At 36.4% G+C, this 284306-nt stretch overlaps 31 protein-coding genes and 2 pseudogenes across 41 annotated transcripts; 21 read left to right on the top strand and 12 right to left on the bottom strand.

The window, feature by feature from the left end:
- Positions 1-4402: 4402 nt before the first annotated feature.
- LOC122301545 lies at positions 4403-7044 on the top strand. 2 transcript variants are annotated; one of them, XM_043112943.1, is made up of 4 exons: positions 4403-4835; positions 5962-6031; positions 6108-6208; positions 6371-6742. In XM_043112943.1, exons 1-3 carry the CDS (start codon positions 4653-4655, stop codon positions 6158-6160), a joined length of 306 nt encoding a protein of 101 aa, XP_042968877.1. In that variant the 5' UTR covers positions 4403-4652; the 3' UTR covers positions 6161-6208; positions 6371-6742. The 2 variants fall into 2 exon arrangements, with proteins under 2 accessions (XP_042968877.1, XP_042968876.1); XM_043112942.1 differs by lacking the exon at positions 6371-6742 and adding an exon at positions 6749-7044 and having other exon boundaries at positions 4405-4835.
- Positions 7045-12658: 5614 nt separating this feature from the next.
- Positions 12659-14301, top strand: LOC122301939 (universal stress protein PHOS32-like). The gene is made up of 2 exons (XM_043113286.1): positions 12659-12719; positions 13845-14301. Exons 1-2 carry the CDS (start codon positions 12659-12661, stop codon positions 14291-14293), a joined length of 510 nt encoding a protein of 169 aa, XP_042969220.1. The 3' UTR covers positions 14294-14301.
- Positions 14302-15360: 1059 nt separating this feature from the next.
- LOC122301938 lies at positions 15361-26457 on the top strand. Its single transcript, XM_043113285.1, has 11 exons — positions 15361-15594; positions 16304-16476; positions 16593-16771; positions 16892-17520; positions 17681-17957; positions 18432-18756; positions 18851-19050; positions 19565-19642; positions 25239-25357; positions 25696-25882; positions 25972-26457. Exons 2-11 carry the CDS (start codon positions 16305-16307, stop codon positions 26059-26061), a joined length of 2256 nt encoding a protein of 751 aa, XP_042969219.1. The 5' UTR covers positions 15361-15594; position 16304; the 3' UTR covers positions 26062-26457.
- A 6278-nt stretch (positions 26458-32735) lies between these two features.
- On the bottom strand, positions 32736-38833 carry LOC122301543 (biotin carboxyl carrier protein of acetyl-CoA carboxylase). Its single transcript, XM_043112940.1, has 9 exons — positions 38613-38833; positions 37161-37370; positions 36545-36612; positions 35953-36006; positions 34095-34343; positions 33939-34001; positions 33718-33786; positions 33585-33630; positions 32736-32997 (listed from the first exon to the last, which is right to left on the bottom strand). The coding sequence occupies exons 1-9, from the start codon at positions 38644-38646 to the stop codon at positions 32936-32938; spliced, it is 855 nt and encodes a 284-aa protein (XP_042968874.1). The 5' UTR covers positions 38647-38833; the 3' UTR covers positions 32736-32935.
- A 467-nt stretch (positions 38834-39300) lies between these two features.
- Positions 39301-45598, bottom strand: LOC122301937 (annotated as a pseudogene).
- A 1100-nt stretch (positions 45599-46698) lies between these two features.
- LOC122301542 (PRA1 family protein B3-like) lies at positions 46699-47788 on the top strand. The gene has a single exon (XM_043112939.1). The coding sequence runs from the start codon at positions 46858-46860 to the stop codon at positions 47479-47481; it is 624 nt and encodes a 207-aa protein (XP_042968873.1). The 5' UTR covers positions 46699-46857; the 3' UTR covers positions 47482-47788.
- A 14571-nt stretch (positions 47789-62359) lies between these two features.
- LOC122301541 (laccase-12-like) lies at positions 62360-65804 on the top strand. The gene is made up of 6 exons (XM_043112938.1): positions 62360-62554; positions 62640-62791; positions 62937-63181; positions 63365-63493; positions 64285-65244; positions 65382-65804. Exons 1-6 carry the CDS (start codon positions 62429-62431, stop codon positions 65510-65512), a joined length of 1743 nt encoding a protein of 580 aa, XP_042968872.1. The 5' UTR covers positions 62360-62428; the 3' UTR covers positions 65513-65804.
- Positions 65805-66716: 912 nt separating this feature from the next.
- LOC122301936 (cation/H(+) antiporter 15-like) lies at positions 66717-75824 on the bottom strand. The gene is made up of 5 exons (XM_043113284.1): positions 75543-75824; positions 74423-75412; positions 73773-74099; positions 68394-68449; positions 66717-67536 (listed from the first exon to the last, which is right to left on the bottom strand). The coding sequence occupies exons 1-5, from the start codon at positions 75822-75824 to the stop codon at positions 66717-66719; spliced, it is 2475 nt and encodes an 824-aa protein (XP_042969218.1).
- Positions 75825-90760: 14936 nt separating this feature from the next.
- LOC122295553 (abscisic acid receptor PYL4-like) lies at positions 90761-91955 on the top strand. Its single transcript, XM_043104627.1, has one exon. The coding sequence runs from the start codon at positions 90933-90935 to the stop codon at positions 91557-91559; it is 627 nt and encodes a 208-aa protein (XP_042960561.1). The 5' UTR covers positions 90761-90932; the 3' UTR covers positions 91560-91955.
- Positions 91956-94293: 2338 nt separating this feature from the next.
- Positions 94294-98215, bottom strand: LOC122301540 (protein trichome birefringence-like 33). The gene is made up of 6 exons (XM_043112937.1): positions 97914-98215; positions 97573-97789; positions 96050-96221; positions 95743-95942; positions 95501-95659; positions 94294-94692 (listed from the first exon to the last, which is right to left on the bottom strand). The coding sequence occupies exons 1-6, from the start codon at positions 98176-98178 to the stop codon at positions 94353-94355; spliced, it is 1353 nt and encodes a 450-aa protein (XP_042968871.1). The 5' UTR covers positions 98179-98215; the 3' UTR covers positions 94294-94352.
- An 880-nt stretch (positions 98216-99095) lies between these two features.
- On the top strand, positions 99096-103778 carry LOC122301538 (annotated as a pseudogene).
- Positions 103779-118654: 14876 nt separating this feature from the next.
- LOC122301533 (cytosolic endo-beta-N-acetylglucosaminidase 1-like) lies at positions 118655-126438 on the top strand. Its single transcript, XM_043112931.1, has 11 exons — positions 118655-119485; positions 119983-120120; positions 120843-120952; positions 121054-121165; positions 121262-121369; positions 121464-121576; positions 122288-122369; positions 123017-123097; positions 123682-123737; positions 125131-125266; positions 125540-126438. Exons 1-11 carry the CDS (start codon positions 118991-118993, stop codon positions 126230-126232), a joined length of 2124 nt encoding a protein of 707 aa, XP_042968865.1. The 5' UTR covers positions 118655-118990; the 3' UTR covers positions 126233-126438.
- An 18049-nt stretch (positions 126439-144487) lies between these two features.
- LOC122301536 lies at positions 144488-145255 on the top strand. Its single transcript, XM_043112935.1, has 2 exons — positions 144488-144713; positions 144809-145255. Exons 1-2 carry the CDS (start codon positions 144543-144545, stop codon positions 145184-145186), a joined length of 549 nt encoding a protein of 182 aa, XP_042968869.1. The 5' UTR covers positions 144488-144542; the 3' UTR covers positions 145187-145255.
- A 1832-nt stretch (positions 145256-147087) lies between these two features.
- LOC122301935 (protein FAR1-RELATED SEQUENCE 6-like) lies at positions 147088-147726 on the bottom strand. The gene has a single exon (XM_043113283.1). It carries the CDS (start codon positions 147724-147726, stop codon positions 147088-147090), a length of 639 nt encoding a protein of 212 aa, XP_042969217.1.
- A 51-nt stretch (positions 147727-147777) lies between these two features.
- Positions 147778-148560, bottom strand: LOC122301934 (protein FAR1-RELATED SEQUENCE 5-like). The gene has a single exon (XM_043113282.1). It carries the CDS (start codon positions 148558-148560, stop codon positions 147778-147780), a length of 783 nt encoding a protein of 260 aa, XP_042969216.1.
- Positions 148561-152755: 4195 nt separating this feature from the next.
- On the top strand, positions 152756-159809 carry LOC122301534 (cytosolic endo-beta-N-acetylglucosaminidase 1-like; the record flags this gene model as incomplete). The annotated part of the gene is made up of 8 exons (XM_043112932.1): positions 152756-153367; positions 153862-153999; positions 154730-154839; positions 155893-155974; positions 156596-156676; positions 157141-157196; positions 158535-158670; positions 158944-159809. Coding segments are annotated over 8 exons (1908 nt in total), but the record flags the coding sequence as incomplete, so codon positions are not given.
- A 2330-nt stretch (positions 159810-162139) lies between these two features.
- Positions 162140-163099, bottom strand: LOC122301537 (LOB domain-containing protein 12-like). The gene is made up of 2 exons (XM_043112936.1): positions 162813-163099; positions 162140-162561 (listed from the first exon to the last, which is right to left on the bottom strand). Exons 1-2 carry the CDS (start codon positions 162966-162968, stop codon positions 162208-162210), a joined length of 510 nt encoding a protein of 169 aa, XP_042968870.1. The 5' UTR covers positions 162969-163099; the 3' UTR covers positions 162140-162207.
- Positions 163100-169594: 6495 nt separating this feature from the next.
- LOC122301535 (ferritin-3, chloroplastic-like) lies at positions 169595-173527 on the top strand. 2 transcript variants are annotated; one of them, XM_043112933.1, is made up of 8 exons: positions 169595-170051; positions 170186-170269; positions 171913-171973; positions 172099-172186; positions 172612-172673; positions 172794-172859; positions 172952-173015; positions 173215-173527. In XM_043112933.1, the coding sequence occupies exons 1-8, from the start codon at positions 169711-169713 to the stop codon at positions 173295-173297; spliced, it is 849 nt and encodes a 282-aa protein (XP_042968867.1). In that variant the 5' UTR covers positions 169595-169710; the 3' UTR covers positions 173298-173527. The 2 variants fall into 2 exon arrangements, with proteins under 2 accessions (XP_042968867.1, XP_042968868.1); XM_043112934.1 differs by having other exon boundaries at positions 169596-170051; positions 173282-173527.
- A 3590-nt stretch (positions 173528-177117) lies between these two features.
- Positions 177118-185048, top strand: LOC122301532 (DEAD-box ATP-dependent RNA helicase 18). 4 transcript variants are annotated; one of them, XM_043112927.1, is made up of 13 exons: positions 177118-177258; positions 177357-177493; positions 180288-180614; positions 180714-180950; positions 181600-181860; positions 182373-182452; positions 182571-182676; positions 182759-182872; positions 183007-183105; positions 183215-183304; positions 183606-183712; positions 183794-183937; positions 184442-185048. In XM_043112927.1, exons 3-13 carry the CDS (start codon positions 180345-180347, stop codon positions 184710-184712), a joined length of 1779 nt encoding a protein of 592 aa, XP_042968861.1. In that variant the 5' UTR covers positions 177118-177258; positions 177357-177493; positions 180288-180344; the 3' UTR covers positions 184713-185048. The 4 variants fall into 4 exon arrangements, with proteins under 4 accessions (XP_042968861.1, XP_042968862.1, XP_042968863.1 ...); XM_043112928.1 differs by lacking the exons at positions 177118-177258; positions 177357-177493 and adding exons at positions 178954-179373; positions 179560-179593; XM_043112929.1 differs by lacking the exons at positions 177118-177258; positions 177357-177493 and adding exons at positions 178954-179379; positions 179560-179593.
- Positions 185049-186385: 1337 nt separating this feature from the next.
- Positions 186386-192261, top strand: LOC122301529 (multiple inositol polyphosphate phosphatase 1). Its single transcript, XM_043112923.1, has 11 exons — positions 186386-186690; positions 187217-187301; positions 187826-188119; positions 188446-188604; positions 189414-189554; positions 189694-189750; positions 190125-190263; positions 191095-191199; positions 191375-191565; positions 191856-191897; positions 192003-192261. Exons 1-11 carry the CDS (start codon positions 186584-186586, stop codon positions 192165-192167), a joined length of 1485 nt encoding a protein of 494 aa, XP_042968857.1. The 5' UTR covers positions 186386-186583; the 3' UTR covers positions 192168-192261.
- A 326-nt stretch (positions 192262-192587) lies between these two features.
- Positions 192588-195481, bottom strand: LOC122301530 (protein MID1-COMPLEMENTING ACTIVITY 1-like). 2 transcript variants are annotated; one of them, XM_043112924.1, is made up of 7 exons: positions 194986-195481; positions 194236-194588; positions 194054-194151; positions 193877-193948; positions 193663-193769; positions 193476-193569; positions 192588-192880 (listed from the first exon to the last, which is right to left on the bottom strand). In XM_043112924.1, the coding sequence occupies exons 1-7, from the start codon at positions 195379-195381 to the stop codon at positions 192828-192830; spliced, it is 1173 nt and encodes a 390-aa protein (XP_042968858.1). In that variant the 5' UTR covers positions 195382-195481; the 3' UTR covers positions 192588-192827. The 2 variants fall into 2 exon arrangements, with proteins under 2 accessions (XP_042968858.1, XP_042968859.1); XM_043112925.1 differs by lacking the exon at positions 192588-192880 and having other exon boundaries at positions 193227-193569; positions 194236-194567.
- Positions 195482-197018: 1537 nt separating this feature from the next.
- On the top strand, positions 197019-201101 carry LOC122301528 (eukaryotic translation initiation factor 2 subunit alpha homolog). Its single transcript, XM_043112922.1, has 7 exons — positions 197019-197496; positions 199289-199345; positions 199424-199510; positions 199589-199735; positions 199859-199963; positions 200440-200538; positions 200743-201101. The coding sequence occupies exons 1-7, from the start codon at positions 197113-197115 to the stop codon at positions 200896-200898; spliced, it is 1035 nt and encodes a 344-aa protein (XP_042968856.1). The 5' UTR covers positions 197019-197112; the 3' UTR covers positions 200899-201101.
- A 1370-nt stretch (positions 201102-202471) lies between these two features.
- Positions 202472-206542, top strand: LOC122301527 (probable methyltransferase PMT23). Its single transcript, XM_043112921.1, has 9 exons — positions 202472-203037; positions 203701-203850; positions 204147-204417; positions 204507-204617; positions 204736-204907; positions 205179-205433; positions 205706-205900; positions 206070-206287; positions 206444-206542. The coding sequence occupies exons 1-8, from the start codon at positions 202618-202620 to the stop codon at positions 206272-206274; spliced, it is 1779 nt and encodes a 592-aa protein (XP_042968855.1). The 5' UTR covers positions 202472-202617; the 3' UTR covers positions 206275-206287; positions 206444-206542.
- Positions 206543-213527: 6985 nt separating this feature from the next.
- On the top strand, positions 213528-218719 carry LOC122301526 (inactive receptor-like serine/threonine-protein kinase At2g40270). Of its 2 annotated transcripts, XM_043112920.1 has the most exons (10): positions 213528-213757; positions 213997-214150; positions 214245-214383; positions 214893-214964; positions 215057-215200; positions 215301-215432; positions 215834-216243; positions 216516-216703; positions 216810-216942; positions 217829-218719. In XM_043112920.1, the coding sequence occupies exons 2-10, from the start codon at positions 214042-214044 to the stop codon at positions 218425-218427; spliced, it is 1926 nt and encodes a 641-aa protein (XP_042968854.1). In that variant the 5' UTR covers positions 213528-213757; positions 213997-214041; the 3' UTR covers positions 218428-218719. The 2 variants fall into 2 exon arrangements, with proteins under 2 accessions (XP_042968854.1, XP_042968853.1); XM_043112919.1 differs by lacking the exon at positions 213528-213757 and having other exon boundaries at positions 213778-214150.
- A 1231-nt stretch (positions 218720-219950) lies between these two features.
- Positions 219951-221613, top strand: LOC122301525 (non-classical arabinogalactan protein 30). The gene has a single exon (XM_043112918.1). The coding sequence runs from the start codon at positions 220347-220349 to the stop codon at positions 220863-220865; it is 519 nt and encodes a 172-aa protein (XP_042968852.1). The 5' UTR covers positions 219951-220346; the 3' UTR covers positions 220866-221613.
- A 1639-nt stretch (positions 221614-223252) lies between these two features.
- Positions 223253-226454, bottom strand: LOC122301524 (probable inactive serine/threonine-protein kinase bub1). Its single transcript, XM_043112917.1, has 5 exons — positions 226234-226454; positions 225963-226107; positions 225601-225758; positions 224586-224670; positions 223253-224497 (listed from the first exon to the last, which is right to left on the bottom strand). The coding sequence occupies exons 1-5, from the start codon at positions 226323-226325 to the stop codon at positions 223337-223339; spliced, it is 1641 nt and encodes a 546-aa protein (XP_042968851.1). The 5' UTR covers positions 226326-226454; the 3' UTR covers positions 223253-223336.
- Positions 226455-234015: 7561 nt separating this feature from the next.
- On the top strand, positions 234016-238755 carry LOC122301523 (sorting and assembly machinery component 50 homolog B). Of its 2 annotated transcripts, XR_006240200.1 has the most exons (5): positions 234016-234689; positions 235295-235780; positions 237009-237521; positions 238336-238475; positions 238617-238755. XR_006240200.1 is itself a non-coding variant. In XM_043112916.1 (4 exons), the coding sequence occupies exons 1-4, from the start codon at positions 234156-234158 to the stop codon at positions 238417-238419; spliced, it is 1617 nt and encodes a 538-aa protein (XP_042968850.1). In that variant the 5' UTR covers positions 234016-234155; the 3' UTR covers positions 238420-238755. The 2 variants fall into 2 exon arrangements, 1 of the variants encoding a protein (XP_042968850.1); XM_043112916.1 differs by having other exon boundaries at positions 238336-238755.
- A 916-nt stretch (positions 238756-239671) lies between these two features.
- On the top strand, positions 239672-247735 carry LOC122301520 (UTP--glucose-1-phosphate uridylyltransferase 3, chloroplastic). Of its 3 annotated transcripts, none has more exons than XM_043112914.1 (17): positions 239674-240588; positions 241167-241347; positions 241437-241586; positions 241770-241931; positions 242044-242216; positions 242334-242400; positions 243239-243405; positions 243915-244073; positions 244992-245068; positions 245176-245270; positions 245492-245569; positions 245751-245846; positions 246202-246276; positions 246357-246448; positions 246534-246696; positions 247004-247064; positions 247310-247735. In XM_043112914.1, the coding sequence occupies exons 1-17, from the start codon at positions 239882-239884 to the stop codon at positions 247420-247422; spliced, it is 2616 nt and encodes an 871-aa protein (XP_042968848.1). In that variant the 5' UTR covers positions 239674-239881; the 3' UTR covers positions 247423-247735. The 3 variants fall into 3 exon arrangements, 2 of the variants coding, with proteins under 2 accessions (XP_042968848.1, XP_042968847.1); XM_043112913.1 differs by having other exon boundaries at positions 239676-240588; positions 244977-245068; XR_006240199.1 differs by lacking the exon at positions 247310-247735 and having other exon boundaries at positions 239672-240588; positions 244977-245068; positions 246596-246696; positions 247004-247035.
- A 462-nt stretch (positions 247736-248197) lies between these two features.
- On the bottom strand, positions 248198-250801 carry LOC122301521 (U-box domain-containing protein 1-like). Its single transcript, XM_043112915.1, has one exon. It carries the CDS (start codon positions 250711-250713, stop codon positions 248659-248661), a length of 2055 nt encoding a protein of 684 aa, XP_042968849.1. The 5' UTR covers positions 250714-250801; the 3' UTR covers positions 248198-248658.
- Positions 250802-254991: 4190 nt separating this feature from the next.
- LOC122301519 (LOB domain-containing protein 21) lies at positions 254992-255915 on the top strand. The gene has a single exon (XM_043112912.1). It carries the CDS (start codon positions 255126-255128, stop codon positions 255654-255656), a length of 531 nt encoding a protein of 176 aa, XP_042968846.1. The 5' UTR covers positions 254992-255125; the 3' UTR covers positions 255657-255915.
- Positions 255916-256831: 916 nt separating this feature from the next.
- LOC122301518 (trihelix transcription factor ASIL2) lies at positions 256832-259829 on the bottom strand. The gene is made up of 2 exons (XM_043112911.1): positions 258729-259829; positions 256832-257188 (listed from the first exon to the last, which is right to left on the bottom strand). The coding sequence occupies exons 1-2, from the start codon at positions 259507-259509 to the stop codon at positions 257175-257177; spliced, it is 795 nt and encodes a 264-aa protein (XP_042968845.1). The 5' UTR covers positions 259510-259829; the 3' UTR covers positions 256832-257174.
- A 3014-nt stretch (positions 259830-262843) lies between these two features.
- LOC122301517 (pentatricopeptide repeat-containing protein At3g56030, mitochondrial) lies at positions 262844-264290 on the bottom strand. The gene has a single exon (XM_043112910.1). It carries the CDS (start codon positions 264070-264072, stop codon positions 263050-263052), a length of 1023 nt encoding a protein of 340 aa, XP_042968844.1. The 5' UTR covers positions 264073-264290; the 3' UTR covers positions 262844-263049.
- Positions 264291-268293: 4003 nt separating this feature from the next.
- On the top strand, positions 268294-270202 carry LOC122301516 (alcohol acyltransferase 9-like). Its single transcript, XM_043112909.1, has one exon. The coding sequence runs from the start codon at positions 268803-268805 to the stop codon at positions 270123-270125; it is 1323 nt and encodes a 440-aa protein (XP_042968843.1). The 5' UTR covers positions 268294-268802; the 3' UTR covers positions 270126-270202.
- Positions 270203-284306: the final 14104 nt, after the last annotated feature.

Here is a 284306-nt window from a genome sequence, read left to right as displayed (position 1 = left end):
AACAAGCCTACATCCACTAGTAAAGTCAGTCTCAATGAATTCACTATCACAAAATGAAGTATAATAAAGACCATAAATCACCTTTTAATTCCAAAAGTCCCAATACATCCAATGAGCTTTCAAGATCTCACAAAATGAGTTCTCTCTCTTTTATCTTTGTTTTGGCCTATCAAAGTTCCAATATAATGAAAAAATAATATGTATATATAACGAAAGGCGTGAAAACCCTAATTATGAATATTTGCTCGAGCGATGTGTCGAGTGGATGTCGAGCGAACAATTTGTATTAAGTTCGCTTGAGCAGACTATTAAGCGAAGTCTCAAGCCAAAGTTTGCTTGAGCCAAGATTGAGCCACGATCAAGCCAAATCTCTGAAATTGTGTTTTCAACATGAATCAAGCCACACTCAACAATGAATTCCACCACCCTCTCCCCCGGGGGGCTAAAAGCCCAAAAGGCAAAACCCATATAAGGAAAGTCCAGCCTGGCTAGACAACCCCTCTACTTGCTAAGGTCACTCGGGCCAAAAGCTGGGCTAACCCATCACCACAATCATGCGAGAAACCCAACGGCAAAGATGAAAGAGGCTCGTTGCCCCAATACTCCCATACGACACCTAATACCTGAGAACCAATGTAGGTAGATGGACTAGAAATGCGGGAAACTTTTGATCTTTTGACAATAAGCATGGAGAGGCTTGACGATGAGCATCCGCTGGATAGAGAAGTCAAGAAGCCATGTCACATTAATGACGTCGATCTCAAGATTCCATATTGCATTAATTGTGCCACCCGCAAGAGCCACGCCACATTAAATGATTATGACTGAGTGAACATTTGATGAGACATATACTCTCTGGCGTAGGGTATGGGTGTCCCCCGTCAAAAACCTTAGAATAAAAGTTGATCTCCAAGTACGAAAAACTCAATGATTTTGATACTTTTGCACAGACTATTAAAGAGCTACTAACTTAAGTATTAGAGATTCCCTGACTTCCACCAAGGCCTCCAACTCTCTTTATTTTATCTAAGTATGCAGGTGAAAGACTGAAAATCCGAATTGCTGGAATCCGGTCCAAAGATGTACGAAACACAACGTTAACAACCACCAATATTATTCCAACTTGGATTCTAAAGATTTCTTGAACTGTATTTTTATAGCTAGTTTCTTCTTCTTCTTCTTCTTCTTCTTCTTTTTATTTTTTTTTATTTTTTATTTTTAAATCTCTTCAAACTAAAATGAAAGCACAAAACCGAGCGGAAAAGGAAAAACTGAGAAAACAAAAAGGAACATTTTATATATTAGCCTATGCATGCATGCAGGATTCCTACATGCCAAACAAAAGTTGTTCATAAAAAGATTATTAATCCATACAGCAGTTTTGGCTCTATCGAATGTACCATGTCCATTTAATTTGTTTAAATTTGGGGTCTGCGATAAGAAGAGAGCTGCAACATGCCCATGATCAGAATATCTATATAAAAAAGAGGCTGGGATCGATATAATTGGGGAATTCTATCAACAAAATAAAGGTGATCGATGCATACCAGTTACCCTATGCGTTATCTGCTGTGAAAACTAGACATGGGTTTGAAAGGCCAATAATGATACTAATATAAGTGGACAATTCAAATTTCAAAGCTCTAGTTTCTTACGTACTTGTCTTCATACACAACTCACATCTGAGTTAATAAACTTGAAATTAAAGACTTTGTGGTGCTAATATAAGTTAATTGAGAATCAAAATTTGCATCCTTATCGTCGTAAAAGCTACCAGATATATTATATATATATATATATGATACGTTTAATTTGCAAAATACTGAATTCGGCCAGTAAATACGTTAATTTGCGACGGGAAAAAGACCTTTTTTGTTTGGGGTTAGTGAAGGATTCAGAAACATGAAGAACTTTTTTTTTTTCCCGAAAATCTTTTTAATTGACAAGCTATTATAATTAAGGAATGCCTAACTTTTAGCAGTAGAAATGTTAGAATGTATTCCTTGAAATGAAGAAGAGCTCTCCTTGTTGTCATAATAATTAGATTACACACGTTCGACCCATTCAAGTGAAACACCTTGGTGAATCGATCCCACCAAATTTTGTTTAAAAAATCAATAAAAATTTTCAGTCTCCAAGTACTTTAAAAATCAATAATAATTACTTCAAGTAATTGTCTCCCATGCATTTAAACCCCTCTCTTTCTGTCTTCATGCACTCTCACTTCACTCTTGGCCGTGTGGTAATTAGGAACTCTTCCTCATGCTTGCGTGCGTGCGTGCGTGTTTATATAACTTGCTGTAGTTCTATGGTGTGAGTCCGAATATGCTTTCTTTTCCGTTATTACGAAAAGAAGATCAACATGCAGCAGAATATATGAGAGCTTAAGATCGGTATATGCCTAGCTATGTATATATTCACAATTGGATGTTTTGGGAGTGATATTTAAATTTGATTCAGCCATACTTGTCCATTAGTTTTTGAATTCAAAATGTCCTCCTTGAAAGTATTAGAATATTTAGGATGACATTCTTTCTTTTTAACAAGCAGTGATCTCTTCAATATTCTTATAGGGAAAATCTGATTGTCTAGCTAAAGCAGGAGTTTATGGTGTTTCAGTTACATATTTTCTGGCCTCTTATCTTCCTGAAAAGGCCTTGGGTGAATATAGGCTTGACTAGATGATTTTATCTCAGTTTAGGCAATGATTTGTAGAGCCTATTTATTGATACATTTTGTTTTGCTGGTTATCTTCGATTGAATTGATTGCTTTAATTGGTACTTGTTATTTTTTGTATGGTTATAGAAATTTTAGTTTGTATATGTATGAAATATTTCTCTATGTACATTTTAAAGCTTAATTTTTGGAATTTTGTATCCGTAATTTTTTTTTAATAACCACGATTTTCTTCTATCATATATGATCAATAAAATTGAGAGTACCATCCCTCGTTTAAAAAAATAAAATATATCACATGTCCTACCCGCGGCTATGAACTGAAAAATAGACTTAAATGAATTGTTATAGATTTTTGAAATATTTTGGAGACTTAAAAATTTTTATTACAAAGACAAGGCTCATTAATGTGCTTGATTCAAACTGAAGTTTAATGTGAGGTTTGGGTAGTAAGATGATATTAGAAAATTTTAGATGAAAGTTAAATAAAATTGTTACAAATGCTATTCGCAGGTCCAGGATGGGTGGTTGTTGGCCTTGCCTTCGCATGCAGGGGAGGGGGAGAGAATTGAGCCCCGATCTCGCCCCTGCCCATATCCAGATACTTGGGGGTGGATTGACTTCATGGTCGTCCACCCATTTACGGTGAAACAAAGTTCCCCACCACCCAAAACTAATCCAAAAACCAATGTGGAGAGAGAGAGAGAGAGAGAGAGAGAGAGAGAGAGAGAGAGTCAACAACGACAGGCAAATATTAAAATAGAGGAAGAGAGAGAGGGTAAAGAGGAGAAAGGAGTTTGAAATAAAATAAAATATAAAACGACGATTTTTATTTTAAAAAATAAAACCTAACTAAAATAGGCTTGTTATATCTATGAGTAATAATATATACTATATTCTCATTCTATTAAATAAGATGTGACACATTTATTATCGTTGAATGAGAATAAAATATCTAATAAATGATCATTTAATAGTGATAAATATATCACATTTTATTTAATATGATGAAAAGAATATAGTAGTGTAGATTATAAAATTTTTCTTATACCATATGAAAAATCTAAGCTGGACAAATGGGGTAAATGCAGACTTGGGCCCAGATCGAGCCTCGTCCCAAGCAGCCCAGGCGGAGGCCGGATCGGTGAGTGACCCCATAGGGCCCTTGCAGATCTCAAAGCTCTTTTATTAAGGGCCTGTTTGGAGTTGTGTTAGGAATTTTAAAAAGTGTTTAAATATTCTTAAAAACTCTTTAATGAGAAAATTAGGTCGCTTGAGTGTTACATATTAAAATACTTTTAATCTCAAATAAACTAAAAAATACGTATGAGGAAAAATATTATTTTCTCAAACGTACTTTTCTGGATAATGCGAAACGTAATTCAAATTTTAAAAAGACTGTCAATAGACGAAAATATTCATACAACTTTAAAATAATTATAACTTTAAAAAATATGTTCATAATCTTTAAAATTCAACTAATCGTCATTTTTACTTTAAAAAATACTTTTTTAATTTATTTCCAAATAAACATAATATATTTAAAAATATTTTAAATATAAAAATAAATAATTTTTTAATAATAAAATTATTACTTCAAATTATAAGTTATAAATCTTAAAATTATAAACTATATTTACCATCTCAATCTCAATCATGCACTAGACCCAGATAAGGACTGCCAACCCGGTCCACCCAGAATTAGAAAACCAATCCAGTGATACACACAGACCTTTCGACCGCCCCCTTATCGGTATTAAATATTTTACTTTCACTCTCTTCGACTCTCTGTTTGTTTTATGGGAAAATCACTTCGACTACAAGCCTACAACAATTGACCAAAATTATCACCCCGGCCAGACTCCAAACGCCGAAACGCGTGAAATCCATATCACGGATCCGGGCATCGTTCCCAGAAACAGGGAAACCTGGGTTTGTTCGAGTCGACTCAGAGCGAGTAAAAGAGCAAAAGTTGATGGAGAGCTCAGAGGGGCAGCAGAGTCAAATTCGGATGCCGCTGGCCCAGGTCGTCTCGGACTGTGCGAAGCGATGGTTCCAGGACGCGCTCAAGGAGGCCAAGGCCGGTGATAGCGCTATGCAGGTCCTCGTCGGCCAGATGTACTACAGTGGCTATGGTGTCTCCAGAGACCCTCGAAAGGTCTAACTCGACTTCTTTTCTCTTAGTTTTGTTTGTTAGTTTTTATTAAATTCTTGCAGCTGTTGCTCAATGCAATTTGAATCCTATGTAACACGCATTTCTCTTGTTCTCTCTCTCTCTCTCTCTCTCTCTCTCTCTCTCTCTCTCTCTCTCTCTCGTTTTCTTTTTTATTTTATGTTCCTGGGTTTCTAATCATCGTTATTACATTCACTTCGTTGGGGTTCTAAATTATTATACTGTGATTTAATGTCAATTTTAGAATCTTTTGTGGTTGTTGTCGAGAAAAATGAAAATTGACATTTTGAATACCATCTAGGATATTTGGTTGTTTTTTAGAAAAAAGGTCTTTAGTTACGCCAAGTTATAAGTGGTTGTGTCAGGCTCATAGGAATTAGTAGTTGTTTGTTATATTGGTTCGTATTTTACTTTTTGATCAAACCATGTGCTATGGCTTAAATGCATAGTCAGTCCTATTTTCGATGGAGTATTTGACAATTGAATCTAGCCTTTTCCAATTATTTTGGTATCCGTAATGGTGCCAAAAGGAGTAAGGCTTGACTCCAAGAAGTTCAAGAAAAAGGTCAGGCTAGTGGCCAGAGGCTTTACTCAAACATACGGGATAGATTATGAGGACCTTTGCCCTGGTGCCCAAGAAGAAGTTCGTTCATCTCCAGCTCTCTATTCCTACCAATTGAGTTGGTACCTGGAGATATAGGTGTAGCGCAGGATGAACTAGAGAGAATTCAAGAGTATACTTTGTTTGGCTTAGGTGAACTCCATAGGTGGAGCGAGCGTAACTTGTTGCCTGCTGGATTATCCTCCTTCTCACAATACAGCAAAGTAGCTAGCTTAAAGAGACAAGCAGGGCAGCGAGCAGGGAAGAATAGCAGATTAGTGTCGGGCAAATTGAATTACAAGATAGCATTTGTCAGCATTCTACAGTGCTCTTTAGAATCCTAGTGGATTTTGGGGTAGGCTGGTTTTTCTAATCTGTAGTTGGAGTACTGAGCTATGATTAATTTTACTTGTGTTTATTTATCTGCTTTATTGAGGAAGTTGTACTATTTCATTCGTTGGTTGTTAACATGTGACGAGTGAATTAATATATTGTACATTGGTTATAAAGGGACACACTTGGATTAATAGAGCTTCAAAAAGTCGGGTTTTAGTTTGGAACGTAAGCGATAAACATCCAGGTATTCTCTATCTGGCTTGGTTATTGGTATGGTATGGCCTTGCTTCCATAATTGATGAGCATTTGGTTTCTTTTAGGTTACAATGCAAGTGACTCAGATTCAGGTGGATTGAAGGGAGATGAAAAATAAGTCAAAGGTGATTGATTTTCTGTGAAGGTGCCAGTGGAAACTGAAAACGTAAGTTTTCTCCCTGGCATTCCTCTTCTTCTTTGATAAAGCTTCTTGGTTTAACTCTAGTTTCATATCTCTAATGCTGTATTAAGAAAACTGCTTTTCTATATTCTTAGCATACTGGAAAAAGAATTATTGTCTCTCATATGTCTAGATTACATATCTCAGATCTACAAGTGAAAGATACAGTCATTGGAAAAGTTTAGTGAGGAGAATAACACAATATCTGCATGAACTGCTGGACGTGGTAGACTTAATTTGTTCGCCTTTTTTGACAGTCAAGCGTCTCCCTTTCATGAGCCAGCTGATTTAAGAATGGTCATTTTTCTCTGTTCATCTCACCTCTTTAATTGCCCTCGTTATTTGCACACTCATGCATCACCAACAGAGAGGTGATTTTGTTAGACAAGGGTTGCTCTGAGCCACTAAAATTCAATTTTCTATGCGTTATCAAGCATATCATTTGTTTCTATTCCTGTTGAGTCTCCTGCATGGTTCTTGAACTAACCATGTAATGTGAATGTTATATGGGCTCGTCTTTTGCAGTGAATTCCTGGGTTGTGACAAGTTGACAAGTTCCAAGCCAACCAGGTTTAATTGACAGTCTAAAGGTTGATTTTGGTGCTGTTTTATTCTCTCTCTCTCTCTCTCTCTCTCTCTCTCTCATCCGTCTGTATGTTATGTATTTATATATAGACTTAAGGTTGCGTAGATATACCTTCTTTCCATTTCAGTTTCGTCCTTTATTAAGCATTTCCACGGTCGTGGCGTATTTTGTTGCAATGTTACAGTTAATGAGGCTGATGTTGATCCTAAATGACAAGGTTGCGAAAATTATTACACGATGTGGTGGGTGAAAATTTTGAATGGACTTGCTCCGTGTCCACTGGGTAACTGCCTACCATAATGAGGATATATATAAAGTTTACTTTAAATGCATAAGAGAGCCCTAACGTAACTAAAAGCAAGGAAGCCTCTTTACACAAGGAACTCAAGCTCGTCTGACGTCTGGTGAGGACAATTTCATCTACCTTGGCATCTCCTTTCTCCTTTCCCTAGGCTTCGCAGGATTTGATGAGGCCCAGCGGCTAACTCGCTAATTAGCTCGAGCCTGTTTTTCCCACTGTTGTCATACATAATAGAGGTTTATGGTAGAAAGGCTATGAAATCTGAAAGAACAAGTGAAAAATATACATGGCTTGCTCAAATTACCATTCAATTTAGAATCATCTCCTAAAGCGGCTACACCTGCTGGGAATGTCCTGCTAAGAACAATGTAACGAGGCTGCAAGGAGCCAATTTCTAACTCACACCGTTGGCAGGCTGAGCCGCCCTAATTATTTAATCTGACAAGATATTATTAGAAAGAGCAGTGCTACTCTGCTGTCCAGAGTGCACCGTTCCATTTGATCGCACGGTTATTTTTTTTTTAGATTTTTTTAATATATTTAAATATTTTTAAAAAATAAAAAAATTAATATATTTAAAATTACTTTTTTAATTACTAAGTAAAATTAAAATTTTTTTTTTTGACCAGCGGTCACTTTGAGGGAGCATGGAGAGAGAGCACATTAGCATTTTCCTAACCATAATGCTCTCTTTCATCTCTCTCAAACAGTGCAATCTCAAATTAGAACGAGGTTTCTCCTGATGACACGATATAAATTATCTTATCTCATTATTATAGTTTTATTCAATTTTTATATAAAATATAATAAAAAATTTAATTTTTTCAAATTCTAAATTAAAATTAATATTATAAAATTATATTATAATAATATTGTATTTAATTTTTGACTTTAATTTTATATATTAATAAAATGAGATTTGAATTCTGAAAGTCTATTCTTGGTTTCATGTACATCGGCGTCTTTTGCGGGGTCGCATCCCAATCTAGGATGATTAGGTTTCGTTTGTTTTTCTAACATATTTCATTTTATTTAATTATTATAATTTTTTAAAATTTTTATATAAAATTATAAAAGATTTAATTTTTTAATTTTAAAATAATAATAATAATATTAAAAAAATAATTTATTTAATTTTTAACTTCTATTCCAACTCATCCTATTTATAAAAATAAAAGGGGCACAGGAGTTCTGATACTTCAAAAGGGGCTGCGTCAGCGTCTCCCTCCCGAGCTTGCAGTCCAGGTCCACCCATCAGTGAAGAATTACAAATTAAAATGCGAGAGGATGTCAACCAAAGACTGGGCACAAAATTTTCTCTCTTGCATAAGCGTTATGTTGGTGAGTGGTGGTATTGATTGGTGAGGGTCTGACTCTGGCGGTGGCAGTAAAGATGTCACGACTGATTCAATAACAGTGCACCCTCCAGTATCAGAGGCATCAACACCATACTCGTAAACAAAATCAACCTAGCTGCAAAATAACTCCGACAAAGCCCAAAAAAATAATTTTTCAAAATTCGATAGTTTATAATGAAATCTGTTATTTCTTGTTATAACTTTTGATGCAAACTAAATTAAATAAAATAATTTTGAGGTTCAAAATATAATTTTTCCGAATTAAAATCGCGATGATTAGCTATTTCAATGTTTTAAAATGATATGCATTACTATACATAGAATAACCTGAAAGAGTTCTTCTGGGTATAGGCAAATCGCATACCTATCGATGCACTAACGCTGAGGTGGCAGGCCATTTTTGTAAAAACTAGTGGTTTTGCATTTGTGTTTACTATTTGAGTATAGATTTGGATAACATCTGTCTTGCTTTTTGTCTAGGTTTATTTGTTTTACAACTTTATCTTAATATTGCTCATCTTTTAGAATTTCGATCTCCTTCATTGTGCAGCTGCTCTTCGACTTCCGAGTTTTGAATATTAGGGTTTGTGTGGCCAATCGGTGTTCGAGTCCTGGATCTTGAAGATCATTGTTTGTGCTCGATCCAATCTCTCCACATAGATTTGTTCTCGTTTCATTTTGTACCATCTCCCGTCAGACTAATTCTTGAAGAATTGTTAATTATGCGTTTGTCTGGCTATTGTTTAAGATGAAGAACCAGTTTTTCTTTGTCTTAAACATACAGTTTGTTCTTGTTTGCTATTGTTGTTATTTTTTACAAAAAGTAAAAGAAAATTTTAATGGTAGTGTATTATAAATTTAAGAGTGCAAGAGAATACGATTCAATACCCATGGATGGTTCTTTCATCTCAATTGGTATCTTGAAAGAAAAAAAAAATTGAATACAAACACCTGGGTACAGGTACCGATTTCGACCTTATGGTCACCAACGTCCAAACTAATGAAGGTTGGATATGATTTTTAGACATTTTAATTCATTCTCTTTCAAATATTTCCAACAGAATTGGGTTTTAGATAGAGAGAAGGGTGTGTTCTTGCTTTCATTTTCCCCTCCTCATTTTCATGGCTTCTCCAATCCGTTTAATTGTCGATACCATTCAAATTAAAACTCACCATTTAAATAAAATGTATACGTAGATAGTTGGTGCGCATATTGGTCCCCAAATTGTCTGCAAATAGAGTTTTCCTAATACATAACCGATGTGTTATATAATCCGGTATGGGCAAGATACTTTTTTATTTTTATTTTTAAAAAGGAAGTGCATCCCATTAAGCTTAGAGCATTGGCATTGACTTCATTAAAACCCAAGCTAAATGCATAAAATGATGAATATGGCTGGGAAAGAGTTGCATTGGATTAGTCAAATCAAATAATGGGAAGTTTTGACCTACGGTGTTTGTTCGATTTCCTTCAAATATGAAAGACTACTGTACACTCATCATATGAATATTTTACTGCATTTTAATTCATCAACTGCTTTACTGCATTTTAATATATCAAATGCTTTACTGCAATTACTGCATATTATACGTACTAGAGCAATGAGCTCAATAAAAATAAATATATATATCCATATACGTTAATAAAAGGCAAAAATATATAGAAGCAGAGTATATGTTTTTATTGGTTCCTTAAATTATATATATATATATGTGTGTTTGTTAAATTATTAATGTACATATAATTAGTTTAATTGTAAAATATGAAAAAAAATATATTATTATTAAAAAATAATATTATATTATTATTTTGATGAATCTAATGTAAAATTATAAATAAGAAAATTTTAAATTTATAAAAAAATTATACTTTTTGTTACATTTTAAAAATAATTTTAATGAAATCAACTTGAATGCTCTATAACTACATGGGCACGATGAATAAGCTTTAGTTACGATGGGACGGTACGTACACATGAGACTCGAAATGAAAAGCTGGGAAGACCAAAAAAACAAGATAAAATATTCGAAATCAAAATGGGATTGCGGTTACTATAGTCTGGGAAAGAGGGATGGTGCATATGCCAAAATAAACTAACAAACAAACCACCGATACGGCTTCAGTATTCCTGAATATCCATCTCAATCGTACCCTTCAAGCGACGGAAGTGGAAATAAATATCATCGGCGTGCTCTCTTTCCGTTTCGGGCATTAATTCCTGGGAAAAGTCTTCTTGCAGGCATGATGCGGACCGAATTGCGCACCATTCTGATGTGGATTAAATGAAACGGCGCGTTTCGTCTGGAGCGGGAAGCACTTTCCTCTTCCTTGTTCAACCATGCATTTTCCATCTTTTTCAATTCTTCCCTCTTTTTTCGTTGTGACGCTCGAAACTCCTCAAATTGAAAATGGCACAAGGCATTGCAGGGTAGAGAATCAGAGAGAAAGAGATGGCGCTGCCCTAGGGGATGGAGGGGCAAGTTCAAGGACAAAAGGTAGACAGCAACAACAACAACAGGGTGGGTTCTCTCAGATGATTATGGATATCATAAGGATGGTTGTCTTTTGGTACTTCGCTTCCAAATTCTTCTCTCCCAAAACCAAGCCTTCCCAACTCATCTCCAATCTCTTTCACAAGGCCGAGCCCTGGTGTGGCTGATTATTAATGTATTTTTTTGCGGCTAGGTTGTGTGGCGATTTGGAAATTATGGTCTTTTTATTTTTTATTTTTTGTTTCTTTTGCATGTTTGAGTTTTGATAATTGCATCGTTATCTACCTGATAAAAAGTAGAGTAGATAAACTACAGTATCAACCAAAAGTAAGTAAGTGGAATTTAATTTGATATGCCAACATAGTAGACTCCTTAAAACCCTAACCATCCATTACCATCTTTAGATTTTGCCACTTACGTATAACGCAGTTGCCCGAATTTATTCTTGGCTGCTATTGCTTTATACTGTTTTTCATTGTTGTGCATAGACCAAATATTTTCCATTCATGTATTCTATTTTCTTGTTTATGTCGTGTACATTACCAAAGCAGGGTCTTTCGGACCCAAACCATGGGGAGTAAATGGGGATGCACGATCCTATTTTTATATTCTTCTTCTTCCCGTACTTATATTTTATTTCTTGTTTCTTGTTTGATTAGGATATGTGGTTATATGTCTATGAACATGAGAAGTTCAATGAGTTTGGCAACGAACAGGCACTTATTTGGCATGAAAGAAATATTTCGAATGCAGTTTGGGGACTTACTTTGAAGTATTATCCATCTGATGTATCACTTGCAGTAGGATATACTAGATTTATCCGCATTGTTTTTTCTTTGTATGTGTACAGTATTAAAGATATTGGGCAATGTGTAATCATTTCCTTGTTCTTGTTGCTTCTGATAAGTTATTTTCTTCTGAGCCATGCTTTTGATAAGTTAATATCCTAAAAGGTTGATTTCTTTTTTTCCAGGCTTTGAAGCACAATTGGAGTCTATATGCTCACGTTTTCTTGAAGTAATACCATTGTCTTCTTGAAGTAACTTGATTGGCCAAGCATTTTTGCTTGAAGTAACCTGTGCTGCAAAGTACAATGTCTTCTAGTTACGAGATAGTGATTGTTTATCTTTTTCCTTTATCTTTTTCTTCTTCTTCCTTTAGTTTTGTGTATTTTTTAATGTGCCTATACTTGGTGGAATTTGGAAAGACCAGTTTTTACCACCTCCAAAACAAGACCATGAGAAAGAATTTGTAAAGATGGAAGCTGCATTGTTAAGTGAGGAGCTTAAAAAAGAGAAGAAAAAATTGTGAAGAGGGAGTTGGGAGTCCGCAACAAACAAGTTGATATTGAAAGGCAGCAACAAGACATTTGGCGTGAACATACTACTTCGTGTGTATTGGGTTATTACCATTTTAATTTCATTGTATTTGATACGATCGAAATGAAGGCATACTGTCGGAGAACTTTGTACATTGTATGTTGGGGCTATTTCAAATGTTGTTGTCTATTTGACTTTTGTTGGAACCTGTACTTGATGCATTGTAATTTGTATTCTAGAACCTGTATTTTGAAACTTATACATTGTATGTAGGAGACTATTTGGAATGTTGTATATATGTTAGAACCTCTACTTAAATTTCAAGTTAGCATTGAGAATGCTCATCTATGTTGAGTTAATTTTGGAACCATATTTACAATGGGACTGTGCGCTTGGAGGCAAGATTATTTAAACATCAGAACAAGAAACATCAAGCAAGGTATTATCCTTGTGACAAGGCACAAAAAAGACGATAAACTTGTAAACATCAACATTTCCTCATTACACTACTGGGAACATATCGTTTACAATAGAATAAAGTGAAAGTTGTCTTTTGATCAAATGTGAAAAATTGAAAAAGCAGCTCCATGCGTGCATCCCCATACTAATCATTTGAGTAGCTCCCGATAGACCTTTGCCAGCTTCATTTGAGTATAACTGCACCATCCTGGATATAAATAAACAACCAAATATTCAATTACTACAAAGAAGAACTTGTAAGCTAAAAAGTCATTGCACCGACCCAACATATCACTATAGCATATTTATCTTTTATTTTTGTTGGTCCTCTTTCTCTTTACTTTTGGCTGTATGAGCATATTTAACTCTTTCAAAAAACTAAAAGCGTATATAATCAATTTATTGAAAGTCGGGGACTACCAAATGGTGGGTCCAAAGTCCAAATTACTACTTGTGGAGTGGATTGATATGCCTATTGCAGAGCACCAACCTTATAATATTCAAATGCAATTACAATAGCTAGTTGAGAAGAACATTAACTATTTTTGGGCTATATATTAGTACATGAGAAAGTTTTTTTTTTTTTTTTTTTTCTCTATTTTCAAAGAACAATAGTCAGTGTTGAGCTATATGCAGTTTTGAACTCACTACCACCTTGGTTTTTTGGATTCTTTGATAATTAAAGATGCTTTGTAAAGTAGCAACCAGCAAGATGCATAAGACCATCCCACGAAACCCCTGTATCACCATTAGTTTTTTGTAAAGCATATGCATATGACCATCCCACGAAGCTATATTTTTTCACTGCTCAAGCTTGAGCTTCACAACCCTTCCATCTGCCCCCAAAATCTCCAGCACTCAATAAAGAATCAATAAACAAAAGCTGCAAGATTTCATGTAAAGTTGTTGGACCTAGACCCACCACAATAAGTTTTTTCACTGCTCAAGCTTGAGATTTCATGTAAAAAATTCAACGCTGACTGAACATTATCGTGTAAAATCAGACTACAAGTTCATATGCTAATTGCAAACAAAATTAATGACCCATCCATAGATTACACAACAGAGACCAAAGTATTGAGCATACATATCTGAAAATTTGAAGTGAATATTTCTTCTAACAAATGGGCAGTGGACAACATGGTACGCGATGGGGAACACCTTATACTAGTTACTGTATGCCCCGAAGGGAACTATGAGGAGGGCGAGATACAGTTCTGGGAAGCCACCGGTTCCCCTTTAATCCCTCTAAGTGATTTCTCCGATCCTATCATTATGAAGAAGTATGGAGTGAAGTGTGACCCTGAGACCCTAGACATTGTAAACACTGCTGCTATGCAAAAACATATTATGGTGATCTTGAAGATCTACTGGGGAGATGCTCGCGAGAAGATATGTGAAGCAATTGATAAAATTCCTCTAAGCTGCCTTGTTATAGGAAACAGAGGTATGGGCAAGCTTAAGAGGGCCATATTAGGTAGTGTGAGCAACTATGTGGTGAATAATGGTTCTTGTCCTGTTACAGTAGTGAAGCAGGTGGAGCATGAACACTAGTTTGTGTTACCAGCTAGCTTACTCTGTGTGTGTGCACGCTATTCTCTTTGTCCATGATGGGTTGCTTTTTCCTTGTATCTCAACCATTCTACAATATCTTGTATTGCTTTTGCTAGTGTTGGAAACACAATCAAAGCAAGTTTTGCTTTGAAGTTAAATAATCAAACAAACTATGCCTTAGAAAAAGTTGGATTTATGCACAATTAGTGTAACAAGCTGTTGCTAGCTTTAGTATTATCAATTGGAAAGGGAGAATCTTTGAACTTTCCAGAAAAGAGAAAAAAAAAGAAAAAAAAAACACATGGGCTTTCATGAAAATGGGGGAAACATAACCACTTACCATAGACGATGCCAACGACTAGGGAGCTTCTCTTCCAAAAATCTGATGACAGAGTTCACGTGGGTGGCAGAGGAGTGCAGCGCAGGCGACCTTCAAGATCTGAGAGAGAGATGTGGGTCGCGGAGGAATTGAGGAACGTGAAAATGGCCCGCAAAATGGGGTGCAAAATACCAAAAAAAAAAAAAGCTTGGGGAGACCACATTCAACCCAGATCTGGGAATGGGAATGGAGAAACAGAACCAATTCCTTCCTCTTCATCGCGTGTGCTGGGTGCAAGGCCTGCCGAGATTCTTATGGACTCTAATGTAAAGTTTGAAGCTGAATAGAGAAAGCTGTGTAGTGCTTCAGGAATATATCAATCCAAACAAGCAGTTGCAGATAGAGAAAGTGAGAGAGGAGTTGGCGAGCAGAAATGAAAATGGCGGAGGAGATCCGCCAATCTGCAGCGGAGATGAAAATGGCAAAAATGCTAAGCACTCAGTCAAGGAGGAGCAAGAGGGGAGAAGCTACCTGTACCTGTGAAGGAGGAGCGACGCCATGGTGGGGAGACGGGGGAGAGATGAAAATGGCAGATTCCTCTCTTCTTCTTCGTATATTTCATTTTCCCCCCCACCCCGCCTTTTTGTTTTTTTAATTTTATTTACTTGCCACGTCATCGATGGTCTGCAGTTTCGTCCGCGGTCTGCTTGCATATAGAAGAACTCTAATTCCTGTCGTACTACTCTCATACACGTAGGCTTTCATTTGAGTGTAGCCTGTGTCTCCCTCTCTCTCTCTGTGAATCAGTAAAATCACCAACTCTCACTGTCCGTTTCAGTTTTCAGGCGTATCGTCACATCACATCACATCCTGTAATCCCCCACTCCCTCTCTCTCTTTTCTCATTTCTCTCACTTTCTCGACCCTGAAACTTCCTCGAGAAACAAGCACCAGAACTGCCGTAATTCTTTCATCTCTCAAAGGTGAGGAAACAACGTTTACTTGGAGATGAAAGTGACGCTTTTTTTTTTGTTTGTTGATTTTATCTTATTCTTCGTTTTTGGTACATTTCTAATGAATAGTATTAGAGTATAACGAAGAGCATTTAAATCTATTATTATTATTATTATATCTGATAAAAACTACATGTGCATGTATCAATTTGTTTTTGACAAGTTTTTATAACCTAGAGTTGCTCTTGTTATTCATGCCTCATCATTTGTCGACTTGAAGCATTGACTGTCGTTACCTGAATTAATTAATACAATTGACCCGATGATCTATCATGATCCTGAATGGTTAAAAAGAAGGTTTATAATATTTTCGAGAAAGTTTTTGAAAGTTGTGAAATTCCTACACTTAAATTATCATATACGTCGGTGTTCTAAAAGTCCTCCTGAAATATTCATCTAGATTGATTGTTTTCGTATCATTGCTATTATTCTATCGTAATTTATCCTCCTGAGCATGTTAATGCTTGCCTGGCTCCCCCCCCCCCCCCCCCCCCCCTTTTTTTTTTCCTGTTATAAATTTCGCAGCTCTTAATTTTTTACACCGGAACCTGTAGTTTTTGGAAGTAGTACTAGTGCTACTTCAAGCGAAGCAGTTCCTTCCCTGTCATCTGTTACCGTTTCAATTTACTGAAATTTACGGCATAGGACTCGTTAGTAACGCAATTTTCTGGATTGACAGAATGAACAGGAGGAGGAAGTCAAAGAAATGCAATTTTCTGGATAAATCTCAAACTTGGTGGACGACGAATTGCAGTGCTCCTGCAAGGAATCTAAGGAAGAGCGACCTAGGTGGAGTTATCTTTGGTTGCAAGAATAACACAATCGAAGAATGTTATTCTGAACAGTTGTTTGGTTAGTCGAATACTATATTGTACTTTTTGCATGGATACTTTTGTCTCTTTGTAGCAAGTTCTTTGTGCATACTATTCGATTCATACTTATATAGAATTATTCAAATTCTTGAACAGGATTACCGCGTCCACATTTCTCGTATGTAAAGAATGTGAGCATTGGTTTGCCGCTTTTCTTATTCAATTACAGCTATAGGAAACTTCATGGTATCTTCGAGGCCGCAAGCCAGGGACAGTTGGATATTAGACCTTATGGATGGACTCAATACGGTTCAGATACTCCATTTCCTGCACAGGTATCGATTGCGATATTCCACTCTGTCCCGTAGTTGCTTTGTGATCTTTTGATTTGTCGGTTTTCCGTATCTAAGTGAAACAAATGGAGCTCACATATTTTAATTTGTTTGTGTTTTAAGGTCAAGATTCGAATCCTGATGCCGTGCCATCCATTGCTAGAAGACCAGTTCAGAACTGTAATTTCTAGTAACTACTATGAACCAAGACTGTTTTGGTTTGAACTAGACCGAGATCAAACAAAAGACTTGATCTCATTGTTTTCAGCTTCGCCACTTGCTGTGAGTACTTCCATCCCAAGCAATACACATAAGAGGAATAGTGTATTCAAAGCTTCATACGTCCAGGAAGTTGGCTTCACTGAGACACCTGCATCAGAATGGAATGCTCATCCAGACCAGATCAGTGCAGAATGGCAATGTTACGATGCTCCTGGTCTGTTTGGCACAGGAACTCTCATTGGTGAAAATGTTGCAGAAAAGGATGAGGAACCAGGAGAACATGATCGAACTTATGCTTCTGTGGCGAGATGTGCAGGGCTTTCCTTTCGACAAAAGAAGTGGAGTGCCTTGTTTAAAAGTTCAGACACTTCTACTGTAGGGAATGAAGCCGTAGATTTTAAGGCAACAGCTTTAGAGCTGAACCTTCCATGTATTGCACCTTGTTTGGATGGCGGGAGTAATCTTTCCGAAGCTCCTGCAGATGATTCAGTAAGGCATAATGAACAAACTCATAGGATTGAAGCCAAGTAGTAAGGTAGTGTACCGTCCTGTTGCAACGGGAGCAAGTTCTTCCTTTTCATTAAGAACTTCGGATGAAAATTTACCTGCTGCTGATCAAAGATGGGAAGGTGAAGACTTTGAGACTGCAACTTCAGATTCTTATTTGTTTGAGCCCAATATGCAATTGAGCTCTTCATGTGATGCACCTTGTTTGGACGTAGACGGTAAGTTTTCGAAAGTTTGTACAGATGAGCGTGCAGCAGAAATAGGTAGCAAGGAAAATATACACTTCAGACCAACTGGTGAATGCTCCTCATTTTCAGTCATGACAAAGGAGATGTCATCAAAGCATAAGCGTGGGGAAGAAAAGGGGAGATGCGGGATGGCATCAGATGATATTTGCTTTCCAGAAGCACCAATTGTTTTAGAATCGAAATCCTCTGAACTTGAGTCTGCTGTGGCTGAGGTAGTTGATACCGTCCACTGTACTCTTCCTTTTAGGTGCATGTTTATCTAATCACCCTTTTAACCATGTATCATGTCTGGTATAAAGTTACAGCAAGAAGTTAGGGAGTTGAAGTTTCTCATCTAAAACAAGTTCAAAAAATCATTCTTTGGAGCAGGCTCTGGTACGGCTCTCATCCCGAATTGGTTATTCTCAGCTCTTCATTTTTCTACTGTTATTTTGAGCATAGCCATTTATATTTGACTTCTTACTTGGTGGCTGTCCTAATCTGCCAAATGTCCAGCAAGTTATATATATATATATATTTATTTTTTTATGGTTTAAGAAAAACATCTCTTGCTTAGTTTCCTAAAGAATTTTCATGAACAAAATGGCAACTACAATAATATCATGCATTGCCATATATATGTTTTTTTAATATCTGGATCTTCCTTGCAATGATTTTAAATATGCCTGATTAAATTGGCAATTTAGATTGAATCAAGAAGAGGAATTCAAAGTGTAAAAGATCAATACAAGATTTTGGAATGTGGGCCATTTCCTAAAACTGGATTAGTTACTGAAAAAGAATACGGATCAAGTGATGAACCTTGTTCAGACCTTGATGTGAAAGTGCTTATTGTTGGAGGATATGATGGGTCTCTGTGGCCATCAGCTTTGGGGTGTTATTATCCTTCTCGTGATCTTATGGAATCCCTTAGTCCAATGAATTTCATACGTTCACATGCCTCAGCAGCAGAGCTAAACGGTGACCTCTACTTGTTTGGTGGTGTATATAATAATTCGTGGTATGATACAGGTAACTGTCATCACAGTTTCTTTTTTACTTATTTTGTGCAACTAGTTGCTTTACTGGCAAGGCAATGACACTCTTGACTTTTTTTTATATAAAGTTGAATCATACAACCCAATAAGCAATCAGTGGGTTAATAGACCTTCACTTAATCAAAAGAAAGGAAGACTAGCTGGAATTTCTCTAAATCAGAAAATTTTTGCAATTGGTGGTGGAAATGGTGTTCAATGTTTCTCAGAGGTGGAAATGTTTGATCCATACGTAGGAAGGTGGATCCCTGGTCAGTCAATGAGATGCAAGGTACGTGCTGCAACTTGTTTTATGTTTAATTAAGTATTAAGTTTGCTTGAACCAGGATAATGACATGATAAACAAACTAAAAGCAAATTAAGAATTGATGGTACTTTCTTTAGGCAGAACTAAGCAAGGATATTGGAAGATCATCAATTTAGCATGTTCTGTTTTACCGAAACTTCCATTTGTTCCATGCATTTTAAAACGTCAATATATGTATGTGTGGTTGTGTGGACATGCGCACATATGCTGGTAAAATTTTGAATTTTTTTAGAAGATGAATGGTTTTCATGTGAGGCCTCGCATTCTTAAGCACATATATGAACAAGCTATATTAACGTAACGTCTACTGTGCTTGAAAAGAGTGCTTCTCTGACAGATATCATATATCACCCCATATCCATCATCTGCCTTTAAAAAAAAATAAAAAAAAAAATTAGATTTTGGAATATGTTTTAGCGATTTTAGTTTATCCAACTAAGAATACTGCTTATTAGCTTTTTATTTTTTTGGGTCACAGAGATTTGATGCCTCAGCAGTAGAAATTAATGGCACGATCTATGTTACTGGAGGACGTAATGAAAAGGTTTACTTGAAGTAAGATGCCATTTTGGTTTCAATTTTCTTCTTCCTATTGAGTCTCTAACCTGTCCGAAAATCACACAAAACAATTTTAAAGTGGTTCAGCAAATTGTTTACGTCCACTGGAGCCTCTTTTATAGAATTTGTACAAGATTTTCAGAAAATCTACAAAATTCTATTTCTCTCTCTCACGTTCCTCTTCCTTTCCTCACTCCACTGCCCTTGATCTCTCACTGCAGTGAGGATGATCTTTCTGCAACTGAACTCTCTCCTATTTATAGGAGGAGTTCTCCTCAAACGGTTGCCAAATTCGGTGCAGTAAATTGCTGCTAAAATTATGGGATGAGTTGTCTGTGGGAGGCGCCTAACATTGTCAAGGGAAAATGGGTGGCCTAATAAGCCAAAGCACCTTACGGTGCATGTGCAAATTAGACCACTTGGGTGGCTCTCAACAATCACCCCCTCCACCCAAGTGTACCATACCAGGCTGCTTGCAAACTGATTCATTCTTCAAATGAATACACCTTTTTCTTTGACATGAGAGACTTCTGCTATTGAATACGCTTCAATGCATCTGCAGGTACGTCTTCAAATGGATGTCCAAATGCTTTTCCAAATGCATCTTCAAATGCATCAGCATCGTCTACATCCACGGAGCTTGCAAGGGATTTTCTTCAGAGGAGATTTACCAGTGCTCAATTGCACAATCTCAACTCTCTAGGATTCTTCTTTTGCTCGAGTCCATGAGTTCGCACTCATGTACACCTTGAGCAAACTGAGCTTCGCTCTAGGCTCATTCGAACGAACAATCTGCTTCGCTCTAGCCACATCTGAGCGAACAATCTGAGTAAACTGAGCTTCGCTCTAGGCTCATCCGAGCGAACAATCTGCTTCGCTCTAGCCACATCCGAGCGAACAATCTGCTTGGTGCCTTTACAGCTTTCAAAACCAGGCTCCATAATCCTACAATCACAGCAATCTCCAACTTGGAGACTGATCCCTTATACAATTTTACAGGTCATGTCTTCAACTTAGAAGACTAACTAAAGTGATGCATAACTTTAGTTCATCACGTACAATGCCCTTAATCAACACATCTACATAGGGCAACACATCTCCCACTGCACTGGGAATCAATGGTCTCGCACAGACCTTGACACATATCAGAGAACCTGTTGCTGAGGTCTCATCTCTGATCTGGGTGACTGACCCTTCATCCTGCTGCTATCTTCAGTCGCATGTGTCCATCTTGTGTGCAGTCTCTGACTTGCATAATCTCCCATCTTGCAAGATTTTTCTTCATACCGTAGTTCACTACCTTCATTCAGCAGGATACATTTTAAGGTAGTAACCACCATGGAGGTCTGATCGTCTTGGCAGTTCTTTAGGTGTAGATATCCCTGGAACATCTGACGCTTTGTTCCCATCTCTCACACATATACTTCATGTCGTGGTCTAGGGAGATTTCTTTAGAAAAGTAAAACTGGGTTCCTTTTACTTTCTCATCTAATTCACACGACAATTACCACTAGCCAAGACCAATTAATCATTCGTGACCTTCCAACACCAAATGCTATTGGCAACAATAGCAACAATCTCCACCTTGTGACTTTGACTGGTCCCACAGCCAAGCTCCACCTCAATGAAGATCTTCATAACTCCCGCTATCATGCTTCACCATAAAAGCATATCCACTCAGAATAAACTAATTCCAAGCATTTCACTTCGGCCCATGTCGAAAATAACCTTGCTGAAAACTATGGTGTAACTTCCACGTTTGGCTCTCCTGGAAGTTCATCAGCCATCGACATGAATTTCCACCACACACCCTGCATTAATGCCAAACCAATGCCTGTGTGTAAACTTGTGGACCTGCTAACATTAACACATCCTCTATCATGGCAACTCATGCCATGAGGATATACATGTCTCTTTTTTCATGGAGAGAGACACGACATTAGCATCAATACCAGTATCTCCATTTACTGACTTGGAGCCACTTGCCGAAACTGCTCCTTGTACTAGCCGTTTCACCAGTCGCTAGTATCACTGTTGACTTCAGGGATTGATTTGCCCTTCAACGCCTTTGAGAAAACACTACTGAATGCCTGCTATCTTCAAGCTGTCTTTAACAGCATTGTGCACTGCAAGAAATGCAACGCCATGTATTTCTTCAGTCACCATATTCACAGCATCATTCTCAATTTTCTCCTGATTTTAGCAGTCTCTTGTGGCCTGTCTTGCCACAATTTCTAGCGAGTCATCTGTTGTCCAGATCTTGACTTGCCTCTGTCCTTACAATCAACATTCAGGACCAACAACTCGAAATCTTGCCAGAATCTCTTCTGCGCACCTCCTCATCCAGGATAAGATCTCTTACATTGAGAAACTTCAACTTCGACCTCTTTGCAGAATTACTCATAGCCATTCTCATGACCTCCCAACCTTTTGACCACAACGTCAAATGCTATTGGGCAACAATAGTACCTTCTGCCCTTTCTGAAGTTGAACAATTTCTTCATGACATTGCTTTAATGAATTTACCGTAGAAATGAATAGTACCTCACTAAGTCAGTTCCCAGGAAAGATTGGAGGGTCACAATGGACACACTTAAAATTTCCAATCTCCTAGACAGAACCTCCTTAGACTGTACGTATCCACACTACCACACCAAAGCTTCATCTGCACTTTGTTATTTGCAACTGGCTTTTCAAAGAAAGCCACAATGAGATTCGATGCGGTTCTCCTCTTAATAACAATATGCTCCATGAGTTGTATGACTGCCAAAACCTGCTGATATAACAAGTTAATCAGCATCGTCCAATGATCTGAAATTTGCTCCATCAAATTTCACGATCCCAACTGGCTTAAATTAAGCCCAAAACCAATGAGTCCATCATGACTCCAACTGGCTACGATCAAGCTCACAACTGATCTGCAACACGTGGACGGTTCAGATCAAATGTACCGATGGCGAATCTCAACATTCCCCACCGTACCGATGAGTCCAGAATGATCCAAATAGTTTGCCACCACTATTTGATCATCGTGATGGAACTCCAACTGGCTACGATCAAGCCCAAAATGATCTGCAACACCTCGACAGTTCAGATCGACTGTACCGATGGCGAATTTCAACATTCCCACCGTACAGATGAGTCCGGAATGATCCAAATAGTTTGCCACCACTATTTGATCATCGCGATGGAACTCCAACTGGCGTAGATCTAGCCCAAATTGATCTGCAACACATCGACATTTCAGATCGACAGTACTGATGGCGAATCTCAATATTCCCACCGTACGGATGAGTCCGGAATGATCCAAATAGTTTGACATCACTATTTGATCATCGTGATGGAACTCCAACTGGCATAGATCTAGCCCAAAATGATCTGCAACACATCGACAGTTCAAATCAACAGTACCGATGGCGAATCTCGACATTCCCACCGTACGGATGAGTCCGGAATGATCCAAATAATTAGAAAGTACTATTTGATCATTGAAATCGGACTCCGGATGGCTTAGATCTAGCCCAACAAAGATCTGAAAATCGGACGGTCCAGATCTCTCTGGCGCGTGTACCACACGCGCCGCAGTAGGGCGTCTGAGGCGCGTCTGGCGCGTGTACCACACGCGCCAGAGTACTCCGAGTGCGCGTGGGGGCGCGTCAGCGCGTGCACTGCACGCGTCTTCAACCCCTAGCCGCGCGTGAGGGCGCGTGGGCGCGTGTCCCTCACGCGTCTTATCATCTGCCGCGCGTGGGGGCGCGTGAGGCCGTGTTTTCGACGCGTCTTCTTCCTCCAGCCGCGCGTGGGGGCGCGTGGCGCGTGTATCTCACTTCGTCTTCTTCCTCCAGTGCGATTGAGGCGCGTGCATCACACTCTCCGACTTCCAGGGGCGCGTACGGGCACCTCCGACATCCGTTTTCGACGCCGTTTGCGGCTACGGATTCGTCTTGATGAGAGGAACATTGTGGTGTGATCAAAAATTGATTTTGAGCAACTTGAATTTTCGGACAGATCGAACCAGAGCTCTGATACCAATTGTTGAGTCTCTAACCTGTCCGAAAATCACACAAAACAATTTTAAAGTGGTTCAGCAAATTGCTTACGTCCACTGGAGCCTCTTTTATAGAATTTGTACAAGATTTTCAGAAAATCTACAAAATTCTATTTCTCTCTCTCACGTTCCTCTTCCTTTCCTCACTCCACTGCCCTTGATCTCTCACCGCAGTGAGGATGATCTTTCTGCAACTGAACTCTCTCCTATTTATAGGAGGAGTTCTCCTCAAACGGTTGCCAAATTCAGTGCAGTAAATTGCTGCTAAAATTATGGGATGAGTTGTCTGTGGGAGGCGCCTAACATTGTCAAGGGAAAATGGGTGGCCTAATAAGCCAAAGCACCTTACGGTGCATGTGCAAATTAGACCACTTGGGTGGCTCTCAACACTTCCAAAATCTTCATTTATCTGGTGGATGAGTTGTTATATGCTAATAGACTTCAACAGCACTTCATTGCGTATGTTTGCAGTGGACCTGCTTAAAATAAATCCATTTTGCCGCACTTGAGTTTGGAGGAATAGTACAAGTATAATGTCCAGTAAAATCGGAAGCATTGCCTGACAATAAGGGCACCCACCGAGATTTTTTTTTTATCAGTTCAGGGACGGCCGTGCATGAAACATGTTTATTTATTTAAATTTTTTTTATGAGGTTTTATAAATTATAATGCCGCGGCCCACATGCGTTGCCACGTATGGTAAGAAAAAAAATATTATAGTTAGAAATTTAAAAACCACAACTTGAAAAACTAAATCTATTTTCTTCGCGAAAAGGTAAAGCTTGAATTTAAGGAAATAAATATATATACTTTTAAATTGAGTTCAATTTTTTTATAGAAAAAAGTTTATTTTTAAAATATTTGAAAATTGAAGTTTTTATATTTTTCAGTTAGAGTACCTTTAATGCAACAAAAATTTTAATTTTGGTTTGAAAAAGTTAATTTAAAAAAATGCATTTCCGGTTTTTTTTTTTTTTTTATCCTTTTGAAATGATTTCTTTCCCTTTTCTTTTGTTTGAGGGTATATTAGTGGCATTGGCACAGTTTCTTTCTTCAGTTGTAAACTGCTTTGTTCTTGGGCCAAGCTCTTTTGAATCCCCTGATCATGTTTCGATATTTCAGCGTGATGACATGCTGCTCTGAGCTATTTACCTTACGCGTGGTTTCTTGCATTTTCTATTCCTGATTCCCTGTATAAAAATGTTCATGGAAATTTTTAATCCATGAGTGAATTTTCAAGCTGTTCTGGTATTTATAGGAGCTGAAGAAATCGCTCTTTTCAACCACTTAGAGCAAGGACAACCCCATTTCATAAGCGGCTTCAACGTAATGTAGTGAAATTCTTGTGTCTCATTATGATATCACCTGGGAATCTGGGATAATCCCCCAATGTACGTCGTTGAGGTAGAAAAAAGAAAAAGAAACAGCCTGTAAAATTGAGCTAGATAACATACTGCCTCTTTTATTTGTAATCATGGCACACGTGTTCTTGGAGACGTCAAGTGTATGGTGGAAGGAAATTCATCCTGATTTTTCTTGACCGGAATTACCCTCCTATCTCAGATCAGCAGAAAGATTTGATCCTCGAGAACATTTGTGGACCAGACTTGGGAAAATGTCCACGAAGAAATCGGGCCATTCATTGTTTGTTCTGAATGAGAAACTGTAAGTTGCCCCCTCCCCCGGCCGAAAAGATTGAATTTTGGTTCAAGCTACTCGGTATGGATAGGCGCGCCATCTTAAGAAATACGATTTTGGTTATTCACATGGAGGTTCTCAGCCATTTTATATGACTAACAGAGTTACAGACATCTTAATTCATGCTTAATTCATGATTTCTTTTTTCGGAATTGACCATGTAAATATGCAACTTAACAAGGGGGTTTTTTTTTTTCTTGGAAAAATGAAGAGATTTAGGAGAGACTGCTTCATAAAAAGAGAGTTTTATGCTTGTCTTTTAGCATCTGAAGAGTTCTTTATACTCTGAAAATTTATGTTTGCAGATATGCTGTAGGCGGCCATGATGGAAATAGGATGGTCTCATCTGTTGAGGTTTTTGACCCTCGTGCTGGTTCATGGATGACGGGTGAATCCTTGACTTGTTCGAGGGGATGCTTTGGTGCTGTTGTAATTGCAGATTCTCTGTATGTCATTAGGGGATTAAATGAAAATGAGGAAGTATTGGACACGGTATGCAAATGCATCCATATGGCATATCCTTTAAACTTATTTTCATGGATATCTGACTTCTTTGTGGATCTTGTTTGATATGATGATAGGTGGAATGTTATAAGGAGGGACGTGGATGGGCATTGACAAATCTTAGAGGCGTTGGAAAAATATGCGCTTTCTCTGCTGTCGTCATGTAATACCAGGGAGTGAAAAGCAACAGGTTAGGGTTGAATCTTTTCAATCTTGTCTGTCTGTCCTGTCAACGGTGTTCGTATTCTAAAGAGTAGTGAGCTATAACTTCGGTTTGTACTCTTACAAAGTTCAACCTACTTATTTTTGGGTGGGGAACACCACGTGAGCCATTTGCATTTTAATCATTTTCAAAGGTAGATTGTGTCTTTTTTTTTTTTTTTTAAGTGATGTGTCGTGCATGTGTGAGTAGAAAAGAGCAGAAAAGAAATAGAAGGAAGAGTGCGGCACCTTAAGTGAGGGAGAGGATTTATCGCCTTTTTTTTCATCATACTTCCATTAGGGTTTTGAGAGATGATTTTGATGAAATTTTAGTATGTTATTTCCAAAGTTTCGTTTTGACTTGTGCTGATTGTTGAAATTCCTCTCCGGTTCTTTACTACAAATACCTACTTGATGAGATTTTTCTTGCTACTCCAATTGATACCCACTTGCATGGTGATGATATATGTTGAACCAAAAATATAAATAATCTTGATGTACTGGTAACCTTTAGAGATTGTTCTAGAGAAGACAATCTGTAAGTCTATTATTGTTGATAGTGGAAGTTTTAAGTAGATTAGATCCAATGGTTTTCCCCTTCGCATTGGAGAATTTTCTGAGTAAAAATTTTGGTATCTTGCTTGATTTTCTTTATTTAGTTTGTGAGTTTATTTTTACTAGATTGTTAGTTTAATTTGCAAAAAGAAGGGTAGAAAATATTCTTATGTATTTGGTGTTCATCCTATCAAAGTGGTACTAGAGTTTGGTTGATTATTTGTGTTGATTGTTTGTGGATTAAATGGAGGATTCATTTGGTAGTATGGTTAAACTCATTTTGTCCAATTACTCAATTCGGAAGACATGGATGGAGAATGTTTTGTATTGGTTTGACTGGTGTTAAACTAGAAAGGAAACTGATGATAAAGGAAGAATTGAACAGTAAAGTTGTTTGTCATGCTAGACAATGAGTTTATCAAAGTGTCTTCTACACTTCCATTATGTAGCCAAAGAAGTAGATGCTTATAGTTTTTAGATGAAATTAAAGTCTTTTTGAGCGAAAGACTACACAAAACATAAGCTTTGTTGGGTGGGTCTCTCCATGTGTTGGGAAGCCCACGTGAGCCACTGAAACCAAGTGGCATTTTTTAGTATATTTAAAATGTAGGTTTTGTGTTTTAAAAGAAAGTGATGTGCGTGCATGTCAGGATAAATAAAGCATAAAAGAGTGGGAGGAGTGCGATGCCATGAGAGAGAGAATTTGTCCTCTTTTTTCTTATACATCTATCAGAGTTTTGAGGGATATCTGTGGTCCGATTTTGATAAAATCTTAGTATATTATTTCTGATGGTGAAACTTCGGGTGCTGAGTCTTGAAATTCCTCTCCAGTTGGTTACTGCAAATATCCACTTGGTGAGGTCACTCTTATTGCTCTAATTGATATCCATTCGCATGGTGATGATTATGTGTTAAATCAAGAATATAGATATTCTTGATGTACTGGTAGAAGACAATCTATAAATCCATTATTATTGATGGTAGAAATTTTAATTGGACTAGGTCCCGTGAGTTATCCCTTTGAATAGGAGAGTTTTCAACATAAAAATTTTGGAGTCTTGCTTATGGGTTGTCTGATTTTATTTATTCCGTTTGTAAGTTTAATTTTTCTAAATTATCAATTTAATTTACACAGAATAATAGAAAAATATTCTGCGACGTATTTGGTGTTCACCCTATCACTTATGGTAGTGGTATACACTCAATACGTTGGGTAAATTTTGGAGTTGTGCTCTCTTAAAAAACATAGGGAAACGTGGAGATTCAAATCCTTCTGTTTTATATCTGATATGCAAGTGTTACAAGTAATACAGCCGAGTCCTGAAGTTAAACATTCTAGAGACTTGATGCTGAAGGTAGTTTGTTTGATTTCACATATCATTATAATAAATTTCTCTCTTGCCCGCAAGAAAACTAAATAAATAAAGACATAAGACACGATTGTGACATTGATTTTGATTTCTTGGGGTCGATGCAGTTAGTACGGTCTATTTTGTCGAGTTTTGGTCTCCCGCGGATTAGAAATGTACCATGGCAACTGGGCTTATGATAGGCTTGTTTCTGGATTTTTTTTTTTTTTTTCTTTTGAAAATAAACCTTTGTATTTATTTATAAAATTGTATTACTCATACATGATCTCTCCTTCTCTATCATGTTTCTAATACATGCTGATACTTCTTCCATCCAAACTAACTCAGGCTGTAAAAATAAAGCTTCCTTTGCTAACACGTGCTGCCTTGTTTGAATTTCTGTATACAAACTTGACACTCCATCTATTCCTTTCTTTCAACAGCTTCTTGACATCTTCTATAACACTTCCATAAAAAGTGAGATCTTCTTGCACCTCATTTACTACATCAACAATGACTTGGGCGCCACCTTCAAAAATTACATTACTGAAATTAAGATCCCTGCAAACTTTCATAACTTTCCACAGGGCATAGCTTTTTGCAACAGCAGGATGGACTGCATTACTTCTTTGACCACCCATAGCAACCAGAACTCCCCCTTCATCATCTCTGATAACTACTCCTATCCCCACCTTCCTCCCTTTTTGGTCCACAGCCATCCCAGTTGGCCTTTACAAAGTTCTCCCTTAGCTTTTTCCACTTCAGCTTCCTCCTTTCTTCATTGCTACCTTGACTTCTCCTTGAAATATGTTGAGCCATTTGGAAATCTTTTAGGTCATCCCTTGCTAATCTGACCACTTGGCTTGGACTATTAAACTTTCCTTAAAAAATGAATTCGTTTTTTCTCAACCATAAGCTCTTCATTATAGTGGCTACCTCTTCTATTTCTGGCTTGCTCAGCTTCTCCATCAATCTCTCCCACAATGCTAACAAATCAGCTTCATCATTTTTCCCCTTCTGCACCACACAGATTCTGACCAAACGTCACTTGCTGTAGGGCAATGCCATTACACATGCATGGCTACTTCTTCTGCCCTTTTACATTTTGGGTAGTTGAGACTTTTTGAAATTTTCTGATGAACAGGTTCCTTCTTGGCTAACAACTCATTTCTTGCTCTCCACATAAATAATTTAACTTTCCCTAGTACATTCAACTCCCACATGCTCCTCCACCTACTACCAACTTCTCTTCCTCCTGAAAATTCACCTTGAGCTTTCTCTTTTCTATTGACTTCCAAATGGTATGCACTTTTAACTAAGAAAAAACCTTTTTTGGTTGCACCCCACACTAGTTTATCTTTAGCATCCATACGACTGATTGGAATACTACAAATTTGGTCTGCTTCTTCATTATTAAAAATTCTTCTAATCAGCTGCTCATTCCATTCCACACTGCACTTCATCAGTTCACTGACTTTAGCTTCCCCTGTCCAAAATTGATATTGGGGATTGTATACTAAATGTTGAAGGACTAGATTGCCATTTTTGTCCCCATTTTTTTTATACTTTTGCCATTCCCAACCCTCTATCTCAATCCCTCTCTCAAGAGGTTCACTGCATTCCATACACTCCTTCATATGAAAAATGGTTTGTGTCCCAGTTTTGCCTCCAACAAAGAAGTTGATCTGAAGTACTTCTCTTTAAAGATCTTAGTTACCATACTTTTTGAGTTCTGAATGATTATCCACCCCTGCTTGGCCAGCAAAGCCATATTGAAACATTTTAAGTCCCTAAACCCAAGACCTCCTTTCCCTTTTGGCTTCCTCATCTTCTCCTAACAACACCATTGCACATTGCTGCCTTTTTGTTGGTTAGCCCCCCAGAATTTTGCAAGCATTGTATTAAGCTCTTTACACAGGTTTTTTTGGAAGTTTAAACACACTCATAGTGTAAGTCGGAACTGCTTGGAGTACAGCCTTAATCCAAACTTATTTTCCTGTAGCTGACAAAAAGGTGTTTTTTTAGTTATTTACCTTTTCCCAAACTCTTTCTTTAATACATCTGAAGGTATTATTATACTTTGATTTTCCAACTATAGAAGGTAGTCCCATATACTTATCAAAGTTGCCTCTCATAATTGCCCCCTAACTCCAAAATCCTCTCTTTTTTCTCATCCATTGAATTGGAACTAAAAAACACTGCAGTTTTGTCCTTATTTAAAAACTGACCTGGAGCCTTTTCATATTTCAATAGCAAGTCTTGTATTTTAACCCATTCCTCCAACCTGACTTTTTCAAACAACATACAATCATAAGCAAACAACAAGTGGTTTACCCGAGTTCCACCCCTTGCAACAGTCACCCCTTTGTATCACCCTTTGAATCAGAATGGTTAAACAAGGAATTAAGTTTTTCAGCACACAGAATAAATAAATAGGGAGACAAAGGACCTCCTTACCTCAAACCTCTCGAGCGATATATCCATGTTCCTGGTCTACCATTTATTAAAGTAGAATAACTCACTGTTGAGACACATTTTATTATCGACTCAACCCGCTTTTTGTGAAAACCAAACTTCTTCATAACTGCCTCCAGGTAAGGCCATTCAATTCTATCATAAGATTTTGACATGTCAAGCTTAATAGTCATATTTTCCATTTTACCTTTCTTTCTTTTTTCATTGTGTGTAACACCTCATAGGCCAACATAATATTGTCAGTTATCAGTCTCCTTGGTATAAATGCACTTTGGTTGGGAGATACTACTGCATTTAACACTTTTTTTAGTCAGTTGGCCAGAACTTATGGGTTTATCTTACTTATAAAAAAAAAAGAAACTTATGGGTTTATCTTATATGCGATGTTGCATAAACTAATGGGCCTATATTCACTTGCCAACCTCGGATCCTTAACTTTAAGAATAAGTGCAATATAGGCATAATTAACAAAAGGGTTCAAAGAATTACCATTTAGCCATGACAGCACATCATTGCATACTTCATCTCCAATTATATGCCAATGTTTTTGATAAAAGAAGGCCCAAAGCCATCTGGTCTAGGTGATTTCAAATGAGCCATTAGACTTATTGCCTCCTCTATCTCTATTCTGGTAAAAGTTTTAGACATGTTTTCATTCATCCCCCTTGACACAAGGTTCCATGTTCTTTAGACATTCATCAATATCAGCACTACTAGGCAATGAGGTGGTAAACAACTTTTCCAAAAATACTTTAAAAGCCCTTTCTAACTCTTCTGGACTCTAAAGTCTTGTATTCTGATCATCAAATAATAGCTTTATACTGTTCTTCTTCCTTTTATTAGTATAGTTATGGAAAAATTTTTTGTTTCTATCTTCGAGATGATATCAATTCATTTTTGTTCTTTACCTCCACTTTAAATCTTTCTTGTCCAGAACAACCCCAATCTCTTTTTGAATTCTTTTTATCTCTTCTATATTATGGCTCACTTCATCTTCTTGTAATTGTTTTAACAATCGTCTTATCTCTTATAACTTTCCCCTTGTCAACAACAATCTGTTCGCTCCATCTTAGTAAGGCTCCCTTGCTGTCTTTAGCAAAATTTCTGCATCCCCGTTAATGATTCACCCGTTGCTGGTCACTTTAGCCAGACCCTTCTAATTACTTCTTCACAATCCTCCTCTAGTGACCAGTTTACTTCATATCTAAATATCCTCATTGACCTTCATTCTTTTTCTAATTTTCGATTCATACATAGTAATAATGGCCTGTGATCTGAACGACTAGAAGCTAGTACTTCCACCCACCCTTCTTTAAAAATTTCCTTTCACTTTGAGTTGGACAGCCCTATCTAGTCTTTTTTTGGTAAAGCACTTATCTTCATGCTTATTGCTCTAAGTAAACTTGTATCCTCTCCATCCCAAATCAAACAGTCCCCCCACCTCCAACTCTTCTCTGAATCGTGCCATTTGTTTTTCTTGCCTCTGCCTTACACCCTTATTTTCATTATGTGCCAAGATTTCATTGAAGTCATCCACCACACACCAATCATAGTTTTCCAAAGGTTTCAGGGAGGCCAACCACTTTCATGATTCTTCTCTCAAGCTAGTATCAGGCTGCCTATAATACGCTGTCATCAACCATTTCTCTTTTCCTTCTTCATTATAATCCATGCACTAATGTGCCTGTGTGAGTATTATGAGAATACTTTATTACTATTTATTTTTTTATTATTTTTTACTTAATTTTTACAATTTTGTATTATTATTCATTACCATTCACAGAGTGTCTGAGATCACCTCACTACCTAAACACAATCTTTATATTTCCATTTCCACCGACTGATCCCACAACAACATTAAACCCCGAACCACCACAAAACAACCTTCATATTTCAATCTTCTTTATATTCTTTCGCTTTTACCACTCGTTTTTGTTTCCCTCAGAAAAAATACATTAGGCTTCTTCTCCTTTGCCAGTAAGCAAATATCTTTTGCTGGATATGGTTGCACCAATTGGACACGAACTGTTGAGTTTGGTTACCATTGTGTTCCTGAACTTTAATTCATGGCTTTTACCAATATTTCTAAAAGATATATGGTGACATGTCGGCGTTGAGGTTGGAACTAGGTTTGTATATCCCTTCCATCGTGAAAGGAGGGCGAAAATGAACGTGATGGCCTTTTTTTTATATTGTCAATTACGGTTAACCTGCTCTAACGAAACATCTATGGTTTTCAAGGTATCGGATCTGCCTCCATATGCATCAAACAACAAAGTTTAACTACATCCAACACAAATCGCAAGAAACGTCAATAGCTATGAGCATAGCTACTTTAGACGGAAAGAATAGCATGACCTTAAAATAGAAAAAAAAAAAAACGAAGTTCAAGCCTCACCAGCTCTCCAACTAATAAATTCCGTTGGGGAATCACCATTGATCACCATTGATCGGGAAGAGCTCACTGGATGCCATGAAACGATGGCAAGAGGGCAATCAGAGGGTCTCCGTAACCAACTGCTTCTGCAAAGCAGACAAAGTTTAAATCAAACAGTTTAGTTAGTCATAATAGCCGTTCATGCTATAAATTTGGCACATCTATTGATGTACTCGAACTAGAGAATCAACTTCATAGCCCAAAACATACTTTCACTGAGAAGGTCGTTATCGCTTCGCTCACTTCCAGAGCGGAATTCATATCAGGGCCAAAATTTGAGAATTTATTTTTATTTTTTTATAGTTGAATCCAAAGTCATCGTCATGGAAATTCTATATTCATTTCACCGACTAATCTATATTTTAACGGATGAGGTTTTGTATAGCGAGACTGTAACTTTATTTTATTATGGGACAGGGGGCATAGCTGGCCTCAAGATACTTTTCCATTCACTTAATGCTAACCGTTAATACACCAAAATTGTTGACTCATCATCATGAACCGTAATCACCTTTTTGTTTTGGGCAAGTAACTATAACGTACATTATTATCATTGATTCATTTTAACACGAGCAAAAAAATGCACCAGAAAAATTTGCCCTCCACGTGTATAGTGATTCGAGACAATTAAATTATTATCACCTATAAATAAAAAAGATCAAAGACATTTTACCTCCATCATCAAAAAGGAGCTTTAATACTTCTCCTGCCTTATCTGACTGCTCAACATACCATAAGTTATCACCGTTACAAGAACTTATAATGAAGAAATTGCCAAAATTAAAGATACTAAGACGAGTAGTCACCTTCACGGGAAGTTCAGTGCCAAACTGATCCAAATATCCAATTACTTGTCCTTCCTTTATTAGATCACCCTGTAAATCCAATAATTAATAAACGGAATTGAGGTTTGGATCCAAGGTGGTGTTTCTTACACTTGTTGGCTACATATGAGTGATAAATCTGACAATTTTTTTTTTATCTACCAAAGACGTTTGACAAACAAAATCTATGCATGCACAGATACCTCTTTACAAATAGGAGGTTGCTTCTTCCCTTTCACAGTTCTGCCCCTTCTAAATGACCCAACCTAACAGGAAAAAGTGATGGCAGATAGTATATAATAGATGTCATCCCCAAATATGGAAACGTTAAAAGTACACAGCACAAGAACACCACATACCGTTGGGGATGATACTAAGACATATGCACTTGATCCAGAAGCCTCTAGGGCTGCTAACTTTGAAGACTTCTCTTCGGGAACATTTGTAAATGGACTGGAAGCTTTTGTTGGTGATGGTGATGGAATAACTGGTGCTGATTCAACCATGGGTTTAGTTGGAATAGGTGGTGGTATAACGGGTGAAATTCCAGACATGGGAGCTTTTGTGGCTCCAATGTTCCGCTTCAGATGCATTTCAAAATCTCCAACCTATTAAAGAGCAGCATATAATCCGTTTTCATACGAGATAATGTGGTAAACATGCTATGCGACCATGCAACTGCCAATGTTATCAGACAGACAATACCACAACCTTCTGGTCAGGAGTTGATCTGTTCAAAATTTACCAGGAGATTAAAATCATGAACATTGCATTTAGTTATCTTTATGTTTCAACTCATTTTCCCCATCAAAGGAGCCACAGAAATGGATTATGATTTGTGTCATCTATGAGGACCTGAGGCCAATGTGCGCAAGTTGAACTACTGATCAGTGCCCGGGCTTTTATTTGGGCTAAAAGTTCCAAAGCAAGGGATTAGGACTGTAAATGAACCAGTCTGTTTGATAGCCTATTCGATACTCGCTTGGTTAAACTCAGATCGAGCTCGACTCATGAAAAATAAAAAATAAAAGCTTGCCCATGACAATAGATACCCGCTTAATTAGTAAATGACACATAACCGACTCGACTCGACTCAACTAAGGCCCATTAGTTTATGCTTGAGTCGACTCATAAGCTCAACTCAAGTAAAGCCCACTTGTACATTGATAAATATGTATACAAACGCACGCACACATATATATATAATAATATACAAGCATAGCACATTTTATAATTAAATATATAGCGTGTAACCTAATTACTTATGCCTATATATTGAATATACTTCATAGCTATTTTATAATTTGTACAATAGTTAGTATATAAGATAAGAGTTAATAATTTCATATACTAGTATTTTTTTTTGTTTTTTTGATAGGTAAAAGAAATTTTATTGATCCTTGTAAATAGGCAGAGCCCGAGTACACAGGGAGTATACAAGAAAAGCCTAGTTACAAAAACTACGTGCTACGGATAGTAGCATACAAGTCATTAAATAATTCATATACTAGTATGCAGGAACCATATATGAAATGTTGAGATATGCTATCATATTATCTATATGTATTGGCAATTTATGTAGACATATAATATATGGCTATTATAGATAAATATCAACTATTTACATATTAATTATTTATAAATTTTTACAATTTTCTAATAAAGGGTCTACTTGTTAGTTGTAAAAAATTCGTTAGAATTTAGATTTTTTTATTTTTTATTTATCTAATTTCTTGATTATTAAAATTTATTAAAAAACTAAAAAATAAACAACTCCGGCTCGACTCGAGCTGGATCGAGCTTGAGCTCGAGTCAGCTCAAGTTGAAAACTTAGAGCTAAGGTCGGCAATCCAAAGACAAGATTCGTTTGGCTCAATTATAGCCCTACATAGGACGGATAGGAGTGTAACTAACTTCCAAATAATTATGACATATTAGTAAAAGGATTTGGCATAAAATTCACAGAGGCATGGTCCTCAACCTCACTTCATGCACAAAGCTTGCTCATAGGATTTCGAGTTGCCGGCACCTTTCCAGTGGTGCTCTTGAGTTAGTGATGAAGCGATGCTGAAGAACCCGCACAACGATGTTGCTAACACTTTATGTATGATTTAATGCATTTCTCACCCGCACAATCACAACAAAAAATAAAATAAAAATAGGGAAGAATAACAAAGAAAGAAAGCCAGATATTTGAACGTGGGCATTGAATTTCACCTTTAGTTTCAGCTCAGCAACTTCTGTCTCGTCACAGACCTCTAGTACCAGTGCCTGATAATTTCAAAACGCTAAACATCTGTTACATTTTTAAAAAAGAAGGAAAGAATGCAACATATAAGGTAGAAAGATTCGTAAGCAATGCCAACCAATATAACGTCATACTCAACCAATAGATACCTAAGGGAAAATTAACCATGATCTAAGTTTAAGAATTAACAGTTGGGAGAGTCAGATTCAGGCCAAGCCCCGAGCATGTGTTTTCAAAGCGACAAAGATTTGCAGAAGTTTGAACTCAGCCTTGTAAAAGTCAAATCATGAGATTAAAACCGACAAGGTACGTGCAAAGAATAGATATAATCATGTAGGAGGCCATCATGTATCAACATCAGCAAGCTTAGAAGCATTTGAGCTTCACACTTCAAAGCACGATTGAAAATAGTAAGTACTAACAAAAATGACTTTTCCAATTTGTTTGGACAACTAAGTAATAAAACAATACATATTTTTCAAAGGATATATGGAAATATAATGGCTAATATGAACAGAAGAACTGGAGGGAAAAACTAGTAAAACTCAGAGATATTCTCACCTCTAATTCGTTAGGAAAAGTAGCACTGAATGGAGCTTTCTCCTCCAATGAGCCTTTGACAACAGTATCTGAAGAAACTCTCACATCATCACCAAATACATAAACAAAAAAATCTTGAAATCATCTTATTTCAAGAATACTATGAATAACAATATGCAGACTGACAGTATCACGTCGGAAGAAGAATAAAACCCCAAAGGCAATCGGCTTTCTAGATGGTAGCATTATCTTTAGTAGCAACACGGTGCAGTTTCATTCAGACAACAACAATGATTCATGCAAAGCAGAATGCAGGATGAACCATAGAGATAGTGAAAATGACATATGCTTGCCTGAACTGAGCATTTTACGCTGTCCAAATTACAAATGGATGGACACCTTCTTCCTTTTTTCCAAGTTTAATTACAAACACTGCTGTGGAAACATTTTCCATGTACAAACCAATAGAATGTAGGTTCTGACTCTTCTGAGATAGAAGCATGATTTATATATTTAATGTGCATCTGCTAAACCTGTACTTTATTTTATGTCTGCTACAGCCAGGAAAAACAGAACTTCAAGGGTACTGATTCACATGAACTCTACAGAATTCTAGGCTATAAAGAAAGAACCTCACCATCGAACTTAGATGTTTCCATGGCTTCAGACGTCTTCGCAGATAGTACTACCATTCCCTTCTGCTTTGTAGATGAAAAAACAAGCTTCCCACTAACTGTCAAGCCTTGGCTGCACGATTTACTTGGAATAGGCCAGCTGGCATTATATATAGGTACCGGACTAGGCCTCTCAAGGAAGGAGCGTGCCTGCGAAGTAGTCCCTACGGAACCTGGAATTCCACGGAGATATATAAACATTTGAGCACAGATCAAGTTTCGATAACAGCTACTTATTAAAAAAAAAAAAAAAGTTTAGATAACAGCTAAATCGTTTCAACTATGATACTTCAAGCAAAATGGATCATACAAGGTGATTATATAACTGATAGATGCCTCTAGTATTAAGTAATGTAACGCTAGGCTCTAAGTCCCACTGCTCATTTCATATTGAGAGAGAGAGAGAGAGAGAGAGAGAGAGAGAGAGAGAGAGAGAGAGAGAGAGAGAGAGAGAGAGAGAGAGAGAGAGAGAGAGAGAGAGAGAGAGAGAAATGTAGGAAGGAAAAAAGGAAAAAGAAAACTAAAACAAATGAAGGAAAAAAGAAAAGAAAAGAAACTTGATTAAAAGCATGCAATTGCTCTTTTTCTCACTTCAAGAATGCTCGGACATTAAAATTTAAACACTTAATTTAGAAATAATCATTAAGATTTTAAGAATTCCACCCTAGGATCAAGAATCTATAGGTGCCTAATTCATTCAAAATAAACATGAAAGCACGTTCCTTGCATCATTAAATGCAGCTACAAAATACAACTAGAGTTTGTCACCTAATTCAGAACATCTCGTCCTCTTCTCTACTCACTACACACTTGTACCTGTAGCCCGCACCTCCTCCTGTTATGATTTTTAACTTTGCAACCGGATCCCCTCCATTTATCCGCAGGTTAAAAATCATAGCAGCAAGAGTACCAATAAATTCATATGATCGCAGAACCGCAATTTTTTTTCCCACCTCAAGAGGTTAGAAAAAGGACTCTGAATTTGGACGCACTTGGCTCAAGGGGGGAAAAAGGAGAGAATAAATTCACAATATCGGTACCAATGAATTCAAATTTTCAAAACTCCATGTCCTAGGACAAATTCGAATATGAAAGATCCTGAAATTTCATTGAATTGGAATAAAACAGATCCCTGAGACTCAACACAAAATGGACGAGCTCATACGATCTGGAATCACAAGTCATAGCTCCGTTCGGTTCCTAAGCGAAAAGGTTTACAATCAATATACGAATAGATATTCCTTCAAAATAGAAAGCATTTTTCAAGTCCTTTGTATCTCATTTTTTTTCATCGGACCAAACACGACCAAAATCAAAGAAAAAACCAAGCACAAGGTCAAATCAAGCAAACCTCTAGCGGTGCGCCCAAACACAAATATGTATGCATAGAGAGAGAAAGAGAGAGAGAGAGTTACAGTGAAAAGATCGGAGAACAGCGGAGGACTCCATAGAAGACAGACCGAAATAGATGAGTTGAAAGAAGAGGGAAAATATATAGCGAAGTCCGGCGGGGAGTGGGGAGATCGAGAAGAAGAGAAATGGTTTTTTACTGAGAAAGGAGCATTGGCTGATTTAAGTGCAGTTGGAAGAGCTTCGAGCTTGAGCTTCGTAATGTCCGTTACATCTACCCTTTCGCCTTTTTTCATTATTTTATTATCTGTTTAATTTGTCTTTCGGTCTACGTTGGCTAGACGGCACCGTCTCCTCATCTCACAAACCGTAGAAGCGATTGAGCTCTGGGCGTGTGCTGGAAACGACAAGGTTTCACGGCCGTTTTAGGCTTAAGATCCAGAGGTTGGCCATCGTTCATCGCTCTTTCAATATCCTATTTAATTTATAATGATTGGTTGAGATTTAAGGATTCGTATCATATAATACCTTAAAAAATCTAGCAGTTGGATGTAAGCAATCGAGCCAAACTCTCATAAATGTATAACAATCTCGAGGCCAATAGCTTCAATAATATGATGCACTTAGTCTTAATGGACCCATAGAGGAATTATCGTTGAATATAAGAACTACAGAATAATATGCTAAGATATGAACTCTTTGAGAAGCCTAGCTAATAGCTAGAAAGTTGGGCCAATTTTTCTTGTAGTTTAGCTAAGCAATGGTTAGATGAAGGATTTCTCTAAATTCCAGACTTCTGGTCTCGCGATAAAATGTTCTATATTTGTTAGGCCAATATGTTAACCAGATCCGCCCTCTGATCTCCCACTCCATGCTCGTTCCCATTGCACTTTTGTCCACCTTCCACCACACTCTCTCCCCGTACTCATCACCAGCAAATATTATTCCACCTTGCCTTGTGAATGGCCGGTATGCGCTCGAGTATCGGTCTCTAAACCAAGCCTTGGGGTTAAGGAATGCAAGCTTTGAAGGCTTTGAAGAGAATACTTCCCTTCCATCGATGCTGTCGTGAAGAAACCAATTCAAGTTTGCACTATAGCCATTAACTGATTCCTCGAATTTCCAAGGCTTCAAACTCATAGTCACGGTCTCTCCAGATGATAGCTTGAGTCCCAAGTAAGGGTTTGATGGTTCGAACCCGGCTTCTATACTTCTTTCGCAGCCAAACTCTGTTGTTGGGTTCTCAGACGACTTGCTTACTGAAAGGCTTACTACGTTGGTTTGAAGAGTTGGGAGTAAGTTGCAACGAAATTCGTGAGGGGAACTGCTTTTCAGCTGTCCCAACTCCTTGTTCATTCATTAGGTTCTCATTCAATACTCTGATGACATCACACCTGTTCGAAAAGGAAAGACAAAAGACTAGAGGCCAGGTTAAAAAAAAAAAAAAACCAGCTTGGGAACTGTTTCATTAGCGTTGTAAAATTTTTTACTTTTGTCACATTTTCCACAGATATTAGGATATAATTTTGCTTTAAATAACAATAGAAGTACTTTTAAACGGCTAAAGTATAGCTAGCTGTTCTATTATTTACTGTCTTCTCTGTATAATAGAATTGGACTATACAATAAAATCATCGTGCCTTATGTTATCACTGTTCACCATCACGTCGACCCAATTCTCCTGTATTACTACACTGGAGTTGAACTGGACAACGCCTTCTAGTTGGTGGTAAGTAAGAGAAAATTGCAATCGCTATCAACAGAAGGGTTGCTCAGGTTCTCGATATCCATGGCTATGACCGGACATTATAAATGAACCTTCCATGACCCGAAGTTTGAAACTGCATGAGAAAACAGAGGTGATGGTGTTTTGAGAGACCGGCGTGTGGCTTGGAGTTCTATAATCCAATTTGTAATTGCAAGGTTTGTGGACCGCATCCATTTCTCTTCTATATTAGAGCCTAAGAGTTTCATGAGCAACTTTGTTGCATGTCTTGACTGACAATTTGCCAGGTGAGTCTCAAGAGCATTAAGACACGCTGAACGGAGAACTTCAGGAGCTTCATAGATGCAAACGAGGAATAATAGAGTGAGAAACGTGAAGTTGAACATGTCCTTAAAGCATGATGTAGAGTCAAGTTTGAGGAAGTACCACTATAACATTTTGGGGCTTTTTCCAAGGTTCAGAGTGGTCGGAAAAAGCTAGGATTAAGTGACAAAAACAAATTTTCCCCCCACAATTTTTCATGGGATGTTGGTGTCATATAATAAGTGGCGAATACTATTTTTGTCCCCAAATTTATTTTTCGTGAGAAAAGATACATTGTTTCCACGATTCAATTTGTGGTAAAAATTAATTTGATTCGTGGCAAAAGCTGTTTGGATTTAAACCCTTGTGGTCCTTCAAATTTATTTACCCACTAATCTTTTTGGTCGAAAATAATATAATTCCCATGATAATATTCATCGAAAATATGGTAGCATAAAGTTTTTTGTGATGTATCTTGTTGTGCCAAAAATATGTTTGTAATAGATTTCGTGGTGCCAATTATATCACAAAATGAATTATAGTTGTCGAACTCCATCTTTTCCCACCATCTTGTATGATTGCTAATATTCATTTTTCATGAAAGTCTACATTTTGGTGGCAAGTACGTATTAGCTATTGAGTATATAGTGGTAAAAAGTATTTGCCATGAGTTACATTTATGGCAAAAGCTAAGATATTTTAAGAAAAAAAATGCAAAAAAAAAGCAATAAAAAAAAGAATTAGAAGAAGAGAGATTTAACCAAAACTAATCATAACAAATAGTCTGATATAGACTTAAATAAATATATGCCAACATTAGAGATCAAAATTGACACTTACAATAATTTAAAAAGAAAATATTAGAAAAATTTACATTTATTTTTACAAACTTATCTATTCCCAATACATTTAAGTTTTAGAAACCAATACTAAATCATGTTTTACAAACTCAAAACTGCTCCACTTAATCCCAACACTTCAAAATAATTCATCTTTATCCAACTATATTCCATGTTCAAATATCAACACAAATGAAGCTAAATTACCTGTAAAACAATGGGTGACTATCAATATATTACTATTTGGATCATACTTGGAGAATATGGAAGGGTGACCATCATGATATTCAAGGAATATATCATGTAAATGTTTTGGTACATCATGAACTTGTAATAAGAACAGAGAAGGTGAAACCTTTTTTAAATATATTATCCATATATTAATGTATTTCAATTTTAGGCATATGAAATCTAGAAAACACAAATATATAGAATACTTATGATATGCATGGTTGGTGTGAGCATTTCGAGTTGGTTTCTTTAATTTCCTTGCTATAGAGGTCAGGCACATAAAACTATATTACAAAAGTTTTAGAAGTTCAAGAAAAAAACAAGTAAAAATATGGTTGTCAATCCTTTGACAAAGAGACAGAGGCAAAATAAACTACTGGAGCTAATTGAGAAAATGACTAGCAACAAGATCAACAACAAGCAAGGGATTGAAGCTAGGGTTACAAACTTACCCCAAAGTCCAGCAAAATTGAAAGCCTAAGCAAACAATTATGTATCCAACCGTCTGCACAAAAAATTAAAACTCGTAGAAACTATGCTCTTAGTTAATCAGAAAAACTACAAGAGGTAAGAGGATCTTTATGCAAATCCTTGAGAAATAAAAAGGAACTATTGAGGTACTATGAAAAAATGGGAGAGGAACAACATATTAGAGCATATGGATGAACAAAATATCTTACTTGATGAGTTCAAGCTATGATTGGTTCACACAAAACAATGGTGGTAGTTCCATATGGATGAAGCTGCCCTTGATCAAAATATAGAAATAATTACAAAAAATAAAAAATAAAAAGTCAATGTTTTGGTACCAAGTCATAAGTTCTAGGATATGTTGGAAAAGATTCATACCTGAAGGGAAAGGATATTATGTCATAGATACAAGACAAAACAATAAATATAACATAGATTATTTACAATATTGCTAGATAGAAACACAATATGGTGACTGGCTTTTTCATGAAGCAAATGATACTAAATTAATTCCATATAATCATATTTATTACTTGAAAGTGTTATTTTGCAATAACACTCATTTTTTCATAGCATTTGCCTCTGTTTTTACTTAGGCCCATGCATTCAGATATCTACATGTGTAAACTGTCCAGATTTATTATTTATTAAAAAAAAAACAAACACACACACACACACACACACACACACACACACACACACACTTTTTCATAGGTTCCTCGAACTGTACTCTGTTTCTTATTTGAAGACATCTTCATTTGCATGCAACACGATTTTCAGAAACTTGTTCATCACTATTCCAAACTAAATCAAAAGTTTCAATTCATTGGAATGCTATAAAACTCAAATCGATGCACTTCCTCATGAATGTTTTATTTCTCCAGTTAGAAAGCGGACATATAACATGTAACTTGATCAATACATGACCTTACTAACTAAACTAATTCGTCCATATACTATCCTTGCATATAGAGGAAGCCGTGGAGCAATTAAATAATATTTGGTTGAGAGTTCAATACCAACATGTAAAATAGATACTTACAAACTAGACCATCCATATTCTACAATATCCATGTCCACCTACATACAGATCTACATGCACACAGATATGTGTGTGAGTGGGTGGGTGGGTCATGGGTGGGTGTTCACCTGTATGCTACGCTAGAAGTCTTTTAGACTACTAGAGGTAATGCTAATAGTCTTACCTTGAACTTAAGATTCATTTCACAGCCCAATCATTTCTACAATTTGATGCAAGTAATCTTCAATGCCATCAAACATGAAAGAAGCAGAATGGAAGGAGATTTTCTCTTCATCCAAGGAGAATGCAAGAACCATGTCAAATGAACCCCACAAAATGATTTTTTTTTATATATAAATAAACCCCACAAAATGAATTACAACAGGAACTATATGCATTAAAGCATCTTAGTTCAAAACGAATGATCTAAATGATCTAAATTGTGATTATTACTTGTAATATTGGCAATATAGCTAAGATACCTATGTGTAGCAGTGATGTACAACCTATAAAAAGAAATCTATCAAAGCATCAGGAAAAAAAGAATACTAACCATCTACAAGATGACCCTCCCACTTGAAATACAAAACTATCTTATAACAGTTCAACTTGATATAAGGATTAAGTTCTACCTTAAGGACATGCATGGATCATTGATGCAAACTCACATGTAATGAAGCTAGTCCTTACTCAGTTTTTTGTATTTTACAAATTACAGTAGCCTTTTTTCATACACAAGTTTTACAAAAATCATCCTTTTTAAAAAACAAACAAATTACAGCAACCCTTTTTCAAAAACAAACAAGTTTTAAAGTTTTAAGTGGAATAGCATTTAGAGTATGGCATGCCACATCACATATTACAACAACCCTTTTTTAAACACAAGATTTGCAGTTAAACAGGATAAATTACTTCCTTTATGCCCATTACAGTTTGTACAATAATAAAGTTACAAATGAAAAATGACCCACAACTTAGAATTAGGAGACCCATGGCATGAGTCCATAGAGAAAAACTTGTTGGCAAGAGAGTCTATAGGTTTTGGAAACTTACCTAGATTTTCTAGAAGTTCTTTGTTCCTCTCTTTTGGTACATTCAACCTCTCACAAATTCTTTCACTGAATTATCTAAAAAATAACCACTTCCAGCAACAATTAGAGCAAACCCAAATCAAAATAAAGCTCAATTTATTTTAAATCGATCAAAGGAGAGATTGCATGAACTATCTATAAAGGAAATAAAATAAAAGAATGAAGTTTAGGTTTCAGATAATTATGTGGACTGGAGTATACGGGTGAAAACCTATTTGATGGGTTAAGATCTCTGAGACATCGTTGAAGCAACAATTGAACAACCCAAACAAGAAGATGGAGTTGCTTTTAAGGTTTGGAGCAAGATTTGGAACAACCCAAACAACTATTCAAAAATCAGTATTTGGTCGCAGTAGGATGGAGCATAATACCCAGCTATGTTCAAAAATCCCGATTGGAATGAGGATTCTTTTTTCCTTGCAGATCACAAAGGAAACCCTAAAGATGCCGATTGAAACTAAAGTAGCTACTTCTCTTGCAGAGGGAGAGAGAGAGAGAGAGAGAGAGAGAGAGAGAGAGAGAGAGAGAGAGAGAGAGAGAACGAACGAACAGTAAGAGAGATAGACTCACCGGCCAGGGGAGGCGACGACGATGTGGCCCTAGGAAGGGGCAATAGTGGGCACAACGTGAGGGAGAGAGAGAGACTACAAAAATGAAAGAAAGAAGCGGGATAGGGTAGAAAAATAAAAGTCTAATTTTAAAATCATGACTTTTTACTTATTTGCGACTAATGTTTTCATCGCTAAAACAAATAAGCCATGTTGCCGAGGATATAAATTAAATAATTTTTTACGACGATTTTATTCTATGGTAAAAGACAATCTAATTCATCACAATAACTATTTTTCCACTAAAGGTTTATATGATATCCATGTTTATTAACCAGAAAATAAATTGGTCACAAAAACTATGGACATGGTAGGAAAAAATATTTTGCCATCAAATATTATCAACCATAATAATCTCATGAGAAAATGCCTATATTTATTCTCTCTAATAATTTTGATGGCAAAAGGCCACTTTTTCCCACGATATTATGCCTTGATTAAAAAAACTCGTGGCAAAAGCCACAATATGTTGTAGTGAGTTGAGGAAGGATTCGTTCTTGTTTGAGCCATAACGGAGGACATCTTCAATACAATTGGCCAAGAGGGTGAACATAGTTTCCTCATCTAGCAACTTTCTGGAGTTTGATCTGAACTTGAATGGTTTTGAGTTCCAAAGAGGCACGGGGAGATTAAAATCTACAACGACAGCATGAGAGAGATTTGGGGATTGGTTAGTTTTGGCTATGGATAGATTGAGAGATGGACTTGAAGAATATATGCGGAGAGACATGGAGTTTTTTCTCCATTCAGTGATTGGTGGAAAGTTCTGAACCCAGCAACATATATATCGGGAAAGCCACAGGAAGCGGCCATAAGATGGGCAGACGTCTCCCCCCCCCCCCCCCCCCCCCCCCCCCCCCCCCCCCCCCCCCTTCTCTCTCTCTCTCTCTCTCTCTCTCTCTCTCTCTGTGCGCAAGGAATTCTGCTGATAATCTCCGTATATGAAGGCTTTTTTCGTGAATGGGAATGGAAGCAATACTGAGATCTTGGTGGGGAACAGATGTCAATGAGTAAAAGCAAATGAATAATTGGCAGATGATTAGTATTAAGGACATTAAAATGAGATAGATGATTGTATAGGAAAATAATAAATGCGTGTCACGTGGTTAATTAGGGAGTTGTGTATGCAGATACTCGCATCCTTCGATTGAGACAAAAGGTATATGATTGGAGTGGACGATCTGGGCAAATCTGAAGATTGAGGATTACAAAACAAATGCAGAGTTCGGTTGCATAGTGAAGGCAAACTCGCTGCATTAAGGTTGTAAGATGCCTGCCAGGTAGTGGTGTATGACCTACCACTAGTTAAAGGGGCAGATATAGATGAGCAGAGATGTATTCCAATGGTTCACAACCATCTAAAGAAGATTGGATTCCCTTATTTCTGGGTCTCCAATTTGCTTTCAAGTAATGTCTTCCGAGGGATGACATACTACCAAAATCCTGGGATTGCTTTTTAGCCGTAATCAGATTGGGTTAGGTTGGAGGAATTCTTGCTTCTTCTTTTTTTCTTTTTGGAATAAAAGGAGTGGGATTGGAGAAGTTAGAATTAACTGATAACAATGCTCTAGTTCCAATATTCTCTGGCGTCGTTGTTATCATTTAAAAAAAAAAAAAAATCTCTGACAACGTTGTTTATTAACCCAAACCACAAATCACTAATATAAATAAAACAAATATTTTAGAGAATGACTGTGTGATTTGTCTATCTGCAGCATATTTTTTACATGCTGTTTCTGAATGGGCTTGATCAAACCTTTTGTTTATTTATTATTTTTTTTTGGGGTAAAGTAAAATTATATAACTTCTCACGAAAAATATTCCGAACGTTCAATCATTTAAACCTTTTAGCCCACACCTGACACCATAAAATTTTCTAAACGTGTACTTCGTTCTCTCTGCCACCCATCAATTTATAACATCACTGCCTCCGTCGTTCTCTTCTCTCGCGTTAACCCCCCTCTCTTTAAAGGGAGTGTCTCACGCGCAATCCTCCATCTCCCACTCCACCAACCACCCAATGGCCTCCCGACCGACGCTCCCTATGTCGAACCCCTCACAATCATCCCCGTCCCCGATTGCCACACCCGCCTTTCGCACCTTCCTCTCACGGGTCTCGTCCTCCATCCGCCACGGGTTATCCCACCGCCGCCCGTGGTCCGAGCTTGTCGACCGGAGCTCCATGGCCCGACCCGATTCACTCACCGAGGCATACACTCGGATCCGCAAGAACCTTTCGTACTTTCGCGTCAACTATTTAACCCTTCTCGCCCTCGTTCTCGCCCTTTCCCTGCTTTCCCACCCCTTCTCCCTCGTCGTTCTCCTCTCGCTCTTCGCGGCCTGGGCTTTCCTCTACGCCTTCCGGCAATCCGATCAGCCTCTGATCGTTTTCGGCCGGACCTTCTCCGACCGGGAAACCCTTCTCGGGCTGTCCCTTTTGACAGTCATCGTGGTCTTCCTCACCAGCGTCGGATCCCTTCTCATCTCGGCTCTGATGATCGGCTTCGCCATCGTTTGCGCACACGGTGCGTTTAGGGTTCCCGATGATCTCTTTCTCGATGACCAGGAGCCTGCCAATTCCGGATTCCTCTCCTTCCTCGGCGGCGCCGCTGCGTCCGCTCCCGCAGTTGCCTCCCGCGTATGAACCAGATCTTGACCTCGCTAGCCACGTGTAAGTTTGGTAGCTGCGAAATTAACCTTCTTGTGTTTGTAGTTGTAGTGAGGAGCTCAAAAGATTCATTTGCTTAGGAAATCCTAGGCAAATGTTAGGGTTTTTTATGTTTCTTTTTCTTGGGACCGATCTTTTATACAGATTGGAATTGAATCGAACTATTTGAGATCTCATTTTTCTAGACTTGGATGGGGGAAGAAACATTATTATGGCCTCAACTTTTCATAGTAGTTCTAGTACTTTTGGTTTTTAAATGAATGCAGTTTTATCAGTTGTACAATATTAATGTTGTATTTGTTGTTGAGCATATAATATTATCGTTGTTTGAAAGTTAAGGGAAAAGATAGTAACTTTGCGGCCTTAAAATGATGCGCGTATACCGGCCTAAAACAAGCGGCCCGGCTTGTTCTTATGATGGATTTATAGGGATTGATTGAGCAGTAGTTTACTGCAAATTATCTCCGTGTAGTTTGCAAGGTCCTGGATGTTAGGGAAATAAATATGAGTGGCTTAGCCCCTAGTATGGGTGCCGTTGTAATTGTGCTCCCTATCAGATATATCCTCGTATGTTCCTGCAGCGCACGCTCCAACATTGCAGAAATTTGAAGGGGTTGGTGGATTGACTCTTGCATAATTCAAGCCATTTCTGCGCATGTTTGTCAATACTTTCGAGTTATTATTATTGGATTTGATTCTTACTTTGTTAAAACTGATTTATGCTTGCCAGATGTTATTGTCAATTTTTGGCTTCTCATTTTTTTTAATCTACCTGACAGTTTAGAAAGAGAAAGATGTTAACGTTTCTGAGGGCACCGTATTCTTCTCTTCTACCCTCCCAATTTCATCTAATAAGGATGTTACAACATAATTTTTCTTAGAAAGATTGTGTGACGAGCATGTTTTGGCCACATATCCGAACAGGTTTTGTATCGATCTATGTTTCGTAGATACGTCACATTTCTGAGTTTTTGAAACGTGTCAATGCTAATTTCATTTGGGGGAATCATCTTGTTAGATGATTTTTTTAGAGTAAGAAATCTGTGCTTGATGGAAACCAGACTACCTGCTGTCCCCAAATCTTCCTTTTTGTTTTTTGTTTTTTTGGGTATTTGAAATTTTGAATTGAAGTGTTTTGGAGGCAGCGTCACTGGGATGCTACTCTGCTAGTGCTAGAATCAAGCTTATCTTGCATGTCTCTACAAAGTCTTTTTTTGATGGTGCAATTCTGGAACTCGAGTTGATGTATGATCTTTTTGCAATTCAAGGTCAGTTTTGAGTTCAAATGGCGGCAATAACCTAGATTTGTGCTTGAAAATTTAGCCTAATTGTTGCGCAAAATATTGAAGATTGCCGCTGGGTTTTGCAAATTTGAAGCCAAGGATCTGGCTGCAACAATTTTGTCGAGGCTCTTCGTTAATCGTTACCTTAAGCAACATGAAGCTCAGGTCGATATTGATATGGATCGTACTTGTTTTTGCAATCGAAGCGAAGATGAGCCCTTCCCCGCCTCTCTTCTTTTGCTTTTGAGCTCGTACGGATGAGTTGACCGCGCAGCTTTTACTTCCAACAAAATTGAGAACCCTTGGCATGATTTTTTTGGTCTTTAAGCTGTTCTATTATTATTATTATTCTCTTTCGCTTTTGTGTTTATATGAAGCAACAAAAGAGTGGTATTGGACCATTGGTAGTCCTATTTTTCTTTTTCACTTGGTTCCGGGGTTCATAAGAGTTGCGATCATTTCGTGCCTCAAATAATGAACTTAAAATATTCGAAGTTTCTCGCATTTCAAGCCCATCCGTGGCAATGAATCCTGTTGAAAAAAATGGCATGGCATGAGGGGGGAAAAACAAAGGTAGCGAGAGCGATTTACATTCATAAAGCATAAAAGTCGAAACACTTTATACATATATTCCCCATATATTCTGGATGTTGGGTTGGGTAGACATGACGTTTAGGCATGTGGAGACCCAAAGATGTCATGCTATGCTGTTACTAGAATACAGAGAATGACTTAAACAACATCGCCAGTTAAGGTAAGGCCAGGTGTAATGCTCCAAGGCTTAAGCCACATATGAGCATGTTATAAGGGAAAATCTATTCTTCATCAGGTTTTTTATCGCACACCACGCAACAAATTCGGTCTTAGACATGTCACGGTTCGCTAAGCAAATCAAAACCCCCTTCCCAAGCTTCTCTCTCCCATCCCGATGCTTCTCTGTTCTCTCTCTTCTCCTCCATTTTCATTTTCTCTACTTAACTATAATGAAATCAGACCCAAACCTCTTTCTTCTTGGAAGATGGCTAAACATAATCATCATCAAGAATCCATTGCAACATAGTTTTTCTTTATTGCTCTGGAGAGCATTTTGAAGAAGAATCCAGAGGGGGAAATACTTGTGTTTCTTTTTCTCAGATTCATTCATCAATGTGGGTGTCTTTGAATTTTTTTACGTGGAGGATTGTAATCCGTAACTCCATTTTTGAAGCTCTCAATCTTAGCAAGTCTGAAACTTACACATTGAAAAAGGTAGAAGAAAAAAGAAAATGAGAAAAAATAAATTAGCAAATTCACACAGTCAAGTTTTGTCTAAACAAAGGTAAGACTCTTCCATGAGCTTAGAGCTCAGTCTAAACATCAAGAGGCAAAACTCCATCCGGCACCATCACCATCGAAGTCGCCTTCCTTTAACATAGAAAGCAGATCTTCATCTCTCAAGTCATGCAGGCCCAACAGAGCGAAGCTCCTCTTGATGAGGCTGTTGAAGGTGATGACCCCACTGTCCACCAACAGATCGAAGTCGTTGCATAGATCACCATCAAGCTGTCCCCATCGAGCTTGTGGGCCATGGTGTTGGGAGCTGTTCTGACACAGAGACGATTCTAAATAAAGGAGGGACGAAATTTAATGTGGTTCGGCAATTGCCTACGTCCACAGATGCTGTAATTTCACTATGAAAAATGATTTTACAGAAAACACTCTCTGCTCACCCACTCTCTTCTCTCTTCTTTCTCTCTTCCACGCTTTGCACTCTCTATTGCACTCTCTGATACTTAAGCTCTCCTATTTATAGGAGAGCAGATCAATACTATGCAGCAATTTGCTGCATGATTCTTGGGGAGGTGGGGAGGTGCCTAACAAACCAAAGAAGCAAACGGTGCATGGCTCACCGTTTGCTATTTTGTCTCCATCTGCAACAATCTCCCACTTGGAGACAAATGAGTCTACATATCTTCATAGCAACCATCACAGCAACTTTAAGTCATGCCTTTAAGTACGAAGGCCAACTGAAGCTATACACAGCTTCAGTTTGTCAGCAGTAACTACTTTTGTAAACATGTCTGCTGGGTTTTCTGCTCCTCGAATCTTCTCAAGTATCAGCTGTCCACTATCGAGAAGAGATCGGATAAAATGATATCGCAAATGTATGTGTTTTGTTCTGGAATGAAAGGCTGGATTCTTTGCAAGAAAAATAGCACTCTGACTATCACTGTGCAGAATGCCTTTTTCATTCTTCTTTCCCACTTCCTCCAAGAATGACTGCAACCAAACCATTTCCTTCCCTGCTTCAGTTATAGCAACGTATTTCTCTTCTGTAGTTGAGAGAGCAACAATCTTCTATAACTTAGAAGCCCACGATACAGCTGTACCACCCAGCGTATACACAAATCCAGTAGTACTTTTTCTGCTGTCAACGTCACCTGCTAAATCAGCATCTACATATCCCTGTAGTTTTAAACCTACTTTTGTAAAACATAGTGACGTATCTGAAGAGCCTTGTAGATATCTTAAAATCCACTTGACTGCTTCCCAATGCTGCTTTCCTGGATTACTCATGTACCTGCTCACAGCTCCCACTGCTTGTGCAATATCTGGTCTTGTACAGACCATGGCGTACATAAGACTACCAATAGCAGATGCATAGGGTATTCTGTCCATGCATTCTTGCTCTTCCTCCGTCTTTGGCGACTGATCCTTAGTTAGTCGAAAGTGACTAGCTAAGGGTGTGCTCACTGGTTTCGCCTTGTCCATGTTAAACCTTCTGAGCACCTTCTTCACATACTCCTCCTGCGAGAGCTTGAGAGTATCATTAGACCTGTCTCTAATAATTCTCATACCAAGGATTTGTTTTGTAGCACCCAAATCCTTCATCTCAAACCGCTTTGACAACTGCTTCTTCAGTTCATTGATTTCCTCGATGCTTGACCCTGCAACGAGCATATCATCCACATATAACAGTAGGATAATATAAGAGTTGTCAAAGTTCTTCATATAGCAACAATGGTCGGCCTGCAGTCTTGTAAATCCATTACTGCACATGAAGTTGTCAAACTTCCGGTACCATTGTCGTGGAGCTTGTTTTAGGCCATACAAGCTCTTCTTCAGTTTGCAAACTAGATTCTCTTTTCCCTTCACTGAGAATCCTTGTGGCTGGTGCATATAGATGTCTTCCTCCAAATCACCATGAATGAATGCAGTCTTCACATCTAACTGCTCAAGATGTAGATTCTCTGCAGCCACAATTGCCAACACTAGCCTGATCGTTGTCAATTTTACAACTGGAGAGAAAATGTCTGTGTAGTCGACACCTTCCTTTTGTTGAAACCCCTTCACGACCATTCTGGCTTTGTAGCGCTTGCTACCATTGTGCTCTTCCTTAATTCTGTACACCCATTTATTGTGCAAAACCTTCTTGCCTTTTGGAAGCTTAGTTAGCTCCCATGTCTGATTGGACATCAGTGACTCCATCTCATCTTGCATGGCTTTCTCCCACTTGATCGAATCTTCAATTCGTAGAGCTTCATCATAATTTTCCGGTTTACCACTATCTGTTAGCAAGATGTAGTATAGAGATGGTGAGAACCGCTGTGGTGGCCTGATTGTCCTTGAAGATTTTCGAGTAGCAGTGAGTGGTGTACGTTGTTCGATCTGTGTATCATCATTTTCTTGATCCTCGTTCTGATCAGTGTTGACTTGAGTAACATCAAAATCAACAACCTCAGGTTTCTTTGGCTGTTCCTCAGATTCAGCTTGTGACTTAGCTTTGTACAGAATCTGCTCATTAAATATCACATTTCTACTTCTGATGATTTTGCGATTTTTATCATCCCAAAATCGATAGCCAAATTCTTCATCACCATAACCGATGAAAAAACATTTTCTAGATTTGGCTTATAACTTGTTACGATCAGTAGAATCTATGTGAACATATGATAAACAGCCAAAAACTTTCAAATGGGAAAGATTTACCTTCTTTCCGCTCCAGACTTCCTCTGGTAGATCGAATTTTAAGGAAACTGAAGGTCCCCTATTAATCAAATAGGCTGCAGTTTTAATTGCATCAGCCCAAAAACATTCAGGCAATCCTGAATTCAGCGTCATGCTTCTGGCACGTTCGTTGAGAGTTCTGTTCATGCGTTCAGCTACGCCATTCTGCTGCGGTGTCCCGGGAATAGTCTTCTGAAATCTAATCCCATTTGCAGCACAGAATTCTTTGAACCCTCCGTCAATGTACTCTCCTCCATTGTCTGACCTCAGACATTTTAACTTCAAGCCTGTTTCATTTTCAACCATGGCTTTCCACTTCTTGAAAGTATCAAATGTGTCAGATTTATTTTTCAAAAAATAAACCCATACTTTCCTGCTTGAGTCATCAATAAATGAAACATAGTACCGCGATCCTCCAAGAGAAGCGACTGGGGATGACCCCCACAAATCTGTGTGCACCAACTCCAACTTTGTAGATTTTGGAGTTCTACCATTTTTCAGGAAACTAACTTTTTTCTGTTTCCCAAAAATGCAACCTTCACACATGTCGAAATCAGTTGATTCCAACTTTGGTAACTTCCCCTTGGATAATAGTACTTTCATTCCTTTCTCACTCATGTGACCAAGTCTTTGATGCCATAGGTTGGCATTTGCATCAGCAATTGTAATAGTATCTCTAATACTTGAAGTCATGTATAGAGTACCTGTTTTTGTGCCTCGAGCTACTACCATAGCTCCTTTTGTTATCTTCCACGTGCCACCGGTAAATAGTACCGAATGCCCATCAGCATCAAGTTGTCCTACAGAAATTAGGTTCCTCATGAGTTTGGGAACATGTCGCACCTTCTGTAGCAACCATGCACTTCCATTGGGCAGATTGATTGGTACATCTCCCATGCCTTCGATTTCCAACGCTTCACCATCTGCTAAGTACACATTCCCGAAATCACCAGTGACATAATTCTGCATGATTTCTCGGTGTGCTGTAGTGTGGAACGAGGCTCCTGAATCTAACACCCAAGATTCAATTTGGTTGTCGACTGAAAGAAGTAAGGCATCTTGGAGATCTTCTGTTGTGGCATTAACAGAGTCATGCTCATTCTTCTTCTTTGCTTCTTTGCAATTATTTTTGAAGTGGCCAATCTTGCCACAATTCCAGCACTGTACTTGTTTTCCGGACCTAGATTTACTTCTGCCTCTTCGGGACTTCGATCTGCCCCGATTTGAACTTCTATTAGCTCCTCTACCTCTCGTCTCGAGGTTTAAGGCAGAACTGGAAGTTGATGCTTCTCCTGTATCTCTTCTGCGAACTTCCTCGCTAAGAATATGGTCCCGGATATCTTGATACTTCATCTTTGTTTTGCCATAAGAATTGCTGACAGCTGTTCTCATGGCCTCCCAGCTCTTTGGCAATTGAGCTAGAGCAATCAATGCACGTACTTCATCATCAAATTCAATCCCCACTGAAGCTAATTGATTGATGATGGTGTTGAACTCATTCAGATGCTGAATAACTGGAGTTCCTTCTGCCATTCTCAAGTAGAATAGCTTGTACATCAAATGCACTTTATTATTGGCTGATGGCTGCTCGTACATGTCCGATAGAGCTTTCATCAAATCCGCCGTGGTCTTTTCCTTTCCCACATTGTGTGCAACTGATCTTGACAATGTTAGTCTAATGACTCCCAACACTTGTCTATCAAGGAAACTCCAATTTTCATTGCTCATGTCATCTGGCTTTCTTCCTAGGAGTGGAAGATGTAGTTTCTTCCCATAGAGATAATCCTCTATCTACATTCTCCAATAGGCAAAGTCTGTACCGTCAAATTTCTCGATACCAACACCTTTAGCTTCTTCTCCAGCCATAACTTTACAAATGAGTTCAAATTCAAATAAACAAAGATCACCGTTGCGTCCGAAACACTCGAATTAGCTGGAAACGAGTCCGGAATGATCCAAATAGTTTGTCAGCACTATTTGATCGTCACGATGGAACTCCAACTGGCGTGATCTAGCCCAAAAATGATCTGCAACACGTAGATGGTTCAGATCCAATGTACTGATGCCGAATCTCAAAATTTCGACCGTATGGATGAGTCCAGAATGATCCAAATAGTTGGAAAGCACTATTTGATCGTCGAAATCGGATTCCGAATGGCTTAGATCTAGCCAAAAAACAGATCTAAAAAATGGATGGTTCTGATCTGTCTGGCGCGTGAGATACACGCGCAGCACAGTGCTGCGTGGGCAACGCGTGGGCGCGTGTAGTACACGCGCGTACAGTGCTGTGCGAGTGGGGGAGAGTGAGGCGCGTGTGACACACGCGCCGAACCTCTCTAGGGCGCGTGGGGGCGCGTGGGCGCGTGTCCTTCACGCGTCTTCAACCTCTGGCGCGCGTGGGGACGCATGAGCGCTTGTGGTTCACGCGTCTTCAACCTCCAGAGCGCGTGGGGCGCGTGAGTTGCAGCAGATGCACGCGCCGATCTTCTAGGGGCGCGTGTAGCCTCGTCCAACCTCCGTTTTTTATTCCGTTTGCAGCAACGGATTCGTCTCGACGCGAGGAACACCGTGGAGTTATCAAAAATTAATTTTGAACAACTTGAATTTTCAGACAGCTCGAACCAGTGCTCTGATACCAGTTGTTGGGAGCTGTTCTGACACAGAGACGATTCTAAATAAAGGAGGGATGAAATTTAACGTGGTTCGGCAATTGTCTACATCCACAGATGCTGTAATTTCACTATGAAAAATGATTTTATAGAAAACACTCTCTGCTCACCCACTCTCTTCTCTCTTCTTTCTCTCTTCCACGCTTTGCACTCTCTATTGCACTCTCTGATACTTAAGCTCTCCTATTTATAGGAGAGCAGATCAGTACTATGCAGCAATTTGCTGCATGATTCTTGGGGAGGTGGGGAGGTGCCTAACAAACCAAAGAAGCAAACGGTGCATGGCTCACTGTTTGCTATTTTGTCTCCATCTGCAACACATGGTTGGCAAGAAATCTTGGAACTAGCTTTCTAGGTTTTGGGATGCCATTGCAGTTTATTGCTCGCACATAGAGAGAGAGAGAGAGAGAGAGAGAGAGAGAGAGAGAGAGAGAGAGAGAGAGAGAGAGAGAGAGAGAGAGAGAGAGATGAGTAATTAAATTTGAGATATTATTAGGAGTGTGTAAATATATAAATCTATGGGGTAGGACTAGGAGGAGGATGGGATTTTGAAGAAAGAGACGCCATGGAAGACAACTAAGGTACAATAAGCAGAGTACTGCGATTTGAGACTCGTTTCTTGGGAGAGAAGATTGTTGATTTGGATGTTTTGAAAAAAAAATTAATAATAAAAACCTACGTTAGCAAGGTGGAGCTTTTCTACGGATCGCAACTCTAGCAGTTGCACACAGCACACACCCTACGTGTCTTCTTCTTATTCTTCTTCTTTCTTTTAACCAAAACATCCGTTTTTTAAAACAAAAGTTGGTGTTTTCATTTTCTTCCCATTTGAATTCCTCTCGCGAAACCTCTCTACCCTCGCCTGCGTGTCACCTTCCTCTGCCCAATGCTACCGGCGACGCTGTCTCTCTACCTGGCGACACCGAGCGATTCTCCTCCATCTGCCCAGAGCCGCCACTTCCCGGGAAATCATTGAACAGGGCAAACCAGAGAGACAGACCGAGAAGACCACCCCTCCTTCATCGCAAAGCAACCCACCTCACGTTTGACCTATACCCAACACCAGCCTGAGACGCCGTCCCTCTGTTCAGCACCATCTCGTGAAACTCATCCATCTGCCCATCACTGTCCCTCCCCACGAGCTCATTTAATGCAAACTAGCGACACTGTTTTGGAGGAGCTCTGTGGCTCACGGTGAGGAGAAAAATCCTCTGTTTCAGAGAGCAAAAACAGAGCACTCCCTCTAGTGGTTTTCGGAGGCTGGCACAGTGGTTTGTGTGGTCTTTTGCGGCATGCTTGGCTACCGTTGATAGTGACCAGATGTGGTGCTACGGTTGCACTTACTCTCTGAAATAAACCACTGAAAATAAACCACATTGTCACACTAAAATAAACCACTGAAAGAAGAAGTCCACAAGTTTAGAAGAAACAGATCATATAAAGAGAGAAAAAGAGAAAAAAGAAGATCGGAATCGCTTTAGGTGGGGAGCACAAGCCATAAAAAAAAATAAAAAAAAGTACAAATACAAGAAAAAAACAACACCAAACGAACTGGGCTGAGAGTGGGACGAAACGATGAGGGAGATCTGTTGGGGGGAGGCTCAAGCTCTGTTTAGCGATTTCAAACAGGTTAATGAAATGAAAATGACGGAACGTTCAGTTGGGCAGTTAGGGACTATTTCGTCATTTATAATGTGCCACGTAGGGTATGTTTTCGGGTGTTTCCAAACAGAGGCTACTCCTAATATTTATTCTAGCAAGGTGTGCGGTGTGAATGGCCGTTGAGTAGCAGTGCTCATCTTATAAAAGGATGATAAATTATAAATGTGAATTCCATTATCTCGTTTGAATACATAGTTCAAATAATATGAAATAAAATATTTTGAATAGTAGGAAATTTTTTTTAATTAAGATGAGATAAAATAATTTGTAAAAAAATATGTATTTGGACAGTGAGATGAGACATGGGTCTCACTGTTTTATACAGAGCCGAATTGTATACTATTTATGTCAAATTTATACTATTCACGCATTGTTTATTGTCAATTTTTACTAAATTTAGAAACGAAATTTAGTGTGTTTAGATAAAAATAAAAAAGAAAAAAAAGTACAGTACATCTGAGATGAAAATATCTCATCTGTGTCTATAACTAAACCGCGCCTAAAGTTATCATAAAGGGCAAGAGCTTTTACTTTCTAATCGGGGATCTGACACACCATCTTCTTTTATGGCGTGGAATTAAATCATAAAGAGGCCTTTAAGAGCATTGGTAATGGACTAGCCATTGTCAAATCTAAATTTTGACTAAAATTTGAACTTTTAGTTAAGGTCTAAATTAATGGAGATAGTGACCCATATTGGACTAGCTAGCTATTCTAAAGTCTAAATAATAATATAATATTATATATTTAAATAATAATTTTTTATTTTTTTAATATTTTACAAATACACTCCATATATTAATTAATAATTTAATTTTTACTTAAAATTATTATTTCTCAACTATAGAATTAGTTTTAAAATTTTTGTGCTATTGACATAGAAGTTTCCTTTTGCAAATACACTCCATAGTTTCCTGGTATAATTTCCTTTTGTAGAAATAACCTATGAAAGAAAGATCAATAATAACATCCTCTGCTAAAGGTTATTGCCATCAAGGTTTGGACCCCACCCAAGTACTCCCCCCGTTTTTTAATGAGTTCCGACGTACCGGTATTTGGTACAACAGAATCGGCAGCTAAACAATTGATTGGAGCAAAGTCTAAGAGGCCTGAGTTGTTGGTTTTATGCTTATGAAAAAGCTGTTTGTTCAATTCTTAAGGACCTCTAGTCTTGAAGTTTTTCTTTGCTTCTATGGTGGCCATTTATTAGTGCTTAATTTTCTTAATTAATTCTTATTTCTGTAACACTAATTGCCTGATCTATCCGTTTCTTCTACTTAACCTCGTTTTGTTTTGTACCATTAATCTCACAAGAAAATCCTATTTCACTAAAGTGGTGATCACTTCAGAACCATTATTAAAAACGATTTTTTTAAGTGATGATTTAGAAGCATTGCGGTCCAGGCAGACTCCTTTTGTTATCTTTCACTTATTATTGGTCTAGTTGTTGCCATCTACTACTCTGTCTGGTCTACGAGAAAACAGAGTAGATTGCAGTTGTCAGTTGACCCATTTTTCTTGTAGTGCCGCCAAGTTTGCTACAGGTTGTGATTGTGAACCTTCAATTTGGCATCCTTCAATTTTCCAATAAAGGACGAGCTAAACCCATCCGTACGAAAGCTGGATACATCGGTCATGTGCAGGAAGGCTGGCTTTTATGAGGCTTTGAAGTAGGACGTTGGTAGTTGGAACTATATATGGGGCCCAACCCCAGACAATGACTTTGAATTTTTACGCCAGATCAGGCTGATTTTTGCATGTGAGAACTAGTGAACCTTATAGTGAGAGGCGAAGCAAACGTGTCGAGCCGGGACAGTTTAGATAGGCATTAGTTGACGTTGTTTAATACTTGTTGCTTTCATTTCTGTTATTTAATAAGGACAAGTTGCCTGTAGGTAGGTCGTTAGGTGTTGGCAAACGAATTCGTTATTTACTTGAAAAATAAAAGTTTCAATTTTCTTCAATGAATGAGTTCGTTATTGACAAAGGACTAATTAAGAAGAATCAAACAAGTTTTGCATAATTCTAATAATATATAGATGCCTGCTAGTGCTTGCCGTACTACTGCCGCTCGGTGCTTGCTTAATTTCACCATTTCCTGGGTTTTCTGTCTTTGTCAAGCAACGTAAGTGCATGGAATTAAGCTGTAGTGGTGTTTTGCTGTGAATAACTATATGTAATGCCCCGAACGTAAAAATTAAGGTATTAAATTCCTTAAGGTAACGCAATGAAAATCGTGTCACAACATGTGTACAAAATAAATTTAAAAAAAAAAAAAAGTACTTTGATTAACTCATAAAATCATATATAGGTGCCACCAGGCCAAATATTCAATTATGGCTACGTACGTACGTCTTCTTAGCCTGTCCCTTAATATATAGTAGCCGTATAAGAGAGAATTATATAAGACATTCAACCAACTCAATAATTAAACAGGTATTTATATTAGTACGTAGTACATGAGTCAGATAAATATAAATAATGTAGTAAAAAGAATTATATGCTTTTGAAATTTACAAGACTTTTAACTAATTTATTAAAAAATTAAATATTAAATACAATAGAGGAAATTATCGTTAAATACATGCTCAGCAAAGCAATCAGAACAGAATTAATAAATAAATAAATAATAAATAATTTTAAAAAAGGGTCTCATTTTGAGATCCCACGGACATAACAGCCAAGAACAAAAAGATTTTACTTTCGTACAAGTTCGCACCTACCCAACAAGAATGAAAATGAAAACTCATAGAAAACTTCCGGCTAGCACTAGCCAACCTAAAGAAACCAGAACATTAATCAGTCAGAAAATACTCTAGTGATTGTATAAATTTAATTTTATAAATTGATTTGATTTGATGTAATTTATTAAATTATAAAATTATTTTTATTATAAAATAAATTTAATAAATTACGTAAAATTATGTTAATTTATAAAATTATTTATATATATATTTGGGACTGTATGGTAAAAAGCTGGAGTGTTTTCGGGCAATTTGATTGGCAATGAGGATCTTCTGCTCTTAAGTGAATTTTCCCTTTTGGATGACTTAAGGTGTCGTCTCACTCTCACGTTGGGTACAATTATTTTTTTCGTCTCAAGATTCTCAAAAGTCAGTAACAAACTCACCCAACTTTGTTAATTGCGCTTTTATTCTTGTTCGCCTGTCTAAAGCTGGGTGCTAACCATCTCTCTCTTCCCGACAGCTTCCATGGGACAAAAGGGATTAACGGTTGCTAACCATCTCAAAAAGCAATGTGGGCTTGGCTGCCATCACTCGCTGTCAGTCGCCCATTTTCATGTAAACAATTATCTTCGTAATTTTTCAGCTCCGATAATGGTACCCTTACAATTCCATTCCTACTTGTTTATATTATTTGTGTATTTGAATTTTTTTATCTTATTTTTTTAATATCTTTAATTATTAAAAAAAAATTTTAAAAATATATAATTTTATTAATAATTACTTCTTTAACTATTAAGTAAAATAAAATTTTTTAAAAAATTAAAAAAAATAAGAAAAATAGTAAAATAATTATAAAAAATTGGTAAGGCTCTCATTATTCTTTTATATTTTCATAGCACGAGTAAAACTCATGTAAAGGCTTCAAAGAACATAAGCGAGTGCGAGCTAGAGCTAGCATTTTCAGCTTAATATAGACCTCTCGATTAAACACAAGACAGACATCGCGCCACAAGATGCATGGTCAGATGGGACATTAATAATGTGCAATATCCATGTGGTCTGGTCTTCATGTACTTTCGGTTTATCAAAGTTGCAAACGTTCATGTCTACTGTGTAGTGAGTCGTGACAGGCTAGGCTATCTTTTATTTGATATAGACTTCATGGAATGGATCGATCGATCTAATCTATCATGCGATTTAACTATATATGTCTTAACTAAAATGCAGTTGAACCCATCAAATTAATGTGCTTTGGCATTAACTCTTTGCCTGCACCTAATTAATAAAAGAGAGAACCGGACCTTCCACACTCATTTTTCCTTTCAAATGAGACTTGATTTTAGTCGGTGGCTGTGGCCCACATTAATTTGAACTAAACTTACAGACTTCTTAATTAATCCTCCTGCGTACGTACGTTCGTAGCTTAGCTATTTTAAAATAAAAAACATTTTCATAAAATATCATATAAAAATAATATTACTTTATAAAAATACTTTTATTTTAAAATATATTGTGTAAATATTATTCTATCGTGATATATCTAACCAACCCAGTACCCCGATCAACCCGCGGCCGGTACATCAACCTGCATGGACCATTAATATATATATATACACACACATGAAAGGACCTGTTTAACTATTATATATATTATTATTCGGCTATCCCCCGTCAAACAAGTAATAGCTATACGAACATCATTTACGGATAACATGCAAATTATGGTCTCGTTACTCGTATTATTGGTGCATGACCAGGATTCACTTGATATGCGCGAGAGAAGGAAATCTTAGAAAAAGGACACTGGCCCGGTCTATATATATATATATAGGACAAATATAGTTACAAGCATAATTGTGCATTAATCTGTGCACTAATGTAATGTGATTGGTCAAAAAGTAGATTTTATTGAAAACAGTGTTAATTTAAATTTTAAGTATGAATGAATCAATATTGGTACACAGATTAATACACGACTGTGTTTGTATATAACAAAACTCATATATATATATATATATATATAAAGACTTTAGGCATGCACTGCCTTAGGTTTCATGATTATTAAAAATGAAGAAGCACAATTATAAGTAAAATTAATCTCTATATCTAAATATCATAATTAATTAGCTTGATTAATCTTTCTTTTCGTCATTGGACGGCTAAGAAAAAATTGGGGATTTCAGTCGACGTCTTCTTCATGATTTGCATTTGGGTACATATATACAAAACATCAAACATGATGATGATGATCAGTACCGTAAAAGAACTAAAATGTAATATTTGCCATAAAATTGCATAATAAATTATGCTAGCTAGCTATGACGTTAAAACTGATCAATTAATAATCTCCCCTAGACGAAGAATTAATATGACTTGTCAACGAAGCAAGCGTTCAATGATCGAAATTATGCATTTCCATTGGCCAGCTAGTGGGTGCAACAACTTGAATAGGGTTGAACTAAGTTTGCCCAGGGATCTGACCATCTTGCCGAATCAAAACCTAATCTGCCAACCTCAAACAACTCTCTTTCCCCTCTTGTCTCCTATAAAAGAGCCTTCTCATGTCTTTCAATCTTCATAGCTTGCATTACCACCTTGACCATTCCACACAACAAAAGGCGCCGGCTTAGCAGAGATGGGAGCCCTCTACAACATGTTTGCCGATTCTCGGTCCTCTTTCTTCCTATTCGGTCTTGTTCTTCTCTTTGCTTCAGCAATGTCGACCTTGGCACATGCCAAAACTCATCACCACGAATTTATCGTACGTTTTCTCTCGGTTTTTCTCCCCACGTCTTTCTTTCTTCTTCCTGATCTTAAATACTGATATTAAGTTTGGCATGAAATAGGTTCAAGCGACACCAGTGAAGAGGCTGTGCAAAACCCACAACAGCATCACGGTGAATGGGCAGTATCCCGGTCCAACTTTGGAAGTCAATAATGGCGACACTTTGGTTGTTAAAGTCACTAACAAAGCTCGATACAATGTCACCATTCACTGGTATTGCATGCATGATTGGGCTTGTGAACATACATACATACGCTTGGTTATTTTTCCTAATCCGTTTACTCTATGCACGTTCAAATTTGTAAACGGGCAAACCTTTTACCTTTTATATTAATGCTTCTTATTGGATATTGCACAGGCATGGCATTCGGCAAATGAGGACAGCATGGGCAGACGGGCCAGAATTCGTGACCCAGTGCCCGATTCGGCCAGGAGGGAGTTACACGTATCGTTTCACTATTCAAGGACAAGAAGGAACATTGTGGTGGCATGCTCATAGCTCATGGCTTAGAGCCACCGTTTATGGAGCTCTGATCATTCGTCCTAAAGAAGGAGATTCATACCCATTCCCTAAGCCAAAGCGTGAAACACCCATTCTTCTTGGTAATGTTGCCCGGCCCCTTTATTTGACGTATGTGTCTTTGATTCTCGGCAGGAAAACGAGACATAGTGACATATAGAGAGAGAGGAAAAAAAAAAAAAAAGAGACATCCGGATGTTTGATATATAGACTATGATTGTGCTGTCGATTAAGCTCCTAACTTTGAAAACAACGATGATTTTTAGGTGAATGGTGGGACACAAACCCCATTGACGTTGTGAGGGAGGCGACTCGGACAGGAGCAGCTCCAAACGTGTCAGATGCGTACACCATTAACGGTCAACCTGGCGATCTTTACAATTGCTCCAGCAAAGGTTTGCTTCTCTGGAAATTAATCTGCAAACCAAACATTATTATGAGCCATTTAATATTGGAGATGGACACCATTACAGGAAAGGAAAATGATTTACACAATATTTTTTATAACAGATTTCACAACAATGTGTTAAATGAGTGATATTTTTTGTAAAACACCTTATAAAAATAACATTATTTTATAAAAATACCCTCATCTTACAATATTGTTGTAAAATACGTTATGAAAATGCGTTGTGTATATTATTACTCGGTAGGAAAATAATCATCCAGGGTGAAGGACTTGACAATAAAAAAGAAATTGTATAATATCTTAGAAACATGTTAATTATAAGTTGAAATATAGTTAACAAGATATATATATATCAAAAATTTTATATGCAGTTATTTTTGCATATTCATTACGCACTTTATCAATATGATTGGTTGTATCATTTTTTTAATATAAAATATTTGTTTTATCTAATCACATTAATGGAATGTACAAGAAATATAAAAAAATGATTGAATGAAGCATAACTATATATTCTAATTCTGAAAATAATTGCCAAAGCATGCAGAGAACTAACTGATAAAAATGATAAAAACAAATTAATCATGTGTCCATTCACCACATAGGTGCCATCAAAATCTCACTTGTTTTTTTTCCCTGAGCCCACCAGTATAATAATAATAAATTAATGAAAATTAACCTCATTTTTGTACGTTCGTTAAGCTTCCATCTTGAATATATTCAAAAAGAAGATGACATCAGAACCTAGTACATGCATGAATATGATTCTGTATGCAGGTACTTACGTAGTTCCAATAGACTCTGGCGAGACCAACCTCCTCCGTGTCATTAATGCCGCCCTGAACCAACCGCTATTCTTCAAGGTTGCAAATCACAAGCTTAGAGTTGTTGGCGCCGATGCCTCCTACACCAAACCATTCACTACCTCAGTCCTCATGCTAGGCCCTGGCCAAACCACTGATGTTTTGATAAATGGTGACCAGCCCTTGGGTCGATACTACATAGCTGCTCGTGCCTATGCCAGTGCCCCAAATGCACCTTTCGACAACACCACCACCACAGCCATTCTCGAGTACAAGTCCGCTCCTTGCGCTGCCAAAAACTGTGCAGCAAGCAAACCAGTTATGACAAGTCTACCGGCTTTCAATGACACGGCTACTGTCACTGCCTTCAGTAACAGTTTCAGAAGTCCCAATAAAGTGGAAGTCCCCACTGAAATCGATGAGAACCTCTTCTTCACAATTGGTCTAGGACTCAATAAATGCCCACGAAATTTCAGAGCCAGGCGGTGTCAGGGCCCTAATGGAACACGCTTCACTGCCAGCATGAACAATGTGTCTTTTGTGCTCCCATCCAATATCTCTATACTTCAAGCTTATCAGCAAGGCATACCAGGAGTTTTCACTGCTGATTTTCCTGCAAACCCACCTCTAAAGTTTGATTATACGGGGAATGTCAGTCGCTCACTTTGGCAACCTGCTCCGGGGACTAAGGGGTACAAGTTGAAGTACGGGTCAAGGGTCCAGGTCGTGTTACAAGACACCAGTATTTTCACCCCTGAAAACCACCCCATTCATCTTCACGGATACGATTTCTACATCATTGCGGAGGGGTTTGGCAATTTCAATCCCAAGACTGATACGGCTAAATTTAACCTTGTTGATCCACCTCTTAGGAACACAGTGTCAGTGCCAGTGAATGGATGGGCAGTCATTAGATTTGTCGCTGACAATCCAGGTAAAAAAAAAAAAAAACTTACCAAAATGTTTCAGATAGATACAATTTCCAACATACTTTCATTTATTTTAATTTCCTAGATATGAATTTAACAACCATCTGATCATGCTTAAGACACACCTGTTTGGCATGCATAGGTGCCTGGCTATTGCACTGTCACTTGGATGTTCACATCAACTGGGGTTTGGCCATGGTGTTCCTGGTAGACAACGGAGTTGGAGAATTGCAGACTATAGAGCCTCCGCCGGCGGATCTGCCACTTTGTTAAAGATCATCTACGGAGAAATTCCACCAAATTCATAAGCCCAGTAATAGGGGCCAGCCGCTATTTTTCTACTTATATTATAAGATTTTTCTGTTGTTTTCCCTGCATTTGGGGACCGTTTGTTGCTCTGTTTCATTGTTCTTTGTGATAGGTAAAGCGGGTTTAGATGTGATGGTAAAGTGGCTGCAACACTTACGTGCTATCTAATATAGCCATAGACCCGGCGCGTTTCCTTATTGCAGATGTTTTTTCCCCAAATTGCTAATATTGAAGACAGATCTGAAATTTTTTAATATATCCGTAGTGTCCGAGATTCATTGCATGCAACAACTGACATTTACTATTTATTATCTCCATACATTATATATTATATTTATTTTTTATTTTTATTCTTTTTAAATTAATTAATTTATTCTACTCCTCATCCAAATATCATATATTTGATAAGAAAAAAAAAATAAAAAAAATAAAATATAATTTATAGAAACGATGAGTAAATTTTTCACCGAAATATATCTATATATAGAAACCAACGTGAGTCTTTTATAGTTTAAAAAAAAAAAAATGCACATTAATGTACGCGTGGTTGTTGAATGTTGATGGTTGCATTTCGTGAACTAATTGTATAGATCGAAGCAGCAACATACATGGATCTGATCATAAGGAACATCCACTTATGTACGTCTGAACCCATATATATAGTACTATCTGATCAGTTCACAAACAATCCAAGAAATTCCCACTCTCAAAAGTCCGTTAATTAGAACAAAAATAACGGGATTAATCAATGGTTAATGGAAAATCTTTAGTTTAATTTGCAGTTATATAACCATAAATATATATCCTTAATATTAATTTGTGAAGTGCTAACAAGTTTATAAGCAAAAGTAAAATTATTAGAGTTTCAATATTTACGGCCAGATCTCTGGTTTTCCTTATAATTCTCTTCAGTTTTAGGCGCAGCTAGCGCGCATGCAGTTCTTTTTATTTTTTTCCGCACTTGCATTCTTAGATATTAAAGCTTCTGGAAAATCTTGCATTCCATGCTGAATGAACAAAAGATCGAATTCAGAGATCATACATACAAACTTGACGCGATATCTGCCTTAATTTTAATTTTTAATTTACAGGTGGCACGTCAACTTATAATAAAATATATAATAAATCCTAGCTAGCTAACAATATATTTCTCAAAATAAATAAATACCTAAAAATAATCCCCACAATGCTTGAGCACCAATAAAGACGACCAACCCCCATATAAGTTGAACGAAGCATATATAATATCGCCCACCACTCCCAAATCATCATTGGTCGCAAACGCAGGCATTTCTTCGTCGTCAGAATGCCGTTGCCCCACCATCACAAGGTCATAATGTCTACCTGAAGAACGAATTGGGTCCACCACTCTCAAAATATCGTCCACCAAAATCTCCCAACAAACCACACACGTATTGTCAACGTTCTTCATCTTGAATCCGTCATACACATCTTCGTCCATCATCCTATCCATCTTTACGTACTCGGAATCGTTCTCGTCATGATCTTTCTTATCAAGTGAGATAACACGTATCACAGTGATACTCACATTTGGATGGTGCGACATTTGAGCCGCATATGCGAGGGCCTCGCGATCATCCCGTCCGCCGATGAAAATTATAGCAACGTCGTAAGAAAACTGGCCAGAGCTACTGTTACAAAAGTGTCGATCAACCAGAATACCCACGGTGCAAGGGGCATGTTTTTGTAAATTAGTATTGAGAACTTGGATTGAGCTAGCGACTTGGTTACCTTGTGTAGCCCTCTGGTTCTCATGGTAGGGAACTATAACGAGAGGGAGTAGATTGTCTTGAGCTAGTTTGGAAATGTTTTCGTGCATGTTCTGGTAAGGGGCGATGACGGTGAAGGGATGGATGGTAATAAGACCAATGGAGTTTCTAGAGTAGTTCGTGAAGGCTCGCATAATGCGAACGAAGTTGAAGGTGTTGAGAATTTGGACCTCTAAATTCACCTCCTTAGAATCTACTCTTTGCAGGAATAATAAGAAAAATAGAGAAATAATAACAATACAAGAAATTTACGTGAAAACTCTAAAACAGGATAAAAACCACTAGACACAGAGAAAAAAATTCACTATGTGAAAAATTATTACAATCACACAATTTCTCTCCTCACCCCAAACACACCCACAAAGCTTTCCCCACTAGCAAAACTTTAACTCACACCACTTCCCATTTTACAAAAATGGACAACAGAGGAATTTAAGTAGAGTCAAAAGTTACTATCTAAGCATTTGACTGGTGCACTTAACCATGAGGCTAAACCTCATTTTTATAGACTTGAGAATTTGCTCCTCCTTCTCTTCTCACCCATGTGGGACTTAAGTTAAAGGAGCAAAATAATCAACAATCTCCACCTTACGACTTTGACCGGTCCCACAGCCAAGCTCCACCTCAATGAAGATCTTCATAGCTTCCGCTATCATGCTTCACCATAAAAGCATACCCACTCAGAATAAACCAATTCCAAGCATTTCAGTTCGGCCCATGTCGAAAACAACCTTGCTGAAAATTATGATGTAACTTCCACGTTTGGCTTTCTTGGAAGTTCATCAACCATTGATATGAATTTCCACCACACACCCTGCATCAATGCCAAACCAATGTCTGTGTGCAAACTTGTGGATCCGCTAATATTAACACATCCTCTATCATGGCAACTTTGAAAATTTGTGGCATGTCATGAGGATATACATGTCTCTTTTTTCATGAGAGAGACACAATATTAGCATCAATACCATTATCTCCATTTACTGACTTGGAGCCACTTGCCGAATCCGCTCCTTGTACTAGCCGTTTCACCAGTCGCTAGTATCACTACTGACTTCAGGGGTTGATTTGCCTTCAACGTCTTCTGTAAACCAATTTCTCCACCCCAAATCTGACAAGATTTAAGACCCTACTTCCTGATATTGCTTAGAAGAATTTACTGTAGAAATGAATAGTACCTCACTAAGTCAGTTTCCAGGAAAGATTTGAGGGTCACAATGGACACACTTAAAATTTCCAATCTCCTAGATAGAACCTCTTTAGACTGTACATATCCACACTACCACACTAAAACTCCTCCCTCCAAAAAGAACCTAGTGGCTCTGATACCAATTGTTGAGAATTTGGACCTTCAAATTCACCCCCCTAGGATCTACCCTTTGCAGGAATAACAAGAAAAATAGAGAAATAATAACAATACAATAAATTTACGTGGAAACACCAAAACAGGAGAAAAACCACCAGACTCAGAGAAGAAAATTCACTATGTGAAAAATTGTTACAATCACACAATTTCTCTCCTCACCCCAAACACACCCACAAAGCTTTCTCCACTAGCAAAACTTTAACTCACACCTCTTCCCATTTTATAAAAATGGACAACAGAGAAATTTAACTAGAGTTAAAAGTTACTAGCTAAGCATTTGACTGGTGCACTTAACCATGAGGCTAAACCTCATTTTTATAGACTTGAGAATTTGCTCCTCCTTCACTCTCACCCATGTGGGACTTAAGTTAAAGGAGCAAAATAATCAACAATCTCCACCTTGCAATTTTGACTAGTCCCACAGCCAAGCTCCACCTCAATGAAGATCTTCATAGTTTCCGCTATCATGCTTCACCATAAAAGCATACCCACTCAGAATAAACCAATTCTAAGCATTTAAGTTCGGCCCATGTCGAAAATAACCTTGCTGAAAATTATGACGTAACTTCTACGTTTGGCTTTCCTGGAAGTTCATCAGCCATCGACATGAATTTCCACCACACACCCTGCATCAATGCCAAACCAATGTCTGTGTGCAAACTTGTGGATCCGCTAATATTAACACATCTTCTATCATGACAACTTTGAAAATTTGTGGCATGTCATGAGGATATACATGTCTCTTTTTTCATGGAGAGAGACACAATATTAACATCAATACCATTATCTCCATTTACTGACTTGGAGCCACTTGCCGAATCCGCTCCTTGTACTAGCCGTTTCACCAGTCGCTAGTATCACTGCTGACTTCAGGGGTTGATTTGCCTTCAACGCCTTGTGTAAACTAATTTCTCCACCTCAAATGTGACCATATTTAAAACCCTACTTCCTGATATTGCTTTGATGAATTTACTGTAGAAATGAATAGTACCTCACTAAGTCAGTTCCCAAGAAAGATTTGAGGGTCACAATGGATACACTTAAAATTTCCAATCTCCTAGACAGAACCTCTTTAGGCTGTACATATCCACACTACCACACTAAAACTCCACCCTCCAAAAAGAGCCTAGTGGCTCTGATACCAATTGTTGAGAATTTGGACCTCCAAATTCACCCCCCTAGGATCTACCATTTGCAGGAATAACAAGAAAAATAGAGAAATAATAATAATACAAGAAATTTACGTGAAAACTCCAAAACATGAGAAAAACTACCAGACCCAGAGAAGAAAATCCACTATGTGAAAAATTGTTACAATCACACAATTTCTCTCCTCACCCCAAACACACCCACAAAGCTTTTCCCACTAGCAAAACATTAACTCACACCTCTTCCTATTTTATAAAAATGGACAACAGAAGAATTTAACTAGAATCAAAAGTTAGTAGCTAAGCATATGATTGGTGCACTTAACCATGAGGCTAAACCTCATTTTTATAGACTTGAGAATTTGCTCGTCCTTCAATTTCCACCCACGTGGGACTTAAGTTAAAGGAGTAAAATAGTCAACAGAAGGAGGTGGTGAGGAGCCACTTAAACTGCCTCAGGTTATTTTTATTGTAAGGGATACACTACAACAAAAATCATTTTTTGGGACGAAATTGTTTTGGGACGAATTGGAAATCGTCCCAAAAAGTGAGATTTTGGAACGAAATTTGAATTTCGTTCCAAAATAACGACGGAATGCCAGACCGTTCGAACGTGTTCGAACGCTATTCTTAGGGACGAAATTTTTTGTCCCAAATAAGTTAACCGTTCGACCGTTAATGATTAACCATTCGAACGTTCAATTGTTACCGTTTGAACGTAATATTGGCGCGATAGGCAAAATTATTTTGGAGGGAAATTGACAAACCGTTCGAACGGTAAATTATAAACCTTCGAATGATGCATATTCACCGTTCAAACGTTATTTGAAGCGTTCGAACGTGGTACCGTTCGAACGGTAAGTTAATACCGTTCGAACGTATTAACTGAAAATTAATACCCTTCCCTAATTAATCCAAATTCATGATAATAAATGTTATTTAAATGCAATATTCGGTATTAATTATATTAAATATAATAATTAATTCAATTATAATATATTTTAACTGTTAAATATATTAAATGCAATATATTTAATGCGCTTATATATTATTAAACACTATATATTATATTTATAATTTTTTATATATATAGTATATATTATATTATATTTAATTAAAATATATTATACTATTGAATATTATATAGTATATAGTATATAGTATAAGTTATATTATATAGTATAATTAATATAATACAGACTACTATATACATGAAACTATGTTCATGTATTTATATAACATATATATTATATGTGATATTAACTAATATATATATATAATAGTATATGTATTACATGACTTGTTTAATATATTTTTCATATTATATTGCAGTTATAGGCTAATTAGATGACACTCTCTATTCTAGCACTATAAATGACACTATATATACTCAATTTTAGTTTTTGTATCATTATAATACACTCTAATTGCTAGTAGTATAGATGACACTATATATAATAATAGATATCCTATTATTAAATAATATTATAATAATAATATAATATAATAAACACTATATATATATGCATGTGATACATATAACCCTATGTTATGATACCATATATATGTTATATATAATAGGTTAATATATGTACTTGACTATAATACTAGATGTAATATGATATTTTATACTATATATGTTACTAAACTATATAATATATGTTTGATTATATATTATATAGTTATATTACTCTATCTCTAAACTATAGTATATTTACAAGTTATTATATTTAAAGGTATAGTGTAAAAAAAATACAATAAGCAACATTTTAATTTGACGTTTGAACGGTTTAAAATAATCGTTCAAACGTATAAGAAAACGTTCGAACGGTAATTTTCACGTTCGAACGTGAAAATTAGAGGGGGAAAATTTTCCCGCTAATCTATTTGACGTTCGAACGTTCATTAAATAACCGTTCGAACGTCAATGTTCTACATTTACACGACAGAACCTCACAATCTCGCACTCGTTCCAGTCGACTTCCAATCTCTCCCACGCTCATTTTCTTCCAACCAACGCCATTATTCTTCAATCCAGCCCTCAAATATTACTAACTTCTATCAATCTCTTATATTTTCGGATTAAGAGGTTGTTTTTACCGTTTGGTGAAGAGTATTTAAGTTTTGGGCATTGGGTACGGGTGGATTTTCCGGTTTATCTCTCCAAATCAGGTATTCTCCTTAAATATATTCTCATTTTAGATTTTATATAAGTGTTTTCGTTTGCTATAATGAGTTCGTCATATAGTTTGCTGTCTTTTGATGTAATTTGGACTGTAAATGTTGAGGTTTTCGGAGGTTGAAGACGACTGTAATCTGGAATTAATCCGTTCGAACGGTACTCGTGTGCCGTTCGAACGTATGTCCTTAGATCGAACGGTGACTAGCACCGTTTGAACGTTATGTTGGTCAGTATTAAAATAATTAATACTTTAAATGCAGGAATTGAATTAAAAATTAATTATTTATAATCTACATTTAATAATACTTAAATACTTAAAAGATTAAAGTAATCAAATGAGAATGAATTCAATTACAAATCATCTAAAATTTAATAATACTTAAATATTTAATAGTTGAATTATTCAACTATAGGTTAATACAAATAGTTTTGTTTTAATAACACAAAAATACTTAATCTTTGAATTAATAAAATGAATTTTAAATAAAATACAAATAATCTAGATTTAATAATACTTAAATACTTAAAAGTTAAAAGTAATCAAATGAATTTGAATTAAAATATAAATTCCGAATTATAATTAATAAAATGAATGTTAATTACAATACAAATAGTTATAATTATTAACTAGAATGTTAATTACAATACAAATAGTTATAATTATTAACTAAAATGTTAATTAAAATACAAATAGTTATAATTAATAAAATATTTTGAAAGATATAAAACAACTATCTAATTATTTAATAATATAAATACTTAATTAACATATCTTGCATTGTTTGTTTGATACATGTTCTATTGAAGAATTGGTTGCAAAACAACAAGAGTTAGAGGCTCAATTGGCGAGACAAGGAGACATGGAAATGCGCCTCAAACAACATGAAGAAGAACAAGCAGAGTTCAGGAGAGATATGCAACTCCAAATGCAACAGTACAGGCCTCCAACCAACTGATAGTTTTTTACGTCTAGCTTATGACATTATCTAATTATGTATAATGCTAATATCATGGTTATTTATTTCTTCACACTTATTATAAAACTTTTGTGAGTAATTAAACAGTTCCTAATTTATGTTTTTCAAATATTATGGATGTCTACTTAATTTTTTTTTATAATTATTGATTTTAATCAAAATAATATCCGTTCGAACGACCGTGTTATGTTCGAACATTAATGGGTAGGGCGTTCAAACGATAATGTACCGTTCAAACATTAATGACCAAACCGTTCGAACGATACTAGATGCTCAAAAAACGTTCAAACGCAGGTCATTACCATAGAGTTCGAACGTTAATCATAACCGAACGTTGATCGTCACCGTTCGAACGTTGATCATCACCGTTCGAACGTTGATCAGCACCGTTCGATCTGTTCCTCTAACGTTCGAACGTAATTCTATTGATCGTTTGAACGTATCTTGATAACCGTTCAAAAGATACATTAACGTTCGAACGGTAACTGAGAAGCATTCGAACGCCATTCTGGAACGAATTTTAACCGTGACAAAAAAAGTCATCGTTCGAACGGTATCGAACGGTCAATTTCAAAATCGTTCCAAAAGATATATTTTGGGACGAAATTGTGATTTTCGTCCCAATATATCTTCTGGGACAGTGATGTTGGGATGACCTTGGGACGAAATTTTTTCGTCTCAAAAAATCTTTCGGAATGAAATTTATATATCTTGGGACGAAAATTTTCATCCCAAAAAATGTTTTTTGTTGTAGTGATAACAAGTGGAACGGCTCGACCGAGGATGTCCATAAGGTGGATTACGTAGACACAAATAGGGCTTGCTTCAGTGGGGTTGGAGGCCTCGAGGAGGGTGATGATGCTGCGCACGTTTTCCTCATTGTGGATGCAACAAATAATCGGAAACTTTGAGTTACGCGATGTGTTTTGGATTGGTCTCAACCCTTGGGGGTTTTTTGAGGGATTATTATAAGCCCATTCATGTAATGTCTGAGGCCTGTAAAACATTTCTACCAATGGTGTTACAAATGCGGTCATGGCCAACGCGGACGACACCAATACAAAATAAGATTGGTCATCAAGTACATGCTGCAATATTGATCACAATAACACATGAAATTAATTAGCTAGATACTATATTATATAGATTTTGCTACCTTAACAAAGAAATTGACAAAGTGAGAGAACTTAAAAAAAAAAAAAATAGAAAAAAGATTGAGGAAATTATCACATGATCATGACCAATATTACTGATCATGATCACCTTATAAATCCGTATATTTTATTATCTTTTTTACTAAACATAAATGAAATAATCCAAAAGGAGTTAATTAATTATATAAAAGGAAATTAAGAAAGAAATAATAGAATTAAAAAAAAAATCTAACATATATACCGATCGACGTACGTACCTTGTCAACCTTCCATCGGAAAAAAGCCATGACATCTATTGGGCCCTTACAATTCATAATTAGGCCGAGTAGGACAGCATGTCTTGGTCTAATTTTGAATGACAGTGAAGCCAGGAGCAATCCCACAAACTTGGCAAAGTACGCTACCAAAAGGATACAATGGAAAATGACAAAGGCCTTCCAATTATAAATGGAATGCACATCCATTTCTATGCCAACACGAAAATACCATAATGGCATCAGGATATCAGACACAAACGCCTCCGACTTCTCTACTAAAATGGAAGCCAGAGGCGGTCCCTCAGGTATTATACACCCAAACAGTACAGCGCCAAGATTCAAACTAAGGCCCACAATGTCAGTGAGACATCCCATGACTAAAACTCCAATTAGTGTTAATACAACAAAGACTTCACGAACGGGTTCCCCTTGTGGCGTTTTCTTGATAATCCAAACTATTGTCGGACGGACCACAAGGAATGTGAAGAGTGCCAAAGCAAAAAAGGAAAGAGTTGCGGCGATTGATTTGTCAAGGGTTTTTTGGGCTATGACTAGGGAGAGGGGCATCAAGAACCAAAGGATGAGAGAATGGACGAATGCGCAGGAAGAGGTAAGTAGGCCGAACTCAGAAGTTACGAGGTTGAGTTCTTCCCAGGCATTGGCAATAGCTGGGATATAGGATGCAGATACAAAAGTGGCCACAGTAAAACAGAAAATGTTCCGTGGCACTCCAATGTACTTTATACACGTGACCAATAGGAACAAGAGAATGGGAAAAGGAAGCGCGAAGCTTGTTGCACCAACGCTCCATGCCTTCCTATTTGTACTTAAAACCCTTGAAAAATCCACTTTCACTGCAATAAGAAAATTGAAGTACATTTCCCCAATTGCAGATAGAGTCTCTAACACCATCATCTCCATCGGTGGGAACAATCTTTCTCCAATTACATGTTTCTGCCCTAGAATAGAAGGCCCCAAAAGAATACCACCCTGTACGTTGAGTACATAACATGAATTAAGCTAGCTAGCTAGATCGATCATATATAATTAAGCATATATATATATATATCATCACGATGAGCCGGAAAAGAATAAGTATTAATTCCAATCAGAAGCATACCAAGATAGAGCAGACAAATTTGGGTTGTTTTAGTGGCCGAAGAACAAAGTAGAATATAGCTCGGCACGCAACGAAGGCCAATGTCCCTTGGAGCAACAACGAAGGAAAGATGTGGGCAAGGGGATTATCTCCCATCCAAATGCCGTTGGACCTAACATTATTCTGGATATTTTTTTCACAAACGATCATCAATTGCCGATTATGATCATGAGAAGCAGCTTTCCAGCTTTCCTCTTGCCTAGAAACGGTACTGACATTATAAATGCTTAGGATATTGGACATTGTACGTAATTAATTGATAGGGATTTCTTATTATTCCAATCTCTTAAATATTACTTACGTAGTAGTACTCATGAGGCATGATATTTCAAAATTGTAGCTAGCTAGGCAGGCAGTTTTGACAGTTATAAAGATAACAAGAAGGGCGTATGAGAACTTTTGCACAGTATGTGCTTGATGAAATAACTATGAAGGTAGAGAGTTACAGAGACTCAGGAAATAAAGTTGTAATTCTTCACTCTGCTTCAAGGCTTTACAAATGGGTATATTTATACACTTCAGACTTATGTAAGAGGAAGAAAGAATACAAAGAATTCCTTTACATGAACCAATGATAGTGAGACACATCAACAATCAGTTACAACGGAAATATTCTCTGCTGTAGGTGTAGTGCTGTGTTACGTTTCAGAATATTCTTCCTTTGTAGTGCTACTGTCTGGTAGTGTTGAGCCGTTAAGTGTAGAGGAATTATTTGCCTCAATAGCCCCCCTCGAGGCAAGCGTCATTGGAGAAACATTGAGGCTTGATCGCATAAGGGAATACTGAGCAGTGGAAAGTGGCTTTGTAAAAATGTCAGCAAGTTAATCCTTGCTGGAAACAAAGGATACCCGAAGGGTCTTGGCAGCGACTCGTTCGCGAACAAAGTGGTAGTCTAAAGCCACATGTTTAGTGCGAGAGTGTAGGACATGGTTAACTGCTAAATAGGTTGCACCAAGATTACCACACCACAAGGTGGGTGGGTTGGCTAGAAAAATTTTTAACTCACTAAGCAGGGATTGAATCCAAAGTATCTCACAGGTTGTATTAGCAACAGCTTTGTATTCAGCTTCAGTCGAGGAACGAGCAATAGTAGGTTGCTTTTTGGAACCCCATGAGACCAAGTTAGAACCAAAATACACACAGTAACCTCCAGTGGCTTTGCAATCATCAGGGCAACCAGCCCAATCAGCATCGGTGAAGACAGATAAATTAAAGGAAGACTTGTGAGAGAAATGCAGACCAAAATTAGATGTGAGACGAAGATAACGCAAAATGCGTTTGACGGCCTGCCAATGGGGAAGACGAGGACAGTGCATATATTGACATACTCTGTTGACGGCAAAAGAAATATCAGGACGTGTAAATGAGAGATACTGAAGACTGCCAACAGTGCTACGATATAACTAAGGATCCTCAAAGGATGGTCCGTCAGTTGTCGTGAGCTTAACAGAGGATGACATGGGAGTGGAAACAGGCTTAGCTTCATGCATGTTCGTTTTTTTCAAGAGATCATGAATGTATTTAGATTGGGTCATGCACAGTCCATTGGAGGATCGAGAAATTTCGATTCCTAAGAAATAATGTAAATCACCCAGTTCTTTAATTGGAAAGGAATTTTTCAGAGCAGAAATGAATTGAGAAATAGGAGTGGGACTCGAGCCTGTGACGATTATGTCATCTACGTATATCAAAACAAAGACTGAGTCAACATTATTTGAGAAAATAAATAGGGATGTATCGGATCTAGATGCAATATATCCTAAGGACAGAAGCTTGCTACTGAGCTTAGAAAACCAGGCCCTAGGGGCTTGTTTGAGACCATACAAGGATTTACGCAACTTACAGAGATGCTGTGGACAATTCGGATTTGTAAAGCCTAGCGGCTGCTGCATATAAACAGCCTCTTCCAAGTCCCCATGAAGGAAGGCGTTCTGAACGTCTAACTGGTGTAACGGCCACTGAGAGGAAACGACAATGGAGAGAATGAGACGAATCGTTACAGGTTTCACAACTGAGCTGTATGTCTCAGAAAAGTCGACGCTGGCGTGTTGGTGAAAGCCCTTGGCCACAAGCCGGGCCTTGCGGCTTTCAAGGGTATCGTCGGCACGTCTTTTAGTTTTCAAGACCCACTTTGAACCAAGAACGTTCAGAGCAGGAGAAAAGGGAACTAAATCCCAGGTTTAGTTAAGGAGGAGAGCTTGGAATTCGAGGGCCATCGTATTCACGCCACTCAGGGTGTTTGGAGGCCTCGGTGAAGGAGGAGGGTTCCTCTGGAACATTTGAAGAGAAGGTGTCGGTGTGATGAAGGGAAGGTTTTGTTGGTGGCCATGCGATAGTGCCGTCAGTCCATTGGAGAGGGCAGCGGCTGTTATTCCGAGATCGTGTGGTCATGGAATGGTGAGGTTGTGAGATGGAAGAGGGAGACGTTGAGGACGCAGGGGATGGCAGTGCAGGGAGCGTGGGGTGCGAAGAAAAATCCCTAGAGGAGAGAGGACTGCTGTGTGATGTTCCAGAGGTATTCGAAGGGATGGAAGGCCGGGTTGGGGAAGTGGGTGGATCGGTAGTGTGTGGAGTGGGCTGAGCTGGAGTAGAAGAAGTGGATAGAGTTTGAGAAGTAGAAATGGGCTGATCGTGAGTCGTGTGTAAGGATGGGGGGAGAGTTGGTCCAGAGGAAGTTGGAATAAGTGAGGGGGGAGGGATTGGCAGAGTCATGGATGGGCTGCGAGTGGAAGAATTAGGATGAGGCTCGGAAGAGATAGAGGCAAAGGGAAAGCTGGTCTCATGAAACTGTACGTCCCGGGAAATATAGATTCAATCGGTGGGTATATGGAGACAGATATAGCCTTTATGATTTGGGTTGTAACCCATAAAAACACAAGGTTTGGATCGTAGATCCATTTTATGGCAGTTAAAGGGCTGGAGGTTGGGCCCACAGAGGCACCCAAAAGTCTTTAAAAATTTGTAATCAGGTAATTTTTTAAAAAGAACTTGAAAGGGCGATATGTTATGAAGAATGGGTGTAGGGAGTCGATTGATTAAATAGACTGCCGTGAGGAAAGATTCAGCCCAAAAGCGTTGAGGAACTGAGGCGTGGGCTAGCAAGGAGAGCCCAGTCTCAACAATTTGGCGATGACGCCGTTCGATTGTACCATTTTGAGCATGGGAGTAGGGGCAGGAGACGCGATGAATTATTCCATGAGTTTGGCATAATTTCTTTAAGGGCTGAAACTCCCCACCCCCATCGGTTTGTATTTCTCGAATTTTAGAAGAAAAGTAATTTGAAACATGTGCGAGAAAAGCGGTGAAGAAGATGATCACATCGGACTTAGATTGTAGAGGAAAACACCAAAGGTACTTAGAATAATCATCGACAATACTGAGATAAAATTTACATCCAGAGGAGGATGGCACAGGCGCCGGCCCCCATACGTCCAAAAATAAAAGATTAAAAGGTGCAGTAGATCGGGAAGGAGAGCGTGGATGCGGAAGTGCATGAGTTTTAGCTTGAGGGCAAGCGAAGCATGGTGGAGAGACATTGGTGGACGCTGTAACAGGGAGCCGAAACTGTTTTATTGTAAAGTCTGTAGTGTGTACTGACGGGTGATCAAGACGAGAGTGCCAGATGGCAGGTGTGGTTCGCTCAGTAAGACAGAGTTGAGGAGAGATGGGGTTGGACGGAGAAGGAGCCGTAACACCAGAAGGCAGCGTATAGAGACCATCTTCAACGTGGCCTTGGAAGAGTACCACCTGAGTTTTCAAATCCTTCACAAAAAAAGTATGAGCATGAAATTCAAAATAAACTGGATTATCAATACAAAATTGACGTACAGAAAGAAGATTACGGGTGATAGAAGGAACATGAAAAATTTTATGGAGAAAAAAATTGTGAGAGGGAGAGGAAAGGTGAGCAGAACCAGTATGATGGATGGGGAGGGAGGAACCGTCTCTAACGCTGACCTGATCAGTGCCCTGATAACCTGCAACATTGAACTGAAGATTAGAGAGATCAGGTGTAAAATGATTCGTGGCAGCCGTATCGGGGAACCAAGAGCTGGAAGAAAGTGCTGGGTTCATGGCCGTGAGGTTGGCAGAGAAAGAAGAGGGTGGTGGGGCTTGGTAGGAGTGATCAAAACGAAAATAACAGGTGAGGACAGTGTGGCCGGGCTTGTTGCACAATTGACACACAGGGCGAGAATTGGGTGGACGAGGAGAAGAGTTTCCACCAGTATGAAAGCTACGGCCACGATGACCACGAGAGTTGGAGCCGCGTCCTCGATGGGGAAAAGAAGTGGATGTATGGGTGTGCGGTGTGGTGGTATTGTTTGCAGTAAGGGAGGTGGGTGAGAGAAGAGCATTGGTCTGGTGTGAAATACGGGACTCATGGTTCAGAAGATAACTGTAAATTTGAGAGGTGGACAAGGGATCGGGCCGAGTAGTAAGTGAGGTCACAAGAGACTCATAATCAGAGCCTAAGCCAGCCAATAGGTAGATGGTGAATTCAGATGTTGGTAAAGGATGGCCAGCGGCACTAAGAGTAGCAACAAGAGTGGTAACTTCGTGAAAATACTCAGTTATAGTAGAGGAGCCCTTTTTCAAAGTGGCGAGCTGGAATTTGGTTTGCATTATGTGAGCAGACGAGTGAGCCGAAAATAAATTCTCCAAAGTGGTCCAAATCGCAGAAGAGGTTGCGCAGGAGAGCACTTGTGCAAGAACCGTATCGGACAAAGAGGCATTAATTGTGGAAACGATTAGTTGGTCTTGTAATACCCATTTTGTGTATTCAGGATTTACAGCATTATTAACCATGGGAGGCGACATAGGGATGGTGCCGTCCACATAGCCAAGAAGCTGATGACCTCGAAGGAATGGCACAATCTGGGCCTTCCAGAGGAGGTAGTTATTCAAGGTAAGTTTAATTGTAATGAAGTGAGAGGAGGAACTAATTATAGTCGGGTTGGCTGAAGAAGAGATGGGATTAATCGGGGGAGGGGTTGTATTGATGAGGGGAGGGTTGGGATTTATGGGAGGAGGAAGGTGAATTACGGGAGGAGGTGTTTTCTGTGGGTTTTCTGTATCATCCATTGTAATGGAGGGGACGTTGGTCTTGGGCGCTCTATGATACCATATGAGAACTTTTGCACAGTATGTGCTTGATGAAATAACTATGAAGGTAGAGAGTTACAGAGACTCAGGAAATAAAGTTGTAATTCTTCACTCTGCTTCAAGGCTTTACAAATGGGTATATTTATACACTTCAGACTTATGTAAGAGGAAGAAAGAATACAAAGAATTCCTTTACATGAACCAATGATAGTGAGACACATCAACAATCAGTTACAACAGAAATATTCTCTGCTGTAGGTGTAGTGCTGTGTTACGTTTCAGAATATTCTTCCTTTGTAGTGCTGCTGTCTGGTAGTGTTGAACCGTTAAGTGTAGAGGAATTATTTGCCTCAATAGGGCGGAATTAAGAGAAATCTAATTTGTATTTGTTGTTTGATTGGCAACTAATTTCAACGATCGAGTTTGTTACTGTTTGTAATTACTATAATCATGCATTGACGCGATCGGTACCGTTATAATTTAATTTTAGGAAGATTCTAGTGTACGTACGTACTACTGCAAGAAGGTTTATATATACGTACGTACGTAGCGTAAGTAGGCCGATCGATCGAGTTTGTGGATTCACGGGTGATCACAGCTAGCTATAACTAGTTATAATTAATGAAGGTTAAAGACTATTTATTATAAATTGTTGCTCGAATTAATGCTATATGTATTATATATATCTACAAATTATTACCAAATGCCATATATCAGACCTAGCTAACATTAATATATATATTAATGTAATTTGTTTGACAAATAAATTAATCAATTGATCATCATGAGGATCATGTTGAAAAGCTAATTTCAAGTACTCGTCTAATAACGTACGTACGGTACTGTATATATTTAATTAATAATGATCATGAGCACGGACATTCTGATCAATGGCGGCATCTCGATCATCATGTATTGCCATCGATCAATAATATTATTACAGATCGATATAATTAGTTGCCAATATTTCCGCGCTAACAAATTTTTCTGCGCCAGATATATATATATATGTTTGTCTTAGTCAACAATTAATTTGTTAGAAAGAGATAACAAACTGTACGTGGATCATCACACAAAATGAAATATCACAGTACGTACTCAAATTCATCATGTATTGACGTAAATTTCAGTTAAAATTAGATTATATATACAGCGAATTTGAGCCAAAAAAGTTGGGTCCTAGACCTAAACAAATGTTGTACGTACGTTAATCATGTGACTAACATATAAAATTATATACTCTGAGGTACTTTGGGTTTTCTTAATATATATTGTAATTCAAAAGAATTACAAGAAAAAATTAATTAATTTTTTTTTAATGGGAAATAGACTTCTATTCAATATTCATGAAAAAATGAAGTTACATTTGTGACTAAGAAATCTAAGTAACAAGTTCTAATTACAAACCAACTAATCATTTATGGATAAAGTGTTGCGGGAAAGTCCAGGAATGCTGGTACTAGATGAAGGACACAACCCTAGAAGTACAAAATCAAGGTTGAGACAGGTTTTGATGAAAGTTGAAACAGACCTGAGAATATTGCTTTCAGGTACATTATTTCAGAAGAATTTCTGTGAATACTTTTAACACCCTTTGTTTAGCAAGACCCATGTTTGTAAATGAAGTTTTGAAGGTTTTAGACACAAAATACAAGAGTAAAAGGAAAGAGAAGGAAAAAACTCGCAATTTGAGAGAATCCCGAGCAAGAAAGTTTTTCTTAGATAAGATTGCAAAAAAAATTGATTCAAACATAGGAGTAGAGAGGATGCAAGGCCTAAACATGTTGTGAAATACCACGAATGGATTTATAGATGTGCATGAAGGTGGAAGTAATGACGGCCTTCCTGGTTTACAGATTTACACCTTATTAATGAATTCAACTGATATACAACATGATGTTTTGGTGAAACTGCACAAGATAATGGCTAGATACATGGATATCCGCTGGAGTTAGAGCTTTTGATAACCCTTGGGTCCATACATCCTTGGTTAGTCAAAACTTCAGACTGTGCTAGCAAGTTTTTTAGTACGAGGGAACTCATGAAGCTTGAAAACTCTAAGTTTGATTTGAAGAAAGGGTATAAAGTAAGATTTGTTTTGAACCTTGTGTATCGTATTGTCAAGAAGGAGAAGATACTGATCTTTTGCCACAACATTGCACCAATTAAATTGTTTCTGGAGTTATTTGAGAATATCTTCAGGTGGCAGAGAGGCAGAGAAGTTTTGATCCTTTCCTGAGATTTAGAGTTATTTGAACGAGGAAGAGTTATGGATAAATTTGAGGAACCAGGTAGGACGTCAAGAGTACTACTTGCTTCCATTACAGCTAGTGCTGAAGGCATTAGTTTGACGGCTGCTTCTCTGGTTATATTATTGGATTCAGAATGGAACCCTTCCAAAACAAAGCAGGCTATTGCCCGTGCTTTTTGGCCTGGACAGCGGAGAATGGTTTACGTGTATCAGCTATTGGCAATGGGAACACTGGAAGAAGACAAGTATCGTAGGACAACATGGAAGGAGTGGGTCTCAAGTATGATTTTCAGTGAGGCATTTGTGGAGGACCCTTCTCGCTGGCAAGCTGAAAAGATTGAAGATGATATTTTACGGGAAATGGTGGAGGAGGATTGTACTAAATCATTCCATATGATCATGAAGAATGAGAAGGCTTCAACAAGTTGATCAGGGTAAAAACTATTCTCCATACGGTACTGTAGTTACCACCTTTTCCATTGGGAACTCTGTGTGTGTGTGTGTGGAATGGCTCTATGGCATAATTCACATCCGATCATGTTGATTGATGTGAATGCAAACTTTAGCTTGATTACATGCATCAAGAATGACTTGCTCTATTCATTATATGCATTTGTATGAAACTTAATTGAGTTACCCAAGTTTTGCAGATAGCATGAACAGCAGGCTGACCAAGATGTGCATTAATGGTATGAGATGTTCCTGATAATGTGAAGCGCTCTCTGATCTGAAGCCTGTGAACAAGGAATCCTTAATCTTCTTGGAGATGTGGCCTCGTGATTATACATGAACATCAAGGTTGACAGTGTAGTTCATTGGTATAGCTGTTATGAGTTGTAAAAGTTGAATCAGTTGGTCTTTTTTTATTTTTTTTTCATAAATGAATATTGGATCTCTTTGGCAAGAAAGAAAAGTTCATTTGGATTGTTCGATCTGGCATTTTCTCCAACATTACAACATTCTAAATTTCTACAAGCTTACTGTGTAAACTGTAATTAAAACACTCAAATCTCCCCAGGAATCCGAGGGGTGGGCAGGGGGCACCGCCCCCACCAGCCCAACACACACACACACACGTGTGTATATATATATACACACACACACACCAAAACGACGTCATTTGGATATTGCGTGTGTTTGGATACTGGAAGTTGAAAGATTTTGCAGAATTTTGGCAATGCAGTAACAGCTTAACATGGTGTTGAACCATATATGTGCATTAATAAAGTATGTTCCGTACGTATACCATGTGAAACGGTTATCTGTTTTCAAAATGGATAATACTTCGGATCGAGGAGAACATTGCCTTTCAAAATTGAAGTACTCAAACTTGTTCAATTTTGTCCATGATGCATGGGGTCACTTTATGGGGTACAACCTCTTGTCTTTTAAGTTCTTTTGGAACATGCTTTCAAGGTAAGGATACTCTTTTTTCAAAGCCGTATACTTTTGTTGTTCATACATTGTATCTATTTGCCCATTATTAATAAATAAACCTGATAAAAAATCTTATGCTCGAGAAGCTGTCATTATTAATAAATAAACCTGATAAGAAATATTTACAATAGCTGTCAATAACAGAATTCAAATTCTATGGAAATATTCGAGAAGCTTTTGTTGCTGAGGTGATATTTTCCTAGTCATCAACTGAGTCATTAATCTTGGAAGGTCCATTTGTGTAGCTTAGGTTGATATGCCCCCGCGAGTCCACTAGGGGAGCAAACACAGTGAGACTCGTTCTTAAAGTGATAAACTTGTCTGCTACTAATGGCTTAGGGAATATATTAGCCAGCTGATCCTTACTGCTACAGAAAGACACTTGAAGGGTTTTGGCAGCAACCCTATCCCTCATACAATGGAAGTCTATGTCGATGTGTTTGGTCCGAGAATGATAAACCAGATTTGCAATTTAGTACGTGGCTCCCAAATTGTCACACCACAGAATGGGAGCTTTAGATAGTGAGAGACCAAGTTCTTTAATAAGTGTCTGTAGCCAAATCAATTTAGCAGTAGCATTAGCTAATGCTTTTTATTCGGCCTCAATACTTGACCGAGCGACTGTTTGTTGTTTCCGAGAGGTCCATGAAATAAGGTGACGACCTAAAAAGATGCAAAAACCTCCCGTAGAGCACCTATCATCTAGGCATCCAGCCCGGTCTGCATCCGAATAGGCATGAAGAGAGAAATTTGACTTGTATGAAAAGAACAGGCCATGGTTTAGAGAGTGTTTCAGATAGTGAAGGATACGCTTTACTGCTGTCCAGTGACTAAGTTTTGGTTCATGCATGAATTGGCAGACCCTATTTACAGAGTAAGATATGTCTGGTCTAGTCAGTGAAAGGTATTGTAAGCTGCCAACCACACTCCGAAACAGAGTTACATCATCAAACGAGGGGTAATCATACTTGGATAATTTGGTAGAGGCCGACATGGGTGAAGAGATGGAATTAACTTCAAGCATATTTGTTTTCTTCAAAATATCCGTGATGTATTTTTTTTTAGAGAGACAAATGCCATCAGACAAATATGTAAGTTTCAAACCTAGAAAGTAGGATGGACGACCCAAGTCAGAGACTGGAAAGGCAGTTTTTAGTGCAATAATGAGACTATCAACAACAGAAAGGGAGGAAGAAGTGATTACCATGTCATCAATATAGACGAGAACGAAGATGAAGAGATTGCTTTGGTGAAAAATAAATAATGAAGGATCACCATGTGAGGCTGAGAAGCCGTACTGAAGTAGCCACGAGCTCAATCGAGAGAACCATGCACGGGGCGATTGCTTTAACCCGTATATTGCTTTGTTGAGTCTACAAACATAGTCCAGTCTCTGTGAGTCAATGAAACCAGGAGGTTAATACATAAATACGGTCTCAGTCAGATCGCCGTGGAGGAAGGCGTTTTGGATATTGATCTGTCAAAGAGGCCACTGATGTGAGACTGCAATGGATAGTACCAGCCGAATTGTTGAAGGTTTTACAACAGGGCTCAACATCTCCGTGTAGTCGATTCTAGGTTGTTGGTGAAACCCCTTAGCAACAAGCCACGCCTTCCTCCGTTCCAGAGAACTGTCGGCATGTAAGTTGGTCTTGAAGACCCACCTGCAACGGATAAGGTTAGTAGCACAAGATGGTGGAACCAAGGTCCACATATGGGTCTGAACTAAGGCACCATATTCGTGGGACATGGCTTGACGCCAATCGGGAAATTTGGAGGGCACAGAGAAAGAAGAGGGTTGATCGGGGATGGTGGTGGTGGATATGAGGCATCGCTTGGTGGGATAGGGAATTGTTCCATCAAAAAATTGGCGAGGTTTGGAAGAATTTGTATGAGATCTGGTGAATATTTGAGAACGAGTAGGAAGAAGAGAAGTTTGATTAGAATTGGTTGGGGCATAAGTTTGTGGTTGGCTTTGGGAAGACGTTGGTATTTCTGGTTCTGAAGGGGTAGGAATGTGGATATGAGCTGGGGATTCTTGTGTGGCAAGTTGCGGGTTGATGGGTGGTTGTGGGTTGATGGCAGGTTGTGGGCCTTGCCCAAGTATAGATGGTGGGTTTATGGATGGTTGTGGGTTGCGGGGTTGATTGAGAGAGGGGGAATTAAGAGATGGGCCTGGGCCAAGGATGGAAGGTGAAAACATTGGAAGGTTAACAATAGGCGTGGTGGGTTGTGTGGGGTTGACAGATGATGAAGAGTAAGGAAACAGGTGTTCGACAAATGTGACATCACGAGAGACGTACAAACGATGGTTTTTGAGATCGAGACATTTGTATCCTTTGTGAGAATGGCTATAGCCAAGAAAAAGACACGGAGTGGAGCGGAAGAGTAGTTTATGATGATTGTAGAGTCGAAGATTTGGCCAACAGAGACATCCGAAAATTTTTAGAAATTTATATTCAGGTGGTTTATGATAAACCATAAGGTATGGAGATTTATTTCGAAGGACAGGAGTGGGTAGTAGGTTAATTAAATATGTTGTAGTTTCAAATGCATCACTCCAAAAAGATAATGGAAGTGATGCTTGAGAAGCAAGGTGAGGTCAGTTTCAACAATGTGTTTGTATTTGCATTCAACAAATCCATTCTATTGATGAGTGTGAGGGCAAGAGAAGCGGTGAGAAATTCCAATAGATTTGCACAAGGATGTGAGGGGGCAAAATTCACCTCCAGCATTCGTTTGAATGGAAATGATTTTAGAGTTAAAAAATCGCTCAGCAAATTTAATAAAAGCAGTGAAAGTTTGCAACACATCGGACTTTAATTTAATTGGAAAGTACCAGGTGAATCTGGTGAAATGGTCTACAATGGATAAGTAATACGAAAAATCATTTCTGGAAAGTAAAGGGGCCGGGCCCCATACATTAGCCTAGATAAGTTGGAGGGGCTTGTTCGTCCGAGTGTTGCTTGAGGAGAATGGTAGTTGATGAGGTGAGCTTTGGCTAAATGGCAGTCGGAGTAGAAGAAGATAGAGTCATTGGAGACAAGGGGCAAGTGATTGGTGCACACTATGCGTGAGACAATCTCAAGAGATGGATGGCCCATGCATTTGTGCCACTGACAGAGGGAAGCTTTTTCACCAATATGGGTGGAGGGAGCGGATGATGGTGACATTGGTGGAAACTGGTACAAGCCGTCATGAAGAGGACCACTGATGAGGGGCGAATTGGTCAGTTTGTCCTTCACCAAAAAATGGGCAGAGTGGAATTCAAAAAAGCAAGAATTTTCAGTACAAAATTGAGCAACAGAGACCAGATTCTTTGTGATTGAAGGGACATGCAGTAAATTGGAAAGATGAAAAAAAGAAAAACGAGTTTGAAGAGAGGATTCACCAATATTGTTGATGGGTAAGCCAGAGCCATTGCCTACTCGAATTTGATCAGTTCCACCGTAAGCTTCTGAGGAGACTTTGAAGTTAAATAGGTCGTGTGTAATGTGGTGGGTTGCAGCGAAGTCGGGGTACCATGTTGAGTCAGGGTTGGTGAAAGGAGCAGTGTAATTTGCAGAAAGTGAGCGTGGAGGAGTAACACTGGAGTGCGACATGGCATGGTTTATTGCAAACTTGGCATGTCGGACGGTTTGAGTTGTAGGTGGAGGAGGGTTGGTGTGTAGGAGCAAAATGCCCTCTGTTTGATGAGCATCGGTTTTGGCCTCTATTGAAGCAACCTCCACGGTTTGGGGGCCGTCCTCGTTGGTCACAGGAACTGCTAGAAGTGAGATTGGCAGAGGGCTCAAAAGGATTGAGGGAGCTAGAATTGATACGGGAGAGATGAGACATGCGATTTTCTTAGATAAGAAGGAGATGGTAGAGTTCTTGAGAGGTGATGGGGTCGGATTTGGTGGTTATGGATGTAATGAAAGATTCGTATGAAGGACCAAGGCCATTTAGTAAATAAGTGATGAATTCTTTTTCCAGTAGCAGTCATGGTGTTGGAGAGCATGTGGACTTTATTAAAGAACTCAGAAATGGATTGTTCACCTCGGGATAAATTGGTAAGTTGGAAGTGAATTTGAAATTCTTTTGCCTGTGAAATGGAGCTGAACATGGACTCAAGAGTGAGCCATAGTTCTAGAGAGGTCTTGGAACAAATAACATGTCCAATAACGGAGTCAGTGAGAGATGAAAATAGGATACTAAGAATGGCTTGGTCAGTTCGATTCCATTAGAGATATTCTGGGTTTGATTTTGGTGTAAGGTCGATAGAGGAAGTGGGGAGGGCAACAGATGGGGCAATTTTTGTACCATCAATGTAAGAGAAGAGGTCTTGGCCTCGAAGATAGGCGGAGATTTGAACTCGCCATGAGAAATAGTTATCGGGAATGAGTTTTATAGACACTACATGAGAGATGGGAGAAAGATTGGGAGGTTTTGTGGCCATTGTGTGAGATGGATCAAGAGACTGCTAGTCAGCAGCTCTGATAGCATATCAGAATGGACATAAAGGAAGTATTCTAAAGTTTATTGTATATTTCTTCCACATATATTTGCATTATGAATGGATGCTTTTATAGAACAAGGATAAGGTGGATATACACATGAGAGGTGTAGGTAAAGAAATATTTACAACAGCTGCCAATAACAGAATTCAGATTCTATGGAAATATTTGAGAAGCTTCTGTTGCTGAGGTGGTATTTTCCTAATCATCAACTGAGTCATTGATCTTGGAATGTCCATTTCTATAACTTAGATTGATAATATGTGTATCATGTTACAGTCTTTTTTAATTTTATTATTTTTTACTTGTTTCAATTATTAATGTAATCTACTTTGGACAACATTATCCGAAAGTTTTCATTGAGAATCATAAATGTCCAGATATTTCACGGGAACAGACAAAAAAAGAAGCCTAACTTTTTTTCATGATTGAGATATCCTTCTCATCTCTTGTTGCATTGAACTAAGAAATTAGTCTTGAAAGTGTTTCATCGGGGCAATCATTAGTACGTACGTACGTACTCACTCATGCAATACTCATGAAACGAGGCAATCATTAGTACGTACGTACGTCCTCATTCATGCAATACTTAAGGACATGAAATCTTTACTTGGACGAGAACACTGCTACTAAATATAATCAACCAAAAAAATTTTAAATTTTTAAAAAAATAATATTATATACAGTCATTTTAATATATTTTATTTATATATTTTATTGATGTGATTAATTATATTAATTTTTTAATATATAATTAATTATATTAATAGAGTGTAGAAAATAATATATAAAAATAATTACATATAGAATTTTTAAAACATAAAAATACAACGTTTGAATTAGAAGACATGCTGCTGGCTAATTATTATTGCCATCGTATGCTAATTGTGTGTGTGTTTAATGTTTACGATCTTATCGTTTCCTGTTTCGCGGACTGGTATACATCATCACCATGATTGTGCGTTTGAAAATTTAACTTTTGACCAATTCAACGGCTATAATTGGACCGCGGACTGGCTCTACCAGATTCCGTACTTGATCATCTTAATGAATATTTCAATTATTATTCAAATTTTAATGTCAGTCATGAATTCATGATGAGTGTATTGACCATTACTTAATATATATATATATATATATTATGATTCAGGTGAAAATTAATTCTAGGCATCTGCTACAAAAACCGTAAGCGTAATTAATTACTTTACTTTTATGAATTTGTCTCTTTCATTTTAAAACTCTAGGAATCAAAATCTTAATTAAATTACTTTAGTTTTTTTTTAGAAGTCTATTCCTATCCTCAATAGTCTTCATCTAGCCCTAACTAACACAAAAATGTTTGAAAATAATAATAATAATAATAATAATAGGTAGATAGTGACAAGAAGAATAATAAATACTTAAATTAAGAAGTGATCTATGCTGTGATTAGAAGTAAAGAAATGGATAATTAAAGCGAAAAAACAAGTTGACCCGGATCCACTTGTAATTTCGGCGTGATCAAAGCTCCTCCTTTTCCTCTCGATCAGTCTCTTTATTTTATTTTATTTATATATGACCTATTTACTTTATATCAAATTCCTTTTTATGCATATTATATATCAATTTGGTAAAATTAAAAATTGATTAATAGTAATTATGTAAGTGTTGTGTAATTTCTTTAAAAAAATAAATTAATACGAGATTTATATAAAAAAAGTTAATTTTTTATTATAATTTTTTTTTTTCAAAACGTTACATAATTATTATATGTATCATATTCTTTAAAAATTGATCAGAAATGAAAATTGCAGCCGCCTGATATTTTCCGGATCAAAAAGCATATCTCACTCGGAGGATCGGATCAGACAGCGTAACTAATCCTAAAAAGCTGACAGCACAAAAATAACCCAAAACCCAGAATTCTCGCAGCTGTCTCGTACTCAGTCTACCAAACGGGCATTAAAAAAAAAAAAAGGACATACTGCCATATTCGAGCAATATTAGAACCAGCCCCCCACAAGTTCCTAACTTTCCTTGGGAAAAAAACACCTTCAATCCCAGGAACTAAAGCGAGAAGACATTATGCCAGCTTCCTCGCTACAATTCCACGGAACCAATCCCACCAATATTCACACCGCAACCGTTACCCTCAATAGCCATAAACACTCCCAAATCAGCGCTCTTTTGCACAACCGAGTCGACCTAGTACCCGACTTGGTGGCCTTACACCACACCCACACCCTGGGGTCCAACCAGTGCTGCTCCGCCGTGGTCCAGACCATCGACGCTCCCATCTCGACCGTCTGGTCCATGGTCCGACGATTCGACGAGCCGCAGGCCTACAAGCACTTCCTCAAGAGCTGCCACGTCATCGACGGCGATGGTGACGTGGGCACTCTCCGAGAGGTCCAAGTGGTGTCGGGGCTGCCTGCCGCCTCCAGCACAGAGCGCCTCGAGATCCTCGACAACGAGCGCCACGTCCTCAGCTTTAGCGTCGTCGGTGGGGACCACCGTCTCCACAATTACCGGTCCGTTACCACCCTTCACGCCGCCTCGTCCGCCGTCAACGGTACGATAGTGGTCGAGTCCTACGTTGTTGATGTGCCGCCGGGTAATACAAAGGAAGAGACGTGCGTGTTTGTGGATACAATAGTACGTTGCAATTTACAATCTTTGGCTCAGATCGCTGAGAATACAGCCAGAAACTAGCAAATTAAATATATATATGGGTCGATTGGATCGTGTATCATGGATCATTGAGACCCACACGGGGAATTGGTAGTACTGTTAGGTTTTCTGATGGCTTTATCATATGGCAATGGCTGGAGCTGATACACTGATATATGTAATATCATATTAAGTACTGCCATATATATATGTATGTATGTATATGTTATACTGTTTCCCTTTACCATCGATCCTTTCTGGAGATCGGTAGCTAGCTCCTATATACGTTAAGGTACAATATTTCATGTAGTGTATTTTTATGTTTTACGTATGGTTTATATATGGTCATACAAATATATGTGTGTTTCTTTTGGGAATTTTTTGCGTTTTTTTTAAAAAGAATAAAAGAAATTCTGAGCGGCGGACACGTTTTCTGTATGTAGTTTGGAAGATGCAGTACTGATCTATATGTCAGTCAGTGTGAATTTTCAGTTAGTTTGCTCTCATATATGTTTTCTAACTTTCTTGTTCTTCTCGCACCGAGTGGAACCCTAGTTCTCAGAAGATATTTCTTGCAGGTCGAATAAATTAGTCACTGGTAAATCGGTCTGAAGCCTAAAACTAATTTAATTTGGTTGTGAGCGTAATGGATTAATTCAGATGTGGCCCTTTTCAATAAATTAAACAAATATTATTAATGTACGTGCGATGCGTTTATCAATCTCACTGTGGAATTTGAGACTGAAGGAAAATCGACGTTGTCCATCGGTAATATATTTTACCATTATATTCCTCCGAGACAGTGTAATCTTAGGCGTACAGACGAGATCGACTCGTACGAAAATTAAAAATAGAATAAAATATTATTTTTTAATATTAGTATTATTATTTTAAAATTTTAAAAAATTAAATTATTTATTATATTTTATGTAAAAATATTTTTAAAAAATTATAATAATAAAATGAGATACTATCCAAATGAGTATAATCGTTATCCTGGTGATACACTGCTATATATACATGATGAGGGTGCGAAGATAATTAGAAACACAAATAAATATTACTGCGCGAAAAAACCAAACTCATCTGCGTAAAACACGCCGTGATTCGTTAATATTGTGACTTTTCTTACCGCGAACGAGTACTTTATGCTAATTTCTGATAATTAATCCTCATGATTTCACTGGCCTTTCAGTTCATGATCATATATTTGATTCTTATATTGTGCATGAGGTACTTAAATAATTAAATTTAATTTCAATTGTATATATATATACATGATGATCAAAGCTAGCATTTTCTTTTTCAAAGGCCTAGCTAGGATTAATTTCCCGTATAATATATTAGTCCATATTGCATGCATGCACGGAGAGTACATATTTGAATCTTGCATTAAAATATAGAGCAATGGTCTTTGATCAATTGAAGGAATCAACATCTGCGCCAGTACTGCAACTTGGCTTTAATTAATTAAGTAATATATATAACCCAACTTGTAGAAGCAGATCGAGGCAACACCAAATTAATATATATCCCGATCGATCGCCCTAGCCTCTTTCTTTATATTGTTTTTTTCTATATGCATGCAGTATTACATGTACGTTGTGCATGATGAGTTGGAAGGATATATATATATATATATATATATATGGACTTGCAAGTGGGCAACGAATTACGACGCTTACTTTAATTTATAATGTGTCCCTTTTGTTTGCATGAGACATTAAAATCAAAATCCACGCATTTCGTTAATTTTGCCCCACCGCGGGTCATAATCATTTGACTCGTGGACAATTTATATATATATATATATATATATATTTATATATAGAGGATAGTGATAGACTCACAACCCATTTCCAAATTATAAATTACTTTAATATCAAAAATCCCTAATATCAAAAAAATATATAAATAATTAAATAACTTTAAATATAATAATATTTTTTTATTATATTTTAACACATCAAATAAAAAAAATTCATAATAAAATTTACAATAATATTATTTTATTACGTAATTGTATACAAATTGTTAATTAAATTAAGTTTATCATTTTCCATATATATATATATATATATATTACTTGATCTTCCGCACATGAAAATTAACTTTAATTAGCTAGCTAGCTAGGCAGCCACAGTAACCTGTCTAGCTAATATATACTTTATACTTAATTAGCCATCATCATCAATACTTTGTGGACGGTGCTAGAGGCACGGAGTCACCGTTAGACATAAAAAATTTTTTGTTTTTTTGTTTTTATTTTCAAATTATTTTTTAATATTTTTAAACATTTTAAAAAAATATAAAAAATTTATGATAATATTAAATAATTTTTTCTTAATCATTAAGAAAAACAAAAAAACAAAAAAAAGAGCAGTAAGCTCCAGCGGATCCCAGCATTTTCCATACTTCGTGACTATTAATTTGGATATACTAGGTACGTACGTACGTACTCACATGAAGCGCGCAGGTAAATTATGTTGAACATGGGGAAACAAACTAGCTAGCGACATTTTTCGGGTTTCAGGCCAAAGTACTCGCGCTTGATTAGCTGCATTAATTATTCAATTAATGTGATTAATTACGTTAATTTTTTTAATATAAAATAACTATTTTGACCAATCACATTAATTAAGTATGTAAAAAATACACAAAAATAATTGTATATAACAGAACTTATAAGTTAAATTAATGCCACTTGCGTGCAAGCTGAACTCGATCTAGCTATGTCATCCGAAAAAAAGAAAGAAATTTAAAGAAAGAGAGAGGATTTTGATCAAGATAAAATTCGATCGCATGATCTATATATATATATGCATGCATCAATGGTTAAGGATAGAATAGCTTGACAAAAAGAAGTTCATTCCAAGTGTCTTGAAGGCCAGGCAAACACCAATGCGCACAATCTGCATAACTAACAGGGTTTGCTAACTGTTCTGGAGTCAATGGGTTCCATTGCTTCTTGTAGATTGAAGTGTGGGCGTCTTTCCGATAACCTGAGAGTTGGGTGATATTGAGAAATGTAACGGGAAACTTCGATTTATCAAATACTTCTCCAATCACATGCATTATGCTTTTTTGGCAATCTGAACTCCAATAATTTTGATCTTCAATCAGTGTTGTCTCATTGTAACAGTTGTGGCCTGGTTCACCTCGCCAGTCTATACTCCTGCACGCGCGCATCCCAAATTTTAAAACGAAGTATTAATTATTAGTGTGCGTGTATGGTGATATTACACACGCACACACACATCATGTGTATATGTGTAGCTGTACGTGCTGGTGGTATCTTAATTTCACATTGCACCTTGCAAATATATGTACATGTATATATAATCATCATGACTTGCGACGTTGGTAATTACTGCCCAGATTAATGGGATATTAATATTTAACGTCAAGCTGGTGGCCGGGAGATCATCTCTACTCTCTCCCCGGCAAGGCTTATAAGTTTCATTAACATGAGGTATATACAAAAGCATGCTGCATGGCATATTCTAATTATTAAAATGCACAGACGCCATATATAGCAAATTCGTGCATGGGATATACATTAATATATTCAATTCTGTCAAGTACTGCCAGCTCTATATTTCTGTCTAAATTACCCTCCACCCTAAAATCAATGTTGCGGTCAGTTTGTCGCCAAAATAATGATTGATAGAATTTATTTCTAATTAGTTTCTAACACTATGTATATGTGTGTACATATGTGGGCGCACACGTGTGATTTAAATAAACCTAGACATCAAAGAAAGTAAAATAATTCATGATACATAGTAAACACACACAATTTCTCATGGATTTGAACTTTTGATATGAGTGATACTTTATCATGCGTTTAATTCAAGTCCTTTATTCTTAATTACCTACATATTCCTGAACCAACTAATTAGAATGCATATCAAAAAGGAGAGAGCCAATATTTGAGATGGCAAGTATATACGCTAATTGAGTCTTGAGATCGAAGTTCTTACTTTGCATGAGAAGGCGACATGCTGGTGAAGAAGACCCTTGTCTTCTTAGGGTCCATGTTCTTCTGCACCCATCTCAACATACTTTTCATTGCCATTCGATAAGCATCCTCAGTCGACAACTCAATAATTTCTTTCACGTCATCATTGAAAGATCCCAGTCTGAAAACTTAAGCCATTAAAGCAATTTGAACGAGATAACATGGAAGTGAAAAGGTTTTCTATTTTCAAGAAAAGGAACTTACAATATCTTCATCTTCAAGCCAGTCATCCACCAAAGATAGGTATTGAATACTAATATATCAACACCTTTCCAATGTCGGCCATGCTTATTGATTGAACCTTTCCTAACAATCCTATCAGATATTCTATGAACAACAGCATTGTCTGCGTTTGATTCTAGAAGAAATGGTGCCCAATAGAACTCGATTGTGGCATTGTATTCCTAGACGTTGGGAAACAAAAAGAAAAAGAAAAGAAAGAAAAGTTAGATAACGATAGAGCATGCAAAATGAGGGCAGTACTGTAAAATAAGTAGTAATTGAATGTCACCTTGGCTGTGAAAACGGTGAGTGAATCAAAAGTTTCCATGGATTTGGCATCCTCGGCTATAATTGAATGGAGAAGACAAACAAATGAAACATATTGACCCCGGTTGAGGGAATCCCCAACAAACATCATCCTCTTTCCTCGGAGTGTCTCGAGCATCAATGTGGCATTGAAACTGTGCATTATAAATTTGAGGCAAGAACATTATGTGTGATGCATTTACAAGACAAACATATGAATTCAAAAGAAACTGACCACAAAATGTGTCTATTTGATCAGATTTCATTAACTCTCTCGAAAACCATTAATGTTATTATTATTATTTGTTTGCATGCATCAGTACACCAAATATTACAAATAAACAAGATTGGTACAATGTTCGATCTCCCTGTGGACCCAATATGTGAAATATTTAATTGAATAGATGAAATGTAAAATCATATTCGAACTCAAGAACTCTAAGTAATCAGGTTGAGTTTGGAAAAAAAAAAAAAATCGAAGGAAGAAAGATTTTTAAGGGTTGGGGGTGGACATGCGATTAATTAGAAACAAAATTGAGATCAGACAATTGAAGGGGATAGAACAGATGTAAATGTTTCTAATAGTTCCATTGAATGCAACCGACAATTGACGATACTGTCTGCAACAAAACTTGGCACTTCACACTGTTAAAATTCTTGTTTTCTTGTCCACAGAATGTTCGGTTAGAATGAACAGCATAATGATGGACCATCTGGTGGGCCGTACCAACCAGCCCATACTATGGTCTAAACTCAACTCTCGAACCAATTTAGAGGACCCTTAAGTTTCGGACTCGTTAGATGGGCCAGCACTGGCATGACACAGTGGGCCGTGCCCACCTCCACAAGTGGACACGTGGGAAGAAATGTCACTTGCAGGGACAGGTGGGAGATAGGGACAGCACGTGCTAGCGGTTGATTTGGGATACATCAATTCCACGGGCCACCGGGCGTGCATCGCAACTGTCTGCCGACTTTACTCATCAAACCTTAGGCACTATTTATAGGAGATTTTAATCTCACAAAAATAAATTTATAATATATTAAATCTACTTTATAATAAATTAATATTTTTATAATTTAATATATATAAAATATTTCTCATTTTAAAATCATCCCAAATGAGTTGAAAAATCGGAATCCAATAAAAAAAAGATAATATCCATTCATTTATAAAATACCTCTTTAAAAAGTCTATAATTAATCACAATATATCTATTGAAAATTATAACCTTCCCATTAATTACACACACAAATAAAACTGTTAGGAATTGGAATTTGACGACCGCGATGGAAGTAATTAATGGAGCGTCGGAGACGAACAAAATTTGGTGAGGATATACAAGAAAACCACATTACACAAATGCGATTCGCCCCTGATCTGTTGGTTATGTTTAATTTCCAATCTAAGTGCATCACAGTTTTTAACTTAATTAATGCTATTGCTGGATATGCATTTTAATTCCATGTTTGGTACTTACTAGAAGGATCTAAACGTAAACTCACCTGGGAAGAGAGCAATCGTGGGGTTGCCATCTCCAAAACTGATATTCCTTCTCGGGTCGTCCGTGTTCCTGGCAGGTCAACTGTGGCTGTATGTACGGACAGTCCGATTCTTGGTAATGAGGCCGATTCGACTCGTCCCGAACCCACCTCCCGCTGAACACGTCACATCCTTCCTCGTTCTTTCCTATTGCGAACGGCAATTTCTCCCACTTCTTCTCTAAACCCCAAAACACGCCAAAATTAACCCAAACTGATCCGTGAGCCCCAACTTTCTCAGATTACATGTGGCATATATGAATCTATGAAATTTCGCTCCGATTAAATGGGTTGAGTGAACTCACCGGTTCGGGGGGGCAGGTTGGTCCTGGTCGGAGGCGGCGCGAGTTGGATTGGTTGGCTGAAAAGGCAAATGAAGTCCTCGCCGTAGAGAACGGCGACCAAAAAAATGAAAGATAGTAAGGTGAACAGGTAGGGAGAGAGACGAGCCTTCCGTAGAAGAGGGGAGGAAGCTGAGAGAGTTGGCTTCATTTGCTTGTACCTATGTTTACGAATGGAAGTCTTACACGATGGTGTACTGCGTGTTGAATAAATATAAGAGGAAAACATAAGAACTGTGCAGTTGGAGAAATCAACGACGTACTGGCAGGCCAATTTATTGATATAATTTAAAGATGAAAAATGATAGTACTAAATATGTCTATCATATGCGTTGATTTATATATTTTTTATTTTTTAAGAAAGTGATTATCATAAAAAAAAATTAAGGATGTTTAAAAGAAATTAAAAAAATTCAATTTATACTGATGTGTACGTTTGATAGGTAAATTTAATAGTCATTCTAGCATTGTACTCTAAAAATTATTATATAATATATTGTTTATACATTTTCCAGCCTAAATATATATATATATATATATATTGTTTATATCTTATGTATTTAAATAAATCTGGGCATTTTCATTTTTGAATAGAGACCTCCCTGCAAGATCGGGATGCTTGCTAGAAATTCTCTATGTTGGCTAAAAAGTCCTTAGGACCCACAGTATGTTGTTATATGACTGACAGAGATGTCAACTCTCATCTAAGTGTTTAATTTATGGGAAAGAAATGAAAAGGAAGGAAATATATCAGCCTTTTTATTTCTAGAAAGAAGTAGAAGGAAGGCCATGATGTAGGAGGGTAGTGATCTAGTGTGTGGTCCTGGAGGTAATTAATTATAATCATGTCGCTTGGCCCTGAAGCCAAGACTTTAATCGCCCTTCCATTATAAAAACGTCAACAATTACAATCATTAGGTTTAGATAGAAAGCCAACAAGCATGATTTAAATATAGAAAGGGTTTAGGTAGAGAAATGTTATTGGGTATTTGGTAACATTTCAGTTTCAGGTAGTTGCCAAGTCACCTGCTCTTTAGCCCTAATATATAATCTTTCACCGGAAACGATGGAGACAGCCAGCAGCTAGCTAGCTGTAATTAGCAAAGCATACTCAAAGAAGCCATTGAATAGAGATTGATCAACTAATTATAAATTGTTTGGGCTAACGAAATATTCGTTATCTAACTAAAGATTAGCGGTTTATATATATATATATATTGTCTTGATCAGTTTTTTGCTTAAAATTAAGAGATGCTAAACCCAAATAAGAGTTTCTCAAATCCTTCTTAAAATCCTGCAATGGCCGGGTTGCCATCCACCACCTCCTAATTGTATCATATGACTTCCTTACAGGACAAGTTGGGGAAAAGGGACAGCATATCGAATGTGTTCGATCGATACGGCTTGCAACTATGGGCGGCTTTTGGAACGAGTAGTGTGATCAAGGGCCCTGCTTCGAAAACATGAGATGAGCAGCAAATGTCACGACTTTAGGTTCTTTCTTTCTATGATCTCCTTTTTTATTTGATCAAATTAAGGTAGAGAAGATAAACATGAGGTCGGAGGATAGATCATTTAGCAATACTGAAACGTGATGGCCATCTGTATTGCTATGGGTACAGAAATGATTCAGAAACATGCTCATCATGATGATACAAAAAGCTTCATTTTGATTGTTTACGCATATGCTACATTGTGTTTTTTTCTTTTTTTTTTCTTCCGAAGCTAAGCAAGAACTTAGCAGGCAACCTCAGCCCAAAACTTTTTCCAGCCATTTTATCTTCTCTTTTATCTATTTTTTTTTTCAATTATTTGAACAACGTCTCATCTCTAAGCTAATTTAAAGTTAATTTAGATTCGAATTCAGTATATGAATAATGAAAAATAATTTGAAAGTAATCTAAAGACGATTAAAACCACCACTCTCCGTCATTTATGTTAGCATTGGACGCTATCGCCTTACCTCTTAATGCAGTCCACCAGTACACTGTCTACTACGACTCAGGACAGTAAGCCAATATTTGGACTACAACGGAAGTGTTCCTTCTCATAGGCTATGAGCCCAAAGAGTATTCTTAGTGGACCTGATGGTATATTTTCAAATTTTAATTTCCTTTTTTAGTAGGTAAGTGAAATTTAATTGGGATAATTATTTAGTTTATCACCCCCTCAATTATTGAGTTATTCTATTAAATTTTAATATATAAATAATTTTATAAATTTTATAAATAAAAATTTTCATTAAGATTGAGAAACATTTTCAACCAAATGTATAAGAACATCTGATACTCATACCAAAAACCATGCATGCAAATTTTATTACATTGGCTAATGTGTCTCTTCAAGAGTTTCGCCCTTATCTGTCCTTCATCAATCACTTAGTTTTAAGTTGAAGTCTCAATTTTTCTTGCAGTACATGAAATGTGAAGCAGATAAGAAACCATCCCAGCTTGTCGATCTTCTTATCAAGAACAAGTCAAAAAAAATTATAATGTAAGTTATGCCAGCATATTATGGTTTGCATTACCTCATTAAAGTACAATGAGTTAGTTCATAAAATTAATTTTCTTGCCTTATGCAGATATTACATGACTTGTGCTTGTGTTGATTACTGGGGAGTCGTGCTTCCACGCCATTCTGTTTTGAAGGGGTTCTCTTTGATCCCGTTGCATGGCCAGATGAAGCAGGTAATATTAGCACACTGAGTCAATATCTAGGATCATTAGCATTTTATGGACTAATTGTGGATTTCCTGATTTATCATGATTGTAGACTGTAAGGGAAAAGGCATTAGCTTCATTTAAAGTCCTTTCAAGTGGTATTCTTTTATATACTGATCTCGCAGCACGTGGCCTTGACATTCCAAATGTTGATTGTATCCTGCAGGTAGCTTAATAACTACCTAGATTGGTGTAGCCTATCTGTTATGTTATCTTTAAAGACATTTTTTTTTTTCTTTTAAATTTTGCTCTTAAAGCTGTGTTAAGTGGTGATTTATCTATTGGTTGCTCTTACAGTATGATCCTCCTCAAAATCCAGATGTTTTCATACACACAGTCGGCCGAACTGCCCGGATGGGTAGACAAGGAAATGCCATTGTTTTTCTTTTGCCAAAGTTGAAATTCTTAGATCAGTATCCATGTGATAATTAAGCTCTATTCTCATTTATTTTTCATTTGTTGGTTTTAATTTAAGATGAGAATATTTTTAGTTCCATTCTTACAGGAGGAAGCTTATGTAGAATTCCTACATATAAAAAGGGTTTCTCTTGTAGAGAGGAAATGTTCAGATAAGGCTCCTGATGTTGTTCCTCAGGTAAGCATGAATTTGTGCCACTCTCTCTCTAGTCTCCACCTGTTTAATGCAAACAGACTCCTTTGGATTGAGTGGTGCTATCTGCAGCAAAATGAGAAGGTCCTGGCGGAGGTTTAGAATCCTAAGCTTGTTGAATATCTAACTCTTGTTAAGTCCATCAAGCTTCACAGTGATTATATGGAATTCGACTACATTTCCCAAAACTGACAATGACATTAACAAAAGAGAACATTCGTATCTTATCTCTATGAGATTAGATTTTAACTCCATTTTTTTCTAATTTTGATTTGGTGGATAATTGATCCAACCTGAATTCAAACCTTGTTTCAGATCCAGTCCGCAGCCAAAAAGGACCGTGATGTCATGGATAAAGGAGTCAAAGCATTTGTTTCATATATTCGCGCATATAAGGAGCATCACTGCTCTTATATTTTCAGGTGACTAACAGGCCTTCATCCCCTTTTCTACAATGTTGTTTGTCTTTAACTATTTATTAAATCATTATCATTTATTTATCCAGGTGGAAATAGCTTGAAATTGGGAAATTAGCCATGGGCTATGGCCTATTGCAGCTCCCTTCAATGCCTGAAGTAAAGCACCACTCACTTTCAACCGAGGGCTTCACTCCAGCTGAAAACATCAATTTGGAGGAGATCAAATATAAGTAAGGCCTCTTCATATCATGAATGTACCTTGTTGTAAAAATAGTTTTAAGATGATTTTAAGTCCCCAAAAGGCAACTCAGTTGTGGTAGTAATAAAAGATGAAACCTCTTATGTTATTATTTGAATTGTCTTTCTACTGCTTCTGTAAAGAACCTAATCCATTGGTTTTGGGATTTCACAAAAAGAATTGGCTTTGTTGGGGACCTATGTCAACTGAAGACATAGTTAGGAACATCTCTTGGGACTGAAAGGGAAAAAATAGAGGAAAACATAAAGATAAAGAAATCTTTCGACAGTAGGCTACTCAACCCGAAATATAACCGTTATTCCATATTAGAATTGGCAAACAAGTTATTAGTGATATGAAATGTATTTGTTTTTATCACGTATAATTTTTGTATGAAACCGGTAAGCCTGTCATTCCGCCTGCCTTGTGCATGTAGAGGGATGAATTTTGTTTCCTGAAATTTCCCATTTAAGCCTGTGCTTATGGCCTGTCTTTGATGATTCAGAGATAAATCTCGTGAGAAACAAAGAAAGAAGAATCTGCTAGCAAAGAAAGAAGCACAACAGCGAGAACCAAAACCCGATAAACCCAAGAAAACCCCTAAGCCTGCAGTTACCATCATGACGAAGAAAACAGCTAAACAGAGACGTGCTGCCCAGACAATTGAAGACGAAGATTATTTGGCACGAGAATACCGCCACTGCAACAGATGGCACTTTTCCTGGCGATTATTCAGCCATTTCTAATATACTGCAGCAGAAACTAAAAATTCGTCGCTAAAACTAAAGAATTTCTCAGCGATTAAAAAATTACCGGCAAAGGAAATGGCAGCGATTTTTAAATCGTTAGCAAAGACCTTTTGGTTTTTAAATTCCTTCGCCAGCGATTCAAAAATCGCTGGTAAAGGATTTCCCAGCGATTAAATGAGCGCTGTCATTAAATACTTTTTGCAGTTTTATCAGTCTATTCCCCGCGAAAAAACTGCCCTTTTCCGGAGACTTTTAGTCGCCGCAAATAGTATTTTAAAAAATAAAAAAAAATATATAATACAGGTGAACCTATATGGCTGTGATAGCCTAAAACACACATCCTTATCATACAATTAAATCAACCTATTATATCTTATAAATTCATCAAAATCTATATTCATTCCCCTAGATCTAGACAACCTCACCTGATATCCATCCTAAAGAAAAGGAAAACACTGACCTTTTTCCACTTTAACCATCTGTGATACCAGTTTGCACTAACTTTCCTACCACATCAATTGTTATCTACAACTTGTTTTACCAATATAACAAAAAATCTGCCCAATCTTTAAAGCTTGTATAACAACATTGTAAAAGTTAGATGGCATGCCTCTGGTCACAAAAATTCCATTTAAGTGCAGGAAAATTTAGGAAATATGTCTCGTATTTACCTCGTTAGCATTATAACACAGCATGTTACCCCCACCCATATTTGCCAAAAACCAACATTCATAGTTTCATATATGTCTCCTTTCAAAAAAGCTATCATGATTAATATCAATTGACACCAGTCACACTTTCCAAGTATTAGCTACCACAAAATGCAGTTTGTAAATTTGCACAGATGTAAACAAGCTTTCATTAATACAAAATGGATTGGATAGTAAGGAACTTACTCATCAAATATATGCTTGAAACAGGGTTCTATGGGAAATTGTCCAGCTTTAATCTGAAGCTGGTGCAATCACTACCCTATTGTAGGTTTTTATTGGATCAGCTTCATATACTGATATGTCCTTCTCTGATGTGACCATATCAAAGAATGTCAATGTCCCAACTTGAATGCCAATTTTGGTCACACAAAACATGATGCTTATGCTATATAAAAAGCTGCAGCTACAGTAAGCCAATTGAGACAACTACTTTACGGCTAGTAATTTACCTGGAATGTTGTTGATGGTCTAACACACCCACTGCTCTCTTGGTCCTCCACTTAATGGGCAGTTTACTATCAACCTGCAAAAAATGGTAGGTTAGTGGGGACTTGGACCACATGCATGCACCAAAATGGTAACATATAATCACCTTGAAGAAGGAGACATTATCTCGAAAGACAACTCCCCAACTATGCATGTATTTTATATTATTCAAACTGATAAGTAGTAATTATAAAATGTGTGGAAGGATGTTGACTATATTGTGAAACTATATTTTACTAACTTGGCAAGTGGGTACAATACCAGTTTGCAAACTTCATATACATTCAGCCACACAAACAGAACTATAGTTATTCAAACCTGCCATTTATGTTGTTGCATCAAGCTGAGTTATTTATTGGCTGTAACTATAGTTAGAATATGAAAGAATGCATGCATACAACCATATCCATGAATTGTTTGTAACCTATAGATATCACACTGCTTCAATTGTTTGTAAAAACAAAGGGTTGGCCCAAAAAAGTGGCCAACTATGGAAATGCCAAAAATCCAAGAACAAAACACCTGCCCAATTAGCTCTCACAAAACCACCAAACATTTAACCTGTTATGCATATATACTACCCAGCCAGTTTTGATACCAAAAAATTAAACAAAAATTCATAGCCTAGGAATAAGCTAAGAGTTGCTTATGGTGGGAAACAAGAAGACCAAGGATGTGCAATTTTATGTTGAGTTTGACCAGCCCTTGAGAGAGCTTGGCTTTCATGGGGTACCCCATAAGGCCTCGGCTTTCATTGTCCCTACTTCAAGCTGCCTTGTTGAGCTGATAGAGACACCTTTTATGGTCATAACTCTAAATGAAATCGAGATTTTTAACCTTGAGAGAAGAGAGTTGGTCTTGGGCAGAAGAATTTTGATATGACTATCATGTTCAAGGATTTCAAGCGGGATGTTTTTCGGATTGATTCGATCCCTTCGACATCTCTAGATGGCATCAAGGAGTGGCTAGATACGACTGACCTGAAGTATTACGAGAGTAGCTTGAATCTCAACTGGTGTCCTATATTGAAAACCATCACTAATGATCTGGAAAAGTTTATAGAGGATAGTGGCTGGGAATTTTTAAATATGGATATCAGCGATTTGCTTTCTGAGAACTCGGAGTCAGACCAAGGATATGAACCTTCTGATGTACAGTCTGACTCAGTATCAGATGATGAGGATGATAACAGTGACTCATTGTTTGAATCTAAAGATGAAGAAGAAGACTCTGAAGAAGAGTTAGAGGAGGAGAAAGGTAAGACTAGAAAAAAAATCAATTTTAATACTATCGTATCCCTTTTACTCTATCATTATTGGAGAGAATTTTGCACTACAATTTATGTTCTCTTGAAAAAAAAATTAAAAAATAACTGGAAATGCATTATAAATGATCAACTGGTTTGCATGCATAGAATATACATTCTTTATATACATATATATAATCTTTGCACCCGACAATTCATTCCAAGACTTCATTAGTACTGATCACATAATGGTATGACTACTAACAAATGTTTTTTTACTATATTTATGAATTCAATATGTCTAGTCCCACCTGTTATCAAGACCCAAACAATATTAGTAGAAGTGACCTAAAAAGTAATATTAGAATTGTCTGGACAGAGTCACAAACACTGAACTATTGGGTAGAATAAAAAAGAATTACTTCACCTTGTTTGCAGCCAGAATATTTGTATAGAAGGTTGTGGTGAGGATCATAGTGAGTACTTGATCTAGAGTTAGCATTGTTCATCCATAGGTTGATAGAAGCAATCACTCTTCCCTCCAAAAATACAGGCTACAGAATTCCACCAATGTTAATTAGAAAAATAAAATTTGTGAAAAGGTTCCTTTGGTGACAGCAATAGAAATAGACAACAGAAATAGTGGAAAGAAATATACCAACCACCTAAATATCTTCCCTCAGAGATTCCAACTAAATCATTTCCTCATTGTCAGCATTCATAATCAATACCTGAATTACATGTCCTCAAATATTGATTCCATATTTCTTATTCCATTAGCTCCATCAAAAGATAGTAAAAGGTTTGAACTTATATTAATGTGATTAGAATTTCTGTATTTCAATGTCTAAAATACTCTAATGTCTATAACTGACATGTATCTATCAGTATAACCAAAAGATAAAGTAATGGTGCCACTTCCAGGAAAAGAAGTGGAACTGTCACTATACTGGAGCTTAGATCATAATAAACATAAATTAAAAAAAATATGGTGCAACAATCCTAGTGATATTAGTGTCATTTGGTCAGCGATTGCTATCATCTCGTATTTCAATGTCTAAAAGACTCTAATGTCTATGTAGGCATCTTAAAGCTAATTAAGGGGAAGTGCCACTCAATCAATAAGACTTTTAAGGGACTAATCATGTCTACAAATTGTAAAATCTTTAAATCTAAAACAACCAATTAATATAAGATATATATATGTATGTGTGTGTGCATTGACTAACTATATCTAATACCAATCAGCAATGCATGTAGTTTGCAATAAAAAACAACAATGGGTACTTTATGCATTGAATAACAAAATGTCCCTAGATTTGTCGGATATGCATTGAATAGCATGCAGTTGAGCAGAGTGTGTAGCCTTAATACACACTCAACACATGAAATGGGTAGTTTTACAAAAACAAAAATAAAATAGATCTGATGCACTCAGAGTTGGAGCAATATTCTCATGCTCTTAAACATCATAACAGTGATGTTTATAAAAAAAATTATAAACAGAGATACATTATAACAGTGACTTATTTATTAAAAATAAATAAAGACATCATAACAATCACATCTCATGAGACAGATTAAGAACAGACCATCATTAACAAACCTGTAAGAACCTTATGCTGTGAATCAAGCTTGACTGTAACATCAAAATGACATAAAGCTAAAATTGACTGTAACATCAGAATGACATAAAGCTAAAATACAGCAGAGATATCCCTTTAGAGATCCTCAAGGTTTGATCAATAGAGAACATTGCATATTTATAATCCCGATTGACTGCATAGAAAATATTTATTAATTGCCAAGGCAGAAAACGTTGGTATCTATAGCTCAGAGCTTAAAAAACTGAACACCAAGACATACATTCATAGGATTGTTTAGTAACAGGACTTGAGAGTTGAACGCAATTCTCAGGAAACTAGATAACTTGTGGAGCAGGCTCCACTATCTCGGAACTCAAGGGACTATACCATCCCTAGGACTTAAGCTATTAATCTTGGGGAAAAGTGTTCTCAAAGTACATTCCCATATGATCTACTAGTTTAACACATAGTCATAAAGGTTAAAGGCTCTCAAAACATTCATTCAAACTCAATATTAAAAACAGGAGCAAATCAATATTAAAAAGAGTAGAAATAAATATCAATATTCAATAAGCCTACATTTGAAATGACAGCAATATTCATTGGAAGAGAAACCCATGCAGACATTGGGAAACAAGCTGACAATGACATTTCAGACAAAAATGTCTTCCAAATCTCTAATCATGTATATATATGGTGGTATGTATATATATAGCAGTACAGTGGTCCATAGATATTCTTAATTAAAATCAAGGAATAATACAAACCAGTTTTTATTTATTTTTTTCTGTGATGAGATCAGACAAGACATATAATACAAACCATACTAAAACATTAATTCAGTACTTGAGGCACATAAATTGTTAATCTTAAGCAAATTCAAAAGAAAATTTAAAACTAGGGTTGTGGCCAACTCGTTTTCAGTGTTATTCATAATTGAGTTATTGAGAATGCTAGGCCAGAAAGTTAAGCAACGTAACATGGGGGGCAAAAATTGTTAATCTTTGAGCATAATGTAGTGATAAAGAAGTACCTTCCCAGATAAACACACCCCTTAGCAACCATCCATATTGCTAAATGCAATAAACACACCCCTTAGCAACCATCCATATCTGGATTAAACTACCCAGAAATTGCTAATTGCATCCCTTGTTCAACATCTTCATTTTTAAGTCAAGCTGTAATATATAGTGTGTGTGTGTATATATATATATGTCAAGACAGAACTTTTACTATTGTGTTCAAACCTTTGCCATGTTTTTTATTTCATTTTTTTTATCATAAATAATTGATGGGCTTCCCATGCATTAATTCTTCTAATTCAAGTACTTTTGCTGCATATCAAAGTATCATGATAAAACAGAGTGCATAGCAAAATTTTCAGCACTACCATGGACAGCTAGCAACTTTAGTACATTCATACTCTTAAACATCCCTCATTTAACCACAATCTCAACTACATAAACCAAGCATGCTAGAGTTGAAGAAAACTTGAGAAGAAACTAAATTTGGATCCAGCAAATCTATATTTTTTATCATTCAAAATGATAAGTAGTAATTATACAATGTGTGGAAGGATGTTGACTGTATTGTGAAACTATATTGTACTAACTTGGCAAGTGGGTGCAATACCAGTTTGCAAACTTCATATAGATTCAACCACACCAACAGAACTATAGTTATTGTACCTGCCATTTATGTTTTTACGTCAAGCTGAGTTATTTATTGGCTATAACTATGTTGTAAATAGCTAACCCCCTCCCTGCATGTTATTTTAATCTCAACCCCCCTAAAAGAAAGCTAATATACCTCAGCATGCACCCCCAGCTAAGCAGAGGAACAATTTAGTTTGTTATTACATAATCAAACCAAAGCATATGGGATGATTTCAATTTAGTTTTGTGCATGCTCAGACAGTCATCTTGTTGAAAATATCTGACTAATGAGAAAATCGTTCCCCACTATCCCCAATCCCACAACAAAATTAATTCATTCTAGCATCCTAAACTAACATATGATCTTTCCATACCTGACAGAATCCAATGGATCATAATTGATTTTCGATCTGCTCTATTCTTGCCATATATCATTGCTCCAGAAAACTTCACAAAAAAGACTCACTAAAGTTAGAATAGTGACCATTTACATGGCTAGCTTGAGAGAACAAAAAATCAAAAGAAGAGTACATCAGTACTTATTTTTAATACTATCGTATCCCTTTTACTCTATCATTATTGGAGAGAATTTCACAATACAATTTATGTTCTCTTGAAAAACAAAACTAGAAATACATTATAAATGATCAAATGGTTCACATGCATAGAATATACATTCTTTATATAAAGGTTCAAACAAATTTACCTAATGCATGCCATTGCAAGGCCACCATTCCAAGAACGATAATTATTTTTTATTTTAAATCTTGTCATCTCTATTTGAGGTTGTGCACTAGCATGGACCAAAGCAAGAAGCAGATATGCCAAAGTCTTACCAGAACCAGTCTCAGCAATACCAATTAAATCCCACACCATTTGACTCCACACCATTGAATAAAAGTTGCTTTAAAATATATGTTGGCATGGTGCATATCTGAATATAAAAGAAATAAGATTCCAGTAACAGGGCTATATATTGAAAAATCCCCCTCAAAAGTAGGTATGATTTGATAAAAATATAAGAGAATTAAAAAAAAAGTAGCATAATGTGGGATTATAAATTTCTATCAAACGTTCCAGAAGAAGATTTAAGTGTATGGAAGAGAGATGTAGTGAAGGAGCATGTCAGTATTGAAGAGGCTGCATTGATATGTAGTTTGCCTATCAACTTAGGTGGGTTTTGGTGTTGTTGGGGAGGGGGGGGGGGGGGGGTTGTTGGTGGGGTGAAGATAAGCTAATCTAGAATTGCAGTGAGACTAGGAAGTTCTCAGTTGGAAGTGCTTATTACTTGGCTAAAGAGAGGAAAATGAAGCAAATAGGAGAATGCTCTAAAATAGGAAAAAATGAAGAGAGGTGGCGGAAGTCACGGAATTTAAATGTTCCAAATGTCATAAAACATTTCCAATGGAGGGAAAATAATGATTCCTTATCAACTAAAGTATACATTTGAAAAGAATGCTAGTAAAAACCCTTACTCTCCAATCTCTAGTTGAGAAGAAAAGACAATTATACATGTACTATGGCCATGTATAGTTGCAAATTATATTTGGGCAATTGCAAGTAGTAAGTTGCAGAAGTGGAAGTTAATGTTGCAAATTGTGTCCTCTTCATCATGGCAGCTTTTGTCCTTGACATTGCTCCGGGAAATCAGAGCTTCCAAAATCTATACATGCTGGCAGGAGTGTCCTTCAGATATCCAACCTGCCAAATACAGATGATACATGATCATGAACATCCTTAGCATAATTTACAGTAAACAAAACAGCAAATGTTGATGCTCCACCCACCAAATAAAACTTGGATTCAGGTAGGTTAAGGATAATATAATTATTTTGGATTTGGTTTTAAGTAGGGACTAAATAATATGAGATGATACTTTTTCTGAGACAAAATAATGTAAAGAGAAAGATGGCATACCAAAGTACAGAATGCACTGTTGACTTTTGGGATTAGTGGGATGGTGGCCATTATTTTGGTTTTCTTAAAAACTAGGGAAGATCATGGGTGCCCAAATTAATCAGGAAAAAAAAGTATTAGGATAAACTAAGGGAGTTGGTAGCTTGACACAGGTCACATGTGAAAATGAGGTGGCACAGCAAGTGGAAAGGTCGACTATAATTAGGTGAAAATAGCACAACAAGTTTTCCAATCTGGACAGATTCATACTTCTATTTTTTATTAGAATACCAAGTGGATTGATTGGTTAACCTGCTGCATGATCAAGTAAACGTTTGTGAAATCCTATTTCCTACTAAATAACTTTTGTACAAATTTCATTACCAGAGCTACTATTATGCACCGGAACCACAACTCAGAACCACAATTCCATGGCATAGTAGTAGTGTATTTTAAACAATACCAAAATAATTGACAAACCAACCCAAAACCACAACTCATATGCACAAAACAGATGCACAACACAGATGCACAGAAAAGAACCACAACTTTGATGCACAAAACAGAACCACAACTGTCATGTGCACTAAAATGTCACTACACTAAAACAAAACCACATAACAGATGAAGTTTGTAGTTCAAGCAGTCTCAAAGGCTAGTAGAATGCAGAAAATAAAAGTTGAAGGCCACTTATCTTTCTTTCTTTCTTTTTTGATAAGTAGGCCTCTTCTCTTTCTTTTATATTTTCTTTATAAGTTTTAGTAATTTAAAATATAGAATAGATGTTAAACACATGTAGAATATCTGAAGGCATGAACCTTATTGTTAAAAAAACAGAGCAATGCACTAAAAATTTGTAAAAATATCAATGGCTGGAAGCTCTTCTAATATTCTAATGGGATGCACTAACTGATGTAGTCTTTAGTAATATTATTTGAACATGAATGTCGCAGCTTCTCACTGCATGGGAGTTTTAAGTGATCTGCAAGTTCAACATTTACCATATACTGGCTTTGTTTTTCTTGCCTTTAACTCATTCATTGGACTTAATTCTGCTTTAAGTTTGAGTCCCCACATGCCCTAATATCATTATAAATTAACAGGCATGAAAAGAGATTAAATAATAATAAAAAAAAAGGTAATCTTGGCAACTGGCAAATACCTTATGATTCATGCCAAACAGAGAGTATATCACTAGAAGATATAAAACGACATTGACTCCAACAAATCAATAAATAAATGTATTAGTAAATTCCACTCTCAATCTACATTAAAACCAAAGTACTAATCTAAAACTAAACAAGAAAAAAAAGGTTGTAAAACTCATGCTTTTCACCGTCAAAACTCACTATCCAGCTGATAAAAAGAACAGAAAAATAAAAGATATATTTTCCCCAACTATTTAACATCCAGCCGAAAGGTCAAATATTGTTCATAAACAAAAACCAAAATATTATAAAGACAAAATCTTCCATAAGAAGTTTGTTGCTAGTGTACTTCGAGAGCAAACCATGGATCAAAAACTGGGGATTTGAGAAGTCTATATTATAAACGAGAGAGAGAGAGAGAGAGAGAGAGAGAGAGAGGTGGTACCGAAGGAAGTGGGATGAAAACAGAGGTGCTTGCGACGGGGTGCTAGCCAAGGGCTGCTGCGACGAAACCACAGACGATGAAATCTAGAACCCAGCTTCCCAAGGAGAGACCAACGAGTGGAGAGAAGGCCATGTGCAAACTGGGATAGCCGATTGTAGGAATTGCAAGTTGCCGAAATTGGTGAACTAAGAATGGAAGGGCAGAGAAGGGTGTGGGAAAATGGTCCAAAAGGTCACGATAGAGGAGTTAACGCCGGGAGAAAACACTGGAAAGGGTGGATTTGCAGGGTCTGAAAATGGAGGTTTTGGGTGAAAATTCCTCGAGTAGCAGAAGGTTCGCGCGGGGGAAATATCACTTTGGGGGAAAATAAAAGGCGCTTCGTCATTTTGGTGCCCCCAAAAGTGAGATCCCGACGAAAAAATATTTGTTTCATTTTGCGACGCAATAAATCGCTGTAAAAGTAACTTAAATCGCTGTAAAAAACATTTTAATAAAGATCCCGCGTCCAAGTGCGGATGTGATTTTAAACACCTGCAGCGATTTCAAAATCGACGCAAAAAGTTACCTGTTGCGTCGATTTTATTTGTAGCGATTTTAAAATCGCTGCAAAAATCCTGATTTCTTGTAGTGCGCTTGCTGAAAAAGCTTAAAAGGGGAGCTATTGATGAAAGTGAATTTGCTACGTTAACAGGAACTGACGAATTACTTTGAAGTGCATGATGATTAATCCTGTTCAGGTATGGAAAGATTCGGCAAGACCTCGAGGAAAGGAGGTTTCAGTGTCAAAACAGTTGTTAAAGCCATGGATGGTGCAATTATTTTGAGGAGGACGACATCAATCTAAAGCTTATTGTGAAGGCTAACCAATGCAACAGGTATGGGAAAAACATTGCGGACGATGGAAGGAGCTTTTACTTCGCTGTCCGGGAGTGTTGACGCGATTATGAGATCTCGTCGCTGAATTTTGCAAGCTCTCTCACTAACAAATGCAACCCTTTCATTTTGAAAAATGCTAGTTGAACCCATAAAGTTGATCCATAAAAATAATCGAATGAATTATTTTATTTTATTTTTATTTTTAAATTTTACTTAATGATTAAAGAAGTAAATATTAATGAATTGATATTTATTTTTTTATTTTTTAAAAATATTTAAAATTATTTAAAAAATAATTAAAAAAAATCACTTACATTACATAAGTTGATTCCTTCAGTTGTCCATCGATAGTAGCATTGTCCTTCCCTTTTTATGTATTTTATTTTATTAGATGTCATGCTTTTATTTGGTCTTGTGACTCTTGTTTAATCGGACGTGGAAATTGTAGCATGCATGAATCGAGAATTGCAGGGGGAGTAATGATAGTCGCACGGATAAAACAAATGTGGTACATATATACACACGAGCTGATATCATAATGAATAGTAAACATTTTATTTTCTAAATTCAGTTCAGTTATGTACAGTTGCTGTGCAGTCGGCACGCCACGTGAGCTACTATTAAAAAAAAAACATGAAAACGTAAGGCAAGACAGCTAAACCATTTCATCTTACTTTCACCCATTCATCTTCTCCAGAACAACTGTAGTATATCAATTCTTTTTAATCTTTTTAAAAAGCTTTAATCCGCACATCAAACCTCAATGTCTTTGGGTCAGGTTAGGTCCCTTCACCTAAACGAATCTGTAGCGTATTAGAAATTCTCTTTCAAGAAATGGGACTTCCCACCATTTCAATTTCTTCATTCCAGACCTTTTGTTGTTGAGAAACATAGGAAAGCAAAATAAAATTACTTTCTTCTATCCAAACCTTTCGTTTTAGCAAAGAAAACAAAATATTTTAATTCTAGTTAAAAACAAATTCAAATCCTGGAATTTAACAAATCAAAAATAAAAAATTTCTCACCCCACTGCCATGAATTATTTGTCAAACAACAAAAAGGAAAGATTAGTTCTATTAAAAGCTTTTTATTCTTTTTACATAAAGAAAAATGATTTTGTGAAATTATTTTTGTGGGCCACGAAAATCATCTCAAATTTTGGGAGATTGAGGAGAGTTTTTAAGATTTTTGGGGAAAAACAGGAGAAGGTATCAGTACCTTTAAGAGGACAGCCTTGATGTCATTTCTTAGACCAAAACACTTGTTGGGGTTGCGGGTTTGATAAAAAAATGTTGGATCCTGCTTGGCATCCTCTTGAAATGAGATATGGGCATGCCCTTTGTGATACTTGAAATGGGTACCTATCACTCGGGTGCTTGAGATCAAAACTTAGAATTCGACTACCTATTTGCAATTTTTGTGCACAGGCCTAAGTAGAGGATGGCCTCCTACCACCAGCATCAACACTTGTCCAAAGTTCTTATACCTTGATCTCCAAGCGATAGCCGGATCAACTAGTTTCACTGTTGGAAGAAGAAAACATCACCGAAACTGTACAGATCAGGAGCACCAACACAACAATCGATAACCTCCCCACCATTCCCTTCACCCCTCCTTTTTTCGTGTGCGGCCTACGATGCCCCCTGCCTTCTCATTTGGAAAGAGTTTTATTCAAGGTTCAGCTTTTTCAGTTTCTAAACTACCACTACTTCTAAGACTTATTGTCAGAGATTGAAATGATTCAAGTGAAAGCGTATGTGGGCACGAGGGACAAAACGCAGCGTTGAGTTTTTTGCCAACTTAGCAGCCGTTTGCACGGCGCTTGAAGCAGGCGACTGCCTTAAGCATTTTTCTTCTAAATTTGATGCACTAAAATAAAAAATGGAGTTCATCCCAATTTCAACTCACATTTTAAACGAAGTTAATACGAGAAAAATCTATTTTTATTATGTCTTTGTATTATTTTTATGCACTTAAAACATTTATTGAAAATAATTTTGATATTATCATTATAATCAATTGTATAATAGTCAGTGTATTGACACAAAAATAGAAAAGACCAATTTCAGTCCTCACCGACGATAGACTCAAGAGAGTATTGATAATTAGAAAAGTTTGGGTGTGATACTTATTTTTACACCGGTCATCGCAACATCTATAAGATGTATTTCTCTTCCAATGGATCTTACCTCACGAAATCACAAGTTATTCCTTTCTCTTTCCTCTCCCATCCAGATTCTCTGCTCTTCCCCTTGAGTTTCTCGATTCTTCCTCTCCCATCTAGATTCTCTTCTTTACCTCTCCTCTCCCGATTCTCTTCTCTCTCTCCTATTCCCTTTCTTCTTTCCCCTTTTCCCCATCTCTTCTTTCCCCCGTGCCCTATGCACTTTCTCCTCTCTATCGAGTGCTTTGGAACGAACCGACCCATTAACTTGTAAATTTGTTTTGTTTATTATGCATTCTGAATTTAGGGTTGGTTTAGTGAGGGCATATATTTATGGTCGATTTGGGATCGATTTATTTAGGGCATGTTGGATGCGATAATTTGGTTCAATTTCTATATTTTGGGTTGATTTATTTGGTAATAGTCTGGTTGTATTGTTTAGGGTCGAGTTATATGTTGGATTAGAAAACTGGTTCATGACGACTAAGTAGTTTTCTTCTTCTTCTTCTTCTTCTTGGTCACAATAATCAAATTCCCAGGAAAAGCTAAACATATAGAAAAAAGATAGGACAAGAAGCATCCATCCATTCCTAAGGATGTAAGTCATGAGTAGACAGTCATTTGTTTAATTTTTATTTAAATAAGAGGCAAGTTCGAACCTATCATCAAATTGGAGATGATTTATCTAGTTATCTACAACCTCATCCATTAATAATGAGGCCGTATCGTTGATTAGAGTGCTTACACTGCTTTGGAATGTTGGATTCTTCTTAATTTTCTTACTGTGCATATAATACATGTATATCTTCACATTTCACATGTTATTTATTTTGCATGCCCACTATAATCTATATAATTAATTGAGGATTAAATTATAGATCCATGCTTTTGACTTGTTAAGATTGAAACTAAGAAAAAGAAAGAAGCATTGAGAAACTATTATATGAGTGGCATTTACAGAGAATGGGGTGCAAAATGTACATCCTCATTATAAAAGAAACAGAATATACAAAATTGGGGAGATCAAACTGGATTCACACCCATCATATCTTCTTATGAAGTCGAACCTAGATTGTGTTTTTGTCATGGTGAATCTTTTGTTTTCTGGTTCAATTCTGATTTTTTTTTTTTTTGGGCACTAGATTGTGTTTTTGTTGTTGTTGCACTTGAATGGGCCAATGGTTTCTAAAATGTTGTTACACTAGGTTGTATATTTTTGCCGCTGCTTGGTTGTTTCTTTTGCAATGACAGACTTTTTCTGGGCTAGCTACCTTGTTTGTTTGCTACTGCATGTAATTGATGATTGATATATCTAACTCAATTGCACAGCAATGTGAAAAATAGTGGAAGAGATACCATATCTAGTATACAATCTATGAGGGCAGAAGATGAAGTGATCTCCAGACGAAGACCACTATGTTATTATGGCATTCCCTCCAAACTGCATTCCCTCCAAACTATGGACGATGGGCAACCCAAAAAGTTTTGATCGTCGGTTTTTGAATTATCCATATTATAAGGTTAAAAAAAGTGTGGATTTTTCGAATAGGTTGATTGTGAAATGGAACAATTAGATTTTTGTAAGCGAACCTTAGAATTAGCACAACGAATAAATGAAAGGATAGCATTTGAATATGTAAAAATAGAACACACAAAATTTCAATTAATGAAGAATAAGTACAAAAGTGCATTGATTGCGTTTTGGGTTTTATTTATTGCATTATTAGTTAGTCTAAACTTTTTTAAAGTCAATGATAATGTAAATCTTTTAATGCTACATTAAGATGTACTTGGCTTATCAAGTTGTATTTATTTTTTGAATTAGTGCTCGTAGGTTATTGCAGAGTACATTCAAGTTGTATTATCAAGTTTTATTTGTAGCAGACTGAATCATATTTTCATCTAGTTATGCTTGAACTTTTAGATATATACACATCTCTTGAGCTTTAAGATATTATACGCATCACTTAACATAAGCTAAATATTGAATTTTCAAATTTCATGGCATGTTTCAATGTCACAAGCATTTTGGTGCTTGAATATATATTCTGTATGTAAGCATGGAACTTTTTGGAAGCATATGCTTCGAGGTTGATACATATATTTTTACTCAATGCATACTAACTTATAATGCTTAGAATTTTCCTCCAAAGTCGCCAATAATTATAGTTGACCACGATGACAAACACAGAAAGATGAAACCCATAATTTCCATATAAAAACACAATTTCAACAACATTCATGCAACAAAAGTTGGCTGAATTTCAGTAGCATCTAACCTTTCACCATATCAACAAAACATGGCTACAAATGTTTGGAAACATTAACAATCGGATTAATTGGATTTGAACTCAAGTTGTGAAACATTAAAAGAACATGACTACAAATCCAGCTACTGATCTTACAATCAAATCTAGCCACAGATCATCAGCAAATCCAGCCAACCAAAACTTACAAGTTTAAAACCAAAAATATCACAGACAAACTGAATGTTTCAGTTCCTTGGGTACAAAACTTAGTATTATATTTTCCCATATTGATAAACTGAATGTTCCAATGTCCCAATGCTACTGATCTTGTGACAGAGAAAAATTTCACAATACACTAAAATCTTGATTTTGTGACTTAATCAGGTCTTGTACATTCCTGCAAACGTAAAAGGAAAAAAAATAAAAATAAAAATTACCACATGATTATAAAAAAAAGAACCAACTAAATTAAAAAGTATATATATAAAATATATAATATAAGCGTAGTATTCAAACATGTCAAATGTAGTTGATATAGTGGCTAAGTCTAGAGATAATCTAGCTAAGCTTGGTTCCCCATATTCTTGAAGGAAAAAACAAAGATATATTTCATCAAGTTAAAAGCTTATACAAGGAAAATTCTTGCATAAGTATAAACCTAATGGAATCATTGCAAGTACCTATATGATGAACATTTGCTTATTACATGTCATTCTTCTTTACAAATTTTGCAACACCGTTTCTTCATTAGTATATTTTCTTTTGGACTCTTTTGTCGTAATAATTTTGGCTTTCCTCTGGATATAATATGTGGAGAATATTGCACTGAAAAGTTTGAGAGTAATTAGTTCTAGACCGTATCTCCCTATGCGTTATCATCATTAATATTTATTGAGAGAAGCTCTCGATTAATATTTTCTATTTTCTTAAAAACATGCTCAAATATCTAGATAAATAGTGACCCACCTCGATAATTTTATATAACTGTCACATCAAAAGAATTATTCATTCTGTGATAAAAAAAAAAACGTAAGTCATTATTCATTCTCGTGACAAAAGAAAAAATAAGCTAGAAGTTCCAGTTTAGCCAACACTAACAAAAAAGAAATTAAAAAAATTACAACATGTTTTCTCTTAATTAAAAAGGACTGAAGAACTTTTTCTTATCAAAATATTTTATGAGGGTCGTACTATTTTCACACATACATGTATGAAAAGAAAGCAGTTTTGAGGGGAGAGAGGAGAGAAAGTGAGAAGGATTTGTTCTTGTAATCGACTCTATTTTTTACCACACTTACGCGTTACAAGAAGGTTGAAGCGTGTAAATCCGTTGTTAACACAGCGTCCGGTCCCTAGCGCCTCTCCAAAGACTATTCTCGATCCTCACCTTCGTCCTCACGCCTCGAGTGAAATGTTCCAAGGACCAAGGCCCAAGGCCCAAGAAAAGAATTGACGAAAAGTACAACAAAAAACACTCGCTCTCCCAGCAAAGACAGACTTTTCTTCACCTTCGTCCCAACATCCATAATCAATGCCGAGTAGCCAGGTCTTTATCTCCTTCCCTGTATGCCTCTTCTTCGTCTCCGCGCCTAACTTAATCGCCGAAACCTTGTTAATCCCTTGTTAACACAGCGTCCGGTCCCTAGCGCCTCTCCGAAGGCTATTCTCGATCTTCACCTTTGTCCTCACACATCGAGTGAAATGTTCCAAGGACCAAGGCCCAAGAAAAGAATTGACGAAAAGCACAACAAAAAACACTCGCTTTCTAAGCAAAGACCGACTTTTCTTCACCTTCGTCCCAACTACCATAATCACTGCCAAGTAGCCAAGGTCTTCCCTCTATGGCTCTTCTTCGTCTCCGCGCCTATCTTAATCGCACCCTCAAAAACCTCCTCATACTGATAGGCAAGATATTCCATACGCTCGCAATGTCCCAAACTAACTCTGAACCCGAGGTCCAATCCTCATCTGCACCCCGACCTCCTCCACCATTTGATCCAACGGAGCCGTCCGTGCCAATATCTTACCCAATCAAAACCCTCGAAGACCTCGAGTCCCAGTCCTACTTCAACTCCTTTCACTACCCTTTTAACAAAGCTTCGGTTGCTCTCCAATCTGGCTCTTCTTCTTCATTGCCCAATAGGCGTAGATTGCTCGTGTGCCATGACATGGAAGGAGGTTATGTGGATGATAAATGGGTCCAGGGAGGTACCAATCCCGAGGCATATGCGATATGGCATTGGTATTTGATCGATATTTTCGTTTACTTTTCGCATAGTCTCGTTGCGCTTCCTCCGCCGTGTTGGATCAATACGGCTCACCGGCACGGCGTTAAGGTATATCAGTTTTCCTGTGTTAGTTGCTGACAATGATTCTGGGTTTGAGTGTGCGCGCGCCTGCGCACGTACTTGGACTCTATGAGGTCGAGCCGTCGAGGTAGAAATGCGACTCTTGATCGAGACGAGTTCTAATGCGGGTTGCTCTGGGTAGAGGAATTGGTTTGAAATTGAGCAAATTGAAAAATTCTACTCATCCTCTCCACACACTATACTTTTTGTTTTTTAATTTTTAATTTTCTTAAATATGTAATAGATGATGAGTAAGAATTCAATTAGTTTAAGAATGATAAAATAAAAATAAATAAATAAATAACTAAAGTATGGTATATCGTATGTGTGAAGATGATGAGTAGCAAAATCTAACATCGACAAGGCATGATTACAGTAGTTATGACTGCTCGTGGGCCATGATTTATATTTTCAATTTAGGTGCGGGCTTGGACGAATCAATGGATTTGTTATTTATGATCTGTGTTTTGCGTATGAAATCTAAGGTACTGGGGACATTCATAGCAGAATGGGATGAAGGGAGGGTTATTTGTGATAGATTGCTCTCAACAAAGGAATCTGCCCATTTGTATGCCGAGCGCTTGGCAGAGCTTGCTGATTCTTTGGGATTTGATGGATGGCTGGTATATATCCAAATCATGCATATTTTTTTTTTTAAATTTCTTTTAGAAAAGAGGATTATACCCAATTTTATTAAAAATGAGTGTTACAACTACAAAGAGATTTTACAAAAGTAAATTCACAAACTAACGTGCCTTGATATGTTATGTTAGATCTACTTTATAATCTAACGTATCACATCAAGTCACATCATTTTGTTGATTCATTTTTGGGAATCTTTTTGTAGTTAAAGCATTTCTTTTTATTAAAACCCTCACTTGTCGCTGAGGAATGCATCTACAAAGTAAAAGCTTTGGCGGTTATAACAACCAAAAAGCCAAAGCCGTTGGGTAGTTTTCCTATTTGAGTTTAGATTTTTTCAATTGAACCTATTATGATCACATGTATGCATACATTCTTAGAATAAAAAGATTCACTTCCTTTGTCTTTATTTTTCATCTTAATCTCTCTTTCATAGGGTTAAAAATTCAAAATAAAAATAAAAAAAGAACGAAGGAAAAATTAACTCTTTGTATCAATGCAGCTTGCAAACTCAATTTTTTGTTCAGATAGATAGACCAATGCTGTTTGTTTATTGTGGGTGTCATTAATTTCTCCAAAACTTCTCTAAGAGAGTAATATAAGTTCATTACAGAAATTGGCATTTTTTTTAATGAGATTGACATCCTGATGATACACATGTTAAATGGTACGAGCAAATAAAGAAGAGTGTAAGTACTTGCAGATTAATATTGAGGTCAGATTGGATATCAAGCAAATACCCATTCTGAAAGAATTTATCAGCCATCTAAACGAGACTATGCATTCGTTAGTGCCTGGTTCTTTAGTGATATGGTGAGTGTTAGGATATATCATGTTCTTAGTCAATTGTCTTTTCTCAATATCGTGAAATCATATCCAAACTTGTAGCTGATTGATTATTGTTGGTTACACAGGTATGATAGTGTTACAATTCATGGTGGTCTTCGTTGGCAAAATCAACTGAATGAAATGAATAAACCTTTCTTTGATATTTGTGATGGAATATTTGTAAACTATACTTGGAAGGTATGGCTTTCTCTCCTTTCTACCACGTCCAAATTTTATCTCAATATTACATTATTCTCAAGAAGAAGAAAGAAAAAACCTTTCTGTAACATGCAGGAAAACTATCCAAGGCTTTCAGCTGCTATTGCTGGTGATAGAAAGTTTGATGTGTACATGGGGATTGATGTATTTGGAAGGGGCACTTACGGTGGTGGGCAATGGAATGTATGACTAATACTGATCATATGAGATGCGTGAATCTATATATTCTAGGGGGTTTGTCTTTTGTGGTCCTATTGATTGACTTTATCTGCAACAGACAAACGTTGCTCTTGATGTGCTAAAGAAGTACGATGTGTCGGCTGCCATATTTGCTCCTGGATGGGTTTATGAGACTAAGCAACCACCTAATTTTCAGTCCGCACAAAATCAGTAATTGCAATTATTTTTTATTGCAGAGCTCCCCATAATAGAATAGCTTTAGTCTCCAATAGAGCGAATAGGCCATTCTGCAGTTTTAAGTACGTTCATAGGTTTTTCCTGAGATTTTATTCGTGGATGATTTCTCAAGTTCTAAATTTTCCTAATCTAATTATGTTAATTCTGGCATGGAGTTTTCAATGTTCACCTCTTGAATTCTTTGTGAAACTCATTTGGTTATCATGTGGGTGACAAAACATGATTCATCTCCCTAACTTACTACAATGGGACCATACATATTTTGTATTCCCTGTTGGCTTTGAAGGTAAATCAACGCTGGTATGCATGTGGTTTTTTGTAAGTGTGTACTACCATTAATCTCATTGCATTGTAAAAGAATCCATGCTCTTTATGGAAGTCTTACTTGCATTTATTTCCAATCAGTCCCATTCTTTTCAAATGAACTTTCATAATCTATTTTCTTTGAGGTGAAAAGCATTTTAGGTTTCTTGAAGTTGTTTAATGATGCTCTGTTACTCCTATCCTGATTCAATTTACTCCAATACTACAAGCACCACCTTCTATTTTTAGCACTAGAGTTACCTGATCATCCAGAATGGCCATATTTCTTATAACATGTGTCTTATTCATTTAGAGATTTTGTATCCTGTCTGTCCTCAATTGTTTGACAATATTCATTAACATGTGATTTTTACTTTGCAGTTGGTGGGCCCTTGTTGAGAAATCATGGGGAATACTGCGGAATTATCCTAAAATGCTGCCTTTCTACACTAATTTTGATCAGGTTGCAACCATCTCAATTTCATCAATGATTTTCTAAACAGCAAGTCCCATGAAAGTTCCTACTGTGACATCACAATTGAAAATCTGCTAAAGAAAAAAAAAATGTAGAAACCAATAGAGAACAATGCTCCATATGTTCATCTCAACTTCTCAGATAAACTGTGCTATGAGTAAGTTATAACCTAGAAGAAATTCGGTTATTTCCCTGTTTTCTTGATGATGTTAGATCATGGAGTATAAGAATATGATAATTCTACAGACAATATAATGATACCTATTCTATGATAGGTTATCTAATCTGATTTAATTCAGCTCCTTTCTGCAACCCTTTTTAAAAACACTCGACCATACGACCCTTCCCCTTGCTCTACCCAACCTGCTCAGCAAAGATGGATGTTTTGCCCATCTTCAATTTTCTTTATCCCATTTATTTTGGATAAGAATATCTCCCTACCCAGCCAATCTGAGTTTGCTCACCTCTGTTACCTTATCTTGTGCGCTCATCTTTGTTTGATTCTTTAGAGTTATAAATTCATACAAATGTCCGCAACCCAAGATGTAGAGTCTTCTAAAACCAAGGTTCTTTCTTTTTTTTTTTTTTTTTTTTTTTTTTTTTTTAATTTTTTTTAATTTTTTTTTTAATTTCAGGGGCATGGTTATCATTTTTCAATTGATGGAGCAAAAGTATCAGATGACCCTTGGTGTAACATTTCATGCCAGGGTTTCCAGGTATCACCCAATAGATGTGTTGGTCAATGCTCTATGTTTGCTTTCTAAATAGTTCTACATTATTGATGACTTGTGGTAAACATCAAACTTTACAGTCGTGTTTGTTTTAGCCATTAAGAGGAGAGCTTTGAATGCTGTTGAAGGGGAATCATAAGAGGGTAATTATCACTCGACAGTGAGAAAAGTATATCATTCAAATTCAAACAGAAAAAGATTAAACTAGATCAACCGAGCCAAAGCAGTTTCTATCGTATTCATATACTTTCCTCTTTTACTGGTTATGGGGTAGAAAGATATGATTTAATGAAATGATTGGCTAATCTATTATGCAATTCAATGACGTCAAAGTCCTGCTATTAATTGAACTTGTCATTACTTTTTATTGATGTTAGGCATATTAGCAATTTTTTTTTTTTTAATTGTTCTGACTCTTGTTCATGTGACAAATGATTGGCTAATCTGTTATGCAATTCAATGACGTCAAAGTCCTGCTATTAATTGAACTTGTCATTACTTTTTATTGATGTTTGGCATATTAGCATTTTTTTTTTTTTTAATTGTTCTGACTCTTGTTCATGTGACAGCCTTTCCTTGAGTTTGCCGACAACCCTTCTCCAGGCATCATTCAAACTCTTGTTGAGTGAGTTATGATCTTCATATGTATCTTCTGTTGTTTTTTCATTGTAAAAGAAGTGGTGGTCTTCCATCCCAGTTATTTCCAGAGAAAAGGATGACAAGTCACATGCTAGCATGACTCAATAGTCTAGAAGATCAATTCATGAGCTCAAGAACTGATATAAATACTTTGAGTTTTGCTAATCATCATCTTCACACACCACACTTATTTTTACTTTTTAAATTTTTTTTGGTTTTATTCGTCCTAAACTAATTGAGTTCTTCTACTCATCATCCATACACCACATACTTGGTAAGAGTAAAAACATAATTATATGTGGTGTGTAGTGTGAAGATGATGAATAGAATTTTTCTAAATACTATACAAGCTACGCTCAGAAGCTTTTAGTACAGGTTTGGGGGTAGAGATAAGAATTTTGAATTTGAGATGAAAGTTTAAAATATTATTTTTTAGTATTATTATTGTTTTAGGATTTGAAAAAGTTGAATTGAAATTTGAAAAATTTGAATTGTTTATTATATTTTGTGTGGGAATTTGGGAAAGTTTATAATGATGATATGAAAATTTTGAGTTTGAGATGAGAATTCTTATTGACCAAACTTGCCCATTGGTCCATAAAAACGTAACTATATATAAAATTGATCTCGATAATTTACTACATACATAGAAATAAAATTCTAGAAAAATAATATATGTTTAAGATTTCTAACGATAATGTTTTATGGAATAATATTCATCCATTGTTATTTTTGTAATGAAATATTTAACATTTATTTTCTTCATAGAAACTATCAAGTGATCGTTTAGAAGGTTATCTTTCATTCTAGTATGCAAGCTAGTTTATCAAGTTCATGTAAAATTTAGATATTTTCGTGTCACATTAAACATATAATGCTACAATTGAGACCTTAAACAAATTTTTTCTTGCTCAATGAAGTCTAGAGGATAAAACCTCTCAACCATTTTACATAATGAATTTTTCTTATATTTTTACTTTGGATTCCATATTAAGAAGCTCAATATTGTATAATAAAAAACTTTGGGATCCATAGTAATAAGTTTATTATTTCAATTAAACTTAGTTTGAATTTAATTTTGGTGAGGCCACATCTTTAAAAATAGATAATATATAGAAATTATACAAGATTTCGGGACTATAGGAAAAAAGTTCGAGAGAGGCATTTCTAGGTATATTGAAATTTTAACAAATTTTAGAGTGCATATGTGGGATTATAAAAATTTTGAGAGGTGCCATTTTCTATATTTATAGAATTATGAATAAAATCTAGGGGGTGTTTTCAAATTTTTAAAAAAAAAATTTGGGGGGCCTCGTGGGTCTGCCACTGACTATCAGGTTTTCTACCTTTAAGTAACATATATACTTTTCAAATGGTAGTTTGACAGAAGCATCTCATAGTGGAGGAGGAAACATCACATTTAAAGGAACTCTTGGAGACAATGCATTTTTTGCAAGAAGACTTTTTCTTGGAGAAATTCCTTTGGAGAATTTGTCCATCTTCTGTACATACTCTGTAAGCTCTCTTATGTATATTGAAGTTGCTAAGCAATCTGGTGGGAACTTAATGATTAGGAGTGATTTGATTTGTTTCTTTGGCTTGTGGAGAGCTTTTGATAACGACAGACTAATCCAACTCTTGACCATATTGAATGTCTGCCAGCATAATATAAAATTTTACAGCATCCTGCATGTGTGCCACCAAAAATACCAAACGGATCACAGATTTATATTCCATCTGCTTTTCTATTTGCATATAGTTCAACTCTCACCTACATGATGGATGCAGGTGAGATCAGAGGGCGACTCTCAACTGGGACTCTCTCTTCATTTCTCCTCTACAAGGAATGAAAGCACATCTATACTTCTCACTTCCGGGGATTTTAACCAATTCTCAGGCAAATTCAATAAAGTAATTCCAACACACCGGCTTGAAAGGCCAGGAAACTCCTTTGGATGGGTCTTACAGGAGGGTAGCATTGCACTTGAAAAGGGAGACATCTTAACAGAAATCCATGCTGTGTGCTACAGGTCGAAGTATGAATCTAGTGAACTGAGACCAGCTCGCAGTTCAGTGAAGTATTTTGCAGAGCTAGGCCATCTCACCATTAGAACTTCTGAAAAGAACTTGGATTTTCTGCCTTCTTCCTCGTGGCTTGTTTACGGTCAATTTATAAAATGGGTTTCTGGTTCTCGGGGTTCAAAGGCCCTTTCTGTAAAAATCGTTTGGAAACTGAAACATGGAACTGGTACTGCATTCTCGAAGAACAATATCTATGTGAAGAAAGTAACAAAACAGGTAGAAGAGGTGGCGGAGTATCTTGGAACGGCACATGTGGAAGCCTTTTATGTTTCTGATCTTGTAGTTCCTACTGAAACTTCTAGCCTCAAATTCATTGTTCAAATGTGTGCAGCCGATGGAACTTGCCAGAATTTGGATGATTCTCCAACGTTTACAGTTGATGCTGAAGGACGTGCCTAAGTTAACTCAGTGCTGCTGCTTTTTTTTTTTTTTTGTGTAATACTATTTTTCATTTCTTCTTTTCTAAGGTAGAATGGTAAATGATATATGGCGGCAGTGTGTTGTAACATGGCAATAAAGTAACAACAAAAACAAATAATAATAAAATTGTATGTCGCCCACAACATTATATGATAAAAATAAATTTGTCTCTCAAGTTTCTTCTAGTAATATTTCCCATTACTTGTTCATCTTTAGTAGGGTGTCTGTTCATCTTTAGTAGATTCGGGGAACGTAAGGGAGAAATTAAAGAAGAAAGATGATCAGGCAATTAATATGAAATTCAAACCACCTTTCATTTGGAAGTAGTAAAATTTTATACACCATAATACTCATCTTATTTGTATCCCATTAAGTAAGATGTAGCGCATTTATTACTATTAAATGATTATTTATTACATTCTTCTTTATCATCTGTTGCCTAGATGACTAACATAAGAGGGGAATTGAGTTGTATTAAAAAAATAACAATTATAAATTAAATATACGATATAAAATATAAACAAAATACGAAATAGCAATAAATATAAAGAGTAAGGGTAAGAGAGAAGCAAACTCAGTATATTAACGAGGTTTGACCCCACTACCAACGTCCTCGTCTCAAGCTACCTCTTGAGGATCTCAAATTCACTATTTAACCTCCTTCAGGTGGAGATAGAAACCTATCACACATTTGAACAATATCGCTATAAAGGATCTGTGTAGAACACCCTCTACACTTGCAATCACCTTATACGTGGTGATTCAACTATTCTCTGTGTAGAACACTTTCTACACGCACAATGGTTATACACACCCTTTTACTGATACAAGCGCTGAGAGTAGGTAAGTTATCAGAAAACACTCATCAATGAGTAGAATAAGAATAATACAACATAAATTATATCTCTCAAAATGAACAAGAATTAAGACTCAATGCTTAGAGAATAGAGAATGAAAGTTTTGAATGAATGTATATGCTCTTAGTGTTGTGAATGTGAAGCTCTCAAATGATTTATTTATAAGTATATAAAACTTCATATTCAAATTTAAAAAGATTCACATATCAAAGACAACATCATTCACTTTTTTCAAAAAATTAAAATAAAAGGTTCTTCTCTTTCAATTGTCAAAGAGAACATCATTCATTTTTCAAATACTTCAAAACTAATTTTTTACTTTTGGCATATAACAAAATGAGCACTTTACTTTTCAAAAATTCAAACCTAATCTTTTTACTTTTTGCATATGACAAAAAGAGCGCACTTTACTTTTCAAAATTTTCAAACAAAAACATCTACCTTTTGCATAAGTTAAAAAAAGTATAAATCAGTTTTGAAAATATTCAAATAAAACATGCACATGTGAAATATGACAATCAATCATTTTTAATATTTTCAAAGTTCAAACCTTTAATCAAGGCATGCACATGTGAAAGATGACAATCAATCATCTTTCAAAATTTTCAAATTTAATTTTCAAAATATTCATGCACATGTAGAAAAAGTATTTTAATGCTTTATGATAAAATATTAATTTTGAGCCTTAATCCTAATTTCGAATTTTTAAGAGATTTATAACATTACTCTATGACTTTAATGTGAATTTGTTTCCTTCTTGCTCATGCTTGTTTCCTTTATGTGCTTGACTCCATTGTGTAAATAATTTGAGTTTGAGATTCCTTTATTCTTTGAATTCATTTGTTATCATCAAAATCCATGTGTAGATATATAATTACACAAAGTTTGAAACCTTGAGTTCAACAATCTCTCCTTTTTTTATGATGACAAATACTTAATAGAACCTGAAATCTGTATTAATAATTAAACTCCCACTGAGAATGTGCGATAATTTTTCAAGCAAAAATATAAATATAATTCCAAGTATATATAACAAGTTTAACAATTCAAACAATATTAATATTCTAATCTAACACTTCTCCCCCTTTTGGCATCATTAAAAAGGATCCGCAGCAAGTAAATGGATTAAATAAAACAGTGCGTTAGTAAAAACTGTAGATAGTTGAAAAAATGGATCCGTCCGTGACCCGACAAGTGTAGCTGGAGATTTGAAAAAATCACCTAATGTTGTTGACAAACGAGATTGAAGGCTCCAAGTTTCTAAAAACAATGTCATTTTCACCAATTGGAAAAAAAATTACATTTCTCCTTGACTTGGATGATAGCTTGTCTTGTTCTTTATGCTATATCTATAAAATCAGTCTTAAAGTTCATCAAATCCGCATCAAATTTTCTTCTCATCTCTATAACTCATCTGCATTCCTTCAACATTCTCGCTTTAAGCTCTCAATTCTTTTTTCGATGGCTCATTCTTCTAACATTCCTCTGGATTCATCTATGAAGTATTCTACAGCTCAACCTCCTGTCTTTTCTGCAGCTACCATTGGTGCCATGTTGCAGCAAGAAAATAATAATTTGGCTAATAAGTCATATTCTGATGCTATCTACGACTTGGTGAGTCTTGAAACTCGCTACTCCTCCTCTATTGTTGCTTTTTCTCAGCGACTACAAGTAAGAAATCATGAAGTTGAAAAGCTTAAAGAACAAATTGTTGTACTTCAACGAATTGTTCAAGAGTCTCACACAAGGGAAGGAATCATTCGGCAGAAAAATAAACTGTTAAAATCTTTATTAGATTCTTCATTCCACTTTCCGGTTCCCATGGATAAGAATGGCATGATATTGTATGAAGAAAATGAGCGTTGTGATGCCCCCAAATCCCACGTATAGACACGTGAAAATCGAGACGTCAGGATGATGACAATACAGGTCACCACCCTATCGCCAAGTGGCCAAGTGTGTGTACATGCAAGAAGTATACAATAAAAACACGCAGCGGATAATAAAAGCCTTATAACTAAGTACCAGAATTTTTTATTTAATACAAACCCGATTAAAATATACATAATAAAATATTACAAGTCTCAAGTATCGTTTCTAAACCAAACTACAAGGCATAAAACTCCAAATCAAAACTTTGGGGGAGCCGCCTCCTCAGGCTCAGCTTCCTCCTCCTCCTCGACATCTGCATCAAAATCTACAGTACCAAAATGGTGCCACAGGTAAGTAAAGATCCAAATGCCACAAGATAAAAATATATTAAACTCAACAATATGCATGAAAGAATGCTAAATGCACATATCCCATAAATCTACATTTTTCCACGCACGCCAAAAATTTCATTTTGTCCCAAAACATTCCCTTTAAACATAACCTCGTCATTATCCCTGATAATGGCCCAAAATCCAAACCATCAGAGCACTGTAGGCGGGAATCGCAAGCGAGACTCTACCACCATCCCTGCTCACCATCGTCCTTACGCGTGCACCGTAAGCGGGAATCACAAGCAGAATTCTACCATCGTCCCTGCTTACTACCATCCCTACGCCGCGTGCACCGTAGGCGAGAACCACAGGCGGGATTCTACCACCGTCCCAGCTTACCACCGTCCCAGCTTACCACCGTCCCTACACGTGCTTCTGACTCAAACTAATCAATTCAATCGTTCACATGTACCATAAATCATTTCTTGCTTACAAGCCCAGTTTTCATTTTACAAACACATGTACATGCATGCAATTACACGAAAATCCAGTTTTTCCTTTTTAAACATGAACATGCATGCACTATATAATGCAAACATCAAGGCACAAAATCTCCAACAAATATCAATATCAACCAAACATAAATAACTCAATCCTCAAATCCATCTGATCTCCGACTCCTTGGACTCAGTTCGGCAACCAACCAATCATAATTTATTGTTAAAGTAAAAATATATTTAAATCTAAAATAAAGTTTGGTAAATACTTACAGCGCTATAAGATATTTTTTGAAGGATCACGACGTTGCAAACGACGAAGAAAAAGCAACGTAACAATATAAAATACAATGTAGCCGTGGGTTGTAAAATACCCACTTTCGAACGGGGACAAACTAAGACTTGAAATTGATAGGTAATGGCCTAGAGATGTTTATGAAGTTAATGGAAGTGAGTTTTGACCATGGGTGGCGGTGGAAGCGGAAAAAGGACAAAACGGAGTTGAGCTCGTAGGAGCTGTTCTGGTAACAGATCGGGGTCGAAAATGAGTGGTTTAGGATGGCAAGAGGTAGGTGATGAAGTGGTGAAGAGATGGTGGACGGCAGCGAAACGACGGCAGCGAAAATGCACAAAAACCGTGCAGCTTGGAAGGGCTCTCGGCGGCAAACGACGGCTCGGATGGAGGTGAAATTTGGTGGGGAGGTACGTCGGCTGGAGCGGAAGGTTTCTGGGTGGTTGGTGTCGGCCACGTTGTCGGTGAGCGGCGATGCTGGGTGGCAAAAACTGGACGGCGATAGTGAGGAGAGAGAGAAGATGCAGCGCACGGGAGGAAACCAGAAGGAAGAAAGAAAGAAAAAACAAAGAAAAAGGAAAAGAAGAAAAAGAAAAAGAAAAGGAAAAGAGAAAAAGAAAAAAGAAAAAGAAAAAGAAAAGATGGGGAAAAGAAATGAGGTTCAATCCTCACATCTGGAATCCAAAAACTGATCCGACGAAAACAATTTTAAAAACTATAAAACGACTAAATTAATTTAAACACCATGTCAAACTAAAATAGAATAAATAATTAGTAAAACTAAGAACTAAATTTTAAGTCCAAAAACAAACTAAATTAAATAACACAGCAATTTAAATTCAAAACGATAATTAATATAAAGAAAGCTCCACAAAACAAATATCACAACTAACTAAATCCAATTAAATACAATAATTTAAAATAAAAAAAACTAATATTTTAATTAAATTAAAATACTCATTCATTGAAAATACACGTAAAAAGGGGATGTCACAAGCGTCTCAAACATGAGGCTAAGAATCTCAAATTTATGTAAAAGTATTAAAAAAATCTCTCTATTTTTATTGACTTTGGTCTATCTTTTAAAAAATATTCATAGCATGTATCATACCTATTTCTCTTCTGATCATACATAATTTATCTTCTGGTAAAGGTTTTGTGAAAATATCTGCTAACTGATCATGTGTGTTTGTGAATTCTAGTACTATATCCGAAGAAAATGATATCTTATTTCAATATGCTTAGTTCTAGAATGTTGTATTGGGTTCTTTGAAAGATTTATAACACTTGTATTATCACATTTGATTGGAATGTGATTATACATTAGTTTAAAATCTTCAAGTTGTTGTTTCATATAGAGAACTTGAGTATAACAACTATCTGCAGTAACATATTCTGCCTCAGCAGTAGATAGTACAATAGAATTTTATTTTTTACTAAATCAGAAAACTAGTGCATGACTTAAGAAATGGCATGCTCCACTAATACTTTTTCGATCTATTTTACAACCAGCATAATCAACATCTATGTTACTGATTAGATCGAAATATGTGTACTTAGGATACCATAACCCTAGGTTAATTGTATCACTAATATATTTAATAATGTGCTTAACTATAATTAAATGTGATTTTTTTAGAGATGATTGAAAGCGTGCACACAAACACACAATAAACATAATATCTGGTCTACTGGCTGCCAAATATAATAAGCTACCAATCATATCTCGATATATTTTCGAGTCAACTGACTTACCAGATTCATCTTTATCAAGTTTAGTTGATGGACTCATTGGTGTTCCAATTTCCTTAGCACCTTCTATTCCAAACTTTTTCAATAATTCCTTAATATATTTTGATTGATTGATGAATATCTCACTTTTTGCTTGCTTAATTTGCAATCCGAAAAAAAATGTAAGTTCTTTAATCTGCTCATTTCAAATTCTTCCTGCATAATCTTAGTAAAAACTTGACACATATTTTCATTAGTAGTACCGAATATTATATCATCAACATAAATCTAAATCAAAAGAATATCATCATTTTCATATTTAATGAAAAGAGTTGTGTCGATTTTTCCTCTTGAAAAATTTTTTTCAATCAAGAAACCACCAAGTCTCTCGTACCAAGCTCTAGGAGCTTGTTTGAGTCCATATAATAATTTTGTGAGTTTGAAAACATAATTTGGGGAAATATAATTTTCAAAACCTGGAGGTTGCTCAATATATACCTCTTCATTTATAAAACCATTTAAGAAAATACTTTTAACATCCATTTGAAAAAGATTGAAATTTTTATAATAAGCATATGCAAGTAACATTCGAATAGCTTCTAATCTTGCGATTGGTGCATATGTCTCATCATAATCAATTCCTTCTTCTTGATTAAAACTTTAGGCTACAAGTCGAGCCTTATTTCTAGTAATGACTCCGGACTCATCTTTCTTGTTTCTAAATATCCATTTTGTTCCAATAATAGTATAATTTTTTGGTCTAGAAACAAGTATCTAAATATCATTTCTTTCAAATTAATTCAACTCTTCTTGTATAATTAGAATTCAAGATTCGTCAAGAAGTGCGTCATCAATATTTTTGGGTTTAATCTGAGATAGAAAAGCAGTATGATTGCAAATATTTCTAATAGAAGATCGAGTACTTACACCTCGTGAAGGTTCTCCCAAAATTTGTTCTACTAGATGATCTTTCACAAATTTTCACTGTTTGGTTGCATCTTGTATTAAATTTTGATGATCTTTCCTAATGGTTCCATGTTGAACTTCTTCTATTGTGTTCTCTTTGTTGAGATTGAGATTTTCTGTATTATTTATACCTCATGTTTCTTCATCAATAGATTTCTTGGAGAGTGGAGAATTAAATTCATCAAATACTACATGCATAGATTCTTGTATAGTCAAAGTCTTTTTATTGAATACTCTATAAACTTTACTATTAGTAGAATACCCGAGAAAAATACATTCATCAGATTTTGCATCAAACTTACCTAAAATATCTGTCATTCAAAATAAAATATTTACATCCAAATACATGAAAGTAACTAATGTTGGACTTTTTCTCATTCTAAATCTCATAGGAGGTTTTATCTAATTTAAACCTTAGCATAATTCTATTTATAACATAACATGAAGTACTTACTGCTTCGGCCCAAAAATAGCTAAGCAAGTTGTTTTCATTGAGCATTACTCTTACCATCTCTTAAAGAGATCTATTTTTTCTCTTTACTACCCCATTTTGTTGAGGAGTTCGAGGAGTAGAAAAATTATACACAGAATCATTTTATCACAAAATGTTTCAATATTTTTATTCGCAAACTATTTTCTCTTATCACTTCGGATACTTGAAATAGTATAACCCTTTAAATTTTGAATTCTTTTACATGACTTGGTAAAAGTATTATGTGTCTCATCTATATGAGCAAGAAAAATGACTCAAGTATATCTAGAGAAATTGTAACAGCCCGCTAGAAATTCAATTGCAGAATTTCTATTGACTTTAGGAACCTCGTGAAGATTCTATAAGTTTTCACGAATCCATTAATCATATAGGTTTTAGTCTAACCACATAGTTAGTGTTATTATTTACTATGGTATCCGAAGTGTGTTTTTGATTATTGGAGATAGTTAGAAGTGTCAAAATGTATTATGGTTTGTGCTATTAGACTCGAAGGGTTATTTAAGGTCTTATGGTGCAATAACACTTTTTCATATTTTCAGACAAAACGTCTGCTCAAAACTGTAGATATTATTGGATAAAAATATCTTGAGCTAAATTTTGTAGATATTATTGGATAAAAATATTTTAAACTAATTTTGTGGATATTATTGGATAAAAATATTTTAAGTTAATTTCTTGGATATTATTGGGTAAAAATATCTTGAGTTGATTTTTGTAGATATTATTAGGTAAGAGAGTCATACACTCCACTCTCACTTCGGGTAAGAGAGTCCTACACTTAACTCTCACTCCAGCCTCATCTCTTCCATATCTCATCCATAAGTATCTCCAGCCACCCCTCCCCACGAAATTATCTCATTTACACTTTCCATTAAAAGAATATCAAACACTCTCTCTCGGACAACTTTTAGGAGTTCTATTACACACCCATTTCTAAGCTCTTATAAGTGTTTTATCATAAAGTCTCCTTCATATAAGTTGTTCCTTTTTTAGTCTAGTTTACATGGATATCTTATGTTCCCCATTTGAAGATCATTTGGTCAGTCAAATATTATATAAACTATAGAAATGTCATTCTGAGAGATAAACTGGAGAATATATTATAGTTTGAAGTTTTTGACCAAGCTAATGGATAGATATTGGTCCGAAATTTTTATGGATTATTGTTAACATGTATATGTGAGTATTGGTTGAGGATTTTTGCATGATTAAAGGTTTTGATGAAAGATTTTCTTAGATTTAGAAACTTAGAAACTGGAAGAAGAAAAACAGTTTCTGTTTTGAGAAAGTTTAACTCTTTGGTGGTCTAAACCCATTCCAATGATTTTGATAATTTTATTGGAGGATCCTAAGCATCTTATATACATGTTATATTATTATTTTGAAGATATTTGATGTTAGTTTCAAAGATATGAAATTTTATGCAAAGAGATATTCAAATAAGCCAAAGTGTGGATATTCTTGGCTAAATTTATGTTTTGGTTAATTTCTAACCATGTGATCTTGAATTAGAAGCTTATATATGTTTTAGGACATATTTTTAAACCATGTGATGGTTTGGTTTGAAGATCATATATTTATAAGTCATACATCAAGAGATTTATCAAAACTAGTTGAGGAAAAAGTTTCTGTTTTTGGACTAAGTGTAAAACCAAAAACTCCAAATGTTATTTTGTGATTTTGGTGACTTTAGTTTGATGATTTAAAGCATGGTTGATGTTAGGATGATATTATGAATATGTTAGAAGTAAGATTTGATTTTTTGAAATTCTTGGAGATGTTTTGATTTAAAGTCAAAACTTGTGATTCAAGTGCTTGGATCTTTTTACAAAAAAGTTTGGTGTTGATTATTAGCTTTTTCTAAATGGATGTTTTAAGTATGGTTTTAAACTTAGGATTGGAAGATGTTTGTTGCAAAATTTTGGTTTAAGTATGAGTTTTGAAGTTGGAAGGAATTGCAACAAAAATAAGGGAAATGGCCTATAGATGTTTCGGCCATAGTGTGTTTTCCATAGTTGTGTTTTGTTTTAAATTTTTCTGAATTGATATTTAAGTTTAGGACAAAATTTACATGAGAAATGTAGATTTTGTAAACTTTTGGAGTTAGTATGCAAAATCCTTAAGTTATGGGTAAAACGGTCATTTTCCCACATGTAGAGAGTAAAATGAAAATTTTACTCTTTAAGTTAGTATTTTCCATATTTCAAATTATTAGTGATTTAGTTCTAACTTTTAGAATCACTAATTACAGTTCCTCGTAATCGCACTTGAAGTTTTATAAGAAACGCGGAGATCGAGGTAAGTTAGCTTTTAACTTACTAGCAGTCTACTGTGTATGTGTGCTAAGTAAAGGAACTACAGTGTATGTATGTGTGTTATCATATATGTCATGCAATGTCAAGTTATCACCTAATTGTCTATTATACAGAATTTATTCTGTCATCAATTTTTATCTGTTACATAATATATTCTGTCATGTATTACTGTACCTTACAAGTACGTCATGCTAAGTATGCCATCTATTACATGCATGTCAAGTCATGTAATATTCACTGTTGCAAGTATGTCATGTTAAATATGTTGTCTATTATATGTTATGTCATGTTACGAAATGTTTCTATCTCAAGTTGGTCATGTATTTCAAGTTATGCTCAAGTCACGTTATGTTACGTCAGGGCTTCAGTCATTTCGTATTCCAGTCACGTTTCATCTTGATTACTTATGTATGGGGTCACAGCAATTGTGGCGCCTACATTACGTGAGACACAGTAATTGTGACACGTATAATACATGGGGCCATAACAACTGTGGAGTATGTATTTAAGCAGTTAAAGAATAAGTTTCCGTAGAATACATGGGGCCACAACAATTGTGGAGTATGTATTTACACGTAGAATACATGGGGCCACAACAACTGTGGAGTATGTATTTTTCATGTTAAGTCAAGTTTGTGTAGAATACATGGGGTCACAACAACTGTGGAGTATTTATTTACACGTAGAATACATGGGGCCACAACAACTGTGGAGTATGTATTTTTCATGTTAATTCAAATTTCAAAGCAAGTTCATGCTAAGTCAAGTTTCAGATCAAGTTCATGTTAAGTCAAGTTCAGTTCATGTTTCAATTTAATTTATGTCAATTATGCTATGTTGTACTCCAAGTTATGCTTTAATTACTTATGAATTTGATTATGCATTTATGCTTTTACTGTCATCCATGCATCATTAGCTTGTGTAGAAGTTTTTTGTTAACTTACTAAGATTTGTAATCAAATCTCACTTTGGTAGTCCCAACTACCATTCCCCCCGAATGGTAGATCTTGTTACAGGACCTGAAGTAGAATCAGAAGCTGATCAACTAGACACAGTTGACTAAGTGACGGTGCGACATAAATGTTAATATAGTAATTAACGTAAATTACTACTTGTATTATTGAGTTGCATCTCTAGTACTTTTTGGATCATAACCATTTTGGACTAGTGTTGTGATCTTAGTTGTTCAATAGATTTTTATGTATGAAGTATGTTTTAAGCATTTAGGATATTTTCAATTTGGTGCATAGTATTACTAAAGAAAAAATTTATCCGCTGCGAATATTACATATTGTTAACTGCATGTTAGGAATATTGCATCTTATATGTCATGAACGGGGGCAGGTAACCTTGTGTTACATGTCTCGACGCTTCAAATGTCCGTTCGATCCCAAATGGAATTTGGGGGCGTCACAGAAATCATCAACAATAATAAATGCATAATATTTATCTCCTAAACTTGCAACTCTATTTGGTCCAAAAAGATCCATGTGTATCAGTTTCAATGGTCTAGTAGTGAAAATATGTTTCTTGATTTTAAAAGAAGTTTTTGTTTGTTTACCAAATTGGCATGCATCACAAATTTTGTTTTTAAGAAAATTTGTTTTTGGTAAACCTCTCACAAGATTATTTTTTGAAAGTTTGGAATTTCATGTTAGCATGACCTAGTCTTCTATGCCATAGCCAACTAGTTTCATTTTGAGCTGAAAAATAAATAGAATCTTGTGAGGTAATTTCTTTAAAATCGATTGTATAAACATTGTTACTTCTAAAAGCAATAAAACAAATATTACAATCATGATAATTCAAAATAATACACTTATCCATTTTGAAAGTAACTGTAAATCTTTTATCACATAATTGACTTATACTCAAAAGATTATATTTTAGACCTTTAACAAGTAGAACATCTTCAATTATGAGAGAAAATTCAATATCAATTTTACCTATTCTCACGATCTTCCCTTTCGAGTTATCTCCAAATGTCACGTGTCCTTCTTCTTTAGATCTAAGATCAAAGAGCTTAGTCTTGTCTCTCGTCATGTCTCTTGAACATCCACTATCTAAAAACCATTTATTTTTGCTTGTGAATGACTTCATGCATACCTATAAAAACAATTAAAATGATTTTTCTTGGTACCAAAGTTATTTGAGTCTTTTATTTATTAGTATTAGAAGAAACAAGATTTTTAGGTACCCATATGACCCTAATAGTAATTTTATGATTTCTTCTAATATGACAAATATGATAATTATGACCATTTCTATTACAGAAATTGCAAATAGCATGTGACATATATGAAAAACTTGAATGATTATAATAGTATCTTTTCTTGACAAAATTATTTTTATGAAAAAAATTTTAAATAATGGTCTTTGATGTAGAAAGATTATCAAAGAAATTTTTATAAGGTTTGTATTTTTGTTTTGGCATATATCACAAATCTACCTTGTCAAAAACACATCTTTAACTACCAAGAAGTTTTTTAAAATTTCTTTTTCCATTCGTAAAGTTTTCAACAAAATTTTCTAAATCAGTTTTCTTCTTATTCAACTCAAGATTTTCATATTTAAAAACGATATTTTCTTTTCTTAAAATATCAATTTCGTTTGTTAAGAAGAAATTTTCTTTTTCAAAACAGTATATTTGATACCCAATTTTTCAAGTTCCTCATATATTTCTTCTAAAATATTTTACAATTTTTAATATGAAAGATCTTCAATATTATCAAGATTTGTTACCTCAATGTCATATTTAGCCATAAGACAAAAATTTACTGATTCTCCATTGCTTGCTTCACTATTTGAACTACTTGAATCATCATCCCATCTAACTTTCATTGCTTTCTTGCCTTTGTTTCGATCTTTTTTTAGTTGATGACAATTTAGCTTGATATGACTAGATTTATTGCATTTATAATAAATTAAAGTGTCATTTTTATCTAAATTTTTCTTGGAAAACTCTTTTAAGGATTTTTTCGGAGGAGTTTTATTTTTCTTTAAGAACCTCTGAATTCTTCTTGTTATCATCGCAACTTCTTCATCTTTGTCTTCATTTTCCTCATCTTCATCACTTTCACTTTCATGAGGAACAACTTTAAGTGTCAAGCTCTTATTTGGCTTTCCTTCTTCTTCTCATCTTTTCAATGTATACTCATGGGTGATAAGTAACCCGATGAATTCATTCTCTTCGAGCTTCTTGAGGTCTCTAACTTCAAGAATCGCTATTACTTTTGATTCACAGCGTTTTGGTAGAGAGTTGAGAATTTTTTTTACTATCTCCACTTTGGAATAAACTTTGCCAAGAACTGTCAAACTGTTTATGATGTTAGTAAAATGAGTGTGCATATTAGAAATAGATTTATCATCATTCATCTTAAACATTTCATATTCATGATTAACAATATAAATTTTTAATTCCTTAACTTACGAAATTTTTTCATAAGTAACTTCCAACTTATTCCAAATTTCTTTTGTCGTAGCGCAAGTCATTATTCTATTAAACTCATTTCCATTGAGAGCATTAAATAATAAATTTATAGCAGTTAAATTCAAAATATAAAATCTATCGTCTTCACGATCAAACTCTTCTTATTCCTTTTTGACCTTCATCAACCATTTTTGTTGGAATATAAGGTCCATTTACTATGCATTTCTAGATTTCTCGATCTTGAGCCTGAAAGAACATTCTCATTCTAATTTTCCAGAATGAATAATTATCTCAACAAAAGAGTGGAGGTCGACTGCTAGATTGACCTTCACCAAATGAAACTGTAATGTTAGCCATAAGATCTTAACTCAAAAGATAGTTAATCTTATAATAAAGCTCTTAGTTCTGATATCAATTATTGTCCAGATGACTAACACAAGAGGGGGGTGAATTGAGTTGTATTAAAAAAATAACAATTATAAATTAAATATACAATATAAAATATAAATAAAATACGAAATAGTAATAAATATAAAAAGTAAGGGTAATGGAGAAACAAACTCAGCATGTTAACGAGGTTCGGCCCCACTGCTTACGTCCTCACCTCAAACTATCCCTTGAGAATCTCAAATTCACTATTCAACCTCTTTCAGGTGGAAATAGAAACTTATTACACCTTTGAACAATACCGCTACAAATGATCCGTGTAGAACACCCTCTACACTTGCAATCACCTTATACGTGGTGATTCAACTATTCCTGTATAGAACACTTTCTATATGCACAATAGTTATATACACGCTTTTACTGATATAAGAGCTGATAGTGGGTAAGTTATAAGAAAATATTCATTAATTAGTGGAATAAGAACAATACAGTGTAAACTATATATTTCAAAATGAACAAGAATTAAGACTCAATGCTTAAAGAATAGAGAATGAAAGTTTTTAATGAATGTTATATACTCTTGGTGTTGTGAATATGAAGCTCTCAAATGATCTATTTATAGGCATATAAGACTTCATATTCAAATTTAAAAAGATTCACATGTCAAAGATAACATCATTCACTTTTTCAAAAAATTCAAATAAAAAGTTCTTATTTTTCAATTGTTAAAGACAACATTATTCATTTTTCAAATACTTCAAACCTAATCTTTTACTTTTGGCATATGACAAAATGAGCACACTTTACTTTTCAAAAAATCAAAGCTAATATTTTTACTTTTTGCATATGACAAAATGAGCACACTTTACTTTTCAAAATTTTCAAACAAAAACATCTACCTTTTGCATAAGTCAAAAAAAATATCAATCACTTTTGAAAATATTCAAATAAAACATGCACATGTGAAATATGACAATTAATCATCTTTAATATTTTCAAAATTCAAATCTTTAATCAAGGCATGCACATGTGAAAGATGACAATCAATCATCTTTCAAAATTTTCAAATTTAATTTTCAAAATATTCATGCACATATGGAAAAAGTATTTTAATGCTTTATGATAAAATATTAATTTTGAGCCTTAATCCTAATTTCAAATTTTTAAGACATTTACAACATTATTCTATGACTTTAATGTGAGCTTGTTCTCTTCTTGCTCATACTTGTTTTCTTTATGTATTTGACTCCATTGTGTAAACAACTTGAGATTGAGACTCCTTTATTCTTTGAATTTATTTGTTATCATCAAAATCTATATGTAGATATATAATTATACAAAACTTAAAATCTTGAATTCAACATAATCAAATGGTGATAAATGCATCACATCATATATAGTAAGATGTAAGTGAGATGGTAATATGGTATATAGTATTATTTGTAGAGAGGGTAGAAATCGAGATTGATAGATGGAATTGAAATGCCTTAATTTGTCTTTTATCTTTCATGTAGGTCAAGGGTACTTTTCTCTTTACAGTGAATGTTATGCATGTGAACAGTATGTAAATGCACTTTTTGTTACATTTGATGTTGCTGGTAGACGGAATGGAGAGATTTATAAGTTTAGAAAGTAAGTAAGTTTACTTTAATGTAATTATTAGTTTCGGAGACACATTATAAATTGAGTGAAAATTCAAAAGAGTAAATTATAATTAACTCAAAAAATATATCCAAAATTAAAAAAGTATAAAAAAATATATTCATTTTTTGTGGAACTCACCTTTTTATATAGGATTTACGCAAAATTTATCTATTTTAAACTTATATACGGTAATATACTAATTACTAGTGCCTTGATGAGTCATTTTCAAACAATTATGTTGTGGGACATGTCTCATCCTCCTCCTACATCTTTCTCTTTCATTTGATTAAATTTTTGGACAACAAAAATGCACAGACATCCCATTATTCAATTGCATTTTTCGACCACATGAAGACACAAACATGAAGACGCCCACTACCTTTAATTTTTGGACCACATGATTAAATTGTTGTCTCTCTCTATACATACCTATATATATATATGGGTCCCTAAGTACGGATGGAGCTCCAACCCTCTTTTATTTTCTATCCACTAGTTTCTAAGCCCAACATGAAGAAATAAAATTCATCTCAAAAGAATTATTCATTCTCGTGACAAAAGAAAAAGTTTAACCAACACCAACAAAAAAGAAATTAAAAAAATTACAAGATGTTTTCTCTTAATTAAAAAGATCTGAAGAATTTTCTCTTATCAAACATATTTTGCAAGGAATGTATTATTTTTACACATACATGCATGAAAAGAAAACACATATTTAAAAATCTAGAGAATTTTTCCTACCCTAATAACAAATTTTTTTTATGTGGCTTTGCACTTACGCCTCCATCAAATTAGAACAAATAATATCAAGTATAGTCGAAAACATGTTTAGTTTATCTAATTATCAATCATAGACTGAGTTTCTAAACTCATATAGCTATAAATGTTCTTCAATCTATGGAGGCCAACGGAGGGTTTCGAAGGGATGATGGAGGCCCGAGGGTGGGGGGAGGGGGGAGGAATAGTGTTTCAAAGTGAACATTTTTTTCACAGAGTGAGAGAAAGACAGGGGAGAAGGCTGAAAAGGTTGGGGGAGGAGAGAGAGAGATCTCGGACTCAGGAAATAAAATTGTGATATGCTTCATGTGATGTTACTCAAAGTCCTATAGCGACAGCTGTTTATTTGTTAGTGTAAAAGATCGTGTAACACTCGACCAACTCCAAATCTCTTCCATTGACTAGAGAAAAACTTTAAATAGGATATGGTTCGTAGTTGTATTATACACCCTCTAATAGAAAATGGACACGTAGACAATTTTCATTATTCACGATTGAGTAAATAATTTTCTCAGTTCACTCCCTCTTTCTCCCAAGGAAAACTCTACTTGCAGGTGCGGGGGAAACGAATCGCGCACCAATTCTGACGTCATCACTTAAATTAAACGGTGCGTTTCGTGTTAAGTGGAAAGAGAAATGTCGTGCCTTATTATTTCGTGTTAAGCTTCTGCCCCCTTCATTATTTCGTTTCCCTCTTTCAACAACCCTCCCCCCGTTAAGCTTTCCCCTCTCCCCGTGACTTTGGATTTAGGGTTTCTCCTCTATCAATCTCTATTATTTTTCATTTTCGAAGTTGAAGAACGTGGAAGCCGCAGTGTAGATTTATAGAGTTTGAGAAAAAACCCTATATCGAGATTGTAAGGCCTCTCTCTCTCTCTCTCTCTCTCTCTCTCTCTCTCTCTCTCTCTCTCTCTCTCTCTCTCTCTCTCTGGAACTGCTTTTGACTATTTGATCTATTATCTATGATATATTGGGGGTTTTTGTTTTCATTATTATGGATGTTGTTCCTGAACTCCACGGCGTAGATCCAAGGAGTTTGAAAACCCTAAATCGAGCCAAACAGGTTTGTCTCTCTCTCAGTCGTGCTTTTGGTTATTGTATCTATTTTTTTAGATGATGAATAAACTAGAAGCCCCTAATCTGAAAGAAGATTTTTTTTAGGATTTCTGTTCGGAAATTAATAGTCTTGGTTCCTGTACGAACAGTTTTTTTTTAGGGTTTCTGTGAGAAATTTAATAGTCTTGGTTTCTGTACGAAGATTGAGTTTTGTATAGTTATTTTAATGTTGACACCCAGAAAGCATTGGGTTTTGATGTCCTGTTTGGCTGCCGAGAAAGTGGAAGAGAATAGTTTCGAAAATTTCAATTTTTTTTATTTGTAAAAATAGAGTTTATCTTCAAGCATGTTACGTTGTTTAATTTTTGTTGAAAATATCTTTTGTTAAACCAATTTGTGTGTTTAGATTATTTTGTTCAAGACCTTTGAATCGAAGGTCTCCTAATCTAAAACCATCAAAATCTAACAAGTCTAACCCTAACCCTAACCCTAGCAAGCCCATCTGAAGTTTGAAAATCACTAACCCTAATAATGAACCCCCCATCTGAAGTTTGTAAATCACTAACCCTAAACCCCCTCCCCCAATCTGAAGTTTGTAAATCACTAACCCTAACCCCCCCCCCCCCCCCCCCCCCAAAATATGAAGTTTTTAAATCACTAACCCTAAGCCCCCCCCCCCCCCCCCCCCCCCAACATCTTAAGTTTATAAATCACTAACCCTAACCCCTCCTCCCATCTGAAGTTAAAAAATCATTAACCCTAACCCCTCCCCTCATCTAAAGAGTGAAATCACTAACCTAACCTGTGGAATTGATTTGTGGAATTAATTGGTCCTAGAATAATTGTTTGTCCACTCATATTATAATATAATTTGATCAGCTAGAAAACTCATAGAAAGTGATCTTTTGAGCTAGAAAACTCATAGTTGTAGAACATGTAAGTGATTATTCTTAACTTTTTTTTTTAAAAAGTAGCTAGGTAACTGCTAGCTAGCCCCTTTCTGGAACAGTTTGCTGATGTAGCCTAATTTTTATTATTATAAAGTATTTTGTGCTGCTTTTATAATTTATTTTACACTACATAAACATATATGTCTAACAAAATTGAAGATCTTACCAATAAATAAACATACTTTCATATTACAGTTAGATGATGTGCCCCATTATAAATTATAAAATATTTTGTTCTGCTTTGATATCTAATTTTTAACTACATAAACATTTAGCTTGATTGTCTTGTGCAGTTTTATCTTGTGCAGTTTTGTCTTGTGCACTTTTGTTCATTGATTGGACTGGGTCTATTATTTATGGATAAGAAAAAAATCTAGTTTCTGTCTTTGTTCATGGCAATAAGGCTCTTATTGCCCTGACACCCTTGCATAGACGTCCATGTCATGTATTTTTAGTAATGGGGCATTACCAACTTTCATTCTGCAATTAATGTTATCACCATTGTGTCAACTTGGTTTAAGTTCATAATTTCTCTATTTTCCACATAACACTCCCCTAACAGTAACTAAGTTGGTCCACCTCTCTTCTCTTAAAAAATACCTCTAAACCCGAGCACGAAGTAAAAATTTTAAACACTTTTTTTTCTTAGCAACATTAAACTCCATTACCTATTTCGGAAGACAATTGAAAATGTTGTCTGGAGAAAAGGTATCGAGTGAAGATTCTTCTTCTTCACTTGTTACTCATACTTTGAGAAACAATCCAATGTGCACTTGTGGGTCACCTGCTTCACTTAGAACATCGAATACGCCAAGAAATCCAGGTCGATCATTCTTTGGGTGTTCCAAGTACAATTCTCAGGTAAATTGTATTATTCATCTTTTGACTTTCAATATTTGGGCTGCAGCCATAATTTTGGAAAATTTACTAGGCCTTTCATTTATTTGTTTATACAGGGGTTACCACACTGCAACTATTTCAAATGGGCAGATAGCGATAGCTGCCATGAAAGGGAAAAAGAACTTGTTAAATTAAAAATTGAGATGTTAAGAAAGGAGGAAGAGCTTCACCTTGCACAAGCAGAGGCTCAACAAATAGCCAAAGAGGTTCGAAGAAGAGATGAAGAGGTTCAAAGAAGAGAGGAAGATGTTCGAAGAAGAGAGGAAGAGGTTCGAAGTTGGATGGTAGAGGTTCGAAAAGTCTTGGAAGAGGTTCGAAAAAGAGATGGGGAAATTGTCAAGAGTGACTTGGGAGTCCAGCGTCAATGCACAAATATAAAACTGTGGTGTATAATTTGTATATTATTTTATTTGTACTTCTCACGATCGCAGTGAATACCCACTGATCGTTGTAACCTGTGTATAAAACTGAACACTTGTGTTTTTCTGCTTTAGACTAGTAGTTATGGAAATGTGTATAATATTTTTTGAACAAATCCATAGTCTGAATTGCGGAACACGTTGGTTAGTTATGGGAACTGCATCTAACTTGTGTTTTTCAGTTTTAGGAAGATAGTCTATTTGGAATGTATTTGGCATGTATGAAGGAAAGTGCTGATTGTGTATTTAAAATGTATGAAGATGATGCTATTTGGAATGTATTTGGCATGTTTTGGGAAAGGGCTGATTGTGTATTTGGAATGTATGAAGATAGTTTGTCTTCAGAATGTATGATAATGTTGTGAAGATAGAAACTGCTGTCTATTACCAACTTGTTCAGGTGCTCAAATCTGTGTAATTCATTCAACAATGTGATGCCGAATTTTTTTACACTTTCTTGAACCGATAGTCTATTTTCCACTAAGAATCTGAAATATCCTCATTATTCAACATCCATACAGCCTATAAATTCAGTGCCACCACATAGTAGGAATTGGTCAAAGCTGAAAAGTAACTTCATAAATCCTGTACCATGTCTCAGCATTCACGTGTTATCACTTACACCTACTTATCACCACATTGCACCAATTACCTCCTATGTTGCCCAGAACATTATAACGTGGCAAGTAAAATCTGGAATACATTCCTCACAAGTTAACATATAAAATGTTTGAATCATAAATAAATAAATATCAAGTCAAGCCATATACAAAGTTTTCCTCATCACGTGTATTGCATCAAAAAATAGATTTACACCATCTCATCTACTATCCAACCAAAGTACAAATATCCACATCATCTCCTATCAGGAGCACATCAAACATTTACATTACACCTATGTCCACCCATCAAAAAATAAGTTACACATTGCAACTGTCCACCCATCAAAAAATCAGAGCAATCTGTTGCAACTGTCCACCCATCAAAAAAACACCAAAACACCAACTGTCCAAATATGTCCATCACCTTACTCGGCTACTTTTGTACAAATATTGTTAGACGAAATGATCCAACATAACTCTGTTGAAGCAATACTTGGCCACTTTTATTAAAAACTGTAGGTAATCTACCAAAATATGTACTTGAACTGAAATCAGACAATCCCTGCAGTGGAGTGACAAGTATGTTCATACAAAACCCAGATTTTAAAAATGAGTGCAATAATAGACAAACATATTATGAAAAAACCAGATTTTTCAAATTTATGCACAACGATGCAAAAAAATATTTTAATGAAAAATATTTCAGGGGCATTCGAGATACAAACCCCGTCAAGTGATTTATTCCCACGGTTGTGTCTCAGGCAAGCTCGACGGCTGGGTTCCATCCGTCCCAAATTGCATCTGTGAGTTATAATATATTAGTTATAAATCTAAATAAGCAACATATCATTACAATATCCCTCATCTACACAATATTCACAAGTTAAAGAAGAATATTTACACTTTCTTGAGTCTCCTGAACGGCAACACCTAACTCGGTGGCACTAAAGTCCAACACTTCTATCTTGTTTTGAGGCGGCTAACAAGAAATCTAAATTTGTTAGATATTATTTTTTTAAAAATAATATATATTTTTAAAACTGAAAATTAAGAGTTGAATTAGTCCATCTGATTTATTAAAAAAGATACCAATATTTTTATACATTACCTGAACTGGGACATTTTGTTCTATGGGAACATCTATTTGGCCAAATAAATTTCTACACGTTCGAACAACTTCGACTTCTAGTCCATGCGGCTACGAGGTACAAAAAAAAAAAACCACAATATAAGAGTGTATGATAAGAAATATGTATTTTATGCTTAACCTTCTTTTGAAGAAATAGAAGCTGAAACTCATTATGCATGGACTACTCAATGAACCTGTTTACGTTTAGCTTTATCACTAGCCTTCTTCGTCGCGAGTTTCACTCTCTCAATCATTAATTTTTTCCCAAGAGATGGTGGTCTGCCTTTTCCTCTCACTACATGGGGACTAAGCACTTTGGTTGAACTCGCAGCTGTCATCTCATCGGGTGTATAAATTATAACCTTTGACGGTGGCTTCTTCGTGCGGTAGCTATTGTTCAATGCATCTAAATTAGCTAGAATATCCTCAGTGTGCTCATCACATGATGCTGCATTTGTGGCTACTTCGTAGCATTTCTTGATGATACGTGAATATCTCCTAACTTCAGACCTCTGATCAACAATGTCATAACTACTTCTAATAAGAGTGTATGTTCTTTTTATGTCTTTCCTCCATCGATCTAGTATGTACTTATCTGGAATTGTACGAACTTTATTAACTCTCATAATGCCCAAGACATGTCTACACAAAATCCCTCTCATCTTAAACAAGGCACATGAACACTGCACTTCACATTCGGCCTCATTAAAGTAGACTGTGTGGGTCACCTCTTTGATGAAATCGTCAACATTCACTTCATCTTCGACATGGTAAGTGGCAATTACCCCATCCTTGCGGTCAAGAGTTGGAAGAGTTGCAAGCATCCCTATTACCTCTTTCTGAACTTCTTTAAATTTATTGCAAGTGTATATGTCTTAGAAAATCTTCTCAAGTGGCGAGGGAGATACAACGGGAATTGTGACATTGAATGAGTGGACATCTGCAGCACTTTCATTCTCAATCTTCTTCCTGCAGGCATTATCGAACTGATCGACAAACTTTTTTAAGTTTGTCCTTGCATGAACATACCCATCGAAAAAAGCATTCATAATCTCGCTTCGTTGAGTTGTACTCATTCCAACCCAGAAAACGTCTTTCATGAACATCGGTGCCCAATACGTACGTTCATCGTATAAACTCTTCAACCATGCATTATTCTGCAAGTTGTACTTCGTAATTAACTCCTCCCAAGATCCCTCAAACTCCTCTATTGTGTGAGAGTCATATACACAATTTAGCAACTGACTTTTCAACCCGGTTTTGTATGCACCATGTGAACCTAGCTTCTCGGGCAATTTTTTTAATATGTGCCATAAGCAAAATCTGTGCTGGGTATTTGGAAATACGAGACTTATTGCATTTTTCATGACTCTATCTTGATCTGTGATAATAGCCTTGGGAGCTTCACCATCCATACAGTTCAACCAAGTATGAAACAACCATGTAAACGTTTCTGTATCCTCGCTAGAAATTAATGTTGCCCCCAACAAAATTGACTGGCCATGATGGTTTACACCAACAAACGGTGCAAATGGCATCCCATATCTGTTTGTCATGTATGTCGTGTCGAATGTGACGACATCACCAAAATATTTGTAGGATGCCCTACTTCGTGTATCCGCCCAGAATACATTCCTCAACCGCCCGTCATCATCCATATCTATTAGTGAAAAAAACCCGTCATTCTTGTATTGCATCCGGGCAAAGTACTCACGGAGGGCTCCAGATCCACCTTTCCCCAGTCAAAGGTGACGTGCCTTGTCGATATAGTTATGACAGTCTTTTTCATTGAAAGGCAGGTTTTCAAACCCACCTACTTCTTGCATAAGAGAGGCGAAACTCTTGTTCATTCTAATCCCAGCCTGATCATTTATATCTAACACCCTCTTAACAGACTCACTGACTTCTCTGTTGTAGCGAAAGAACCTCGACTTTTGTGGACTTAGACCGTGATTATGAGAATTGTTAACACTCAATAACTTCAAAACCCCTTTCTCGAATAAGGCATTTATCCTTGCCTTACAGTCTATCTTTGATGTCGGACGTGGTCTAGCAACATTTGACGTACGGTTCCATGCCTTGCCACCCTGAGCACAGCCCAATGTCACATATCTAACACTCTCATCCTTAAACCTATGACTTCTTTGTGTCATTATGCCAAAGCCGCTTTATTGCCTATATCTTTTATAGTAACAAAGTAACTCCTCTTCAGATTCAAACACTATACCCAACTTCGGCTCCTCAACGATTTCGGCCCCCTCAGTATGGACAGTATTTTCTGGCCCAGTCCCAAATTGATTGGCTTGTTTCGATTCAACATGATCATGATACGAGGGTGTAGGCATACTTTTTCCAGTAGAGTCTAGATTATGTTTTTCAAGTTCAATGGCATGGCTTGAACTTGTAGAGTCTTCTCCAATCGAAGGGTTATCTGATGACTGAAATGGAGGTAGCGGATTTGCCTGCAGTTTACACCCACAAAATAAAATAAATTTTATACACTCTGTCTATAAAAATAAGCCGGCTATCTAACAAACGAATTTTTTACCTGACTTGTCCAAGTCATTGGGTTCGCATCTGGAAGTGCCACAAATGGCGGTAACCATGCATGTGGAATTGGTGGATTACAACCATGCATATAGTTTGACAAATCGGGAAACAATTGTATTGGTATCGCCTAAACATTGAAAACTAAAATGATTATGAAACAAAGATCAAGTGAACATATTGCCCAAAGTATTTCCTCCAGGAGGCATTGATCGAAGTGAATAGAATGGTCTTGTGCCAACTACGGAACAAGACCACTCATGATAAGCCCAAGAACTGAATTTTAACGTTCCAAAATTATTACCTGGGTTAATGGATTTGTTGGATGCTCTGCGGTAGGAGGTGTACTAGAAGATGCATGCTCCTTCCCTTTTTCCATCTAAAGAATATTGATGAACATTAAAATTAGTCTTATACAAAATTTATAAAATGCTCCTGCCCTTTCAAATGCTACTCTCTTATTAATAATAATAATCATATATATTCAAAAATTATAAAAAAGAAAAGGTTTAAAAATGCAAAATCATTATATTTCGCATAAATATAATGTGCAACTTTTGTGTAAACAAAAAAAGAAACTGGCAATTGAAAACTCACATGGGTAAAAAACTCATGAAGTTGATGTATAATTAGACTGAGAAAATCTAGCCAATGATCAAGCAACTTGCAACATTTACATTCTTCAGCTATTTTGCAGTAGTTAGAATAGAATGTATTTTGGCTATAGCCTTGAGAATAGTATGTGATGCATTGAATTAACCCTAATTTGGTATGTATCTAACCTGAAACTTTTAAAGAAGTACTCTTCAATATCATAACGTTAACGAGAAAAATTGGATTTCATGAAACGACAGAAGTCATCAGCTATATGCATTATGAGATGTACAAAATGTGTGAACCAATCTATAGACATGCAAACAGTATTATATTCCACGGCTAAAAGAGGTTCAAAGTATAGGTTGCAAGTAGATAGCTAGCTATCACTCACTCCTCTTCGATAAAATTCTCATCTTAATTACTTTGCACGTGGAAGAGTTATCCATGCACTTTTCATAGCTAGTCTCTCAGTCTCACATTGCACGGTTGTTAGATAATTATTTGTACCCACATTAAAATCACCAGAAAATATAACTACTTATAATTACACACGGTTGTTAGATAATTAATGAAACAAACTAACCATATGGCCAGATCTCATACTATTTTTCCTACATCATAGCAACACTACTCTGTTTAAGCTACCATTTCACTAATAGTTTTTAAATGATTGCATAGGTAACTAAGGCAGCTGCTTTTCAACATGTTCTCTGAACTGCAATTATTTCCAGGCTTTAACTACAATTTCTAATATTAGAAATGCATATGCATGTACCTTCTAACAATTTCTATTTTTTCTTCATTTTTTTCAGTGCCCAACACTCACATATCATATATTTCAACTATTTTGCAGTAAAATTTATGGGAAATTTTTGTTTCTCTTTCGAAAATGAATAACACTTTCTCATGTAAAATAAAACACCATCTCGTTATGCAACAGAAAAAAAAAATACATCAAGGTTACCTGCTTGTTCTAAAAAATATCACGAAAACTAAAAATGAGGAAGCTTGTACTTTTCGAGAAGACGATGGTTTACATTTGAAATCGGAATGCTGGCTGGGATTCAGTTGCTGAGACCAAAATGTACTGTAATGGCAGAAAATATAGCAAAATAGAGACTAATGAGATGAAAATACAGAAACTAGGAGATGAAAATACAGAATGAAAAGCTGAGTTGGTCGCCGGAGTGAAAATGATGGAGGAGATCAGTGGAACTCACCTCGGAGGAGGCTGTCGCAGAGGAGGCCGGTCGCAATCCTCGTCGCAGCGAACACTGTATGGAGCTGAAGCAATCTTCCGAAGCACGTTTCGTGCTTTCTAAACATTTCCCTCCTTTTGCCTGTTTTTGTTTTTTCTTTTTCTTTTTTTTTTATTGCACTGCCACGTCACCATTGGTGCGCGATCCGCTCCGCGGCGCGCTTGCATGTAGAAGAACTGTTCTCCCAAAGCCTCTCTCTTTCTCTTTCTCCCTTGCACCCCTCAGCTCTCTTCTCTCTTTCCGTCAGTCACTTTTTCTCTCTTCTCAAATCCGTCACCTCTCTCTCACTAGGAAAGTGACTTCCGAGAGAAGGCACGAACGCTCTCACAATTATGAGCACTATTTGAATGCAAGGTATTTTTTAACCTTAACATAACGGAACGTGCAATAAGAGTTCCTTGCCTTGAGTTCGAGTTATCTTATCAACCCAGGTAATTGATACATCTAAAAGTAGTCTCGGTTGTTGTTGTTGCAATATTAGTCTCCCCTCAAGCCACAAATATGAGCTTTGCTCTGCAGGTGTTACACTTGTGAAACCAGAAGTGTCCTTGGAGGTCAAAAGAAAGTGCTTTTGCCGCATCACTGTTATCAATAGAATAGAATAAAGAGTTTTACTACATACAAGTACAGTAGCGCACTAATCTGTGTAACAATATTGATTTATTCATACTTAAAATTTAAATTAACATTGTTTTTAATAAAATCTACTTTTTGACCAATTATATTATATTAGTATACAAATTAGTGTACAATTATACTTATAACTATATTTTTCTTAAAATAAAATTTCAATTGATAGTTAATACAGACAATGTCGTGGCAGAAAGTTTTTTTTGGAGTCATTGGACGGAAAGAAATGGAACATATTTTTTGCTAGCCCACACAATACGAAGAAGGTTTAAAACATCTGAGGCAGTAACCAATGGGATATTTTCGTCCTCTCCAGTGCCATGATTTGTGTCCCCATTTTCCATAGCCTCAGCTGTCCTTTTGCAGCTTAATTCTTTTTATTTCTTCCAATAAAGCTTCTGTTTTGCTTTACGCTTTGCTTTGGCCTCATCCAGTATGCTGAATTTTTTGCAACTTGACAAGCAATCAAATTCCCTGATTTGTTGAATCTCACAGTTGAGACTCTATCTTTGTTTTGTAACTTTGTCGCTGAATGACTACCAGATGAGAGAGAGAGAGAGAGGCAAAACTCTAACCTTCTGAAGGCCATCACGATCCCACCTGAGGTGAGAGAGGAGAGAAGAGAGAAGGGAGAGTGAGTGGATTTGTTCCAATCGATTTTATTTTTCACTTGTTAGAACGCTTACGTGTCACAAGAAGGTTGGATTGTGTAAATCCCTTGTAAACACAGCGTCCGGTCCCTAGCGCCTCTCCAATGACTATTCTCGATCTTCACCTTCATCCTCACGCCTCGAAGGAAATGTTCCATGGACCAAGGTGAAAAGAATCGACAAAGTACAAAAAACACTCGCTTTCCAAGCAAAGACCGACTTTTCTTCACCTTCGTCCCAACTTCCATAATCAGTGCCAAGTAGCCAACGTCTCTATCTCCTTCCCTCTATGCCTCTGCTTCGACTCCGCGCCAATCTTACGCACCCTCAAAAACCTCCTCAGACTGATCCGCAAGTCATTCCATTCGCTCGCAAGGTCCCAAACCAACTCTGAACCCGAGGTCCAATCCTCATCGGCACCCCGACCTCCTCCACCATTTGATCCAACGGAGCCGTCCGTGCCAATATCTTACCCAATCAAAACCCTCGAAGACCTCGAGTCCCAGTCCTACTTCAACTCCTTTCACTACCCTTTTAACAAAGCTTTGGTTGCTCTCCAATCTGGCTCTTCTTATTCATTGCCCAATAGGCGTAGATTGCTCGTGTGCCATGACATGGAAGGAGGTTATGTGGATGATAAATGGGTCCAGGGAGGTACCAATCCCGAGGCATATGCGATATGGCATTGGTATTTGATCGATGTTTTCGTTTACTTTTCGCATAGTCTCGTTGCGCTTCCTCCGCCGTGTTGGATCAATACGGCTCACCGGCACGGCGTTAAGGTATATCAGTTTTCCTGGGTTAGTTGCTGACAATATTTCTGGGTTTGAGTGTGTGCGCGCCCGCGCACGTTCTTGGACTCTATGAGGTCAACGTAGAAATGCGATTCTCTTGATCGAAACGAGTTCTAATTCGGGTTGCTTTGGGTAGAGGAATTGGTTTGCAATTGAGCCAATTGAAAAATTCTACTCATCATCTCCCACACACCACACATAATTATTTATTTTTTTTCTCACACTTATGTGTATTATATGGATGAAGAGCAGAATAATTCAATTAGTTTAAGAATAATAAAAAAAAGTTAAATAAATTAAGAAAAAGTGTAGTGAATGATATGTGGGGATGATGAGTAGAAAACTCAACATTGACAAGGCATGATTACAGTAGTTATGACTGCTCGTGGGTCATGATTTATATTGTCAATTTAAGTGCGGGCTTGGACCAATCGATGAAGGATTTGTTATTTATGATCTGTGTTTTGCGTATGAAATCTAAGGTACTGGGGACATTCATAGCGGAATGGGATGAAGGGAGGGTTATTTGTGATAGATTGCTCTCAACAAAGGAATCTGCTCATTTGTATGCCGAGCGCCTGGCAGAACTTGCTGATTCTTTGGGATTTGATGGATGGCTGGTATATATCCAAATCATGCATTTTTTTTTTTCTAATTTCTTTTAGAAAAGAGGATTATACCCAATTTTATTAAAGATGAGTACTATAACTACAAAGAGATTCTACAAAAGTAAACCCACAAAATGACGTGGCTTGAGACGTTATGTTATATCTACTTTACAATAAAAATAACTTTACAATCTAACGTACCACATTAAGCCACATCATTTTGTTGGTTTACTTTTTTGGAATCTTTTTATAGTTAAAGCATTTCTTTTTATTAAAACCCTTACTTGTGGCTGATGAATACATTTACAAAGTAAAAGCTTTGGCGCTTACAACAACCCAAAAGCCAATGCCATTGGGCAGTTATCCTATTTGAGTTTAGTTTTTTTCAATTGAACCTATTATGATCACATGTATGCACACATTCTTAAAGAATTAAAAGATTCAGTTCCTTTGTCTTTATTTTTCATCTTAATCTCTCTTTCATAGGATTGGAATTTTTTTTTTTTTTTTTTAAATGAAGGAAAAATTAACTCTTTGTATCAATTCAGCTTGCAAATTTTTTGTTCAGATAGAAGGACCAATGCTGTTTGTGTATTGTGGGTGTCATTAATTTCTCCAACACTTCTCTAAGAGAGTAATATAAGTTCATTACAGAAATTGGCATTTTTTTTAATTAGATTGACATGCTGATGTTACACGTTAAATGGTACGAGCTAATAAAGAAGTGTGTAATTACTGGCAGATTAATATTGAAGTCAGATTGGATATCAAGCAAATCCCTATTCTGAAAGAATTTGTCAGCCATCTAAACGAGACTATGCATTCGTTAGTGCCCGGTTCTTTAGTGATATGGTGAGTGTTAGGATATATCATGTTCTTAGTCAATTGTCTTTTCTCAATATAGTGAAATCATATCCAAACTTATAGGTGATTGATTATTGTTGGTTACACGGTGGTGGGCAATGGAATGTATGACTAATATTGATCTTATGAGATGCATGAATATATATATTTTTAGGGGGTTGGTCTTTTGCAGTCCTATTGATTAACTTTTCTGCATCAGACAAACGTTGCTCTTGATGTGCTAAAGAAGAATGATGTGTCGGCTGCCATATTTGCTCCTGGATGGGTTTATGAGACTAAGCAACCACCTAATTTTCAGTCCGCGCAAAATCAGCAATTGCAATTATTTTTCATTGCAGAGCTTCCCGTAATAGAATAGATTTAGTCTCCAATAGAGCGAGTAGGCCATTCTGCAGTTTTAAGTATGTTCATAGGTTCTTCCTGAGATTTTATTTGTGCATGATTTCTCAAGTTCTAAATTTTCCTAATCTAATTATGTTAATTCTGTCATGGAGTTTTCAATGTGCACCTCTTGAATTCTTTTGTGAAACTCATTTGGTTGTCATGCGGGTGATAAAACATGATTCATTCTCCCTAACTTAATGCTACAATGGGGCCATACACATTTTGTATGCATATTTTGTGTTCCCTGTTATCGTTGAAGGTAAATCAGTACTGGTATGCATGTGGTTTTTTGTAAGTGTGTACTACCATTAATCTCATTGCATTGTAAAAGAATCCATGCTCTTTATGGAAGTCTTACTTGCATTTATTTCCAATCAGTCCCATTCTTTTCAAATGGACTTTCATAATCTATTTTCTTTGAGGTGAAAAGCATTTTAGGTTTCTTGAAGTTGTTTAATGATGCTCTGTTACTCCTATCCTGATTCAGTGTACTCCAATACTATAGGCATCACCTTCTATTTTTAGCACTATAGTTACCTGATCATCCAGAATGGCCATATTTCTTATAACATGTGTCTTATTCATTTAGAGATTTTGTATCCTGTCTGTCCTCAATTGTTTGACAGTATTCATTAACATGTTATTTTCACTTTGCAGTTGGTGGGCACTTGTTGCGAAATCATGGGGAATACTGCAGAATTATCCTAAAAAGCTGCCTTTCTACACTAATTTTGATCAGGTTGCAACCATCTCAATTTCATCAATGATCTTCTAAACAGCAAGTCCCATGAAAGTCCCTACTGTGACATCACCATTGAAAATCTGCTAAAAGAAAAAAAAGTTTAGAAACCAATAGAGAACAGTGCTCCGTATGTTCATCTCAACTTCTCAGATAAACTGTTCTATGAGGAAGTTATAACCTCTTAAGAAAATTCGGTTATTTCCCTGTTTTCTTGATGATGTTAGATCATGGAGTATAAGAATATGATAATGCTACAGACAATAATAATGATACCTATTCTATGATAGGTTATCTAATCTGATCTAATTCAGCTCCTTTCTGCAACCCTTTTAAAAAACCTCGACCATACGACCCTTCCCCTTGCTCTACCCAACCTGTTCAGCAAAGATGGATATATTGCCCATCTGCAGGTTTCTTTATCCCATTTATTTTGGATAAGAATATCTCCCTACCCAGCCAATCTGAGTTTCCTCACCTCTGTTACCTTATCTTGTGCGCTCATCTTTGTTTGATTCTTTAGAGGTATAAATCCATACAAATGTCCGCAACCCAAGATGGAGAGTCTTCTAAAACCAAGGGTGTGTGTGTGTTTTTTTTTTTTTTTTTTTTTTTTTTCAGGGGCGTGGCTATCATTTTTCAATTGATGGAAGAAAAGTATCAGATGACCCTTGTTGTAACATTTCATGCCAGGGTTTCCAGGTATCACCCAATAGATGTGTTAGTCAATGCTCTATGTTTGCTTTCTAAATAGTTCTACATTATTGATGACTTGTGGTTTATTGATGACTTGTGGTAAACATCCAACTTTACAGTCGTGTTTGTTTTAGCCATTAAGAGGAGAGCTTTGAATGCTGTTGAAGGGGAATCATAAGAGGGTAATTATCACTCAACAGTGAGAAAAGTATATCATTCAAATTCAAAAAGAAAAAGATCAAACTAGATCAACCGAGCCAAAGCAGTTTCTATCATATTCATATACTTTCCTCTTTTACTGGTTATGGGGTAGAAAGATATGATTTAATGAAATGGTTGGCTAATCTATTATGCAATTCAATGACATCAAAGTCCTGCTATTAATTAAACTTGTCATTACTTTTTATTGATGTTAGGCATATTAGCATTTTTTTTTTTTTTAATTGTTCTGACTCTTGTTCATGTGACAGCCTTTCCTCGAGTTTGCTGACAACCCTTCTCCAGGCATCATTCAAACACTTGTTGAGTGAGTTATGATCTTCATATGTATCTTCTGTTGTTTTTGTCATTGTAAAAGAAGTGGTGGTCTTCCATCCCTGTTATTTCCAGAGAAAAGGATTACAAGTCACATGCTTGCATGACTCAATAGTCTAGAAGATCAATTCATTAGCTCAAGAGCTGATATAAATACCATGAGTTTTGCTAATCATCATCCCCACACACCACACTTATTTTTACTTTTTAAAATTTTTTTTGGTTTTATTCTTCCTAAACTAATTGAGTTCTTCTACTCATCATCCATACACCACACATTTGGTGGGAGGAAAAAAATATATATGTAGTGTGTGGTGTGAGGATGATGAGTAGAATTTTTCTAAATGCTATACAGGCTGCACTCAGAAGCTTTTAGTATCTGGTCCATAAACATGAATTCTATGGTGCATTCCACTTACAAAATCCATCTGGGTCTATTCTTTTTCCCTTTCGTAAGCTGACTGGCGATAATTAAGTACTACCAATAGTGGCGGAACCAGCAATTTTTCTTTTGGGGGAGGGGCAACTTTTATATCGTGTCACATTTATGTAAAATAAAAAGAGATTAAATTATCATAAAATCATAACTATATATAAAATCAGATCTCAATAATATGCTACATACACAAATGAAATTCTAGAAAAATAATATATGTTTAAGATTTGTAACGATAATGTTTCATAGAATAATATTCATCTATTATTATTTTTGTAATGAAATATTTAGCATTTATTTTCTTCATAGAAACTATCAAGTAATCTTTTAGAATGTTATCTTTCATTCTAGTATGTAAGCTAGTTTATCAAGTTCATGTAAAATCTAGATATTTTCGTGTCACATTAAACATATAATACTACAATTGAGACCTTAAATAAAATTTTTCTTGCTCAATGAAGTGTAGAGGTTAAAACCTCTCAACTATTATACATATAGATCATAAACCTTAAATGAATTTTTCTTGTATTTTTACTTTGGATTACATATTAAGAAGCCAAATATTGTATAATAAAAAACTTTGGGATCCATATCAATAAGTTTATTATTTCTCTTAAACTTAGTTTGACTTAATTTTGGTGAGGCCACATCCTTGAAAATAGATAATATATAGAAATTATACAAGATTTTGAGACTAGGAAAAAAGTTGGAGAGAGGCATTTCTAGGTATATTGAAATTTTTAAAAATTTTAGAGTGCATATGAGGATTATAAAATTTTTGAGAGGGGGTGTTTTTGAATTTTTTTTTTTTTTTAAATTTGGGGGCCCTTGTGGGTCTGCCACTGACTACTAGGTTTTCTACCTTTAATAACATATATACTTTTCGAATGGTAGTTTGACAGAAGCATCTCATAGTGGAGGAGGAAACATTACATTTGAAGGAACTCTTGGAGACAATGCATTTTTTGCAAGAAGACTTTTTCTTGGCGAAATTCCATTGGAGAATTTGCCCATCTTCTGTACATACTCTGTAAGCTCTCTTATGTATATTCAAGTTGTTAACCAATCTGGTGAGAACTTAATGATTAGGAGTGATTTGATTTGTTTCTTTGGCTTGTGGAGAGCTTTTGATAACGACAGACTAATCCAACTCTTGACCATATTGAATGTCGGCCAGCATAATATAAAATTTTACAGTATCTTGCATGTGTGCCACCAAAAATACCAAATGGATCACAGATTTATATTCCATCTGCTTTTCTATTTGCATTTAGTTCAAATCTCACCTACATGATGGATGCAGGTGAGATCAGAGGGGGACTCTCAACTGGGCCTTTCTCTTCATTTCTCCTCTACAAGGAATGAAAGTACAACTATACTTCTCACATCCGGGGATTTTAACCAATTCTCAGGAAAATTCAGTAAAGTAATTCCAACACACCGGCTTGAAAGGCCAGGAAATTCCTGTGGATGGGTCTTACAGGAGGGTAGCATTGCACCTGAAAAGGGAGACATCTTAACAGAAATCCAAGCTGTGTGCTACAGGTCAAAGTATGAATCTAGTGAACCGAGACCAGCTCGCAGTTCAGTGAAGTATTTTGCAGAGCTAGGCCATCTCACCATTAGAACTTCTGAAAAGAACTTGGATTTTCTGCCTTCTTCCTCGTGGCTTGTTGACGGTCAATTTATAAAATGGGTTTCTGGTTCTCGGGGTTCAAAGACCCTTAGTGTAAAAATCGTTTGGAAACTGAAACATGGAACTAGTACTGCATTCTCGAAATACAATATCTATGTGAAGAAAGTAACAAAACATGTAGAAGAGGTGGCGGAGTATCTTGGAACGGCATATGTGGAAGCCTTTTATGTTTCTGATCTTGTAGTTCCTTCTGAAACTTCTAGCCTCAAATTCATTGTTCAAATGTGTGCAGCTGATGGAACTTGCCAGAATTTGGATGATTCTCCAACGTTTACAGTTGATGCTGAAGGACGTGCCTAAGTTAACTTACTGCAGCTGCTTTTTTTTTTTTTTTTTGTGTGTAATACTATTTTTCATTTGTCCTTTTCCAAGGTAGAATGGTAAATGATATATGGCGGCGCTAGTGTTGTAACATGGCAATAAAGTGACAACAAAAATAAATTATAATAAAATTGTCTTTCAAGTTCCTTCTAGTAATATTTCCCAATACTTGTTCATCTTTAGTAGGGAGTCTGTTCATCTTTATTGGCTCGGGGAACGTAAGGGAGAAATTAAAGAAGAAAGATGATCGGGCAATTAATATGAAATTCAAACAACCTTTCATTTGGAAGTATTATCCTCGAGCCTTCCAAGAAAGAAATAAGGGTCCATCCGGCCGCTAGCTCGATATTCTTGTCTCCAAAAAGAGGCCGGAAACCGAGGTTGATGGATGGAATTGAAATGCCTTAATTTGTCTTTGTACGCGCGGTTGTTTAACCCTTTTTATTAATCTAATCTATTGCCTTTTCAACCCATTCATTTTACTAGTAGCTTTCCTTGATCACTAATTGGAAGCTGTTCCACGCACAAAACTAGCCTGGGATCAGTAGGCGCGGAGTTGAGGCTAGCTAGGCCGGGAGACATCCTATATATAATTTTTTTTTTTTTAATTTTTTGATCGCATAGCTTAGTATTTGGGTTTATTATAACTCCAAACTTGTTTTTTTTTTTTTTTATCATATGATATTTTTAGTATAAATGAGAATTTATAAATAAAGTTTAGGATATATATATATTGTTCTCTTTAAAATTTTTACACAGGTGGAGGGCCAAGATAATTAGAGTAATACTAGATACAAGTTTTAAATAGACAAGTTACATGTAGACATTTGTAAAAAAAAATAGAAATAATATTTGCAGTCATGGAATACGCAAACGTCATACAATTAATTTGTAAAAAATTAGTAAATACTAGATCCACATAAAAAAAAAATTAATTTTTAATAATAGACTCCACTTTTTGAAAAAGAATTGTATGGCATTTACGGACTCACCAAATAGGCAAATTTTTTTTTTCAAATATTTTTTAAGCTTATTAAAAATCTTCAAAAAATAAATAAAAATTATAAATTCATTAAAAAAATATTTACTTAACTATTAAGTAGAAAAAATAAAAATAAAAAAACTGAATCAGTGGCCACCACCAGTGACCACCATTAGTTATTAATAGTCTTTTCTTTGTTATAGATTAATTGTAATTGCCTATTTTTCTTATAGTACATGTGTAATAAGCTTTTCCCTTACTATATATACTAATTACTAGTGCAAGTTTGACAATTCGAGCCACATGCCATGCAAGCGGCCTGATCCGTCAGTTTATGGTAACAGGATTGATATTGATGATCAATGATCATACGGCTAAATAAATAAAAGACACAAAAAATAGTGACGTGGAAGATCATTAAAAGCTAATTTTAAGCTTGACTTGGGAAATGCTTAGCTCCAATGTAAACAAAGCAAATGAGGAATCTTTCAGTCAGTTGTTGCCTTTTGTCTTTTTCTTTCGCATATATATAAAACATTACATAATTGTATGGAAGGATGGATTGATTGGGAAAATTAAAGTTAATTATAAAATCAATCTGTCGTCTTGTATACTTCCCATGCATTGATCATGAGCACTTTTCTTGCACTAACCCCAAAGTGAAGAAATTTGATCTGTGCGATCGTGGCATGGTACTTCACCAATGTTGTACTCTTCTCCTATTTTTCAAGATTAGAACGTTGTTACTGTACGTGAAGATTAATATTAAATTATTGTGTGATCATGATCAGTGAGTATTAATTCGATCCAAATCATCCAAACGTACGTACAGTCTAATATTTCACTGTACAAGGTAATTTGATCCAACCTGCACCTTGTAGCTAGATGATAATGCATGCATATCATGGGATTATCATAGAAGCCACATCCCAGCAGGTTGCACGATCAAAGAGCTGCAATCGGTAGCTGTTGAAACAGCCACGCACATATACGTACAATTCTACTAAAGACAAATTGTGTACGTGCTAGATGATCGAGAACAGTCCCTGATGATCTACATGATCGATCGTGTTAATTAAGAATATTATCATTTAACAGTTATATAATATCCCCAAGGACATGGTCGACCATTTATATATATATAAGTACTACTACTTGGTAGAAGATCGAACTCATCTGTCGACTGTACGTACGTAATTAGCTTGTTTTGAAAAGCCAACCACCCGGCCGGCCTCAGCATTCACAGTACATAAATAAACAAACTAGGAGCACCTTAATTTATAGCTAGCTAGCTAGCTACGTTTATTAACAAGTTACTGATCAGAATACTTGTTAACTTCAGTAGTTTCACATGCTAGAGTTGACTCCATCACCTTCCTCTCCCGTTTTAATTTATCTTCCAACGTCTTAACATAAAATAGGGTTTTTTTTAACCGAAAAAGGTACAAAATAGCACTCCCTCCCTCGTGCATGCATACATATATATACATGATGGGTGTATATATATATAAATTGTGCGTGTGTAGAATAGCATTACTCAATTAATAATACATGAGAACTATGTTTTATTAAGAAACCATGTCATGTCGAAATATGCTCTCTCTTTTGAAAGAGTCAGGAATTACAGTACTGCTAGATGAGTCAAAATTAATGAACTTAGGGATCAGGCCGTTGTCGTGGAGAAAATATGATTTGTCATGATTATCTTCGTCTATCTGCTGGGTTGGCATCACTGGCCCTTGCTGCATCTGGATACATAGTATCTCTGCTTGAGCCACTGCTAGCTGCATTTGAAGCTGAGAGACCTGGTTTTGCAGGTAAGATATAGCTCCGACACACCCATAAACAGGGTCCCTCACTCTTGCGTTTGCCTCGTAAACAAGACTGCTCACAGCGTCCGCTCTCTGTTGAACCGGAAGCTCCTGCTCGACATCATAATTGTCATAAACAATATCTAATCATGACCCAAAAGAGATTACGTACTGAAGACTTGGCCTGGTTCTGAGAACGAACAAAAGCTAGAAAGGGTCAAGAAAGATCGATCTAAGAAAACTGGTTCCCATTTTAACTTTCTTCCAATTTTCATATACAGCACTTTGGAGACCGAAGGCCAGAAGCACGTACAAATTACAGAAAGGAGAGAGAGAGAGAGAGAGAGAGAGAGAGAGATCACCTGCAACATTTTGCTAACGTTGCTAGCACCGAAGACCTTGTGAACAATGGCAAACTTGTGGGGGTCATCGGGGGGGAAGTAAGGAGCGAAAACGCAGTCTTTGGCGCACCGGCGCCTTAGCAACTTGCAGGAAGCGCATGGGGAATTTCCGCCCATTGTTGTTTCTGAATAGCTGTTGAGGGCTGATCTAGCTATGTGGTAAAAGAATAAGCCAGAATACAACTTGGAGAGACGGAGATTGGAGTCATGTGAATATTTATAATAGCTTAAGAACGCGGTGTGAGCCAAGTGTGCCATAGATCAAACACAGTATTAGAGTAGTACTCCTTAATTAATTAAGAACTTTATGTATTTTTTTAATAAAAAAAAACATGCGTGTATTATTAATAATTCTATTTCAATAGAACAATATCGATCATTGGTTTCTCAAGGAGGACGGATATTTTGAGTCCCCAAGAACTTTATAGATCGGCCAACGGGCACGGTACTACAGCTTCTAGAAGTGAGCTGTATATAATTCCAAAGGATTCTTAAGGGCAGCTAAGTAATTCTCTAAACATAATGGGCACCTTCTGATCTTATTGTTAGTCAATATATATATATCACTTCATTACTGCTCATTTTTCTTCATTTTTTGACATTTTCCACGCTTACTTTTTATATTTGGATAATGATATCTGTACACCTCTTTTAATACTTCTTTACTTTATTATTCTTTTTTTTTTTCTTTTTTTTTCTTTTTGCTATTTGAATCTGAATTTATAAAAAAAAAAAAAATCCTCAAATATAACCTTCTTATATAATTTAGAAAAAAAATAAATTCAATCAATCAATATAATCATATAAATAAATTTAATCTAGAACATTAGTCGATTGAATTTTTTTTTAAATTATGCAAAAAGGTCATATTATGAGATTTTTAACGTTAATTTAAAGAGTAAAAGGAAAACATATAACTAGATAATAACGTAATAATAAATCAAGTGTAATTATATCATTACCATTTATCTTGAGCTAGGGTGGGCATCTCCAATAATAATCAATTAGGACCCCACCCCCAAGATTTACTAATATTGAGTGGAGAATTTAAGGGTTGGATTCAAATTTGGGCAGCTTTGAGATGCATGCATGATGGAACCCTTGTGTCCCAATCAATCCAGTTCAACGGGACCCTTTCAAATTTCAATGGCCAGTGAAGAGTGTGCGACACGAAGGAGTGTTAAAAAAAATACAAAAACAAAAACAAAAACATAGAAACTTATATTACAAAAAAGATATTTACTATTTATAAGTCTCATGTACTATATATTATATAATTTTTTTATATTTTTTAAGTTTATTTATTTTATTTTTTTTTTAATAATTAAATTATTCTACTCATTATTTATATATCATATTTTTGATAAGATAAAAAAAATTAAAAAAAAATAATATATAATATATGAGATTTATGAATGGAATTTAAAAAATAAAAATGACAACGAAGACCCGTTGTGGTCAACACGCCGCAAACAAGTTATCTAAAACAGCTTGTACAAATGGGTTCCACGTTGTGATCCCAGCTTAATCCAAAATTTGTTTTGTTTATAGCTAGCTAGGGGTCGGGGAAGTGCATGTCTGTATGAGAAGTACTCTGTACTACTACATGTGCGGGTCCTGGCCGAGTCCTAGAATGCCTAGCTAGGGCTGTTACCAACATCGATCTATCATATTCTAGACCATTAAGCGTATAAGGGCGGGATGGATCTAGGTGCGTGGGAACTCAATGTTTGTTAGACTCCATAAATTAATATTACGAAAATTCACGTGAAAAACACCCAAATCAACAAAATCTCATGATCACTGATCTCTCTCTCTCTCTCTCCCTCACAGCACTCTTGTTAACTAATTCCAAATCCGGTCAATTTAAGTATATGCATTAATATATTATAAATGATCATGACTCACGACTTATATAATTAATTTTAGTAGGAACTAAGATACAGTTAGCCTGTTAATTTTACCTGCACAAGGACTCAAATACGAGATTTATATAAAAAGAATTAATTTTTTAATGATAATTTTTTTTTAATGACAACTGCACGATACTTATGTACTTAAAAATTGTATATATATAGTATTACTCTTTTGTTAGTCATGTCTAGTTAATTGACTCAATTACGCGTAACTAATTATAGTTTCATAAAATTAACTTTTAACTTTGTAATATCAGCAGCTCATTGTTTTATTTATTAGAAAAAAAAAAGAAGAAGAAGAAGAAAAGGGATCGGATCGGAAACATGACTTCCAAGATTGCCTTCCTATATTTCATTGGCAGTGGTTGAACGGAGATGGATCCCGTGATCAGACGACGACGTTTCATTATATAATTAATAGTTATCGCGCGCATAGAATAGTACCTACATTATATATATATATATATATAATATATTATTCTGTATCAGATCATTGTAATTATTGAAAACTGCTATTACAATCTTTTCTGGACTTGCATCATATGATCAGAAACCGGTTTGGAGAGACAAATTAAAATGTTTAGAGAGAGAAATAATTTGTAATATATAGCATTAATTTTAAAGGATATATATATACACATACTCTTATATGCATGATATCATGATGCCATGCATGCATGCATAAGATCATGTGAAGTGACCCCCGTGAATGACCATCACGATTGGAAATGGAGAAATGCTAGTAGTACTGGCAGATATTAGATATTTTACTATATATCTATGTCCAACTTTATTTATCCTTTAAATCTCTTTATTATATTGAAGAGAATGCATACATACATTAGTCCTCCTGAAATATATAGTACTCAAGCGGCTAAATCATATATATGAATATATACTCGAGCGGCCCATCTTTTTACGTACATTATCGAGTAAATTAGTTGCATTAATACTATTATATACTGTTATACACATGATCATGTACGTACATACGTAGATATATATAATCCAATGACCATAATCTTATGATCATATAATCCAGTCCGAATTAAGCTCTCTCTCTCTCTCTCTCTCTCTCTCTCTCTCTCTCTCTCTCTCTCTCTCTCTCTATATATATATATATGATTAGTTGTCATTGGATTGATGAATCGATATTTTTGTTAAATTATATACGGCCTACTAATTCAGCATCGATATTTTTATTAAATTATATATATATGATCATAATATAATCAGAAACGATCGAATTAATTAGAGAGCTCCTGACCAAGAAATTAATGATCGAAGTCCTGATAACATATGTTAATTTGTAGGGATGTTAAAAATGAATCCCATTTCGAGAGATCAGAGCTTAGTATCGAAATTTGTAGGTTAGTCTCTTGCGCGCATTAATTGCTCGTCACATGATTCCGAGCTTCTATATATAATTTCCTAGTCTCCCAACATAAAACAGCTCTATTTCCACTGTACGTTTGTCTCTAATTATTAAAAACAAGCAAATCCCTAGCTTCCATTATACAACATCAACATGATCTATAACAAGTTATAATTATATATTGAAGTTGGGCCGTGACATTATTGGTGCACTCCTTTCCTCTATAAATGGATCCCCGTGGATCGAGATATTTTCTTCTCTGATTAAATATTCCATTAATTTTTATTTTTTATTTTTTTATTTTTGATAGAAAATAAAATTTCATTAATAACATCAAAACATTACAAATTCATATCTGTCAAAATGACTTGTTGAATAAAGTTAAAAAATAAAATCCCACCAAACATTTATAGTATCAACATTCTTAACAAATCTTGCAAGATTGTGAGCAACTGCATTGCACTCTCTATCGATTGCAATGTATATACGTTAATAAGCAATTGACCAATTAATTCGATTAGTCTAGGTTGCCAAACAAGCAACATGGGGGAATGAGTGCCCCGATCGAGCAATATTAATGGCCTTAATTTCTCACCATATACATATTATATATATCCATATACACGTACAGTACGTACATGACATGCATATATATATTATATATGTTTTGGAACCCTAGGGTCTATGAACTAGCTAGGTCATGAGATCGTAATTAAAACTAAGCTGGGGAAGAAACTTGTTAATTGTTTTGGTTTCTATGAATCTATCAGAGAAATAAACTATTGGAAAAAAACAGACATCTTCCCCACTTTAGAATGAAAAACACGAGTTACGTTCTTCAAGGCGCACATTAAATGAGCATCGTGTCGATGAAGATTCGTCGCCGGGGAAAAAAAAAAAAAAGTTCATTCATCGTTGTTGCCTAATAAGATCCAATTGCTTTTGTTTCCATTGGCAACCTCGATGCTAAATATATTTTATAATTTATTGTTAGTTGGGCGTGGGTACATGCTATATTTTTTTTCCATTACTTCAATTTAAGCAAATAATCCGCACGAAAGTTATTTTTTATTTGTATTTATATCAGGGAATCTCTCCAAGGCATGGCATTTTGGACTCATCACTGCAGAGTAAATTCCAATTCTGTACACTGCATCCTCAAAAATTTCCATATACAAAACTAGTTAAATCGTTAGTTTTTCATTAGAGGGTGTGGCTCCAAAAGATTGTTTACACCCACGAGTTATTAAGTGTTAGACCTTGAAATGAGTGTTATCCCAAGATCAAGGCCTTCACTACTTGGACCAACCCCTTGGAGTCATTTCCACAAGAGTTTTACTACGTACAAGTAAAGTCGCATACTAATTTGTATATCAATACTGATTCTTTCATATTTAAAATTTAAATTAGCACTGTTTTTAATAAAATTTACTTTTTGATCAATCACATTAAATTAATATACATATTAGTGCATAGTTATACTTGCAACTAGATTTTTTTTCTCACAAAGTGGGCTAGCTAATAAGACATTAGAAAAATCTAGTTGTAAGCAATTATATATATCAATATGTATATTTATCCAATGTGATTGGTCAGAAAATTAAATTTTAATAAAAATAATATTAATTTAAATTTTGAATATAAATATAATAGTATCGGTGCATAAATTAATATGCAGATAATAATACTCAATTCCTATTCTGCGTAAACCACGGCCCAATAGAAAGATTACAGCAATCAGAGCCTGCATAGCGTGTTCTGTCAAGTAGTCCTTTTGGGCCATGGATAAAGCTGTGCCGAATTCGTATAGACTTTAAATATGGTGGGCTTGAACTCAAACTGGTGGCCCTGCCATCTTGACTCAAAACCTTAATAGAAAAATTAAAAACTCTATTAACAACAAATCAAATGACCCTTGACGTGAGCATCGCCGTCCGATCGGTTCAATCAACAGTTTAGACTTTCTTTTTAACTTTTAGAAATTTCTCATTTATTACTTAAGATGTGATCAATTACCTTATAATTTGACGCCTTTCGGCTTTGGGCTCTTCAAAACTTTTCGGATAAACTTTCAACCCCATTTAAATGGAACTACAGTTGGGTACTCCGTACTCGGTAGCAGTTGTCTTTCTTTCTTCATGCCCCCGTAACCACTCTCGTACTTAAACCACTCTTAATAGCTTCTGCAAAATATATTTTTCTTTGAATTATAAAGGAAGATGGTCAAAAAATCATTCCAATAAGTCATCTATTTTATTTATATTTTACATTTAATTACAGTAAATCTTCTACATATAGAAATTAGTGTTTATTCAATTATTCTTCTAAATAATTTATTATTATATATCTATCCTTTATTTTTCATAATAATAAGCTTTGCCATTCATAAGTTTTTACACTATATATTACATAATTTTTTATTTTTTTATTTTTTAATTTTATTCTCTTTAAAATAATTATAAGTTTTTATTAAAGGTAATAATACACTTATTACTTTTTTATCACTATTTTATCACTTATAATGTATTTATTTTTTTATTATTTTTTTAACATCTTTAGTCATTAAAAAATTTTTTAGTAATAATCACTTACTTAATCATTAAATAAAAAAAATTTTAAAATAAATTAAAATAATAATAAAATAATGATTTTTTTCATCTATATATAATGATGTATTTGATAAAAGAAAAAAAAGTGTGTAATACAAGAGACTTGTGAATTGAATTATTGGAAGTGATGTTAAACTGCGTGCCACTTTCAGATTGGATTATCTCCCCACCCATAAAAGAGAGTGATAATTAATAATTTTTAATAGGAATGAAAGGACAGCACTGGGTCAGTGGTTTATCTATAAACAGAGACTCTTTGTCACACTTCACATCTAGGTTTATCTTCAAGCATTTTTTGCCCTTTTCATGCATGCTCTCTCCTGTCTTTTAGATTCTATTTAACCATTGAAAATTTTTAAATGAAAATTTTTAATTTTAAAATTAAATATTAAAATATTATATTTTAATATTATTATTGTATTAAGATTTAAAAAAATTAAATTATTTATTATATTTTATATAAAGATTTAAAAAAATTATAATAATAAAATAAAAATTTTATATTTAAAATAAAAATGTTATGTGCCAAGCAGAACCTGAACCTTGAAAAAAAGGTTAAAAGCTGTACAAGACTACGAGGTCTCCCACTAAACTCATCCAAAGTAAGAAAATTTTAGCAGCGCATTTTGCCATCAATCATTCACCGCTGCGTACACTGTGCTTGGACACAAAATTCCAGATATTTCCTTGGGATTCCAGAGAAAACGACCAGGGGTAGCAGTAGACCACGAGCCGGCCACGCGCCCACTGCCATCTCTCACTCTCATCCGTCCATGTGTCACTCCATCCAACGGTCCACACCCATCTTCAATTATTCATATAAATACAGTACCCCATACCTATCTTCCTTCGCCACTCCTGTCCTCGTCGGCTCTCACATTTTCTCCCACTTCCTCTTCTTCGAACAGATATTCCTTCCTAACTCTTTAGTATCTGATCCTCTCTGTTCCTGAAACACCATGATGCTCCGGGCTACGCCTGCCTTTTCTCTTTACAAGCCTCCTCGTGGCGAGTCTCTATTTTCCTCTGTTTCATCCCAGTCTTCATATCCGTTTCCCCCTCTACACTCTTCCGCTTCTCTGGTTCCAAGCCTCCGCTTTTCTCCAGCGAAGAAAGAAAGTGCCTTTTCTGTCTGTACGGCTTCAAAGGGTACGAACGACCGGCCCCTCATCGGTGTCGTTTTCGAGCCCTTCGAAGAGGTCAAGAAGGAGCTCGACCTCGTCCCCACCGCCCCACAAGTCTCCCTCGCTCGCCAGAAGTACTTGGACGAGAGCGAGGCCGCTGTTAATGAGCAGATAAAGTATGTTTCTCATCCTTTAAAAAAAGGTTTAATCGTGTTAAGTTGTGAATTCACGAGTTGGTTTGGTTTCGTCTATTTCGATTGTGGTTCTTTCTATTTCTGACTTGTTATCTTTTCGTTTGTTGTAATGACAGTGTGGAATACAATGTCTCCTATGTTTACCATGCCATGTTCGCTTACTTCGATAGGGACAACATTGCGCTGAAGGGTCTTGCAAAGTAATTTTTCTCGTTTCCTTTGCTATTAAACACAAGTTTTGTGTGTATTTTTTTTGTTGATAATTTGGAACTCTCAAATTCACACTAAAAATAATAAAAAAATAGGGAAATAATAAACACAAGATTTTACGTGGAAATTTTAAAACAGAAGAAAAATCATCAAACTCAGAGAAGAAAATTCATTAAATTATTATAATCACATAATTTTTTTCTCATTTCAAACATATTCACAAAGTTTTCTTACTAGTAAAATTTTAATTTACACATTTTCTCATTTTATAAAAATGAACAACAGATAAATTTGATTAGAGTCAAAAGTTACTAACTAAGTATTTAATTGGTGTACTTAAATCAAGGAGGCTTATCCCCCTTTTGTAGGTATTGGAACCTTACTCATTTTCATTTTCTACTCATGCGGGACGAACCAAAAGAGTAAAATTTAATAATCTCTACTTTACGACTTTGGCTGGTCTCACAGTTAAGCTCTACTTTAATGACGATCTTCATAGCTTCTGTTATCATGCTTCACCATAAAAATATACCCACTCAGAATAAATCAATTCTAAACATTTCACTTCGGTCTATGTTGAAAACAATATTGTTGAAAATTATGATATAACTTTCACGTTTGGTTTTTCTGAAAGTTCATCAACTATTGATATGAATTTCCATCACAGACCTTACATCAATGCCAAATCAATGCATGTATGCAAACTTGTGAACCTGCTAACATTAACACATCCTCTATCATGGTAATTTTGAAAATTAACGGCATGTCATGAGGATGTACATGTCCCTTTTTCTATAGAGAGACACAACGTTAGCATCAATATCAGTATTTCCATTTACTGATTTGGAGCCACTTGCCGAATCTGCTCCTTGTATTAGCCGTTTCACCAGTCGCTAGTATCACCTTGTGTAAACCAAGTTTTCCACCTTAAATCTGATAGGATTTGAAAACCTACTTCTTGACATTGATTTAATGAATTTACTATAAAAATGAATAGTATCTTACTAAATAAATTTCCAGGAAAGATTGGAGGATCACAATGGACATGTTTAAAATTTTCAATCTTTTAGACAGAGCCTCCTTAGATTGTACGTATCTACACTACTACACTAAAGTTCCACCCCGCAAAAAGAACTTAGTGGTTCTGATATCAATTGTTGGTAATTTAGACATATCAAATTTACCTCTCTAGAATCTACCATTTGCAGAAATAATAAGAAAAATAAAAAAATAATAACAATACAAGATTTTATTTAAAAATTTCAAAACAGGAGAAAAGTCACCAAATCCAGAGAAGAAAATCTACTATGTGAAAAATTGTTACAATCACACAATTTTTTTCTTCACCCCAAACACATCCACAAAACTTTCTCACTAGCAAAACTTTAACTCACACTTTTTCGTATTTTACAAAAATAGACAACAGAGAAATTTAATTAGAGTAAAAAAGTACTAATTAAGTATCTAACTGGTGCACTTAAATCATGGAGACTTAACCCCCTTTTATAGGCATTGAAACCTTACTCCTTTTCATTTTCCACCCATGTGGGACTAACCAAAGGAGCAAAACTCAACATTTTTCTATCTATTCCTTATTTTTGTTATTTGAGTTATGCGTTTTTGTTTTGAATAGGTTTTTCAAGGAATCGAGTGAAGAAGAAAGGGAACATGCGGAGAAATTGATGGAATATCAGGTGCTTGGCACATGGCACTTCAAGTTTATGTTCCTATTTTGATACTTTGAGTTCGTTTTTTCGTTTTGGTTTCCTTTCTGGTTAAATCCGACTTGCGGTTTTTGTTTGTTTTTAAAAATGCTCAGAACAAACGAGGTGGAAGAGTGAAACTGCTGTCTATAGTAATGCCACCTTCTGAATACGATCATCAAGAGAAGGGAGATGCGTTATATGGTAAGTCTCAATGTTTCATTGGTCCAACTTTTTTGTTTTAAGAACTCAACCAAACTTAGATTTTTCTAATCCATGTGCATTCTACAATTAAATTTGAAATTAGTGCTACATGCCATTTGTATGATAGATATTTTCTTGAATGAAATTGTGGTATTCAGTTGAGTCGCAGCACCCTATAGAGAGTATGCTTGTGAGAAAGGGATGGAGTTTTGATAAGGTGAACTTGATGAATTAACACCATGGAATCTTCTAGGCAATATGTGACATTATTCAATCTCCACCAAGTTCTTTATTGATTTGTTGCTTTTGTTTGTTTACGTGACCGCGAAGTTGTGTACATGCATCTAATGATTTTAAATCTCTACGACAATCGTTTTTTTATTTTTTTTAAACGAGCACTAATGCTGTCTACTTTCTTGATTCAGCCATGGAGCTTGCACTGGCTTTGGAGAAGCTTACAAATGAAAAGCTCTTCAACTTACAGAGTGTAGTACATCTGTCCTTACTCTTCATTGTGCACTTAGTTCGAGTTATTGTCACTTCATTTTATTTTGTTCAAGACAATTTGAATGCAATTTGTATTCGTGCTCATAACTTTGATTAACAGGTGGCTGCACGTAAGAATGACGTGCAGTTGGTGGATTTTGTTGAAAGCGAGTTTTTACGTGAGCAGGTAAACAAATACTCTCTTCCTTTTTCTGTTTGAAATTTGTTTCTTCAGAAGAATCGATGGTTGATTTATTTTGATTTCTGGCCTGACGATAGGTGGAAGCCATCAAGAAAATGTCGGAATATGTTGCTCAGTTGAGAAGAGTTGGCAAAGGACATGGTAGGGATCCCCAAATCCACTTCATTTTTCACTTATTTCCAACTCCTTCGTTTCACCCACCCTCTTATGAATTAAATCTTACCCATAAACTCTTCTGCTTCTAAATTTTTGTTTATCTTTGTCCTCTGAACTGGCTGCTTAAGATATTTTTCCTGCCCTTCATTCTCATTAATATAATTGTTCTTTTACCTATCCGAAGAAAAGAAGAAGAAGAAGAAGAAGATATTTTTCCTGCTCTCTAAACTGGTTGGTTCGTGGATTTTCAGGAGTCTGGCACTTTGATCAGATGTTGCTTCATGAGTAGGGAGCGGTAGATGCAATTGCCGCTTGATGATGACTCTGTTTTGTTTCTTTCTGGTTTAATTGCTGCTTGATGATGACTCTGTTTTGTTTCTTTGTGGTTTAATTGCTGCTTGATGATGACTCTGTTTTGTTTCTTTCTGGTTTAATTGCTGCTTGATGATGACTCTGTTTTGTTTCTTTCTGGTTTAGTGTTATGAGTATTCTATCAATGTCTTTTATGTTGTCAGTTATACAATTAAGAATGCTGGGTCTGGTTATAATTTGGCGATAACTAATAGAATGAAAATGCCCATGGACGACATCTTAATTGAATTTCACGACCCCACGGTATCACTCCTTCCTTCAATGCTTTTATGATCATCCAACCTATTATTTTTTACCCTTTGGAATGAAATATAGGCAATTTAGTATTCTGACAGTTTGTTCCCATTTATGGGGTCTTTTGGTTCTTATTCCTGGGTTGGGATTGAATCCCAAGTATCGAGTATGTACTATCAACTACCAAGGCCTTACTGCACGTTATGCCGTTGTGGATAGGAATTTTTTAAAAATTTTATCCTTTTATCTTACCTTATAACAGTCAATATTTTACATATCTTTTACAATGTTTGAATTGTCACTGTTAAAATTATACTTCAAACTAAACCTGTACAAGTCTGAATTTGTCCTTCAACGTCGGTGAGTATCTCCCAATTTGTAATTGCTGCAAACGTTGCTCCCACAAACAAATTGACATATGGATTAGGATTTTTGTATAAAATTGACATACCGAAAAAAGAAAGAAATATCGTGTAGCAGCCTTTCGTATAAATTGAGGCTATGGCCAGCTGGGATTAGGATTTTTGTATGAATTTTCCAAAACAAAAAAGTTGTCCTCCTTGAGAAACATTTAACTGTTTTAAGGAGCAAAATGAAAAAGAATGGGGCACCATCAATAGGCAGGAAAACTAAAAAAATACTCGCAGAGAGATGACTACCGAGTAGCCGAGCAAAAATTTCAAATTTGGAAGCATAAGAAAGAGGACAACAATCACGTAATCAATCCAGGATTGAACTACAAAATAACCATAAACTGAAGTCAATCTAAACCTTTGAAGACTGTTTTCACCATATTTTTATTAGGTTGTGGATGATGCTTCCGCTCCAAGCCTCTTCCTGGCCTTTTCAATAATGGATAGTTTTATATCTTTAGAGCATTGACATTGGTTTCATCAAAGTCATCTTTAAATTTTGATGAAAAGTACAAATTTTTCATAATTTTAAAATCTTCCTATCCATAATCACATATTGGATTAGCCATTAGATTCATCAAAATAATAATATAATATTATATTTTTAATAATTTTTTTTTTCATATTTTACAATTAAACCTACTATATGTACATTAATAATTTAATTTGATATTTAAATTATTGATTTCCAATTAATTTTTTTTTCTCAACCTAATTACCAACAAACATATTTTGTCAATCATTCTTCTACCTAACAATCAAATATATAATAATTTAAGGAACAACAAACACATATACAATTTGTTCATTCAAGATAAAATATTATGTTTGAAACTAATTACAAACCACCCTTCTTCTCTACCTAATCCTTGGGTGGGTAGCAGCACTAATGAACCAACGGTGCAACAGTAAGTATGGTTGATAGAAAAATCGAAACGGCATCATTGCAAGTTTGAAAATATCGTCCACTTTTTGCCTTGAGCTTTTTTGTTTTGTTTCATCTCCTCCACACAGCTTTCAGCCTTTCAACGGCCAAGTCGCTTGCCTTCGGCCTTGGATTTGGCTCCATCCACTCTCTTCTGGCCTTCCCCTCCAATACATCGTCTACGATGCTACTGTCTGCAACTACTCCTCGACCACCTCTCTCCAACTCCAACTCTCACGCCTTTAACCTCCATTTTTGCACAAAATATCAGCTCCCTTCGCTCTCTCAGACCTTACGTTCCCAATCATAGAAGACTCCTCCCCTTCTTCCTCTTCACCCACGCTTCTTCTTCCCTCACTAATCCTAACCCCCACACGCTTCGCCACGTCTCTAACCACGATGAACCCGAGGGACCCATGGTCTCCTCCACCTCCGCTGTCGCCTCCACCATTCGCAGAGCTTCCACCTCCCCCGTTGAGTTCTTGCAGAGGATTGAAAATGACCACAAGAGTCACCTGGTTCTCCCAAGCCCTGATTTTCAGCGACTCTGTATCGAACAGTTAGAGCTACGTCGCGCTACCGTTTATCCTGGAGGAGTCAGTATGTTCGACACTGTAATATTAGTTTGCACTTTCGATGTTCCCACGGGTTTGCGCGCAGCAGAAGCTGCCCTTTCGAATCAACAAGTATGACATTTTGATTTTGGTGTAGCCTGACTATTATTTTCAATGAATAATAGTTATGGCTGTTATTGATGGAATTCAATGAATTTGAAATTTAAATGTAGGTAGAAGTCTTCGTGCCTGAGAATAGGGCCGTGGTCTTTCCGATGGTGAAAACCCGTTTGTGGTGGGGTTCTTGGTTGCCAAGCTTCCGATGTTGGAGCCAGGAGCATGTGAGGATGGGTTGAGTGATGCGCATGATTTGATTCACTACTTCCCTTCTCCGGAGGAAGCATATTCTTTGCCTCCATGGTCGGGTATCGAATCCTTGGAAATTAAAAGTGTCAAGGATGAGCCAATGAGAATGTACAAGTTTAGTGCCAAGCAGAGAGCAAATGCTATCAACATCGGGGAGGAAATGGGGAGAGAAAACGCGGGGAGGGAATGAGGAGAGAGGGAAAAGAAAATTGACCGGTAGATGAAATAAAATAGAGTAAAATAATATGAAAATGAGTGCACAGTAGCACTTCAAATATAAAAGACCGGGTGCATTTACTGTAGGTCAAAGTTACCCATTTCTAGGTTTGACTAATCCAATGCAGCCCTTTTTTTTACATATTCATCTATTTTTACATTTGGCTTGGCTTTTGATGAAGTCAATGACAATGCTCTTACCCTTAGGAAGAGAAACCCATGGCTTTGTCCCCTTGCCAAATGTTGAACACATTGCCCATCCGAGTTGCAGACTCATGCCTAGTGGCATCTTGAATATGGACAGTCTCAAAGCTTCCTGAATAAGGACAGTCTAAAAGTCAAATGACGTCATTTCAAAATGAATTAATAACCCTCCAAATCTTTCATTTTCTTCTCCACGTCTTCTTTCTCTCTGTAACTTTCTTCTTCTTCCATGACATACAACGGTGTGATGCTTTTTTTTTTTAATTCCTCATCCTTCATAGAAGATGCAGATGGTAGATCAAAGACTGCATCGACACATGCCGAGACCGATATAATCGGTTTTCTCTCCCCAAACTGGTTTGGCCGGTTTAATAAATTCATGGCAAACATTGGTTTGACATCGAAACCAATGCCGAATCGGTGTATAACCCTATTTAAAATATTCCAAACCCAACTTAATATTTATCTTCAATTAAAAACTAAGCCCAACAAAGGCCCACGAAAAATATTCTGAAAATTAAATTAAATTTTCATATTAAGGGCATAAAAATAAATTTAATTACTGCATAGTAGGGTTATAGAAGCTTAAAACAAAATAAAGTTATAACACATCAAACCCAAAGGCACATGATGGGCGGCGACAACAAGCAGAGGCTTACCCAATTACAACCCAACCAGAGACATAATGATGCAAGGTGTGACGACAATAGGCTAAGGGTGGAGGGTGGCCCGCGAGTTCTGTGATGGTTAGCGTGCTCTCTCTACCCCTCTCAAGCTCACTCTCTCACACCTCTCTCTTGGGCAGCCATTGCCATTCCTTCAAGAGTTTTTATTTTTTATTTTTCCCTCTCTACAGACTCCCTTGCACCTCATTTGTACTCGTGAAATTGGTGCTGGAATTTTTGGTAGGATTTCGGATTTTGAGTTGCTGAGTTGAACCCAACGTAAGCACCAGTTTCCTTTTTCACTCTCTCCCTTTCTCTTTTTCTCGCGTTCCGTAAAAAATTCTGGATCTCTATCTTATTTTCTGTGTTTTACCCAGCCGAATTTGTCGTAGTTGGTGGGTATCACAGTAGTATTTGGGTGACTGGGTCACTCCCGTATCTCTAGTTAAAGTCGACCATAGTGCATCATTGCCTTCCAACGATAGCTTTGAATTTTCTCTTCCTCCTCGCGCCGGTAAGCACCCTCACCGTTAATCCTATTGTTTTATTTATATATTTTTTATATAAATAAAATATAAATTATTTTATATAAATATAAATATAAATATATAAAATATATATATAAATAAATATGTGTTTTACATACTAGGTCAAATAGAGTTTTCTCAACCAACAGGCTGTCATACCAATGTTTCATTAGTTTTCAGTGATAAACCAGTTCCTTCAAATCCAATTGCACTAAAAAAATTCACCAAAAACATGCTAGGCTACTGAGCAGGTAAAAGAATTTGTTAAGTTGCTGAAGTTATAAAGAATATGAACCTAATAGAGGCCAATAGATAACCAATTAAACGAAAAAGGAAGCAAGAAAAAGAACTGATGCACTCAACATGATGCTTTTGATTGTATATGAAAAAATACATATCAATCCATCTTGGAGCATAATTATTTATTTTAGGCACTTGTAAATAGAGTAATTTATTTATTACAGGCACCTGCAATGTTAAATACAGATTGTTTAGTGCTTCTTAACAACTATAGCACTACAGCTTCTTCATCTCTTTTCTTCTCATTCTTTCTCCTGTGCACCTCTTTCATTCTCTTATCTTTAGTTTTGTAACAGAAGCAGCATATCTGTTACAAAAAATACTTTAGAAGAAGAAAACACAATAATTGTATAGTCATATTTATTAAATCAAATTATATTAACATATTAAGAATAATAACAAATCGAATAAATAAATCAATATTTATAAAATCCAAAATTGAACAGAACAAAATATTACAGGGATTGAAATATCTTAGAGTAATACTACATGCAGTCGTAGAGTTTGTAAATACCGCGCAATCGCTTTGAAAAAGAGTGGGGTCCACGGTTAAAACATTAGTTTTTTTTCATGTGGATTCCTTATTAATTTACTTTTCTCAAAGAGATTACGCAGCGCTTGCATAACCACGACTGCAAATATCATTTCTCAATATCTTATTACCAATGTTTTTAGTAACACTATTTATAGTATTATGAATATCAAATTTGTTATTAATATAATATTTATTATTGAACAATTAATATCACATTTTAGAAATATGAAACTTGTTATTAGTATCAGATTTCTTATTGAAGGAATAAATTTATCCAAAAATTAAAAAGAAAAAAATTTACATTTGGAAATGATATATCTAAACAAATCATTAATAAAAGAAAAAAATTAATATATAACTAACTCAACATAAAGGCAAATAAAATCTTGTATAACATTAATTTTTTTTAGATTTTATTTGTATTACATTTTATTTCTTCTTTTAAAAATTAGATTAATTCTTTCTAAAATTTATTGATCTATAGAGCCCAAAAATTAAAGAACCACAAAAATCCAACACACCCATTCCCTCCTGCGAGGCTGTCTAAAATGTATTCCCTAATTTTTTTTTGGCTTTTCCTCCGTCTGCTTCTCAGAAAACTCTCTCTCTCTCTCTCTCTCTCTCTCTCTCGTTAATCTCTCTTTCTTTCTCTCTCTTTCTCTTTCTCTGTTCTCTCTGTCTCCTACCCTCACCATCATCCTACAAACCGCAGCGTGCCCCTGCTGTGAACCCCACCAACGCCAACAGCAGCGTGCCCCTACTCTCAAATCGTGTTCTCCCCTGCTCTCAACCCCTCATTCTCCACCTTAATCACAAGCACACACTCTGCAGCGCACCAATTTCAGTCCGAAGAGGAGTGTACGGCATTGGGTTCTTCTTTTCTCATTCTGACGGAGACTAACTCGGCGAATACGACGTCGTTTGCTTCGTCGTCCTCACCATCGTCAAGCACAGACTCTTCGACGACAACAACAACAACAGTGAGGAAGACGAGGACCACTGCCTAAACGAACACCACCGTTGTTCTTCGTGGCATGAGTGATTGATTTCTAACTCTACTATTTCATAAAAACCTTCGAAAAGCTAGGATTTTTTTTGAATTTCTATGTAAATCTGGATTGTTTGTGGTTCTTTTCCTCTCTTCATCGGTTGTTGACCGTGCTTCTCCTCCTTTCTTTGTTTTATTTTTTCTCTCTCTGTTTCTCTCCATTGTTGCAGATCGGTCCGAAGCTCCTCCTCCATTTTCAGTCAGGTCTGGCCTTGAGTTTCCCTGCTCGCCACCTCCATTTCTTTACCCATTTTCTTTCTTCGTGCTTTGTTTTTTACTTCAACCCGCGCCCTGTTTTTAGCCCAAAACGTGAGCTTCATTTTGAACTTCTTGTTGATTTTTGGGTCTTGCCGTGAGCCACATTTCCAGCTATCATCTTCCAGATTGATATGAACTTATTGCTTAGAAGAGATAAGAAGAATTAAAGAAGAGAGAAGTCGAAGAGAGAGATAAGGAAAGGAATTTGGTTTTGGAGAGAGAAACGAATGAGAATAGAGAAACATAAAGGTGACAGAAATTAAAGATAATAACTGACAAGGGTAGTGATAGGTAGGACTCATCTGCTAAGTGCATTTCAAGTTTTTTTATTTTTATTTTATTTTTTAAAGTATTTTTTTAATATTTTTAATTATTAAAAATATATAATTTTATTAATACTCATTTTTTAATTATTAAATAAATTAAAAATTAAAAATTAAAAATTATAAAAGGAATCAAATACAAAAATAAATAATAAATAGGTTCTTGTAGAATAGTAACTCTCATTTTTTAATAAGAATAGCGGTTAAATAGTCCTTTTATAATAGAGATATATGAATATTTTTAAGATTTATATTAAAAAGAATTATTAAGTTTTTCGGAATGTATAATTTTTAATATTGAACTACTAAAATTGCAGAACCCTCGAAGGATTGAACTAACACAATAAAGAGGAAACGGCGGCTGTTCCTAACTCATGGACTCCGACTCACCCAACCGTAGCAGCGCGTTAACGGGCACGCGCTTCTCCGATCTCAACCCTTCACTCTCTGACCCGGTCCTACAAACCCTAACCCAAGCTGGCTTCGAGTTCTGTACGCCGGTCCAAGCCGCCACCATCCCCTTACTATGCAGCTACAAAGACGTGGCCGTAGACGCCGCCACCGGCTCAGGTAAAACCCTAGCCTTCGTGGTCCCACTCGTCGAGATCCTCGGCAGAACCAAAACTCATCCTAAACCCCGCCAGGTTCGTTTCTCTCTATTTCTTCGTCATTGTTTCCTCTAAATTATTTTTTTGGTTGCTGAGAATAATCCGGAAAATTAAAGAGAATTTCGGGTCTGGCAGGTAATGGGGATAATTATCTCGCCCACCAGGGAGTTATCGTCGCAGATATATGATGTTGCGGAGCCTTTCGTTTCGACACTACCAAATTTTAAGTCTGTGTTACTCGTTGGGGGAGTGGAAGTGAAAGCTGACCTGAAGAAAATAGAAGAGGGAGGAGCTAATTTATTGGTCGGCACTCCGGGCAGAATATACGACATAATGGAACGCGTCGACGGCTTGGACTTTAGGAACCTCGAGGTATTTGTTCTAGTAACTTCACTATCCTGATTATTAGGTTTGGTCTTGTCGTCTCAATATTTACCGCGGATACTATTACTATGTTATATGCTGGGATGACAGAATCTGAATTCATAGTTGGGATTTTAAGAACTATTCCGTAGAAATGTCCAGCGAGTAGTTTTATTTTTGATCGGTATAGTGTGTGCGAGAACACAATCTCAATTAATCCCGGGGTGCATGGGCAAATGCTACTCGGGTAATTCTAGGGAAAGTTCTCTCAATCCGGTGGCCTCTAGAAATTGTTTGCGAGGATTCGAACCTTCGACCAAGGCTTTTATCACTTGAGCCAACCCCTAGGGGGTGAATAGTTTATTAATCACGTAAGGGCTATTTTAGGGTTTGAAATCTGTACTGAAAGTTACCTTAAATGTTTCTATAGGATTGCAACCTTCGTGGCATCTAGCAGCATTTAACATGTGTCGCTACAATTTTACTTTGACATTTCTGTTACATTTTAAATGACTAGCAATAATGTTCTATTTCTGTAAAATGCATGGCTAGTGCTGAACTTGACTATACTTTTTTGAAATATCCACCGTGTGCTCTTGAGATGCTATAGAATAATATGATCGTGCAGTTTATATGCTATTTTTCTTGATTGGTACAGATTCTGATTTTGGATGAGGCTGACAGGCTATTGGATATGGGGTTCCAGAAACAGATTAATTCCATTATATCTCGTTTACCAAAGCTTCGTAGAACTGGTCTTTTTTCAGCTACTCAAACCGAGGCGGTTGAAGAGCTATCTAAAGCAGGGCTGAGGAATCCTGTAAAGGTTGAAGTTAGGGCAGAAACAAAGCTGGTGAATGGTCCTTTATCATCAGGACAACTTAACTTTTCGAAAACACCTTCAGGCCTTCACAACGCGGTACATTACATTTCCAGTTGATTTACCTCCATTTTGTGAAATTGCACTTTGACTTGGATTACCCGTTGGTTTAGTCTTAATGTTGTCTGACTGATGCTTTGACTATATCAGCAATTGGTTGGTTCATGAAGGTGTTTGTGTATATGGTGTTGTTTGAGAATGTATGTACATTTAGTTTACTGGATGCTTTCCTTGATGGCTTCTTATTCTATATTTTTTACACAATTGGGGAAAAAGAAACTGCGCCATCCTTATGAAGTCATGTTACTTGGAACTTCATTTTAAGTGGAGTTGAAGATAAACTTTAAAAATGGATGATTTATGGTGCTGTCATGTTCTATGATTGAGAACATTGAGAAACATTTTCAACCAAATGTATAAGAACATCTGATACTCACGCCAGAAACCATGTAAATTTTATTACATTCTACTGTTTCTCTTCAAGAGTTGCGCCTTTATCTGTCCTTCATCAATCACTTAGTTTTAAGTTGAAGTTTCAATTTTTCTTGCAGTACATGGAATGTGAAGCAGATAAGAAACCATCCCAGCTTGTTGATCTTCTTATCAACTACAAGTCAAAAAAAATTATAATGTAAGTTATGCCAGCATATTATGGCTACCTCATTTACTTATAAATATATATATATATATATATTATGGTTACCTCATTAGAGTACAGTTCATAAAATTATTTTTCTTGCCTTATGCAGATATTACATGACTTGTGCTTGTGTTGATTACTGGGGAGTCGTTCTTCCACGCCTTTCTGTTTTGAAGGGGTTCTCTTTGATCCCATTGCATGGGCAGATGAAGCAGGTAATATTAGCACACTGAGTCAATATCGAGGAGTAGCATTTTATGGACTAATTGTGGATTTCCTGATTTATCATGATTGTAGACTATGAGGGAAAAGGCATTAGCTTCATTTAAAGCCCTTTCAAGTGGTATTCTTTTATGTACCGATCTCGCAGCACGTGGACTTGACATTCCAGATGTTGATTGTATCCTGCAGGTAGCTTAATAACTACCTAGATTGGTGTAGCCTATCTGTTATGTTATCTTTAAAGACATATTCTTTTTTTCTTTTAAATTTTACTCTTAAAGCTAAGTGTTAAGTGGTGATTTATCTATTGGTTGCTCTTACAGTATGATCCTCCTCAAAATCCAGATGTTTTCATACACAGAGTTGGCCGAACTGCCCGGATGGGTAGACTAGGAAATGCCATTGTTTTTCTTTTGCCAAAGGTGAAAATCTTAGATCAGTATCCATGTGATAATTAAGCTCTATTTTCATTCATTTTTCATTTTCTGGTTTTAATTTAAGATGAGAATATTTTTAGTTCCATTCTTACAGGAGGAAGCTTATGTAGAATTCCTACATATAAAAAGGGTTTCTCTTGTGGAGAGGAAATGCTCAGATGAGGCTCCTGAAGTTGTTCCTCAGGTAAGCATGAATTTGTACCACTCTCTCTCTAGTCTCCACCTTTTTAATGCAAACAGACTCCTTTGGATTGAGTGGCGCTATCTGCAGCAAAATGAGAAGGTCCTTAAGCTTGTTGAATATCTAACTCTTGTCAAGTCCATCAAGCTTCACAGTGATTATATGGAATTCTTTCCCAAAACTGACAATGACAGCAAAAGAGAACATTCGTATCTTATCTCTATGGGATTAAATTTTAACTCCATTTTTTCTAATTTTGATTTGGTGAATAATTGATCCAACCTGAATTCAAATCTTGTTTCAGATCCAGTCTGCAGCCAAAAAGGACCGTGATGTCATGGAGAAAGGAGTCAGGGCATTTGTTTCATACATTCGTGCATATAAGGAGCATCACTGCTCTTATATTTTCAGGTGACTAACAGGCCTTCATCTTTTACTACAGTGCTGTTTGTCTTTAACTATTTATTAAATCATTATCATTTATTTATCCAGGTGGAAAGAGCTTGAAATTGGGAAATTGGCCATGGGCTATGGCCTATTACAGCTCCCTTCAATGCCTGAAGTAAAGCACCACTCACTTTCAACCGAGGGCTTCACTCCAGCTGAAAACATCAATTTGCAGGAGATCAAATATAAGTAAGGCCTCTTCATATCATGAATGTAACTTTTTGTAAAAATAGTTTTAAGATGATTTTAAGTCCCCAACAGGCAATTCAATATTGGTAGTAATAAAAGATGAAACCTCTTATTTTATTATTTGGATTGTCTTTCTATAAAGAACCTAATCTATTGGTTTTGTGATTTCACGAAAAGAATTGGCTTTGTTAGTGACCTATGTCAACTGAAGACATAGTTAGGAACATCTCTTGGGACTGAAAAGGGACAACATAGAGGAAAATATAAAGAGAATAAATCTTTTGATAGTAGGCTACTCACCCCGAAATATAACCATGGTTCCATATTAGAACTGGCAAACAAGTGATTATTGATATGAAATGTATTTATTTTTATCACGTATAATTTTTGTATGAAACCAGTAAACCTATCATTCCGCATGCCTTGTGCATGTAGTGTGATGAATTTTGTTTCCTGCAATTTTCCATGTAAGCCTGTGCTTATGGCCTGTCATTGATGATTCAGAGATAAATCTCGTGAGAAACAAAGAAAGAAGAATCTGCTAGCAAAGAAAGAAGCACAACAGCGAGAACCAAAACCCGATAAGCCCAAGAAAACCACAAAGCCTGCAGCTACCATAATGAGGAAGAAAACAGCTAAACAGAGACGTGCTGCCCAGACAATTGAAGATGAAGATGATTTGGCACGAGAATACCGCCTGCTGAAAAGGCTTAAGAGGGGAGCCATTGATGAAGGTGAATTTGCTAGGTTAACAGGAACTGACGAGTTACTTTGAAGTGCGTGATGATTGTTCCTGTTTCGGGCATGAAAAGATTCGGCAAGGCCTCGAGGAAAATAGGCAAGGCCTCGAGGAAAATAGGTTTCAGTGTCGAAACAGTTATTTTGCTTAGATGTCATGCTTTCAAGTATTTTTATGTATTTTTTTTTTTGGGCTTAGATGTCATGCTTTTAAGTATCGTTGGTCTTGTTTAATCGGACGTAGAGATTGTAGCATGCATGAATCGAGAATTGTAGGGGAGTAGGAGTAATGATACTCGCACGGATAAAACAAAGGTACATATATACACACGAGCTGATATCATAATGAGCAGTACACATTTCATTTTCTAAATTTGAGGCAGTAAGGCCGGTTTGGATATTTAGCTTAGTTAAGATAAGTTGAGTTTTTTTTTTTTTTTTTTATGAATAATAATAAGTTAAGATGATGAAATAAGTTTTGTAAGGTCTACTTAAGATGAATTTATATGTATTTAAATTTTAAGATAAATTTTTTTATATTTATGAGAAGTTAATTAAGATGAATTTTTTTTATATTTATGAGAAGTTAAAAAGGTTGTGAGTGCTACATGTAAAGAGATGTTGAATTGAAAAAATTGTAGGTCTAACGTGTAAAAAGATTTTAAGTTTAGATGAATTTAGTGATTTGAGAGTTAGATGTTATGATATAAAATTTAGCTTAAAATTAAATTGATATCAGTTTAGTTCAATTTCAATTCACGTTTCAAACAAAGTTAGTAGGAGAAAAATCTATTTTATTATGTGCACTTCAATTTATTGAATTTTTTTTTATATTACCATTATAATAAATTTTATAATAAGCCTATTAAGCGGGGTATTGACACAAAAATAGAAAGACATGTCTTAGTCCTCGCAACGACAATAGACTCGAGAGAGTCTTGATAATACAATAGAATTTTGTTATATACAAACAAAATTATTTATTAATCTGCGTATCAATATTGATTTTTTCATATTTAAAAGTTAAATTAGCACTGTTTTTAATAAAATCTATTTTTTGACCAATCACAATAAATTAGTACATATTAGTGTACAAGTGTGATTGTAACTAGACTTTTTCAATACAATAATACTCGATCAGGAGTATTTTCCTCTCAATTCAAAAGGGTTCGTTTCATCACATATGAGGCAAATGTCCACATCGGGTAGAATGTCGTTTAATGAAATGAATCGTCTTATCAGTTCGTGCACGGGTTTAGGGGGACTATATATGGAATTTTTTAAAAGTTTAAATAAAATATTATTATAATATTAATTTTTAATATTATTTTTATTTTAAGATTTAAAAATATTGAATTATTTTTTATATTTTGTTTAAAAATTTTAAAAAATTATAATAATAATTAAATGAGATGAAATTATCGTTTATCCTGATATATAGAATTGAGTTTTGTTACTTATTATCTTCATATATTATAATTATTTTATTTTTTATTTTATTTTTTTTAAATTAACTCAATTCTCCTATTTATTATTCATATATTATATATTTTTTAAAAAAATTAAAAAATTATATATATTATGAAGATAATGAGTAAAATTTTTTTATAAAAATTAAATCCAATTGTATGAGAGTAAATTAGTGCCATGACCTTTTTTTCTTTTCTTTTTTTCTAAAGAGAAATTTGCTTTTCGCTTGATATTTCACAGAGGGGCCGCGTAGCGTGGAATGCATAAGGAAGAGAAGAATCAGTTTATAAACATCCCAAAAGCAAGCAGCGAAAGCCTTCTTTAGATGGCGTGAATGGCGTGAGTGGCAAGGCAGAAATACTTTCATTTCACCTGCTTCCTTCCTGTTTATTCTTTTTATCAAGAGCGAGCGACATAGATATTGCAGATAGAGACACTATGGAGAGGGCTCTCTTTTTGCTTCTCCTCCTGCTTTCGTCTCAATTAGCCGATTCAAATGCCGAAGAAGCTTTCGATGTTCGAAAACATCTTTCTACAGTGACCAGGTCCCGTCCCCCTTTCCTCGCCTCCACTAGTTCATATGTTAATCGCAAATAAAATATATTATACATGAATTAATCTTCGTGTTTTAGCTTTTTTAGATTTCTTTTTCGGTTCTTGTAGAATCCGCCTTAATGTTCGCGTATACCACTTTTTCAGTTTTGATACGTAGTGGTGTGTAGTCTGGTACTGATCTTTTGACTTTATTATTCTGTTCGGATGCCGAGAAATTTGAGGAAAAGGATCGAAAGTAGAATTCTTGTTTTTATATCTTATCTTGTTCTGGTATCTATGACTAGTGTATAAAATGACGATAACAAACTCTGAATAGAAAATGAAAATAGTCTCGAGTTTTGAAAGTTGTCTTGTGATCAGAGGCACAGAAAAGTGGCCTCATTTGCTGTGTTGGCATGGCTTCTCAGTATTGTCCTTATGTGTGTGCTGTGCGTGTGCTTGTTGGTGGAAGACAACAACATCTAATTTGGCGGAGTCGCCTGATTAATAAACTATGTTAATTGATTTTTCATGCAGATATGGTTTCGGGAAACCCGCCAACAATTACTTTTCGCCTTCCAATGTTCCTGATGGATGTATTCCCATCCACTTAAATCTTGTGGTAATTGTACTTCACAGGTTTTAGATTGCCAATGCTTTTTTTTTTTTCATTTATTTTATTGTTTATGCGTCTTGTTTCATAGATCATGTCGCTTGATATGATGTCAAACTTGAATGTTCTGTACTTATCGGAGAATGTTAGGGGAAAATGGAGAAGGGTGGAGCTCAGGCTCCTCTGATGCTATTGTTAAGGGGAGGGCCAAGAGTGGGGGAAGTGAAGAAATCAAAACTTAAAATTCTGAACACAACATTTAAGTAAGAGAGAGAGAGAGAGACAGAGAGATTTCTTCATAGAGACATCAGTGTGAGTGCGGTAGTGCAGCTTGGATTAACTCACTATAGAATATAATTAAGTTTTCTCAACATTTTAATATCAGGTGACCTTAAGAAAGTTTCACGTGTTATTGTGTTATTTTGCTGGGATAAACCTTTTATTTCAGGGCCTCAAACAATTAGGGGCCCAGTCAAAGATCATTTATGTTTCTACAGACCCAAAAACATCCCTAATGCAGCTTTTATTGTCAGGCAAGGCATGGAACTCGTTCCCCTACTAAGAAACGGATAAGAGAGTTGGACAATTTGGAAGCTCGTCTAAAAGTACTTACAAGGGATGCAGAAGAACAGATGTTGTCTTTGCAGAAGGTTCCTTCATGGTTAAGAGGATGGAAATCTCCTTGGAAAGGAAAGATGAAAGGTGGAGAATTAATTAGCAAAGGAGAGATTGAACTGTATGATCTTGGAATCAGGATTAGAGAAAATTTTCCAGATGTGTTTAATGAGGAATACCACCCGGATGTATATGCAATAAGGGCAACTCAAGTGAGCTGTTCTTTTAGTTTTCTTTCTTTCAATCATGTGAAAGTGCATTCTTTTAAATGTTTCCTCAAGCTTTTGCTATGCTCAGATTCTAGAACTGATAGCAAATTATTCTATGTGCTGCCTTATTCTCATTTATCATTTTGGAGTTCTGGTTATGGGACTTTTGAGGGTCGTGATTTAATACCAATTAGTTTCTTTGGGTGCTGAGGTGCTAAAATGATCAAGGTTGATTGCATCATTTTGGCTGTGATTATGGTCTGGGACTCTTATTTTTTCCTCCCTTCAGAACCTTTAAAATCATGTATCTCTGTGTTCTGATGACATAGGTTCCTCGGGCATCTGCTAGTGCTGTGGCATTTGGAATGGGACTCCTCAGTGGGAAAGGCAGTCTTGGACCAGGACGTCATCGAGCATTTGCTGTTACTAGTGAAAGTCGTGCAAGTGATATATTGCTAAGGTTTTATGATACTTGTGAAAACTACAAGGTATTTATGCAGTATTGGATTTCATAGACCCACCTAAACATATTCAACAACAAAGCATGACATTCAGTATTAAAAATGTATATTATAGAAGACATTACAACTGTTCATACTTAATCTGATGTAGAGAGAACTGCCTATGAGTCGTTAAAGGAATTAGGCCTTCCTATATGTTTGAATTCAAAATCATGTCAACTTGTGTTATAGTAGGAGCATTCTTGTGTGCAACTCTTATTTTAGTTTTTTTTTTTGTTACGGACAGCATACTCTTCCTTTTGTTGAAAGAAACTTTTCTTTACTGCCTTTATCCATGTCGCCTTTTCTTGTCCTTAAGGAAACTTTAAAAGATATTTCATGTAACCATATTGAAAGATCTGTTTTTCATCTCATTTAAAAAATGTGTCACCTAAAGTTTTCTCTTTGGAAGAAATTGCCGTTCCTTATTCTTTTGATAGAACAATTAAGGTGGGGAAGACCAGAAGTTGATATTCTCTACCTAGACATGGTATCATAACACCCTTATCCACTGGAGAAAAGAAATTGGCGTTAGTTTGGTTATGGGCTTGATATCTCTTAGAACCAATTACCACATATTTGAACAGTACGTGGTCTTTTTCTTTGTGTGATCTTGAGCATGTCTCAATAATATTTTAGGCACTGTAGCTATCAGCAAAAATTCATTAATAGATTTATAAAGAAGGCCTTGACAAGTTCAAGGTATGTCTTCATATTTTTTCTGTAATAGATGTTTAATCATAAATCTCATTGCAATCTGTAGTGCTTCATGTGTCAATTTGCATGTGCTGGTGCAGGACTTCAGGAAAAGGCAGGAGCCTGCTGTTGATAAGCTTAAGGAACCTATATTAGATGAAATCACCTCTGCATTAGTAAGTCGATATGGACTAAATTTTACAAGGCAGGATACTTCTTCTCTCTGGTTTCTGTGTAAACAGGTGATCAACGTTTTCCTCTCTTTCAGTTTTTGTGACCAGCCTAATCCTGGCTATTGCATGTGTATGGAAGTAATCATGTTGTCGCTCAGTTGCAATTTTTCTCTGTTGCAATTGTAACACTGCTTTTTCAATTTTCCAGCAAGCATCATTGTTGGACATTACTGATGAAGCTTGTAGTCTCTTCAGCCCATCCGAGGTACATGAGATTGCTCATGTTATTAAATATATTATTCTAGTTACTGTGTGATTGGTTCCCTGATAGCCTTGTGTGATTTCTGCTCTACTACTACCTGTATGAGAAAATAAATGTTGATCTGCAACATCTCCAGCTACAATACCACTTAGTGCATTTGTGATAAATGGTTTGTTGTGTATTGGTAAATGATGTCTTTGTTCTTGCGTTGAAAAGATGGTGATTTGATATTGTAAAAAAATGAATATTTTCCTCCCCTATAATAGTTGAGATCTTTTATGGTAAAGTATATATTTTTTGTTCACTAATTTAAGTTAGGAAATCATCTTGTATCTTCTGCATTTGCTTATTGATGTCCAAAATTTATGGCTGTGTAGGTTTCTTTGCTGGAGTGGGCAGATGACTTGGAGGTGTTTATACTGAAGGGTTATGGTAATTCATTGAACTATCAAATGGGAGTGCCATTACTTGAAGAGGTTTTGCAATCCATGGAACAAGCTATCAAGGCCCAAGAAGGTAACATAGATTTTTGTATTTCACACCAGTGTTCATATTGCATTGCAGCACCTAAAAAAAAAAATGTTCATAGTGCATTACATTCCCTTCTTTGGCTTCACATTCCATGATTGGTTAATTGTTCACTTGTAGAAATTGGCTAGTTTTTTCATGGTACTTCAAAGTGGGGAAGCTCTAGATTAGCACACTAGGCCTAGCGTGAGTGCTAAAATATAGTGTCATAGGCATCTTCCAACACCTTTTTTTTGGCCCCTTGGTGTTGCACCATCGATGTTACTTCCCATTCCCCTCATAGTATGGTGTCATTGTGGTTATTTTTCTTTCTTTATTTCTGCCTCAATTCACTTGAAACCCCTAGGGGTAGACTCAAGTGGTAAAGGCCTTGGGTTTGGGGGTATGCTCCTCCCAGGTCTAAGGTTCAAATCCCCTTAGGGTGCAAACAATTTTTAGCGACTATCAAACCGAGGGATTTTCTCTTTGAATTACCTGAGGTTTAGTTGCGGGAAACTCCTTGTCGAGGGCCTGTGCACCCTTGGGATTAGTAGGGACGTCCCTGGACACCCAGTGCCAATTAAAAAAAAAACACAATGAGGTCACTTGTCCACCAAATAAAAGACGTGTGTAATGTAGGTCAGACTCAGATCTACCAAGCATCTTTACTCGGTATTGATGATAAACTGTGATATGTCTTTCATGTGCTGATGAAAATGTTTATATGTTTACTGCAAGATTTTCATTTTTCAAAAGTGATTGCTTGACCTTATTAAGGTTTTTAAAAGCTTTCATACTTCTCACTGGGCTTTATTCTTTTGCTGCTTCTGTCTGCCCTAGAAAACCTTGCTCATGGAAGTTATGAGAAGGCAAGACTTCGGTTCGCACATGCAGAAACCGTGGTTCCATTCACATGTCTGCTTGGACTTTTTCACGACGGATCTGGTGCGTGCTTAACATTCTGGATTTCTCTTATGATGTGTTTGCGTGTGCATGTGGGCATGTGGGTCTTTTCGTGTCTGTGTGTGAAGCATTTTAAGCATAACCTTTGTGCTTGTGGATAGGTTCTGCAGCTTCTGCTATGGATTTCTTCTCAGCAGGTTTATCTTTATTATTACAGGATTTCAACAAATACAGAGGGAGCAACCCTTGGAACTCCCTCCAAAGCCACCCCAAGAGAGAAATTGGAAGGGTAGCATTGTGGCACCTTTTGGTGGGAATAACATGCTGGTTCTGTACAGCTGTCCAGCTAACTCTTCAAGCAAATACTTAGTGCAAGTACTGCACAATGAAGTCCCCATTCCAATGCCGGTGAGTATTTTTTGTTTCATTCCCCTCCACCCTTCAAATTTGTAGTTATGGATTCTTATATATGGGTTTTATATCCATATTTTATATTTATGATGACAGACTACAAAAAATATTAATTTTAACGTTAATTTACTGAATGCATAATTACCCTGTCATCTTTTATCTGCCCAATTTTTTATTTCCACTTCTATCAAGCTGTAGCACATCCACTTATTGTTGCAAGTCCATGTATGCCTTTCTGATGTATGTTGATTTTGTTTGCTAATATTATGTTTCGTCTCATTAAATAGGGTTGTGATGGTTCTGATATCTGTCCATTCAAGGTTTTTAAGGTACTAATATAATCCAACTCTAATGCGTTGGGAGACATTCCTTTACCATTATCCTTTATCGTTATGCTGACTGTAGAACTAATTTAATTTTGTGCCTTTATTCAGGAACGAATAGTTGCTCCTCATCTTAAAACTGATTATCATACAGTCTGCCGTGTGAAGCTGACAAAAGCGAAGCAGAACCCTTCTATAATCAGTAGGTTAGCAATGCTGTTCCGTAGGCTCTTGCTGGGAAATGATGATAAATGGTCTCGCAAAGATGATTTGTAGTAACTCTTTCAAGAAGGAAGTATGAAATACTCTTTTGTTGTTGGCACCGTCTTCGTAACTTTATATATGGCCTTAGCCAGCTCTTTCTAGCTAACAGAGTACGATATTGGATGGCTTCCACTGCTAATGCCGAAAATATTTATCGTGACTTGAGTTTTCTAGTTCTAACCTTAAGTCCTGAACCAGAAGTTTTAATTCTGGAGTATTGGAGGTAAGGAGAGTGATGTTGTATAATTTGTTTTCAGATTGTGTGGTGGCTTTACTCCTAACGCCACTACTCGAAACACAACATAACGGATTCCTTAAGTCCAGGCTTCGCTTGATTTAAGTACCTTCGGAAGTGGGTGTCCTCTTTTAGTTTTAACAGGAAAGTGTTTGTTCTCAGAGGAGAGCAATGAATGTAAATAAGATTTTTCTCAATTTTACTGAACCCCTATAATTTATAATTTTCTGAAGCACTCGTGACATCTGAAGAGAGTCTACTGCCGGGAGATGCAGAGATATATATATATATATATATATATATATTTATGGGTACTTGTAAATTGTGATGGCGAACCGAATGTTGCAGGGCAGTCACTTTTTAGGTAAAAAGCAAATTGAGATATATGAGCATAGTCATGCACAAGTAGAATGTACAGATACCATTAAAAATACGATTCATGGCTTCATAAATTGGTACGGAGGAGGAATCATATTTCTTCCTTGGCATCCTGCACAAGTTTGAATTAGCAGTTAAAGTAGGTGCCCTCTTTAGAATGACTTGACTAGCAAGTTTAGTAGGTTGCTTAAAGCTACATGTATATAGCTAGCAATTTCCAGCATATAAATTATACTTGTAGTCGTAAGTGTATAAGTATCGTACAATTATTTAAAAAAATGTAAATAAATACGGTCTCACATGAAAAGAAATTAATTTTTTAAAAGTATATTCTACTTTTTTTCAAAATGACTGCACAGTATTTGCATACTTCACGACTGTATATAGTATTACTCTGAATTAATATATCTTGATGTAGTACGTTAAATTGTAAACCTATTTTTGTTGTCAAATAGATCTAACATATCTTATCAAACAATGTTAGTTTATAAATTTATTTTTCTGAAATTTCTTTGTGGTTGCATTTTTTTTTTTTTTTCAAATTTTTTGTTCAAATTAAGCTCTTCTAGCTTCTGGATCTAAACACTGCTTAATTCAAGGAGCCTTCTTTTCGGTCCGAGCTTCTAAATTGAAGAAAAGCAAAGGGCACACTCACTAAGCAAACTGCAAAAGACAGTTCCGGCTAGAAGATGTGGTACTGCACCTACCATCAAAGCCTCTAATTTCAAGCTCACGCCACTCTTGAACCAGCGCGCAGCAGCAACACATTAGATGAGTTAAGAAGTCGTCACACACGCCTGCCTGCGAAACAGGAACCAGATAAATTTATAAGCTAATATTGTTTTGTCACCTTCATACTAAAAGCTAGCACTTCTTTGATCACGAAGGAAATACCTCTATGTTAAAATGTTCACGTAGTTTCTTTCTCATGCAGCAAGTGTAGCAGCAACAACCGCAGAAGAGGGAGTATGCCATTAGATCATTGATTGCGCGCTCGCGGGCTGTATCGATCTCAAAATGCAAACATGTACAATTTCATGTTAACAACTAGCACGTTAGGGAAAGATGATTCCAATACCATGAATCGACATGCATGCTATGCGCTCACATATTTTCCCTTGTGACACCTTGTTAGCTATCCATGAAAATGTTCCACAGGGATAGACGCAGGTCTTCAAGCCTGTTAAAATAATTAGATTTATATATATAAATATCATTTCGTAACAATCTGTTGTGCTAGAAATTCAAAACCCACATTATAATTATTAGTATTTTGTATACTAACTTAAACAAGGATCCCTGCTACAAGCGAAGAGATCAGCCTGCCACTCGGATTGCTTTAAATCAGGGTCCTCATAGCTGGATTTCGCATTGGATATGTACCTGTACGTGGCATAATTTCGTGAACCCACTTTGAAAACTTGGTTAATGAAAATACTAGCATAGAAATTTAATTCTCTCGATTACCCTGATATCACATAAGTTGGTTCGTTGACAAGAAGTTTCTTCATCTTCTTACCGGGGAGATCGTTAACAACATTTTCCGTCACATCAATAAGATGCTCAATCACCCGGCATTGATCGGCGTCATTATTCGTTCGTGAGCACAGCAATTCGATGTTTAATTTGTCTTTCTCCTCTTGGAGTGCTTCATCAAAATCTAGTTCAGGGTACCTACGAGATAGGGACTTCTCCAATATGTCCGCGTCTTTCTTTGTCCGATTCGGTTTGAGTATAACATTTTGGGCCTCCACATCCACTTCTTCGAGGGTGTATTCTCTTTGATCCTCTTCAATCGCCTGCAGTCCTTCCTTTAGATTCTGGGTTCATTTCTTGAATTATTTAGCTGCTAATTACATAATGTATTAAATACTTTGTAAAGATCAGGAAAAAGAAGTTAATTGGGTACCCCTTCTTCAATTCCATTCGTTTAGGGAACCAATTACATGTGTTAGATATTTGATTCCGTTATAGCAGCTCCATGTTACTTCTTTATTACACAAACTATAACAACATATACGCAAGGACGACGACAGTCATGATCATTATATTAATATATGGTGTAGAGTGATAGCTTTTATCATTTAAATATAGAAAACATATACATGATCTACAGGTCTAATTATAAATTATAATGCACTAAACATAAAAATCTATGGCGGCATCCCATCAAATTAATTAGGAAAATATTCAAGTTAGACGGATCATCATGTGTACCTGCATCCGAAACTCGTGGACCAAGGAAATCAAGGGCACGAGACGAAGAAAGTGATCGATCTCGTCCTGGACTTGGCGGAATTGATACACTACGTTCCACCCCATGGCAAGCATGTACAGACAGCTTTTGTCCCTGCAGCTCTCCACCAACCGGAGTGCTTTCCTCAGTGCCTCCTCCAAACCATCCAACGGCTCCTTGGTGGCTGGCAACTTCGTCAGGTCTGTCGATTTTAGCTTCTCCAACAAGTTCCCTATCAGCCTCACGTGCTCCGACAGTTGCTCGCAGTTCGTTCGGTGTGTCGTGGCGTTTTGGGCCGATGACATAATGATGATCATGTTAGCGAGGTTTAACGCCTCCAGTGCTCCTGCTGCCGATGCCTGTGGAAAGCTTGCCATATGATATATGCTGCTGAGTCGGGTGTGCCCTGCGGGGATTGACTGATCATATATTCATATAAAATTCCAGACGGGTGTAGATATAGTAGTGATCGTCTAAGAGGTTTCTTAATTTTTGGTTTTGGTTACTTTATTTTCCTCCTGTTTCTTTTAGCTTTTGCTTTTGTTACGTTCCTCTTTGTTGGTTACGCTTTGAAACTTGAATGGACAACCGACGTAGTACTGTTACCGAACGTGTATTCCTAGACCAGACTATGTGTGAGAATATACTGTATAAAAATTCATCATCTCTACATTATATATCATATCAAAAAATTCCCAATAATATATATTATAAGAATAATTAGATCAAGAACTCTGTTGGAAAAAATATATATATAAAAGAGGCCCTCATGACCGGATGCGGTGAATATAAAGCATTTACACCCTCCAATAAAAAGATTACATATGCAATAAAATATAGTAGATTACATATACATTTCATATGTGGTGCCGATCTAATTAGCCGGTGTGAAATTGGATATTACACCTGACCGGTTGTAAACTTCTCTCTTGTAAATAATATGAATTGCTTAGTGTCAATTTTTTATTAAAAGGTGTAAAATCGAACTTCATGCCACATCCGGTTTGAAGTTTTTTTCTATATATAATACTAGGTGCAAATTTTAAATATATAAATTTTGTGTATCAAGAAAAAATTATTTTTTTCACACTTTTTTATGATATGATAACTTTTTTTTATAAATAAGTTCAATTGAAGATAGTATTTATTATTATTATTTTGTTTGTTTGATATTTTTTAGATATTAATATATTTTATCTTTTATCTTTTTTTGTTTGAGATCTATTTTATTGTTTTAATTTCTTAGTTTTAATTTTTCTGAATTATGGAATTTTAGATATCTTTTTGTCATTTGATACCTTATAATCTTTATATGTATGATATATAAATAGCCTAGTAAGTGATGCGTGTAGATCATTCATTGGTGTTGATGTGCACCTAAAAGGAATTCTAAATTTTATAACGAGAAGGATAGTTTCAAAATTTTTCGTTTCGATGGTACATTATATATCTTTGATATTGCTAGAGACACTAAAAAGATTCTCCCGAATTGTTACCAAATGTGATTATTATTTATTTTTTTATTTTTTAAATATTTTAAAAAAAATTCACAACATCACTTAAAAAAATTTACTTAATCACTAAGTAAAAAATAAAACACAAGAACTAATTTGATACCCTGATAACAGCCTACGGATTCTGTTATCTATAGATGGGAGTGTCCTACTCCTAGCATATGGTAAAATATTCGGATTTAGAGCAGATGACAACATTGGCTGGTTAATTCATAAACTTTGTGATAATATCATTAAAATTAATATTTATAGAAATAGTTTTAATAAAATACAATGAATTTCTGGTGAAAATGGAAAATATTTAATAAAACATATTACGAGACGGATGAGAGCGTTATTTATTTAGAGTAATATTATATATAAGTATTAAATAAATAAATTCAATATAAGAAAACAAATTTTCTTAATAAAAAATAACATTTTATAAAATAAGGTCTATTTTTTTTTTAACTATGACTTATAAAAAATCTATTTAAGCGAGAACGGACCGTAATCACCGATCCTCCTCCTCTCTCTATATTTAAGAACCAAAAAAAAGAGACATAAACCCTTGAATACTCTGTCGACTTCCTTTCACTGATTCAGCACTTTGCGATGGCATCGCACACCCCGAACTTCGAGTGCCGAATGTACGAAGCCAAATATCCAGAGGTAGACATGGCGGTGATGATTCAGGTCAAGAATATCGCCGATATGGGTGCTTACGTCTCCTTGCTCGAGTACAATAACATCGAGGGCATGATCCTGTTCTCCGAGCTCTCCCGCCGTCGGATTCGTAGTGTGAGTAGTCTCATTAAGGTGGGTCGAATCGAGCCCGTTATGGTGCTCCGGGTCGACAAGGAGAAGGGCTACATCGACCTTAGTAAGAGGAGGGTTTCCGAGGAGGATATCCAGGCATGCGAGGAGAGGTACAACAAGAGCAAGCTCGTCCACTCTATCATGCGTCACGTTGCCGAGACTATGTCCATCGATTTGGAGGTGCTTCTATAATAGTTTAATAAATCTCATTCCGATAATTGCTCGCTGAGAATTTTGACTACTAGGGTTTTACGTTTTTTTCCCCCTTTTGTTTTGGTTTTTCTGTGAATTTGTAACTTTCTCAGTGCGTTTGATTGTGGTTGGTAGGTTTTTAGTTTGTTTTTTCCTGAATATTTCAGAATTTCAGGTTTAGACAGAATGGCCTTTAGGCTTATGATTTTGCGGTTTTGTGTTGCGAGGGTTTTGTGAAATATTCAGGTACTAGTTTACCGGACGAGGTTAGATGGGGCTTTAGTGTTCTTGGGTTCTTCAAAATACTGAAAGATTCTGATGTTCGGGAGGAGAATGTATAGGTTCTTGAGAAGAGCTTGCAAGCTAGATTTTGCATACTAGGCTTGTGATTTTGGGGTTTTGTGTTATGCTTGTTGAAAATTTGAGGGGAGCATTAACTTTAGTTTAACAGAATGGAAAACTTACTATAAAGATGCTGATTAATTTGGTTTGATCCGTTGAATTTTATTTTATTTTAGTTTTTTTCCTTTTCCGACTGATTTCAATGGTGTGGCAATATGTTGCTTGGGTTTCTGTTTCTAGAAATTGAATTTGTGCACTCTTTGGGTGCTGTGAGAACAGAGGAAAAAGGAAAGAATCTCAGCTTCGTATCTGATGCTTATCTGTTTGGTTTTGAGAATAAAAAACTCATCTTTACAAAGATGTCCTATAGGACTTGTATTTAATTGATAAATGTTAGGGGTTAATTATTCCGAGAGCCGCCAGGTTCACTTTTCAAAGGAACATAGCAGTTGCCGGTATCTTTTTAGAAATTTACAGATGGATTATGTCTTCTTTGGCTTTTGATATTTTCTTTTTGCTTGGGTTCTCCTTGTTGACAGTTGGGGTGCTGAGAAAACTGTACAGAAGTGCCAGAATACCTCAAATAAGCACGAAACTTGTATTAGGCCTAGTTGTTTGTACCAGCAATAATTAGGGAAAGGGATTCCATTGATTTAAGGAAGTTTCCAACCCCCCCCCCCCCCCCTCTCCCTCAAGGCCCGTCTAATTAAGAGCAAGTCAGAGTAATTGCAAGTGTGGCCGTGTAACATGTGTGTTGTAATTATGAAGCTAGATTCAATTTTCGGATGGAGCGCAATGAAACTTGCTACTTCTCTTTCTGCAAGCATTTTGGTTATCTTTCCACTGTTTTCTACCGGACCAAAAAGTCTCATTGTTTGCTTTCATAATTGGTAGGTTGCAAAATGTATAAAGTAGGGTATCAATAGTGCATGGGGAATTGGCACTTAGTAGTAATTGGAATCATTTTTGCGGTAATCCATACAAAAAAACCATTCTAGCGGTAATCTTAGGCAGTTCTCTTTTGCAACTTGCAATTGTTTCCAAGGATGCATTTCCATACAGAATCAAATATGGGGATTTAATTGCCAGTTGAACCCATTGTAGTGAACCTGCCATTATGCATAGAAGTTCTGCAGTATGGATTTTTTAAGCTGTAAATTTGATTTTGGATCATCGAAAAAGCATTTTTATAGACCAGCATGAGATATTGTTTAGTGCTTCTTAATTTTTTCATAATGCATTGGTGCTTAGATATTGTTCTCATTTGACACTGGTAACTCAAGCATGATATATCAAACTTGCAATATTGGATAATTCATGCTAGTCCTTTCCATATTGCATTTGTAACGATTTTTTTTTTTTTTTAACTAATGGTGATGGTTACATATTGTTCTCATTATTTTCATGGTTATTACTGAATGGAGCTCCCTTGTTTCAGGATCTGTATATCCATGTGGGCTGGCCTCTATACCGGAAATACGGTCATGCTTTTGAGGTGAGAATGTTCACTAATTTTTCGAGGTGATCGTTATCTTCTGAATTTGCTGTTGGGAAGCTAACTATTCATGTTCAGGCGTTCAAAATAATGGTGACTGATCCTGATTCAGTTCTGAATTCTCTAACCCGGGAAGTCAAAGAAATTGGCCCTGATGGACAGGAGGTAAATTATGTCTGTGTAATGTGTTATTGCACCTTCTTCTTGTCCATGGCTAAAGCCTCTTTTCTTTTCGTTTTACAGGTGACTAAGGTAGTTCCTGCTATGTCAGAGGAAGTGAAAGAAGCACTGATAAAAAATATTAGGAGAAGAATGACCCCACAACCTTTGAAGATTCGGGCTGACATTGAAATGAAATGCTTCCAGTTTGATGGTGTTATTCACATCAAGGTCTTACTTAAGTTTGCTCTTGATGAGTGGTTATTTTTAAATGCTTTAGATTTATTGTTTTAAGTTATGCTTCAGTTGCGAGGTGATATTGTGTTTACAATGTTTTAATTTTTTACTTCACAGGATGCCATGCGACAAGCTGAGGCTGCTGGCAATGATGACTGTCCTGTGAAAATTAAACTGGTTGCTCCTCCACTTTATGTTCTTACCACTCAAACTCTCGACAAGGTTTGTGCATACCCTCACATGGGTGTTTGATTGATAATATACTTACAAAAAATTATATACACAGAGACAAATCTGTCTGTTATTTAAACTAGTCAGCTAATTCAATACAATATGATTCTGTGTGAACTTTGTCAACAATGGAACTGATCAACCAAACAACAGAAGTTATCATCTTTCCACTGGTTTCTTGGTTCGTTCATTTTGAATCATTCAATTCTATTTGAGAAATGCTTGGGCAAACCGCCCCCCCCCCCCCCCCCCCCCAAAAAACAAAAAACAAAAAAACAAAAAAACCCCAAAAAAAACACCTAAAAAAAAAGAGAAAAGAAAATGCAGTGGCTCTCGTATACACCACCCAATCTCCTCTCTCTATTTCTCTATCCAACCGTAATATACATTCTTATCGTTCCACTAGTTAACTAGTGAGTTGCTAATTACTTTTTAATGAAATTTGACTTATTTTCTGGATTGACCAGGAGCAAGGAATAGCAGTTCTCAGTAGAGCCATTATAGCTTGCACTGAGGCAATAGAAAAGCAGAAGGGCAAACTCACAGTGAAGGAGGCACCCAGAGCGGTTAGTGTCACTTTTAACTTTAATGTTGATTTTGCAGTTTGTTTGATATCCAGTGAAATTCAGTTGACAACTTCTAAAGGGAGAACCTCAGAACTTGGTGTATCTTCTAACACCAGCATGGCAACATTTTTGTCTAAATTAATCTTGACTTGGCATAGCAACTGTCATCTTTCTTTCTGGATCTGATATGCTGCACTAAATTAGGTGAGTGAACGAGATGATAAACTACTTGCTGAGCACATGGCTAAGCTACGGCAGGATAATGAAGAGATTAGTGGTGATGAGGATAGTGAAGAAGAGGAAGACACGGGAATGGGAGAAGTTGACGTGGAGAATGCTGGTACTGGCATAACAGACTGAAACGGTTTAGGGGCCAGCTAAATTTTGTTTTTGTGTTTTCTTTTAATCTAGCTCTGTTTATGGTTGTATACAACCAACCAATTCCCAAAATCTGCATTATTGACGTGTTTTGCGAATTTACCAAGTGATTGAGCAGTTTCTCAAGTGGGAAACATTATTACCACACTATTCCAAACCTAAATTGTTCGTGCTTTTGTGGGCAATTATCTCTTCCCCTGCGCATGGGCCGCTGATTCATACAAGTATATGATTTTTGTTGTAATTTAATTTGTGTAAACGGGATGTTTTACACCCTTCAATAAAAAAGGTAACGAGGAACAGAAAAAAGAAATTAGAAGAGGTCAGGTCGGTACCCGATCGGCATGCCTTTGTTGAATAAAGGAATCATAGATACTACTTGGCTGTACAATGCTATTTCCAGAATGAATATGTTGGAGCTGAGGACTGCTCTTACTGCAAACCTAACCTGGGTTTGGCTAAATTGAGCATTCCCACTCATGTACTAGTAATGGTCGGCAACTTAGATGGTTCTCAGTAAAATTTTAAAATTTAAACTTAAAATTGCAACGGCATTTTAACTCATCTTTATTATAAATAATTCCAATATTCTGAGTATAGAGATTACGCGATGCTTAATTATTGAGATTCTCTTTAATTGTTTGATGGAGTCAAATAAGCACAAATATTAGAGCACTAGTAGTGGGCTCAATAAACTTTAGTTAAAGTTTTCACTTTCACAAATTTTAACTAGCTACTTTTTATAACACCAAATAATAGACTCAACAAATCTTTCACTATTCTATTAAAATATTGATTTTGAACTTTTTATTGAATTTTAATTCTAATTGTAATTTAAATATGATTATATTAAAAATTATGGTTGTATTAAAGTTTATTGTTGTATTAAAATTTATGGTTATATTATTGTTGTATTTTACTCTAAAAATATTTTACTAGTGGTTTTGGCTCTAATATGGAAGAATATTTTACTCTAAAGAATATTTTAATATTATGGAAGAATATTTTACTCTAAAAATATTATTTAGTTAGTGGTTTTGGCTCAATAAATTTAGCTAGCCAACAGATTGGTAGCTAAATTTACTGTATACTTGATGAGTCCATTGTAGATTTTTTTTCACATTTTAGCTATTTTTTAGCTATAATTTGACTTTGTTGAGCCCACTACCAATGCTCTTAGATGTTTATCTGAGATTTACACTTTTACCCAAAAATATTGTGAGATTCACATTATAATTTTTAAGATTGATTCGGTTCGATGAGCACAGAGCATGAATGTGATCTTATAGCTTGCACATTTCATTGAAGATAGCATGCTGCATGCAGGGCTTGAGCTACTCGGGCTGATCTCTGCTTAGCCCAAATACCGCCCAACCCAAAATATACTAGCTAATTACTGTCCCAAGTTGTTTAGCCCAGCCGAAAATACTTCGGTTCTTGGGATTTTCTGAAGTCTGAAAAATCGAACCTCTTTGGTAAAAAGTCAGCCTTCCGTTTACTTCTATTTTAATAATGTTTAATCACCCCCAGATACCGACATTTCTAATTCCGTCGTACGATTACCACCTCTCTCTCTCTCTCTCTCTCTCTCTCTCTCTCTCTCTCTCTCTGTTCATTCAGATCTTACTTGATTCTTGATCAGCTCCTTTGTTCTATAGAGCTCTCTCTCTCTCTCTCTCTCTCTCTCTCTCTCTCCGGAATATGGCCATCGCATTCACAGTGCCGAGCTTAATCAAAGAACGAAAGTACCCATTCATAGTAACCCTCTCAGTCCTGCTTATCTGCTTCTCAATCCTTCTCTTCACCAATACCACTCCTTACCCGCTCTTCCTCTACTACTCCTCCCTTACCTCCCCACATCCCTCTTACCCTACAACTCCCTCTCTTCCCATTCTCCCCTCTCAAAACGATACCTCCATGTTTCGTTGGACGCTCTGTAAAGGTTCCGTGGCCCTCGACTATATCCCTTGTTTGGATAACTTAAAGGCGATCAAGGCTTTGAAGTCCAGAAGGCATATGGAGCACAGGGAGCGGCATTGCCCAGACCCTACCCCCCGCTGCTTGGTTCCCCTTCCCACTGGTTACAGGATCCCGCTTCCGTGGCCAAAGAGCAGGGACATGGTGAGATTAATTCTTTGGTAAGATTTGCTTTATTACATACATGTAACATGCCATATATGGGTTCACCCATGAGTTTTAATTCCGGACACCAGATTTCACTTTTTGACATCTGCTACTCGTTTCTTTCTCCCTCTTTAGCTCTTTTTCCAGTTACTTTCGGATCGTTATAGATTAAATCTAATTCACCATTTCAAAAACTAGTGCCGATTCACGCTGCAAGTTTGGAAAACACGAATATGACTGCGTCTTGTTTCAACATTCTGGGAGATATACATTCATTCTCAGAGTGACGCTGCGTAATTACAAAGGTTTTGAGAAATAACTTTCAAAGAAAACGTAATTTTGGGTGTCAGCCACCAGTTTGAATGCTTCATTACATGTTTAATGCATGTTTCTTACTTGGTACTCTGTTTGGAGTTTGGATTTGTGATATAATAGCAGGCCTATTTTACTAAATCATATCTCTTACTCTCGGTTTTTCCAGTAACTCTTACCGTATTGATTTGGGCTTCTGAACAATTGATTGTAAAATTTAAGTTCCTAAAGAAAATATCCTGGTCCTTCAATGGAAATCTGCTTTAGCTGAAATAGTATGTATCAACATGATGATTGATTACATACTTCTTTTTTATTTTACTAATCAAGATATTTTGTTTTTTCCAGGTTTGGTATGATAATGTTCCTCACCCGAAGCTTGTTGAGTACAAGAAAGACCAAAACTGGGTGCGTAAATCTGGTGATTATCTTGTTTTTCCTGGAGGTGGCACTCAATTCAAGGAAGGAGTCACTAGTTACATTGAATTTATAGAAAAGGTATACCATTTTGCAGTTTCACCTGCCTTTAAACCTTAAGAGCTATAGCGGTCTGTATTTATTTCTAATTCGACGTGGAACTAGCATAGCTGTAGACAGACTGTGCAAGTGGTTCTTATATGATATTTCCAGAATTCCTTCCGTAAACATTGGCTGAGTTTTGGAGGGCGGATCCTTAGTTTGGATTTCTCTTCAATGAAGTCTGAAAAATGAGTATGTTGTGTTTGGGATCAATGGATTTTATTTTATGTTTATAACTATGTGATGATTATTTTTTTTTTCCCTTGTGTTACCAGACATTACCAGCTATTAAATGGGGAAGGCATGTCAGGGTTATATTAGATGTCGGTTGTGGTGTTGCTAGCTTTGGTGGATATTTGCTGGATAGAAATGTTATTACAATGTCATTTGCTCCAAAGGATGAGCATGAAGCTCAGATACAGTTTGCTCTTGAACGAGGAATTCCTGCTACTCTTTCTGTCATTGGAACGCAAAGGCTGACGTTTCCGGACAATGCATATGATTTGATTCATTGTGCACGCTGCAGGGTTCACTGGGATGCAGATGGTACTTTTTGTAACCGCTTTTCACCATTAAGTTTGAAGCTCTATATTTTATTCATTGATTATTTTCTTTCTTTTTGTTGTAAATTTTAGGTGGGAAACCATTATTAGAGCTCAACAGAATTATTAGGCCTGGTGGTTTTTTTGTTTGGTCTGCCACGCCAGTTTACCGTGACGATGAAAGAGATCAAAATATATGGAAGGGTATGTAATCTGACCTCACTCTCTCAAATGTGTCACTCAAGTAATATGAGATCCTGAAAAGCTTGAAAAGGTGTCTAGTTGATCAAAGTTGGGAATTGTCGTTTAATGTTTCTTGCAGCTGTGACGGCTCTGACAAAATCAATGTGCTGGAAAGTTGTGGCTAAGACTGTTGATTCATCTGGAATTGGTCTTGTAATATACCAGAAGCCTGTCTCACCTTCCTGCTATGAAAAACACAAAGAAAATAATCTACCCTTATGTGAACAGAAAGATTGGAAAAACAGTTCATGGTATTTTTCTAAAACATATAATCTCTCCATCGAACTAATACTGCATCTGCTGTTGCTGCTATTATTAGTGCTAGTGGTAGTGGCACATGTAACATGCTTATTGCAGAGAATGTGGCAGTTGAAAATCTGTGCATCAATTTATGATTCCTATACCACACAAAATGTTAGTGCAGTGCAACAAATATGTCCCATAGGTTGAATTAAGAAAGATAATTTTCTGATCAGAATACTGAACTGTAGGTGCTAATCTTTGTGTATATTTCCGTGGTAGGTATGCACCTCTCAGTAGTTGTGTTTCTCTGCTTCCAGTTGATAGTATGGGTAATTTGTTGCCCTGGCCTATGCCCTGGCCCAAGAGGCTTAGCAGTAAGCCCCCAAGCCTAACAAGCGAATCAGGTGCTGAAGAAATGTTTTATGAGGACACAAAGCGTTGGTCTGCACTTGTATCTGATGTTTATTTGAAAGAACTTGCCATTAACTGGTCAAGTGTAAGGAATGTGATGGATATGAATGCTCGTTATGGAGGGTAAAGTATACCAAGTTAGCACTATGTTACTTCCATTTTTCTTCATTTTTCTTTGTTTTTTTAGTTAACCATTAATTTTTGGTTCTCCATTTAATGGTGAGCATTCAAATTCGGAGCTGATATTTGTCTGTACTTCTTTGTTGCGTGGAGTCCATGCTTCTGCATTTATGGGGCTTTTTCTAATGTGTCATCTTAAGGTTTCATCAATAGCAAACTGAGAGCCCACCCTTCATCTATTCTCTAAACTGAATTCGGTTTTTTGCTTACTTCAGTTTTGCTGCTGCCCTTATTGATCTACCTGCCTGGGTAATGAATGTCATCCCCATCAATGTGCCAGATACTCTATCCATTATATTTGATAGAGGGTTGATTGGAATCTATCATGACTGGTGCGAGTCTTTTAATACCTATCCTCGAACATATGATCTAGTGCACTCCAGCTTTCTCTTCAGAGATCATTCACAAAGGTAAAATTCCATTTTAACGAGCTGACTCACGACTGATAAAGGAAATTTTTATGAATGAAATAGAAGCACATGTATTGCCTCTCTTTTTGGCTCAAAATACATCTATGTTTTACTGAAAAAATATTTCGATTTTGCTTTACTAATGGTGACCCGTTTGTGATTTTGTCAGATGTGATGCTGTAGATGTAGTCGTCGAGATGGATCGCATATTGAGACCAGGTGGGTACGTTTTGATTCAGGACACCATGGAAATGATTAAGAAGCTTAGTCCAATATTGCAATCGCTGAATTGGTCACTAACGCTTTATGAGGATCAGTTTCTTGTTGGTAAGAAGGGTTTCTGGCGTCCAACAATTGGAGAAACTAAATTATGATCAGAGCTGGTCATCTACAGTTATATAATCTTACTCGTTTTGTAGAATCTACTATTACTTGATAGAAGAAAGAAAAATAGATGGCAATTGAGGTTTTTGGGGGGGGGGGGGGGGGGGGGGGGGGGGGGGGTGGTGAGAATTTTCCTGTTTGGTCTAATATTACTAGGGTTCTTTACGGCAGGATCCAAATTCACATCTTTTTTTCTTGTTGATGTGTGAATGCAATAGATACGACATATATTTTCAGCAACAAAAACTTATTCATATACTCATGATTCGATCTAGTCTAAAGTCAGAACTATCCCACGTGAAATCCCTGAGTTATACTACAACATAGTATTGTATAATTTGATTTGAAAGAAAAATTTTTAGAATTTAAATTTTACAAATTAAATTGTATCATGTGAATGATGTGTGACATAAAAGACTTCAAATAGTATTATTATTATTATATATATAATATGAATTGTCATTTGTTTGAACTTTCAGTATGCTTACATAATTAAGAGCCAAAAGTCTTCAAACTACAGCTATCCCTATTTTGTTTGGTATTCAGTAGACTGATTTATTCAGCTTGTAGTGGGTGAGTGGTAAACGACCTTTCTAATAAATAAATAAAGATGTGATAAGATTGAACCCATTCTTCATGAAATCCAGTACTCGTGGCATTTTACGTTATTGACATGATCACTCAAAACATCAGATCAATCGAAGTCTACCCAGAAAAACCAAAAAAAAAAAACAAAAACAAAACTAGAATTAGCACACCAAGCACCCGTCGCAGAGAAATGGAAAGGTTCTACCTCTTGTTACAAATTAAGATGTGTATGTTTAAAATTGCGTTGAAAAATATAGCGTTTTGGCTTTAGGCTCTTACAACTTTTAGAATTCTTACAAAACTAGAAATAAAAACAAAAATTAAAATTAGCACACCAAGAAACCCGTCGCCGGGAAATGAAGAGGTTCTACCCCTCGTTACAAACTAGGATGCGTTGTACTGATCACGTCGAATTTTTATTATTTATTTATTTTCTTGAAGCCTAATCATAATTTAAAAACTTTAGATCTCGTCTGTTTTCAGAAATGATATAAGATGAAATGAAATAAAATAAATTTTTTTGAAATATATTGAGACGTGTGATGAGATAAGATGAAATATGTGTTTATTTTTAAAGATGAGATGAGATAAAATTTTTTGAAATATATTTAGATGAGATGAGATTAGATGAAATATGTGTTTGTTTTTAGAGATGAGATAAGATTAGTTTGGCTTTGTTATAGTTAGTAATATGATATGACCCACAAGTACTTGTAGTACCTTTTATAATATTTTATTTATTTACCAATGCTGCAAATTTTTTTTTCTACTTTTTTTTTGCTACTTCATTTGTTTATTTATTTACTAATGGTGTATTTTTTTTCTCTGATTCCTTTTTTTTTTTAACTGAGAGAAACCATTTGGTCTTTTTTTTTTTGTTGCTTCATTTGTTTATTTATTTACCAATGATGCATTTAATTTTTTTTTTTTTTTGCTGCTTCCTTTTTTATTAACCATTTGGTCAATTTTTTTTTTTTTGCTTATTTTGTTTATTTATTTACCAATGGTGATTTTTTTTTTACTGCTTCCTTTTTTTAACCATTTGATCTTTTCTTTTTATGCTTCATTTGTTTATTTATTTATCAATGGTAATTTTTTTTTTCTGCTTCCTTTTTTTTTTAAGCATTTTGTCTCTTTTTTTTTTTTTGGCTACTTCTTTTATTTATTTATTTACTAATAGTGTAATTCTTTTAGATGAAAACTTGAGATCTTTTAAAATAAAAATTTGAGATGAAAACTTGAGAAGAAATTTATAATTTTTTGATATGAAAATCTGAGAATAAACTTAAGATCTTTTAAGATGAAAATTGATAGATCAAAATGTGTATTTATTTTTATAAAACTTTTGACAGTATAAAAATTTTAAAAAAATTTTAAAATTTTAATGCTTTGTCGCGAAAACAAATTAGACCTAAAAATCAAAACAGATATAAGGGCAACGAGTCAACGGCCCATTTCATTAACACCAATCCAATAATAATTATTTCTCTATTAACATTTGTTTGTGATTCAAATACATCACAATATCTATTTTGTTGTTCTAAGCGCCCTAAAATCCTTGGATAATGGTTTATCGTAAGGAAAGAACTCTCACGTATGATTTGACTAAATATGATTGAAAGAAAGGTTTCCATTTTTTTTTTAAAAAAAAAAAAAAAGTGAATTTTATTAACAGAAGGACCACTTGGCTTGCAAATGGAAAACACGTGGGCTATGAAAAAAAAGGTGGATTGGGTCGGTTGGTTCATAGTAATAATAATAATAATCTAGATTATTGGAATTATTCAAAAAGACCTTAGATCATTCGGGGCCCACCAGAACGAAAAATAATATGATAATGAGGTTTTTAGATAAGCTCGACTCTCTCTCTCTCTCTCTATATATATATATATATATTAGTATAGCGGCAAACAAATTTGTAATATGAAATAAATTGTTAACCGCATTGATAGAGAAATCTTTCATGTCATTAATGTTCAACAAATATTAACGACTTTCTTATTAAAACAACTCAATTTAATCTCAATCTATTGCCACCTACACTTATTATAAAACGAAAAGAGTTTTATTACCTATAAATAAAATTATATATTAATTTATATATTAATAATTAATTTTTTTATATTAAAAATTTAAATTAATATTATTTTTATAAAATTTATTTTTTAGCTAATCACATTATATTGATATATATATTAATACATAATTATATTTGTAATTAAATTTTTCCAAACATAAAAGAGGAACACATTCTATTTCGTTTGTATATTATTAACAATTTAAAACTCTTGATGAATTAATTCTTTAGTCAAATAACCCATAAATTAGCAGGCTATCACTGTTCCATTCAACAGTAATTACCATAAGAGAATAAATTTTCACCGGTACATCTATTAAAAATTTAAACGTCTAAAACCAACAACCATTATACACCTGCTACATTTTCCACCCATCAGACTCAAGATGCGTCTGCACTACACCGAAGCCAAATTTCTCTCCCCTACTTTGGGCTCACCCTCGTCTCTCTCATTGTGTTATCCCACACAAATCCCTCACCTCCCTGTTGAGTATTACACTTTGTTAGTCCCACATAGGTGGGATTAATAAAATTGGCATAGGCCATGCATTATAAATAAGAGGCTTAACCTCTTAGTTTAAGTACACCAGTTGAAAGCTTATCTAGTAACTTTTGACTTTAGTTAAATTTCTCTATTAACCTTTTGTAAAAAGGGAAGAGGTGTGAAGTTAAAGTTTTACTAGTGAGGTAGCTTTGTGGGTGTGGTGAGGAGGTAACAATTTTTCACATAGTGAATTTTCTTCTCTGGGTCTGGTGGTTTTTCTCCTATTTTGGAGTTTCCACGTAAATTTTTTGTGTTGTTATTATTTCTCTATTTTTCTTGTTATGCCTGCAAAGGGTAGATCCTAGGGGGGTGAATTTGGAGGTCCAAATTCTCAACAATTGGTATCAGAGCAACTAGGTTCTTTTTGTGGGGTAGAGCTTTGGTGTGGTAGTATGGATACGTACAGTCTAAGGAGGTTCTGTCTAGGAGATTGGAAATTTTAAGTGTGTCCATTGTGACCCTCTAATCTTTCCTGGGAACTGAATTAGTGAGGTACTATTCATTTCTACAGTAAATTCATCAAAGCAATGTCAGGAAGTAGGCCTTCAAATCTTGTCAAATTTGAGGTGGAGAAATTTGATGGGAGAATCAATTTTGGCTTGTGGCAAGTACAAGTCAAGGATGTCTTGATTCAATCAGGATTACACAAGGCATTGAAGGGCAGACCAATACATGAAGTTAGCACTGGTACTAGTATGACTGGTGAAAGTAGCAGATCTAAAATGAGCAATGAAGATTGGGAGGATCTGGATTTGAGAACAGCAAGTGCAATACGTCTGTGCCTGGCCAAAAATGTTCTTGCAAATGTGCATGGAATATCTACGGCAAAGGAACTCTGGGAAAAACTTGAAGAGTTGTATCAGACGAAGGGCGTCTCAAATCATGTGTACCTGAAGGAGCAGTTTCATACACTGCGGATGAGTGAATGTACAACTATTTCAGATCATTTAAGTGTTCTCAATGGCATTGTCGCTGAGCTAGAAGCTATTGGAGTTAAAATTGATGATGAGGATCAAGCCTTGAGACTCATCTGGTCTCTTCCACCTTCCTATGAGCACATGAAACCTATTTTGATACATGGGAAGGAGAAAATAATTTTTTCAGAGGTTACCAGTAAAATCTTTTCTGAAGAGAGAAGACTAAGTAGTGGAAGTAATGTTTCACTTGAGAACTTAGCGATGGTAGCAGCTGGAAATGGGAAGATGAAGAACTCCATGAAGAAAAAAGTAGTCTGCTGGGAGTGTGGACAATCTGGGCACGTCAAGAAAAATTGTCCAAGAGCTGGAACAGGTTCGGCAAGTGGCTCCAAGTCAGTAAATGGAGATACTGGTATTGATGCTAATATTGTGTCTCTCTCCATGGAAGATTTTGATCTTTAAAAAGAGACATGTACATCCTCATGGCATGCCGCTAATTCCCAAAGTTGCCACGATAGAGGATGTGTTAATATTAGCGGGTCCACAAGTTTGCACACAGGCATTGGTTTGGCATTGATGCAGGGTGTGTGGTGGAAATTCATGTCGATGGCTGATGAACTTCCAGGAGAGCCAAACGTGGAAGTTATACCATAATTTTCAGCAATGTTATTTTCGACATGGGCCGAAGTGAAATGCTTAGAATTAGTTTATTCTGAGTGGATATGCTTTTATGGTGAAGCATGATAACGGAAGTGATGAAGATCTTCATTGAGGTGGAGCTTAGCTGTGGGACCAGTCAAAGTCGCAAGGTGGAGATTGTTGAGTATTGCACTTTGTTAGTCCCACATCGGTGGGATTAATAAAATTGGCACAGGCCATGCATTATAAATAAGAGGTTTAGCCTCTTAGTTTAAGTGCACCAGTTGAAAGCTTATCTAGTAACTTTTGACTTTAGTTAAATTCCTCTATTAACCTTTTGTAAAATGGGAAGATGTATAAAGTTAAAGTTTTACTAGTGGGGTAGCTCTGTGGGTGTGGTAAGGAGAAAAATTGTGTGATTGTAACAAATTTTCACATAGTGAATTTTCTTCTCTGGGTCTGGTGGTTTTTCTCCTGTTTTGGAGTTTCCACGTAAAATTTTTGTGTTGTTATTATTTCTCTATTTTTCTTGTTATGCCTGCAAATGGTAGATCCTAGGGGGGGTGAATTTGGAGGTCCAAATTCCCAACACTCCCCTCACCGAACCCACCACGCAAGCACCCCCTCGACGCTGTGACCACAGATCCTGCACCTCACCCTCGTCTATCTTTCACTGACCCATGAAGCCAAAATGCCAAATCCCTCACCTCCCCTCACCCTCGTCTCTCACCGAACCCACAAAGCTAGATTCTCACTCCCTTGACGCCGTGGGTGCTCACCTCCCCTCACCCTCGTCTGAAGGTCTCACCGAATCCATATAGCCAAAGATGGAGCTCGAAGATGGCCGAACCAGAATTTATACATGGCCAAATCAGAATCTTATACATGGCAAGAACCAAAATCTTATACATGGTTGGATTTGAATTTAGCATTTGTTTGGACTGCAAGATCAATTAAGGATGGTTGGTTGAGGTGCCCTACAATTTGTTGATCTGTGTTGTTTGAGAGGAAGACCGAAGACATCTTCGTTATCAATATTTGGAAAAGCAAAAATATAGTTGAATTAAACCACATTGACTGGCCCGAGTTGCCAAGCATCTTTCACTGGTTTCTTCCATCATCAAGAAATTTACTGTTCTTTAGCACGATTTTACCCATTTATCCAAAAAAGCATCTATGCGCATGCATCTTGTAATGTTTGGGATGGCGTGAAACATATTGACAATGGAGAATGAATATGATGCAGTGGGTTGGTTGAAGCCTGAGCAAGAAACATTAGCCACATGGGTGAAGAACGCACGGTTCGGTCAGAGAGAGAGAGAGTGAGTGAGGGGAGGGATTTGGATTCAACGAGAGAGAAAGATGAGGGGTGAGGGAAGGGATTTGGGTTCGGTAAGAGAGAGAGAGAGAGAGAGAGAGAGAGAGAGAGAGAGAGAGGGGATGGTGAGAGGAGGGATCTGATGGAGTGGTCCTCATAGAATGTTTTACTACCTTACTAATGTGTCAGTTGTTTATTGGATGCTGGTCTCAGATGGTATCGCTCCAAAGCGGTTCTGTTACCATAAACTTACGTGTCATAATTATTATCTATACCATGCAATCGTAAGAGTATTAGTATTGGACTCATTAAATTTATCTTTAAAATTTGATGAAAAGTACATATTTTTTATAAATTCAAAACCTTCATATCTATAGTTTCACATTGGATTAGTCATTAGATTTATCAAAATAATAATATAATATTATTTTTTTAATAATAATATTTTTAAATTTTTTTTTCATATTTTGTAATTATATTAACCATATAGACATTAATAGTTTAATTTAGTACTTAAATAATTGATTCCTAACTAATTTAGAATAAAATAAAATAAAACCATTTGCCTATTAAAATTAGAATAAAATATTAGTTTAAATGTGAAATAGTAGACCTTTAAATTTAAAGGAAGAGCAACAATTACTATAATTTAAAACTTTTCAAATATCTTTTTCATGAATCTAATGTAGATTTATTTTAAATAAATTTATCAAAATTTAAAGATGTATTAATTTTTAATTAAGCCAATACTAGTGTTCTAAGAAACTAGAAGCTAGCGAGTCTGCCAGAATGTGTAATTTGGAATTTTCTATTTCTCAGGGGAAAATTTATAAATAAATAAGAGCTTTCTATCATGGTGGTGAACAGAAGTCCCCCATTGAACAATCCAGCCAAATTTTAAAGTTAAAAAAGTTCTGCGTTGCTTTAGAAAAAGAAAAATAAATGATTCTGGGTAACGTAAACTTCCAGGAAGCTCAGCTCCTCGATTTTCCAATTACGAAGGTGCTTTACTCGGTCTACGTCTCGACATATTCAGGGGAGACTTTTATTTTCTGAATTAAAGGATGCATTTATTTTTTTAATTGCAAAAGAAAACAGATATATCCAAATCGATAGTAACAAATAGACCAAAAAAAAAAAAAAAAAACTGTTTGTCGATTGTCAGTTTTAAAAAGTCAGTCGCCGGCAGTCGATTATCTACAGAGAAGGAGAAGCGACCGACAGAGCCAAACGCGTCCTTATAGAGCTCGACCCCACCACGCAGAATTGTTGTCACCTTCAGAGAGGCGGCTCGGCCTCTGCCGCCAGCTTTGGTTCTTAGAAGTTGGACCCAGTCCATTCTGATCCGTCACAGTAAACATTCGTCTCAGAAAACACTATTTTAAATTAGGTAAATAAAAATTTAAGGTTTTTGTCAAATGGAAAGGCAATTCAAATAACCAAACTACACTTCCGGTGTACGCGTTTTCAAACGTTAGAGGGTCCAACTATGCGAACATAGTTTTGGCTTTCATCTCTATCCATTCCAATTGCAAATTTCTTTTTTTCCACTTTTAATGTTATTGGTTTCGGTTTCTTCAACAAGTTGTGAGCTCGGTTTTGATCCGATCAAGCTCGGTTTATAATCAGGCTCGTCCAAAAGAGTCGTTTCGAAAGTTCTTGTTCGTGGCTGGGATGAGGTTAAGAATGGACGGGAACTGGAACCTGGGCCAATTGTTAGGTGTCGTGGTGGTCTGCTTCTTGTGTCAGAATCTCCACTTGAGTTGCTGTCTCAACGATGAAGGTACGAGATTTTGAGTCTCTCCGATCTGGATTTTTGTGGTTCAATTTCTTTTCGGAAATTGAAGGAAAACGATTTTTTTTTTTTTTTCTCGCAGGTTTGGCTTTGCTGAGGTTTAGACAGGGAGTGATGAGTGATCCATTTGGCGCGTTGTTGGATTGGAAAGAGGAAGATGGAGAGGTCGATCCGTGTTCGTGGTTTGGGGTTGAGTGCTCAGATGGAAAAGTTGTGGCCTTGTGAGTATTGTTTTCGGAAGGAATTTTGTTCTTCTATCTTCTTTTTGGTCGCTGAGAAATCAAAACTTCTGAGACTTGTTTTTAGGGAACTTAAGTTAATAGAATACAATGCTTACAGTTACGGATCAACATATAGATTTTCTTTCTTTAGAAAAAAGGGGAAAGATGGTCCCCAAAGCAGTTGTATTAGCGAGTATTGGAGGTTTAAGAGAAAATTCCTCTTAGAACGCTTTTTGATGAGTGGTAAAAGTTTCACGTTAGAACTTCATTTTTTATGGACTGATAGCAAGGAATTGCTTTGTGAAGATTTGGTTCTATTTCTTAATGTTGTTTATAGGTCAGAAAAAAAATCTAGAGCTTCGACTTGTTTACCCTTTTCATCTCAAATTTTAAATAGATGGAAGGTAGTAGAAAACTTCATAGTTTTTGTTTAAATTTAAGCCATTAATTAGGCTTTTTTTTCCTCTCCTCAAATCATTCCCAGATGGTTATATTTATTGGATGTGCAGGAACTTGAAAGATCTTTGTCTTAGAGGAACACTGGCCCCTGAACTGGCAAAGCTAGTCCAAATGAAGTTCATGTAAGCTTTATAAGTTCTACTTCCTGTTGTTCTTGAGTTAATATTTCATTTTCTTCTTTGAATCAAAATTACTCTTGCATTTCTCCCTGCAGTATTTTGCGCAATAATTCTTTTAGCGGAATCATTCCTGAAGGGATCGGGGAGCTGAAGGAGTTGGAAATCTTGGATTTGGGATACAATAACTTCAGTGGACCACTCCCACCTGAATTTGGCTGTAATGTTGCACTCACAACCCTGTAGGTTTAAAATTAAACTTTTTAATTATCATTAGGGTCATCTTTCCTCTAATATTTTTCCTGTCCATATCCTAAATTTCTTTCCGGCCTACTTTGCCAGTCTTGTGGACAACAATGACCGTCTTGGTGACTTACCTCCTGATGGACTGATGCTTTCTGAATCTCAAGCAGATGAAAATCGGCTTTCTAATGCGGCTCAAGGATCATCTTGCCACAAAAGATCCGTTGCTTGGTATGCCAGCACAATAATTTGAAGCTGTTTTTGTGTGGGTCAAATATTGTACCTCAACCTGGTAGACCATGGGGAATCCCCTAATCCCTATATGTTTACAGGTGTGCCTGGTTTTTTAAGTAACCTTTTGATGGTAGTCACATGGAATTGCCATAATGCCACAGCCGAACCAGAAAAAGCATGAATGTAAAATGTTTGGATACATTCCTGTGTTCACAAGTTTAAAATGTAAATTGCGGTTATTGAAAGTGGAAACAGTCGATTACCCCCTTTTGCCACACTACCTCTGTTATTTCAATTTCATTCATTTGATGATTCTGAGACTCTGAGGGATTTTAAACATGGTTCTGGAACTTTATTTATGCTTGTATCATTTAAAGTATGCTTTTTATCTTTGCCAGGAACGTTGCCCAAACTGAAGACACATTTCACAGGAGACTGCTGGTAAACGGAGATACTAAATCACAAACTATCAAAATCACACCTCCACCACCTTCAATAAGAGTTATTTTGTCTTCACCATCGCCATCACCATTCCCTTCACCGTCACCATCACCTGAGCCAAAGGCAGAAGGGAATTTCCCTACTCCAACAACTTCTCCACCTTCCCACCCTTCTTCAGTGCCTTCCCCTGCAGGAAGCCCCCCATCATCGACAAGTAGTCATCTAGCTGCAATATTGGCCGGAGCAATTGGGGGTGCCATTCTGATTTCAGCCATTTGTGTATATCTCTGTAAAAGCAATAAGGTAGCTGCTGTCAAACCTTGGGCCACGGGATTAAGCGGACAGCTTCAGAAAGCATTTGTAACCGGTAATTCTTCTCTCTCCAGGGGGAAAATAGAGAGAAGAAAATAATTTTTGACATCTTTATTTGATTTGGTTTGCCATGTCATTTGTATTGTCCACATGACCTTTCATGGATAGTTTTAGAGCAGTAGCCTTATATGAGTACGAGTTACAAGTTTTGTTCAGAGAAAAAAGAAAAAGAAAATCAGTCATAGTTGACAACCGCTTGATTCAAATGATCAAAATCTGACCTGGATGATTGAGGTGATCTGATATTATTGGGCATTTGCATTGCAGGTGTTCCAAAGCTCAAGAGATCAGATCTTGAAGCAGCTTGTGAAGATTTCAGTAATGTAATTGGTTCTTCGCCAATTGGTACAGTTTACAAAGGGACATTGTCTAGTGGAGTCGAAATAGCTGTGGCCTCTGTTGGAGCATCTGCCAAGGATTGGTCAAACAGCTTAGAAGCACAGTTTCGGAGGAAGGTATTTCACAAACAAATTGCAATGGATTGACAAACATATGGCCCTGGACTATGTGTGGCTTTTATGTGGTCCAAGAGTCTAATTGTTTCTGTGGTTATGGTTTCAGATTGACACATTATCAAAAGTCAACCACAAGAATTTTGTCAACCTTCTTGGATATTGTCAGGAAGATGAGCCTTTCACCAGAATGATGGTATTCGAATATGCTCCAAATGGAACACTGTTTGAGCATCTACACAGTGAGTATCTTGCTTTCATTTTTGGTAATTTATTGTCAGGCAATAGAAATATGACATATAATCTCAAATATCAGTGAACTACTTTTCCTTGAGTTGTTTTCAAGCGCCAGTTACTGTTTTGAGAAGAAGTACTGGGTGAGGTTAGCCAAAAAAAAAAAAAAAAAGAATATAGTGGTGATTTCTTACAGCCTCACTGGCCGAGTCATCACAAATTTTTTTTTATCAACATGTCTATATCATTAACTTCTGATATCTAGTAGCTCCATAAAGTTATCACTATGATCATCAGATTTGTCCCAAAATGACTTTGGCAGTAAAATTTATTTGTCTGTCAAAGTTTATGTGAACCTCCTCTTACAAAAAATAGCAAGAGACTTATTTTGTATATTGAACTTTGAGGTAGACAGCATTTGACTTTGTTTTCAATTACTGTCATGAACTCATACACAAGTTATCTGTATCTCATGTGGAAAAAAGTTCTGCTGCAGATTGGAAATGAATCATTTGTTTCATTGATGTGGCAACCTCTCAAACAAGTTCTGAAATTATTCTTTTTTCTATACCTTGAAACACGAAATGTTAAGGAGACTGTTCATTAGTTTTCTCTTTGGCCCTGGCCATTAAATGAAGGGTTGAGGTTGCAAATCATTAAGATTTTGGAAATTTATGTTCGAGTAAAGGGGTTTGAGGTTAAAACATTTTTTTCATAAGTGGTTTGAGGTTGAAACATAATCAGAAATTAATAGATTATATACTCTCCTTGAAGAATTTGTGTATTAATATTTAATATCATTTGGTGAGTTTGGTGACACTATTCAGAGGTGTTTTTGTCTTTCATCTCCTAACATTGTTGTTAAGATTTTTTTTTGTTTCATGGGTCCTGCAGTAAAAGAGGCTGAACACTTGAACTGGGGAATGCGACTGAGAATTGCAATGGGAATGGCTTACTGCCTTGAGCATATGCACCAACTGAACCCACCTATAGCCCACCACAACCTTAACTCATCAGCTGTCGGTCTCACTGAGGATTATTCGGCCAAAATATCGGAGTTCAGTTTCTGGAATGAGATAGTTGCAGCTGAGATAGAATCAGCTGGATTAAAGAATTTACATACCCTATCACTAGATCCAGAAAGTAATGTTTACAGCTTCGGTGTCATATTGTTTGAAATCGTTACCGGTAGGCTCCCTTATTCCGTGGACAATGGTTCACTTGAAGACTGGGCATCTGATTATTTGAGAGGGGGGCAACTGCTCACAGAAATTGTCGACCCAACTTTGACATCCTTTCATGAGGAGCAACTGGAGCTAATGGGTGAAGTGGTAAAATCTTGCGTCCACCCTGACCCTAAACAGAGACCAGCAATGAGAGAAATCAGTGCAAGATTGAGAGCCATAACTGGAATAACGCCTGAAGGAGCAAACCCAAAACTTTCTCCTCTGTGGTGGGCAGAGCTTGAGATTACGTCTGCAGATGCAAGCTGAAGTGTACAACTTGAAAACCAGGAATTTTCTACAGTTGGTGAGGCGCTAAAGAAATGCCTGCATGTTGATATGGCTTGTATTTCTCCCAGAGTAATAGAAATTACCTGTATATAACTCATCTAGGCAAATCTGGCGTTATCATTTTTACTTTGACCGTGAAACTGTGGAAGCACACAATAGCATAAGCATGCCTGAGTCAAGCTAAGGCATATCGTCTTTTTTTTTTTTTCTCCTCCTTTTTTAAGTAACAGTTGCCATGGTTAATCAACGTTCTGCAATCCCCTTCACCCTATTTATTGGCCTCTTCCGCTTTCTTCGCACGGCTTTGATAAATATCTTTTTCAGTGTCTTAACGTCGGAAGGACCTCGTAATATATCATTTCTCGTTTAGAAGTATATATCTTAAAAAATAGTAATGTTACAAACAGTCCTTTTACATATTTTCTACGCATTGCAATTATAATGGTCAATAGGAATGAAGACATTAATAGTCTATAATTTAGCATCAAGATAAGATAAAGTCAAATTAATAGTCTATAATTTAGCATCAAGATAAGATAAAGTCAAATTAATAGTCTATAATTTAGCATCAAGATAAGATTAAAAATCAAGTTAAGAGATAAAGTTAAAAAGAGATAGAATAAGAGATTCATGGTCTTAAAAAAAAAGACTCATACTTCTAAAAGAAAAAGGCTTCACAAAGCAAGTTCAATCCAATCACTCTAAGAAAATAGATCTCTATATAAGAGAGAGACTCCATAAATGCTACAAACAAGCTCCCTCCACATAAGCTCCCTATGTCCAGACTCACTTTAACTTCTTTATGCTCAAACTAAATTCCTCCATTGTATTGTGACATATGTGAGCCTATGAGAAATTGTAAAATTATCCATTATAGTAGATTTTACCTCTAAACAACCTATGAACGTAAACATTATGTCGAGCCACATAAATCTCTGTCTCTTTATATTTATTTTTATCTATTTATTTATTATATATTTTATGGATGAACACGAAGAACACATTATCGAAATCTAAATCATCATCGTGGATTAATGATGATTATTTCCTCCATTCCGGTCTATTGTGTAAATTAAGGCATCAACAATGAAGACAAAAGGTAAGTTTTTTTAAAGAGTAATGTTACATACAATCATTTTTGCATACTTTTTATGCACTCCACTTATATGATTGGCTGAATCAATTTGTTTTAATACATAACTAATCATATCAGTAGAGTACATAAAAAGTATATAACAATAACTGTATATAGAATTTTTAAAATCATTATTGGAGTCATTTTTTTTGTCATAGATCACATGCAAATAGTGGGAATAAATAATACACGCTCCATTGTCACTAAAATTATCTCAACTCATCTTATCGTATCTCATTTTATCTCATCATTATAACTTTTTAAATTTTTACGTAAAATATAATAAAAAATTTAACATTTTCAAATCTTAATTTAATTTTTTTAAATCTTAAAATAATAATAATATTATTAAAAAATAATATTATAATAATATATCATTCAACTTTTAATTTTAATTAAAATTATATCATCTCATTGCCAAAAAGTCATTTGTCAGGTTACCCAATTCTGAGGCCCTCCTCTCTTTATCCATTTACATATATGTCCTTTCTTTTTTTCTTTTTAAAGTTTTAAATTTTTAATGAAGCGTGGTGGCCTTCACGTTTATACCTCTTTTAAGTAATGCCAGTCGTTGACATGCACAGCTTATTTAGTAGTTCGCACGTCCTTCAAAAACGCAATGCAAGAATCGCCCCAAGTCATCTCTCAGACTTGAAAGTCGACATAATATAAATCCTACGTACCCTATCAACATCCATCCCATTGCCCCCAAAGCCCTCAGTTTCCTGCTAGACTCTCCAAGCCCTGATCACTTGCAAGAAAAATGGCAAGCAATCAGTTCTTGATCCTCGTCTCATCACTCTCGTTCCTCCAGTTGGCCTTCCCTACCCTCATGGCTGCTGAACCAGCGAAGAAAACCAATGTGGTGGTCGAAGGCGTGGTGTACTGCCAGAGCTGCGAGCAGGCTGGAACATGGTCTCTGTCTGGGGCCAAGCCAATCCCTGCTGCCAAAGTCAGCGTCATTTGCAAGAACCACAAGGATCAAGTCAGCTACTACAAGGTGATCGAAACAGATGGGAACGGTTACTTCTACGCACAACTCGAAGGCTTCACAATGAGCCAATATCTATTGGAGCATCCCCTCCAAGCTTGCCATGTTAAGCCTGTCTCCTCTCCTCTTCAAAACTGCAACCTCCTTACCAATATTAACTACGGACTGTATGGCTCCCCACTTCGTTACGAGACCAAGAAATTGTTTGGAAGCAACTACGAGGCTGTCATCTACGCTGCAGGCCCCTTGGCATTCCGTCCAGATCATTGTCCTCTCCTCACTCACTTCTAATCATTTATACTCCAACCCAATTTGATAGGGTCCTCGGTCGAGATCCTAGACACCAAGCTGCCGCGCCCCTTCTTGCTCCTCAATGACCGATGTGGGCTGCCACTTGCTTGACCGTGATGGTTATGGGTGGTGTTGGCTGAGTTCGTATGGTTGATCAGTGGCTGATGGTGGGCGAAATTCTAGTGACTGGGCGTGCATGCATGCATGTGCAGGAGCTGAATCGTCAAAAACGGTTGTGAGTGGGATCAGGTGGTTAAGTGGCTGGCTGACCAAGTCAGGCACACGTGGCTCCTGCTGGTGGGCTGACCCAGTCAGGCACCAGGTGTCTCCTGATAGTGGCTGACCAAGTCAAGGACAGGTGTCACTTGCTTGGGGGGCTGACCAAGTCTCACACAGGTGTCTTCTGATGATGAGGCACACGTGGCTAAGGGTGGTTTAAGTGGGTTGGCCGAGTGGGTGATGGCTGAGCAGTTTAAGGGATGGTTGGTTACTCCCCTACTTTGTAGGGAGCAGTTGTGGCTAGACAGGTGGCAAGGGCTGGGAGAGTGGCTTGGCTGGTGGGTGGTAACTGTCAGCTTGTCCCTGACCTTGCCCCAGATTCGACCAGGATGGCCTGGTGCAGACCAGATGCCCTTCAATGGCAACTCGTGGCTGACTTATGCGATGCCCCACTCGAACGGTTCAAAATACTCAGCAAGCAAAAGCGAATGTAATGCAATAGACACAATCCAAAATGCTGAAATACCTCAACAATGCATTAATCAAAGGAAAACAATGAAATGAATGGGTTACCCTGATTCACGAATTGCACAGGGTGAGCCTTCTCCTTTGGGATTCAAGGATTGCACCCAACGGAGCCTAAGTGACAAAGCACCAATGTGTCTATGGGGGCTTACAAGCCAAATTCGTCCAAATGTTCAAAGATAAAAACTAAGTGATAGCCTATTGCCTCACTTATACTAGAAAGCAATTAAAATGATTACAAAGAGAAAATGGTTTCGGGCCCACGCCTCCTGGTTAAGGCCTCATGCTGTCAGTGGCCCATGGGTGGCCAGGATGACTCACAGCATAGGCTTCATGTTTGCATGCGTGGGTCTTCAGATTGGCCTACCGGGCTAGCCTTGGCTGGTCCATGGTCCTTGCATGTGTGGCCCAGGTTGTGTGGGCTGGGCACCATTGATGAGTCGCTGGGTTGGACCGTGGTTGGCTTAAGCATGGCAGGCTGCTGCATGGCCCAGGCCAGTGGGGCCTGGGCGTTGGTCTGCATGGCCCAGGCTGTGGTGCCTGGGCGTTGGTCAGCAAGACCCTGGCCAAAGCCAGGGTGTTGATCAGCATGGCCCTGGTCAAGACCAAGGCGTTGAGCAGCAAGGCCCTGGCCAAGGCCAGGGCGTTGATCAGCATGGCCCTGGTCAAGACCAGGGCGTTGAGCGGCATGCCAGCATGCGTGGGCCTGCTGGGCAGCCGCACCGTCAATTCCAAGATGGGTGTGCAAGCGTGCGCTGCGCGGGTGCCTAGGCCATGCATGGGCCTTGTGCCTACGCACGGCCCATGCATGCACGCGGTGTGTGCGCATAGCCCATGCGTGCCCGCTGCGCACGCGCACTAAGCGTGCATGCAGTCTAGCCGTGCGCTAAGTGTGGTGTGACAACCTCGCTTGCGTGCGCGATCCGACTGTTCGCTGCCTGATGGAGGGTGACCGTGGTCTAGCATTCACCAAGGGCTCGGTCTGTGGGCAATCAAGCGATGCCAACAGTGCTGCTGGCGTGCTGTCCTGGCATGGGCTGGTGCTGGTCAAGGCATGGCCCGTGGCCTCCTGCCTTGGGGTTTTGACACAATTGCCATTGGCCAATTGATTAATCCTCATCTCTATGTTTCATATTTTCTTTCCTTTCTATATTGGGTTTTACATTTAGTTGAACTTGGTTGATGCCTTTTTTTCTTCTTTCTTTTAATTTTTTATTTTAGTTTTTATGAAGTTAACGGGTATTGATATGAGAAATAGAACGCATTTGTTCTGTTTCATGAATAAAATATTGTGATGCAGTAGAAAATTATTCTGGGATGCAGCCATTTAATGTTGCATTTTCTCTCTTGGTTCGCTTTTTGACCCTCCCAAATTCCCAATTGACCGCTAACTCTTAACTACATAGGCCTAAAAGTTGGGTTAGAACCCAAATAAAAAAAAAAAAACAGCGAGAAAAGAAAGGCATCGTATGCTATCAACAATAAGCCGTGCCAAGATCACACACTGGAACAGCCCAACTATTGTCACCCGGAGCACCAACTCAATTAATCAACTCGTATCCATGGAATGAGCACATGCATTCGTAGATCAAATAGTCTAAATTCACTGGGGAAAAAGAAAAAGAAACACTCAGGAAAAAATATGAAAAATAACATCGCTCACTGAATTTCTTTTTCATCCATAACAAATCCAACATTTCTGAAAGTTCAAAGGCATTCCAAACATCTTAAAAGTTCAACGGCATTCCAAACATCTTATTTATATCATTCATGGCCTCCTTTGTAAACACAGTTGGCTCAAACAGATCACGCTCTCTTGATGTTCCGGGCAAGTTTGGCTGCAGCTGAACTTCCTGGTCTTCTAGGTCATCATCGACAAGTATTGAAAACCCACCAAAATCTCTTTCATGCTCTGGGGCTTTGTCCTGCCTTTTCGATCTCTTGCTCCGTACAAAATCCATAGGTTTCCCAAACATGTTATTTATGTCCTCCATAGCTTCCTTCAAGTTGATTGTGGGGTCTACTAGCCCATGGTGGCAAACATTTTCAACTTCTGGCTCATCTAAAATAGTTGACCCAACAAACCTACAAACAACTGTGTCCTCTCTAAACTTTGACCGAGTTGAGCTCTCTACATTCTGATCATCGGAACCTTCAGATGTAAAATCCTTTGGACTAGGAAACACAAAAGTATTTTCACACGAAGCAGAAGAGATGGACCCTTCTGTATTATTTAGAACATCACGCTGCTCAATGTTATCCTTTTCCTCATTTTTCTCTCCAACTTCACTACCTTCTTCATCATCAACATATATTTTTAGCGGCTCCTGATCAGACTGGCAAGTACCTTCTTCCTTTGGTTGGCTTGTGCGTGATCTCCAACCAACTGGAACTGCCTCTATAGGTTCTCGAAACATGCTATTAATGGCAAGCATGGCCTCCTTCATGTTTATTGTAGGATCTACCAGCCCATGATGGCAAGCATCTTCAGCTTCAGACTTTCCAACAATGACAGTGTCTACAAACTTCAGTTCCTCTGACTCTCTTTCAGTAATTACTTGATGCTTAGAGATACCTCCAGGTGCAATCGTTCCAACAAATTCCTTCTTCGCAGACAGATCTTGATCTGTTCTAAAGTCGCAAGAATTTTCTGAAACCCTAGTATAATTAGGTTCCATTAATGGCTTCAGCCTCAGAGGACTTTTCTCTAAAATATTCTTATGAGGTTGATCATCAGGGAGTGTTACAAGTAAAGCTCTGTCATGCCGGCTTCTTGTAAACATATCCTCAACTCTGCATATATTCTCATTGTTTTCTTCAGTTTTACTTCCATTTGGGTAAATGCTACTGGCAGATCCCAGTCTCTTGGCAGCTTTTCCTTCTTGGCGCTGCAAGACATCTGCTCATAGTTAGATAACCAAGGACCCTCACTAATATTTAACACAGCCCATATACAAAGGCTATATAAAGCACTACCAGGGTCCTCTTGTTCTTGTATCTCTCCATGCGGTGAAGGAACTGCTCATATGATTTCTGCAATTCATCAACAGGCTCTGCAAAGCTGCTCGACAGTCAATTTAACCGTGAATACAACTATTTCCCAAGCTTTCACCAAATAATATAAATATATTCATTAAATGGTTTATTCACCAAGTTTTTATTCTAGCGGCACAAGAATTAGTCAATATGTCCAAGACACATGGGCAATATTCCAAAAAAAAAAAAATTACATATAAATGATTAGAGCCCTAAACATGGTTAAAATTCAAACTTATTGAACATAACGCATTGAGCAAATCAAGGACACCAAGGCCTTTGGAGCAAGCATCCACGCATAGTATCTAAAACTAGAACACTTACATTACAAAAGTCCAGAGCACTCACTAAAAGTCCAGAACACTTACATTACAAAAGTACAGAGCACTCACTTACATTACAAAAGTCCAGAGCACTCACTCACAAAAGTCCAGAACATTACAAAAGTCCAGGACTTAGGTTACGTGTTGCTGTTTTAAAGTCCAGAGCGCTCACTAATTTGACGCCAGCTACATTACAAAAGAATTAATACTTCATTTTAATACCACTAAGGATGGAGGCTCAATAGTCCTTAAATTATTCCCATGTGGTTTCACGTATAATAGGTCCTGGTTTAAACCCGAATATGTATTCGCCTTAGACTACTAGTATTAGCTGCCTAAATATTTGTTGAATTCCCTAATGTGGCTAGAGTTTAAGTTATTGCTCAAACTCGAATTGAGGGAGCGTCTGTAGCTTCCTGCCGTCTAAGTCTTTATTGTTTTGTTATTGACAGAAAGGTATTACTGTGTCACGTCTAGGTAGGGAGGCTAACTGCCTCCTCCTACCCGTTGTACTCGGGGGAAAAAAAAAATCATTCAAATGCGATAAACAAATGCGGAAAGGATTTAATTTCCCTTTCAGATGTTTGAACACCCAAAAAAGTTGGAAAATCAAAACGTAGAAGAAAACTTACTTCTGCACGCCCAAATGGTACATTTTGTCCGCCTCCTCAAATTTCTTGATCTTCTCGAAGTATAGAGCATATGCCTGGTAGAACAAGGACCGCTTTGTCCCAATGTGGTTCACCTCCATGGTCCTCAGAAGCGCTCTCGGATCGTCCACAAAATCCATCTACTCACAAAGCATTTAAACAGATAACTAAAGTTGGGTACCTAAAAAAGTACTTCAAAAGCATAAGATTCCAAACTTGACATTAACAGTCTTCTATTTTTTGCCGGAATCAAACAACGGTTGCATAAATAAAAAGAAATTGAAGGACCTAGAACTAAATTCGTCGACAAAATAATCAAAATAGATATGGGTTTTATCAGTTACCAACTGTAACCAGACGCGGAGGTACCGCAAGTCATTTCTGTAACGCCGATCGGACTCGAAGGTCTGCGCGCACTTCTGCAAAAACCTGGGGAGCTTCTCCTTGAGAAGTTGAGAAGGCAGCGAGTCTTTCATCTTTCGGATCCCTCTAGAGCCAAATCCACAAAATCCAAACAATTAAAAAAAAAAAAAAAAAGAAGAAGAAGAAGAAGAAGAGAGAGACCCAAACCAATGAAACGAACGCAAAAGCACAGAGAGAGAAATGGGGGTATACCGGATCCAAGGGAGAAGAGGATCTTTGCCAGAGTATGTTTTGATGTCTGAGATCAATGAGGAGAAAAGGTCGGGGGTGGTGTTGTTGGCCATGGTTTTGGAGCAGAGTTGGAGACAAAGAGAGGTAGCGGTGGTGGTAGGCTCGCCTGGAGCCAAGACATCAATTTGAATTTGCGGTCGGGTACGGAAGGGTTTTGGGGGGTTACGAAAGTTGAGTTAAGGGGGACTGTATATGATCCGACCTCAATGTAATCGCGTCAGTAACGTATTAAAGTTCGATTATCCTGATCTGTCAAAACTATAATGTGGACATACAAAACACATAAAGTTGTTGTAATTTGCTATTTAGTCCTAACTATTTGCATTTATACAAGTTGAGTAATGTTATTTATAATTTATTTTCTTATAATCATCTCATCATCACATGATATAATATTAGATGATTAAAAACTATTTATTATATTTTATCTGTAAACTTATCATTTAATATCACATTATAAAATGACGAGAAGATAATGAAAAAATAGATAATGAGTATATTTTTTCCTCTTTAATAACCTCTATTTATACTTTACATGGTAGAAGAAAACGTATACATATAAAAAAAAACATATAATTTTCTACTTATCATTCTTAACCGATGCACTTACTAAAAATAAAAAAGAAAAACAAATGTAAGGCATAGAAACGAGACCAATTATGTTACGTGAGTTGAGCCACGTTAAAAAAATAAAATAAAATGCTTCATTTCCTACTACTCCACGAATAAGGAAATTTGTTTTTTACAATAAACAGGTTGAAGTTGCCGCTTAATTACTTCATTTCCATGGTTGGTATTGGTAATGCCGTGAAGGATGTTGAAAAAGCTCTAATCAAGGAATCATTCGATCAAATTCCATTTTTAACAACTACCAATGGAGTGATTAACGTATTTATTTATTTATTTTTCTCTCTCTTTATTCACTGTCCATTCAAAATTGTTAGAATACATAATATTTCAGTCATCCAATCTATTTCAAAAATCGTAATGACTGACATACCATTCTTTTAATAATAATTCTTTTGTTGAATTCAACATTTTAAGTTTGGTATAATTATATATCTATACATGAATTTTAATGATAACAAATGAATTCAAAAAATAAAGAAGTTTCAAACTCAAGTTGTCTACACAATGGAGTCAAGCACATAAAGAAAATAAGTATGAGCAAGAAAGAAAAAAGTTCACAATAAAATTATAGAATAATGTTATAAATCTCTTAAAAATTCGAAATTAGGATTAAGGCTCAAAATTAATATTTTATCATAAAATATTAAAATACATTTTCCACATGTGCATGAATTTTTTGAAAATTAAATTTAAAAATTTTGAGAGATGATTGATTGTCATCTTTTACATGTGCATGCCTTGATTAAAGGGTTGAATTTTGAAAATATTAAAAATGATTGATTGTCATCTTTCACATGTGCATGTTTTATTTGAATATTTTCAAAAGTGATTAATGTTTTTTTTTTACTTATGCAAAAGGTAAATGATTTTATTTGAAATATTTGAAAAGTAAAGTGTGTTCCTTTTGTCATATGCCAAGAGTAAAAGATTAGGTTTGAAGTTTTTTAAAAATGAATGATGTTGTCTTTGGCAATTGAAAAAGAAGAACATTTTATTTGAATTTTTTGAAAAAAGTGAATGATGTTATCTTTGACATGTGAATCTTTTTAAATTTGAATATGAAATCTCATATGCCTATAAATAGATCATTTGAGAGCTTCACACTCACAACACCAAGAGCATATAACATTCATTCAAAGCTTTCATTCTCTATTCTCTAAACATTGAGCCTTAATACTTATTCATTTTGAGAGATATAGTTTGCGCTGTATTGTTCTTATTTCACTCATTGATGAATGTTTTCTGATAGCCTACCCATTATCAGCTCTTGTATCAGTAAAAGGGTGTGTATAACCCTTGTGCGTGTAGAAAGTGTTCTACACAGGGAATAGTTGAATCACCACGTGTAAGGTGATTGTAAGTGTAGAAGGTGTTCTACACGGATCCTTTGTAGCGGTGTTGTTCAAAGGTATAATATGTTTCTATCTCCACTTGAATGAGGTTAAATAGTGAATTTAGGAATGCTCAAGTGGTAGCTTAAGGCGATGACGTAGGCAGTGAGGCCAAACCTAGTTAACATAGTGAGTTTGCTTCTCTCTTACCCTTACTCTTTATATTTATTACTGTTTCGTATTTTATTTATATTTTATATTATATATTTGATTTATAATTGTTATTTTTTTAAAATACAACTCAATTCACCTCCCTCTTGTGCTAGTCATCTGGGCAACAATTGGTATCAGAATTAAGAGTTCTATTATAAGATTAACTATCTTTTGAGTTAAGATCTTATGTCTAACATTGCAGCTTCATTTGGTGAATCAGTCTAGCAGTCGGCCTCCACTCTTTTGTAGAGATAATTACTCATTCTGGAAAGTTAGAATGAAAATATTCCTTCAGACTCAAGGTCGATAAATCTGGAAATGCATTGTAAATAGACCTTATATTCCAACAAAAGTGGTTGATGGAGTAAATGTCAAAAAGGAAGAAAAAGAAGAGTTTAATCGTGAAGAATATAGACTTTATACTTTAAATTTAACTGCTATGAATTTATTATTTAATGCTCTCAATGGAAATGAATTTAATATAATAATGACTTGTGCTACGGTAAAAGAAATTTGGAATAACTTGTAAGTTACTTATGAAGGAACTTCACAAGTCAAGGAATCAAAAATTTATATTCTTATTCATGAATATGAAATATTTAAGATGAATGATGATGAATCTATTTCTAGTATGCACACTCGTTTTACTAACATCATAAACAGCTTGACAGCTCTTGGCAAAATTTATTCTAATGTGGAGATAGTAAGAAAAATTCTCAATTCTCTACCAAAACGCCGGAAATCAAAAGTGACAGCGATTCTTGAAGCTAAAGACCTCAAGAAGCTCAAAATGAATGAACTCATCGGGTCACTTATCATCCATGAGTACACATTGAAAAGAGGAGAAGAAGAAAGAAAGCCAAATAAGAGCTTGACACTTAAAGTTGTTCCTCATGAAAGTGAAAGTGATGACGATGAGGAAAATGAAGACAAAGATGAAGAAGTTGCGATGATAACAAGAAGAATTCAGAGGTTCTTAAAGAAAAATAAAACTCATCCGAGAAAATCCTTCAAAAAGTTTTTCAAGAAAGATTCAGGTAAAAATGACACTTTAATTTTTTATAAATGCAATAAGTCTGGTCATATCAAGCCAGATTGTCCTCTGCTAAAAAAAGATCAAAACAAAGGTAAGAAAGTAATGAAAGCTACATGGGATGATGATTCAAGTAACTCAGATAGTGAAACAAGTAATGGAGAATCAGCAAATATTTGTCTTATGGCTAAAGATGACATTGAGGTAACAAATCTTGATAATATTGAAAATCCTTCATATGAAGAATTGCAAAATGTTTTAGAAGAGATATATGAGGAATTTGAAAAATTGGGTATCAAGTATACTACTTTGAAAAAGAATAATTCTTCTTTAACAAACGAAATTGATATTTTAAGAAAAAAAAGTGTCATTTTGAAAGATGAAAATTTTGAATTGAATAAGAAAAAAACTGATTTAGAAAATATTGTTGAAAACTTTACGAATGGAAAAAGAAATTTTGGAAAACTTCTTGGTAATCAAATATGTGTTTTTGACAAGGCAGGGTTCGGATATATGCCAAAACAAAAATACAAACCTTATAAAAAAAATTTTGATAATCCTTCTACATCAAAGACCAATATTCAAAATTCTTTTCATAAAAATAATTTTGTCAAAAAAAGATATTATTATAATCATTCAAGTTCTTCATATATGTCACATACTATTTGCAATTTCTGTAATAGAAATGGTCATAATTATCATAATTGTCTTATTAGAAGAAATCATACAATGACTATTAAGGTCATATGGGTACCTAAAAATCTTGTTTCTTCTAATACTAATAAATAAAGGATCCAAAGAACTTGGGTACCAAGAAAAATCATTTTAATTGTTTTTATAGATATGCATGAAGTCATCCACAAGCAAAAACAAATGATTTTTAGATAGTGAATGTTCAAGACACATGACGGGAGACAAGACTAAGTTCTTTGATCTTAGATCTAAAGAAGAAGGATACGTGACATTTGGAGACAACTCGAAATGGAAGATCGTGGGAATAGGTAAAATTGGTAATGAATCTTCTCTCATAATTGAAGATGTTCTACTTGTTGAAGGTCTAAAACATAATCTTTTGAGCGTAAGTCAATTATGTGATAAATGATTTAAAGTTACTTTCAAAATGGATAAGTGCATTATTTTGAATGATCATGATTGTAATATTTGTTTTATTGTTTTAGAAGCAATAATGTTTATAAAATCAATTTTGAAAAAATTACCTCACAAGATGCAATTTGTTTTTCAATTCAAAATGAAACTAGTTGATTATGGCATAGAAGACTAGGTCATGTCAACATGAAACTTATTTCCAAACTTTCAAAAAATGATCTTGTAAGAGGTTTACCAAAAACATATTTTCTTAAAGACAAAATTTGTGATGCATACCAATTTGGTAAATAAATAAAAACTTCTTTTAAAACCAATAAACATATTTCCACTATTAGACCATTGCAACTGATACACATGGATCTTTTTTGACCAAATAGAGTTGCAAGTCTAGGAGGAAAATATTAGACATTTGTTATTGTTGATGATTTCTCTATATATACTTGGGTCATCTTTCTTGCTCATAAAGATGAGACACATAATGCATTTACTAAGTTATGCAAGAGAATTCAAAATGAAAAGGGTTATACTATTTCAAGGATCCGAAGTGATAGGGGAAAAGAGTTTGTTAATAAAAATATTGAAACATTTTGTGATAAAAATGGTTTTGTGCATAATTTTTCTGTTCCTCGAACTCCTCAATAAAATGGGGTAGTAGAGAGGAAAAATATATCTCTTCAAGAGATGGCAAGAACAATGCTCAATGAGAACAACCTGCCTAGTTATTTTTGGGCCGAAGTGGTAAGCACTGCATGTTATGTTATAAATAGAGTTATGTTAAGGTCTAAATTAGATAAAAACCCCCTATGAGCTTTGGAATGAGAAAAAACCCAACATTGATTACTTTTATGTATTTGGATACAAATATTTTATTTTGAATGACCTAGAGTTAGGCCTCGAGACTTTGCAGCATTTGTCGGGTTACGGACGGCTCCTTTTTCAACTATTTACAGTGACTATTAAACGCATCGTTTTCTTCAGTCCATTTACTTGCTGCCGATTTAATGATGCCAAAAGGGGGTGAAGTTTTAGATTAGAACATTAACATTGTTTAAATTGCTAAACTTGTTATATATGCTTGGAATTATATTTATACTTTTGCTTGAAAAACTAATGCATATTTTCAGGGGGAGCTTAAGTATTAATACAGGTTTCAAGTTCTATCAAGTATTTGTCATCATAAAAAAGGAGGAGATTGTTGAACCCAATGTTTCAAGTTTCATGTGATTATAAATCTATACATGGATTTTAATGATAATAAATGAATTCAAAGAATAAAGGAGTTTCAAGTTCAAGTTGTCCACACAATGAAATCAAGCACATCAAAGAACCAAGCATGAGCAAGAAGGAAACAAGTTCACATTAAAGTCATAGAGTAATGTTGTAAATCTCTTAAAATTCGAAATTAGGATTAATGCTCAAAATTAATATTTTATCATAAAGCATTAAAATACATTTTCCACATGTGCATGAATATTTTTGAAAATTAAATTTGAAAATTTTGAAAGATGATTGATTGCCATCTTTTACATGTATATGCCTTGATTAAATGGTTGCATTTTGAAAATATTAAAAATGATTAATTGTCATCTTTCACATGTGCATGTTTTATTTGAATATTTTCAAAAGTGATTGATACTTTTTTTGACTTATGCAAAATGTAGATGATTTTATTTGAAATATTTTGAAAAGTAAAATGTGCTCATTTTATCATATGTAAAAAGTAAAAGATTAGGTTTCAATTTTTTTGAAAAGTAAAGTGTGCTCCTTTTGTCATATACCAAAAGTAAAAGATTAGGTTTGAAATTTTTGAAAAATGAATGATGTTGTCTTTGACAATTGAAAAAGAAGAACCTTTTATTTGAATTTTTTGAAAAAGTGAATGATGTTGTATTTGACATGTGAATCTTTTTAAATTTGAATATGAAGTCTCATATGCCTATAAATAAATCATTTGAGAGTTTCATATTCACAACACCAATAGCATACAACATTCATTCAAAGCTTTCATTCTCTATTCTCTAAGTATTGAGCCTTAATCCGTATTCATTTTGAGAAATATAGTTTGCGCTGTATTGTTCTTATTTCACTCATTGAGGAGTGTTTTCTGATAACCTACCTACTATCAGCTATTGTATCAGTAAAAATGTGTGTATAACCTTTGTGCGTGTAGAAAGTGTTCTACACAGGGAATAGTTGAATCACCACGTGTAAGGTGATTGCAAGTATAGAGGGTGTTCTACATGGATCCTTTGTAGCGGTGTTGTTAAAAGGTGTAATAGGTTTCTATCTCCACCTGAAGGAGGTTAAATAGTAAATTTGGGGATCCTCAAGGGGTAACTTGAGGCGAGGACGTAGGCAGTGGGGCCGAACCTTGTTAACATACTGAGTTTGCTTCTCTCTTACCCTTACTCTTTATATTTATTACTGTTTCGTATTTTGTTTATATTTTATATTGTATATTTGATTTATAATTGTTATTTTTTTTAAATACAACTCAATTCACTCCCTCTTTTATGTTAGTCATCTGGGCAACATCTTTACATAACTATATTTTAAATCGAAACAATTTAAAGTAAAAATAATCCGATGGCTTCTTAGCTTTGGCTTTTTAAAATGCCAACAATTTTCAATCTATTGGCCTTCACACTCATATTATAATCTATTTTCAATCAAAAATCATTTTTGTCTATCTTTAGACGGAACAATCAACATTATTATTTATTTTATGTTTTATAATCTCTTTGATTGTATTATTATTTTTTTATCATATGGTTTGTCATCTTTATTATGTTTGTCTTATATAACACATTTTAAGTGGTTATTAGATATTGACATGTGATACTACTTAGGCCTTGTTCATTTTCACATATAAAATGAGATAAGTTAAAATGATTTGAGATTAAAGTTAAAAGTTGATAAAATATTGTCAGAATATATATTTTAATATTATTTTTATTTTATAATTTGAAAAAGTTGAATTTTTTATTTTTTATTTTTTGATTTGAAAAAATTGAATTGTTTATTTTATTTTGTATGAAGATTTAAAAAAGTTATGATGAGTTAAGTTGAGATGATTTATAAAAACAAACCACACTTAAAATACATGAATAACTTAATATATCATATAAATATATATATATAATTGCAAATAATAAAATCTAAGAAGAAGAGTATAATTTCTTTCCTAGTTGATGTCTTCACATTTTTATCATCTCTACCATTTATTCAACAATATTAAACTTCAACTTTTTAAATAATATAAGTCAATAAAAAGTACTGTTATTATTATTTTTTTCTCACATTTAACTGATTTTATATCAATTATCTAAATAAAAAAATTTCTTAAAATACATTTATATAATTAATGATAAAAAACTAAATATGTATTAAAAAATAAATAAAACACTTGAAGTACAGTTAAAGCACCGAGAGAGAGAGAGAGAGATCCAACTACAGACTGCTGTTAAATCCTAACATCAATGGCACTACCCCGCAACTGTCACCACTATTTGATAAAATTTACTGCCGCCGCTTCCAATTCTCTCGCCGTCTCTCTCTAATAGCGCGGAATGGAAAATTCTGTCGAGGAAAAACAAGCACGAACCCTGCCAAACCCTAACCCCGACCAAGATGAACGCCAAGACCCCTCAGATGCCAAGGAAGATGAAAACGATGTCGTGGACGACGACGAAGAAGAGGACGAAGATGAAGTAGAGGAGCAAGAACCGCCATCGAAGCCCGTATCCCGAGAGGCCCAGCTACGCGCCCATAAGTCGAAAATGGACGACCTCTTCCGCCGAATGCAGAACGAGAAGGTCAATCTCCGAGTCCACGACGTGTTGATCAAGGGCAACACCAAGACCAAGGAGTGGATCATCGAGGCTGAGCTGGAGGGCTTGAAGAGTGCCACCACGCTGCAAGGGCTGCTCGAGGCGGCCGGGATTGCCAATGCGAGGCTTCAGCAGCTCGATATTTTCGATTCCGTTAGGGTCACTCTCGATTCGGGCCCGCCGGAACTTCCCGGGACCGCCAACGTCATTGTAGAGGTCGTCGAGACCAACAACCCTCTCTCTGGGGAGTGCGGCGCTTACATGAAGACCACGGTACGGTATATTTTTCTGCGTTTTGATGTTTTTATTAAGGTTAGGGTTTTCATTTTCTGATGAATGAGTTCGCGATGTGCCTGGTTGCTGAAATTTTGGAGGAAGTTGGAAAATAAATTTACTTTCTGCACACGCACACATCTACATGTCGACATAAGCACATGTATGTATGTATGTATGTGCGTACGCACGTCTGTCTAGTCTAGAGATGTAAATGTCTTTTGGGAAAGATGCACATGTGTTGTTAGTTGGTTATCGATATAGACATACCGATGACACAATTGCATTCTCATTTCAAAAACTTATATATATTTATTTGGACTTCTGATTGTTTATGGAGGCTTTAATAGCATGGTTATGTTATTATCGGGAAAGATGCACGTGTTTGTTAAGTTGGTTATCTATATAGACATACACATGACACAATTGCATTTGCATTTCAAAAACTTACATATATTCATCGGCACTTCTGATTGTTTATGGAGGCACTAATGGCATAGTTATGGTGTTGAATTGTCAAACCAGGCCATTGATATTTAGTGTACATGAATGTATGAGGATGCTACGTGTCATATCATTTTTGAACTTTTACAATGCTTTTGTAGGCTAGATCTTGGACCGTTGAAGGTTCTCTCAAGTATAAAAACTGGTTCGGTTATGGGGATGTTTGGGATGGGTCAGTGGCATATGGTCCTAACCAAACATCAGAGGTCAGTGCTGGTGTGTTTTTGCCCAGATTCAAAGGATTGTTAACTCCTGTGCTGGTACGAGTATCCCTGCTATCCCAAGATTGGCAAGAGTTCTCTTCTTATAAAGAACGACTGTTGGGCCTTTCTCTTGGATTGCTTTCCACCAGGCACCATGACTTAGTATACAACCTTGGATGGCGTACCTTAACGGATCCATCAAAAATGTCATCCAGGTCGGTAAGGAGGCAGCTTGGACATAGTTTGCTTTCATCTTTAAAGTACACGTTTAAGATTGACAGGAGGAATTCACCTGTGAGGCCTATTAAAGGATATGCTTTTGTTTCTACCACTCAAGTAGGTGGCCTTGCACCAGATCACAGGAGCTTGCGGTTTTTGCGTCAGGTTTATTGCTGATCTTGTGTTTTTTCTTTTGGTTTTCCTTATAATTTTCCAAGTTGATTTAAAAAAGCATTTATTAGCTTGTATGTTTAATTTTCATATCAAGCATAATGATCCGTTTTGAGTCTATCCGATTAATATATATGCACTTTTTTTTTCTCCATAGTTTACATGTACGTCAATGCAATCAGTTTAAGTATTAGGTACTTATAATCCAAGTGAACATAGCCTGCCAAATGGGAATTACTATTGCATTGGGACTTTCCAGTTTTATGAGTTTGGGGAGCCTTATTTCCCTTTCAATATAAATCCATGATTACGTGAAGAGCTGATGGAATGAAGTGTGTGTGGGGAAATGCACAAATGTGATGGACCATAATTTTAGATGATTGGCTATTGTGATGCCCCATACTGAGTGCTAAGGGTAGGTGGTATATAGGATCCCACATTGCTTGGGAATGTGAAGTTCTTGCTCTCTATAATGGGTTCAATGGGGCTCCAATTGTATTGTTGACTTGTTATTTTGGAGTATTGGCCTAGATGTGGTATGGGCCTCCATTGGAACGTTACAAATTTTATTAGATCCCATCTTAACCAGAAATGTGGGACTTGAGCCGTGTCACCTACGACGGACGGACCTGACGAGGATGTCGGAAATTTAAGGGGAAAGATTGTGACACCCCATACTGAGTGATAAGGGTAGGTGGTGTGTAAGATCCCACATTGTTTTGAAATGAGAAGTTCTTGCTCTTTATAACGGGCTTGATGGGGCTCTAATTATATCATTGACTTGTCATTTTGGAGTATAGGCCTAAACTTGGGCCTCCCTTGAGATGTTACAGCTATAGATTGAATTGGGAATAAATTCTTTTAGAATGAGATTGCTATTCTTTTTCGCTAATGAAAAGAGCTGTTTGTATGCATGGGTGTTCTATTATGATATAAAAATGACTGTAAGAGAAAAAAAATTACTGACTATTGGTTTAAGACTCCCACTTTTCACAAACTTTATACCATCTTGAAGCTGGTCACTTGCTCAGAGGATATTCAAGTTAATCATTGATTTTTGGTTCATCATATGTACCCTGATGATATATGCTTCCTGTTTATTGATTTATTATGTTGGTAGCTTTTTCTGGATCTTAGATTTGAAGTTGATATAACTTCATCTGGTCATGTCCAATATACTCTCTATATAATTTCTCTGGCATTTTTTTTTTCTCTTTAACAGGAGTTAGATCTTCGTTATGCTGTACCCTTTGGCTTTTATCACGCTGCACTCAACTTTGGGATCTCTGGTGGTGTTATATTTCCATGGGGCTGTGGATTTTTGGACAAGCCATCGCCCTTGCCTGAAAGATTCTTCTTAGGGGGTGATTTCTCTCCAATTTGCACTTTGGGAGGCCCAACAACTGTGTGGGGATTTAAGACAAGGGGATTGGGACCTACAGAGCCGCGGAGGCTAATTAAAGATAAACCTAATGATGAGAATTCTGATTTTCCTGGAAGGGATTTTCTTGGAGGAGACCTTGCTGTTACTGCTTTTGCAGACCTTTCTTTTGATCTTCCAATTAAGTGGTTAAGAGACCGAGGAATCCATGGACACATTTTTGCCGGTGCTGGAAACCTTGCTAAACTGACAGAAAATGAGTTTCGGAATTTCTCTTTTCATAAGTTCCTAGAGTCATTCCGAAGCTCTGTAGGAGTTGGGATTGTTGTCCCCACAAAACTTTTCCGCCTAGAGGTCAGCTATCTGTCCCAATTTTCTCTATCTTAAAAGAAAGCAATCAAGTAATAATCTGGGCTGTGTAATATGATTGGGGAAGGAAATTCATATATGATGTGCTGAGTGCTCTGGACACTTCTCTTATATTTCTGATTTACACCTACTTAAAGAAAAAAGAAAAGCAAGATTTCTGATTTACACCCATGGTACTTGCCTGGATGCAATATTCACCTACGAGATCTGAGGGTGTGCTGTAAGCAAATTTGTGATCAATTGACTTGTCGTCTCTAAGCAGGAAACAAAGTTGAGATGCAAAATATTTAGCTTATGCTCTTAGCTTTTAACAGGACACTTCTCTTTGGATGTATGAAGTGATTAGACTGAATTTCTAAAAGCAGATTTAGTTAGGGAAGTTTCTAGCATTTGATTAGATGTTGATTTTGTAAAAGTGACCTGATTTATGTGGGTGTGCGGCATGTGGCGTGCCGCATGCTCCCTCTCCTTGAGGTTCTCTGTAAAACTCACTCAACTCTGCTGTCTGTGTTTATAAATGTTAAGAAATAAAGATAAAGACGATGGGTGGAGAGAGAGAAAAAAAAAAACTTTTAGAATCATTCCTCCTCGAAGTTTTCCCTTAAAACTCTCTCAACTCTGCAGTCTCTGTGATATTGGTTTTGTTTGGCAAATTTTTTGTTCCTCCTTGAAACAGGTATTATTTCATTGTGTAACTGGGATGCGATAGCATAGGTTCCTGCTCTTCTATTTCGCTGCTCAGTTTAGCAAGACTACTTTCTCGGGTGTCTAAACTAACATGGCTTGCTGTTTTCGTCAGGGCAACTTCTACTACATAGTCAAGCATCATGAGCATGACCGTGGCAAGACTGGCTTTCGGTTTAGCTTCTCTGCTCCATCGTAGAATCTGGAAGTTCTTCCAGGAACATTGAGGTGACGCACAGAAGGATGAGATTTCAGGTACTCAAAAAAAAAAGTTTTTTCCTAAAAATTTTTTATTGTTTGACAACTCTCAGTTTGGACTGGGAATGTTATTTGTACTTTGAAATCTAGACTTGAAGTCCAGAAAGCATGGTATTTCTGAAATTGAGGAAAATAAAGTTTCAGGTGTTGGCATAGATTTGGTTGCCCCATAACACGGAGGTTGGCAAAACAGCGGAACGGTCTCCCGTTGAACATTTAATCTCACTGTTACCTGTATGTTTTAAAATATGCACTTTCATAGCTACAGTTTTCATCATCTAGGCCTTGCGTTCGTTGCTTCGCTTCTTGTGGAAATTGGTATCGCTTAGGTTTCTACGTTACCCTTCATATTAATTTCACGCTGCAGTTACCACGGCATCAGGGGCTTGTTGCACTTACATATACGTGTTTGAGCGCAAAATAAATCAACTGATTGATTATAGGGAAAAAAATATATAGAAATTGCTTTTTGAACCGAACTTGGAACTTTACATTAATGATTACTCTTTACCACCAAAGATATTGGATGAGAATAAGGGGATGTTGAAGAATTTCAAACCGTGTGAAATTCTAGAATTCTAATGATGGTTTTATTATTATTACTATTATTTCAAAGTACTAAATTCTTCAATTTCGAAATCATTCTATAAGCTGCATACTTCGTTATAAATTAATTTCTAACTTATTGTTATGAATTAATATGGTAAAAAAAAAGGATTCATTTAGTAAAACAACATTAATATGAATTAAACATCTCAAATTAATACAAATTAAAAGTTTTGTAACTCTAGATTTTCATGAATTTCGTAATCCTACCAAACCAACAGGTAGAGGGTACCAATCTCTTTTTCATCTTCGCAGAAACGATAAATTTCCCTAGCCAGAGTGATTACAAAAAGAAGACAACAAATTATTGATTTTCTGTTCCCCAAAAAATAACTGCCCGAAAAGGGCTAGCTGGCCCGCTGGGTCCGGATTATGAAAAAAAAATAGGACCCGCAATCGAAATTCGAAAACCTAAAATCGGCCCATCCCAGCCCAGTAGATGGGTTATTTCGAAAACCTTAACCACACGTTTCTTATTAAGAAAATATATTGCGCATAAAATAAAAACCCACCAATCACCGGGGCGGAGAGTCCGAGATGATGATCGGGTTTTATCTTTTTTCCATGATGGATGGACGGACGCACAACCAGACAATTTTCTAGATACATTGAGACATTCTCAAGAGCGCGCCTCTCTCTCTCTCTCTCTCTCTCTCTCTCTCTCTCAGTCCCTATGCGCGTGTGAGAGATATAGCGGAGGATATGCTTCCGGCATCTCCGTCTTATCCCACTCAGACTCGGTGCACTCACTTCATCTCTCGAAATTCCTCCCTCTCTCTCTCTCTCGTGAATGAAGAATGGCGCTGAACTTAACTCCCATTACGCTGCGCAACCAGCTCTTCCTCTTCTCCTTCAACTCCAAATCTTCTCGTAATTCTCGCCTTTCCTTCAACTCCAACTATTACCACTCCTTCCACCTCCCTAAACCTCTCTTTCCTTTTTCTTCTTCGCCGTATTCACCTTCGTCATGGCTCTGTCATATCCCGCGTGTCACCACCGCCCCGGTTGAGTACGCGCCTCCAGCTCCCGACTTCGATTTCTCCCAAGAAATCGCTCGCCTAAATATCCTCCGGTCCAGGCTCTCCGACTCGACGAACCTCAACGAGAAGCACTCGGTGGTTGACAAAGACGCCACAGTCAAACAATTCTTCTGTACGAACCAGAACGACGGGTTCTCTACTGTTTTGGCGTCACTCAATTTGGACTCCTATGAGTTGTTTCTAGTGAAGTGCTTGGTCGCGGCAGGGCAGGAGCACGTCCTCAGTTTCGGGTCTCAACCGGTCCAGAGCGAGTCGGAGTTGGCACGGAGCTCGTTGAAGAGCGCGCTTTATGCGCTTGTGGAGATGATTGACAAATTAGACGTGGACAGGGTTGGTGGTAATGGCGGTGTGGATATAAAGATTAGTTTCGCTTTGAATCATGAAGAAATTGAAGCAATTAAGAAGCTCCTGAAGACTCTCGGGGAGATTGAACAGTTCTATGATTGCATTGGAGGAATTATTGGGTGAGTTCTCTTATTCTTCCTCTTTTTTTTTTTTTTTTTTCATTTATCATTTGTTTACTTTTTTCTAGAACCTTTTTGCCTCATCCTTTCTTGTGTGTGTTTTGAGTTTTGGAATTGAACGTGCTTAGTTTTTAGGTAATTGGTAAGTCATACAGAAGCAAGGGAAAGCAATGGCTGTTGTTGATAATATTACTCCTGGTTTAAGAATTTGTTGTGTTTTTGTGAATGGGGAGTTGGACTAGCTGTACTGCTTTATGAGGAATATACAAATGGGTATGTGTGTTGGGCAAACGTTAACTTTCTTATGATTGTGTTTAGAGCGAATGAAGAACTTTTCCGCAGTTTCCGATTTGGCGCCCTGTTTCTTTTCATGAATAATGATTGAAGTCATAAATAACGAAAAGGGTCCGAATTTCTGATTTAACTAGATGTCTTTGACACCATAACCCTACATTTCAGGAAATTACTCAAAGACAACTAGTAACAGAAGAAATGCCAATTTTTGCCCCTTTAATTTAAGTAAATAAAATAGTCATCAGTATTTTGATAACTTTTTTTCAATTGAGCACGTGCCGCAGATATCAGATCACAGTGCTGGAACTTCTAGCCCGAGAAACATGTAATAGGCAGGCTACAAACTGGTCCCAGACCAGAACTGAGTCAAAGGAATGCCAATTCTTGGATATTCATGCTCCTAGTGGACTTGACCTTTCTCAGAGTACGGAATATGCATCTCAAGCAGCTATATGGGGAATTGAGGTTAGTACTTTCCATTCAAAGAGCATGCTTGCTTAATACAAGAGATATGTCTCCGATTGTCTTGAACTATAAGATCTTATCCTTTTTAGGGTTTGTCAGACCTAGGTGAAATTTACCCCTTGGGAGGCTCTGCGGACAGGCTTGGCTTGGTTGATCCTGACACAGGTGAATGTCTTCCTGCTGCAATGCTTCCTTATTGTGGGAGGACTTTATTGGAAGGTCTTATAAGAGATCTTCAGGTATAAGATCTCTGTTTGCCAAGCCTCAAAACATTTGTTTATGCATATGATTCTTGCCCCCCCCCCCCCCCCCCCCCCAAATAAAAAAGAAGAAGAAGAAGAGAGGAATGAGCTATTACTGAAATTATTAATTTTGGATGAAGTAATTATGCGCACCTTATTTTTGTTTGTTTCAAATGCAAGGCTAGAGAGTTCTTGTACTTCAAGTTGTATGGAAAACAATGCATCACCCCGGTTGCAATGATGACAAGTTCTGCCAAGAACAACCATGAACGCATAACTTCTCTTTGTGAAAGACTTGGATGGTTTGGAAGAGGCCGATCAAGCTTTAAACTCTTTGAACAGGTTTTATGCTTGAAACCATGAGGATATCTTCTTCCATGTGCTTCTCTAATATATTCTGCTGTTTGAATGATGAATACTATTGTTCATTCAAATATATAATGTGAATTGCCAGCCACTTGTTCCTACTGTTAGTGCGGAGGATGGGCAATGGTTGGTTGCCAAACCATTCGTGCCTGTGTGCAAACCTGGTGGTCATGGTGTATTATGGAAGCTTGCTTATGACAAAGGCATCTTCAAATGGTTTTATGAACATGGAAGAAAAGGTGCTACTGTCCGACAAGTCAGGTCAACCATAAATACTATGATTAATATATTAAAGTCCAGTATTATTCAATTTTTGCAAACTTTTAAAATTGGGAAAGCCAGAATCTGGACGTTACATATCTACTGGTGACCTTGCAGTAATGTGGTCGCTGCTACAGATTTGACACTTTTGGCATTGGCGGGAATTGGTTTGCACCATGGAAAGGTAGGCTTCTATTTTTTCAGACAATCATATCATTCTCATTGGTGCCTCTAACTAAATGATAGGTAGGTGCAACCTTTTGGTCTTCTCAGTAGTTTGAGGCTGTGGGGCTTATCTTGCATGTCAAATTCACTTAGTTTATGTGATAAGTCCACTTACAACTTTTTTAACTTTGATGCCAGTTGAAACGACGGCTTACTCATGTCTTACACATTCTGACACATTTTTATGGACAAATATGGACTCAAGTCATGCATAAATCAGCATTTACCCTGAATGAACCAAATTTTTGCATATGCTCATTTGTTTACAGCCATATGCCTGTAGTTAATCTAAATACTTTCTGTTTTGTTCATGATTTTTCATGTATGTTATAATTTTTTTGCATTTTCGATTAAAAGTCGTTCAGTTGAGTAATACTCTAGAACATGTCTGGCATAATTGCATGTAATACTTTCTTTTTTGTTCATGTATTTTATAATTTTTCTGCAATTTTTTTTTTTATAATACTGCACTTATAAAAAAAAAATCTGCATTTTCGATAAAAAATTGTACAGTTGAATGAAACTCTAGAACATGTCTGGCATAATTGCATGTGACCATGCCATATTGTATAGAATCACATTGTGTTAGGGACTTAAGAGAGGAAAATAACTAAACAGTCCTAAATTTTTATGTTTAGAAACTTGTATTTTTAGAATACAATAATAAACTATGATGTTGTGTATTTCCCTCTTCATATGGACGTGTTTTGTTGATTTTGTGGAGATCACTGCATTGGTAAAATGAATGCAGACCAAGCCTTCTAGTGCTTTTGCTTATATTCGTAACGTTGTTACAGAAGCTGGGGTTCGCTTCATGTGAGCGGCAGTTGGGAGCGACGGAAGGAATTAATGTCCTAATTGAGAAGAAAAATCTTGATGGGAGGTGGACCTATGGTTTGTCATGCATTGAGTACACAGAGTTTGACAAATTTGGAATCACAAATGGGCCTCTTTCTCCTGAAAGGTAAACATTTCTTTATTTTTGAGGGTTTAGAATTCATTGTCTTTGGTGTACTTTGCTCTAATTGAACATTATGACTCAAGATGCTTTGTATGTTGTATATATCATTTTTTCCATATCAGCTTATACTTTATACTTATCCATCAAATGACAGTCTGTTCCTTTCTAAAAAATCTAATGTGCTGTTCAATTGAGGGGAAATAAGCTGCCATTAAAGTGCACATTCTTACTAATCTGTTGATGCTAATTTGGACTTGCCCGTATCTTGTCAGGCATCTTATTTTATTTGGCATCAATTAAGATACATTTGTTTTGGAGTTGTTTATCAGTTTGAATCATGAATTATGGATTCTTTGGCCATTCAACTCTTCCACCACTACTTTCTTTCTTTCTTTTTTCTTTTTGTTTTTTTTTGGGGGGGGGGGGGGGGGGGTTCGGGGGTATGGTAGCAAATCTTTTAGCAAAGGATTCTCACTGTGTACTTTATATCAACCATGTTCTCCATATTCAAGTTTGCAGGCAAGATTTCCTGCCAATACAAACATCTTATACGTGGATTTACATTCTGCGGAGTTGGTTGGATCAAGTGAAAATGAAAATAGCTTACCAGGCATGGTGCTGAATATAAAAAAGCCAGTTGTATATGTTGATCATTTTGGAAAACAGCAGAGGTATACTTTTGGTCTAAAATCTTTTTATTGTTTATATATTTCTGAGTACTGGTGTTTGGCATGAACATTTCTTAAATGTGCATCCTGGAATATATCTAGCCAAATGGCAAATTTCCAAATTATGGTCGAGGGAAATTACCTTTCCATTACTGTTTAATACTATGGTATGATAACCATCATATAGACAGTTTTGTGAAGATGGAGGAACTTTTAGTGTTTATAAAGTTATGCCATCTTTGTGTAAATGTCTCCACCTCTCTATATCTTATGCTTCACACCTACTTTCGGTACATACGAATCTTAATGCACATTGATGTTCAAATCCAAGTCTGTGGCAGCCATGTATGGTGACTGTCATATTTGGAAGTGAAGTACTACAGGTGTCTAAACATTGGTCTTGGATAGCATGGTAAAACAATGCATATTTTTTTATAAGTAATATAAAACAATGCATATTTTGAAACGTAAACTTGCATATTCTGAAATTCGAAGGATGAAGGGAATCTGGAATCATGTTCAAAATGCTAACATGAAGTGAAAATAAGCAAAATCATGGGCTGGTTAGGATTGGAGAAATACTTTCTTGGTTCAGGTCTGTAATTGGAGAAAATTAACTGGCTAATGCTGTATTTGGCGCTGTATTATGCCTTGATCTCATGCTTTTATCTTCTGCATTACTTGTCAGTTGATGTGGATAGACTTGTCAGTTTTCAATATTTCTTATCATATATCTCTTTGGAGAGTCAGCTATTATCGTTTGTGACATCTTTCCAGAATATTTTGGTTTCTATGCAATTATAATATGGCCCATTGTGTTTGTTATGACTGATATTACACTAAGTGCACTTATTAAGATGAAAGAGATTATGTGGGGCTAGCCACATTTTACTTTTGATGTGGTAGTGTCTATGGCGGTAGGCTGGAATGCACAATGCAAAATATTGCAGACAGCTTTTTCAGTACAAGCTCATCCCCTTTTTATGGTAGAGTGGAAGGTAAATCATTGTTAATTTCATGTTTGAAATTTGTGGCTTATCATTTCCTTTCTATTTTTAATATCCTATTTGCCTATAAATTGCCATCTTGACTACATTGTCGGCAGATAATCTGGATACGTTTATTGTGTATAATGAACGAAGACGGGTTACATCATCTGCTAAGAGGAAAAGAAAACATGCAGACAAGTCTTTACACCAGGTCATACTTTTCTTGTCATGAAAAATTTCCTTGTTTTCACGGTATGGAGAACTTCCACCCATACTTTAATAGTTCTTTAGATGTTTTTTACCAAAACCAAAGCTTAATCCTTGCCATTGATGGCATAGACTAGTAATTGAACCTGAGTAGTTATTGCAGTGTTGAATGTGTTTATTCTAATTTTGCACTTACAAAAAGAAAAACATTTAATTTGCATGCAGACTCCAGATGGTTCACTTTTGGATATACTACGAAATGCCCACAACCTTCTTTCCAACTGTGATATTCGGCTTCCTGAGGTAAATTCTCATGAATCTTCTGGATCATTAAGTGAAGCTTTTTTTTCTATTGGTTTGAGTGGAGTGTCATTGCATAAACTTTTCCAATTATTTGCTTCGTATTCACTAACCTTGATCTTGTTGGTGAATTTCATTTTATTGGTCCGTTAAATTGTCTGTTTTCTTTTTTACCATGTTGCAGATTAAAGGTAATGATGTATATGTTGATTCTGGACCACCCTTTCTCCTCCTCCTGCACCCTGCTCTTGGGCCACTTTGGGAGGTCACAAGACAAAAAGTAAGCTTATGACACTGGCTCTCTCTCTCTCTCTCTGGCTCTCTCTCTCTCTCTCTCTCTCTCTCTCTCTCTCTCTCTCTCTGTGCGAAGAACTGAAAATATGTATAAAATGTTAACTAGAATGTGTATGGCAATATGAAGCCAGTAGAAACTTCGTGGCTGGTTGTTTGTGGCATTCATTCATTTCTTGTGGTAAATATAAAGTTCACCACCTATATGAAATATGCTTTTTTTCTGTGCATGCTGTAATAATTGAGAGCTTATTCTTCTATTGGTAACGAAGTATGAATAAAGCACTCAACAGATGGAACAACAAAGATGATTAAATATGATTTCAAACTCTTCACTGTCTCAGTTTCATGGAGGTTCCATATCCAAGGGTTCTGAGCTACAAATAGAGGTTGCAGAGTTTTTGTGGAGGAATGTTCAGGTTCTTATATTCAATTAAATAATAAATTGAATAATTCTGGATTATCATTTTTTGAGCTGACCGTAGTTTCTCTACCTCAGCTTGATGGAAGTCTGATCATTATGGCTGAACATGTTATGGGCTCGGTGAGGATTGATGAAAATGATGAACCTATCCTACAGTATGGGCAGAGGTAGCATGATGTCTGCGTTCTTTTATTTATCCATTTATTTTTAAAAGAATATAGCTACCCGATTATGAGCATGTTCATTGGCTAGGTGTGGAAGGTGTAAATTACAGAATGTAAAGGTACTAAATAAGGGGATCGACTGGAATTCAGGAAACAATGTATACTGGAAGCATGATGTGCAGCGGCTTGAGACTTTTAAGGTCATACTGTATGGAAATGCTGAGTTTGAGGCGACTGATGTTGTCTTAGAGGTTAGCTTTATGTGTGATTTGTAGAGATTTTCATGGATATATAAATTCTTCAAATATTATGGATGACATCTCCCACCATACAAAATACCAATGTTTTACACTATAAGGACCGGGTCTTACACGTAATATTGTGGCAAGAAAAATGATAATCCAGCCGAACAGGAATTTGCCAATTATTTTCATAGATGATTTGTGTTCAGTGGAAGTTTTTCTAGTTGCACCCATTTCTGAAGCTAGTAACTGGTTCTACATCATAGCACTAAGATTAATGACATTGGAAACTTCTTTGCTTATGCTTTGGATGCAGGGAAATCATGTATTTGAAGTTCCAAATGGCTACAAAATGAAGATTGAACCAGGAAGACCAGGTTTGTAGATTTCTAAAACTTGCTGTAGCACAAGTCCTTTGCATTTTAATTTCAAGATTTTTGTGTCCAACCAGTGCTTCCTACAAATTCTATGCCTTTCCACTGTCAGCCTTGACCACTCTAATAGGGAATGTGAATATCTGAAGAACATAGATCTGAAATCCCAAATATAGATACACAAATCCTTTCCTTGAGATGCTGATTAACACATGATCAATTCATTTATGGTTTTCTTTGACACTCAGGGTTATCTGTCCAGCTCGATCCTATTGAACCGAGTATTATGGATAGTGGAAGTTGGTTCTGGAACTACCAGATAAAAGGCTCGCACATTCAGCTGGAATTGGTAGAGTTATAAATTACTAACCAGTACTTTAATTACCAACATCAGGTGAATCTTGATTCACAGATGGTCTTAGATTGCACGCCCATAATATCAACCAGTTCGGATTTGATTGGCTGAACAGAAGTTAAGCCATCATCCCCACTGTCATATTTCTTGTAGTGGTATAGCATTAGAGTCCTAAGAAATCCGTAGGTTTCCGGCTGCTGCTCTCGTAACTCTGTAAAAGGGAAACAAAAAATTAATTAATTTTTCTTGTTGGAGCTACTCATGTCATTCATGTAAAAAAACATGAGTTCAATCAATGGAAGTTATATTTGTGTCTTCATCGACGTAGTTCTGTAAAATGTACTCTTGAGATTATCCTTTTGATTCAGATCATCAAATTTAACCAATTGCAATTTAGTTTTGTTTTAGAATCTAAATTAATGGAGAGGAGAGGTGGGATGTTCAAAACGATTAGCTACTGTCACGAGATAAAACTATGGTGATGAAACCAGCCTTGTGTACCTCGTAAACTTGGAAATTAGATTGAGCAATTGGTGGGAGTACTAGCCAATATGAGCTGGTAGCTGTAAGAAAGAAAAGAACGATTTGTTTGAAAAGAAAGAAGTTAGTTATCTTCAGTTACAAGGAACTGTTGTGCGAAATAAATGACTTTTTTAAGTCTTTAGCTCGAGTAAAAAAGAGCTTTGATTGATGTAGACAAATTTCAGATAAATGAAAATTTTATGCTAGAATCTACCAGATAAAACAACTTTCTCTCTGCTTCTTGAGAAACCTTCTTCCTTGTTAGTTCTGTTTCTCCGTTCTTCTTGTCATCATTGATTCTCATGCTTTCAGCATTGAGAAACGATTTGTTTCCACTTGGTCCGCATTTGTGGAAGGAGTCCTATACGGGAGGACGCGTCCGTACTTTTTGAGGAGGAAATCACATTCACAAAAAGATAAAATTCCCAGAGTCAAATCCGCTCCAATCTCAATGGCTCCCGAGTACCAATTAAAAACTCTGCGGAACAGGTGCGGGCACTTTTGGTCATGAAGTTTTTGGCTGGGCGTAAAAACTGTAACTTTGTATGTTTTAGAGCAATTCAGCCTGATACGTTTTAAAAAAAGACGAAACATCTATGAGATGTAGTCGTTGAGATCCAATTACTGCATCTAAGTGAAAACCATACCAAATGAAACACTCACTTCTATGATACCCACAAATGTACATGACCCTGTCGGTAATATCTTTACACTTTGTTATTAAACTGAATTGGGAGACTGAGAGCAACACCTATTGAGTAATCTAAGCAGTGCATCGGCCTTTCTTCGAGCTCGCAGGGAGCCATCAGCGGCCAAACTCTGAAGGGAAGGAATGCTTCGTGGGTTAAGTAGAAGACGCCTTCCAACCTCCTCTCCTCCTTTTTTGCATAGGCCCAGTAGGAGAGCTATTGAATTTTCCTTTCCTTTTGGAGACCCAAATCGGAGAAGTTCAGTAAGAAGATGCACCAGAACTCTACTCTTCCTGATCTCATCCAACCCTTCAGAGCAACCCAAAAGGAGAGAAAGCACTGATAACGCATCATCAGTTACGCCTGCCTTGTCATCCATCAGCAAGTCAACGAGCACAGGAACCGCGCCAGCAACCACAACACTGGCCTTGTTAGGATTATAGACTGCGAGGTTAAAGAGTGCTGTTGCAGCGTCTCTTTTCCTGGCTGTAGTGCCCTCTTTCAAGAGCCCGACTAAGGCCGGAATGGTTCTAGGACGGGCACCAATCGTCCCCTTGAAATCATCTATCATCGACAGGCTGAAGATAGATGCCGCGGCATTTTCTCTTGCCTCCATTGTTTTCCCCGACTCTAAAACGCCTATTATGCTGTCGATTGCTCCAGCTGCCATTATTAGTATCTTATTGTTATCGTAGATGGAAAGGTTAAGTAGGGCAGTGACGGCATTTTCTTGGATTCTAGGATCATAGGAACTTAGTAATGTCACCAGAAATTGAATGGCTCCTGCCTCAGCAATTATACGGCGATTATTCATGCCGGTTTTTGCAAGTAAACGCAGCTCATACGCTGCCATCCTCTGGATTTCTACCGAACCAGTTGCTAGTTTCCCCACTAGAAACTCAGCCGTTATTTTGACAGCATCTACACCCACTTTTGCAGCAGAAAGGTGATCGACAGCATTATCACACAGTTTTCCTTTGCTGTTCTTACTCTCCGAGTCTAAGAAAGATGATGCCTTATCTTCATCTGATGGGACATTGTTCTCCTGGCACCATTCATACATTAGACTCTTCAGTGCATAATTGGGTACGAGGGCCATGTGCATTAGCCTTTGCCCGCTTTTTGGGCAGTTATAATGCCCTGAATTGATCCACTGGGCAATTGAATTTCGGTCATAAGTATGCCCAGATGCCACAATCACTGGGTCTCTCATCAAATCTAGTGATATCGGGCAACGAAATTCGTCAGGAAAATTAGGAACAACAGATTGAGAAGACGAACAAGTATCATAATTCCTACCAATGGATGCAGGCCACTGCTTATGGTGTTGTTTTGTTTTCTCACTTTCTTTGTCATCGAAAATCTTTGACTTCGAATATGAAACAAGGGATATGAGATTGTCTATGTTGGATCTGGCTATTAGTCCACCCGTTCCTGCCTGCTTCTGGGCTTCAACCTCTAGCTTTAAAATTTCTTCTTCATATTCGACTGGATTTCTCAAACCAAGACAGCTCAAAGTCTCTTTCACTTTTCCAAAGTCAACGAAACGATTGTTGTTCTTCTTTTCATTGGCCATTAATTGCAGAAGCTCTTGTTTTCTTTGATGTTCTCGAGGGTCAATGAATAAATCTACCTGCTTTGCCTGCTTGTGAAGCAGCTCAACTTGCTCTCTAGTGTCCGCAGTGATATTAAGCAAGCTTAGAGGTAGAATGTCGATTGCCCTCCCCATCTCCTTCACCAGAACATGAAATTGATTTGAAACGAACTGAGTCTGTATAAGGCCCCGCAGACAGCTGCCACCCTTGCACCCTTGGATCAAAAACTTCACCCTTCGAAACACAGAGGAAAGCTCGGCGAGACAAAGGATTGCAGATGGTGGAAGTGGTCTATTTATTTCAAGAATCTCTTCAAACAAAAAAGAAAGAATCTTTAAACTTCTAATCATGGTCGAAGCGTTCCTAATCTGTACAGAAGGAAGCTTTTCCATGCAAGAAACTTCATTGCATATGTGGAGCAATGATTCTAGCAAAGACCCGGCAGGCAAGAGGCATGAGGGTGCCATTAATGGAGAAAGATCTGCATCCATGGTATCTCCCTAGCTACTGTGGTGCTAGATTTCTGTTCATTGGTATTATCAACGTACATTAGTTTCTGTTTGTATTTAGCTTACCTTAGGGCAACCTCCCGAGAAAGAATCTATTAAATTACCACATAGTTTCGAAAGAAATATTAAATTAGTTGCACGCATTCTTGACGTTTTCTATTTGTACACATATGTAACCTTTGAAACATTAATAATAGGAATGGGGGGCGCTTCTGGGTTGCTACCACTTGGAGGACTGTCCGGCCTCGTTGGGTTAGTTTTATTCCTCGCCGAATTTATATTTTGACCTTGCCAAACTTGAAGGTTGGGTCTTCTGTAGTTTCTTGCAAGTATTTATATCCCTACTCACTCCGTTTGTTTTGTTAGGGAGGGATGAAATTATAATTACTTATATATATATATATATATATATATATATTTTATAAATGGAGTTTTTGACCTGCAACTTGGCACGAACACTTTATCTTGATCGTGTATCGTATTACGTAAACATGAAACTCTCATCTTGTCATAAAATACTATATCAATTAAAATTAATGTTTATCCAAGTAATTTTAATTATATTACCAAGTACGATATAACTAGCGTAACATATATATATATATTATACATGGTACTAATCCACCAGTATCTTGTAATTTATTGTATAAGATAAACTTTGATGCACATTTGATAATTGGGTTGTATTGCGTGAGGGCTATGACTTGAGAATATGTTGAAGAAAACAGTCAAATTTAATTTCTCTCTCTCTCTCTCTCTCTCGTTGTAATTTTTTAATAGCAGAACAAAGCCTAATAAAACGTTACTCGTTCTCTCTTCAATTTACCTATATAAGAGAAGCACCCCATATGCGACTAGGCAACCTGCTGAATTGGAATTTGGCCGTTTGACTTATGCGGAATAAGACGACAATTTTGAAGTCACCTCAAATTTTCTTATTATTATTGTAGTTTCATTGTTTTTATTTTAGTCTTTTAGAGATCTAGAAGGGATATGTGAAGATATCGAAGAGTGTAAGAAAGAAAAGTGTATATATATATATAAATAAATTTACTGTGTAAGAAGACCGATTGAAAGATAAAATAATAATAATAATAATAATAATAATAATAATATGGGTTAAGATCGGAAGGTCATAAAACCCATAACTCATAGGCTGAATGGGTACACAATCAAGGGGCTCCGCTTAATTCATAGTGGATTAGAGAGATACCAGCCCAACTCTTGGGACCTAGACATGGGCCACAAACTGACTTTTTTATGCGGTTTAGTCCATGTCCAACCACCGTGACCTTCAAAGCTCGATTCACCTCAAGGAGTTGGGTGGGGGCCGGGGGAGGGGGAACTGGTACTGGTAGGAAGATACTTCAAACAAAGTAAATCAGATCAGAAAAAGTTAGTAGTATATGCAAAGATGGAGTTACTACAGTCCCAGATACCCTTTTTTTACTTAGTGGGGGAGGTGGAGGACTGAAGGAGGGGGGACACGACCACAGAAATGAGATATGTTTTATGGATGAAAAAGACGCGTCGAGAAGAGGGGTTAGGGTAAGAGGATCTTTTCCACATGCATTGTTTTACTTCAGTATCTGTTTACTCCTGCAAACTAGTACAAGTACAACATGTTGAAAACCACGTTTCATGAACCAAACATAACTCCTTTCTTTTTCATACTCTTACCTGCCTCACCCCTTTCCAGCAAACACATGTTCTTTTTCTCTCTTTTTAATGCCCCCTCTTCCCCCTTTTATTGTTTAATCTTTGACCCTTCGTGCGGCGAGTTCCAAAGCTAGTGACAACTGAACTCTGAAGACGATTCTGCAAGTTCACCTCTCTCTCTCATGTTCATTCAGCCCCGTTTGGACATTGGAAGATACTAAAATCAACTCAATTTAATATAATTTTAAGTTGAGTCTAACATCCAAACACTCAATTACCAAATTACTAAACATCACTCAGCTCAAAATATTTGAATCCACAACTTTTTTCAACCCAACATCTTTTTACACGTGGGACACACAAACTTTTTTAACTTTTCATAAATACATATAAATTCATCTTAGCATCCAAACACATTTTAAGTGAACCCTACAAAACTCACTATTATTTATAAAGAACTTAACAAATCTCAAGTTAATTTAACATCTAAATAGGATCCAATGAACGTTTATTCAATAAAGGTCATTTCTCCACATAATGCAGAATGTCTATTTTTAATAAACCCTACCTTATAGATAAATGGAAAAGGGTTAAAACGCATGATGAAGCAAGCCCATTTCATTCGGCCTGCCACGCCATCTCTCTCTCTCTCTCCCTCTCAAATGTGATACATACATAGCTTTATCATCGAGACAAGAAGTGGCAAAGAAATAAATGGTAGTTAGTGGGTGTGGTGGAAGCAACGCATAAGCACCCTCCGCCAAAGTCAAGCTACAGTTACTAACACCAGTGATTCTAACGCCCCCCCCCTCCCCCTCCCCCTCCCTCCTCAGACAATATTATCAAACGCATGATATATATATATAATTAAATAAATAAAGATCAAGTTATGGTAGACCCCCCGCGTATGACACAGCATCCGTTGATCTAATTCCATAGCGGGATTTGAGTTAATTTGGTCTTGCAATGAATGGTGCGTGAGTGAGTAACAATGGGAGACTTCCATTTTTGAGATAGTGTCTTTTGGGAAAACGACGGGCATTAACAAGTGGGCTGATTCTTGGAGGAGCATTATCTCATCTTTCTCCCTTTTTCCACTCTCTACCACAAATTGTTTGAAGTGACAATTTCCTTCCTTTCTTTTCCCGACTACTGAAAAAACTAGAACAAAAACAGAAAGCAAAACTGAATTATGGCCTTTTCCTGGCCTGATCTGTCTGTATACATATATGTGCCTTTTCTCTTAGCGCTGGCTTATATATGCAGGTTGGCAATGGCAATAAAATGCAGTGTTGTTTTTGAAGACGATGCAGGAGTGTCTTGAGAAAACTAGTGTCAAATGCGCCGAACTAGTGTCAAATGCGGGGGGTGGGTTCATGATGATGGTCGAATTAGCCACTAAAGTCACTTTATCAAATTTCCCTTATAATTTGAGTAATAGCAACTGAAACTTTTTCCTCTGATTTAACTTATCAAACGAACATGACGTCATCCTACTTTTTATAAATCTTCAAATATTAATAAAATAATTATTTTTCATTTGCCCACTTCATATTATAATATATCCATCCATATATTATATTATTTAGGCTTCGAAATTGAACTTATTACAACTTGACCAAATTAATCATGTTTTCGTATTCTTTTGTTGGTCGCTTTACTACTTATATGCCATGCCAACGTAGATATAAAATTACATAATATATATATATATATCTTAATATTAAGTAACAAATAAATAAAATTGAAAAATTCTTAAAAGTTTTAAAGAAACCCATAGAGACCGACACCTCGTACGCCTGTTGACCCTCTTCAATTTTGGCAGCCCCCCCCTCCCCCTTTCTCTCTTCTTTTCAATTCATTTGTTTTTTTTTTTTTTTTAAATAAATAAATAAATCTTGTAAGAAACTTAAAGTTAACTTATTTAATGTTTAAACAAACCACGCACTTCACAAAAGAAAACCAAAAAATCACTAAATTTCAATCCGAATACTACCTTAAAATTGTGAACCGAGAACATGCAATATTACAAAAAAAGTAACGCTTTAAACCAAGGCTCATGATAACTCTTTAACGGACCAATATCGTAGATTCGTAGGAATAAATTTATTTATTTTTCTTCCATTACAAATATGGTTATTATACGAATGATTGTTGAGAAGTCATGTTTCAACCAAAAAATGGGAAAATAAATCTTAGAAAAAGCAAAGCACAAACACGCATGGCCTATTACCTTTTTTCTCTTTGGCTCCACTATCTATTGTAGATTCCTAACTTGCACTTGTATTTTGCCTTGTTGTGGCTAAATCAAGCTTTCTTGAGGAGTCGTACGCTCTTTTTTGTGAAATTTCTCCTTTATTCAGTCAAATGAAGCATCTCATCTTTGCTGATGAACTATCATGTCTACCACATCTTACTCAATACATATTAGGCTGTCCCCATGTTCAATTATTTGAGCCCTTTCCACTCTCAAAGTTCAAATATAATTTTATTGCTCTTTTATCAAATAGTAAAGGGAAGGGATTAAAAAAAAAAAAAAAAAAAAAACACAGAAAATGGGCCATGTAGATGTAGGCCTGGTCTGGAGGAATGCGCGACTTGGGTGTTGTTAGCAACCGAGCTACTTTAATTAAGACATGAAAACACAGACAATTATGGTAAGCACGAGGCTATAAATACGAGGTAGTTGAGAGGAGAATTGGACATTGGGCACAAGAAGTGGATGTGGGGAAAGCATGAAGGGTCATGAGCCCCGTTCATCTTCTTCTTGTGCAGCTTGCAAATTGTTGAAAAGAAGATGCACTCCCAAATGTATATTTGCACCCTACTTTTCCTCCGATGAGCCTTCGAAATTTGCCAATGTTCACAAGGTATTTGGAGCAAGCAATGTGAGCAAGATCCTCACCGAAGTGCCGGAGGAGCAACGCGAGGACACCGTGAATTCACTGGCGTATGAGGCCGAGGCAAGGCTTCGGGACCCGGTTTACGGTTGCATTGGGGCCATAACTTTGTTGCAAAGAAAGATGGTTGAGCTACAGCATGACCTCGCCATTGCTAGAGCCTGTCTTGCTCGCTATGCTGCTTCTTCATCATCATCAGCCTCATCTTGTTCTTCTTCTCTTGTCTGGGATGATCACGTTATCATGCCTCCTTACCCTGATGTTCCTGCTTGCAATGGCCTGAATTATGGTTTCAGCCAGACTTCATCTGATTTGACCCAATATGGACCGGTCAATGATTTTGGCCACAGCCCCTATGTATTATGATCTCTCTCTCTCTCTCTCTCTCTCTCTCTCTCTCTCTCTCTCTCTCTCTCATGGAAATCTGAGAATATGCCTTCATCTATATGTTCTTAACGGGGGAAGATGAAGTAAATATCCCATGCCAATTAAAGGAACTCCGAGCATATGGAAGCAGAAATTGATACAAATCATGATTAGCCAGAGTGATCTCGTGCAATTCAGCTGCTGCAAAGCATTGCTTGATTTTCTTTGAAATGGATTAGTATCTGTATTACCTTTGTTACCTTTTTGATCCTTTACAAACAAGGCAATCTGAATCACAATCCGAATCACAATCCGAATCATACGATCCGCCGACCATAGTGCAATTAATGGAACGCAGAGTAGCTTGAGCAATCTCAACTACCGCGAGCAATATATCCCAAAGAATAAATTCAATAAAAGTCAGAATATTTTAGCCTTGCACGGTTGCACTCGCACCCAGCAAAAAGTAGGAATCTGTGAGAGTCGGTGCCCACTGTTTCCAAGCAACAGAGAGCAGTGTCATGATTTCACTAACCCCACAACGTGCCATTGGCATTATTCGTTGCAATGCGAATCCAAAGTGACTCTGTACACTACATGCATCTCAAATATGGTAATACTTACAAAAGTTAGAAACACGTAATAGACATCGATTCCTCTCCTTTAAATCAACGAGAAAAAGAAAAAAAAAATGATGACCCTGTTTCCATCTTCAGGCATAAAAGTGACTACAATCATCAAAAATACATTTTAACAAGCTCGGAACTCTCTAAAACGTTCTCAACATCTGATGGCATAACTACCAAAACAAGATATCATTACGCAACGTGGAAAGTAATGCAGAAGACTTGTCGATTGTTGACCCGTTCATACTTCATACTTCATAGTTTACCAAATTACAGCTTTCTCGGTTTCTATTTCAACATCCCTCATGTTGGTTCATAAAATCTATCGAAACTCATTTTGGATTTTCCGTTGTTGTTGTCGTTGTTTTTTCTTCTTCTTCTTCCCTTTTTTTTTTTTTTTTTAAATAGAGATTTTAAATATATAATTATCCTAGAACTTCAAGGAAAGAAAAGGCCTACTGAGTAGTGACTCGTAAGGTATTGTCTTATTCATCTTTTTACTCAATAATGGGCAGGAGTCCGACAACATAATTTTAAGACCCATGCAAGTTGAAGCGACATCAATTTCCTTCATGTGAGAAACAAGCATCACAAACTAGTCAGTTCACCATAAAAACTTTCAGATCCATGAATAAAACCGGGTCATAAACATGCGGGGATTAAAAAATACATCATAAGCACAAAAAATTTAAGACAATACTACAACTCATAATGTACACTGAACACCACAGCGAGGACAGCAACGCCACACCGTCTTCATATGCTTTGAAGTTGAAACTGCAAGTAACATGACAACGCATACTGTAAACAGAAGAGTTCAAAGGTGGATTTCAAAAGAAATCACCGAGCTGCAGTTCCGTGTAGAGTGAAAAAGCACTTCTGCAATCTCAGTTTATAGCTTCTTCCCTGTTAAAGGCATGCAAATTAACAAAAGAACCTGGTTAGACTCATAGGAAAACAATCTCAATTTTACAAGCCTCATGAACTTCGAAAGACATTAAAGGCATGGCCTTAAGCTGTACTTGCAAATTTAAACAATAAGAGCAAAATACCATGCAGTAACTAATTGGAGTTCTCTGCTCTTATATATCAATAACAACTCTCTAAAATTACGATCAAAGTAACTACATAATATTAATAATATATAGAGTACCCAGCATAACAAATTTCTAAGTCACGGAACCACAAACAGTACAAATATAAAGCATACATCCATCCATCTTCACACCCCTATGTGCTTATGGCTTCTAATTACTAGAGCAGCTATCCAGGTCAATGGGCTTAACTGCCAACCTGAGCCGTGGCATACCGCCTGCGACTAACAATATAACCCTAACAAGGACTACATTAGATTTGGTTGCACAGTCCAGCCTGATCAAATTTAAGCAGCTTAACTATACTCAAGACCAAGTGCAAATCTTAGTACTTGACTTTAATAAGGATAATGCCGTCATACTCAAAATAAACTCAGTAATCATTTTTGAAAAACCTATAATAAAAAAACCAGTCAATCACACACATATCACAAACTAATGGATGGAAATATCGAAAACAGATGATCCATCACTGTATAAGTGGAGACGTTCTAGAATAATATAACATAAAAACACTTTGCATGATTCCACAATGGAGATTAAACTAATTGGTCCAGAAGTTACTGGTCATGAGAACAAGAGCCACTCCCAACTCTTGAGAGATGAATGAAATCAAACCCATAAATCAAACTTCCGCATATTTACCTCTTTCTTGATGATGCAAACCCATAAATTTAAGAAAAAAGGAACTCATCAAACAAGAAACAAAAAGGGAAAATCCTTTGATCTTGTTTTAAAAAATAGTAAGTATCTTTTTGCAAATGAGCATCCACCTGCATATGGAACATTAGCAGACAGTAGGTTGCTCCCAAAAACGCTGATGCAGAACAAGCAAGAAAATGCTTGTCATAGCATGAGAGCTTCTTACGATCAATGGTACAAAACCATTCAACCAGCTTAACGAAATTACGTCGTGCAACCTAAACTACTTGTAGCTTTTGAGCATAATAACATTAAATCAATGAGATTAACTATTCAACACCAACATACATTGAAATTAGTGCAGGGAAAATCGAAAGCCGTTCCGGCTCATACTATCCTTTTTAATTACTTTGCTTCATAATTCCCACTAACAAAACCAAATAATGGCTAAAAACAATATCATATGAGAAAAATGGAATTTCAAATTCCACCATCCCTACGAAATACGATCAGAATCTAAAATAACCCACAATATGCGAACTTGCGATGACCTGTTCCAATTTGAACTGGGGATTTCCAAATTACAATTTGAGAACAAAATTATAATCAAAATACAATCAATTCAACTAACTATTTTCCAAATTAAACACCAAGAAAATTTAAATCATCAAACAATAAAGATTGAAAATTTAGATCTTTGAGAATGTCACCTGAGCCCTGCGCGTACTTAGGGCGCTTCATTTTTTCAATCTCCAACTGGGCATCCATGAACATATTCATCCTCTGAAACTCAAGGTCCTTAGTAAACTCCATCCTCTGCCTCTCCAGCTCCATCATCTGCTTGTGTTTCGAGCTCTCAATCCTCTCGTAGATCTCCCCAAATTTCAATATAGCTCTCGCCAATTCCCTGCACGCCGCCCCATCGGATAAGTCTACGCTCTCCATCCGATGCTTCCTTGCCACTCTTCCATCAAACCCTACATCATCTTCGTCGTCTTCATCCTCGTGGTCGTCATCATCACCATCGCCAAGCGAACTGTCCGAGGACCCAACACCAGAGTAAACCACGGGGCTAGGGTTAGGGTTGGGTTTCGGTTTGGAGGACTTGGCTGTGAAACCAACGTTGGTGGGCTTCTTGGTGACGGCGTTAGTTCCGATAAGCGAGTCGAGGCGGTAAAAGAAGGGCCATTTGGACGGAGAGGGTTTGGCTTTCTCCAGCTTGTACTTCTTCTTCAATGTGTCGATCCGGTTCTTGCACTGGATGTCCGTCTTGCGGGGCTTTAGGCCGTTTTGACGTCCATTGACCGAGCCGGCGACTTCCTTCCAGTCCTTCTGACGGAGATTACCGCGGTTGAGCTGGACATAACGGTCTCCCCAGGCCTCAATTAGTGTCTCGGTAGCGCCTTCGCTCCAACAGTCCTCCCGTCCGCCACCGCCGGCTGAACCGATGTGGGTTCGGATAGTGGGGGTATGCGGACTCGGGCGGTCCATATTTTTGGTCGGGCCGGCGTGGAAACAGGATTAAAGAAGGTCGTGGACGCGGTGCTAAGCACGCCGGAGGTATTGGTGGGTTGGGAGGGAATGGAAGAATGTGAAGCTTCGGATTTGGAGGCAAGGTGAAATTGGCCGTGCATTGTGACCGGCGCTGACGTCAGCTCCCGTATTGCAGTTGGACGGAACGACTTTATTACATATAAGAATTTCTTTTTTTTTTAACCTCCTGTGTTTTGCACATGTATCATCACCAAAAAGACCCCACTCCTTTCGACACTCGAATAAATTTCACATTCGTGGCCGGCACTCGTATTTCGGAGGCCGGATGGATGGGTGTCAATCATCACCAATCTGTCGTTCATATAGTAATTTGAACATTGTCCAAATTTAGACGGTTTAAATTTGATTAGCTATCTCAGTTTTAAAATTTGAAGAATATATAATTTTTTAATTTTTAATTAATCACTTAATACTTTAAATTTAATTTGAATTAGTGATTATATTTTCTATAATAATAAAATATTATTTTTTTATTATTTATATTTTTGTAATAAATTTATATTTTTAAATAAATTTTTTATTTTATTTTTCTAATCTTCAATAACTCTGACAATCATATCTATTATCATTTTCATAATTCAACAATTTATAATATAATAATCTCATATATATATATATATGATAAAATCTCATATATAAATAAAAATTTTATATATACAATCTATAAAAATCTCATATATATAATATAATAATCTTAAAATATAACAAAATAACATAAGAAAAAAATATAAAATTAATAAAAATTAATATAGACTTATTACACGACTTTTCATCTTTAAAGAAAAAAATGAAATTATTTTAACTCATATTTAAAATGAAAAGGAATTGACTAATTTAATGTGGGCCAAATTTTAATAAAATGAGTTAAATTTAAAAATAAAAAGTAATTTAAAAATACCGATGTGATGCTCAAAAAATAAAAATAAAAATGCAAATATATAAGTTTAGAAATTCTTTTTGAAAAGTCGAAGGTAATGTTTGGCTACAAAGAATTTTTATCTCAAATATAAAATTTTTATCTCATCATTACAACTTTTTCAAATTTTCATATAAAATATAATGAATAATTTAACTTTTTTCTTACTTTTTCAAATTTTAAAATAATAATAATATTAAAATATAATATTTTAATATTTAATCTTAAAACTCAAAATTCTCATATAAAAAATCTCAGTGATCAAGCAGAATCGAAGTGTGCTCACCAGTCCATATCTTTATAAAACCTTGCTACGGCCATCGCTGGGGGCTCCCACTGGACCTCCCGCTAGGTCCAAAAAAAAAAAAATTATTTATTTATTTTTATATTATTTTTTTAATACTTTTAAATACTTAAAAAAATATAAAAAATTTACAATAATATTAAATAATTTTTTCTTAACTATTAAGAAAAAAATAAAAATAAAATAAAATAAAAAGCTGGGAGCTGGATCTAGTATTATTCATCTATATATCTTCAAAATCAGTGCTAAAATTGTAGCCCAGTTCTCAGCTATATGTACCGTGGTGCAGGCAAAAGTACTGTAAAGTCAAAATCAGCCTGCATTGAGGTAGACATAGTTTGATTTTTGGATCTTCAAAACGGTGACTCAAAAGGAAAATTCTCTTATTTTATTTTTATTTTATTAAATATAACGTGATATATTTATTATTATTAAATAAGTATTTATTATATAATTTTTTTAATAATAATAAATAAATCACATCTTATTTAATAAAATAAAATTGTGATATATAACGTTAATCTATTTAATATATGTAACGATAAAGTGCTTAGACATTCTCACGGTTGAGTCTCTATCTTTTTGTATCCTAACCATCATCTCAACCAAAAAACTAATTCTTTCATCGATTTATCCTCATGCAAAGCCACCTCCTCCGTCGCAGGTATTCCTTTGCACATCCTCATAAATCGTTGGAAAATGTTGCATCCCGAACCATCGCCTACCTCAAATCTCTACAGCTATTGACGTTGGAACATTTGTTGTTATGACCTTATACTACATTAACTGTACTAATGATTTGTTAGGAACATATGCTATTTGTTTGGGAGCATTTGTGTTATGTACACCAGCAGTTGGCTTGGTTTGCTGCATGCTACATTTAAGCTAACTCAGGAATGAATTTGGTTTGTGATTTTACCTTTAGTTAAATTGAATTCTTTGCTTTCCTTTGTTGGTCTACCAGAGACGACCCTCTTTTTTGTTTCCTTCATTTATTTGCTTCTCGATAGAGAGCAAACGATAGATTCCTTTTTTCTGCAAGGAGTTTCATTGCTTCATGTTATAGACTGTTTGAAAATTTCTTGCTACAATTGATGGAAATCTTAGAACTTTATGGGAAAAAAATTTCGGGGAGAGATTTGACTGAGGCTCCAAGAAAATTGCTTCCAAATCCATTTATGCAAGTGAGACATGCTACAGCATGCCTTACAAAAGTCTTAGGATGTAATGAGCTCAAACACTGTAAGAGGCTTCGAGAGAATCACTCTCAAAGGGAGAGGAAGAAGAAGAATAAGGAAAAATGAGAAGAAACTCAGAATTGATCAAATTCTCGTTGAAGACCTTTTCCTCCAACTTCAATTGTATTTATAGTGAATAAAGATATACGAACGACGCAGAAAACTAATTCAACACTAAAAGAAGTAAACAACAGCGTTTGACTTAATGAAAAGGAAAACATAAAAGGAAACATAAAACAACAATGTTCTACTAAAACACAACAATCACACACACACTAAAACGACTGCGTATCAATCCTTCTCACTTATAGCCCAACAACCAACAACTACCTCGCTTCCCACAGTAACAGCTGCAACTCTACACCTTGCCCTTTCCAAGCTTCCACTCCAGCACCTCCATAGCCCATAACATAGGAATATATCAACTTTTGTCTAACCATGTTTTATTATTATTTTTGTTACCTTATGGTGGGGATACTAAAATTTTTCGTTCTCTCTCTTAAACAAGAAAATCAGAATCTAATATTGAGAGTAATACAGATACTGGTAGTCTGAATGTTTCCAATGTTCACCTTCTTTAGGACGATAGGCTTCTCAGTACTGCAATAAGAGGGCAGCGCAAATGTCAAGTGACTCTGAGGTGCAACAGAGAGGGCAAATGATTTTGATTTTTGTTTTGTTTTACAGTTTTTCCTTCTTAACTTAACTTATCCACATATCATTTCGTGCAGTTCAGGAGGCTTTTCTGTAGCACAGCTCATTATAGATAAATAGATGGACAAGTCAATATGAGATCAAATTTTAAATAGAATATGCAAAAGGTCAAAAATAGTATATTTATAGACAATTCTGTTTCAGCATTGGCTTTCTTTATAAATTTCTTCGCCACAAAATAGGAAAGATCTCTCCTAAGGCATAAATGGTTGGGAATTCACGTTCTCATCATCTTTTGTAAAATCAATCTACGGCCTCAGACGTCGATCAATCTATCACAAGCAGTTCAATGATCACGCTCGAAATTATGTATCTTCTTTATCAGCTCCTTTTATCTTTTTAACATTGAGACTGTAAAAGTCCCTCAGTTTATCGCCCATCTTCAAGCCCCTTCGGTTCATTTCCTCCAGTATCAACTTCGCTTCATCGAACCTCCTCGACTCTTTGAGCTTGCCAGCCAAACACCCGAATATGTTGCAGTCCAGCCACGTGTCCTTCCCAGCAAAACACCTCGCATACTCTATCGCTTGCTCGTAATACCCCATCCGCAACAGCGCATTTATAAGGTACATGTGCGTGGACAATAGCATCGGTACTCCGTCGTCAACCATCCTCCGCAGCAACGCCAGAGCACTTTCCACCTTCCCCACCTTACACGCGCCTAACAATAGCGCGTCGTACGTACGCGTATCCGCTCTCAGCCCCTCACCCAAAATTTTTGTTAGCACTTCGGCCGCCGCAGTCAAATCTCCGGAGAAACAGTACGCCATCAGAAAGTAATTATAGGCCGTCAGATCCGGCGGGATCTGATATTTTCTCATCAGGCTTATCACGCCCCATGCGGCCTCCATTTCCTTTTTCCTCGTGAGCACGTTCAGGATGGGGTGAAAACTAGACGCATTTAAACCGTATTCCCCGCGCGCCATCGTGTCGATCAGGCGCAGGGACTCTTCGACTCGACCCAATTTGCATAGTCGCAAGATGAGCGAATTGTGCGCACTTTGCTGGGGTAACCCTTTGTCGAGGCGAGCTAGGGTCTGAGAAAGGTTGTCGAGTATGGACAGGGAGGCGTCGTTGTTGGAGATGAACTTGAACGTTTTGGAGGTGTTGAAGCAACCGTCCCTTATGCGCTTGTTGAGGAGGTGGCGGAGCTCTTCGAAGTCTCTGGAACGGCCTGCGGCGAGGACCAGTTCGTCATAGTAGGCAGAGGTCGGCTCATCAGGGAATGAGTTAGGATTAGGGTTTCGAGTAGTAAAAGACCGGGTGCCGAGGAGAAGGATAGAAAGGAGACTATGAGGTTTGTGTGGAAGCTTGTGGAAAAGCGACATTCCTTGGGGTTTGGGAGTCTTGTGACGGAGAATACAAGAGTGCAGGAGGGTTTTAGGGAAGAAATAGCTTATTTCTGCGGATTGGGCTGTTTTGGATCAAGCCCATTAGGTATAGCATTACTGCACATGGTCGAAAAATTCTTATGGAAAGGATCTCAACAACTTGTACTAAAAGGGCTGGTTAGTGCAGAACGGAGCCCATTCTTTTTTTCATAGGCTATATATGTATACAAAAATATTACATACAGTTGTAAAATTATAAATGTCGTGCAATCGCTTTGAAAAAGAGTAAGGTCCACGATTAAAAATGTAATTTTTTTTTATGTAGGTCCTATATTAATTCATTTTCTTCAAAGTGACTGCACGCTATTTGCACAATCACAACTATAAATATCATTTCTCATATGGATAAATATCAGGAGGGCCAACTCAAATTTGGGAGAGAATTTCGTAGAGCCAGCTAGCATCATGGAAATAGACTTTCCAAGAGCCACACGCTTAATGAAAATCACGGAAATAGACTTCGCAATGTGAATGGGCCTCAGTTTCTTTCATGATAGAGAGAGCCGCTTTTGAAACTCAGACCCAAGTTGTAAAAGAGACATGACGGAATGGACGTAAATAACCCTGCAAGAAATTTTTTGGCAAATCAGGAGGCCCCGCTACTTTGAAACAGATGAACCTCAAAACCAAGGGCGTGGGGAATCATGGATGATAGATACTCAGTCGGACGGGATGGCCCTTACACCCACCCGTTTTCGGGGAAGTTAAAAAGAGTAAATGTTGAACTCTATGATCATATATATGAGAAAAGCCACTTTTGATCAGTCTTATAAATGTATGTACACAAATATGGTACTGTACCCCTACCCTTATCCTCAAAGTCGGTCAGAACTAATATTCCGTGTCACAATAACCTCAAATTCTCTTCATAAGATACTCAAAATCGGAGTCCTTGTAAATACATATATCTCTGTCTGAGTTTTTTTTGGCTTTTTGTGAAAAGACGTGATGGGTTCTGTCACAATGGCTGCTTGTCTACAAAATAAAAGATATCTGTTAAAGGAGGAGAGGATCAAGGAGGATAAAAAAAGATTGCACATCTCCAACTTGCTTTTTTCTCCTCCACCAACTTGTTCGGTTCCCTAACTTCCGTGTTAGGTTCTCTCACCACCGTTTGTCGGTGCTCCAGGGAGGACAAAAGAACCCCCCCCCCCCAACCAAAAAAAAAAAAACAACTCTCCCTTTACCTTTCTTCCAACCATCATGCGCCTCTAGTCTTAGGCACCGTTTTTACTCCACTCGTCTTGTGTCTCCGCTATTTTATTTCCTTATTGCTCAGAAGTTTGTCGGCAGCTCTTTATCTTCTTTTTTATTTTATTTTATTTCTCTCTTTCTTATATTTTTGTATATTTTTTTCAAAATTTGGTTCTATGTATTTTGACACTTTTGGATGTGATTCTCAATCACAGTTTCTTTTTTACCAGTAAAAAAAAATAGGGGAAAAAAGATAAGGAGCCCACGAGCTTTTGAGCAATAGGAAAGAACACAAAAAAGAAGTGAGGCACAGAGACATGACAAGTATATAGACACACAATTAATGAAAGGAACTGCATGAAAATTTATCTTTTTTAATGGTTCTTTACTCATCTTGACATGAAAAGAATATCATTCCAAGCCAAACTTTTAATTTATTCCATTGTCATATTTTTTTGAAAATTTATTTTTACGGACTGCATTCATTGTAACTAGGTGTTGATAGAGATTCAAACCCTTTGAATTTCTATATTAATTTAATGAGAAATTGATCATTAAAAGAGGGGAAAAAACTTCAACCATCTCTAGATCAAGTCCATCGGTATAAAGCAGATGATCCTAGGAATAAATTCAAGCATATTCCCCACAAAAAATGAAGTCCCATCATTAATACTAAATGGCCCGAATCATACGATTTCACGAACCCTTTTTGTGAAAGAGGAAGTGATCCATATCTGCAGGAGGAATAAAGGGCAACTAGATGCTTGACGGTGCCATCCTTTAGGTTAGCATTTGAAACTCCCTCCACATAAAACCCTGTGCCTTCCAAAATATATAAATTAAGATACGACTTTATATGACCTTCACAACAATATATACGATCCTAGCTCGAAAAACGACAAAAGTAACATGAAGTCGATCGTACATATATCCTTGGAACATACTTAAATCATTTAGGAGCAAAATCCAAAAACATATATACCTACGATATTCTAAGTTGTGGCTTCTTTTCTTACCGGACCCCATGTATATATAATAACGAAAGAAATTAAACATATTTAATAGTCGGTCGACTTGCAAGCAAATGCATGGATTCGATTAGAATTAAAGGAGAAACGTACTGGGGAAAATAATAATAATAATAAATTAATATATAGAAGGGTTTGGAAGAGCAATTCGTGACAGTAATTAACATATAATATAATTAACGAGAATAAATTACCAAGTCAACATGTCTCGATTGTATTCTTATATATGTAGCACCATATACGTCACCTCAATTAAACAAAAGAGTATTAATTATCTATGGACTGGAAAGGTATCCGTTTAAAATAATTAATAGTCAGTATCTTTGGATTTGCTTTATATCGAATGGTATGCATATTCTAACTGTAGTCTCGTTGATGAACAGGCTAGGGAATAAAACCATATATATTTATATGTAATTAAAAATGACATTCTTGCCGTTACGTAATTAGAGAAACTAAATATAAAAGTGGGAAAAAAACAGAAAAAGAAATTGTTAAGTGTAGTCTAATTCTTGAAACCCAATTGACAGTTCGTTAGCTTAATTTAGATCTAATACCCGATCGAATCTTAGAAAGTGCAATCCACGTACGAGGCGGCAAAGCTAATAAAGCTTTAAGTTTGTGGTGGGGATGCTTTTAATGCGACCATGGTCACCGTTAAATTGATAGAAAAAGGTCTAGCCGCCTCCACCGTCCGGACATGAAACTGGCATGCTAGCTAGGTAGCTAGTTGATGCCTCGATCCCCGGCCTTGTTCAATATGAAGTATAATGTAAGGCTATGGATATGCATGATATTCGATGATGCGCTCAGTACTTCATTTTGATGATCAACGGTAAGGGATTGAATTGAGAGAATCATCAACAAGATCAGATCACGAAGTGCGTACGTATGTAGTCAACGACATGCAGCCCATCAATATCGTGCCCGCCAACAAATAAGAGTGATCTTCAAGTTATTAGCTAGCGTTATGTACAAATTAATTAGCTAGGAAGGCATGATTATTAATACTTGTAAGAAATTATCGGCTATCACAGTTAATATAAGTGGTGATACGTACGTACAACTGAGTTGACATTTTTTGTAATGAATAGTATTTATATGTACACGTCAATAACAAGCTCAAGAGGCATTGGAAATTAATTAAGATATATATATATATATATATATATACCTGGAATGACGTACGATGCTTAATTAATTTGTTAGTTGATATATATATAGCTATATATAATGATCAGTGAAATCCTTTGTTAAACTGTCCTCAGAATCCCCGATCGAGTATTATCTTCTGATCTTTTCAACTCATGACCTGTTTTGATGCTTTGCATTAGTACCAATTAAGCTGCTAGCTTGAACCGTTGGTTAACTACGAGATAAGACTTTATGTAATTAAGACAGTGAGTCCCAATTAATATGCTTGATCTGGGCTCTCATCATGTATGCGGCCTTGATACTCTTATTTATATATAATTAAGGAAATCGTGGAGACGTGTATTGACATGAACTTTTAAGGATGGAATTAAAGAGGCTGGGCCAAAAGATATTGTGAAGATGCCAAAGATCGAAACTACTCCCACGCCAATATTTAGCTTGCAAAACACAGTTTATCAAAAGATTGCATGGAAGCAATCAATTTGATCAAGAGCCCCATTTTTTTCTAATTTAAATAGTACTTTTCAATTATTATAGGAAACTATATATTTATTAGGTTAGGCAGATATGGGTCCGTACCCGGTTGAGTACAGCCTAATCCTCACATGTACGGTGCCATCTATATATACACCAATTAGCTCATCATGTGTATGTTCCTAAAATCGGTTCCAAGGAAAATAAACCAAAACAACAATCAAGAAATTGCATAAAATAATCCAGAAAATGCCTCCGAGTCACCAAAATGCATGTTCTCATCACCTGTGTTTAATTTATCACTCTTTTTGCTAAAGTTACCACGCCCATGAACAGATCATCATGAAGTAGACAGGCATCAGCGAGCACGTCCATCAACTTCTTAAAAAAATATTACGCATGAAGAGCACCACGCAAATTGGAAGTTAAAGGTAGACACTTGTTAGAGAGATATTGAGAAATTATAGAGAGAGAAAGTGATGTCTATCCCTCCCCCGAACAGACAGAAAGCATTGCCAAGCTGTTAATATTTTGTTTTGATATTCATTGTTTCCATAAAGCAACGCTCGGAGAATCTTGGCCCAAATCTTTCACAGTTAGACAAAGAAAGGATAAACATGGGTCATCCGTCTTTCACAATTATATTTGTTTGATTTTGCCTTTTGATTTTCCTGTGTTTGCTTGGGAAGAAAATGCTTGCCTTGATAAGGGATCCCAAATCCATCCACGCACAACCACACGTACACAAATATTAGCCCACTTCGGAGAAGGCTCCAGACAAACCCGCAGAGTTCCAGCATCAAACTAAACAACCAAATGGGAAGCAGCTCTGTGCATGTCAAAGAGGCCGCCATCGTTACCCCGTGTGAGCCAACTCCAGCTTGTGTCCTAACGCTCTCATCTATTGATTCCCAGCTCTTCCTTCGCTTCACCATCGAGTATCTATTGGTCTACCGGGCTGGCCCGGGTTTGGACCATGGTGTGACCGCGTCTCGTCTTAAGGCTGCGCTAGCAAAAGCCTTGGTGCCATACTATCCTTTAGCCGGAAGAGTCAGGGCTAAGCGCGATGGTTCGAGCCTCGAGGTGGTGTGCCGAGCCCAGGGTGCGTTATTCATTGAGGCCATCTCTGATAGACACACAATTATCGACTTTGAAACAGCTCCAAAGTATGTCAACCAGCAGAGGAAGCTATTGTCCCTCCATGTGGCGGATGTTCTCAAAGGGGCCCCACCTCTTGTTGTCCAGCTGACGTGGCTGAAGGACGGAGCAGCGGCGTTGGGTGTTGGAATCAACCATTGTCTCTGCGATGGAATTGGTAGTGCCGAGTTTCTCAACTCGCTCGCTGAGTTGGCTTCTGGGAAACGCGGACTTGCCGAACTAAAACCGATGCCTGTCTGGGAACGCCAGCTTCTCGACCCACTACTCGTAAGGCCTCCATGCGATAACTCGATGACTCACCACGAGTTCAACCGCGTCCCTGACCTATGTGGGTTTCTGGATCGCTTCTCCAACGAAAGGCTTGCACCCACTTCAATCACCTTCAATGAAAGGTCTCTGAACGAGCTCAAGAATCTCGCTATAACTTCGTCGAGTCGACCCACGGAGTCATCCTACACTTCGTTCGAGGTTCTTTCAGCGCACGTCTGGAGGAGCTGGGCGAAAGCACTGAACTTACCTTCAAACCAAATTTTGAAGATCCTGTTCAGTGTCAACTTTCGTGATAGAGTCAAGCCGAGTCTACCCAGTGGATACTACGGCAACGCGTTTGTGCTAGGTTGTGCGCAAACCAGCGTTAAAGATCTGGTTGAAAAGGGTTTAGGCTACGCCACAGCGTTGGTTAAAAACGCCAAAGATCGAGTGGACACCGAGTACGTAAGAAGTGTGGCGGAATCGGTGACCGAGTCTATGGCATGTCCTGACTCGGTAGGCGTACTCATTGTGTCACAATGGTCAAGGCTAGGGTTAGATAAGGTTGACTTTGGGATGGGAAGGCCAAATCACGTAGGACCCATTTGCTGTGATAGGTATTGCCTGATTTTGCCTGTCGTTGATCAGAGGGACACTGTGAAGGTGATGGTAGCAGTCCCCAACAGTGCCTTCGACAAGTACATTTATTTTGTCAGGAGTCCATACTCGTGAGGGCTACTAGATTTTTATTTTATGCATTGACTTTTGTAATTACCTGGCCAATAAATAAAGAGAAAATATTGAGAACAGTCGTCTTTGAGATAAGTCGAACGCACACCATATGTGACGCTGGTGTAATGATAAAAGAAAAATTTTATGTGCAGTCATTTTTACGGACTCTTTTGTACACTCCAGTGATATGATTGGTTGTGTATTAAAAAAAATTAATCCAGCCAATCATATCAGTGGAATGCGTAGGGAGTGTGCAAAAATGACTGTATGTAGCATTACTCATGATAAAATTATCTCCAACTTTCTATTTCCCAGCTTCAGCTTTCCGCTCCCAGCCGAACGTATATTTGATTTTTGAGAAATAGTCATCTCTCCCTAGCTTTTCGCTTTTCGTTCCCTCCCTCGTTCCGTTGTCAGCATCCCCCCACTAGCACTCTCAGCCCACTCTCCCCCTCATCTCGCTCATCCTCTCCCAGAAACTGCACCTCCTGAAACTCCTCATACGAATGAAAAATCATCTGGTTAACTTTTTTCTATAGACCACAAACTCTCTTGTACCATGGTTGCTATGATGTTGAAATATAATACAATCCTAAGATCTTTTCAGATTAGGATTCTGAAAATTGATGAACACTGTATTATTTTCTTATTCTAAAATAATTTTTCTCGATAGCGATTCTCAAATCCTTTGGAAAGTACATGATGGAGGTTGTGTGATAGGACACTGTTTTTTTCCTTGTCTTCTCTTTTCAAAGGAGGAGACCTAGCTTGGTCACACGCCAGATTTGAGTTTCATTTCAATTCAGAGGAGGAAGGCTCAAGGTGGAGGCTGGATGTGACGCCCCCAAATTCCGTTTGGGATCGGACGGACATTTGAAGCGTCGAGACATGCAACACAAGGTTACCTGCCCCCGTTCATGACATATAAGATGCAATAATCCTAACATGCATCTAACATTATGCAATATTCGCAGCGGATAATTTTTTCTTTAGCAATACTATGCACCAAACTGAAAATATCCCAATACTTAAAACATACTTCATACATAAAGATCCATTGAATAACTAAGATCACAGCACTATTCCAAAATAGTTATGATCCAAAAGTACTGGAGATGCAACTCCATCGTACAAGTAGTAATTTAACTACTATATTAACATTAACGACGCACCGTCGTTCAGTCGACTGTGTCTAGTTGGTCAGCTCCTGATCCTCCTTCAGGTCCTGTAACAAGATCTACCATTCGGGGGGAATGGTAGTTGGGACTACCACAGTGAGATTTGATTACAAATCTCAGCAAGTGAACAAAAAACTTTCATACAGACTAATGATGCATGTATGACAGTAAAAGCATAAATGCATAATCAAATTTATAAGTAATTAAAGCACAACTTAGCGTACAACATAGCATAATTGACATAGCTTAAATTGAATCATGAACTGAACTTGACTTGACATGAACTTGATCTGAAACTTGACTTAGCATGAACTTGCTCTGAAACTTGAATTAACATGAAAAATACATACTCCACAGTTGTTGTGGCCCCATGTATTCTACGTGTAAATACATACTCCACAGTTGTTGTGGTCCCATGTATTCTACACAAACTTGACTTAACATTAAAAATACATACTCCACAGTTGTTGTGGCCCCATGTATTCTATGTGTAAATACATACTCCACAGTTGTTGTGGCTCCATGTATTCTATACATCATTATGTAGTTAAATACATACTCCACAGTTGTTGTGGCCCCATGTATTCTACATAAACTGAATATACTCAAGATGAAACGTGACTGGAATATGAAAGGACTGAAACCCTGATGTAACATAACGTGACTTGAATATAATTTGAAATACATAACCAACTTGAGATAGTAACATTTCGTAACATGGCATAACATATAACAAACAACATATTTAGCATGACATATTTGTAATGTATAGTAATACATGACAGAATATATTGTGTAACAGATAAAAATTGATGACAGAATAAATTCTGTATAATAGACAATTACATGATAATTTGGCATGTCATGACATATATGATAACATACATACATACACTGTAATTTTTTTACTTAGCACACATACACAGTAGACTGCTAGTAAGTTAAAAGCTAACTTACCTCGATCTCCGCGTTTCTTATAAAACTTCAAGTGCGATCACGAGGAACTGTAATTAGTGATTCTAAAAGTTAGAACTAAATCACTAATAATTTAAAATATGGAAAATACTAACTTAAAGAGTAAAATTTTCATTTTACTCTCTACATGTGGGAAAATGACCGTTTTACCCATAACTTAAGGATTTTGCATACTAACTCCAAAAGTTTCCAAAATTTACATTCCTCATGTAAATCTTGTCCTAAACTTAAATATCAACTCAGAAAAATTTAAAACAAAACACAACTATGAAGAACACACTATGGTCGAAACATCCATAGGCCATTTCCCTTTATTTTTGTTGCAATTCCTTCCAACTTCAAAACTCATGCTTAAACCAAAATTTTGCAACAAACATCTTCCAATCCTAAGTTCAAAACCATACTTAAAACATCCATTTAGAAAAAGCTAATAATCAACACCAAACTTTTTTGTAAAAAGATCCAAGCACTTGAATCACAAGTTTTGACCTTAAATCAAAACATCTCCAAGAATTTCAAAAAATCAAATCTTACTTCTAACATATTCATAATATCATCCTAACATCAACCATGCTTTAAATCATCAAACTAAAGTCACCAAAATCACAAAATAACATTTGGAGTTTTTGGTTTTACACTTAGTCCAAAAACATAAACTTTTCCCTCAACTAGTTTTGATAAATCTCTTGATCTATGACTTATAAATATATGATCTTCAAACCAAACCATCACATGGTTTAAAAAGATGTCCTAAAACATATATAAGCTTCTAATTCAAGATCATATGGTTAGAAATTAACCAAAACATAAATTTAGCCAAGAATATCCACACTTTGACTTATTTGAATATCTCTTTGCATAAAATTTCATATCTTTGAAACTAATATCAAATATCTTCAAAATAATAATATAACATGTATATAAGATGTTTAGGATCCTCCAATAAAATTATCAAAGTCATTAGAATAGGTTTAGACCACCAAAGAGTTAAACTTTCTCAAAACAGAAACTGTTTTTCCTCTTCCAGTTTCTAAGTTTCTAAATCTAAGAACATCGTTCATCAAAACCTTTAATCATGTAAAAATCCTCAACCAATAGTCACATATACATGTTAACAATACTCCATAAAAATTTCGGACCAATATCTATCCATTAGCTTGGTCAAAAACTCCAAACTATAACATATTCTCCAGTTTATCTCTCAGAATGACCTTTCTATAGTTTACACAATATTTGACTGACCAAATGATCTTAAAATGGGGCAAATAAGATATCCATGTAAATTAGACTCAAAAAGGAACAACTTATATGAAGGATACTTTATGATAAAACACTTACAACAGCTTCGAAATGGGCATATAAAAGATCTCCTAAAATCTGTCCGAGAGAGAGTGTTTGATAATCTTTTATTAGAAGGAGTAATTGAAGATAAGTTCATGGGTGCTGGCTGGACACATTTATGGACGAGATAAGGGAGGTGATAAGGCCGGAGTTGAGAGTTAAGTGTGGTTTTCTCCTACCCAAAATATCTATAAAAGATTATCTCATAATATTCTATCCAATAATATCTACAAAAATCAACTTAAGATATTTTTATCTAATAATATCTATAAAAATCAACTCAAAATATTTTTACCCAATAATATTCACGAAAATTACCTCAAGATATTTCTTTTTATCCAATAATATCTACAGTTTTGAACAGACGTTTTGTCCGAAAATATGAAAAAATGTTATTGCGCCATAAGACTTTAAATAACCCTCCGAGTCTAATGGCACAAACCATAATACATTTTGACACTTCTAACTATCTCCAATAATAAAAAATACACTTCTGATACCATAGTAAATAATAACACTAACTATGTAGTTAGACAAAAACCTATACGATTAATGGATTCGTGAAAACTTATGGGTTTTTCACGAGATTCCTAAAGTTAATAGAAATTTCACAATTGAATTTCTAGCGGGCTGTTACAATCTCCCCTCCTAAAAAAAAATTTCGTCCTCGAAATCGAAGTAAGTAAGAAATAACAATTCAAAAGTTAAGGAAACACATATACTTTATTGATATTCGAATAACGAAGTACAACGTCTGATATTGTCAGTCCAGTACAAGTGAACCACAAAGTATCAATTAAGCAAAAGCCCAAAACAACTCTGCAAGACTGAATTTAGATGTCAAGCAACTGGGGGTACTTGGCTCGCATATCAACTTCCTTCTCCCAAGTCGCCTCTTGAATATTATGATTTTGCCAAAGTACTTTGACCAATGGGATCTTACGGTTCCGCAACTCTTTATCTTTCCAGTCAAGAATTTGCATTGGCTTCTCTTCATAGGTCAAGTTGGGTTGTAAAGGTATGCTATCGGGATCCACTATCATTGGTGTCTGATTCTCAAAACTCTTTTTCAAAGAAGACACGTGGAAAACATTATGAATTCCATGGAACTCAGTTGGCAATTCCAAACGATATGCAACTACTCCCACTTTCTCCACTATCTCATAGGGTCCCACATATCTCGGACTTAACTTGTTTTTCACTCCGAAACGACTTACTCCTCTCATAGGAGATACATTCACATAGACCCAATCTCCAACTTTAAAATCTATGCTCCTCCTTCGATTATCAGCGTAGCTCTTCTGTCGACTCTGTGCTGTTTTCATCCTTTTTTTAATCAAGTGTACTTGGTCCTTAATCTCTTGTAAGACTTCTGGTCCAACTACTTTGCTTTTCCCTACTTCATCCCAATATAGAGGTGATCTACACTTTCTACCATACAAGGCTTCATATGGTGCCATTTGAATAGTGGCCTGGAAACTATTGTTATAAGCAAATTCTACCAAAGGTAATTGTTTCTCCCAATTCCCTTCGTAATCCAAAACACAGGCTCTTAGCATATCTTCCAAAGTTTGAATCGTCCTTTCTGTCTGTCCATCTGTTTGTGGGTGGTATGCACTACTAAACCTCAGACTAGAGCCCATCGATTCTTGTAAACTTTTCCAGAAGCGTGACGTAAAACGAGGGTCTCTATCTGATACGATCGTCTTAAGCACTCCATGCAATCTGACAATCTCTGCTATATAAATTCTCGTCAATCTTTCTAGAGAATCTGTATTCTTAATGGGTATGAAGTGAGCACTTTTTGTCAGACGATCAACTATTACCCAGATAGTATTATTTCCGGCTGAGGTCCTTGGAAAGCCTACTATAAAATCCATGGAAATATCCTCCCATTACCATTCTGGGATTGGCAATGACTGCAATTTACCGGCTGGCTTTTGGTGCTCTGCTTTTACTAATCTACAGACAGAACATTTGTTCACAAATTCTGCTACGTCCTTCTTCATTCCTTCCCACCAAAAAGACTGTTTCAAATCCTGATACATTTTTGTACTACCAGGATGAGCAGTGTAAGGTGTGTTATGAGCTTCCTTTAGTACTTTTTCCTTTAACTCTTCATCTGCTGGAATGACTCTTCGGTCCTTGTAATACAGAGTCCCATCCTCTCTGAGGCTAAAGTCCACTGGTCCTTTTGACTTTTCGATCTTTTTTACAACTTCTGCAAGTTTACTGTCCTTCTTTTGACGGTCTTTCAGTTCTTCCCAGTCCAATGGAATGAATTCTTGGATTGTAGTCAACATGGTTTCCTGACTACGGTTTCTAGTCAACAGTTTTCTCATACTACATAAGAGGGAATTTACTTCTGATGAAGGAACTGATGAAGCTTCTTGTCTGCTCTTACGGCTTAAAGCATCAGCTACCACGTTGGCCTTTCCAGGATGATACTTGATGTCGCACTGATAGTCGCTGATTAATTCCAGCCATCTTCTTTGCCTCATATTAAGATTCTTCTGCTCAAACAGGTACTTTAGGCTTTTGTGATCTGTGAAGACTTCACACTTCTCGCCATACAAATAATGTCTCCAAATTTTAAGAGCAAAAACTACTGCAGCTAATTCCAAATCATGAGTAGGATAATTCTGTTCGTGATTCTTCAGTTGTCGTGAAGCATAAGCAACCACTTTCCCTTCTTGCATTAGCACACATCCGAGTCCTGCCTTAGATGCATCGCTATATACTACAAAAGATTTAAGAGGTTCCGACAGTGTAAGTACCGGTGCGGTGGTAAGTCTTTTCTTCAACTCAAGAAAACTTGTTTCGCACTTATCATTCCAAGTAAATTTCACATTTTTCTTAGTCAGGGCGGTGAGTGGTCCAGACAAACGGGAGAATCCTTCCACAAATCTCCTATAGTAACCAGCCAGTCCTAAGAAACTTCGGATCTCATGCACACTGGTCGGTCTCTGCCAGTTCGTTACAACTTCAATCTTGCTCGGGTCTACTGCTACTCCTCTACTAGAGATCACATGACCTAGAAATTTTACTTCTTCCAGCCAGAACTCACACTTACTAAGTTTGGCATAAAGTTTCTGATCCTTAAGTATAGTTAAAGCCATGCTTAGATGATGTCTGTGTTCCTCCTTGTTCTTAGAGTAGATTAAGATGTCATCAATGAATACGACAACAAAATTATCCAAATAAGGTCTGAATATTTTGTTCATCATGTCCATGAATGCGGCTGGAGCATTGGTTAACCCAAAAGGCATCACTAAAAACTCGAAGTGGCCATACCTTGTCCTAAAGGCAGTTTTGCAGCACATCTTGATCCTTGACTTTTAGCTGATGATACCCGGATCTCAGGTCAATCTTTGAAAACATTGCTGCTCCTTGCAACTGATCCAACAAATCATCGATTCTGGGTAATGGGTATCTATTCTTAATCGTCACCTTATTCAACTCTCTATAGTCTATACACATCCTCATAGATCCATCTTTTTTCTTCACAAATAACACAGATGCTCCCCACGGCGAAGAACTAGGGCGGATAAAACCCTTCTCCAAAAGTTCTTCCAATTGTAGCTTGAGCTCCTTCAACTCGGTAGGGGCCATACGATATGGCGCCTTGTGAGTCGGAGTTGTTGCCGGCTCCAACTCTATTTGGAATTCTACTTCTCTATCTGGTGGTAAACCAGGTAACTCATCAACGAAAACTTCAGGAAAGTCTTCAACCACAGGTATCCCTTGGATTCCTATAGTTTTGGTTGTCTCCTCTACAGTTATCAATAGAAACGCTGAGGCTCCATCATCGATACACTTCCTAGCTTGCAACGCCGAGATCAAAGGTGGGGTGGCCTTAACTGATGTTCTTGCGTAACTCATCCTGTCTTCAGTTGGAGGTTCAAACACAACCTCTTGTTTCCGACAGTCTATCTTAGCGTAGTGCTTGAAAAGCCAGTCCATCCCCAAAATCAGGTTGAATTCCATCTGACCGAATACTAACAAGTTAGCCTTCAGTGTCCTTCCTTCTAGCTCTAACGGACAATCATTAACTAAACGGGTACAAGATACTGTATTCCCATCGGGAATTAATACTACAACCCGTCGTGGTAATAGTTCAGTCTGCAAACTACAAATTCGTGCAAACGCTGCAGACACAAAGGACTGCGACGCACCTGAATCGAATAGTGCACAAGCCGAGAACCTAAACAAATTAACCCTTCCTAAAAAAAAATATATACACCGATATTAATACTAATTCTAACACATTCATAATACCTGCAACATCATAAATACTAAAAGGAAAGAAAAAAAATAAAATAAAAATAAAAAAAATACCAGTCATGACGCCAGCTTCATCAGTTTCAGGTGCGTCAACATCAAAATCACCGGGTGTTACTGCATACACTCGTGCCGGGATGTGGGGCCTTGGCTTGCGATCACCAGCTCCACTACCTTGTTTGGCGTTAGGACAATCTCTAATCATATGTCCTGGTTTTTCACATCGGTAACAGACTCCATATCCCTTGTAACATTCTCCAGAATGAAGCTTACCACACTTAGGGCATGGTGAATAAAAGGACGGCTTCTGTCCTCCAATCATTATTCCCTTGCCTTTCTCCGGACTAGAAAAAGGCCTATTTTTCTCAGCACTACTGCTTGTAGTAAATGGCATGGCCCTCTTTCGATCGGTCATGTTCTGGATTGCCAATTCCTTCTGCTCAGCCTCTGCTATTGTCACTACATTTACCAACTCTTGGTAATTCTCTATTCTAAGGCAAGCTACTTGATTTCGGATTCTAGGCAGAAGTCCTGCTTGAAACTTTTGTGCCTGCATCTTTTGAGTTGAAATCAAGTGTGGTGCAAACCTTCCCAATGCCATGAATTTAGCAGCATACTGCTCTACAGTCAAACTACCTTGTTTTAAGGACGCAAATTCCAGGGCTTTCAATTGTTTGACAGAGTCTGGGAAGAATCTATTGTCAAACTCTTCCTTGAACCTCTCCCAAGACAATGCAGCCATACTACCTAGTTCCCTAACTAGAAGTTGCCTACGTGTATCCCACCATATTCCAGCTTCTCCTTGGAATAAGTATCCAGCATATAGAACCTTTTGGTCCTCAAGACATCCACAAATCTCGTACGTTCTCTCGAGATCTATAATCCATTTCTCGGCTCTCAGTGGTCCTTCATTACCAAAAAAATTTGGGTAACGGTAAAGCATAAACTTCTCATATGGACAACCCCTAACTTCGGGTCTAGGTGCGTTCACTTGTTGCTGTTGCCGATGTCTAAGCACGTCAGTCAGCATATGCACAGCTTCAGCTAATCCTCCATCCATCGGGGAATCATGATTCTCCTGATTGATACCACCTTCAGGGTTTTGAGGTATTCTACCATGAGTCATTTGTCTCTTCCTGTAACACACGAGTATACATATTACAATCATATAATACCTCTCATACCTTTAAGAAATTCAAGCCTATTGACAACTAAATTTCAAACCTAATATTTGGTGCATTTCCTAAGGACATGTGGATTTACTGCCCAGAGACGTATTGCTCTGATACCACCCTGTGACGCCCCCAAATTCCATTTGGGATCGGACGGACATTTGAAGCATCGAGACATGCAACACAAGGTTACCTGCCCCCGTTCATGACATATAAGATGCAATAATCCTAACATGCATCTAACATTATGCAATATTCGCAGCGGATAATTTTTTCTTTAGCAATACTATGCACCAAACTGAAAATATCCCAATACTTAAAACATACTTCATACATAAAGATCCATTGAATAACTAAGATCACAGCACTATTCCAAAATAGTTATGATCCAAAAGTACTGGAGATGCAACTCCATCGTACAAGTAGTAATTTAACTACTATATTAACATTAACGACGCACCGTCGTTCAGTCGACTGTGTCTAGTTGGTCAGCTCTTGATCCTCCTTCAGGTCCTGTAACAAGATCTACCATTCGGGGGTAATGGTAGTTGGGACTACCACAGTGAGATTTGATTACAAAGCTCAGCAAGTTAACAAAAAACTTCCATACAGACTAATGATGCATGTATGACAGTAAAAGCATAAATGCATAATCAAATTTATAAGTAATTAAAGCATAACTTAGCGTACAACATAGCATAATTGACATAGCTTAAATTGAATCATGAACTGAACTTGACTTGACATGAACCTGATCTGAAACTTGACTTAGCATGAACTTGCTCTGAAACTTGAATTAACATGAAAAATACATACTCTACAGTTGTTGTGGCCCCATGTATTCTACGTGTAAATACATACTCCACAGTTGTTGTGGCCCCATGTATTCTACACAAACTTGACTTAACATTAAAAATACATACTCCACAGTTGTTGTGGCCCCATGTATTCTATGTGTAAATACATACTCCACAGTTGTTGTGGCCCCATGTATTCTATACATCACTATGCAGTTAAATACATACTCCACAGTTGTTGTGGCCCCATGTATTCTACATAAACTGAATATACTCAAAATGAAACGTGACTGGATTATGAAAGGACTGAAGCCCTGACGTAACATAACGTGACTTGAACATAATTTGAAATACATAACCAACTTGAGATAGTAACATTTCGTAACATGACATAACATATAACAAACAACATACTTAGCATGACATATTTGTAATGTATAGTAATACATGACAGAATATATTGTGTAACAGATAAAAATTGATGACAGAATAAATTCTGTATAATAGACAATTACATGATAACTTGGCATGGCATGACATATATGATAACATACATACATACACTGTAATTTTTTTACTTAGCACACATACACAGTAGACTGCTAGTAAGTTAAAAGCTAACTTACCTCGATCTCCGCGTTTCTTATAAAACTTCAAGTGCGATCACGAGGAACTGTAATTAGTGATTCTAAAAGTTAGAACTAAATCACTAATAATTTGAAATATGGAAAATACTAACTTAAAGAGTAAAATTTTTATTTTACTCTCTACATGTGGAAAAATGACTGTTTTACCCATAACTTAAGGATTTTGCATACTAACTCTAAAAGTTTCTAAAATTTACATTCCTCATGTAAATCTTATCCTAAACTTAAATATCAATTCAGAAAAATTTAAAACAAAACATAACTATGAAGAACACACTATGGTTGAAACATCCATAGGCCATTTCCCTTTATTTTTGTTGCAATTCCTTCCAACTTCAAAACTCATGCTTAAACCAAAATTTTGCAACAAACATCTTCCAATCCTAAGTTCAAAACCATACTTAAAACATCCATTTAGAAAAAGCTAATAATCAACACCAAACTTTTTTGTAAAAAGATCCAAGCACTTGAATCACAAGTTTTGACATTAAATCAAAACATTTTCAAGAGTTTCAAAAAATCAAATCTTACTTCTAACATATTCATAATATCATCCTAACATCAACCATGCTTTAAATCATCAAACCAAAGTCACCAAAATCACAAAATAACATTTGGAGTTTTTGGTTTTACACTTAGTCCAAAAACATAAACTTTTCCCTCAACTAGTTTTGATAAATCTCTTGATCTATGACTTATAAATATATGATCTTCAAACCAAACCATCACATGGTTTAAAAAGATGTCCTAAAACATATATAAGCTTCTAATTCAAGATCATATGGTTAGAAATTAACCAAAACATAAATTTAGCCAAGAATATCCACACTTTGACTTATTTGAATATCTCTTTGCATAAAATTTCATATCTTTGAAACTAATATCAAATATCTTCAAAATAATAATATAACATGTATATAAGATGTTTAGGATCCTCCAATAAAATTATCAAAGTCATTAGAATAGGTTTAGACCACCAAAGAGTTAAACTTTCTCAAAACAGAAACTGTTTTTCCTCTTCCAGTTTCTAAGTTTCTAAATCTAAGAACATCTTTCATCAAAACCTTTAATCATGTAAAAATCCTCAACCAATAGTCACATATACATGTTAACAATACTCCATAAAAATTTCGGACCAATATCTATCCATTAGCTTGGTCAAAAACTCCAAACTATAACATATTCTCCAGTTTATCTCTCAGAATGACCTTTCTATAGTTTACACAATATTTGACTGACTAAATGATCTTCAAATGGGGCAAATAAGATATCCATGTAAATTAGACTAAAAAAGGAACAACTTATATGAATGAGACTTTATGATAAAACACTTACAACAGCTTCGAAATGGGCATGTAAAAGATCTCCTAAAATCTGTCCGAGAGAGAGTGTTTGATAATCTTTTATTAGAAGGAGTAATTGAAGATAAGTTCATGGGTGCTGGCTGGACACATTTATGGACGAGATAAGGGAGGTGATAAGGCTGGAGTTGAGAGTTAAGTGTGGTTTTCTCCTACCCAAAATATCTATAAAAGATTATCTCATAATATTCTATCCAATAATATCTACAAAAATCAACTTAAGATATTTTTATCTAATAATATTTATAAAAATCAACTCAAAATATTTTTACCCAATAATATTCACGAAAATTATCTCAAGATATTTCTTTTTATCCAATAATATCTACAGTTTTGAACAGACGTTTTGTCCGAAAATATGAAAAAATGTTATTGCGCCATAAGACTTTAAATAACCCTCCGAGTCTAATGGCACAAACCATAATACATTTTGACACTTCTAACTATCTCCAATAATCAAAAATACACTTCTGATACCATAGTAAATAATAACACTAACTATGTAGTTAGACAAAAACCTATACGATTAATGGATTCGTGAAAACTTATGGGTTTTTCATGAGATTCCTAAAGTTAATAGAAATTTCACAATTGAATTTCTAGCGGGCTGTTACACTGGAAGCCATGAGTGGCGGCATATGGCGGAGTAAGGGCCAAAACCCATGTGGGTGAAACCCATTTCGAGAATGAGAGGGAGAGGGCTACCGTGCTATGGAAGCTCGACGGTGGCTAGGGGTGAGGTCAAGGGTTTGGTGGTGCTTGACGCTGGGGCTGGAGGCTGACGACGGCAGCGATAGTAGCGGTAAATTGTGTAGGAGAATCCATTCCGGGTTGAGAGAGGGTGCTATGCAGTTGGACTTCCGTGAAGGTTTGAAATTGGCCGGTGTGAGGGGTAGCTGATGGTGGTGGCCAGTGATTGCAGGTGGCGCACAGCGGAGTTAGGTGAGTTGAGAGAGGGAATCGGGTAGGGGGGAGGGGATGCATGTGACGCCCCCAAATTCCGTTTGGGATCGGACGGACATTTGAAGCGTCGAGACATGCAACACAAGGTTACCTGCCCCCGTTCATGACATATAAGATGCAATATTCCTAACATGCATCTAACAATATGCAATATTCGCAGCGGATAAATTTTTTTTTTAGCAATACTATGCACCAAATTGAAAATATCCCAAATGCTTAAAACATACTTCATACATAAAAATCCATTGAACAACTAAGATCACAACACTAGTCCAAAATGGTTATGATCCAAAAAGTAGTAGAGATGCAACTCAATCGTACAAGTAGTAATTTACGTTAATTACTATATCAACATTTATGTCGCACCGTCACTTAGTCAACTGTGTCTAGTTGATCAGCTCCTGATTCTCCTTCAGGTCCTGTAACAAGATCTACCATTCGGGGGGAATGGTAGTTGGGACTACCAAAGTGAGATTTGATTACAAATCTCAGCAAGTTAACAAAAAACTTCCATACAGACTAATGATACATGTATGACAGTAAAAGCATAAATGCATAATCAAATTCATAAGTAATTAAAGCATAACTTAGCGTACAACATAGCATAATTGACATAGCTTAAATTGAATCATGAACTGAACTTGACTTGACATGAACTTAATCTGAAACTTGACTTAGCATGAACTTGTTCTGAAACTTGAATTAACATGAAAAATACATACTCCACAGTTGTTGTGGCCCCATGTATTCTACGTGTAAATACATACTCCACAGTTGTTGTGGCCCCATGTATTGTACGTGTAAATACATACTCCACAGTTGTTGTGGCCCCATGTATTCTACACAAACTTGACTTAACATTAAAAATACATACTCCACAGTTGTTGTGGCCCCATGTATTCTACGTGTAAATACATACTCCACAGTTGTTGTGGCCCCATGTATTCTACGTGTAAATACATACTCCACAGTTGTTGTGGCCCCATGTATTCTACACAAACTTGACTTAACATGAAAAATACATACTCCACAGTTGTTGTGGCCCCATGTATTTTACGCATCACAATTGTAGTTAAATACATAACCAACTTGAGATAGTAACATTTCATAACATGGCATAACATATAACAGACAACATATTTAACATGACATATTTGTAATGTATAGTAATACATGACAGAATATATTGTGTAACAGATAAAAATTGATGACAGAATAAATTCTGTATAATAGACAATTACATGATAACTTGGCATGGTATGACATATATGATAACATACGTACATACACTGTAATTCTTTTACTTAGCACACATACACAGTAGACTGCTAGTAAGTTAAAAGCTAACTTACCTCGATCTCCGCGTTTCTTATAAAACTTCAAGTGCGATCACGAGGAACTGTAATTAGTAATTCTAAAAGTTAGAACTAAATCACTAATAATTTGAAATATGGAAAATACTAACT

The sequence above is a fragment of the Carya illinoinensis genome, chromosome 2, assembly GCF_018687715.1.
Source record: "Carya illinoinensis cultivar Pawnee chromosome 2, C.illinoinensisPawnee_v1, whole genome shotgun sequence".
NCBI lineage: Eukaryota > Viridiplantae > Streptophyta > Magnoliopsida > Fagales > Juglandaceae > Carya > Carya illinoinensis.
This window is presented reverse-complemented; position numbering and strand designations above follow the sequence as displayed.

Excerpts from the sequence above, each read along its gene's own strand:
- LOC122301545 (XM_043112942.1), top strand. The coding sequence starts at position 4,653 with ATGGAGAGCTCAGAGGGGCAGCAGAGTCAAATTCGGATGCCGCTGGCC. Across the intron at positions 4,836-5,961 it reads TCTCCAGAGACCCTCGAAAG|GGACACACTTGGATTAATAG; the intron begins GTCTAACTCGAC and ends TTGGTTATAAAG. Across the intron at positions 6,032-6,107 it reads CGTAAGCGATAAACATCCAG|GTTACAATGCAAGTGACTCA; the intron begins GTATTCTCTATC and ends GGTTTCTTTTAG.
- LOC122301939 (XM_043113286.1), top strand. The coding sequence starts at position 12,659 with ATGGGACTGTGCGCTTGGAGGCAAGATTATTTAAACATCAGAACAAGA. Across the intron at positions 12,720-13,844 it reads AACAAGAAACATCAAGCAAG|TGAATATTTCTTCTAACAAA; the intron begins GTATTATCCTTG and ends GAAAATTTGAAG.
- LOC122301938 (XM_043113285.1), top strand. The coding sequence starts at position 16,305 with ATGAACAGGAGGAGGAAGTCAAAGAAATGCAATTTTCTGGATAAATCT. Across the intron at positions 18,757-18,850 it reads TAATTCGTGGTATGATACAG|TTGAATCATACAACCCAATA; the intron begins GTAACTGTCATC and ends TTTTATATAAAG. Across the intron at positions 25,358-25,695 it reads TTTGTTCTGAATGAGAAACT|ATATGCTGTAGGCGGCCATG; the intron begins GTAAGTTGCCCC and ends TTATGTTTGCAG.
- LOC122301543 (XM_043112940.1), bottom strand. The coding sequence starts at position 38,646 with ATGGAGTCCTCCGCTGTTCTCCGATCTTTTCACT. Across the intron at positions 34,344-35,952 it reads TTGCTGAGCTGAAACTAAAG|GTTGGAGATTTTGAAATGCA; the intron begins GTGAAATTCAAT and ends GCTCTTTAATAG. Across the intron at positions 33,631-33,717 it reads GCACTGAACTTCCCGTGAAG|TCAGATAAGGCAGGAGAAGT; the intron begins GTGACTACTCGT and ends TATGTTGAGCAG.
- LOC122301542 (XM_043112939.1), top strand. The coding sequence starts at position 46,858 with ATGGCCTCCCGACCGACGCTCCCTATGTCGAACCCCTCACAATCATCC.
- LOC122301541 (XM_043112938.1), top strand. The coding sequence starts at position 62,429 with ATGGGAGCCCTCTACAACATGTTTGCCGATTCTCGGTCCTCTTTCTTC. Across the intron at positions 62,555-62,639 it reads CTCATCACCACGAATTTATC|GTTCAAGCGACACCAGTGAA; the intron begins GTACGTTTTCTC and ends GGCATGAAATAG. Across the intron at positions 65,245-65,381 it reads ATTTGTCGCTGACAATCCAG|GTGCCTGGCTATTGCACTGT; the intron begins GTAAAAAAAAAA and ends TGGCATGCATAG.
- LOC122301936 (XM_043113284.1), bottom strand. The coding sequence starts at position 75,824 with ATGTCCAATATCCTAAGCATTTATAATGTCAGTACCGTTTCTAGGCAA. Across the intron at positions 75,413-75,542 it reads AATTTGTCTGCTCTATCTTG|GGTGGTATTCTTTTGGGGCC; the intron begins GTATGCTTCTGA and ends CTCAACGTACAG. Across the intron at positions 74,100-74,422 it reads TCCGATGGAAGGTTGACAAG|CATGTACTTGATGACCAATC; the intron begins GTACGTACGTCG and ends TCAATATTGCAG.
- LOC122295553 (XM_043104627.1), top strand. The coding sequence starts at position 90,933 with ATGCCAGCTTCCTCGCTACAATTCCACGGAACCAATCCCACCAATATT.
- LOC122301540 (XM_043112937.1), bottom strand. The coding sequence starts at position 98,178 with ATGTTTTCCTCTTATATTTATTCAACACGCAGTACACCATCGTGTAAG. Across the intron at positions 95,660-95,742 it reads GGCTTGAAGATGAAGATATT|ACTGGGATCTTTCAATGATG; the intron begins GTAAGTTCCTTT and ends TTAAGTTTTCAG. Across the intron at positions 94,693-95,500 it reads ATGTCGCCTTCTCATGCAAA|GAGTATAGACTGGCGAGGTG; the intron begins GTAAGAACTTCG and ends GCGCGCGTGCAG.
- LOC122301533 (XM_043112931.1), top strand. The coding sequence starts at position 118,991 with ATGGCTCTTCTTCGTCTCCGCGCCTATCTTAATCGCACCCTCAAAAAC. Across the intron at positions 120,121-120,842 it reads TGGGATTTGATGGATGGCTG|ATTAATATTGAGGTCAGATT; the intron begins GTATATATCCAA and ends AAGTACTTGCAG. Across the intron at positions 121,166-121,261 it reads TTGTAAACTATACTTGGAAG|GAAAACTATCCAAGGCTTTC; the intron begins GTATGGCTTTCT and ends TGTAACATGCAG.
- LOC122301536 (XM_043112935.1), top strand. The coding sequence starts at position 144,543 with ATGTTGTCTGGAGAAAAGGTATCGAGTGAAGATTCTTCTTCTTCACTT. Across the intron at positions 144,714-144,808 it reads GTTCCAAGTACAATTCTCAG|GGGTTACCACACTGCAACTA; the intron begins GTAAATTGTATT and ends TTGTTTATACAG.
- LOC122301935 (XM_043113283.1), bottom strand. The coding sequence starts at position 147,726 with ATGCTTGCAACTCTTCCAACTCTTGACCGCAAGGATGGGGTAATTGCC.
- LOC122301934 (XM_043113282.1), bottom strand. The coding sequence starts at position 148,560 with ATGGATGATGACGGGCGGTTGAGGAATGTATTCTGGGCGGATACACGA.
- LOC122301537 (XM_043112936.1), bottom strand. The coding sequence starts at position 162,968 with ATGGGCGGAAATTCCCCATGCGCTTCCTGCAAGTTGCTAAGGCGCCGG. Across the intron at positions 162,562-162,812 it reads ACGTTAGCAAAATGTTGCAG|GAGCTTCCGGTTCAACAGAG; the intron begins GTGATCTCTCTC and ends GATGTCGAGCAG.
- LOC122301535 (XM_043112933.1), top strand. The coding sequence starts at position 169,711 with ATGATGCTCCGGGCTACGCCTGCCTTTTCTCTTTACAAGCCTCCTCGT. Across the intron at positions 170,270-171,912 it reads GCGCTGAAGGGTCTTGCAAA|GTTTTTCAAGGAATCGAGTG; the intron begins GTAATTTTTCTC and ends TGTTTTGAATAG. Across the intron at positions 171,974-172,098 it reads AGAAATTGATGGAATATCAG|AACAAACGAGGTGGAAGAGT; the intron begins GTGCTTGGCACA and ends AAAAATGCTCAG.
- LOC122301532 (XM_043112927.1), top strand. The coding sequence starts at position 180,345 with ATGGACTCCGACTCACCCAACCGTAGCAGCGCGTTAACGGGCACGCGC. Across the intron at positions 183,305-183,605 it reads CTCCTGAAGTTGTTCCTCAG|ATCCAGTCTGCAGCCAAAAA; the intron begins GTAAGCATGAAT and ends ATCTTGTTTCAG. Across the intron at positions 183,938-184,441 it reads TTGCAGGAGATCAAATATAA|AGATAAATCTCGTGAGAAAC; the intron begins GTAAGGCCTCTT and ends TTGATGATTCAG.
- LOC122301529 (XM_043112923.1), top strand. The coding sequence starts at position 186,584 with ATGGAGAGGGCTCTCTTTTTGCTTCTCCTCCTGCTTTCGTCTCAATTA. Across the intron at positions 188,120-188,445 it reads ATGCAATAAGGGCAACTCAA|GTTCCTCGGGCATCTGCTAG; the intron begins GTGAGCTGTTCT and ends CTGATGACATAG. Across the intron at positions 188,605-189,413 it reads ATACTTGTGAAAACTACAAG|GACTTCAGGAAAAGGCAGGA; the intron begins GTATTTATGCAG and ends GTGCTGGTGCAG.
- LOC122301530 (XM_043112924.1), bottom strand. The coding sequence starts at position 195,381 with ATGGCAAGCTTTCCACAGGCATCGGCAGCAGGAGCACTGGAGGCGTTA. Across the intron at positions 194,589-194,985 it reads TCCACGAGTTTCGGATGCAG|AATCTAAAGGAAGGACTGCA; the intron begins GTACACATGATG and ends AAATGAACCCAG. Across the intron at positions 194,152-194,235 it reads CCAACTTATGTGATATCAGG|GTACATATCCAATGCGAAAT; the intron begins GTAATCGAGAGA and ends TGCCACGTACAG.
- LOC122301528 (XM_043112922.1), top strand. The coding sequence starts at position 197,113 with ATGGCATCGCACACCCCGAACTTCGAGTGCCGAATGTACGAAGCCAAA. Across the intron at positions 199,346-199,423 it reads AATACGGTCATGCTTTTGAG|GCGTTCAAAATAATGGTGAC; the intron begins GTGAGAATGTTC and ends ATTCATGTTCAG. Across the intron at positions 199,736-199,858 it reads ATGGTGTTATTCACATCAAG|GATGCCATGCGACAAGCTGA; the intron begins GTCTTACTTAAG and ends TTTACTTCACAG.
- LOC122301527 (XM_043112921.1), top strand. The coding sequence starts at position 202,618 with ATGGCCATCGCATTCACAGTGCCGAGCTTAATCAAAGAACGAAAGTAC. Across the intron at positions 205,434-205,705 it reads ATGAATGCTCGTTATGGAGG|TTTTGCTGCTGCCCTTATTG; the intron begins GTAAAGTATACC and ends TGCTTACTTCAG. Across the intron at positions 205,901-206,069 it reads TTCAGAGATCATTCACAAAG|ATGTGATGCTGTAGATGTAG; the intron begins GTAAAATTCCAT and ends TGATTTTGTCAG.
- LOC122301526 (XM_043112920.1), top strand. The coding sequence starts at position 214,042 with ATGAGGTTAAGAATGGACGGGAACTGGAACCTGGGCCAATTGTTAGGT. Across the intron at positions 215,433-215,833 it reads CACAAAAGATCCGTTGCTTG|GAACGTTGCCCAAACTGAAG; the intron begins GTATGCCAGCAC and ends TATCTTTGCCAG. Across the intron at positions 216,943-217,828 it reads ACTGTTTGAGCATCTACACA|TAAAAGAGGCTGAACACTTG; the intron begins GTGAGTATCTTG and ends TGGGTCCTGCAG.
- LOC122301525 (XM_043112918.1), top strand. The coding sequence starts at position 220,347 with ATGGCAAGCAATCAGTTCTTGATCCTCGTCTCATCACTCTCGTTCCTC.
- LOC122301524 (XM_043112917.1), bottom strand. The coding sequence starts at position 226,325 with ATGGCCAACAACACCACCCCCGACCTTTTCTCCTCATTGATCTCAGAC. Across the intron at positions 224,671-225,600 it reads TACCATTTGGGCGTGCAGAA|CTTTGCAGAGCCTGTTGATG; the intron begins GTAAGTTTTCTT and ends ACTGTCGAGCAG. Across the intron at positions 224,498-224,585 it reads ACAAGAACAAGAGGACCCTG|CGCCAAGAAGGAAAAGCTGC; the intron begins GTAGTGCTTTAT and ends GATGTCTTGCAG.
- LOC122301523 (XM_043112916.1), top strand. The coding sequence starts at position 234,156 with ATGGAAAATTCTGTCGAGGAAAAACAAGCACGAACCCTGCCAAACCCT. Across the intron at positions 235,781-237,008 it reads GCTTGCGGTTTTTGCGTCAG|GAGTTAGATCTTCGTTATGC; the intron begins GTTTATTGCTGA and ends TCTCTTTAACAG. Across the intron at positions 237,522-238,335 it reads CAAAACTTTTCCGCCTAGAG|GGCAACTTCTACTACATAGT; the intron begins GTCAGCTATCTG and ends TGTTTTCGTCAG.
- LOC122301520 (XM_043112913.1), top strand. The coding sequence starts at position 239,882 with ATGGCGCTGAACTTAACTCCCATTACGCTGCGCAACCAGCTCTTCCTC. Across the intron at positions 243,406-243,914 it reads GGGCCTCTTTCTCCTGAAAG|TTTGCAGGCAAGATTTCCTG; the intron begins GTAAACATTTCT and ends TCCATATTCAAG. Across the intron at positions 245,570-245,750 it reads GTGATATTCGGCTTCCTGAG|ATTAAAGGTAATGATGTATA; the intron begins GTAAATTCTCAT and ends ACCATGTTGCAG.
- LOC122301521 (XM_043112915.1), bottom strand. The coding sequence starts at position 250,713 with ATGGATGCAGATCTTTCTCCATTAATGGCACCCTCATGCCTCTTGCCT.
- LOC122301519 (XM_043112912.1), top strand. The coding sequence starts at position 255,126 with ATGAAGGGTCATGAGCCCCGTTCATCTTCTTCTTGTGCAGCTTGCAAA.
- LOC122301518 (XM_043112911.1), bottom strand. The coding sequence starts at position 259,509 with ATGGACCGCCCGAGTCCGCATACCCCCACTATCCGAACCCACATCGGT.
- LOC122301517 (XM_043112910.1), bottom strand. The coding sequence starts at position 264,072 with ATGTCGCTTTTCCACAAGCTTCCACACAAACCTCATAGTCTCCTTTCT.
- LOC122301516 (XM_043112909.1), top strand. The coding sequence starts at position 268,803 with ATGGGAAGCAGCTCTGTGCATGTCAAAGAGGCCGCCATCGTTACCCCG.